The following is a 286,789-nucleotide window of genomic DNA, read 5'->3' on the forward strand; positions in this document are numbered from 1 at the left end:
AAAAATGAACTGACTGTATACGAGTCAACATTACACTGAAGATAAGAAGAGTCTTTTCATTCACACCAAATAAATTAATATATAAAGGATAAAGCACTTTTATTAATGAAGAGGTTTAAAACAAGAACAAGTCAAGTCAATTTTATTTGTATAGCACCAAATCACAATCACAGATAACAAAAGTTATCTCATGACACATAACAAGTAGAGTAGGCCTAGTACTACACTCCTACAATGAATTTAAACCCAACAATTCTCCAAGAATAAGCACATCCTGCCTGATGAAAACCTTCCTTTTAACAGGCAGGAATGTTGTGCAGATCCAGGCTCAATGGGGACGGCCCTCTGCTTTGACTGGTTGGGGGGAAAGAGAGCAGGATAGCGGGGCAGAAACAACGACAGATAATGGAGAAAGACAGACATACAGAAGGAGAGAGAGGGGCAGAGATAAAGAGGGAGAGAAACAGAAAGAGACTGATGGAAGGACTGGAACATGAGCAGGTAGTGCTAAAAGTGGCCGCTTGAGCCTCTTCAGGTCTGTAGCCTCCTCCAGCAGTACCCGGGATCTGGGATGTGGGGAGCCTGAAGGCTCTGGAGAAGAAGATGTGTTCGTAACACATATGAGTATGATTTATGTATAATACATACAGGAGGATAGAGAAGAAAGAGAGGAGGAGAGAGAAGCCCAGTGCAACATGGGAGATCCCCCTGTCTAAGGGCTAGCCTAAGCAGCCCAAACTATAAGCTTTATCAAAAAGGAAGGTCTTAAGTTTGTTCTTAAACATAGAGAGGGTGTCTGCATCCTGGACTGAAACTGGGGGGCAGTTCCACAGGAGGGGAACCTGATAGCTGAAGTCTGACTCCCATTCTACTTTTAGAAATGCCAGGAACCACAAGAAACCCTGCATCCTGGGAGTGAAGAGTTCTACTTGGATAATAGAGGACTATGAGCTCTGTCAAATATGAGGGTGCCTGACTGTTGAGGACTTTGTGTGTCAGAAGAAGAATTTTAAATTCTATTCTGAATTTGTCAGAGAGTCAATGCAGAGAAGCCAGTAGAGGAGAGGCATGGTCTCTTCTACCAGTTCTAGTCAACATGTCAGCAGCAGCGTTTTGGACCAGCTGGAGACCAGCATGGACTAGTTTTTCTGCATCTTTTTGAGACAGGATGTGCCTAATTGGCAGCACAGTGGTGCAGTGGTTAGCAATGTCACCTCACAGCAAAAAGGTTCCGGTTTCCAGCTTGGGTGCGGGATCTTTCTGTGTGGAGTTTGCATGTTCTCTCTGTGCCTGCATGGGTTCTCTCCAGGTACTCCGGCTTCCTCCCACAGTCCAAAAACATGCAAATGGCGAGTCGCTAATTGGATATTCTAAATTAACCATAGGTGTGGCTGGGAAGCGATGATTTGGTGACCCATCCAGGGTGTACCCTGCCTCATGCCTGAAGGCAGCTGGGATAGGCTCCACCCCCCCCCCCATCCAGAAAATGGATGGATGGGCCTGATCTTTGCAACATTACGTAGATGAAAGAAAGCAGTCCTAGATTTGCTTAACATGGGAGTTAAAGGATGGATCCTGATCAAAGAGAACTCCTTACAGTAGTGCTGGGGGCTAGGATACTGCCATCCAGGGTACCATGTCATTAGATAAGGTGTTTCTAAGGTGTTTTGGGCCCAGCACAATAACTTCAATTTAGCAAATAGTAGTGGTTTCAGAGGGATTATTATTAGCAAGTATGAACTGAGATCAAGGGCTGCACGGTGATGCAGTGGTTAGCACTGTGGCCTCACAGCAAGAAGGTTCCGGGTTCGAGTCCCGGCTCGGGCGTGGGATCTTTCTGTTTGGAGTTTGCATGTTCTCCCCGTGCCTGCGTGGGTTCTCTCCGGGTACTCCGGCTTCCTCCCACCGTCCAAAGAAATGCAATTTGGGGACTAGGCTGATTGGATTCTCTAAATTGACCGTAGGTATGAATGTGAGTGTGACTGGTTGTTCGTCTCTGTATGTTGGCCCTGCGATGGACTGGCGACCTGTCCAGGGTGAGCCCTGCCTCTCGCCCGTAGATGCTGGGATAGGCTCCAGCCCCCCCGCGACCCTTCTAGTAAGGAATAAGCGGAAGACGACGATGGATGGATGGAACTGAGATTGACCTAGTTAATATGACCTAAACCTATTAAATTTTACTTTAATGCCAATGACATGTTCCATTTTCAGTAGTATATGATCGTCAATGGTATCAAAAGCTGCACTAAGATCTATTAAGTCCAGCACAGAGACCAGTACCTCATCTGATGCCAGTAGGAGGTCATTGGTAACATTGACTAGTGCTGTTTCTGTGCTATGACGAATCCTGAAACCTGACTGGAAATTCTCTAATAAGCTGTTGCTTTGGAGAAAGTCACAGAGATGTTTAGCAACTACTTTCTCCAGAATCTTGGAGAGAAAAGGAAGATTTTGTATTGGTCTGTAGTTGGCCAAAACATCTGGATCCAGGGTTGTTATGGTTTTTTTTTTTGAGAAGGTGTTTAATTCCTGCTTCTTTAAAGGACTGTGGGATGTAACCAGATAACAGTTACACATTGATCATATTTAAAAGAGAGGCGTTAACTTGGGGTAAAATCTCTTTAAGCAGCTTAGTTGGGATGGGGTCTAGATGACAGGTGGACATTTTAGAGGAGGAAATTATTGTACTATGCTCATGAAGGCTAATGGGAGAAAAACTATCGCCTCTGAGGTGTCTGGGGTTATAGGTGCCGTGTTGTCAGCTGATGGCAGGAGAAGAAGAATTTTCTCTCTAATATGCAGAATTTTGTCATTAAAGAAGTCCATGAAATCTTTCCTACCCAGGGAAACAGGAATACTTGGTTCAATAGATGTGGCTCTCTGACAGTCTGGCTCCAGCACTGAAGACTATCCTGGGGTTGTTCTTGTGCTCCTCAATTAAAGCTGAGTAGTAGGCTGCTCTCGTTTTATGAAGGGCTTTCATGTAGGTTTTAAGGCTATCTTGCCAGACTATATGTGACTCCTCCAAAACTGAATGACAAATAAGGTCATTATAAACAGGCACTTTTCTTTTTTTTTAACGTATTTTTCCCTCATTTTTATCATTTAGCAGGCAACCCAGGCTGTGAGTCAGATCATGCCATGTTCTTTTGCATTCTTGAAATGTGTCTCTGCACCGTGTTAGTGAGGAATTTGAGTTCTGAGTCTTAATTTTTTTTTTTCTGTCTGACTCTGCCTTTGCCATGTCAACCTTGATCTTGGAACAAAGCCACTTATATCTCCCCAAAGCTTTTTTCCATCAGGGATGCAGATAATGCATCCTGGCCTATTTGTGAGCATGTGAGTGCCAGCATATGATTAAAGCAAACTCTTTTCTGGATAGGGTGCTAAAATGGGGAAGAATGTATATGCTAATTCTATGCAAATCGTGAGAGGTGCAATCCAATCTCTGTGAATCTGGCCTAAAAAGACAAAACACAAAGGAAGAAGATAAAAATGGTGTCATTTAATTTTATCATCAAGTCTTTAAATCTTTGTGAGGAATGACAAGGTGGAAATGGGACATGATTCAATCTGAGGCTCCTGTGGGCAATAAAATGTAGTCAAGGCCCTTTTCCTGACGACAGAAATACATACAGATAGAGCCGGACAGAAAAAAGGCATACTTGTGTATTAATATCCTGCAACTCATCTACAATGATCAAAACAGACAACAAAAGACAAAATAAAAAACAACAATCAAATGAGATGATAAAGGAAATGTAGCAATACTACAGAATACATATTATAACAGCAGAAATATAGATATTTTCGTACATACCAACTAGCTTTTTTGATTAAGTGAATTTTCTTGATTGATGCAAAAAAAAAAATAATTCACAGTTGTTTATTAACCAAACAAAGGAGGGCTTTTAGTATTTTTCCATGTACTAAAATTAATTCAATTATCAACAGAATTATCATAAAGTCTCATAAAAATATATATCATAAAGGACACAAGAAGTGTCATCTTTCTTGAGCGATAACCTTTTTTTTGTTAATCTAGAACCCATTTGATAAGGGTTGTGAGATGAACATGTGTTTTGAGGTTCAATTCCATTACAGAAACAGCAAGGGTAAACCTCTTTCAAAAATATTTTTCAGGGAAAAATCCAGCTGGATAGATTCCACTGATAATTTTCGAAGTAATTTATTCTATTTTGGGTGGAATAGCCCATTGTTGATTATCCATAATAATAGGAGTAGCTCCATTTGGAATGTGTAGGTACAGATCCCAATTATAGTTGTGGATAACTTTGAATTTCATAGATTGATGAATAAATTTGTTGTTATATTTCTTTTCTTTTAAATTACACTTATCTCCAAAATACAGGACACACAAATGACATTTAACCTCATCTGTGTATTTTGGATTAACTGGAGCAATTCTTAGGGGATCCCTTTGCATATTTTACTGTTGTCTCTGTGGGTATGATGTAGGTTATATTTATTTAAAGGTCACCTAGAATGAAAATCATCGTTTTCGTGTTTTTGGTGTTTATTTAACGTCCCCCAGTTGTGGGCTTTTGGCTAAAGTGTTACGTCACAGTTCAGTCAGTGCCCGACAGCCACCACTGCATATACGGCTGGATCCGCGAATGGGCCATGTCTACTTGGTATCTTATCTTACGAATTTTGTTGTATGATATGGAATGTTGTCAATTGACAGTAGCAATCACACTTAGCACCGGCGACAGTTAGCCGAGAAAGTGGGAGTACCTTCTTTTCAGTGACAGTGAGGGCAGCCAATTTGATTAGTAGTAGTTAAATGAGGTTGCCAGATAAACAACGGCAACTGATCGTCGTCAACTCATGCGCTTGCATAAATAATGAGGTTGCCAGATAAGGTCAGAAACGACCCCAATAGGGACAAACGCCGCATTCTAAACCCAACATGGTAACATAGCGGTTTCAGAGATCCTTTTAGGAGGGTTCTGAGCCATTACAGACTGAACCATTTTTTGTGGGGTTACATATCACACCACAGAACAAGAATTAATACCCCGTTCAACCTCTCTATGGCACCTTTAAGAAGGCCATATAATCAAAAGGTTTATCACTACAATTCAGATCTAAAACAACAAAAAAGCCCTTTTCAGACCACTCACTCTTAAACACTGATTTGTCTGACAATGTGTAATTACTCTATTACAACACACTGTTGACCCACGAGGGGAAAAAAAGCTATGGGTTAAAAAAAATTCCACTATATTAACAATTAAAGCACACCAATGATAATCAGTGAAACAGTCTTTATAACTGTTCTCAAACATAAAGTTCTGTCTCTAAGGGTGTTTTTTGTGGCCATTGGTGTTACCAGGAGTTGCTTTGCTTGAGGTCCTCCGGACGGTTATTGAACTGAAGATTGAAGAGTCCGTTGTCCACAGTTTGGATGCTATCCATTGCTATGCTGTGTCCGAAGGAAAACTTAAGGATGCTGGTCACTCCTTTGCTCTCTTAGCTAGCAGGCGGCGTATAACAGCTGCTTGTGCTGAGTCACTTTTTCATGCAGCTGGGTTCAGGCAGACTCTCTGCTGTTAAAAGTGTTTGGTGTGGGATTTTGCATACACACATTGAAAAGAGCTTTAGACCTGTGGAAATCCGTGCCTTGGTCTGATGAGTTCAAATTTGAGATCTTTGGTTCCACCTGCCGTGTCTTTGTGTGACATAGGACAGGTGTTACGCTCAGAATAAGGCGACCCAAAACGGGTCTGGACCCAGGTGGCACAACCACAGACAGACAGAACACAGGCAGCCAGATTAAACCACCCGAAGGCTGTTTATTGGATGGAGGAACAGGCAAGGCAAGGCAATGCATTTTATTTGTATAGCCTGTTTTCACAAACAGTTTGTCTCAAAGGGCTTCACATGGCATCTTAACAATATCCTCTGCCCTTAGACCCTCACATCGACTAAGGAAAAACTCCATAGAAAACCCTTTTAACAGGGAAAAATCTGAGAAACAGGGGAAGGAAAAAAATGTACACTAACTTAGGGACCTAAAAAATGGGGGGAATGTGGTACGTAGCTGTGTAAGAATGACATGTGTAATTTAACTATGTGTACGCGTGGGTGTGCGTTGTGAAATGTTGCGTGTGCGTGTACTAACCAGTCTGTGGGGAAGGGAACCCTACCACTAGGGACAGAGGGCATGAGGGTCCAGAGGAGGGAAGGCAAAGGCAGGGAGTTGGGATTCGTCCAGGAGACAGAGATGGGGTGAAGGCTGGGGTTGTGGATAGGGAGTGGTCCAGGAGTATGGTGTGGAGTTGTGGAGGGTCGAGGAGCCGAGGAGGCAGACGGGGGACATGGAGGAATTCACGGAGGGGTTCTAGGAGGCAGCTGGGAGCCAGGGGGAAACTTGGGGAAAAAAACAAAGTCAAACGGGATGAGTGACAAACGAACAGCTAGAAGCAAGCGAACAATGAAATAGTAAACTGTGAGAAAAAAACAGGAGCTTGTCAGCAAAGTTACCACGTGGGGTCAGTATGATCAAGCCCAGGTTGAAGGTCCTGGATTCCTTTTATAGCTGACCCGGCAATTGCCTGCAGGTGTGGCTGATTGCTGATAGGCAGCACCTGTGCTGGAATCAGCCTGAGGAGGGCCATGGAGAGCATGAGAGGGAGGATCCCTAACAAAAGGTTAATGGATGGTCTCTACGTGGGGTGTTATTTGGCATTTAGCAGTCTGATGGCAAAGGGGAAGTAACTGTTTCTTAGTCTGGCTGTTCTGAAGCGGATGCTGCGGAACCTTCTGCCAGACGCCAGGTGGGAGAACAGTCCATGCTGGGGGTTGGGTGGGGTCAGAGAGGATCTGGTGGGCTCTGGATCGGCAGTGGTTGTCTGCTATGTCCCGGATGAGGGGGAGCAGGGTCCTGATGATCTTTTCCACCGTCCTCACTACTCTCTGCAGAGACTTCCAGTCTGAGGCCCTGCAGCTCCCAGACCAGACGGAGATGCAGTTTCAGTCAAGGATGTAGACACCTTCTCTATGTTTAAGAACAGACTTAAGACCTTCCTTTTTGATAAAACTTATAGTTAAAGCTGCGTAGACAGCCTCCTTTCTTTCCTCCTGTATGTGTTATACATAAATTACACTCTTATGTGTTACTAACTCATCTTCTCCAAAGCCTTCGGGTTCCCCACATCCCAGGGTGCTGCTGGAAGAGGCTACAGACCTGAAGAGGCTCAAGCAGCCACCCGTAGCATCAACTGCTCACATCCCCGTCTGTCCATCAGTCTCTTTCCATTTCTCTCCCTCTTTATCTCTGCCCCTCTCTCTCCTTCTGTATATCTGTCTTCCTCCATTATCTGTCTTTGTCTCTGCCCCGCTCTCCTGCTCTCTGTCCCCCCAAACGGTCAAAGCAGATGGCCTTTCCCATTGAGCCTGGAACCCGGAACAACTCCAGTGAAGGAGAGAGTCCAACCCCCCTCAAGGACTTGGGTTCCGGATCTGGAGCTATGTGTCAAGTGAGGCCGACTATGGCAGATAATGCTCAAACTCTTCAACCAACTCCGGCTCCTTTCCCACCAGAGAGGTAACGTTCCACGTCCCAAAAAAACAGCTTCCATGCCTGAGGATCAGACAACCAAGGCCCCCACCTTGGACTGCTGCCCAAACCACAGAGCACCAGAGCCTTCCGGTTCCTCCTACAGGCGGTGGGTCCACGGGAGGATGAGTCCATGTATCCCTTTCAGGTTAGACCCGGCTGGACCCCATGAACCAAGGCCTGGCCACCAGGCGCTTGCCATTGAGCCCCTACCCCTGGCCTGGCTCCAGTGCGAGTCCCCAGTGTCCCTCCGGGCTGGGTACCCAGACCCCTAGATTCAACTTCCATGGCGGTCCAGGGGTCTGTTGAACCGTTCTTTGTCTGGCCCTTTGCCTAGGACCAGTCTGCCTTGGGTGACCCTACCAGGGGCAAAATGCCCCTGACAACATAGCTCCCAGGGTCACTAGGGCACTCAAACTCCTCCACCATGATAAGGTGACGATTCCAGGAGGAGGTGATCTAATCAAGCCAATCCAAATGGTGCTACACAATCCACACAAAGTCCAGGAGAGCCAAACAGCCCAAAAGAAAGAGCCAAGACAGCAGTTTGGTCCAGGAAAGTGGCAGCAGCTTTAAATTTTACTTCAGCATCACCAGGGTAGCATCACAGAAGGCCACAGGAGGAATACTGCAGCACAAAAATGTGACAATCGGCTGAGAGACAGATGTAGTGCATTAGCCCCCCTTTTCCTTCCTCACACTCCTCAGGATTTCTGGAGTAACCCCCTCAGAACACTTAATCCGGAAAGAAGAGCAGAATAGCTTCCTCTTGACCTTTCCAATGATAATTAACCCTTACATGAACCAAGAACATCTACTTCCCTCTTTATCAAGATGTCCAGTCATCGTCTCATGTTCACCCTGACCAAGGAAGTCGTAACTCCAGCCAGGAGTGCTAGCCAAAGGGGGGGGGGGTCTCTCACCTCTCTGCGACCTCTACCCCAGCAGGGTGTAACAAACATTTTCCTTTTGGAAGAGACCCGAGATTATGAACTGAGGATGCATTGTCTGATCATGTGAAGATGCACCCTCTTTCTTGGGATGTATGTGTGCATGAACATTCCAGTATTCAACTGCTTACGTCAGTTAGAATGTTCATGTGATTGAAGGGTTCTGTGACACTGTTAAATGAAGTACAAGAGTAGGAATCTATCAACATCCATGGATGAAACTTGGACTCTGTATTAATTGATGGCACCTTGTAACTGTAGTCTCTGTCAAAGAATTCCTCACTTAATGCAAAATTTCGCCATTCACGCAAGTTGAAAATATTCAACTTTGCCGAAAAATTCGCATTATGACAGCCAATCAGCATTGAGGTTGTCCCGACGTCACTGCTGACTGTGTCACAAGATGGAGGACAAGTTGATTGTGGCTGTGTGTGGGAACCCCGTGCTATATGACACTACGTGTCAAAATTACAAGAACCAGTTGAATAAGTTGGGTTCCCTTTGTGAAATTCTGTCACCGATCCTAGCTTGCAGGTCGTGAAACTGGCCAGTCGTCATCCGAAAATACTGCTGGAAGCAGGAGATATCCAGACGCAGCCCCTGGAGGAGCTCGGTGAATTTCATCGAGCTGTGCTCGCCTCTAGATGGTGTTATGAACCCAGACATGATAGCGTTTAGTTTTCCGACGTATTTCGGCCTTCCACAGCAGGTATAACGCAACAGTTCTTTGAATATCCATGGTGAAATGGTGGAAAGAAACGTTGCCGGATATAGTCACTACTCGGGCAAGTGAGCAAATTCGCGCGAATGACACAAATGGACACTTAAATGATCTGGCGGTCAAATACGCACGAATAATGCGACACAAAATTTGCATTCGCGTTTGGTGTGAACACACAGTTATCCTGAAAGCGGGATTTGTGGAAACTCTTAACTATGTTAAGCCTGAAATGTAGGAAACTCTTTGAGTTTTTGATTCTCGACAGAGAAATAATTTAAACTCTGCGTCTGTTGCTGCGGTAACTTACTCTGTGAACCTAACCTGGTCGCCGGTGGATTTTATCAAAGAAACTCTGAGTTTAACTATGTCTCCTCGCTCCTGCTGAGCTGTTAAATGTGGGGTGTCTGTTCCTCCAAAATCCTGTAGATCTTGGAGCGGAAATAATCTGCATAGCCTTGCGTCGGGAGAGTTTTTAGACCATTGGTCGATATATTGTCATTGCCAGATGAATATTTCCTTGGACAGTTACCTTTTCATCTCGCTCCATCAACTATCTCAACAACGGTCTCCGGCCATACTTTTGCAATGTCACACAGATGCACTTTGAGTTCAAGAAAATTCTCTGCACTGCTTTCCACTTTTTTCTTTATAATACTGGCGACGCAGAGCATTTGGGGAAAGTAGAGAAGTGAGGACAGTATAATTCGCACTCAAACGTTTGCTCCATGTGTTTGTAGTTTTCATACAAACACATAACGTCAATTAAAAAGGAATTCAAATTTCAACCTAAAAACATAGAATGTTGCATAAACTTGAAGTTAAAGATGGATTTCACTCAGTTTTCCTCACAAAAAAGGAGTTCTGCTTGAAATGTTCACTTTGGCCTTCTCTCACTGAGAAAACGCTATTTGTGACCAGTGATCACAAAGCGATAACTTTTGTTCAAAATCAACTGCAAAAGAAATTTCAGGTGACTGATGTAGAAATCATTTTGTTAAATTTAACAGCTACATGTCTGTGTAGGTTCTCATTCATCCAGGTCATCGTAGATCGAAGCGAAGTAAAATCTGGTCAACTGGACGTAAGTTTATCTATGTTCAAGATAAACTTACGTCCAGTTGACCAGATTTTACTTCGCTTCGATTTAACAGCTACATTTTGAATTATAATCTATTCATGACATTATGCTGTAACCTCTGACTTGGATCAGTAATTCGGTTGTATTTTGTAAGGTTTCCTACTGGGATCTGGTGCATCAATGGCACACACGTTCCCATCACTGCTCCTTCACTAAATGAAGGAAATTGTAAATAGGAAGTCACTCCACAGCATTAATGTGCAGGTACATTGACTACTGTCTTACAACAGACACTACACTGCAACTAACATATGTCAGTATCTGCTCTGTCAAGATCATGTGATGCAGCATCCCTCATGGCCCAGGTCTGTACATGACTCACACGTCTTTCCTGAGTGTACCTGACCAACAGGTTTGCACATGGTGTTTGAGTTTGCATTTGTGGGTTCTTCAATAAGACAAGTGGTTTTAAAGAGTAGACGTTCTTTCGTGTGGTACACTATCAGGTTCTGGTAGAAGTCAGTTCCACTGTCAGCTGGCGTGTGCAGCAGTTTTTTCACTGTTTTGACAGAATTTTCCACTAAGCCACTGGACAGTGGAACGTGAGGGCTTGAGGTCATGTGCTTAAAGTCCCACTCTTTGGCAAAGGTTCTGAATTTGTCATTTGTAAACTGTGGTCCATTGTTCGAAAACAACTGATTTGCCACACCGTGCCTAGAGAATATGGCTTTCATGCATGTTATCACTGTTTCTGCAGTGGTGGTATTCAGTCTACAGATCTCTATACAGGGAGTAATAGTCTGTAACAAGAGGATAATCTTTACCTTGACACGTAAACAGGTCAGCACCCACTTTCTGGTATGGTCTGTCTGATGCTTGGTGTGGGTGTAGTGGTTCTGCAGGGTGACAAGCTGGATATTTGAGGCATGTTGTGCAGTTTGACACTTCATTTGTGATATCTTGATTTATTCTAGGCCAGAATATCACTTGTCGTGCTCTTTTCTTGCACTTCTCGATGCGTAGATGTCCCTCATGAATCCTATTGAGCATCTCCTTTCTCAGGCTCTTTGAATCACAATTTTACTGCCTTTGTAAATGATGTCATTAACCTCTTATAGCTCTGCCCTGTAGTTTCAATACTCTGCTGTTTCTGATGATCTGTCTCAATTGTTTCAGTGTCTCATCCTTGTTAGTCTCAGCCCGTATGACCTCCATTTTTGCATCTGCTACCGGCAGTGCACTTGTGGTCATGTGTACGTAGGTATCCACATCTTCATCCAGTTTAGTGTTTGCACACTCTTTTGGGTCAACAGCTCTGGATAGCATGTCAGCTGTATACATCAGCTTACCGGGAGTGTATGCAACTTTCAATGGGTAGCGTTGCAGCCTGATCATCATTCGTAGTATGCGGAGTGGACAGTCATTTAGTGTCTTTTGGAACAATGCAAGCAGGGGCTTGTGATCAGTCTCTACTCTGATTTCTTGTCCTGACACAAACTGATGGAATCTCTCAAAGGGATATGTGATGCTGAGCAGCTCTTTTTTGATCTGTGCATGTTGTGTTTCCGGGTCAGTCATCGACCATGATGCATAGGCCACAGGTTGCCAGTCTTAATGTTTCAGTAACAGTACTGTCCCCCATCAAGCTGGCTTGCCCTCCCTGCCTCCCCTTCCAGAAGCTTCCTTCTTCAACTGTTAACATTTCCATGTTTCCCACATTTTGTATTATAAACTGTTTTCTTGTCCGTAACAACATCTACTGCATGTCTGTCCATCCTGGGTGAGGGATCCCTCCTCTGTTGCTGACCCTGAGGTTTCTCAGATTTTTCCCTGTTCAAAGGGTTTTCTATGGAGTTTTTCCTCAGTTGATGTGAGGGTCTAAGGGCAGATGATGTTGTTATGACGCTATGTGAAGCCCTTTGAGACAAACTGTTTGTGAAAACGGGCTCTACAAATAAAATTGCCTTGCCAAATTGCCTTACTGCACCGAGTCCACCCTGTGATGCATCGGACGATATTTTTATGGATTTCTCTGGGTCATAGAACTTCAGGATCAGTTCCTCTGTGTCCAGTGTCTTTAGTTCAGTCCATGATTTTTCTTGCTCATAATTCCACTGCCATTCTATGTTCCTTTCAGTTAGCTGTCTCAGTGGGACCATTTCTCTGACAGGTTGGTTATAAATTTGTTTATAAGCTTTGTTTAAATCTCTTGGATCCAGGCACGTTCTGAGTTTTCCATTCTTTTGGTCCACTACAACAAGGGAACTCACCCACTCATCTATCTTCTGAATTACATTCAGGCTCTCCATCTTGTCCAATTCTGCTTTCAGTTGCTTTCGCAGAGCAAATGGGACTTTTCTGCATGGATGTATGACTGGTGGCACACAACTTTGTCAACTCTGATAGTGTGTTCTCCTGGCAGGCAGCCTAGACCCTGAAACAGGTCTTTGTACTCTTTGTACTCTTTTTGTACTTTGTACTCCTACATTCGTCCATCATATACTGTCTCTTTTTTCCTGTCCACGACACAGATTGTCTTCACCAGATGTAGTCTCTCACAGGCTGACAATCCTATTATGGCCTGCACATCCTTGGGTACTATGATGAATGATAGCTTGTGCACTTTGTCTTTGTGTGTCACATTCACAATGCAAGCTTTTTTGGTATGTCTGCACCTGCATAGGCTGTCACTTTCACATTTGCTCTATGTATTTTTGGTCTGGGTCTTATTATCATGAAATCAGTCTCTAACATCACATTCACAATTGCTCCAGTATCCAACTTGTTACATGGAAGATGTATGTCATTCACTTTCAGTTTAGTGATCCAATCTTTTTCTCCTTTGTCATCATCATTCACAGCATCCACGTAGAACTCCTCTACTTCATCATCATCTACTGCATCAACTTTTCCTTTCTGTGCTTGGTTCCTGCAGCAACGGGCATAATGGTTGTCTTTTTTGCAGTTGTTGCATTTTATTTTTGTTCTGTTGTCCTGCCCTTTTTTCACATCTGGATTCTTATTTTTATGGAATCTGTGTGCATCCTTTTTCACTGCATCCACATTGCCACTAACATCATTTAATAACTCTTTAGCCTGTGATTTCATAGTCTCTGCAGCTCTACACAGTGCTAAAGCTTTCTCCAGGTCCACATCCAGCTCTCTCAGCAGTCTCTCTCTCAGACCATTATCTGCGATGCCACACACAATCCTGTCTTTTATTGGTGATTTTATCAATCCACCAGACTCACATGTCTTGCAACTGTTCCTCAGCTCATTTACATACTGGTCAATGTTTTATCCAGTTTTCTGCACATGTGAAGAATCTGTGCCTTTCACAGTCGCTCTCTCAGACCATTATCTGCGATGCCACACACAATCCTGTCTTTTATCGGTGATTTTGTCAATCCACCAAACTCACATGTCTTGCAACTGTTCCTCAGCTCATTTACATACTGGTCAATGTTTTATCCAGTTTTCTGCACACGTGAAGAATCTGTGCCTTTCAAATGTCACATTTCGTTTTGGAATGCAATAAGCCTCAAAGTGTTCCATTATTTTGGAAAGCTGAAAAGTTGAAGTTATTGTACACTTCTGTGTGTCATCTCCAATGACGTGTAAAAATACCGAAGCTTGCATTTTAGCACTTTTGCTATCTGCTCCAATTGCAGATAACTACAGTTCAAAACGCTGTTTGAATCTCCTCCAGTTTTCAGCCACGTTGCCTGTTAACTGAAGGGCTGCTGGTGGACGTAACGCTTCCATTCTGGCTTTTTTTTTTTTTTTTTTAACAGTTCAAAAGGTTAGGATGATATTATCTTTTCCAGACTTGTAGTGTCTGTGCTCCATTGATGATGGCTTTTTATTAGCGTCACGCACACGCTTAGCTCAAGCTGAACATACTCAGAGTCGATTGAACTAAGGCAGAAAAAGTACACTAATTAAACGTCCACTGATGTAGCCTTTGATTGTATCAGTAAAAATAATCCCTTTTTGATTTAATTGGAAAAATGAAAACATTGTACTCGTGTGGCAAGGGCAAGGGGCAGAAAAAGAAAATAATTAAACAAAATAATTTTACCAAAAAAGACAAGGAAAGAAAAGAACCAACAAAGCCACCCTGAATCTCACCCAGGGATTTAACATTGGTGAGAGGCACACAGGTAAGTTTACTAGTTGAGAGGCATGAGATGTGGTTCTCAAATTGTAAAAAAAATAAAATTTTATTTTAAAATATTTTTTTATAAAAATTTCACACATTCACACCAAAGGGAAGAAAAAGAATAAATTAACGAAAGGTTGGAGCCTAAATGGATGGACAAGGGGTAGTGCGGGGGGTCTAACAACACAAAAAAACAACCAAAATCACCTGGCATACATGACACACACACACTCTAAGGGAAATAAACCAGCTCACAGCAGAAAAGACAAAAATCACCACCAGGACACCAGCGCCAGCACCAACTGTCTCCAACAACTTAAAAGGGAGATAAACAAATGAATGGGCTGTTAACAAGAAAGAAGCAAAATAATAATCACAGAGACTGACAAAATCATAACTGTTGGGCAAATAAACTCAACCAAAAACAGTCACTGCCGACAACTCATATAACAGTGTGAAAAAGAAATTAAAAACAAAAGAAAACAAAATTAACCAAAAGAATTACATAAGCTCACTTTTCAAATGAAAAAAATAGAACTAAATAAGTGAACAATCAAAATAAATAACCAGATTATTTATTTAACCAAACACTCTCTCTCTCTATCTCTCTCAGACACACACACACACACACACACACACACACACACACACACACACACACACACACACACACACACACACACACACAGAGAAGCCAAGCAAATAAAACAAGCAGCTGCCAGCATAAGCAGTGTGGAGGTAAAGTGTCAATGGTGTAACGCAGCAGTAACCCCAATAATCGGAATACAGTTACTCACCTCAACTCAACTCAACTTTATTTATAAAGCACTTTAAAAACAACCACAGCTGAAAACAAAGTGCTGTACATAAATAGTCATAAAACATAATAATCAAGTGAAAAACAATAAAAATAATAAAACAGGAGCAAAGTCTCATGCTGGGTCAAAAGCCAAGGAATAAAAATGGGTTTTAAGTTTAGTTTTAAAAATGGACAGTGAAGAAGCCTGTCTGATGTGCAAAGGCAGATTGTTCCATAATTTGGGAGCAGCAACAGAAAAGGCTCTATCCCTTCTGAGTTTCCGCTTAGACCTCGGTACCTCCAGGAGCAGCTGATCAGCTGACCTGAGGCACCGAGCAGGAGCATGAGGGTGAAGCAGCTCAGAGAGGTAAGGGGGGGGGGGGGGCGAGACCATTTAAGGATTTTTAAAAAAAAAAAGAATTTTAAAATGAACCCTGAAGTGCACAGGCAGCCAGTGGAGGGAGGCCAGAACGGGCGTTATGTGCTCCTTCCTACGTGCTCCAGTTAAAAGTCGAGCAGCAGCATTTTGTACCAACTGGAGACGTGAGAGGGAAGACTGGCTGATTCCAAAATAAAGAGCATTGCAATAATCAAGCCGAGACGTGATGAAGGCATGAATCACAGTCTCAAAATGCTCATGTGCAAGAAAGGGCTTCACTTTTGCTAACTGCCTCAGATGACAGAAGCTGGACTTCACTACTGCACCTATTTGACGATCTAGTTTGAAATCATTGTCCATCTTAAACCCCAAGTTTGAAACAGTTGGCTTCACATACAGAGCCAAGGGGCCCAAGTCAATAGGGGGAGGTTCACAGGAGCCACTGGGACCAAACACCTTCGCTTCAGTTTTCTTTTCGTTAAAATTTAAAAAGTTTAGGGCCATCCAGGCTTTAATGTCATGAAGACATAACAGAAGTGGCTTGATTAAGAGAGCATCGTTCTTTTTTAGTGGCACATATATCTGACTGTCATCAGCATAGCAGTGAAAAGAGATGCCATGCTTTCTGAGAATGGAGCCCAGAGGAAGTAAATACAATGAAAAAAGGAGAGGCCCTAGAATTGAGCACTGTGGAACCCCAAATGACAGAGGAGCAGGGGAAGATTCAGAACTAGCAAGGCTTACACACATAGTTCTGTCTGTCAGATAGGACCTAAACCACCACAGAGCGCTACCACAAATGCCCAATAGGTGCTGCAACTGAGATAATAAAACATTGTGATCCACTGTATCAAAGGCAGCAATTAGGTCCAGCAGGACAAGAATCACATAATCTCCAGAGACGTTAGCCAGGAGGATGTCATTGAAGACCCGAAGCAGTGCTGACTCTGTGCTATGCAGAGTCTTAAAACCTGACTGGAAAACCTCCAGAATATCATGCTCATCCAGAAAAGACTTCAGTTGAGCATACACAACTTTCTCCAAGACCTTAGAAATAAAAGGCAACTTAGAGATGGGCCTAAAGTTAGCCAATACAGTGTTGTCAAGGCCAAGTTTCTTAAGCAGTGGTTGCACTACTGCATGTTTAAAACTAATGGGGACAACGCCAGAAGACAGACTGCTGTTAATAATGCCCAGAACTGACTGCCCCATACTGGGGAAAACCTCTTTTAAAAAATGAGGAGGGACAGAATCATGAGGGGAACCTGATGGCTTCATATGGCCAACCACATCTTTTAAAAATGACAAAGTCACAGGCTCAAACTTATCGAGTTATTCCTAATCATAGGAAAAATACTGTTAACATTACTGTATTTGCAAGTAACTACTGCAGTTGCTTGCTACATTAACAAACGCTTACTTATCTACGGCCTAGCATGGACATACACACGCACTCTTGCCTAGGGAGAGAGGACCCCAGTCCACTGCTGGCATTCACCTGTGACCGCGTAAGAGCTATGGCCTGTTTCAAGTGTTCCCTTGCACCTTCAAATGCAACCAGGAAGTGAAGCAGACACAAACACACCAATCCCTTTTCTGAGATACTGGCAGAGTAAGCAGCAAGTTGTGAAGTGTCCTGTTAAACTGCTACTAGTATTAATACTCATCCTGATACTAAGGGTGGCAGCCTGAGCCTCTTAGGTCTGTAACCTTATCTAGCAGTAACATCAACCAGACAACCGAGAAGTGGGGAAGCAAAAAGGCTCCTGAAGGAGGTTGAGTTAGTAACACATATGAACAGTCACTGTAGTCACACAAGTGACAATGGGAGGACAGAGAGGAGGAGAGAGAACCCAGTGTATCTTGGGAGATAGAGTCTAAGCCTATAGCGGCATATCTAAGGTCTAGCCTTAGCCAGCCCCAACTTTAAACTTTATCAAAAAAGAAGGTCTTAAGTATACTGTTAAATGTAGAGAGGGTGTCCGTGTCCTGTACTGAAACTGGGAGATGGTTCCACTGCAGAGGAGCCCGATAACTGAAGCCTCTGGCTCACATTCTACTTTTAGAGACTCTCGGGACCACAAGTAACCCTGCATCCTGGGAGCGAAGGGTTCCTGCTGGATAGTAGGGGACTATGAGCTCTGTCAGATACAAAGGTGACTTATTGTTGACAGCTTTGTGTTAGAAGAATTAGGAATTGAACAATAACTCCCAGGTTCCTTACATTAGTGCTAAAGGCCAGGGTAATACCATCCAGGGTACCCATCTCTTTAGATAAGGTGTCTCTAAGGTGGGGTCAGCACAATAACTTCAGGTTTGTGAGACTTTATTCAAGGAAAATTGTGGGTCATCCATGTTTTTTATTTCCTTTAGACAAGCCTCAAGTGTAGTCTGCTGATTTGTTTTATGTGGATGCATTGATAAGTAGAGCTGTGTATCAAAATTTTTTTTATCAAGTACCGTTGTGTATCACTAAACTTGAACGGTTCGTTGTCCTAATGGAGGCAAGTGAGAGTGAGGCCTGCAGCCAGACTTCAAGGTTGGCGCTGCCACCCCAAGGGAAGTGGAGAGGGCAGAGGCAGGGGTCAGGAACACACGGGGGAGGGGAAGATCGTACATGCCATTTGCGTCACCAAGGCAGAAGGAGTTCTCCTGGAGGATAAACAATGGGGCGGCCGACCTTCAGCAGCCGATAAGGAAGCTGTGTTTGGGTTTGGGCAGAGGAGCACACATTCTAATCCGTCTTCTCTTTCAGTCCAATCCGAATCGTAAAATTATATTTTCTGGTCTTCAACATCACTCTCTCTTCGCAGAGCGCCCAACTGCTCTGAGATGGTTTCCATGTTGCGTTTCAGTTCAAGAGTCTGTTGTTGCCCCGCTCTGCCAACCTCGTTAATTGCGTTGTAAATGACGGTCAGTTGTGGAGATTCAGATCTGGTGGCAGCCGTCGTCTTGCCGATTTTGCGGTATGTGAGGGCACCTCCAAGTCCGAGGAGGAGAAGCCCCACAACCATGAATCCAAATAAGTCATAAGAATAAGTCAATAAGTCACTTCGATGTCCTCCACGGAGAGAGGCGTCAAGCACGCAACACGCCATCTCCCCCAGGAATCGAAGACATAGCCCACAGGGTGGGTTCCATGTGGACAGGCAGGCTCCTCCGATCCTGATTTCTTTGTCGAAAATATGGTGTCAATAGCGTTGAGAGACCAGCTTATCAATCACATGATTAGTTTTAGGTGGAGAGTTCACAGCTGCGTTGGATAGGAGTTGAGACAAAGAATGACAGTCAGACAGAAAGAAGAGGAGGAGAGAGAGGAGGAGTGCGACTGCTCTCGCTGAGTCCCAAGGAGGTGGAAAAAAAGGAGAGCGGGGCAGAGACAAAGACAGATATACAGAAGGAAAGAGAGGAACAGAGATAAAGAGAGAGAGAAGGGGAAGAGACTGATGGACAGACAGGGATGTGAGCAGATGGTGCTACAGGTGGCAGCTTGAGCCTCTTCAGGTCTGTAGCCTCCTCCTCCTTTTTTGGTCATTGCAAACCTGCACCACTTAGCCAGTCTTCTATCACCAGCTCCAGTTGTGAGTCTCGACAACCAATTCATCATCCCATTCCTAGACCCACTCCGCTCAAGACTCAGGAACCCCTGTTCCTGCCCTTCCTGCCTCCAACCTGGAGACTCCCTCTCACCCTCTGATCCCCTGGACTCCTACCTCAGACGTACCATGTCCTCAACCTACTATTCCTCCCCTCTGCCCTTGCCTAACTCCTTGCCTCACTGAACATAGAATAAAAGTACATTAGTTTACCTTGTAAATGTAATAAACCAGATCACCTTTTTCATTTTGCTGACTGTTTCTGCATGTCTGTCTGCACCTTGGGGTCTTCCACAAAATATTACCCATTACAACATATTTGTAGTGCAGCACAGTGTGTAATCATCCAACATACAGTCACTCACTGAGCAATTACTGAGCAGTTCATATGGATTATACAGAAGGTCAATGCCAAAATGCTTTTCAGTAGACAAATAATTTGTTTCCTGAGGAATTTAATTTCATTAGAACTGAACGAGAAGAAAAACTAAGTTCTTTCTCAATGACTGTCCACCTGAGTACATATCCTGCTTGCAGCCTGCTGTTTCTAACGTTAAGGGCTCTTCCCTTCTGTGCCAGGCTTTTCATATTGGTGACATAGTGAAGTGCACTTGTATTGGCCTTTTGAGTCAGTGGCTAGGCTAAAAGAGGAGGAGTTGGTGTGGTCTGAGAGGTCTTATCTACATTATGACCAATATTTTTTTTCATATTTCATTGGCATATTTTAACTCGTTACACATTTATGTATCAAGTGTTAAGTTTTATACATTGGTAGTCCTGATCCATCTCAACCCCTTCATAATTGTTTGCATAAAAGAACTGCAAGCAATCTAGCTTTGTGACCTCTTTTTATGTCTTTAGCACTTGTATCTATCTGGGTGAGCCCTGCAAAGCTTATAATTAGCTCATTCTTTACACATAATTTACTTCCACAGTCAAAGGCGATCACTCATTTGTTCGCATCCACCCAATTCAGTATATACAACTCTATGTTCCCCTTTCTGTGTTCATTGGGTGACATTTGGTCAGACTCATTGTCATACTGCCCCCCCCCCCCCATCGTACCGAAGGAAGACATACACTCACTGGCCACTTTATTAGGCACACCTGTCCAACTGCTCGTTAACGCAAATTACTAGCCAGCCAATCACATGGCAGCAACTCAATGCATTTAGGCATGTAGACATGGTCAAGATGATCTGCTGCAGTTCAAACCGAGCATCAGAATGGGGAAGAAAGGGGATTTAAGTGACTTTGAATGTGGCATGGTTGTTGGTGTCAGACGGGCTGGTCTGAGTATTTCAGAAACTGCTGATCGACTGGGATTTTCACGTTCAACCATCTCTAGGGTTTACAGAGAATGGATGAAAATATCCAGTGAGCGGCAGTTCTGTGGGTGAAAATGCTTTGTTGATGCCAGAGGTCAGAGGAGAATGGCCAGACTTGTTCGAGCTGAAAGAAAGGCAACAGTAACTCAAATAACCACTCGTTACAACCAAGGTATGCAGAAGAGCATCTCTGAGCGCACAACACGTCGAACCTTGAGGCAGATGGGCTACTGCAACAGAAGACCACGCTGGGTGCCACCCTTGTCAGCTAAGAACAGAAAACTGAGGCTACAATTTGCACAGGCTCACCAAAATTGGACAACAGAAGATTGGAAAAACGTAGCCTGGACTGATGAGTCTCGATTTCTGCTGTGACATTCGGATGGTAGGATCAGAATTTGGCATAAACAACATGAAAGCATGGATCCATCCTGCCTTGTATCAATGGTTCAGGCTGGTGGTGGTGGCGTAATGGTGTGGGGGACATTTTCTTGGCACACCTTGGGCCCCTTAGTACCAATTGAGCATCATTGCAACGCCACAGCCTACCTGAGTATTGTTGCTGACCATGTTCATCCCTTTATGACCATAGTGTACCCATCATCTGATGGCTACTTCCAGCAGGATAACGCACCATGTCATACAGCTTGAATGTGATGGGTGGTCAGCGGGGCCAGTCTGGAAGTTGGCACCCTGCGGGTCTGGCCCATTCCTCAGCCCCTCTCATCACATCACATCTCATGTGACACTAGGCCTTGAGGGGCTGGACCCCCCAATTTTAATCACATCGTAGACATTTCGGGCCTGGGGGAGTGCATGAGGATGTACTGGGAGACTCTGCCGTCTGCAACCGGTGGGGCTCCCATGCCCTGGGTGCCTCCCCCAATTTTAATTACATTCTAGTCATCTACATCATCACATCTACATTCCCACGCACAACACACATCCCGCACCCATGTTGGGATGGGGGGGGGGGGCAGCTGGGGTGGGGAGTGGGTCCAGTGCTGCCTCCTTTGCTAACTGCACCATTGCAGGCCTGGGAGCCTGGCCGGTGCTCTTGCTCCGTTGTGCAGTGGATTGCTTGCTGGCGGTTTTACTAGGTCTAAGGTTCCCTGGACCGTATCAGCACCTATGGAATACTCAGCCCCAGTATGGAGGAAGATGAGGGTATGATTGTTTTGTCCAGGGGTGGCGGTCTCAGACGGGCGTGCCTTCGTCTCACCCCGGCAGGCGGGCTGGGCCTCTCGGGGGACTGGGGCGTCCTGACTGGCTGGCTGGTGGTGCCCTATAGCCTGAAGCCCGCATGCTCTGGAGAGGGAAAACAGGGGATGGGTGGAGGGGATGGGGATGGAGGGTTGGGGGGGGGTAGCTCTGTACAGGGGCGGTGGGCCTGGTCGTTGTGGTGGGCTGTAGTTGCCCCACCTAGGTGTGGGGTGTGGGTGGGCGACGGCCTTGCCGCTGGCGGACCTCTCAGGGGGCTCTGGCCGGATCTCGTGCCGGAGGGGCCCTATGCTCCTGGGCTCTGCTCGTGCTGTGGGGGGGGGGGGGTGCCCGGCCGGACCGGGGTCCTCTCTCTGCCCCGACTCTCTGTGGGTTGCTTCCGGAAGGGGTTGCTGCGCCTATGCTTTCCCGCGGGTCCTGGCATGGATTGGGCCTGTGGCTGTTTCCTGGGGGGAGGGGTGGCCTGGGGCTCCCTGTGTTCTGGGGGTTTCGGGGTGCCCTGGTGGCTTGGTCCTGACCTGCCTGCTATCCTGGCCTGGGGGTGTGATGTCCTGGACAGCTACAGCTACAGTCAGCTACCCACAATATCCAAGACAAACCGTAGCACACACACACATACACACCCGTATACACACATACATGCATGCGGTGCACAACTGATCCATAGTCACACACACAGACATTTATTTTAAAATTATATTAAACAAAATGGTAAGCCTGCACTGGAAATTCTGCATTCAATGTTTTTTTCTTTTTTTTTTTCTCTCTGTTGTTATTGTTGTGACTTTTTTGTTTGTTTGTTTGGTTCTTGTTTTTTTCTACTATTGTTGTTGTTGTTTTTGTCCCCCCCCCCCCTTGTCTTCCCTATCCTGTCCCTGTTCCCTCTTCCTATCCACTCCTGAGCCTCAGTCTGGTAGCTTTATCAACGAACCAATACCATCCATCCATCGTCGTCTTCCGCTTATTCCTTACTAGTAAGGGTCGCGGGGGGGCTGGAGCCTATCCCAGCATCTACGGGCGAGAGGCGGGGTTCACCCTGGACAGGTCGCCAGTCCATCGCAGGGCCAACATACAGAGACGAACAACCATTCACACTCACATTCATACCTACGGTCAATTGAGAGTATCAATCAGCCTAGTCCCCAAATTGCATGTCTTTGGACGGTGGGAGGAAGCCGGAGTACCCGGAGAGAACCCACACAGGCACGGGGAGAACATGCAAACTCCCGAACCAATACCATTCCTAATAAAATTAAGCACAAATGGTGATAGGAGGAGTTTATCAGATTCCTCCTTTGCAGAATAAAACTGCTTCAGTACAGCAAGGCACCAGAAACATCGATGCTGCTTGCCCCAGCTGCTGAACAGGACAGGTTAAAAAAAAGATGAAGAGGAGAGAGGAGGACTGCGACCGCTCTTGCCAAGTCCCAACCACACACTCCTGTGTTTCTACACATTGTTTGATTTATGACCGCCACAGTTTCAGAGCTCACATAGAACTTCTTTATCTAAAATTAAAATCTATTACATATTAATTTGCACTGTCCCTCCTTAAGTAAACCTACAGCAATGTGGTATCCTAAATATCAGGGAGGGTGCTGGCTGAGGCCCAGAGAATGAAGTGAGACTAAATGGCTATTAATGTCATTATTATTGGAACCATCATTATGAAGGTTGCTAACTTAAAGGAATTAGTAACATGAATTCCAACGTAATCTTGATAAGTGAGCAAACACAAAGCATGATTTTCCCCTTTAAATGAGTTCTTTTTGTGCTTAAACCTGACCAGATCTCAACCTTGGAATATATTTTCAGATATTTTCATTTATTGCATGGAAAATATACATATTTTAGACTCTCATAAGGGAAATAAGAAAAATGTACTTAATATTCCTTAAAAAGGAAAACAAAAACTATGTTATAATGAAGCCCCTCTCTTCTTTCTGACATTATTAAATTTTTCTGTCATACATTGATTGTAAGAGAAAATGTAATTTGACATTAGGCAAATTTATCAGTTGGCAAGATGTGACTTTTTGCATTAATACATTGTTTCATTGTGCAATAGTCTGAAGAATAAGCTGCAGTCCTCTTATGTTTGTCTGAAATATAGGGCCAGTGTGTATATTTGTGTAAGAGAGAAAAAAAGTGGGTTCATGATCTGTAAATTCAAAATTAAAATAACACTAGTAATTGTAGTTGGTTTTTCTGGAAAAATTAAACAGACCTTGGTGAAGCTAGATGCTATCGGGGTCCACTGCCAGTTCTCATATACTAAATACTTGAAACTTTGCTGAACAAGTCTTGTATAAGAAAGCTTACAAATTTGTGCTGAACATCCTTTCCTAATTTGACACAACGTGTCAAGTATGTGCCACTAATGACAAATTGTTTTTCCTGTTCGAGAAACAAGAATATCCATCTACCTCTCACACAATAAATACCTGCTGCTCTTTCTCATCATCAGTCTTGTGTTTGGTTGTTTTACTGCTCTGCATTTGTTGTGGGAGCCCTGTCTGGGCTGTGATCATTGTATTGTATGATCCTACAAGGTTTCATCTTTTAAATTTTTATTTTCAATGTATTTATGTTTTTCATTACATTTCTAAACATAATAACAGGATGCAAGGTACAGGATTTGGAAAAAAATAATGCTAATAGAAGACTGGAGTTAAGAATGTTTAATAATACAGAAAACAGCTGTACAGTGCACATTCACACTCAGAATCTTTCCCCCTCTCTCTTGCAAGTGGGCACACACACACACACACAATGCACGCACACACACAAAGCCAAAGAGTACGCAATGACTATAGCACACATTGCTTTAACAGTATTCAGAGTCAGATGAATCAAGCAGTTTTTACTGTTTGCCACTGGCTCCATCTATCAGCTTATGGCCTTTGCTTTAGAAACTGGTGTTCTGGTACCCTGGTCACCAAGATGATGTTTTTATTCACAGTCAAGTGAAGTGACAGCAAAATAGTTGGACAAATATGTACAGAAACAACAGCTGTCTGATCTCTGTGCTCCTGTCAGATTAAGAGAAAATTCTAGTATTTTTGACAAGCTGCTTTCTTTGGCCTGACTGTTAAGCCACAGTTATTTTTTTTCAGAGGACAATAGCAGTGGGGAGTATGATGTTTCACTTTCTTAAATCATTAATAATTTAAAAATAAAGGGAAAGAATGTTAAGGTGCCACATTGTGATTTATGCATCGCCTATTTGACATGTTGACATCTACCATTTCCTTTCATTTACTTCTTTGCTCTCTGTGGGTTTACACTGTCAAACATATTTATTTTTCTGGCCACATCCGAATCCGTGCCATCACAACAGGTACAGATTATTATATTACTGTAGTGCCAAAATCCTTCTCTGGAGAAGAATAGAGTACACAAACAAGGCATAGTGAGAGGATGGTCACAGACAGGAATTAATGGAAACATATCTTGTAAAAACATACGGTTAGCCTCCCTAATGTTACACATCTCAGAGAGACAGACACATCTTACACATCTCAGTGAGACAGACTATACAGACATGGTTTAGTAACAAGAGGGATTTAAATCCAATCCTTCAGATTTGGTTGCTGACATCCACACGCCTGTTTCAGCAGTGTTGTTAGATCTGGAGGATGAGAGAAAAATAAATACATTTAGACCTCCACCAAATATTTTGAACACTGTGACAATACTCTGTCACTTATTTTTATATATATAGAAGGCTTAGCTTGTTGCCCTAAACTGCAGTTGACTGGAAAATACTAATTAAAAATATCATTATAATTTACAGGGAGATTAAAAATAGGTAGATTTTGAAATAAAATATTTGAAATAATGTATTTTAACAACAGAAGTGTTTGACAAAAAATCAAGTAAACTGAACAATCAGTGTCGGTGGGTTTAAAAGTTTGTGCTGTGTTAAAAGTCATTGTCTTGCACTACTACATTAGCTGTTTCAACACCTTGAACAAAAATAAATCATTCACCCTGCAACTATTAACAGTTTCTTTACTGGTTATGTAGTTTGACCAGAAGGCTTGAGCATTTAAAATCAGAAAACAGAGCACAGCAGAAATCACTCCTTACTAGCGATGGGTTCTTTTCAGTTTCAGAACCCAATATAAAAATTATTTTGATATACATTTAATTTTTCAGATGAAGAATGTGTTAAAATAATAAATTTCAACATTGTTTTTATTCACATATTACATCCACAGAAATTTAATAATCCCTCCTACATCTACATCCCCTTCCAAACCCAGCCCAAAAACCTCCAGGCTGTCACCAGCTAGCTGCAAGTGTGCTAATGTTACCTGTGGGGGACTTTTGGTTATCAAACCAGGTACACTTCAGCATCATGAAGATATTTTTACAGTTTGACCATGTGTTCCCAAAAATGTGTACCAAAAATGTCAAACTGACCAGAGAAACTAGCTAATTTGACATTTTGCATTACAAATATTGCAGCAAATATTGTTTACCTTGAGTTCTCGAAAGGTTATCACACTTGGAACCATTTTTGCCTGACTCAGGGTGATTTGAAAAAGCTGCAGGTGTCTCTTGTCATATATTCTATTGGTACCGGAATAGTGGAATTGTTTTTCAAAGTTCCAACATTTGAATGCTTTTTTGTGTACATGTACATGTACATATTGGAGGAGCCAATAACAGTTGTTTTCAGTTCTTAGAACTGCACTTTAGAGAGACTTTTACCACCTACTTTAATGTTGGTACTTTTCAAGCTAAGGAGGAATGCATGATGCAGTGGATCACCAGCAACCATCATATTAAAAGCCATGTAAAATGATAGCCATGTACACAGCTACCATTCGATTATTTTAACAAAACTTTGTTCCCTCTATTATCACGGCACAACAATCCTACAGGTTTGACTGCAGCATCCTTCATCTTGTAGCTGCATACAGAAATGATGTTGGTATACAAATTGCTGTCTTATATGACTTCAACATTATATTGGCAATGCAAATGCAAAAGAACAAAATAAAAACACCTTGAAGAGTCATTGTGTTCCACCTCCACAGTAGGTAATTCCCCTCAAAAACATTCCTTGAACTGTCTAGTTTGAAAAGGTGCCAGGGCCAACCCTGGTCCTTCTCATTTGAAAGCTGAGTATTTAATGTGCAAATTTGGGCTGTCTCAGACATAAGATGATTAAACTTTGCTATATCTATGGTTGTGGCTTCCAGAAGGTGGTCTTACATCGCACTGTGACAGAGGTTCAAAGTGCATCTACAAATAAACCAACAGTAATGTGGCAGGAAATGCTGCTGATGCTGCCTAATTGACTTGCACACTGTAACTGTAGGTTAGGAGGTGGTACTGATGTCTTACAGAGGTTTTTAGATCCATGCTGCACTGTGAAGCTCGCACTAAACTTTAAGATTATTAAAATATCAGTCTGTAGGAAGCCAAACAGGCAAGAAGGAAATAACACACTTGTTGCTGTTTACTTCCTTGCAGCTCCATAACCCATTCCTGCAGGTAATTTTTTTTAGTGTGTGCATGCTCTTTGGCTGCCAACTGAATGCATTTTTTGTTTATTACATATTTGACATTTCCACATTAACACATATCATTCCTCTGATTGAAATCAAAAAACATTGAATCATCACCGTATATGGACTATGAAGTTGCTATGAAATTGTTATCTTATTAACTGTGAGTCTAAAATTGTTCTTGATTAGTTGTAAACATTAGGCACCGTGGACCTTTGAGGATCACTGAGGGACCAGTGGGTCAGCTGTTGTCTTTAAACAGAGGATCATGAACGCTAGCTGTCACTGCACTGTCTTTTATTATCGTGTTTTCCTACTTTCAGATACAGTGGTGAGATCACCGTGGAGGATCATCGGACATTTTAAGGTACTTCTTCATCATCACCAGCATTCTCCTCCCCTGGCCCTGCCCCTGCAAAGATTGCCACACCGACATGTCAGTTCATTGAGAATTCATGAAATAGGTGCATGTGATGTAATTCACTTACCATTCCAAGTCAGATGATCTGTTGGATTTTGGTTGGGTGAGTTTGGGCCATGTGTTTCTTCAGGTGGAAAGCCATCCAAGGCCTGTGAATGATCAATGGTGTGTCCATCAAGCACACTGTGACTGGCTTCATCAAGTGACTGCATGTCTGAGTTGATGGTGGATGCCAGCCCTTCTTTTCCTTGTTGCTCCTTATTTGCCATCTCTAGTTATGATACAACACATGCACATACGCACCCACCCCCCCCACAGACAGACAGACAGACAGACACACACACACAAGAATAAAATCATTTAAGCATTTAAAGAAACTAAATGTCTGATTAAGTGCATTTATATGTGTATTAATATCTTAGTACATGTGTTTCATTATGTAAACATAAACCTAGGGCAAAGAATATTTGACTTGATTTGTCAAACCCTGAAAGGCTCCTATAACACATGGGTAGCCTATAGCACAGTGCCTTGCTCCCACATCAAACATTTTCTAACTGACATACAGAGCGCATGGATGCAAGTGTAACCCTCCTGCTGTGCTCTGTTTAATGGAACATGTGTGTCACACATCATATGACAATGAATAGAATTGATGGTACAAAGCATGTCATTTAAATTTTAAGTTGTTTACTCAGATTTTCTAATCCAGGAATACAAAGTTGGTTTCCTGTATTAGGGATAGCTACTTAAAAACAAAAAAGTTAGTTTCCCATGTAGCCTCAGAGGCTATGCAAATGACAAGATCATGATTAATGGCGACAGGCTGCTAGAACATGCAGCATTCTTATGTTAATAGAAAGTAATCATATGGTATTCTTTTGATACAAGTAAGCATACTTAAATATTATCAGCATTCTATCTCATCAGTTGGATGCAAATGTTGGCTCTCAACTACGCAGACCCATTTAAAACCAGCAAGAGAAAGATGCCATCTTAATGCTTTCACCATTGGAGTAACCATTTTAATTGATACTTTAAACAGGTTTGCAGCAGCTTAAGATTGTTTTATTCAACATTTACCCTTCTTTTTGTATAATATAATATATTAAAACTTTTTTGGGTAAATACAATAATTCTTTGGGTTGAATTTGACTGAGGTTTCTGTCATGTATATTTGTTTAAATACTCGTCTTCAATGCATTATGAAATAATGGGAAAGAAGAAAAGTGTTCATTGTGGCTAAAAATTTGGGTTAAAATCTGATTCATTGCCAACATCATTTTTATCAGTTAATCACCAAACAGTGTATGCATCAAGAGAGTCACAGGGTAGCCTTGTGTGACTTTGTCAGACAATGAGGAAGCTCATTTCAGATTAACAAGACCTGTTATCTCTGACTTACTGAGTGCATTGCATGACTAACCATTCAAAGGAGGAATGATGGGGAACAGAGATAGTGTTGAATTTGAAGACTGCACAGCTTCTGATTGTCATGGGACCCCAGGTGGTTGGGATTTTCAACACATTAGCCTATGCCAGTGCAGAGGTTTGACATAGTTGGGCAGGTGTTTGATGAACACAGCTCATAAAAGAAAAATGAAAGGTTTGTGCACTCAGCAACCTGGTGATTAGAATTTGATGCTTTTTGACAGACTGAAAGCTCAGGGCTAGGATATTTGATTTTGAAGAGCTAGAGGATTCAATGATCAATGAACAAGCTGTATGAGAGGTTGCTAAAAGAGATTGAGCTAAGCTTTACCTAGTGCTGTGAAACACTGTCATGCTGGCCTTGCTGCATGCTAAAACATATGTGCATTATGCAGAAGCCCATAAAAATACTCAAACTAGGGTTGGGCAATTTGCTCTATTTTCAAATCCTGTTTAATTGAGATTGTGAATCTATTATCCAACTGTGAGAGAGATGGGAGGAAGTACATCACTGACAGGCCACAAGTATGGCAGACAGAGAAGTTGAGTGAGTGGTGGAAGAAAAATGCAACGATGCAAATAAAACGTAGGATGCAATTAAAAAAAGACATGATGCAAATAAAAAAAGTATTGTTGAATCACTTTTTCACACAATTCACTCCATATTGGTTATAGTTGGGACCAAAAAGTTATCCACTGATGAAATCAGAATATAAAAACTATCTATGTATAATTAAAAAGATCAGCCACAAACTTTAAGGTGGAAATGTGTTTCTCATAATCTGGTGGTGCCTACATGTTTAGTTTAACGATAAAATGTGACTCATTGACTTACTTCATTCAAATACAGAACATACATTTCAGGTCCCAGCTAGCATTTTGCAACCCACAATAGTACATATATTTCAAGTTCCTGCTAGCAATCTGCAACCTATGATAGCAGGTGTTGAGCGGCAAGGGAAGACTTCATTCTGACTGATACTGTCAGAGCAGGTCTCGTGTATAGTCCTGGTCAGCCACAACGAGCCCTGCGATGGACTGGTGATACATCCAGAGTGTGCCCCGCCTCTCGCCCAAAGGCTGCTGGGACAGGCTCCAGCCCCCCAGCGACTCCTAACAGGAACAGGAAGGCTTGATACTGCAAATACTGCAGCAAGTAACAGCTGAGCTCTTTTTGTGGATTAAGTGCCATCTTATGGCAACCCTGCAATTGAAGTAGTGGGCCTGTTTACAATGGAACATAATCAACGGCTAAAAAGTGGGGGGTGGCTGGTAAATGGCAGGAAACTGACTGGAAAGTGACAGGCAGGCTGCTGACTTTCAGCTGGTAGGGGAGCTTTTAATTGGCTACATCTGTACAATTACATAGCGACATTAATGCTGCAGACTCGCCATCCTTTAGAGGCTGCTAAACTGCAACAAGCTAGGCGTGGCAAGCTAATGGGGCTTTTATGCCACTGTGTTGAGTTTCTTAGTGTACTTCAGACACTGGTGACTGAAACAGAGCCAATCATTTTGGAGTTATATTTGCCAAATTTCATATAACACGTAAGAGGGGACGTAACATAAGAGGTCAGAAAATGGTATATAAAAGACCTTGTGGAAATGCAGGGACATGTATGCCAGGAAGAGAGCTAGTCACAGCTGTTGTGGTCTGAGTTGCTGCAACATGTAGATACATTTTTGGGGAGATGTGCATCAGGCTATGCTTTAGGGGAGGGAGTGGGGTATGCAACTGTATACACGTACCAATGGCCCTAATTTGACAGTAGATGTCAAATTGACCTTACGACACATTCACAAGGCAAGGCACAAAGTTTAGTTGAAGACTTGGATTTAAGGTTGAAGTTCATCTCAGGTTATGTACATGTGTGTGTGTGAGGGAGAGGGAGAGAGAGCGAGAGAGAACAACTATACCATGCAAAGACAGTTCTTTCCATTGGTCCTTGTTGCTGGCAATAACACTGGAGAGGTGCAGTCTCAGTCCCGGCAGGTCAATGGCTATTAGGGAAAAGTCTGTCTGACCATCATCATTGTTCCCATTGCGACCACTACTGTGCCTCTGAACAGACTCCACAGTAACAGAGCCACTTCCTGTTAGACTGGAAAAGAGACCCATTAAGAACATTACTGCTATTTTTTTTCAAATTATCAACAGTTATTAACAACAAATTATCAATAATGATCAAAGAAGTATTTTTTTTCATTTTGAGCACTAAATGAAATCCAGTTCTAGTATATTTGAGATAAAACTGTTGATATCTCAAAAATTCAGCAACTCACAATAAAGTTATTGATTTAAAGATAGATAAAATACAGTAAGCTATATGTAGATAGCTGACTTTAGTCAGCACCTGGCATTTGCATTTACAGTTCAGTCTGTTTCTTGATATAACTAAATCAGGGCTGTCAGCTCTGAAGGAGTGAAAAACTGCATGAGGAATGATAGTAATGAGAAATGATAGTCAACTGATGTCAAAACATTTAGATAAAGAGGAATAAGTGGATCGTGAGTGCATAGTCAATACATTATAATATCTCAAGTGTCAGTAAGACCATACAGACAGTAATGGGAATAAGATACTATGGTTATCGCAGCGCTTGTTTTCTCACTCTGAAATGCTCTGATTAATCTGAATTTGAGGGAATCATGAATGAAATTGCACTTCAGTGATTAAATCATGTAATATTACTCTACATATTACATAAGGCTGTAAACACACTATGTTGTGTTGTCAAAGACTTCCACGTTCTGTCCACTGCTCATAGTTCAGTCTGTAAAGCTCCATGAAATATTTGCATAGAGTTGAATGACGATTAATCTCTTCTGCACTCTGCTCAAACATGATTGGTTAAAGCTACTCAAACAGAAAAACTGAAACCATTGTCCCAACATTTTCTCCCTTGCCTAGAGATTCTGGACTTACATGCGAAATCTGTTAATAAAGATTATGGTGTAGCTGACTTGAGTCTACTACAGTGGTAGTAGTGTTAGTAGAAGAGGGTCTGGCTGCAGATCACACCTGTAGGGTCTCTTCAGGTGGAGACTATGCTCTCAGGGCACCTTTACGTTCAAAATAGGAAACATGGGATTGACATTGGTTGCAGAATCTCAACAGCAAAATAAACTGTTTGGCACTAGCAAATTTGTCATAGGCACAACCCACATACTCAGCTCTGCTACTCAACCCACAAATGCATGTTCCCTACAAATGTGGCACCATTTAACAGGGAAATAAACAAGCCCTCCAATGGTATAAGATTCATTGCCGAGAAGGACTGTTACCACTAAGAAATAATCTACTAAACACAAACTTTTTGTGCTATGTTTATAATATTATATTTAAAACTCAAATGCGCTGGAAATATCAAAACATGTATTTTTGCCTCAAAGCATTCAGTGCTTGATAAGTACTTTAAAACCAAGTCTTAGAAGCTAACCCAGAGCTGAGAGGTAGACTGATGTGTTACGCTTTCTTGGTTTAAGAGAGCACTTAGACAGCTGCCATTGTAAAGATAATGTTCAGTCTAACTAAGTTTACAAAAAAGGTATGAACAATGCAATATTCATCAATGTCTTGCTGAGGCATGAGTCTTTAAAGCTCACTTATATTTAAATGCACCACTATTATAATCACAAAAGTTGTTATTAGGGCCTGAGCCTGAAGGCACTTCAGGCGAAGACCCTATTATGTTTGCACGGCAGACCAACACATTAGCAGCACTAATTAGGGCCTGAGCCCGGAGGTACTGACCACTAGGTCCACTAGGACCACTATAATCATTTACGCCCATAACCCTGATGTACAATGTCACAAAATTAAAAACCTTACATCCACATGCAACCTGGAGCGAGCTAAATTGCCTGAGATAGGCCATGCCCATTTTGGCCTACACACTTTTTCCACAAAATTGCAAAAAAAAACCATAAATAAATAACAAAACCTACTTTTCAAACTCCTACTACATGTAACTTCTGATTAACATGGAAGTTGATGTTGATGTCTCTGACTTGGTGAGGGTGTTACATAATTTCCTGCCTGTGATACTATCGTTGAGTTGTGTGAAGACTCTCTCAACCTTCCCTCAAGTGTACTGCTAACCACTCTATACTACGTTTCGGTGGTCACGGAAAAAATTAGTAGACCACCCTTGTTTTTTTCAATTTCTTGTACATTTTAATGCCTGGTACCACTAAAGGTATATTTTTTTGAACAAATTCAATGATAACAACAAAAATAGCTCATAAGAGTTTAAGAACTGATATCTAGCCATTTTTCCATGGTTTTCTTGATAATAACCAAAATCACTTATTCTTATATCAGTAACCATAGCATTGCACTGCCAAAAATAGTGCTTTTAGGCATTCCATGTTTTCTTTCCAGTCTCTTTTAGTCACATGACACACACAGGAGTTAGTACTTGATTGCATAACCATTGTTCTTGATGACTGCAGCCATGCATCTTGGCATGTGTAGATAAATTTATTCATATATTTGCTTTAACTGTAGATTAAGCCATACATATATATTTGCTTAAACTGCAGTTAAATTTATACATATATTTACTTAAAATAGAGTGCAGGAAACACAAGGCAGTGAAGCACAGACCAGACTGTATAAGAGTGGACACAGGTGAAAAGGTCACAACAGGGAATAGCAGGAGTGTAGCTCATGGCTAGCATCACTCCCTCAAGCTAATTAAGTCAGAACAGAGTCCACACAATTTCTACGGTAGGATGAAGTACTGGGAGTCAGAAGTAGATAAGAGCAAGGTGGTGGATCAGGAGAGAGGTTTTGATCTTCACAGATGCAACAAGAAGTCTACGATGGGAACAGATGGTGCTGGCACGCGGTCAGACAGAAGATTCTTTAAAATAACACGAAGATCAAAAATACACACTTGCACGCTGAAGCGATCACGTAAGCACCTCCTTGTAACACATAAAACTGGAGAGATAGTTAGATCGTTGGACTTCTTGCCCAAACGGCAGGGACGATGCATCTGCGTATGCTGACTCCAGTATGGGGGAAGACGATCTCCAGAGCTCTGTATTCTTTCCTGTTAATCTGAATAAATTCTTTTGAACTAACTGGAAGGTGTCCTCTCCAGATTTTGAACAGCGCAATATATACTCTGTGGGTCCTTCTGATTGATTAATGATGACTTGTTGAAAAATTCCTACACATGCTCTCCACCTGCTTCTGACATTGTTGTGCTGTCACAGCAGCCCATTCCTGTTGCACAAATTCAAACAAATTTGCTTTGTTTTTGGGCTTGTGGTTCTCCATTTTGAGTTTGATGATTTTCCACAGGTTTTCCATTGGATTTAGATCCGGTGATTGAGCAGGCCAAGGCATGGTTCGAATGTTCTGATTCTCCATCCAGGCTTTCACTGACCTTGCCATGTGGCAAGGGGCATTGTCTTGTTGGAAAATCCAGTCATTTGAGGCAGGAAAGAGTTTATCAGCTGATGGAGAAGACTGTTTTCAAGAGTAGCCCTGTACATGACCTGGTTCATTCGCCCTTCACACAATTGCATTTGCCCTGTTCCACCCATACTGAAACAACCCCAGATCGTCACTGATCCACTCCCATGTTTTACTGTAGGGGCAAGACAATCTGGTTTGTAGGCTTCCCCAGGCTTCCTCCTAACCAGTATGTTGGCTGGAGTGGGCATCAACTCAAAATTGGATTCATCACTTAAGAGAACCTTAGCCCAATCATCCACAGTCCAATCCTTGTGAGCCCCAGCAAAGAGTAACCGCTGCCTTTCGTTGATGAAGGGCTTCTTCCGTGCCCTGTGTGATTTCAGACCAGCTTCCAGAAGTCTGTTTCGAACTGTCCTTGCCGAACAAGTAACATTTCTCGACAGTGCCCACTCATTTTTAAGGTCCCTGGAGGTCTGATGATGATTCCTGACACAGGAACGGATGAGTGCACGATCATCTCGTGGGGTAGAAAGACGTTTCCTGCCTCGACCAGCTAGCAATTCGGTAGTACCATGTTAGGCTTGTTTTTTCTTGGTGTAATGAGCGGCTGTCTTGGAGATCTTCAGTTTTTTGGCTACCTGTCTCTCACTCGTGCCACTTTCCAGCAGTGTCAAGTTGACTGCCTTTGTGGCTTCACATAATTCTTTTGTTTTTGGCACCATGTGAGAGCTGACAACTTCTGAGTTGTGCTACGGCTTGAATATAAGCAGGAAACCACTCCAGGCCTTTGCATGTGCAGTGCTGCTCTTGACATGAAATGGCCTCTTATATACCCTGGGAATACAATGCAGTTTAAGCATGTCAAATAGGACATAAAGTATTATGTAATCTGCTGCATTTTTTGTTGTATTCATTGTGTTCTTCATGTAATCTACCTTTAGTGGTACCAGGCATTAGAATGGACAAGAAATTGAAGAAAACAAGAGTGGTCTAATAATTTTTTCGATGACTAGACTTTTCTCTGAAATTCCCTGTTCAATTTGTTGAATTTGCCATAAGTCTGCTAGCTTACCTTAGCACATTAGCTATGGCTGCTCTCTCTCTTTCCGCCTCTCCCCCCACCTCCTGCTCCATGTGTCAGATGTTTAGTTACTCCTCTGCCTCCTTTAGTGTTAATGGTACGTGTAATAAGTGTAGTTTGTTTGTAGTCCTGGAGGTGAGACTAAGTGAGTTAGAGTCCCGACTCCGCACCATGGAGGCCAGCGCTAGTCCCTTAGATTCAGGAGGTCCTCAGTCCACCTCAGCCGGTGCAGAGCCACCTAGTGTAGCCACCGCTAGCAGCTCCCGAGCAGCCGGGAACTAGCCAGTCCCGCTGGGTGACATCACGAGGGACACCTAGACATAGTAAGCCCATGTTTGCCAACCAATCCCTTCATGTTTCCGACCGGTTTTCCCTACTCAGCGATACACCCGCTGTAAAAATCTATATGTCGGCTCTGTTACTCGCAGCCCCGTTGTGAAGCCGACATTAGTAGTCATTGGCAGCTCTGTTCTCCGGAACGAGCATAAAGTGCATCCCAGGGGCCAGAGCGGGCGACGTTGAGGCTAATCTTAAACTGCTGGCAAAACATAAGGTTAAACACAGTCGCTTGTAATACATGTCGGCGCGAATGACACCCGGCTTCGCCAGTCGTAATTAACTAAAGTTAACATGCTTCGGTGTGAAAATACGATACGATACAAATACAATGATGCTGTAGCTCCCCTGAAAAAGAAGGTTTTCAACCACAAAAGAATAGCTCCCTGGTACAGCCCAAACCTGTGCGCTCTGAAACAGAAGACCAGACAGCTGGAAAGGACACTACATTCCAGCCAGCATGAGGAAGACCGTGAAGCCTGGAAGGATAGTTTATTAATATATAAAAAAGAACTCTGTAATGCTGGAAGCACTTACTACTCATCCTTCATAAAAAAGAATAATAACAATCCCAGGTTCCTCTTCAACACGGTTGCCAGGCTAACCAAGAACAATAGTGCTGTTGAGCCATGCATCCTTCCAACTCTCAGCAGTAACGACTTCCTATCTTTCTTGACTGAAAAGATTGTGAATATTAGAACAAAGATTGCCAGTAATGAAGGACAGACTACAGTCCCCATAGAAGCACCTCCCAGACTTGGTGCATACTTGGACAGCTTCTCCCCCATCAACCTGTCAGACTTAACTTCTGCAGTTACTTCCTCCAAGTCAGCCACTTGTCTGCTGGATCCCAACCCTACACAGATCCACCGGAGCTCCATCTCTCTGCACCAACTGCCACCTGCATCGCCCCCCCCCCCTGTTTTCCCTGCTGTTACACTGACCTGCGCTCCCCTCCCATGAACCAGTCTGCCATCCAGTCCCCCAACAAGCTGGCTTGCTCTCCCTGCCTCCCCTTCCAGAAGCTTCCTTCTTCAACTGTTAACATTTCCATGATTTCCACATTTTGTATTGTAAACTGTTTTCTTGTCTGCAACAACATCTACTGCATGTCTGTCCGTCCTGGGTGAGGGATCCCTCCTCTGTTGCTCACCCTGAGGTTACTCAGATTTTTCCCTGTTAAAAGGATTTTCTATGGAGTTTTTCCTCAGTCGATGTGAGGGTCTAAGGGCAGAGGATGTTGTTATGATGCCATGTGAAGCCCTTTGAGACAAACTGTTTGTGAAAACGGGCTATACAAATAAAATTGCCTTGCTTTGCCCTCATCACCAATGGAAGCTTCTGATTAAAAAATGACCAAAGTAATTTTGATACAACAAAAAAATGTCTAAGTTATAGAGGAACAACTTCCTGCATTATACAGTATAAACCGGAAGTGGTGCAATATTTATACATAACAGAGGATTCTATCAGCACCAAATTTTATTAATCCAGGTGCATAACTAAAAACCCTTGTACAAAATTTGGTGGCAATTGACCACTAGGTGGCACCAAACTGAAAATAATTCATCTCAGTAACAAGTCCAATCAATACCAAATTTCATTCAGTTGTTCATGTCCCCACACTGAGTGTAAAAAATAAAAACTACGTCATCTAATCTTTCAAACTCATTCTAGGGTCTACACCCAACAAGCACAAAGCACAAAACCTTGCACATATGATCTGTAGACACTCCTTGCTAAAACTTTAAAGAATGTTGATATCTTTACCCCTTCAAAAGTTATAACCAACTTTCCTTCTGTGTCTTGCAGTCAAAACAGGAAGAGTTCACAACAGTTATAAGATAAACATGACAATTGGTCAAGACATTAAAAATGAATCCTTAAATATTTGTGCTGAATTTGGTGGCAATCAGTTGAGAGGGTGCTGTGGCAAAAAATTGCACAAAATGAAAACTGTAATTTTTCAAATTCCTGTAAGGCTGTTTTGTTCTTTTCAGATAACATTTGTAACAAAAGTTACTGAAAAGGTTTTGATAACTAAAAAAAAAAAAAATGCAAAGGTTGTAATTAAATTCATGCTTGTCCAATTAATATGAAACTTGGCGCAATCATCTCTCCCTGAAACTCAATACCAAATTTCATGTGAATTGGTCAATAAAATGCAACATTAAAAAAATACTTTTTTGTACTCCTCATATACTATTGGTCCATTTTGGACAAAAAAATGCACATATAATGTAGATAAAGTGTAGATTAAAATTTATCAGGAGAGTTTTAATAACCCCCCAAAAATGTATAAGTTAAAGACAAAGCAATGTTTTAGTCAAAAAAGGAAGTGCCGTGTATCTCTCCAAAAGTTGGCAACCCTAACCCTAAAAACTTACTTTTTGAAACTCATCTTATGCTCTTTGTCCATTTCAGACAATTTGGATTGATAATGTAGATACACTGCATATAAAAAGATCCATGCATCCATCCATCCATTTTCAACCGCTTATCCTGTTAAGGGTCACAGGGGGCTGGAGCCTATCCCAGCTGCCTTCGGGCAAGAAGTGGGATGCACCCTGGACAGGTCACCAGTCCATCCCAGGGCCAACACATATAGTATAGACAGACAGCCATTCACTCTCACAGCCACACCTACGGTGAAGAGAGCCCCATCAGAGGCTTCATGGAAGAAGAGCACGGTGTGGTCAGCATTCTCAGCTAAATGGGTATGAAAGTTGCAATAAACTACATGGTTCCTTTTGACTCAACCCTTTGATCATATAAAGAGAGATCACCATAGATTTCCTAACCTCAGTTTTGACTGTGGCATTTGTACAAGAATGTACACGCTACAAGGTGCACCGACAGACACAGAAGATAAATGATGAGCTGGCTACTTGGATGAAACAAGTATTATAGAAATGAGTAGTATTTACCCTACCATATTCATCTATACCTCTCATAGGGAACAAGGAAAAGTATGACTCCTCTGACAAAAGGAAATTATACCCTTCAAGAAACAGTCAAGGGGATGGTAATAGTATTTGTATTTGACTAACAAGAACATGGAGGGATAAAGAACACCCTATGCCAGGAGCAGATGACAAGAAGAAAACACTGTTGAATTTAACAAGGACCTGTGTTACAGAGGATGTGACTTAACTGTGGCCCTTGGAATGCCGGGCCACTTGGAAACTGCACAAATCAAAAATTAATTTTCATAACCCTAACCAGCAGACTCAGGGAACACATGGCCTCTGTCATGGAAGAAATGCTCAAGTATACATTACAATGGATCTGGAACATGAAGTTGACATATCTAAAGAGAAAATTGAAACCAGGATCTTTGGACTGGACAGACTCTTTGATCCATATCAACCTAATGTATATGTCCAGAAACTGCCCATCCAAGAAGAATTACTGACAGTACCAAAAGGTGAGCAGGGTGTTGTGCTTTCTCTGGCAAACAACAACAACAAACAAACAAAAAATACTGTGACACTCTAAAACAAGGAATGGGGAAATCAGTAAATTTCCACTCAAAAGAGTAACATGATAGATTAAAAGGCTTCATGACTGTTCTGTCCCTCATGTTGTTTTGTAATGTTGTTTGGCAGATTATGTCATCAATTCAACATTTGTGTTGGGAGGTTCAGGATGCGACGCTCCCATCTGGTGGCGATATTGTGGAAATAGCAGGTTTGTTCAGTGTTGCCAATTTAACGACTTTGTCACTACATTTAGCGAGTTTTCAGATCCCTCTCCCTCTAATTTTCAAAAAAAGCGACTAGCGACAAATGTAGCGACTTTTAGTGCTGTCATTGGAGACTTTTGGAGACTCTGACGTTAAAGCACGTATCACCTACTCTTCTCAACGAGCAGCGTGTGTTACCATGAGCCTCTCCCCCGTCCCACAGCACTCACAGGCGGCCAAGCCCTCGCGCGTTACAGCAGTCCCTCCCAGCTGCAGTCAGAGGAGACGTGTGCGCCCTTCCGCATCCAGACTGCAAATGAATCGCGCATGCGCGAAGCCGCCGCTGGTTGATTTTCATTTTCATTTAGATTTAGATTGCTCAAACTGTTTAAAATGTTTTAGTTAAAATGGTAATGTTTTACTGTTATTTGTTGTTGTTTAAAACCAAACAACATTAAAAAAAACTTAAGAAAAAACAAAAACAACCAACAAATTAAAAAAAAACCTCAGTAACTCTGCCAAATCGTCTCAATTGATGAAGGAGATGGGTTGGTATTGTGACATTAAAAAAAAAAAAAAGAATCGACAGAAGAAAGTTCATTTGTACTTCCAAACATATTTGGGGTTGTTTTTTTTTACTCATTTTTTGTCTCTTCCACGACATTGTTCCTCTCCCTTACAGCGCCCATTAAAATTTGGCCAATTATGCAAACGAGGCGATGACGTCATTTAGCGACTTCTAGCAACTTTTAGGACAGCCAATAGCTACTTTTCTTACTGAGGAGTTGGCAACACTGGGTTTGTTGGAAAAAGTCTGAGATCTTCGAGCATGTATCTGAAGAAATGCAATGAGAGTCGAATCCCACATAAACTGTAAGGATGTGAATCCCATTGGGTTGAGAATGGACAATAATGCTGTAGTGGTTATTTCTTGTATGTTTTGGAGTGAGTTATGGTTAGCAGGAAGTTTGGCTCATTGTCACTTATTCTGTGTTTGCCTGTGCAGCTAATGCTGGGCTTACGCCATAAGATTTCCAAATTCAGAGACGAAAAACTTAAAGTCAGAAGGAAATTTTAGGGGTTTTACTGGACTTGCGGAACGCTTCCGTCATCTTGATCGTTAAGTATAAAGTGTTAATCTGAGCCGTTTGAGATAAGTCTTTTCCTAGTTTTGGGCTTACAACAATATCAAATGTGTCTGATATTGTCGCAAGTCTTTCAGTCTTTATGGTGACATAACGCAATCAATAACCTATGAATGAGCTACAACAAAACCAGAAACAGGAAATCTGGTTGACAAACAATTGCCAGAGCGATATTGGCAGCAGAGACGGTATTTGTTGGCAGAATGGATGAACGCGAAGGATGTCCCAATCTATATGGACCGTCCAGAATGAGGAGCGAATGGTGGACAGCCCAGGTTGCAAGTGTCAACTCTCCAACATAAAATCTCAGTCTGAGACTAGGCTGCGACTTCAAACTCCAAAAAAAATTTTTTTAGATGTGAGCAGGCGTGAGATGATAATTTTTCCATGAGTCTAAAGAAGCAGAAAGCAGAAAGCAGAAAAATATCCGGTCCCTTAAAAGGTAACTAGAAAAACCACTCTGAATGGTTAAGAAAAGAAGGAAGTCTTCTGCACCACTAGAGCTAATCAAAAATGAGGAAGAACATCTCAGGGGTACAACCAGCACCTGGGGTCCCAACTCATGTGGTAATCCCTGACCTCTATCAATCTTTTACGAAGTGCCTGCTCTTGTGCTGCCATGAGGAGTGCCTCTGTACTGAGCATGCGGTGACCCAAGTATGTCCTCTGGAAAATATTGCAATCCCATTGACATTTATAAATAAATACACTAAATTGCAAATAAATACGTCATTGTTATTTTTCCTTTAATGAGGCACTAATTGATTTCAATATTATATTATAGGATGAAGAACATTAAGTTATATTTTTGAGACTAGCCTGAAATATTATGGCACCATGGGTTCTTAATTAAAACCCTCAGTTGAGTTATTTCTATTTAATTGATTTGCTGTCTGTGTAGTTTGATTGCTTTAAACGCTTCAGTCTTTTTAATGGGGAAATATTGAGAGGGGTTTTTGATGAAGACAGACTTTAGCTCCAATTGTCTTGTCAATGAATGAGCTAAATGTTTTTAAATTGATCATCAATTGATGTCACAGGACAGAGTTCATGCCTTATTTTGCCAAAATAAATACAGCTTGTAATTGAGTAACTGGTAAGATCTGCTACACTGGCCTAGGAACCCATGTTATGTGTTTTGCCGCGCGAGAGTGTGTTTTCCGCGGTGCCGCAGCGATCGAGCGCGAGTTGTTTACATAGCGTTGCCACAGCAACACGGAGTCGGCGAGCGACCGGAAGCAGGAAGTCGCCGCGCAATTATCGGCTACACATACAGGAGCTCCGGCAGCTGTCCGCTCCAGAGCTGGTGGCTTTTCTTTTCCCTTTGTCAAGGCAACGTCCTTACGTGTTCTTTATGCCGCCGTACAAATGTGAAATCCACCGGAGTGTAATGAAGTCGTCAAAACGAATATGACGCCAGTTTTGTGAATGCTATTCCCAGTTAGCTTCATGTCTTCTGCTGCTAGCAGCACTCTAGCCTGAGTTTAATTGCTGTACTGGCTACAAAGCTAACATAGCTAAGCTGTATTGTTCGTTAAAGATAACCAGTCAGAGTCTGTGTGCTCGAGGAGCAGTCGCTCATCTGACACATCGTCCAGCTCAAAGATTAGCATTGCCATTATCATGGCCAAGGCAAAAGCTGAAGCAGCGCAAACTCAAGCAGCACATTCTTAAAAAGAAATTGAACTGAAAGTGGAGCAAGCCCGTATCCAAGCCAATCTACGACGCATTAAATGCTGAAAAAGAAAAAGACGCCGCTATAGCAGAGGCAAATACTCTTTTGGCCGGTCTACAAGACATGGGCTTTGAGGTATGCAGCGAGGCTAACAGCCTGGTCCTCCAATCCACCAAAGTTCAGCGAGTTGCCTCCTACGTGTCAGAGCAGGCCAGCCTGTCCAGCAAAGGTTTATGTGCTTAAAGAGAGAGCCACAACGCTTCAACAACCTGTCATCCACCACATCCCCAACCGTCATTAACCCAATACCTCAGCCGCTTAATGCAAGTCGAACACAAGCTGCCGTGTCTACTAGTATTGTGCAAGGTCATGACCCTCAACCCTTTCAGATCTACGGTGCAGCACCACAGCAAGGATGCAACCAGCCTCTCAACTACCATCCAACTCTTCCACCCTGTGAGGAACGCTCACAAAATGGATTCTCCATCTCCTGCCCTCCAGTCCGCTTGCAGGACATCCTACGGAGCCAGCCAAGATCACTGTGCACCCACTGGAGACCTCATCAGATACCTCGCTCGTAACCGCCTGGTTACTTCGGGCCTCACTGCATATGATGAACAGCCAATGAACTACTGGGCCTGGAAAACATCGTTTCAAAATGCTACTGTCGACCTAGATTTGTCTGCCGCCGAGGAACACGACCTCCTCACGAAGCACCTGGGGAAAGACTCAGCGGAGCAGGTGAGAAGAATAAGAAATAAAAAATAAATAAAGAGTTGATATTAGGGATCCAGCTACTGGACTGTACGTGGCATGGGGATGTCTCGATGAAGTATATGGCTCACCAGAGGCCGGCGAACAAGTTCTGTTCAACAAACTGGAGAATTTTCCCAAAGTCACAACAAAGGACCTGCAAAGACTCAGGGATCTAGCCGACCCGCTGTCCGAGTTACAAGCCGCCAAGGAAGATGGCTATCTCGCAGGCCTATCATACCTTGATACCTCCAGGGGAATCAGACCTATCATCGAGAAGCTTCCGTACTATTTGCAAGAAAAATGGTTGTACTTGGGGACAAGATACAAACAGGAGCACTTGGTCACCTTCCCACCCTTCTGTGCGTTGGTAAACTTCATCTCTACACTGAAAAAAACAGGAAATGAGGGGTTGTTGAATGTTTAAGTAAATATTTAGTGTATAAAATATAACTGGTTCATGTTCCTTCTCTAAACATGTATAAATCATAAAGAACTATTATATTGTTGGGGAGTGAACAATCTTCGAGATAAATTCATGTTAAGAATAAATAAAATGATTAGGTTTCATTTGAAGCTCTGCTCACTCTGAATTCATGTTAACGCGACTGGAACCGCCATCTTTCCTTTTCCTCCCTGCTGGGCCTAAAGGAGAGCTCTTCATCTGGTTGTTGGGAGAATTAAAAAGAAGATTTAAGGACCTGTTTGCGAGGTAAAATGGCTAAATCTTTTTGAAATGGTTCGGAGTTTGAGTGAACCACGCTATGTCTAGCTTCATACTCTATATCGAATAATAAGCTAAGCCCCTGTTAGCAGGAAGGCTGGCTAGTGTTAGCATTGACCCCACTCGCGGGCCGGATCCAGTACGGACGGGTCGGGTCCGGTTGGATATTTCCCGTCCCTGTCTCCTGCGGCCGTTTTTTTTTTTTTTTTTTGCGCTGCGAAAATACATGCAGGAATTGGGAAATAGATAATAAATGCGGGTCGGGTCAGGTCCGGTCCAATATTTCCCGTCCATATCCTTGGAGATCTTGAGGCCGTTTTTTTTCGCGGCTAAAATGCATGCAGGAATTAAAACAATGCCGAGAGAGTGGGGCAGAGAAAGAGAGAAAAACGTTGCCCACTTAAAGCACTGATTGTGACTTAATATGACGTGTAACATTGCTTCAAGGAAGAAAGCAAGCCTTTTTTTTATTAAAACAATGTAAATATAACGTCACAGCCTTGAGGTTGATGAGGCAGTCATAGCTGAAATCGCCACAGCAGTTTGCTCATCTACCTCAGTTCCTAGAGCAATTGAAAAGGGTGGCCCTCTTAGCACTTCACATCAACGTAGACAATATTTCAAGCAAAAGTTCAGTGTTGTGCCAATTACCTACATACTTGATTGTAAAAACAAACATACCTTTCAATATGTCCCACTATTAAAACCTTTGCAGCAAATACTAAATTGCAAAGTCATTCTTGATAAGGTCCTTAAAAACCGGGACGAGGACAACAGGATATTGAACTTGACCGTTCATTTGAATTGAAGTCCCCTCAAGATGCTTTGTATTTCAAAGAAAACATTTTTTTGAATGCTGAGGAATTACGATTATCGTTGCATCTGTATGTGGATGATTTTGAAACCTGTAATCCACTGGGCACCTCACGCAAGAAGCACAAGCTTTGTGGTGTGTATTGGGTCTTAGGTAATCTGCCACTTGGCTTTACCTCATCTTTGCCATCAATTTTCCTGGCAATACTTTGCAAAAGCGTTGATGTGAAAAGATACAGCTTTGAAAAAGTGTTAGAACCACTTCTGCAGGATCTAAAAACTCTGGAGAACTATGGTGTGTATATCCCATTGTTAGGAAAAACTCTTAGAGGTACAGTACAGTGCGTTATAGCAGATAACTTGGGGGCGCATGCAATTGCAGGCCTAACTGAAAGTTTTTCAGGCATTTACTTCTGTCGTTATTGCCTTGGAAAGGGTTGTGACATCAAGTCTAACTGTGTTGCATCTGGTGCTTTTGAGCTTAGAACTAGAGAGACATATGCTGCAAATGCAAAAGCAGCTCTTGAGGATAACTCTCATAGCTTTGGCGTGAAAAGTGAGTGCGTATTAACGAAAACTTTGTCTCATTTTCACATCGTATCCGGCTTTCCTCCTGATGTTGCTCACGACTTGCTTGAGGGTAATGTTCCAGTTGAGATTGCTCGTTGCTTGTCGTTAATGATATCAAAGAAGTTGTTTACGTTGGATGAGCTCAATAAAGCTATACTGGCATTCCCCTACAAATGGTCAGACAAAACAAACAAACCTCATGTTGTGCAAAAGACTCAATTGGCTCGAAAACTATAGGAGGAAATGCACATGAAAATTGGGCCTTGATTATACTTCTCCCATTTCTGATTGGTGCTCAAGTGCCAGAAGATGAACCAGCTTGGCTTCTTTTGATGGATTTGAAAGATCTTGTTGAGTTAGTTGCTGCCCCTGATCATACTGATGAATCTATATCATATCTTGAGGTTAAGATACTTGATCACAGACAGAAATATGAGGTGCTTTACCAGATGTTAGGATTCTACCAAAGCAGCATTTTCTTGAGCACTACCCCCACCTCATAAGATGTTTTGGCCCTCTTGTCCAACTTTGGACTATGCGTTTTGAATAAAAGCATGGCTTCTTCAAGTAGATTGTGAAGCATACAAGTTGCTATAGCAACAAACCTCTGACTTTGGCATCAAAACATCAATTTATGATTGCTTTCCATATCAATTCCCCATCATATGGAAAACAAAGCCTTGATGTCTCTGGTGTGTCTAGTGTTCCAGCTGATGTACTGAGAGAGGAAGTGGTTGAATCTGTACGGTCAAAATACCCAAATATGTTTGACGTGTGTCTTGCCCGTACTGCATCAAAAGATGGACTTACCTATAGTTAAGGTATGGTAGTCGCCTATGGATCATTAAGTGGACAGAACAAAGTTGTAAATTCTGTGTGTAGGTTTTTGTCATGTGGTGATATGGTAAAAGCATGCAAGTGCAATGGACTGTGTATATTAAAGGTAGAGTATGTGATTTTTTTGGTATTAGATTACTTCCAGAATATATGCTGCCCATTCCCAAATGTTGTCTCTTTAATAAGATAACATTCCATCAGATTGTAAGTATTCATTATGAGTGGGAAAATTGCACTTTTCATTGATAAAAAGATGGATCTTCTCCAAGTCTGCAATTTTGAATTTCCAGTAATAGACATTGTTAGCTGCAAAAAATACTGTACTTTGGTGAAACCAGTAAATATTTGTTTACTATTTAGTAAATATTCTTGAAATGACCAAATTTGGGAATGGGCAGCATAGTTACAATGAGCAACATAGTTAAAGTGCCTACTCTGGCCACAATCCTACATACTCTGCCTTTAATGTAGATGTCAATAAAGAAAAGTTAATTTGAATTTATGGACTGACCCAAATCATTTCTTGACATGTCAAGTGTTGTAAGTAGCTTGACATGTCAGTCCATTCCTCTTTTTTATTGCATGCCTGCATTTGGGTTCCCTTCCTGAAAATCTGTAACAGTTTGACTATTACTGAAATGTAATCATGTTATTTTGCTATTCTTCCTCACAGAACAAGACGAATAGAAGGATGAGCTCCCCAGCCTTTCTAAGAATAATTCTGAGTGACAACCGCAGCCAGACATTTACTTTTCAAAATGGACTGCCGGGATCTGTTGATGGACTTGTTTGTGAGGTACAAAGACAATGTGGCCTCACCACCTCTTTCAGACTCCAGTTTATGGATTGTCTCTTTGGAAATGACTTCATGAATCTCACCTCACTGGAGGAAGTGCAGGATAGAGGAACTATCAGAGTAATTCCTGTGGCAGAGGCTTCACTTCCAGAGTGTGCCTATAGTTTTTCCACCTCAGCTATGGCTAGTGCTCATGAAGAATGTTCAGCTTCATCTAGCGGGAGTGTCGACACTGACATACTCTCCTCACCGGAATCAGACTCATCCTGTTCAAGGCCAGTTTGGCCCAGCATCTTTTGTGTTCCTCAGTTTACCTACGATGCAGAGTTGAAACTACAGCATGGCAGTGCAGCTTACAGAGAGGGGGGGGACCCCTTTTATTCCTGATCCGAAACTGAGATCAAGCATTCTGGAAGGACTGATACAAGAGGTAGTTCGATACAAAATGTATGTGTCAGACAAGCAATGGAACGAAATTGGGCAGGCCCTCATTACCAGACATCCCTGCCTCACAGAAAAAGGCTCAGTCTCTGGATATGCAGGATGGAAGATGAGCTTGAAAAATAAACTGGCAATATACAGGACGCATTTGGGAAAGCTTAGATGCCGTGAGGTGTTGGTGAACTTAATCAAGAACAAACCAGGAGGCAGAGCAAATGCTGCCTTTGGAATAAAAAAAACAAAGCAGTCAGAAGTGAACTACTGTCCCCCATATCCTATCGGAGAGTCTAAAGAAAGTCTTGAGCAACTGAGAGTGGAACTTCTTTCCGATGTTAAGAGAAGAAACAACAGAGAGACCGTGAGAAGTAAAATGCACAAGACATTTGCATCCAGGAGTGGTACGTGACACACCAATGATAAAGGACTTCCAGGCAAGATGGCCAGTGCTCTTTGAAGTAGTTGAGGTATGTCCTATATGAAATTTGCATAGACCAGTTGTATATGAATTAAAATCTGTAGTGCAATGGAAACTAAAAAAAAAAAAAAGCATTCTTTTTTTTAGTCCTTGTTGGTGTTCATATTATTGCTACATGTCACATCAGTTAATGTTTATCATGATTTTGTGTCTCTTTTGTGTCTCTTCAGATAAATGCAGAATTCAAACGAATCACCACGATGCCCTTGCAGTCCAGATTTCTGTCTCAACTGGATATGCAGTCAGACAAGCTGTTGAAGCTATTCAACAAAGGAGGAGGACAGATTGGCAAGCGTCTACAAAGCATTTTTACTTGCATGACTGAAGTAAGAGAATTTGAGAATTTTGAGATTGTGCTGATTGGTGTTCACATTGAGTTTGAACAAGGAATTTTTTTTCCAAATATTTTTTTTCTTCCTTGATATAGGATGATGTTGATGGAAGGCGGGAATGCATTCTCAAGGCCTTGTGTGTGTACCTCAACGAGGACCCAGATTGTCTACTTTGGGAGTTTGTGGTGAGTACATGCAGGTTCAATCCCAAACCACCCCCTACTCACTCGCCCTCCACCGCGAGTGTCCCTCCAGATGAAGTCACACTTGCTGCTGTGGAGGGCGCTTGAATTGAAGTGGAAGGGCATAATAAAGACGGGCAGGTATAGGACGCGTGACTCACTCCACCGGAAAACGGAAGCACTCATCACCATGGCAACAGACAGACGCAGGCTTGAGTGCTACGGCACAGGTTACGAGATTTATAAGTGATTCCATGAGTTTTTCAACCCCACGGTTTGACATTTCCAAGCAAAGCATGAAGCCATGTGAATTTTGTTGCTAACTGTGATAAATATCACATAAATATCTGCAAAAGCCGCCGTGAGTGAGCACCGATGCAGACTTGCTACGTGAGGGCTGATGGGTCCACTCGCCTTCTGCCCTATGTGATTTGGGACGGCCCTTAATATGGCGGAGCCTCCACGAGCACGCGCAAACGGGCGAGTGTGTAGTGAGAGTGTGTAGGGGGCTTTCTCCGTCTTTCTTGTCACTCACTGCTTTCCCTTACATTGCACACTACCCTCTCTTTCCAATGAACTGTTCTGTTCTTTGTTGTTTGATCCTGTTCTTCTTCTTTTACTGTTCCCTCAGCAGGCAGAAGACGAAATCCACATCCAAGAAGCCATTGATGAGACGACAGTGGGAATCTATGTTGTGAAACATGAGGCCACCAGCAGACCAGACGACATCGGGATCGTCTTGGAAGGACTGGAGGTACTGCAGGATCTGGACAGCATTGCATTGGCTGTGGCCATGTTGTTCGGCTTGATGTATGTCAGGGGTGTCAAACTGATCCAGTAAAGGGCCGGTGTGGCTGCAGGTTTTCATTACGACCAAGCAAAAGCAATACCTGATCCAACAAATGAGCTGTGTGGACACAGCTTGATTGATTTAAGTTGAATCAGGTGTTGCTTTTGCTCGGTTGGAATGAAAACCTGCAGCCACACCGGCCCTTTACTGGATCAATTTGACACCTGTGATGTATGTGATCAACCTGATGATCTGAAGTACTCTTTTGAAGCGTTCCAGAAAATTGTGATGGAGCTGGAAGGCACTGTGCTTTCTAAGAAAGTTCAGGTTCTGAAAAACAGACTCTGTGAATGAGCAGTTGCAACAGGTTCATCTGGACACGTACAGCAGTTTAGGCATTTTTCATGGACCATTTCTGCAGCTCTCTGTTACCTTTGAAACTACTGTGTCAGTGTACATGTTTTTATTTTTTTTACCTTCCAAAACAAGTTGGCCCTGATTTCCAAGCTAATGTGTGGGGTTGTGGTGTGACTCTTTTCGTCTTGAATAGATAGCACAAGTTCTTACAAAGCTGCCTTTTCATGGACTGGATATCTGCACAAATACCATGTTTTTATTTTTTTATTTTCCAAAACAAGTTGCCAGATGTTTTAATTTCAAATATAAAAAAGCTGAAGCTGAGGATTGTTTGATTTCTGATATCCAAGCTATTATCAGGGGTTTGTGGTGTTTGACTGTTTTTGTCTTGAGAGTAGCAAAGGCTGGAATCTGGACAGCTTTGCATTGGCTGTAGCCATGTTGTTAGACTTGCAATTAACATAAAGTTCCCTGATGGTCTGAAATGATGCAGAAAATTTGATGGAGCTTAAAAGCTGAAGTTCTCACAAAGCTGTATGCTGTACCTTGCCTATAACACTTATGCAAACATTTGCATTTTGAAATAAAAAAAGTGACTACTGTGGCAAACTCGTTGCATTCTTGCTCAAAAAATGCAAGCATAGTTGATGCTTGTAAGAATTAATTGGTAATCTTTGTTTATGTTAAATATAATTAAATAACTATATAAATAATTGTGGTTAATCAAGAAGCAATTATGTATTGCAAATGTAAAAAAATCATGTCAGTTTTGCAAAGCAGAATCATGTATATTATACATAAAATAATATTAGGAGATTTACATGTACAAATCATGTTTGTTCTATAAAGTAGAATCATGTACATTGTACATAAATTGATAATAGGAGATTTACATGTAAAAATCATGTTTGTTCTAGAAAGTAGAATCATGTACATTATACATAAATTAATATTAGGAGATTTACATGTAAAAATCATGTTTGTTCTGTAAAGGAAAATCATGTTTAAATGACATGAATACATTATTTTCACAAAACATGATCATAACATGTGCAACCGATGTAAATGATTTTTTTTTTGTATATCTGAAAGACTTTTTTTTCAGTGTATGGAGGCGAGAGCTCACACAGATCCAAGCTTCAACTTCTTCACTCAAACCCCAACTCCAGCAGAGAGAAAGACTAAGTGGGAGAGGCCAGCAAAGACGTCTGTATACGTCCACAAGACACAAGTTTCAGAGTCTACTAGGTTCGAATCCAGAGAAAGCAGGGAACAAATTGACCCAAATAAACACTGCCCTCTACATAAAAGGCCCCATCTCCTAAAGAAATTTAGAAGTTTCCCAATCCAAGAACCCCAATCCTCCAGGAAGACCCAGGGGGCCCTGCTCACAACAGCAAGGGACTGGCAGCTCCTGGTAGACATAGGGAGGCAGTTGCGATTCCCGGACATCATCACTGTCACATCACTCCGGCCAGACCTGGTCCTGATGTCTGGAGCCAGCAAGCAGGTGATGCTCCTTGAGCTAACTGTACCCTGGGAGGACAGAATGGAGGAAGCTCAGGAGAGAAAGAGGGCAAAGTATGCCAATCTTGTGGCCGAATGCCGTAGGAATGGGTGGAAAGTCCGCTGTGAGCCTATTGAGGTGGTCTGCAGGGGCTTTGCAGGCAAGTCCTTAAACCGGGTCCTGGGGCTCCTTGGTATTTGTGGACTGCACAGACGACGAGCCATCAAGAACATCTTGGAGATGACTGAAAAGGCTTCTCGGTGGCTCTGGTTGAGGAGGGGGGAGGCATGGCGTAGTGCACGACCTGGACACAAGTCGGGGGACTGATCACCTCCGGCTGGGTCGCCTTGGGGAGGGTGTCTGATTAAGACCCAAAACACCCATGATCCTAGGAGAATCACTGATGATGTGTCCAGGTTGCATCGCGAGGTGTTTTAAAGAACTGACGAGCTTGAGACGTGGGCTGCTTTCAAGCACAAAGTGAGGGATACCTGCATACTGGCCTTCTCAGAAACTTGGCTGAGTGACCGGGACCGAGATGAGGACCTGTCACTGAGAGGATTCGGTGCTCCCTTTCGACTGGACCGGTCTCCAGAGATCACCGGTAAGCAACGCGGAGGCAGAGTATGTTTTTACGTGAACCAAAGGTACTGTAATACCGTCAGGTTTGGTAGAGAATTTGTGGTCCGGATATTGAACTGCTGACTATGTCACTCCGGCCCTTCTATCTGCCGCGTGAATTTCAACAGCTTTTTTATACAATTGTTTACATTCATCCCCGCGCAAATGCGACTGTCGCCGCCCAGCTGATAGCTGATGTGAGACACAGACTTGACTCTATATGCCCCGATGCCCCGAAATTCGTTCTCGGTGATTTCAACCACTGCCAACTTAACAAGTCCCTAAGAACCTACACTATATTGCCAAAAGTATTCGCTCACCTGCCTTGACTCACCTATGAGCTTTAGTGACATCCCATTCCTAATCAATATGATGTGGGTCCACCTTTTGCAGCAAGAACAGCTTCAACTCTTCTGGGAAGGCTGTCCACAAGGTTTAGGAGTGTGTTTTTTGACCATTCTTCCAGAAGCGCATTTGTGAGGTCACACACTGATGTTGGCCGAGAAGGCCTGGCTTTCAGTCTTCCTTTCACTGGAACTCAGGGGCCAAGCCCAGCTCCTGAAAAACAACCCCACACCATAATCCCCCCTCCACCAAACTTTGCACTTGGCACAATGCAGTCAGAAAAGTACCGTTCTCCTGGCAATCGCCAAACCCAGACTCTTCCATCAGATTGCCAGATGGAGAAGCGTGATTTGTCACTCCAGAGAACGCGCCTCCACTGCTCTAGAGTCCAGTGGCCGCGTGCTTTACACCACTGCACCCGACGCTTTGCATTGCACCTGGTGATGTGTGACTTGGATGCAGCTGCTCGACCATGGAAACCCATTCCATGAAGCTCTCTGAGCACTGTTGTCGAGCTAATCTGAAGGCCACATGAAGTTTGGAGGTCTGCAGTGATTGACTCTGCAGAAAGTTGGCGACCTCTTCGCATTATGCGCTTCAGCATCCGCTGACCCTGCTCCGTCAGTTTACGTGGCCTACCACTTCATGGCTGAGTTGCTGTCGTTCCCAAACACTTCCATTTCCTTATAATACAGCCGACAGTTGACTGTGGAATATTTAGGAGTGAGGAAATTTCACGACTGGATTTGTTGCACCGGTGGCATCCTATCACAGTTCCATGCTGGGATTCACTGAGCTCCTGAGAGCGACCCATTCTTTCACAAACATTTGTAAGACAGTCTGCAGGCCTTGGTGCTTCATTTTATACACCTGTGGCCACGGAAGTGATTGGAACACCTGATTCTGATCATTTGGATGGGTGAGCAAATACTTTTGGCAATATAGTGTATGAACAATATGTGACTTGTGCCACAACACAGAGGAGCTCTACCATAGATCTGTGTTATGGTTCAGTGAGTGGTGCCTGTAAGTCGCTGTCGTTGCCTTCCCTAGGAGCGTCCCACCACAACAGTGTGTATCTTATGCCACAGTACACACCGTCTTTCAGGCGCCTCCCCCGCCAAGAGAAATCTGTAAAGTGTTGGTCAGAGGACAGCGTCTCCTCTCTCCAGGCCTGCTTTGAATGTACTGACTGGCAATGTTTTTATGATGCGTGTGGTGATAATGTCAATGAAATGTGCGATACTGTCTCTTCATATATCACCTTCTGTGTCGACTCTGTTATCCCCATGAAAACGGTTGTTATTTATCCAAATAATAAACCGTGGATAACTAAAGAGCTCAAAGCAATCATAAACAGAAAGAAACACATCTATTGCACTGGAAATCCTTTGGAGAAAAAGGCTGCATCTAGAGAAGTAAAATGAAATAAGAAAGGCCAAATATAAGTATTAAGAATAAAATTGAATTGAAATATAGTAGTGGAGATCTCAGAGCAGCCTGGCAAGGTATGAAGAACATGGCCTCCATCAACCAATATGCTAATGAGACCAAAAAGTCTATTAGTGTAAATGGAGTGGATAATTCTGACTTGCCTAATTCTTTTAATTCTTTCTTTTCTAGTTTTGAACGGTCTGATTTCTCTGAAAATATATCTGAATGTAAAATGTCCCTTGAGCCTCTGAGCGAAATCGTGATAGCTGAGGAAAATGTCACGACTTTACTTAAGAGGGTCAATGTGAGGAAAGCTTCTGGTCCTGATTCGATTTGTGGCTGCACTTTACATAATTGTGCAGATCAGCTTAGTGGTGTCTTCACCAGACTCTTCCAGATGTGTGCGGATCAGGGTCAGATATCCACACTATGGAAAACATCAACGATTATACCCATCCCTAAATTGAATCAGTCAAAAGAACTAAATGAGTTTAGACCAGTAGCTCTGACGTCATTGGTAATGAAAACTTTCGAAAGTATCTTAAAAAACATCATTGTGTCTTGTATAGAAAATGAACTTGACCCACTGCAATTTGCTTACCAGCCGCATAAAGGTGTAGAGGATGCGAAATTCCTTATACTGGACACTGTGTACAAGCACCTAGAAAAACCAGGATCTTATGCTGGACTACTATTTGCTGACTTTTCCTCTGCTTTTAATTAGATGCAGCCTCACATTTTAATAGAAAATTGGCTTCTCAGTTCAACCTTTCAGATCAGCTTCTCATGCTGATTTTAAACTTCCTCACGGAAAGAGTCCAACAGGTTCTGGTTAATGATAGAATGTCCAGGTTAACTGTATCAAATACAGGTTCACCTCAAGGTTGTGTTTGGTCGCCCCTTTTATTTATTTTGTACACAGACAGTTGTAGGGCTTCCCTGGAGGGTAGGCTACTTGTTAAGTTTTCTGATGACTCTGTCCTCGTTTCTCTACTTACAGGCTCTGAGCCCGATCATGGTCCGGCATTAACAGAGTTTGTGAAGTGCTGCGATGACTATCATCTGGACCGAAATGTATGAAAAACAAAGGAGCTGATTATTGATTTCAGACACAACACTGAACATAAACCAAGCATTATACATGGTGAGGAGGTTCAGATTGTGGAGTCATACAAATACTTGGGAACAGTGTTTGATTGTAAACTCGAGTTTGACATCAACATTGAGTCCATTGTTAAACATGGCTAACAGAGAGTCTACCCGATGAGGAAGCTGAATTCCTTCAATGTCAGCGAAAGGATCCTGACTAACTTTTATGGTTCATTTATTGAAAGCCCTCTTACTTTTTCTTTTATTTGCTGGTTTAATGGGCTTGCCATGAAAGACAAGAAAAGCTTGTTTAGTATTGTCAATGTTTGCTCTAAAATTATAGGAGCCAAGCAGACAGACTTGCGCTCCCTCTGGTAAGTCCAGGTGGTGAGGAAGGCTAAGAACATCGCTGGCCATCCTCTCCACCCTCTATCGAGTGAGTTCAAGATGATGCCCTCTGGCCGCCGCTATCATGCTCCCCTGGGGAGAACTAATCGCTCATATAGCTTTACCCCTTCGGCTATCAGGTGCTTAAACTCTTGTGGTGATATCTGTCTGTAATTATGGACATGTAACTTGCCCATACATAGTACGTCCCTATATTTATTATTCCTCTTCTTTATCTTTTCTTTTTTTCCTATTGGTAATGCATTTGTAACAGGTTTTTTAATGTAAATTATTATGGTATCGAAAGGTATTTAGTAAGTTATTCATGTATTGATAGTTATGCATTCTATTGAAAGCTCTTATGTCCTACTTCAATTTGTCTATTGTCTATTCAGTGCCATAGCCACACGTTTTAATGTGGATATTGTGTGACTATGAGCCGGCTAGTGCAAATGAATTGCCCTTTTGGGATCAATAAAGTTTTCTGAATCTGAATCTGAATCTACTCATATACACTCAAGACCTGTGCAGGATGTACAGAGACGATGGGGAGAAGAGCCAGCGGTTACACCGTGGAGCCAGTGGATGGATTGGTAAGCATCCCTCTCCCCACACTGCTCGAGTGCAACCAGATCCCTAACGTCCTCACAGAGATTCCTACACCAGATGCAGTGTACCACCATGCCCACCTGAAGCACATCGCCGACAAAATCCCACCTCTGGATCCAGACGTCAAAATACTCCTCCTGTTGGGTAGAGACATTTTGAGAGTGCATATGGTCCGAGAGCAGATAAGTGGCCCAGGAGATGCACCATTTGCTCAAAGGCTGGATCTGGGCTGGGTCGTTGTTGGCGACGTGTGTCTTGGAGGTGCTCACAGGCCGATCGAGATAAGGAACTACAAAACAGCCATCCTTGAGAATGGTCGTGTTAGTCATCTCCAGCCGTGCGACAACCACATCAAAGTGAGAGAGGTATTTGACCAAGCACCCAAACATTAGCATTGTTCAATACCAACTTCTATTTTCAGCTTGATGGTGTCTGGTGGGGACTGCTTGGGGCAGACCGTCTTTGCTCACACCCCCGACAACCACAAGCTTGCCCCATCCCTCCAAGATCTGGAGTTCCTGAAAATAATGGACACCGAGTGCCACCAGGACAGCTCTAAAAGTTGGGTCGCACTGTTACCTTTTCGGTCACCAAGGCAGCAGCTGCCTAGCAACAGGAAACAGGCTGTAGACCGTTTCCCCTCACTCCAACGTTCGTTAGAAAAACAACCAAGATGAAAGCTGACTTCTTTGAATTTATGGAGAAGATGATCAAAAGGGCACACGCGGAGGTGGTGCCGCCAATGAAGCCCGGGCAAGAATGTTGGTACCTGCCTCTGTTTGGCGTATATCATCCACGGAAGCCGGAGAAGATCAGCGTGGTTTTTGACAGCAGTGCGTCATGGGAAGGGGTGCCACTCAACAACGTTTTGCTTACCGGCACTAACCTTAACAATAACCTGCTGGGCGTTCTCATAAGATTCAGAAAGGAACAGGTGGCGATCACAGTTGACATTGAGCACATGTTTCACTGCTTCGTCGTGAAAGTGGACCACCGCGACTTCCTATGCTGTCTGTGGTACAGGAGCAATGACCCCACCGCCGACATCGTTGACTACAGGATGCTGGTTCACCTTTTTGGGAACAGTCCCTCACCCGCCGTCGCGGTGTACAAGCTGCTAAGGAAGCAGAAGCCGTCTGCGGCAGCGATGCAAGAAGATTCATCAAGCGTGAGTTCTACGTCGACGATGCTCTGAAGTCCTTCTGCAGTGAGGAAGAGGCCATCAGTGTCCTCGAGCGAGCACAGAAAATGCTCGCAGCATCTAACATCTGGCTGTTCAAAATTGCTTCAAATCAACTTGGGGTCATTGAAGCATTCCCAGTTGAAGATCGTTGTAAAGATGTCAATGGCTTGGACCTCTTTGATGACGACCTGCCCATCCAACGAAGCCTTGGATTATTCTGGAACATGCGCACAGACACATTCACGTTCCAAATCAAAGATGACCACTCGCAGAGGAGTACTCTCAACCATGAACAGCCTCTACGACCCTTTAGGGTTCCTTGCATCGGTTACAGTTCATGGTCGACTGATACTCAGGGAACTTACTGCACAGGCAAAAGACTGGGATTCACCTCTCCCGAAAGACAAGGAGATCGAGTGGGTTAGATGGAAACAGTCGCTTCAAGACCTTGCGGGGCTCCAAATACCTCGCTCCTACACATCTTTCTCCACCGCCGGCACACGGAGAAGGGAACTCTTTGTCTTCGCAGATGCATCCATCAAAGCAATCGCAGCCATGGCCTACATCAGGGTGACAAGTCATCAAGGTAGACGGAGACTGGATTTGTCTTCGGGAAGGCAAAGTTGGCTCCACAGCATGGCTTGACCATCCCAAAGCTCGAACTCTGTGAGCCATACTCGCTGTGGAGATCGCCGAAATGGTGGTCACAGAGATGGACACAGCATTCAATAGGATTATCTATCACACAGACAACAAGGTCGTGTTGGGTTACATCCACAACCAGTCAAGGAGATTTTATGTGTATGTGCACAACGGGATCCAACGTATCCACCAGTCACCTTGCCCTGGCCAGTGGAAGCACATTCCAACCCACCTCAACCCAGCTGACATTGGATCAAGGACTGTGACACCAGCGCTACTAAGCAGCATAACCTGGCTCAGAGGACCAGCCATTCTCCTCGATGGATCCTCCCATTCGTCCGGTCGTCAAGAGACCTATGACCTCGTGGATCCCGACGCCATCTCTGAAGTGCGTCCTCAGGTGGTATCAAGTCTTACTCATGTTACCAGAGATGTGATATGCCCGCAACGCTTTGAGTATGTCTCAAAATTTAGCATTCTCCTCAGAGCCATCGCACACCTCATCCATGTGGCTCGTTCCTTCACTTGCTCCAATCAAGGCACATGTCAGGGGTGGCATATCTGTCGTCCTTCGGAGGAAGAGCTGCAGAAAGCCAAGGTGTGTGTCATAAAGAGTGTACAGCATGAGTGCTATGCAGGGGAGCTCAGGTGTATCACCTCAGGATCCAATATTCCACCTTCCAGCAGTTTGTGGAAACTACACCCCATCATGGACCAAAATCAGCTTCTCAGAGTAGGGGGCTGGATAGGACAGTCAGATCTGAGCATGGACGAGACTCATCCAATCATTATCCCTGGACGCCATCATCTTGCAACACTCCTTGTATCCCATTATCATGAAGAAGTGAAACACCAAGGGAGGCACCTGACTCATGCAGGTGGCAGGTCTCTGACTAGTGGGGGTAAACGCTGTATCAGTAGCCTACTTCACCGGTGTATTACTTGCAGGAAGTTAAGAGGGAGGATCGAACAGCAGCAGATGGGAGTCCTGCCCACAGAGCGACTACAAGTAGCTCCCCCTTCACTTAAGTAGGAGCTGATGTCTTTGGAGCATGGGAAATCGTTTCACGTCGCACGAGAGGAGGAGCCTCCAACTCCAAAAGATGGGCCGTGATTTTCTCCTGCATGTGCTCAAGGGCAGTTCACATTGGGGTGATAGAGGCCACGAGTTCCAGCAGCTTAATCAATGCCTTGAGGAGGTTCTTTGCTATCAGGGGGCCAGCAAAACAAATCCGCTCCAACTGCGGGACCAACTTTGTTGGCGCCTCCCGTGATTTGGAGATGGTCAAGACTAATCCAGGCTTCAGCAATGTGGAAGACTACTTAGATACTCAGGGCGGCACCTGGGTATTTAACCCACCCCACGCGTCCCATATGGGGGGGTGCATGGGAAAGAATGATTGGCATTGCACGGCGTATTCTGGACTGCATGCTGCTCGAATGAAGGAAGTCCCACCTGACACATGAGGTCTTGGTCACATTCATGGCGGAAGAAGCAGCTATTATGAATGCTAGACCACTCATCCCTGTGTCATCCAACTCAGAATCGCCTCTTATCCTCACCCCAGCAATGCTTCTGACCCTCAAAACAAGCTCTGCGCCTCCTCCTCCATCAGATGGATTTAAAGAAGTGGATCTCATTAGGGAGGAATGGAAGTGGGTCCAAAGCCTCGCAGACATGTTTTGGAACAGGTGAAGGCACAAATATCTCAAAACGCTGCAACTTCGACACAAGTGGCCGAGCCTCCAAGACGGAGACGTAGTTCTCCTGAAGGATAATCAAGCGAAGGGGATCCAGTGGCCAATGGGCATCATCTCAAAGACCTTTCCAGAGGAAGATTGTTTGGTTTGGAAAATCAAAGTGGAAGTCATCAAGGATGGAGCCAGGAAGATGTTTCCTCGACCTGTTACAGAAGTTGTCTTGCTTTTCTCTGCAAAGACTGAGACTGTTTGTTGATGCGGGTTCTCTAGAGAGCCCAGATGGGGAGTCTTATGACGCGCGAGAGTGTGTGTTTTCCACGGTGCCGCAGCGATCGAGCGCAAGTTGTTTACATAGCATTGCCACGGCAACAAGTAGTTGGCGAGCAACCAGAGGCAGGAAGTCGCCGCGCAGTTATCGGCTACAGATACACGAGCTCCGCCAGCTGTCTGCTCCAGAGCTGGTCGCTTTTCTTTTCCCTTTGTCAAGGCAACGTCCGTAAGTGTTCTTTATGCCGCCGTACAAATGTGAAATCCACCGGAGTGTAATGAAGTCGTCAAAACGAATATGACGCCAGTTTTGTGAATGCTATTCCCAGTTAGCTTCATGTCTTCTGCTGCTAGCAGCACTCTAGCCTTTGTTTAATTGCTGTACTGGCTACAAAGCTAACATAGCTAAGCAGTGTCTGTGTAGGTTCTCATTCATCCAGGTCATCGTAGATCAAAGCGAAGTAAAATCTGGTCAACTGGACGTAAGTTTATCTTGAAGACGTTTCACCTCTCATCCGAGAGGCTTCTTCAGTTCTAGTGAAGAGTGTGGAAACTCCAGCTTGTAAACCTATGTGGGAGTGGTCAGTGCTATTGTGGTGGAAACGACCCTCCCGAGACTCACCTGGCCTCCCCAAACGACAGTCGTTGTGCGGTGTCAGCGAGTTTCAGGGATGCAGTGAGGCCTGCACGGATCTCTACATAGGGGAAACCAAACAGCCCCTCAACAAGCGCATGGCCCAACATAGAAGAGCCAACTCTGGAGGACAGGACTCAGCGGTTTTCCTCCACCTCAAGGAGGAAAGCCACTCCTTCCAGGACGATCATGTCCAAATCCTCGACAGAGAGGACAGATGGTTTGAAAGAGGAGTTAAAGAAGCCATCCACGTCAGGATAGAGAAACCATCTTTGAACAGAGGAGGTGGACTGCGACATTTCCTTTCACCTATTTACAACCAAGTCCTTTCAAAACTTCCCCAAAGAGCTCAGCTGAAAGACCCATGTGGAACGGCTGATGCCAGCACAGCCCATTAGCATCTGAGTGGTCGGTGAAACTCCCTAACGACCACCCCTGAAACTCCCTGACACCGCACAACGACTGTCGTTTGGGGAGGCCAGGTGAGTCTCGGGAGGGTCGTTTCCACCACAATAGCACTGACCACTCCCACATAGGTTTATAAGCTAGAGTTTCCACACTCTTCACTAGAACTGAAGAAGCCTCTCGGATGAGAGGTGAAACGTCTTCAAGATAAACTTACGTCCAGTTGACCAGATTTTACTTCGCTTCGATATAGCTAAGCAGTATTGTTCATTTTCTGTGTGGGCTGTGACTGATGATTTCTGTATGTCTGTGCTGTTTCAGTTTCACAGTAATTCCTCGGGAAATTTTCTGGAGGTAAATCATCTGCGTCCAAGAGTTTTTGGGGAAGTGTTTGGAAGTAGCCCGTGACAATGTGCTACATAACATATTAAGTTTTCATCTTGCAGAGCATTTTTAATTAACACTTTTCTGAACACTTTATTAAATGTAAATCACTGGAAGTGTTTGCTCAATTTTATTTTGTATTGTCGGTGTGCATTTCCTGTCCTGACAGCAGTTAGAGCTAAATAAAAAAGGGCAGAAAAATAACCAGTCCCTTAAATGGTAACTAGCAAAACCACTCTGAATGGTTCAGAAAAGAAGGAAGTCTTCTGCACCTGAGAGTAGAGCCTCCTTTGGAAGCAACCCTACAGAGCAACAAAACTGTCTTGGGATTGGTAGTGATACCTGGACCTCCTGTTTCCAGTCTCCCGGGCCTTCCTGTCCTCTTCTATCAATGGGGCTATTACCTTTTCTGTGGTGTCAATCAAAACACTGAAAGTTGGCTCCACAATGAAGTCTATGAAGCCTGCAACCACACAAGTACACAGGGCAGATGGGATAGACAGGTCACAACTCTATTAATGCCATGCCAGTGTCACCAACACTTAAGTCAGTGGTAGCAGTAGTATCTACTACTTGTCCTCCATACTCCTCACCTGCCTTTGGTGCATTTAGTTATGGTTTATTGATGATGGTTCTCACCTATTTGTGACTGGGCAATCATAGTAGCTTTGCGGTCACACAGAGGAGAAAAAGGAAGGCCAAGTTCAACTTCTTTATCTCCCTGGAAAAGAATTAACATGGTGAAATGGGCTTGTGTGTGTGTGTGTGTGTGTGTGTGTGTGTGTGTGTGTGTGTGTGTGTGTGTGTGTGTGTGTACTTGTCTGAAGAACTCTTCCATCAGACTGTGAGTCCAGCGGTAGTGCAGCGGCCAGGCTTTTGCAGGATGACTGATGTCCGCAGCATGAAGCATCAGAGACAAAACCTTCACTTTGTCTATACTGCAAAGAGATTGATGATAATTTGATTGAAAAAGGCTTTGATCAGTGAAAAAAATAATTAAGAAGAGAAACATGGAAATGTTTGACTTAAAAAAACACCTCAAATATAGAGCTTAATAATGCAACACTGCAATGAAGAGTATCTATGACACTCCTAGAGAAGCATTTGTTTTACTTTCACTGAGAGCAACATGGGTAAAAGCAGAGTGTCAACTGTCTGATGACAGCATCTGCCATACAAACATTAGCTGAGAAGCACAACGGCTTCCCCCTCCATGCTTTGACCATGGAGGCGCTGCCAGAGTGTCTGGACTCTTGTCAGACAGTATTATTTCTGTGAAATCCGGGGCAGAGAAAGACCCATCTGGTTCAGCAGTCTGGGTGACCTTATGCTGGCCATTTAATCCAACTCCCACTGATGATCTGGTTATCCCAATCAGATGGCTGAGCCACACACAGTCTGTTTCTATTGAGCAGGCTGCCAGGATTAAGCAAGGTCTTTAAATCCTGGCATGATTACAAATTCAAAACTGAATTTTACTTAAATCTACATCAAATAAATACCATAATGTGCATTAACTTTAATGTCAGGTGGACTTCAGTTGTTCTTTTCTAACAAACCAAAGTACAGTCTTGCCAAGTATCCTATATATGCCTACTGGATATTCAAGTCTAGAAAGAAACACATTATTTTATTTTTTTATGTACTTTATAGTAGACAGAATGGTTAAACAATCGACCCATCATCATTATTGAGATAAAGGGACATGACAAGATTTGTTATGTCAAGAAATAATTTTTGCCTCCTCCATTTTCTGATTATTTTACTTAAACTATTTTGCCTAAAAGACAGGCCCCTGATCTTGCTGAGACAATACTTGTTAAAGGATGTGTTTAGTGTAGTGAGATTAAAATAGAAATTAGACAATCACACAATTCATTTTTTGGTGTTAAGGAAGATAAAAGATATTAATTCTTTAAAAGAGATGTAATAATCAGACAAGGTTGAAGTTAATGGCAGCAGATTGAATATTCCAATAAGAACAAAACACAGCTGTACATTGGAGATCAGGTGTCACTGACCCATGTGTCTGTGTCAGGATGTTCCTCATTGTCTTGATCTGTTGGAAGTGACAGGACATATCTGTGGCCATCACCATCTCTATCACAAGAGCCCTCAGTTCCCTGTCAGAAAGCAGTGCACACAATGAATTTAATCAAGTATATAGGTATTGACTAGTCAGTAATCTGTGTGTGGGGACCTCTACCTCCAGTCATCCTTGTTCAGATTGGCAAGGATGTTCATGTCCTCCTCTGCCATCAGCCTGTAGGCAGCACTGACGTGGTGGTTCTCAAGCACTGACCTGTCATTGTACAGGATGGCCACCTCGGATCTACACACACACACACACATATATATATAGATATAGATATAGATATAGATTTATAGATATAGATATAGATATATAGATATATAGATATATATACACACACATACACATATATACATACATGTACTGTATATATGTATGGATATACATATACACACATACATATTATATATAAATATACACACATATATATGCACACACATATATAGATATATAGACACATACACACAAAATTCTGAAAATGTGAGTGACACGTTTGTTCTTACACAAACATTTACGAAATCTCTAGCTCAACCTTGTTATGTGTTTTGCTTATTCAGAACTCTTCAAAGACTAACATTACTGAAGCACTACAGAAAAACAGATGAACATATAATACCAAATATTACACATTATGGACCCAACTACAAACATTTCCGTGCAACAATTGTTGCCACATTTTGGCAAGCCTTATAATAAGTTTCACCTAGTCTTGTTTTGAAAAAGGCACAAGTGTACTTAAGTGAGCACAAGTTGCTAAGTTGTTGGGGGCATTTAGGCCCCTGGTAGCGTCAGCCAAGACAAAGAGGTGATAGGGAAGGGACCAGACAAAGAGTAGCTAAAAAGATCCCAATGATGATCAACACAGTTCCACCAAGTTTTCCTTCCCCCAAACATGGGTCACCAGGGAAACCCTCTGGAGCCAGGCCTGCGGGCAAGGTTCAGAGCAAGTGCCTGGAGACCGGGCCTGCACCCATGAGGCCCGACCAGGTACAGCCTGAAGAGGAAACATTGGTCCCCCCTTCAATGGGCTCACCACCAATGGGAGTAGCCCAAGGGGTGGGGTGCTGTGTGGGATGGGTGGTAGTCGAGAGCAGAGACCTTGGTGCCCCAATCCTCGGCTGCAGAAGCTGGCTCTGGGCGTGTGGAATGTCACCTTTTTAGTGGGGAATGAGCCTGAGCTGGAGCGTGAGGTTGAGAAGTTCCCTCCCTTCGCATTCGAAGGAGAGAGGGTAGTACCCCTTCACCTTCGAAGGCAAAGGGAGACTACCCTCTTGTCCACCAGGTTAAACTCCAACGTACAAGCACTGAGCTGAGGGGAAACAAGTATTACAACCCCTGCCCATTGCCACCAGATTTGAAGAGAGTACAACCCCTCTCCAGAGGACTGGCTGCCCTTTGTCTCTGATTCTGTTCATAGCTTTTATGGATAGAATCTCTAGGCACAGCCAGGTTGTTGAGGGGACCCCGTTTGGTGGCTACAGGATTGGGTCTCTGCTTTTTGTGGACAATGTGGTCCTGCTGGCTTCATCAGGCCATGACCTTCAGGCTCTCGCTGGATCGGTTCACAGCCAAATGTGAAGCGGCTGGGATGAGAATCAGCACCTCCAAGTCAGACTCCATGGTTCTTGCCCGGAAAAGGGTGGAAGGCCAACTTTGGGTCGAGGATGAGACCCTGCTCCAGGTGGAGGAGTTCAAGTACCTTGGTGTCTCTGTTCACAAGTGAGGGAAAGATGGCTCATGAGATCGACAGGCAAATTGGTGCAACATCTACACCCATACAGACTCTGCATCAATCCATTGTGGTGAAGAGGGAGCTGAACTGAAAGGCAAAGCTCTCATTTTCCCCATTCCTACCCTCACCTATGGCCATGAGCTTTGGGTAACGACCAAAAGGACAAGATCGTTGGTACAAGAGACTGAAATGAGTTTCCTCCAGAGGATGGCTGGGTTCTCCATTAGAAATAGGATGAGAAACTCTGCCATCCAGGAGTGGTTTAGAGTAGAGCCACATCTGCCCAACATTGAGAGGAGTCAGATGAGGTGCCTCGAGCATCTGGTTTGGATGCCTTCCAGACACCCAGGTGTTCAGGGCACATCCAAATGGTAGGGGGTCTTGGGGAAGACCCAGGACACGTTGGAGAGACTATGTCTGTGAGCTGGCCCGGGAACGCGTTGGGATCCCCTGTGAAGGGCTGGATGAAGGAACTGGAGAGAGAGAAGTCTGGGTTTTTCTGCTTAGGCTGCTGCCCCCATGACATATAAGCAGAAGAATATGGATGGATGGTTTGATGTGTTCCTATGTGGAGGTATGCAATGTCTGAGTTATTTCTAGTTTGTTTTCTAAAGTAATTAAAACTAATTATGGCAAAAAAGAAAACTAGAAGATATCAACCTTCAACTATATCTTACACTATTAGCTGTATATTCTCTATAATGGGATTCCTCTTGGGTGCACAAAAAGCTAACAGAATGGAAAAAATATTCATGTTGCCACAGAATTCAACAACTCCAAATAATGTCATTATGTTTGTTCAGTTTCTTCTTTGTCATATTAGAGACAAAAAACAAACAAAGGCATGCAGAGGAAAAAATAGCAGTACCTAGTATGGATGTGGAAATTGTTGGTGGTTCCTGTGTGTTCAAAGTCGTGAATTGCTGCAGCAAAAACCATGGCAAGAATCTCAAGCTCACTAAGCCAGTGCTGTACCCACGCATGCATGCATGCATGCACGCACGCACATACATGCATGCGCACGCGTGCACACACACACACACACACACACACACACACACACACACACACACACAAAAGAGGGAGAAAGGACAGATCAAACAATTGTGTCACATAGAGGTATTTTAGTATGATGATGCAAAATTTAGTAGTGGTTGTGCTGTCCTAAGTTAAAAAAAATAATTCAAATAGGTTAGTAAATAAATGTTTTTAAATAAATACATTTATAAATTGAAGAAGACAGTTTCTTTTTTGTTTTGTTTGTTTGTTTGTTTTTGAGAAGTCAAACATATTTCAAATGAAAGCCAGCCCCACCCCATACACCATGTAACATATTATGGGACAATTGAGACTGGAGAGTGGAATTTCTTCATCGGGTCCATGAATGGGATACCATAGCTTTAACCCCTTCAATAGAATGAGACATGGATGACAAGGCATAAATCCCTTCCCTAGATATCGCACACCATCACCCCACCTAGTCCCATTTGCTGACAGGATTCAAACTGTGAAGTGGTATTCATATCCTCCTGCTCTTATGATGAGGCATCCTCAGGTACCTAAATTAGGGGAGCAAATCAACAGGTCTTGTAATAGAATTTACAAGGGATACATGGATTCTGGAATGAGATTTGTTTTTAGCTTGAGCGGCCTGACCATGGGATGTGTCTTTTGACAAAGTTGTTTAAGAAATGAGAAGAAACTCATTGCACCATTTGGGGTTAGATAACTTATTGCCAGCTGAAAGATAATCGCCCATGCAGTAATTATATCAATAGGAGGCTCGTACCTATTTGCTTGGTTAAATCCAGGTGGCAACTTTTTTTTTTTTTTGGCCAGGCAGTGTCCCTCTTTTCAGTAGAGGAATACTTTATTTATTTATTTATTTATTTATTTAGAGATGTTTGAGTGAGAAAAGATCCAGTAACCTAGCACAATTTTGGAGAAACTCAAAGACTCAAGACTCAAAAATTTTCTTTGATTAAGAAAATGAAAATTTCCATTGAAGAAAAGTAGAATTTTATGCTTTTATAGTCTGTCAAGTATATTTGTTTGACAGAATATCGGAATCGACAAAAATCGGAATCCCGCCAACATAAAAAAAATCAGAAACAAGAATTGGCTCAGAAAAAATGCAATCAGTGCATCTTTACATCTTAAGCTCAATTACTGGACCTAGGCTGAGTCAAGAGGCGTGCCTAGGAAAAGTTCACAACCCATCAGAGGCAATGTCCACATAACAAACACATCTATGCTCCCCACGAAGATATTTGGAGAAAAACAGATGAAAGATCAAGTTCTTGCAGAAGATGTTGAACAATGAACAAGCTGAGCCAGCTCCATCTCTCAACAAAGACAAAGAACACTGATACCTGCCTACATTTGGCATTTAGCACCCACAGAAGCACAGTTACATACAGGTTGTACTCAGTTCAAGTGCTGAATGTGATAGAACATCTTCCAGTGATGTACTCCTTGGTTGACAAAACTTAAACAACACCCTGTTGGTGCTTCTTTTGCAGTTCAGAAAAAAATCCTTTGGCTCTATCTGGAGCAAGAGAGTGAGAGAAATGTTTTATTGTTTCCTGGTCCAAGAAGATCACGGACATTTTCTGCAGCACCTCTGTGAGGACAATGACATCACAAAACAGTGGTAGAATACAGGTTGAAGGTCCATGTATTTTAGATCAGCCCTTCATCTCTTTCTGCCTCCTACTATAATGCAAGGAAAAGTGCTTGTCCAACAACTTTCATCTTAGAGATTGGGATATGCCTTTCTTTCCAGAAGAGGAAGGATTGAAAGGCTCAGGAGACATGCAGATACAGTGGGGCTACATTCCAGTCATTAACAAAAAGAAATTAACTTTGATTCTTTTCAGAAGGGGGGGCACGGTGGTCCAGTGGTTAGCACTGTCGTCTCACAGCAAGAAGTTTCCAGGTTCAAGTCCCGGCTTGGGCACGGGATCTCTCTGTGTGGAGTTTGCATGTTCTCCCCGTGCCTGTGTGGTTTCTCTCTGGGTACTCCGGCTTCTTCCCACCATCCAAAGACATGCAAATAGGGACTAGGCTAATTGGATAGTGTAAATTGACCATAGGTATGACTGTGAGTGTGAATGGTTGTCTGTCTATATATGTTGGCCCTGTGATGGACAGACAACCTGTCCACGGTGTACCCTGCCTCTCGCCTGAAAGCCGCTGGGATAGGCTCCCCCCGCGACCCTTAACAGGAATAAGCAGAAGAAAATGGATTGATGAATTGATCTTTTCAGAAGCTTCTACAGTAGCTGTTGGAGTTGTGGCGTACTTCAGAGCTGTTGACACTGAAGGAAATTGTCATGTCAGATTTGTCATGGGGAAGTCAAAATTCGCCCCTCATCCTGCAAACAACATTCCATGTCTGGAGCTCTGTGCAGCTGTTGTATACATTTCTATAAGAGATAAGATGGACCTTGAAGTAGATGCTGTTAAGTTTTTCCATGGACAGCAGGATTGTGCTTGGTTTCATAGATAACTGCACTTGAAAGTTTTGTATGTATGTTTCTAACTGAGTAACATGGATCAGGGGTGTCAATCCAGTGAAGGGCTGTGTGGCTGCAGATTTTCATTAATTTCATCCAAGCAAAAGCAACACCTGATCCAAAAAATGAATGAATGCCGTGTGGACACAGCTTAGTTGATTTAAGTCAAGTCAGGTTTTGCTCAGTCAGAGTCCAGAGCCTCAATTCACCACTGTGGGCCTTGACACCTTTGGGCAATGGAAAGTGGCCATGTGGAGGGTGATCCCAATTTTAGGTCAACCAAAACCTATTTGTTGGAGGTTGTAAGGAGATGAGATTTAACACAGATAACACAACATTCACCAAGTTCCTCAAAGATAATGCATGCTCCAGGATGTTTGATCCTCCTGATGCTTGGGAGTGAGTGGCTCCAGGGAGAAGCTTATTAGAGGTGATTGACACATACATTACTTCTTAAGGCTGGATCAATGTGACTGACAGTTGAATTTCTGAGTACTTTCATGGCAGAGATGATGGCAATCAAGAACTCAAGAATCCTTATGTCCATCTCCACAGACCCAGATATTCCTACCATGCTCACACTAGCCATACAGCTTACTCAGAGAATAAGTGCTATTTCAGCCGCTTCTGGAAACTTTGGCTCAGTTCCGTTATATGCAAAGCAGTGGAAACAAGTTCAGTGTCAGGCTGACACATTCTGGAAATGATGGGCAGGAGAATATCCATCTACTCTACAGAGCCATGGAAAGGGACAAAGGATGAGCAAAATGTCAAAGAAGTTGGCGGTGTTTCACTGAGAAAAATGAAAGGCAGATGGGACTGTTTGTGAAGGCATGGCCAGGCAGACACAAAAAGGTATGTAAGATGGAGATACAGATTGTGAAAGACGGAACAGCCAAAGTGTTTTTAAGACCAGTCTCAGAAATTGTTATCCTTCCGTCAGTGACTTTATGAAAAGACTCTTAGAATGTTGTTGCTACTGAAAATTCCATTTCAAGTTTGGTTATATGTGTTGACATTTATTTGTAGTGATAAAATGTATGATATCAAGTGTGCTGTCTCTTAAGTCAAATAAATAATTTACATAGGTTTGAAAAAGAAATACATGAATTATGTCAATAAATAAGCACGTCAACCAGTTAAAAAGATAAGAAAGTGGACTTCTATTGGGTTTAGAAAACAGCATCAGAGTGAACGGTCTCTCTGCTCTGCTATCCATCTAAATGTTCAGTTTTTTCTGCTAGCTTCTTTCCCTCTCTTTTCAGTTGAACTACAGCCAAGACAATTATATTTGTGTTGCTCTAAATCACAACAAAACTTATCTCATCACACTGTACAAGTACAGTAGGTCTAGCTCCTCACCCCTTTAATTAATTAACACTCAACAATTCTCCCTGAGCAAACACATCTTGCAGCAGTGGTAATGAAAACCTTCCTTGTAACAAGCAGGAATGTTGAGCAGACCCAGGCTCAATGGGAATGGACATCTGCTTGACTGGTTGGGGGAAAGAGAGAAAGACAGATAACAGGAAAAGGAAGATATGGAGAAGGTAAGGGAGGGACAGAGATAAAGAGAAAGAGACAGGAGGGAGAGAAAGACAGAAGGATGGAGAGCACAGCAAACCATGACAAAATTTAGCTACCAATAACCACAACTTCTACTGGTTACTCAAGCAACCAATTTCAGCATAATAGAAGCAATTATGTGCAAGCAAATACAATACTAATGTTAATGCTAGTACAGCATTGAGAATACTAATATGAATACTACTAGTAATGATAGTGATACTGATGCTAAGAGTGGCAGCTTGAGCCTATTCAGGTCTGTAGCATCCTCCAGCAGTATCAGTCAGGGATCTGGAAAGTGGAGAAGCGCAAAGGCTCTGGAGAAGAGGTCAAGTTCGTAACAAGTATGAGAACAGGAGGACAGAGAGGAGGACGAGAAACAGTCTAAGCCTATAGTAGCACATCTAAGGGCTAGCTTAAGCCAGCCCTAAGAACAAGCTTTATCAAAAAAGAAGTAACCCCGCATCCTGGGGGCAAAGGGTTCCTACTGGATAGTGGGGGACTATTAGCTCTGTCAGATAAAAAGGTGCCCGATTATTGATAGCTTTTTGTGTTACGCGGAGAATTTTTAATTCCATTCTGAATTTGACAGGGAGCCAATGCAGAGAAGCCAGTACAGGAGAGATATAGTCTCTTCTACTAGCTCTGCATGTCAGTGTATGGGCAGCAGTGTTTTGAACCAGCTGGAGAGTCTTTAGGGACTTATTGGTGCAGCCTGGTAGGAGGGAATCATTGTGATTCAGCCTGGAAGTGACAAAAGCATGGACTAATTTTTCTGGATCTTTTTAAGATAGGATGTGTCTGATCTTAGCAATGTTATGTAGATGAAAGAAGCCAGTTCTGGAGATTTGTTTGTTTGTGGGACATGTAGGACGGATCCTTATCAAAGATAATTCCCAGGTTCCTTATAGTAGGACTGGAGGCCAGGGTAAATCAATCCAGGGTACCTGTATTATTAGATCGTGTTTCTAAGGTGCTTTGGGCCCAGCACAACTTCAGTTTTGTCAGAATTTAGTAATAGAAAATTGTGTGCCATCCATTTTTTCATGTCCTTTTGACAGGCCTCAAATTTAGTCAGCTGATTGGCTTCATGTGGATGCATTGATAAGTACAGCTGCATATTGTCTTCATAACAGTGAAAATTAATTGAGTGTTTCCTTATTATGTGACCTAATGGAAGCAGATGAGTGACTCAGACAATCAAGAATTACAGAGCTTTATTTGTGGTATAGCTAAATGTTTTCTAGTTACGCTTATGCTTTGGAGATTGTTTGTCTGTAAGTGATATAAACTGAAAAAGAATCACCATCACCCATAATCCGTCCATTTTTAAGTGATGTCATTATAGATGCTGTTTGGTTAGCAGTTAGCTTACTGCAGTAAGTGTTAGCAACTAACTGAGGGTAGTAGCTACTTCTGTTTCATATTTCAGTGTATTGTGACTGTAACTGTCTTATTTAGTATATTATCATTTATATTAATTAGGTAAAAGAAATCGTAATCATTATAGTGTGTGATATTTACTGTCCATGTAAATATGAATGCTTGTATATCTGTTTTATTCATCAGTATTTCAGCTTTACAATTGTCAAAAAACCCAAAAGATCAGTAAAATACAAGACCAGCAAACCTTTTGTGTTTATTGGAGGACAAGACAGGCAAGACTTGAGTGTTTATTGGAGGACTTTTTGGATGTTAATTTCCCTGTCTAGCTTTGCACAAGATTATGCAGTAAACCTGTACAGAACAGGTATGTTTGTGTGTTATTGGCCTGTTGTTCGAACTTCATATCAAAATTCTACATGTTAGTGTTCCTGAGGCACTCAACAGTTGAATCAGCTCCCTACTGCTCTAAAATCACAACAGCCCTATTACTATGTTTCTAACATTGCAAAGTGAAAATTGCCTGCTGGGAATAGAACTCCCAGTTCTTATGAAAAGATCATCCAGGAAAGAATTACAGAATGAATTTCCCAAGAAGGATAGATGTAGAAATGCAAGTGTTTACCATGAGTCCAGTGTGCAACATCAGGAAGTGGGCAGTCTGAGTGACATCAGCAGCATGGATAAGGTTGTGGTAGGGGTTTCTGTGTTTGCTGTAGCCACTCTCCAGAGCCTCAACAAACTGCACAAGAGCCTGAACTGGGATCTGAACATAAGTCACAAGTTAGTACAGGTATGGTGCAGGCAGTACAATACTGTAGTACTACACAATTAATAGCTTAAATTATATTTCTCCATAGCTGACAGAAAACATGAAATGCCAAACCCCACTTCAACCGAATTGCAATTATTTACACAATGTGTTACATTAATCTGATTCATCTGTTCATGAACCGCTTTACTTGTTTATGTATGAACATAGTCAAAGTCCAACCATTATGCCATAAATTGGACAAATTATAATACTCTTCGATGGAAGTGTGCTTGTATCTGAATTATGATCTCTGTCAATTTAAGAAACTCACAAAATATACATACCAGATCAAACCTGTACACATGTAGATTTTTGTGGTTAAGCACTATTCATATGTATAAGTGATTGAGCTTAACAATGCTGATGAAAGGATGATATTGAGCACACTTGTGAGTGCATGCTATATAGATCGGTAGACTGTGTGCGTGTGTGTGCGTGCATGTGTCAGTGTTGTTTTTGGCAGCCATTTTAAATTTAGTGTTTGTCTTTTAGACTTAAATGCTTATTATTTTTCGTCACATTTTAGTCATTTCTATATGTGATAGTTTTAATTCAGTTCTAGTCAACGAAAACTAAAAAAGGTTTTAGTCTAGTTTTAGTTAAAAAAAAGAAGTATAGGCTTTTAACAAATTAATTTTGCTCGATATGTATTGGAGATTGCTGTTGGGCAGAAACCCTTAATCTCAATATTTCAATTGAATTGCTGCCCAAGTTCGTCATACAAGTGTCACACATCAGTTGTGAAAACAGAGTGTGAAAACAAATCTACAAGTTTAACACATGGCAAAACATTGTGAGTTTGTGGATCACCTATTTTCACCAATGATTACAATAATAAAGGAATGGTTTTAGTCATGCAGGGTTTCCACCCAACAGCAGACACTGAGGATTATGCATCACAAAGGTGAAGTAGTAACAGAGGCATCAATATTCATCACTCCAAAAAAGCCAAAAATAAAAACACTCATCGTGGCCACATCTCCCTTTGCTGTGCATTAGTGTTTGTTGCTGCTGGATTATGTTCAAAATAGTCCATATCTCTTCTTGTCCCTTCTGACCACGAGCCCCTTTGTTCAAGCTGCTGCCGTGGTCTAATGTCTGTGACGAGTGACTGCAGGTGTGTTGAGCAGAATGTGCGCTGCATGCCAGGTGGTGGGCGTGACCAAAGGATGCAGCAGCATTGCAGGTACTTTTTAGGTGTTAATTGACAGATTCCACGCACAATAAGCAGAAATGTCATGCATTTTGAACGTCTGACAGACCGCCCACTAACATTTTCATCCATTCTTGTCTCATCAACGAAAACTCACACACATCTCGCCATGTTTTAGTCATCAAAGAGCCGTGTTTATTTTGTCACCATCTCATTATCATCATGCAAAAGAGGGGTGTCAATAAAATAATTTTGTCATAGTCATCATTGACGAAAACAACACTGGTGTAAAAGTGTGCTTCAAAAACTCAATACAGGCTAATAATGTAATTGCAAGATTCAAATTGCATAATCTGTGCATCTTGATTTTGTAATTCAAAAATGTTAAGTCAGGCTGCACGGTGGTGCAGTGGTTAGCACTGTGGCCTCACAGCAAGAAGGTTCCAGGCGCGGGATCTTTCTGTGTGGAGTTTGCAAGTTCTCCCTGTACCTGCGTGGGTTCTCTCTGGGTACTCCGGCTTCCTCCCACCGTCCAAAGACATGCAATTTGGGGACTAGGCTGATTGATACTGTAAATTGACCGTAGGTATGAATGTGAGTGTGAATGGTTGTTTGTCTCCGTATGTTGGCCCTGCGATGGACTGGCGACCTGTCCAGGGTGTACCCCGCCTCTTGCGGTGATGCTGGGATAGGCTCCACCCCCCGCGACCCTTACTAGTAAGGAATAAGCGGAAGATGATGATGGAAAAATGTTAAGTCACAATTATAACAAATTCTATGGTTGCATTGAAAATGCTTGTGCTTGCTTTTTGACCACTGAAAAAACAAATGATTAAAAAGTGTTGGTTTTGAGGGATTATTGTCTACACATTGTTATTAGCCTTGCAGAGTAACCTCGTGATCTGCTCTTTTATAATGTTTTTTGACAACAGTTGGGGCTCATTAGAGAGAATCTTACTATCATTTAGGATATTAAGTCAAATCCAAATATGGTCTATAGTCTTTTATACTGAATATCTGGGGTTACTTGTCTTTGGTCTTCCCTTGACCTGAGTAAATTCACCTTGCTATATATGCTGAGGCTTCCTCAATCAGGCATTCAGTTGAACCAACTTGGTCATTCATAGTAATACAGCACCAGAAAGGTTACTTTGTTTTTTTTAGCTCAAATTACAACGTTTGTCAATTACTGAGCATATGGATGGATAAAGAATTTTAAGATTATACTGACTTGGTTGTCTGTTGTTTGTAGTTGGGGGCTATGGGGTGCCATTCACTGAAAGTTAAATTTTCATGGCTGACTGTTTTTGCATGAGCCACAGAAAAGTGACACATAGTTTAAAAAATATCTTTGAAGGCTAAGACACTACTTTGTGAGTACTTGAAAGGCAGACTTTTTGTTTTGACACATCTGTCCAGATGACAGGGTATTGTCTCTCACACAGAGGTCCACCAGTTTCAGGGTTGTTAGCTTATGTAGGACAGTCATTCTCTCAGGAACAACATCATCACTTTACTCTGACTTAAGCATGTACTCAGCGCTGTTTGTTTACCTTCACAAAGCAGCCTTATATCTTTGCAAGGTGCTACACAAATCTCAATTATAACAATAACAACAACGATAAAAATAATAATAAACAACACTATAATTCTGCCCCCACATGCATGGCTCGACACAAAGTGATAAGATAGCTAAACAGAATTACCAGGCACTGAAAGAGTCCAATCAATGACTCAAAGGTAAAGTAAAGTTGATGGCTCTTTACTTATCTGCTTAAATGTGCTTTTGTACAAGTGCATTTCCAGCAAAATCTGTGAAACTAAAAATAAAAACAACAGAAGCTGTTCCCAATAAAATATGTAGAAGCTAGCTTAACATTACACATTTTGACGGATGCCCCAAACCTCCAAATATGATGCAAAAAACAGCAAATATACATTAACTCTCACTCATAAAGGCAAACTGGCCATATAAACTCATAAATAAAGCTTCTCCAGTGTCCAACACAGGTGGGTGCAATGGATAGAACAGAGGATTATCTGGACTACCAAGATGTGCAAAATCCTAAAACCAAAATGGCTTGTCTCAAATGTTACCCCATTTATGTGATCACAGTTAACTAAAAAGAAAATCACATTTAACTGACAGCAACTGACATCAGTCTTCAAATTAAATACTAGAAGTGCTCCAATTTTCTTTTCCCCCATGTAACATGACACTCCCTGCCTGGTATTGAACACAACGTCACTATCAATTTATCAATAAAGGTTCATAGACTGAAGGAAAGAAAGTAAGGATACTGGCTCAAGTAAGGTCATAAAAGTTCATTCTTCGGTGACCTTTAGTTCAAGCTTCCTGACTTTGCTATCACAGTCTCAGTGGGCTTATCTTAATCTCTTAGTAGTACCAAGTCTCCTTCCTTGATGTCAGGAAATGACAGTCCTGCCATTTGCTTCTAATGTGGAGAGTAGAGATATTCCCGCTTCCATCACTCCCAATCGGCATTTGCCAAATGTTGGAATTGTTTCAACTGCTGAAAGGGGAAGAGGGTCGAAGACATTTTAAGTCATTGTTGGAGTTAGAAGGAAGGGTGAATCTGCATCAGTTGAGATGGGTGCAAGAGGTCTTGCACTGCGATAACTTCAGCCATAAGAGCTGAAAGTACTTCATGTTAGGTTAGGGACTAATCTGAGAAAATATGGAATCAATCCATCTTGAGGTTACTCTCATCCTTCCCCACACTCTACTGGGGTGGGTTAAACAGGCATGTACATGAAATACATTTTTTTACTGCCATGACCCAGATGCCATTCACATGAGTAGCTCCCTCAGTGAAGACTCTGCTTTAATGTTTAACTCTCTCATTGTCAGAGTGGCAATATGGCTACAACTTAGAATGATGAGAGATCTTTCTCCTCTATTTCAAATGAAGCATGCTGGAGCCAACCACTTATTCTCAGGAGCATCAAAGGATTAGTTTGAGTTTCCTCAGGGGCTATTTTTAGTTTTTTCAGGAAAAATTACACAGTTTGCAAAATTATAAATGCAATCATTACAATAAATGGGTGGCCAAATTTGCCATTGTTGACAAACTGAGATGTGTAGATAAATGACAAATAATATCCAGTATTCACAATAACAGCTTCATTAGTAACAACAGCAGGCCACTTCAAAGTAGGAAAACAAATATATGCAGTGATGGAATTGATTTACTATTAACAGGTAACTTATTCAAATCTGATGGTGCTTTAAATCTAAAAGCTTTTAACAATCATTTTTTAGCACAGGGGTCATATAAATGAAGCTGGGTAGAGTGTTGAACATAAATATTTGTTGTACAAGACACAAAATACTGCTGAAAAGAAGAGATAGTTGAAGTGAATGTATTTGAGATAGTTGAAGTGAATGTATTTGAATATAAATCGAAACCAATGAATGTGTCTCTTACCATTTAATGAAAGCCATTTAAGAGTATTGTACATTGTGCAGTGATGTGTGAAAAAGGAAAACAAGTACACATCTAAAGAGTATGATTTAGGCTGTGTCAAGAGGAACAAGATGTGATTAATGAGCAAACAAGATCAGAGTAGTCCATCGTTCGAAGCATAATTAGGGCCTGAGCCTGAAGGTACTTCAGGCGAAGACCCTATAATGTTTGTTTGAGCTACAATTTTCTTATTAAATGTAAAGTAATTCCAAGAGTGCTGTAAAAGACAGATTCCATAGTTGACTGCCTCATCATACACAATCTACATGTAACTTAAATAAGAATTCAGAGTCTGGCCAAACAACAAGGTATCCAAAGTTATCAAATTTTGCAGAAATATACCATCCTTGCAGTACATTTCAAAAGAACCAGGTTTGGATTTAAGGTTCTGTCTGGTACCAAAAACCAAAGTAAATGTTTTTGTTTTGTTAAGTAAGAGTTTATTGTGTGATAATCAGTCCTGTAAGATGATAAATCAGACTAAGGTGAGATCTAAATTTGTGGAAGGTCAGACTTTGATGTATATATAACATGTCACTGGCATGAAAAATGAATGTGACAATGAAACATGATGGCAAATCATTTAAATAAAGAGAAAAGAGAGGCAGACCCAGAGTTGACCCCTGCAGGACACTCCTTTGTTGAATCAGCAGATCAGATTGATTTCTATCTATGACAACACAATGCTTTCCATTGTGAACTTAAGTAAAAAGTGGATTATTTGAAAGGCCAAGACCATGAAGTTTGTTTTAAAGTGAATATTGATCAAGAAAATTGAAGGCTTTTGTCAAGGCAATCAAAATTGCACATGCAAACTCATGATCTGCAGCAGAGAACACATTTGTACATTTAAGAAGTTAATGTGAAAATTGACAATAAATGTTATTTTTAGAAGATTACAAAAAATAGCAGGAATTTTTCAGTGCTTATTGGTATCAAGTAAATTCTGCACTTTGTGGAGTGGAGTGATAAGTGCACATTTCCAGACTACAACTCACAGGTAGACAAAGATAGGTATAACAAATCAGCAATGGGTACATAAGGATGTAAGTAGATGGTTTTATCATTATTAATGGGATTCATCAGAGGTTGTGTTCATTATTTATATGAACATTTAAAAAAAAAAAAATACTAATGGTTTTGATTGGGACGGCACGGTGGTGCAGTGGTTTGCGCTGTCGCCTCATAGCAAGAAGCTTCCGGGTTTGAGTCCCGACTCGGGCACGAGATCTTTCTGTGTGTGTCTGCATGTTCTCCCTGTGCCTGTGTGGGTTCTCTCAGGTACTCCGGCTTCCTCCCACAGTCCAAAGACATGCAATTGGAGACTAGGCTAATTGGATTCTCTAAATTGACCGTCGATGAATGGTTGTTTGTCTCTATATCTTGGCCCTGCGATGGACTAGCGACCTGTCCAGGCCCCCCGCAACCCCTAATAGGAACAAGCTTCTGCTTCCAATGGATGGATGGTTTTGTTTAGAAGACTAAATGAACTTTTTTCAGATTGATCTCACTGCCACTGACGGGAAAATAACCACCATGACAAACAGAGCAAATCCTACCTACTGGTTCAGTGCCTCTGTCAGACAAATTACACTCCATGTGTCTTTGGGTGAATGATTGATTGACAGGCTGCTTTTTTGTTAATAAGATGTTAACATGTCAATGCGGACCCTATTAATTATTGACCTGTAATGTATATAAATTGGATTCTTTTAATCACATTAATGTAGGCCTACTTGAACTGTGCACTGTGCAATTATGTTATCAGCATATTGGACTGGTATCGGTAGACACTCAGTATTAAATGATCAGAATTTTATTGTATCCATTGTATCTTCCCACAATTGAAAGCAGGAGCTACTGTCTTCCTTGAACCTGTTAATTACTGATACTATGCATTGATGATATGAAGCTGTGTGTACCCTGAACCTGTTGATGAGATCATAGCGGGTAAGAAGGTCATAGACCAGAAATTTAAGGGCATGGTCTCCAGTGGCATCGTGGAAGGAAAAAACATCAAACGACCACTGATCCACCTCCTGGAAAACAATTAGAAAGAGTCACATATTACACCACCATGTAATAACCCCTGAGGTCAAGCTGTCAGCCCCATTCAGTCTAATTCAGTGTGAAGTATCTTTTAAGCCAGTAGAGGGCAGTGTGCTAAAAGCAATTGAACATGTTGGCGGTGCAATTTGAAATGCACACCCAGTTTCATTCACTTTAATCACGTTAGTTAATATTATGATTAAAAGTTTTTAAAAAAATGAAAAGAAATTATGATGATGTTATTTTCCAAATACTCTATTTTCTCTGTGCTTGTGCATTACATGAGAAGCAAATGTGCAGACAACAGGAAAAGAACTTATTTAATAGATTTTTTTCTTTTTTCTGTGCAAAAAATCAAGATGAAACGTAACATCAGGTCATATGTAGTTGAAGACTTAATTTCTTATATTCTTCAGGCTCATTTCACATTAAATTTGAAATAACATCAATGAAAATGCATGCAAAGTCTCAGCTTTCATCTCAGCAGATTCATGGTGCTCTTTGAATCTGTAGAGGAAAGTTTTAGAGAGCATGAATCAATCCCTTTGACTTCTTCAATCAACTTCTTACTTTTTTCTTTTCCAAATTCTTTATCTGTTTACCACCCTGATTTCCCCTCAGATTCCTTAAAACCATGTATCTATTGAAAACAATTTTTGGGAGAACTAATTCATTGTTGGAATAAAAAGGAAATTATGCAATTTGTTGTTGATGGGACTGCAGCAATCATATATGTGTTAGATTTACCTTAAGAGCTGTCAGAGCCGTGGGAGGGAAGGTAAGATTGGCCATGTTCGATGTTCGCCTATACATCCTGATGTCACACACACACACACACACACACACACACACACACACACACACACACACACACACACACACACACAAAATGTCACATATCTATGTACAAAATCACATATAAATGTACACAGTTGCATGAATATGAACGCTAATCTTACAGACCAGCAGCATTCCTCCTCCACAGTTTGTAAGCAAGATGAATTGTTTGTCACCATGGTAACTGTGGTCTAAACACAGAGAGAGCAATGCCTTGCTGCAGCAGCTTTTTTCCTTTATTTATTTCACGTGTCATTAGGCTGCAGCTGATGAACTGATACCTTTCTATGACTCTAAGTTATTTGGACTGTAATGATATTGGACTTCATAGTTTCCCTGTTTGATATCAATGTCCTCATACTAACATTATTATACCTTGAGTTTACCCTTGTAATCAAATCTGTGGTGAAGCAGACCAGATGTCCTCGGTTGTTTGATTTGAAGAAGTTGATAACTGTTTTCTCCTCTGCCCTTGGCCACCCTCAGACCTCTGCTCAGTGTCAAAATAATTGACATGACTTAATATTTGACACATTAAATGTTTCTTCTTCTTTTTTGCATGTGACAAGAATTACATTTAATTTTAAGAAATCACATGTTAGATATGGCATAAACTTGGTTAAATTTCTGAACATTCCTGCTAAGACATCTATAGCTATAGCTAAAACTATTTCTGACCAACATGAAATGACATGTTTCTAAATTTGTTTCCAGATATAAGATTTGAAAAGTGGGGGTGGTTTGGAAGAAAGTTTGTTTATTGTCCCCTGGGGGACATTGAAAAGATAAGACACTTGCGCTTACAATGTTTACAAGGTAGTAAAACATACTTTTTTTGAGCCTGTTTTATTTTTTGTCATATTAATTTTTTAAATCTCCCTCTCTATATTATCTTTTATATATTTATATGTAACTGAACTGAATTAACTGAGACACAAAACAAAAGAAAAACAGCTTTTACAACTAAAATATTGTTGTGGATTGTGAATGAAATGGTTCCAAATATTACTTTATCTTTATCTGAACTAAAGATCAACAAAGCACCTTAAAGCAAACCACAAAAACCAACCTCAGCCTAAACTATATATTGACAGCTGTGTCTATTGAGATATATCTCCTTCTGTGCTTGCTGCTAGTGTGGTTGCTTTTTTTTAAGTTAGGTTGGCCGAGATTAAGAGTCTCCACACATGACCTTATCTTTTAGTCTCCTTTTGATCGACTATTTTCAGGAAACTATTTGTATATGCTCAAAGTCTCTTGTGTAAACATACTCATTTGACATTTGCACTGCTCTATCTAAAAATCCAGTCTCCCTTTACTTGCTCTTTTTATTTCATTTTATGAGGTTTGTCTCCATTTTATGAACTATGCAAAGCACTGTCTTGTTTTGTGTGTTCATGCATAAACCAAAACCTTCTCAGTTTTCTAACAGCGTCATACCTAGTGGTAATTGAATAATGTGGCTGTACATATAAACTAATAGTTGGTTGACTTATTTTTAAGAGAAACAGGTTTTGAAAACAAAACCAACATATCATCAGCTTTTAAGTGACATATTGAACTCTTAAATATCCTGTTACTTATTTAAATATCCTGCAGTCACAGAAAACCATTATTATTCATTCACTTGGAGTTGGGTTTTGTGCACCTGTTAAATGTAACTCCAATATTTCTTGTCTTCTTGCACAGTTTTTGCTCTTTACTATCTCCCGACTGTTTGGCTGATAAATAATGATATTATGAGAGTCTATCAATGGTTGAAATGAATGTCACTTGATGATGCATGCTAGATACAGTCTGCAGCCATTCTTCACAACCTTGTGGTTTATATTTCAAAATCTAAATCAATAGACAGCAGAAGTTGACAAGAACATTGCGGTGCACACCCCTGTTGAAAGTCATTTTTAATTACTTATCAGTGCATTACACAAACTGGCTAAATGTGCAATGGTTATGTTGCCATGGTTAATTATAGTTCAATATAACTGGAACACTTATTTTGAACAGTGCACCCCAAAACGCCTCAGGACAACAAATTTCTATTTGTGCTTTAAAGGTTTTGTACAAAATGCTTTGCATTGGCTGCTAGATTTACCTCTCTACAAAAATGCCAGCTTGCACTGCGTGGACAATGCTCCTAAATCTTGGCTTCTCTTCTGGGCGGCGTTTGGTCATACCCATCTTTCTGCTGAAGGTACATGCCAACCAATCACGCACTTCGCTGGGCACTGACTCTACCTGTAAGTCACTGAGCTCATCTTCTGTATCCAACAGACGCCTGCAGAGAAAGACAGTAGTTAAAGTAGTGAGAGCTGAAGATTTATTTTCCACATTTCCAGCCATCTGCTCATCCGTCCTACCTTGTCTCATCCGTGTAAACAGCATCCAACATGGTAGCAGCAAGCTGAAGGTTCCTGCGGAGCTCCTGCAGGTCCACGACACCATGGTCCATCTGCTCCAGGCCCCTTTTCAGCCTGATGACACAAAAGCCCAAAATCTATTTGTGCTTACTTTGACATTACATGCACGCCAAGACATATAACAAGATACAGAGGAAATACAAGGACAGGCTCACATATCTCATATAGCAACAAAATTAAAAACATGGATCAATGGTTTGCAGACCGAGAAAGGCTTTGTTGATCATATCTACTTACACAAGGAATTTGTTTCCTCTCTGCCCTCTCAGTTCACTTGGAAAAATAGAATGGGAGCCAGAACCTTTAGCTATCAGGGTCCCCTCCTGCGGAACCATCTCTCAGTTTCAGTCTGAGCAGACACTATCTCTATGTTTAAGAGCAGACTTAAGACCTTCCTTTTTGATAAAGCTCATAGTTAGGTTTAGCTTAGGCTAGTCCTTTGCTATGCTGCTATAGGCGTACACTGCTGGGGGATGTCACACGTGTGCTCTGGGCTTCTCTCTCCTCCTCTCTGTCCTCCTGTATGTGTTATACATATATCAGGAAATTAGGATCGGGGGAGCCTGCCTGTCTGGATGGAACCCATCCTATGGGCTATGTCTTCGATTCCTGGGGAAGCTGGTGTGTTGCGTACTTGACACCACTCTCCGTTGAGGATATCGAGGACTTCTACTTGTTTGGATTCATGGTTGTGGGCAAGACGACAGCTGCCACCAAATCTGGATCTCCACACCTCCCCGTCATGATTAATGAGGTTGGCAAAGCGGTACAACAACTGACTGTGTGAGTTCATGAACTGACACGCAAAGTGGAAACCAACTTGGAGGAGTTGATTGCTCTGCAAAGAGGTTGATGTTGAGAACCAGAAATATAAAAGAAATAAAGTATAATACAAATTGGATTGGACTGCAAGTGAAGATGGATTGGAATGTGTGCTCCTCTGCCCCAAACCCAAACACAGCAATCTTAAGCAGGGTACACCCTGGACAAGTAGCCAGTCCATCGCAGGGCCAACACATATAGACAGACAACCATTCACACTCAATCATACCTACGGTCAATTTAGAGTATCCAATTAGCCTAGTCCCCAATTGCATGTCTTTGGACAGTGGGAAGAAGGTGGAGTACCCGGTTGTCTTGGTTGACGCGTCTCTGCAGAGTGGCAGACTGGGCTGGTGGTCCCCATCTTTACGAACAGGGACCAGATGGTGTGTTCCAAATATCGGGGGATCACACTCCTTAGCCTTCCCAGAAAGATCTATGCTAGTGTGACAGACAAATACCTGAAACATACTTTAAATCATGGTGCTATATTTACTCAGGGTGCTGTGCTTACATCAGTGCTCACGTCTTTCTTTCATCATGCAAGATGATACATTGCTCTCTTAAAGTTATTTTGCTGCTGTCCCTCAAATATATGAAAATGTTCTCCTCCCCCACCTGTCTATATACCTGCAACCTCTTTCCCCAAGAGTCAGATTTTCACCATCTCTCCCTGTTTTCTGTTTAAATAGAGACAGTTACAAGGCATCATATTGTGCATATTCAACATTCATATATTACATATTTCTAAAATTATTTTAGATGAATAATTGTCAGAATCTTTGCAGTGGGTGTCAGTGCATATGGTTGTCTGAGCTGTAATGTATGTTTTCAGACATATATTTCAGAGGGAAATGAGTGGGAGAAAAGACATCTCTGGAGGGGATTATTAAACTTCCAGTTTAATACAGAAATGTCCACAATCTTAATTTAGCTGGTGAATGAGGAAAATAAAAGCAAATGTACTGCCGTAGCTTGTGTGAATGTTCATAGTTTTACAGGACACATTGCATTTCTGTCCTAATGACTATCACTGTGGTAACTGTGGTAAATCTGTTTTACACGGATAATATTTCTGCCATTTTTTAAAAATTACATTAGCCCCTTAAGGATCACTGCATTTTTCCAGTGTTTTTTGTTAAAACCATGCCATGCCAACATTCAAAGCAGCACAGTTGCCACATAGTTGCCTTTGTTCATCCCAGATCCCGGGTGCTGCTGGAGGAGGCTGCAGACCTGAAGAGGCTCAAGCTGCCACCCGTAGCTCCACCTGCTCACGTCCCCGTCTGTCCATCAGTCTCTTCCTTTTTTCTCTCTCTTTATCTCTGTCCCACTCTTTCCTTCTGCATAAATGTCTTCCTACATTATCTGTCTTTGTCTCTGCCCCGCTCTCCTGCTCTCTTTCCCCCCAACCAGTCAAAGCAGAAGGCCGTCCCCATTGAGCCTGGATCTGCTCGACGTTCCTGCCTGTTAAAAGGAAGGTTTTCATCGCCGCTGTTGCAGGATGTGCTTGCTCATGGAGAATTGTTGGGTGTAAATTCATTGAAGGAGTGTGGTACTTGACCTGCTCTACCTGTAAAGTGTCATGATTTACCAACAAGGAGATACAGTGGTTAGAATAAAAGGAAATTTTAGTTCCGCCCAATTAATTTGTCTGAATGTTGACTATGAAAAACTAAGTCCATGACCTTCTAGGGGGAACAAGCATCACTAGTACACAGACACAGGTCCTGACTTCATACAGTTCAAATCAGAGGTCAAATGTCAAAAAATTACCTGTATACAGTGATTGACACACATAAAGTCCTAGGTGTCTTCCTTGGGTCCTACTTGGAAATTCCAAAAGGACATCTGGATACCCAAAGACAATAACATAAGATCCCGTTTCACAAACCCAATCTTGGTCTTCCTGGAGCATGTAGGCAGCTCATGGTGCAACAATGAAAATATATAACAATGATAGTACAAATAAAGACCAATAGAGAAAATCATTATCAGCAACATCAAAAACTATATGCATCACTATAAAAGTGTTCATCAATTGTTTTGTATTCTGAATTGAAATTGAATATGACTGACAATAATAACTGCGTGGGTTTTGTGAGGCTATTCCAGCCTCTCTATCCCACTCAGATTTACCTCCCAGCTAATTCACACATTCCTCATGCAAATCAGACTGCTGACTGGCCGGCGTAAGTAAAGAGAAGTGAACAATAGCATGCCTATTATTCATTATTATTGTTTGTACATGAATGTGCATCTAGAACAACTGGATCAGTCACTCATAGCTCCATGTCTGGGTCCACTGTAAGGGAAATTCTCCTTGTAGATCATTGAGAGTTGCTAATTCTCTGAAGAATTACATACTTGGTGTGATGAATCAAGTCTCTTTAATACATGAAGGATGGAGAGAAGACTCTTGCTAAATGTTCTCTCCCGATCTTTACAATGTCCCAACCTTTATACCATTCAACAACAAAGAAAAGGCAAATGGTTTCCACATCTAAGCAATGACTGTATGGGAAGTAGCACCTGTGAAGCATCTGCTTATCAACTCCCCCCCTCATCCTGTCTCCGTCACTGTCTGTCCTTTTGTTTCTCACCTTGGTGGGAGATGGCCACAGAAACTTATGCAATTCACAAAATGCTTCTTGAGACTAGCACTTCTGATCTATCTATCTATTAATTTAATTCCTACACCACTCCTTCGAAAAAATTGCTCTATGTCTTCATGGTCGACCCGAGGCCCCTCGTCCGAGTGACCAAGGGGGATGACTGAAGAACCATTTCAGCCTCTTTCTCTATCGAAAATCGCTCACTGGCCATCTTTTCCCTCACTCTCTCACTTTCATCCGGCATCTACTACTACACACTGTTTTGCACAGCCAAGCTAACTTTACGCACAGCAAATACGCAGGTGCCTTGTTGTTGCCTACCAAACCTGATACCGGCAAGGCACTATTTTTTTGTCTGTTTATTGGCTAAAAGAATATCTACTTCTCATTGGGGAAAAATTCTCATAGGCAGGTGTAAGGGTCAAATGATGCATGGTACATTCTGTAAACTGGGGCCTGGTTGGGGTTTCAGCGCTGTAGCTCAACAACCCAGGTACTGATTGGCTTGTGTGTGATATATTTGCGTTCAGCAGGACTTCACCATGACCAAACAAGTCATGTCACGAGGACTAAATGAATACTGGCAACTCTTTGCAATGCTGTAGGGAAATCTAGCTGTGTGACACTTCAGATGCTGCGCTACGCAACTGTCCAAGTAACATGCGGAATACGCTTGAAATATGGAATGCTGGAGCAAATCCTTTAATATTACACATCTATGGGCACTCACAAACTTATTGACAAGCAGTCTGTTTTAAAATTTGGGCAATGACAACGTTGGGAATACAAAGTATTTTCCTTTGCATGCTGTCTGCCTAGCAACATTCTAACTCAGCTCCTGCTACAGGTAACTTTATTCACCAGGTTTCGAACGAGGTATAACATGACCAGATACGTTGTTGTATGCTGTTTAAATCCAACGAATACCGAAGTTGTTTACTTCCTGTACCGGTGACGGTACACTGCGTCTTAAGTGGTTGGGTCAACAAGTTGAATGTTGCAGATAAAGTCAGATCATGCGTCCTATGCATCTGACATTATTTAGTCTTGACACCTGTAAGATGAGGAAACCATAGTGTTGTGGCTTTCCCTCGTGTTGTCAAAGCCACATGAGAGCCATGAAAGGCAGGGTTTCATACAGGAATGAACGACGAGATGCATCCAATTCAAAAGCAAAAGTTTACTTAAAAAAAAAATCAATATACAGCCACAACTCTGTCACTCCGTAAAAAAAACTATATGCTCCCGTTCATAGCTCTCACTTAACTGAGGCCGTCCGTGAAGTAATCACCCTCAAATTCACACACTCTAGAAAAAGACCATATAGATGTACAATGCAAACTATGAAATGATGAAATTCTATTTTAATCTCAAACTATTATTATTATCTATGAATTATGGTTCCTACATTATCCGGCCCCTAATGATTAAGCAGGAAGATTAAACATTACCAAATTAACTCAAATACAAAGAGCCATAAACTGAAGCAATTATCATTATTAATAAGTGTTAGTAAGAGTCATTAAACATCAATAAAGTATTATTTCAAACTCTTATGTATCAGTCCCTTTTTTTCTTTTCTTTCACATCTTTTTTGTGATCATCTTGTCTTCACACTGCTTCTTGCAGCAAACACAGTTTATTTACTGGTCTTTCCAGAGTGGTGTTCTTGGTTTGTAGTTCCACTCTGCGAACAGTCCCACTGGCATCAGGTATGGTGTGGGGTATTCTTCCCATTATCCATGTGTTACGTGGAGCTGAACTGTCTACAAGTAACACCACATCTCCTGGCTCAAAGTTTCTCCTCAATTGTGACCACTTTTGGTGCTCTTGGAGGAGAGGCAGATATTCACGAGTCCATCTTGTCCAAAAGAGGTGTGCTAGATATTGCACCTGCCTCCAACGTCTTCTAGCATACTGATCATCCTTTTTGAAAGTACCCGGTGGCATACTGGGCTGTACTTTCATCAGCAGCAAATGATTGGGTGTTAATGGCTCAATATCATTTGGATCATCAGATGTGCTTGTGATCGGGTGATTATTTCTGATGCTTTCAACCTCACACATGAGGGTTTGGAGGCTGTCGTCTGTGAGAGTCTGTTCTTTCACCAAAGCACCAAGATTCTTCCGTACAGTGCATATTTGCCGCTCCCAAACTCCTCCTTGATGAGAGGCAGCAGGGCTGTTGAAGATCCATTTTATGCCTTTCTTTTGCATGGTCTTTTCAATGTTTGTCTGGTCCAAGTTCTTGATCGCTAGTTCCCTTTCCACCCCGACGAAATTTGTGCCATTTTCAGAGCGCAATGTGTCGACCTGGCCTCTTCTGCTTATGAACCGGTGCAAAGCGTTGATGCAGGAGCTGGTATCCAGACTGTCTGCCACTTCTATGTGCATTGCCCTGATGGTCAGGCAGGTGAACATGACACCATAGCGTTTGACAGTTCCCCACCCCCGCTTTACGTCAAAGGGTCCGAAGTAATCAACGCCTACATTCGTGAAAGGCGGCTTGTCCGGCAAAAGGCGATCCTTCGGGAGATTTGCCATTTTTTGCTCTCCAACTTGACCTCGTAGTCTCCTACAGACTGTGCACTCTGAAATTATCTTTCTGATGGCTGTGGTTACTTGAGGTATCCAAAATTTTTGTCTTAGCTGGGATAACATGTGGTTACGCCCGCAGTGACCACTTTTTCGATGAACATCTTGCAGGATGAGAGTGGCGACTCTGGAGTGCTTTGAGAGAATAGCTGGATGTTTGGCATCCTGTGCGGAGTAGCTCAGCCGTCCTCCTACTCTCAAAATGTTCTCTTGCAAAACAGGGTCAAGCTTGTACAGATGACTGTTTCTTTTAACAGGCAACTTATTTTGAAGAGCCTTTACTTCTTCAGGAAACCATTGGGCTTGACTGTGTCTGATGATTTCTGCTTCTGCAGCCATCAGCTCTTCCAAGGTCAATGTTTTCTTTTCCATGACAGATTTATACTTGTCCATGGCTTGATGCACAAACACTCTTTGCTTTTCTGCATCCTTTTCTGTCTGATGAATGGAGAGATGTAACTCTTTTCTTTTGTCTTTCAGATGGATCAATGTTTCTTTGACTCTCAGAAGCCATGCAAATGCTCTTTTTAGCCTGTCCCAGCTTGAATGATACTGAAGCAACCTGTTCACAGGATCAGACTTTTCTTCAGCACTGATGACGTTCGCTGTGATGTTTTTCACTTCTGGATCATTGTGCAGACTTTGAGACACATTGTCCAGTACCTCTGGCCATTCACTTTCTGGCTGTAACAGAAACTGAGGTCCATTTAACCATGTCTTTCCATGGATCAAGCCTTTCACTTTCACTCCTCTTGTGGCCTGGTCAGCAGGATTTTCTGATGTTCTGATGTATCGCCACTGTTGTGGTTTGGTGGCCTCTCGTATGAGATTGATCCTGTTTGCCACGAAGGTCTTGAAGTGGGCTATCTCATTGTAGATGTATCTGAGGACCGTTGTACTGTCAGACCAGAAAAGAGATGGCTGAAGTGGAATTTTCATTTCCTCTCGTAGCATCTTGTCCACTTTAACTGCGATGACCGCTGCAGTTAACTCAAGTCTTGGAATCGTGATCTGTTTAAGCGGCCCAACTCTAGACTTCCCGAACACAAAAGCACAATGGATTCTTCCTTGATGGTTCACTAGCACGAGATAAGACACTACGCCATGTGCGCTTTCGCTTGCATCTGAAAAATGATGTAGCCGCGCTTCTGATGTTTCTCCAAAATCCAGGGGCTTAACACATCGGTGTATGGTGAAGCCTGAGAGGTGCGTGAGATCTTCCAACCACTTACACCACTGATCAACTTTCTCTCCACTTATTTCTTCATCCCATCCTTGCTTTTCCTTGCACAGATCTCTCAAAAGAAGCTTAGCAGAAAGCACCACTGGCGCCAGGAAGCCAAGAGGACCGTAGATGGTATTTACGACAGACAGAATTCCTCTTCTGGTTTTTGGCTTGTCCTGTAGCTGGATCCTGTAGGTGAATGAATCATCTTCTGTAACCACTGAACACCGAGTGCTCTTTCAGTGGGCAGAGGGTCATGAGTGAGATCTAGATCTTTAAGCTCACTGGCTCGGTGCTCTTCAGGAATGGATGAAAGAACCTTTCTGCTGTTGCTCACCCATTTTGTGAGGTTAAAACCTCATTCTGCACAAAGGTCTCGCAGGTTCTTCACCAAGGCAACAGCTTTTTCTTCTGAACTCACGGATTTTAAACAGTCGTCCATATAAAAACTATGTCAAACTGTTTCCACAACCTCTGGAGCAGCTGTGTCTTTTCTGTCTTCAGCAGTTCTACGCAAAGCGTAACAAGCAACACTAGGGGAGGAGGTAGCTCCGAAGAGGTGGACCATCATCTGATACTCCTTTAGTGGTTCTTGTAGGTTGCCGTCCGGCCACCACAAAAATCTCAACAGGTTGGCGTCTGCTTCTGGAACTCTCATCTGATAAAACATTGACTCTATGTCCGCCATCATCGCTATTGGTTCTTCACGGAATCTGACTAAGACACCAATAAGCGAGTTGGTGAAATCAGGGCCTTGCAGTAATGCGCCATTCAGGGATACCTCCTGAAATGTGGCTGTGCAGTCAAAGACCACACGAATCTTCTTCTTCTTGGGGTGGTAGACCCCGTGGTGAGGGACGTACCACAGCTTGTTGTCATTCTGATCCAGCTGTTCTTGGGGAACTTCAACAGCATAGCCTTTACTGAGCAGACTGTGCATGAACCCCTTGTAGTCTTCAAGAAACACTTCATCTTTCTGTAGCTTCCTTCTGAGACTAGCAGCTCGCTGCTCCGCCACACAGCGATTGTTGGGCATCTTGACTGTGTCACACTTCAAAGGAAGACCCACACAGTAATGTCCATCTTCATATTTTGTAGTTCTTTGCACTGCCAACAGAAACTGCTTGTCCTCTTGAGACATCTCTTCCTTGTCATCGTAACAAAGTTCAGGAAAGTCTGTGTTATATTGCTGGACCAGCAGCTGTTCTATTTCTGCCACAGAGACTCTGTTCACACTGTAGTGAGGTGCATTCTCCATTGATTCGCTCTCGCTGCTTACAGGTCCACAAACCATCCAACCCAGAACTGTTTTTACGGCGTATGGCCCATCATCTTGATGGGCCATAATCTACTGATTACATGCCATGGTTCCATCGCCTTAGAGTTGTTGGCTCCAATAAGCAGATCAACGTTGGAGTCGATGTGTGGTAAATTCACTTCACTCAGATATGGCCATTTTTGCAGATCTTGTTGCCTGGGGATGTTTTCTCTCTGAACAGGAATATTGTTGTGTGTGAAAACCTTTGGGATATGAATGAACTCTGTGTTTTCCAATCCACATACTTCTAGTTCTGAGAGCATGCAACTGTTCATCAGCTTCTGTCCATCAGGTTTGTCTTGACTCATCATGCTCAGTAGAATCTGAGTTGACTTCCCTTTTATGTTCAGTTTCTTTTGGAGCTCCTCTGTGCAGAAGGTGGCGGTGCTGCCAGGGTCCATGAAAGCATATGTCTCAATCAACTTTCCACCCTTCCGAGACCGCACTTTCACTGGAACAATAGCCAATAAACACTCCACTTCTCCAGCCCTAGTGTAGCCAACTATTTCCTGGGCCACAGACGTCTGAGTCTGAGTGCTATCATCTTTCATAGATGTTGATGTACTCACTTTGTCTTCTTTGTCCATGTGAAGAACGTCTGGATGTCTCTGTGAGCACTGCTTGCACACCATTCTTTTCTTGCAGGTTTTGCTGAGGTGGCCTGGTGTCAAGCATCCGAAGCACAACCCCTTCATCTTCAGGAAATCCACACGATCCTGATGTGATAGCTCTTTCAACTTCATGCATGATTCAAACATGTGATTTTTGTGGCAAAAGATGCATGGTGTTTCAAAGGAATTTGCTGCTTTAAACTGAGTAGCCTGCTTCACTGGTGCCTCTGTCTTTTTCTTCTCCACAGACATGTTGACTGCAAAGCTACTTCTTTTCAGTCCACTTTTGGCAAAAGGTTTCTCCTTTTCTTTGTTTTTTCCTGCTGTGGATGTGCGACTGTCTTGGAGGTTTCCGAACAGTGGATCCATGGCTATTTTTGCCTGACGGTCGATGAACATAACCAAGTCAGCAAATCTTGCTCTGTGCTCTCTTCTTTCCAGAATCTCGTATGCCACCGTGCACCATTTTTCTTTCATCTTGTATGGCAGTTTGGATACCACTATCTTCATATTTGTCGGGTTTTCCATCTCCTCCATAAACTCGACATCTTCCATTGTATTTCGACAACCAGTCAAAAACACAGCATATGGGGGGGGCGCTGTAGGATGCGGACGGAGTAGACGTGTTTCTCTGAGCTCCTCGTGGCACACCAAATCTATCTAATTTAAACGCGCATTTCTGCATGCCAGACTCTGCATTTCTGTTTTAAGGACTTCGCCTTGTGTAAACCCTTGAGTTTATTGACAAAGGAAACAAGATTATGTCGACCAAAACATCACGAGGCAAGAGGGGAGCTACTCGCTCGCTAACAGAAGCTCCTAGCCGCGATCAAGCTAGCACGAAATCTGCGAGCATGTCATCAGCTGAGGAGGAAGACGAGCTTCCACTTATTTGGCGGAAAATGTCAGACAAGCTGTTGCAGTCCTTTAATGAGAGGTTTGATAAGTTTGAGCTGAGTTTCCAGAATCTGCTGTCCGCCCAGAAAGCACTCACGGAGAGGCTGTCCGTCAAGAAAACCAAACTGCGGACCACGAACAGCGCATCCACGCTGTGGAAACGTCACTCGCCGAACTGCAGCAGGAAAATAAAAAGCTTCGGGCCAAGCTTTCGGATCTGGAAGGGAGATCCAGGCGAAACAACATAAAGATCATCGGCATTCCCGAAGGGGTAGAGAAAGGCCGACCGAGTTCGTCTCCAATTTAATTCCCAAGCTGCTGGGAGATGACATCTTCACCAAGCCGGTAGTCATCGATCGGGCGCACCGCACACAATAGCCCAAACCACCGGAAGGCTCCAGACCCTGCACGATAATACACCTCGCACAGGATAAAGAAAGGATTCTACGGTTTGGAAGACAGCGGTCAATGGAGTACGGAGGTCAGCGTATTTTGATCTTTCCCGACTACACTGCAGAGGTGATGGAGCAACGGCGGAGCTTTCGTGAGGTGCTTCAGCTGCTGAGGGAGAAGGAGATTCGGCACTCACTGCGCTTCCCGGCCAGGCTCCATGTTCATTACCAGGATCAAGTGAAGGTATTCAACAACCCAGCAGAAGCTAAGAACTTTGTTGATCAAAAACTTTGAGACCCTATATCCTGATAACGCAGAGAGTCAAAACGTGTACTGAGTGAACTTTTATTTTGGCGCTTTCTTTTTCTTAAGCTAAACCTGTTTTGTAAGGTGTGTGCCATCGAGGGGCTGTGAGCTGGAGGCTTTTTTGCCGTTTTTCTTTCGTTTTTTTTTCTCTTGTTCTCTCTTCTTCGCCCGGTGGTCCCTGATGTGGATGTGGGTAACGTTGCTTCGTTTGGGGAAGCACTGGTTAGGGGTTTTTGTTCATGTATGTGTTCACTGTTCACTTGATGTTTTTTTTATGTGCTTGCTGTTGGCTGCCAATTTTAAGGTCGATTTTATGTTCCATAACAACGCTGTTAGCTTTCGTCGCTGCTACTTAATCCTGCCACTCTCGAATGAACAACATGCTTGACTCAATATCCTTGGTTTCCTGGAACGTCCGTGGTTTAGGCCACCGGATAAAGCGAGCTAAAGTTTTTGCACATCTGAAGTCACTGAAACCTGACACAGTATTTTTACAAGAAACGCATGTTAAAGCCACTCAGCATTGTATACTCAAAGCTAATTGGATTTCACAGGTCTACCAGTCACCTTTCACATCTAAAGCTAGAGGCGTGGCTATTCTTTTCCGCAAATCCGTCCCCTTCCGCTTTCACTCTTCTACAACCGATCCGAATGGCAGGTTTATAATTTTATCAGGCAACATCAACTCACTTCCTATTACATTTGTAAATATCTACGGACCGAACACTGATGACCCAGTTTTTTTCGCAAAGTATTTGACCTGATCCCTGATGATGATTCCAGTCACATACTGATTGGGGGTGACTTCAATTGTTATCTGGATCTATTTCTGGATAGGTTCTCCTCTGCTCCCCCACCCAAAATTCTTGCTGTGCAAACTCTTAACGAATTGATGAAGTCGAAGAAGGTGGTGGATGTTTGGAGATTACAACACCCATTAGATCGCGATTATTCTTTCTACTCTCATGTGCACAGATCGTACACGTGAATTGATTACTTCTTAGTGGATTCTAGATTAATTTCAAATGTTGACCACACTAAATACAACAGCATATTAATATCAGATCACAGTCCGGTCACCCTTAGGCTTCAACTGTCTCTTCCTAGGCAGGCCTACAGTTGGCGATTCAACCCTTTTTTGCTCACAGATCAGGCATTTAGGGAATATATCACATTGCACATTTCGCAGTTCCTTGAGATCGATGACAACGGGGAGGTGAATGATTCAATACTGTGGGAAACACTCAAAGTATATATTAGGGGACAAATTATTTCTTACGAAGCAACTTTAAAAAGGACTAGGCGGGGTAGGTTAGACATGATTGAGAAAGAATTGGTGGCTGCAGAAGAGGCTTATAAAATCTCTTTCCTTCGGTCGGATTATAATGACATTCTTAAATTAAAATATGAATACAATTCTATTTTGGGGGAACAAATTGGCAAGACACTTCTAAAACTTAAACAGAAACACTTTGAGCTTGGTGACAAACCACAGAAGTTATTGGCTAGGCAGTTAAAGGGAGAACAAGCAAAACGAGCCATCTATAAAATTAAATCCAAATCTGGTCTGATGCTAACCGACTTAAAAGATATTAATGAACGATTTAGAGAATTTTACTCTGAAATTTACACTTCTAAATCAAAAGCTACCCAGACAGACTTTGACCAGTTTTTCAATTCACTTCAGTTCCCACAACTCGACAAGGTTTTCAGGGAAAATTTAGACTCTGATTTTACACTGTTTGAGCTACAAGAAGCCATCAATGCATTCCCTTCTGGAAAAGCGGCCGGACCAGACGGGTTTGGGCCAGAGTTTTACAAAGCCTTCCAGGGTCTCCTGGCTCCCATTTTGCTGCGAATGATTTGGGATACATTTAGAAATAAGAGACTCCCATCTACGCTCAATGATGCAAACATTTGTGTTTTATTAAAAAAGGACAAAGATGAAACAGATCCTGGCAGTTACAGGCCCATAGCTCTCCTAAACTGCGACTTGAAAATAATCACAAAAATACTAGCAAACCGCTTGGGCAAGTATATAGCTGGTATTATTCACCCAGATCAAACTGGTTTTATCCCAGGCAGATATTCTTTCTGTAATGTCCGCAAAATTCTCAATATCCTATATGCTACTCATGGTAAAGACGACGGAGCGGCCATATTATCCTTAGATGCTCATAAAGCCTTCGATATGATAGAGTGGCCCTATTTAATCGCAACATTAAGGAAGTTTGGATTTCTTGACACATTCATAGAATGGGTTAAAATTCTATACAGCGATCCAAAATCCTCTTTTCTTACAAATGGGGATAAATCCAGCCCATTTTCTCTAAAATGTGGTGTTCGTCAAGGGGACCCATTGTCTCCCTTGCTGTTTGACATTGCACTGGAGCCGTTAGCACTGGGCATTAGGAGCCATCCAGATATAAAAGGCATTATGTTGGGCGATGTTGAGACACGTGTGACCCTTTACGTGGACGATCTCCTCATTTGCTTGGCTGACCCAGCAGTCTCTATCCCCATCCTACTGGAATACATAAATTCTTTCGGCAAGATTTCTGGTTACACCATCAATTGGCAAAAGAGTGCATTTATGCCTTTAGTAGTTCATTTTACTGAGGATTTCCTGAGTAAGTTGCCTTTTAGAATAGTGAAGGACTCTTTCTCTTATCTGGGACTGAAACTGACCAGGAATCCTGAGCATCTTTTCAAATCAAACTTCTTAACAGCATTAGAGAAACTCAGTGCAAATATCGAGTCTTGGAGGACACTGCCCTTATCCATGATTGGACGGATCAATACGATTAAAATGGTTAGCCTACCTAGATTTTTCTATATTTTTCAGAATCTGCCTGTGTACTTAAATGCATCCTTTTTTAAGAAACTTGATTCTATTATATTGTCGTTTGTGTGGGGGTACAAATCACATAGGATATCCAAGGCTCACTTACACAAACCTCTTAAGAAGGGTGGTCTTGGTCTGCCTATTTTTAAACACTAGTATTGGGCGGCCAATTCTAGGGCTCTCACCTTTTGGAAAAGTGCCGGGGAACTGATTGATAGGAGCCCTCTGTGGGTACAACTAGAGGCCTCTATGGTCAAAAGTTCCTCACTCCCTGCTCTGCTATTTTCTGGCTCGGCCTTAAAAATTAAGTCAATTAAATCAAATTTTATCCTAAGGCACTCTCTGCGAATATTGAGTCAAATACGGATGGCCTGTCAAATTCCCAGTGTTTCCATTCATTCTCCAATTTGTCAAAATCACTCATTCAAACCTGGATTGCTAGATGGGGTGTTTGGAGTCTGGAGGGAGAGGGGTATCAAAAACTTTGCGGATCTGTACATTGATGGCAAATTTGCATCTTTCACTCAATTAAGGACTAAGTTTGAACTTCCAAATTCTCACTTCTTTCGATATCTTCAAGTCAGACATTACATTAAGGAAAATTGCCCACACTATGAATCCACCCCTACTTCTCATCTTTTCCTTGAAAATCTCTCGCTTCCCCCGGACTCGGAGCAGTTGGTATCAAAATTTGTAAACTGCTTTACCACTAACATTTTTTCAGATCACATTAAAGATGCCTGGGCCAGCGATCTGAACTGAAGGAAGAGGCAATGTCCCAGGTTCATTCTTGTTCCATTAACTCACGCTACAGGCTAATCCAATATAAGGTGATTCATAGACTACACTACTCAAAAACAAAACTAAACCACATCTTTCCATCGGTGTCTTCTGTATGTGATAAATGTGGTGCAGCTGAGGGATCACTAGGGCACCTATTCTGGTTCTGCCCAACTCTGCATAGCTTTTGGACTTCTATTTTTGAGTGGCTTTCACTAGCCTACTCCAAGGACATTCAGCCTAACCAGGACCTGGCCATCTTTGGATGCTCTACTAGGACTTTCGAATTACCACGTAAAATGCAAACAGCTTGGCGGTTAGGGATGGTGGTAGCCAAGAAACTCATTCTCCTGACTTGGAAGTCCACCAACCCACCCTGTTTTACACATTGGCTGAAAGAGATGCTGTCCATTATACAGATGGAAAAACTCAGAATGTACAAACCCAATACACAAAATAGGTTTGAGAATACATGGGGACCTTTCTTGGCACAGTGTCACATAAGATGATAACCACAGGAACTCTAGCTGACTATATAATTATGCAATACTATGTCGGTCTGGATTAATCTGTTTATGTAACTCTGCCTGGAGTTGGAGACATTGTTATTGAGAGATGGATACAGACATTTTTAATGGAACAGTGATCTCTTGAACTGTCTGGCAGCCTTGTTTTGTGTTTTGTTATTGTACCGTATTTTTTATTATTGTTTGTTCTTTTTTTTTTCTTTGTGTCTGTTTGTTCTTTTTTTTCTTTCATATGTTCTGTCACTGTTTGAAAAAACTGCAAATTATAAATAAAGTATTTAAAAAAAAAACACAGCATATGCATGAAGAGATTTACTGTCTTCAGCCTTGATTTGTGGCCATGACAAAGCTTTGTCAAGGTAAGCACTGGCGATCCTAAGCTCATGTCCATAATGCTTCTGAAGCAGCCGTCTTGCTTCCTCATATCCTCTGTGTGATGGCATATGTTCGCAACTTCGCACAAGATCATGTGGTTCTCCTGCAGTGTACTGTTGTAAATAATACAACCTGTCCTGATCGTCGTCTGTTCTCTGTTCAATAGCTTGTTCAAAGGCTCTGATAAACGATCTATAGGTGAGTGGGTCACCTCTGAACACTGCAACATCTTTAATTGGCAGCTGAGCTTGCTTGCTTCTGTTGATTAACCAACATCTCTGTGATCTTGTTCTGGTTTTACATTACCTGGAGAATGCCATCATTGTTTCTGTCACAGTCTTGTCTGTCAGCGTTCTCTGTGCGTCTCGGTCTAACATCCTGTAGCTCCATACTTTGTAGCAGTCTGGGCGGTTTAACTTCAGCTACAGGCATGTTAGTGAGTAAAGATGGTCTTTCACTTTTTTGATCTTGAACTGCCTTGGCTACATGTGAGCGGACATAGCTGTTCATGCCATCGTCTGTTTTTTCATAGTCCTTTAATACTTTCACTTTAGCTCGTTTCTCTGCAATAGCTGTTTCTAAAGTCAGTCTTTCCAGCTTGGCTTTAATGCGTGCTTCCTCCATCTCAAGCTCTTGCTTCCGTTCTAAAACTGCAGCACGTTCAACAAGTCCAGCTAACTGTGCTTCTTCAGCAGCACAAGCTGATGATGTTCTGGATGTGACAGATAAGCGTCCCAAGAGTGAGTCAGGTTTTCTTGTTTTTACAGTCACTTGTGATGCACTATCGTCAGGAGTAACATCATCATTTACATCATCCTTAGCTGTCACAGGGTTTTGTTCTTTATTGCTTTTACTCACATCATCCATCCATTTTTTCACATTGTCAGCAAACTGAGTGATTGTCAGCATCTTAGGTTCAACCCAGCTGGTTTTATCTGCATTCTTCTCTTCCTCTGACAGAAGGTCCCACACTTGGAGTGTTATATTTTCAAGCTCCGCGACCAAAGAGCAGAAATCATTGTCCATGCATGCTCCCACATTTTGCAGATTATCTCCATCTTCACCACTCATCAAAGTTTCAATTTCTTTCCTCTTACCAGTGATCTTAGCCAAAATGTCTCTTCTGGCTCCAATGAGTCTGCGCAGCTTCTCTTCCAGCGCCCTCTCCGTCAGCTTAATTGGTCTCTTGCTTTCCACATCTGCAGCATTTAACTCCTTTTCCTCCGCCATTCCTCAGCAAAGCGATGCATAAATTGTGTGCAAATGAGCAAAGAATATCCACTTTACACATCAAACAGGTGCAGCACAACTTCTGAAACATGCACACACTTCAATGGCTTTTTCAAAGGTGAGTTATCCTGCCTGCGTGCAGAGTGGTCCAATGCGGGGTGCGCCTCATTAATTACCACTTCACCGTCAATTTCTTTCGGATCCGGCTTTAACACCTTGTTGTAATCCTTTTGCGGAGGTTTCATAGCATCCAACACATGCCACAACGTTGTATTGAGTCCAGTGTCCAAGCTGTGTGTCCGACTTCACGTGAAAATCCTCCGGCTCCGAGTTAACGAGCTCGTTAAGCACATGCGGCTCCGTTGGGTTGATCCTCACGAGCAGTTTTCTGCTAATTTTGTGGCTTTCCCTCGTGTTGTCAAAGCCACATGAAAGGCAGGGTTTCATACAGGAATGAACGACGAGATGCATCCAGTTCAAAAGCAAAAGTTTACTGTCAAAAAAAATCAATATACATCCACAACTCTGTCACTCCGTAGAAAAACTATATGCTCCCGTTCACAGCTCTCACTTAACTGAGGCCGTCCGTGAAGAAGTAATCACCCTCAAATTCACACACTCTAGAAAAAGACCATATAGATGTACAATGCAAACTATGAAATGATGGAATTCTATTTTAATCTCAAACTATTATTATTATTATCTATGAATTATGGCTCCTACACATAGATTGATGATTTAGCACTGTCAACAAGCAACAAAACACTGGTTTTGTTATTGATTATCTTTTGGAAGTAGTAGACGTGGTAAACTAGTCATTATGTCAATACAAGACTATCAGATATCATTCAAATTGGTGTGATGTTTAAACTGAGACAATTCAGTTCACACATGCAAACCTTAATTGTCCAGCCACATGGAGCAGAAAATGTCCATATCATAGTAATATCATTACATTCCATACAGACAATTTAGGGGCAGCAGGCCAGTAAAGTACAAATAATGTTAATTTGAAAGGCATATCAGTGCTGTTTTTATCCACTATTGCAATGACATGATGTGTGGTTTTCTGTTTCACACACCTCAACAGGAGAAACTTGTTCCCCACAAATCCTCCATGCAGGCATGAACATGCAAACTGACAGAGGGAAACAAGATCTTCATACTTTGCACCCACACAGCTGCTATCCTGTTCACACCACAGAACCAGAGCATTAAAATCTGTTTCATCCAGATGGACACATGACACCCTGCCTCCTGTCAATCAGCTGACACCTACAGTGAAGAAACTCTACACCAGGAAATAAACATGCTTTCTTATAGACTCCATGGTATAGTCAAAGGTTTATTTCAATTTAAGCAAAACTCAACCCACACTGGGGTCTTTCCAATGAATAAAACAGAATTGTGTACCCAACAGTGCTGCATTATCCTTTTACATACATATTAGGTCCAAAAAAAATTCAAAATATTTATATCATAATATTTTACAGAGGCTATGACTGTGTAGGAAAGCTGTAAATATCTTTCCCAGATCTGTAATCCAGGTTTAAAACCTGGATAGATGGATGATCGAACACATGGATGGAGAGTGGTGGTTTGACTCTACCACAAGAGACTGACAACAGGGAGACTTGGTACTCAGCTGCCAGGCATCTTTCTGTTGCCATGGTAACAAACAAATTCCTATAAAATGAACAGCATCTGTTTTAGTTGTTATGGTAACAACTAAAAGTTGTCTGAAGACAGAGAGAGGAAGAGAGACTGAGCAAGAATTAAACTAAAAGACAGTCAAGCTTTAATCATTTAACTTTCCTGAAAGTTAATGTTTAATTTTATGTACCATATGTACACAATAAATGATATATAATATTTAGCGGTTCCAGTTGGCAGTGCTAGTAGTGGTAACAATGGTAATATTAACCGGTGGGGTAAATCCACCTGCCATGTTTTCAACAACAGAGGGAGTTTCACTGAACTGTGACTTCAAATGTCATAAAAAGAGGGTGCCATGAAATTTTACATCAAAATGTATGTATTTATTGGCGTCAAATAAAAATGCTTTCTAACTACACAGTCCTGTGGAATGACTTCTTTCACTGTCACAATGTGATCCATTTGGTCTGATAGCAATTAGAGGGTCTTAGAATAATAATTTTTGTTGCACTAATGCAACAATCCACTTTTTTTTCAGTCCACTTCCAATCCTATTGTGATAATTTTGTTTTATTCATTTTATGTTTTGTATTTATTTTATTTTGTTTGAGTTTCCAATTTAGAAACTTTTGCTGAAGCTGATTCAAATACTAAAGCTCCTTTTTTCTCTAACTGTATCATTTGTATTATTTTTGTTGGCATTATGTAAGAGGTTTTAGTAAACCATAAAGCACTTCTTATCAAAAGAGTAAAATATGCAGTGAAGGTCAATATGTTACAAAGCAATTCATTTGAGCTTATGTATGGGTCAAGGGCCAACATTTAGTTGCAGCTATGTAATAGAATCTAGATCTTGATTCCATCAGTATCGGCATCCAACTTTTTATATTTCAACTTCCAATATCCCATCATTATTTTTGGATGAGAGGACATGAATGTAAATCTTTTTTTGGGGGGGGGTCCATACATGTTCATCATATTTTTCAGTGGTCATATTTTAACCACAACCTGTCCAGAGTGAACCCCGCCTCTCGCCCGTTGACGCTGGAATAGGCTCCAGCCCCCCCGCAACCCTTAATGTAGGAATAAGCAGAAGACAATGGATGGATGGATATTTTAACCACTGTTCAGCACTTCAGTAGAGTGCCTCATTTTTCAATTAGTTCTGCTTGCTCCATAGCACTAACAGAACCAGCTCTGTTGAGTTTTTTCATTATATATGCCTTGCAGGCCATGTTGTAGTGCATAACAGGCCAAAAATAGACCAGCTACAAAATAAATAAATAAATAGAAAATAGATTGAAAATAGGCAATGTGATGCCACTTTAGATTAAAAAAAAATGTCACTTTCAAACAAAGATGATTGTTATTCCATTAAAACACAGACTCATATTAGACTTAGTCAAACATTCACATAAACTGTCCAACACAATTGTGCAATGTTCAAAAATAGAGACAGAATGGTATGGGGACAGGTGTGTGTAGATTCTCATTTAAATTTCCTCAGCTGGAAAACATTGGGTGGATTATATTGGAGATAATGTAGACTTAGACTGTGTGTGTGTGTGTGTGTGTGTGTGTGTGTCTTACCTCTGCGATGTATTTTTATATTTCTGCCTGTAAACAAAAACAAAAACAGAATAGTCATTCAAATGAAAAAAAAAACATGTTGCAATCTCAAAGCTAGGTTTAGGCAAAAAAAAAACTTTGTTAGAGTGAAGTAAACATCTTTGGGTTTGGTTTTAGATTCCGCTTTGTTAAAGTTAAATCATTTTGTTATAAAAACCCAGTGTAAACATTCATATAGCATTGTATTATGATTTATTATAATGGTTTGTATACTCAAGGTATTGTTATTGGTCATATTTACATTATGTGTTAAACTGTTTTTTGTTCCCGACTGCCCAAACACCCCAGCCCTCTTTCATCCCAACAGGTCAAGGTAGATGACCACCAACCACCCAGGTCCACATTGATGCCTCTGTCCATTAAAACACAATTTTTCATTATATCTGTCACAGACGGTCTTGCTCATTAGGCGTGTGCTTGGTCTCTTTAAACTAAATCAGTTTTAAGTGTAAAAGTGAATCTGCCCATGTGCTGCAAAAACACAGTCTTGGCAAAGTCTTTGTCTAAATTCTAGAAAAAAAAACCATCAAGAACATAACACTTAGCATTAAACTTGGCAATGACTTTGGTTTGTACCCATTACTTTTTTTTAATCAATATTTTCACAAAAAACATAATTTTCCCTGAAATGCAGGGCTTTTACTTTAAAGCTAGGTTATCTTCTCTGTTGCTGCTCTATGTTTACTTAAATATTGTGTCAGTGCTTCCACCTCCACTGACCTGGTCTACATACAGTATGCAATTGTTGACAGATTTATGTGTTTCTCCCCCAATACTCACATACACATTTGGATTTAGGTATTCTTTAGGTATTCCTTTTTGAGTGTATCTCAGAAATGAGGACCAAATAATGTCCTCATTATGATGGTTTGAAACCCAAGAGGATGTCTCATTTACTTAATTTCTGCAAAGTTTTGTAATTCAGTACTGTGATATAACCACAACAAGATTTATGTCCCAATATCATGAGTAATACAGGCAGTGAATCAACACATATCACTCACTATTTTAGTTCCTGGAACATCATCCCTTGCCCAAACCTTAGCATAAAGAATGATGCTGCAGGAACAATACCACCACGGTAACATCATTAACCATGAAATTTGTTCTAGATGTAAAAACTGGAGGTAAAAAAATCTGTAAATGTCACAAATACTCTCATGTCACAATCTCAACAAGGTGATGGCAGGCATCAGAATGCTTCATTACATTTGAAATATGCTAAACACAACTCTGACACTTCCCGGACTTGGAATCTGGAATCAGGTTTCTTCTTTTCTGAATAAAAAAGTATCCAGGCAGCAGTACCGGGAGGCAAGGACAACTAGTTTCAGAAAAATGACACACCATCCATTTAGTTTACAGGCTTCAGTCTCATCTTTTCCTGTTCTGTGCAGATTATTCTACTCTTGTGTGTGTGTGTGTGTGTGTGTGTGTGTGTGTGTGTGTGTGTATGTATATATATATATATATATATATATATATATATATATATATATATATATAGGTGATGCCTGTGTGAGTCTGTAAGACATGTTGTTCTTCTCTATAGTGCGATTGACAAGTACGAGTGAAATACTGGAGAAGACAAATAAGGAAACTTATTATTTTGCAGTCTATTATCAGCCTAGCTGTAAAATGTTGCACTCAATGCACATGAATGTGTCTTATACCATTGTAAAGCTCTGTTTCCACCATTTCATATGATATGCATGCAGCACCTGTTCAATGACGGGTTTGTGAGTTATTTAGATGAGAGTAAAAGGAGTGCGCATCAATGCACAGCTTTTTAGACCGTATTTATGATTAAATTCAGCCAAATTCAAAAATAATTTTCTCACACATACTTGAACAGAAAAATAAATGATAGGTACGATTGTAAAGGTGCAGTTGTGTAGTCTACCGTGATCGAGTTCCAGTGAGCCATTCCAGAGATATATGTGTGCAAAGAATGTGTGTCAAAGGTCACACACTGCGTGAATGAGTTCCTAAGGGTTAAAGAGAAATACTCTATAATAAAAGTAAAAAACACAACAATGCAGATAAAATGCTGGTTTGACTAATTCATTAAGGGGGACTAGAAAAAAATTCTGTGCTTCTAATAAAAATAAAGAAATAAAATAGGAATGAAAGTGCTGTCCTGGTCTATCTGTCTCTGCAGCAGTGAGTGCACTGCATCAAAATGCTCTGCTGTTACCATGGAAACTAGGTGATGATAAGATGACAGAAACACAAATATGCACACCTGGTTGCTTTTCCTCCAAACACAACAAATCTCTTTTGTTTCTATATCTAATGTATTCCTACAGGTATAAACAAAAACATTAGAGAGCACTCCAAACACTGAGAGAGGTTTCAAGCTGTTGGTTGTTTTTACTGCAGTTTTGCTAAATTTTCATTCATTTGGACAAAACAGAGCAGTTACAATATAAATAATTTAAAGGGAACTATTACTGAAGCAGCTTCAATATGTTATGATGAAAGTGTTCTGCAATGAAACCCATATCGCCTTGTAGATGTGACAAGTGTGTTTCAGATAAAAGACAGCATATATTCATTCTGAATGCACACAGTCAACAATTATGCAGGATCAGAATGAGAAATTACTATTGATCCCTGAGGAGAAATTATTGTATTATTGGGTTTCACTTACTTCCATACAAGTACAGTGAAACAGACACACACACACACACACACACACACACACACACACACACACACACACACAATAATATATATATATATATATATATATATATATATATATATATATATATATATATTTATATATATGTGTCCCATGTCTGGTGCTTCCTTGCAAAGTAGGCCTGGGTGATTTATCGATTTTATCGATTAATTCGAGTTTTTTGTTGCGGATGATTTAAAAATTTAAAAAAAAATCGAGTTTTTACTCTTCTTGCTATGGCGCACCATTTGTCCCCGAGCAGTTTCCATAGCCCCCCTTGTTTCTGCGCACGCATAGTGAGTAGCATGTTCCTGCAAAGCCGGAGAGTGCAGTGTCAGGACCGCACTTTCACGACCGCGGTTCTAGGACCCTACAGCGCCACCTACCGAATTGAATGACAAAGGACTGCTGACAGATGGACGACAGCCAGAGTGTGAGTAATGAATGTGTAATAAGTGTTATTAGTTGAATTGAATTGGACAGAAAAGTTAACATTAACACTTCTCCTACTGTCCTGAGTCGGACAAATCTGGTAGACTTACTTTCCAGATTTTTCTTCAGACACCGATGACGGGTAGAAAGACAGCTAACGTAGGCTAAGTTAGAAGTGGACTTGAGAAATGAGATGTAATAACGCACTTTGGTCTGTTATGTTACTATGAAGGATGGAAATATGGTGCTGGGTGTTTTGTCGGTTGAAAATTGATGGTTGACTCTACACAATATGTGCATACTAATTTCGATAACACTTTATTTTGAGGGTCTTTGGAGATGATCTGCAAACTCTCAACAAACTGTCAGTAGCATGTCAACATCTGGTGACTACATTGGAGTAAATCATCAGTAACAAGGAATGTAAAGACTCTGGATGGCAGTCTCTTTAGAGAATATTTATGCATGTTAACTGTGCACCAATGCCTTAAGTTTTACCTATGCGATACTTCAGATTAATCTTGTTACTGTTTGAAAGGCATGGTCAGAGGTTTGCCTTCTGGACTGATGAGGCCAGAAGCTTGCTGCAAGGAACCCTTAAGCCAGTATACAGAGTGCCAAGAAAGAGTGCCATTACTGAGGAAGTTCCAGTCCACATGCGGACTGTCACTGACCGCACTGCAGAGGAAAAGAGACTGGTGGACTTCATTGCGCAATCACAGGGAGCTGAGCAGCATTTGATGGTACTTTCAAAATGTTCATGTTTTCTCATCATTACAGACTAACTCACAGAAAAGATTCATTGGGGACTTTGTTAGGAATATCATCAACAGACAGATTTTTAACTATGCAGCTAATTTATTGTATCTTTCTCTTAAATGTATGTATGTATTTAATGTAACTGACATTTACTATTTTTTGTTCAGTGACTAACAGCTACCACACAATAGACTCAAAAATCCAATTCCTACAAAATAATTGTTTCTGTACCTTGGTTTGCCCATAGGATGTACTCAACGGGAAGCCTAAGTGGTTTTGTCCCAAGTCCGCTTCTCAGGTGCCTGTCTACCTTGACAGTGAGGAACAACAGCACATCTTTTTTGCCTTTCTGAATGTAGTACGTCATAGAGCACCAACACAACTGAGCTTAACGGATGAAGTGCAGTTCATCGTTAGTGTTCTATTTCCAGAGGTAGGCCGAACCATGTATATATTTTCGTGTGTTGCAGGTCCTGGACTTTCAAAGCCTACATAAACAGCATGCCTACCATGGTGCTACTTGTGTACGGACCCGTGTTAGAGAATATAGAACATACTTTCTGTCAAGATAAGAATGATTGATGACATCATTATCTTATCCCCGCCCCTTTAGGGCGGGACTCCCGGTCTGAGTTACCCATTCGCGGGGGTGTCTGTGTGTGTGTGTGAGTGACATCATGTCTGAGTACCCCAGTCGTGGGGGTGTGTGTGTGTGTGTGTGTGTGTGTGTGTGTGTGTGTGACTTCCTGAGTAGCCGTTCCTGGTGTGTGTGTGTGTGTGTGTGTGTGTGTGTGTGTGTGTGTGTGTGTGAGACATTGTGGTGGCATCAGATGTTGGGATGTTAGTTTATCAATTGTCACCAAAAGAAGGCAATACGTTGACTTTTTGACCTTCCTATCTTGTTTCAGAGTGTTTTTCGTGACAGCATGTTTGTGCAGCTATCAGTTCTTTCCTATGTTGTTTCAGTGTGTTTTTGAAGGTGAGTGTACTTGAAGAATTGTACTTAGTTTCTTCCCACCACTGCACACATGGTTTATTTGTATGTAAAGGAGTTGTGTCCTTCTATGTGAAATGTCAGATCTATAGAGTTTGATTCAGTGAACATTGTTTTTAAAACAGCAAAACATATTCAAACATATTTACTTTGTTTTCCTTTATTTTCGATTGTTTACTGTAAAGGTTACTTCTCTGGTTTTCAGATGTTGTATGTGTGTGTGTGTGTGTGTGTGTGTGTGTGTGTGTGTGTGTGTGTGTTGTTGGTGAACCACTGCAGAGTATTTAAACACAATCGGATGTAGCGTATCGAGTTCTAGAGGTCTCAGCGCTGGACTCAGTCTTTGTGTTCATAACACATGTTCAGTTTTTGTAGTTGTTAGTTGTCAGTAGTGGAAGAAAATGGATAAATTTGTATGCGTGAAAAAGAGTCTACCTCTTGACGGGGAGCATGTATAGGTTAGTGAGTTTAAGACGGGCTACTCCCTTTTGTTGATATATTCAGTCATGGAACCTGTCAACCTGAGGCTCTGCATCTGAGAATCAATTGAGTAAATTGGAGGAACTGAAGTCCTCCATTGAAGATTACATCCATTACATGCACTTTGTGCACGACCGTGTGTGTGTGTGTGTGTGTGTGTGTGTGTGTGTGTGTGTGTGTGTGGGTGTGGTTCTCTCAGTGAACTCATTGCGCCATATTTTCAGAGGCAGTTGTAATTGATCTCACTTTTTCTGTAGAAACGCTTCTGCACACGTGGGTTCGACCGGGACAGACTACACTACCAGCACAGGCCACCGGGACAACAACGTGGGAGACATCAGCGCCATCAGCGCAGTAGACCTCTGTCTGAAGATTAATATTTGACCAATTGTCCAAAAGGAATCAGAATGAGACATTCCATTGCCGCAACATCTACTTCACTTTGTATCAGAGTTGAACAGCGTCAGAGTGGTTGGGGCTGAGAGTCACCCTTCTCTCTCCCCAACAGGATCTCAGGGTCAACAGGAAACTATAGAAACGGAAATGGAGTTCTCCTTCCATCTGAAGGCTCGTTATTCAATATTCTGGACAGATATAGATATCCTTCAAGCACAGATGAGGATGACGTGACGTCTACCAGCAGGCTTAGTCTCCAGTATGAACTGTGGACCCCGTCAGACAGTCAATGCTGCGAAGCTATGAGTGTAAATGAAGAGGATGAACCATGGAGTCCAGCAGACAGACTCCTCTGTGAAGCCCTTGATCAGGTCGAGAGAGACATACAGGAGGGAGGTGGGATGGGTCGATGAGCATGAACAGACTGATGACTGGCAAGTGGGAGTGGAAAGTCATTCTTCGTAAAACACTTACTCCAAAATATGGAACATACTCTTTCTTGACTACCCGATCGAATAATCTGGTCCTACTCTTCATACCAATCCATGTACAATGAACTGGCTAGAAATGTGAAGATTAAATTCATTGAAGGAATACTGGACACTTTGACGGATGAAAATATCTTTCCGCCAAATCAGCACAATCTTTTGGTTGTTGCTCCAGTCATGACGAATTAATGAAAGCGTTTACAATGTACCACCATCATCGCCTGCTATCAGTAATCTTTCTAGTTCAGAACTTTTTTCATCAAGGAAAGCATAGTAGAACGATCAGTTTAAACACAAATTATATCGTCCTCTTGAAATCGCCGTGCGATAAATTGCAGATACGAATTTTAGCGCAACAAATGTTCCCTGGACGAAGAGAATATTTTCTACAGAGTTTTAATGGTGCGACTAAAGAGCCCTATTCGTGGACTTGAGGCCCGAATGTGCAGAACACCTCCGGCTGCGCAGCGGGTACTCCCTCACGAGTGGCCCACAGTGCATCTTTATAAGAAGTGATTTATCAAATTAAAAATGTCAAAGCGGATTAGAAGAAACTTTCTGGTTTTAAAAGCATTGCTCGTTCGATAACCAAAGGATAGGAGAATCTTTCTATGCAAAGGCTCAGAAGATCTCATACTGGCACTCTGCCAGATTGCTTTGAATGTATTAAAAGGAAAAATCCCTCTCACCTCTGAGCAGTATGCTAAATTGAATAAACAGAAGAAGTTTATTAAACTTTTTGCTAACCGTAAAACCGGTGTAAAACATAAGGGTAAGGTGTTGGCTCAGTCCGGCGGTTTCCTCCTCCCGTTATTAGGGGCTGCAATCCCATTCCTAAGCAGTTTGTTACAAAGATAGACACATAGCCGCCAAGCATTATAATCATGGGGTCATTTAATAAAATGTACATGATTTCCCCGCAACAAGTGGAGACGTTATCACACAAAAAGTCGTCTACTGAAAACATTGGTGAGAGAGCTCAACATGTTTTAGAAGAGAAAATGGAACGTCTGTTAAAACAACCAGGACCGACATACACCAAAAACTTACATTATAACGAACTACTTGAAAAATATCTGGCCTTGCTCAGAAAGGAAGCGAGGCGGGGATGTGAAATAGTTTGGAAGCCGGTCTCCGCATCCTTTGAGAAAGCGGCTGAAGATGCTGAGGAGTATATGAGAGTTGAAGAGGAAGAACCTCATGACAACATTGAACAAGAGATATTGGAAAATATAGGGTCCCGCAATAGGAAAAATGCAGCCTACATTTTACTGAAGCTTCGTAATTCAGATCTTCTAAGATGGAATCGTTCGGGTGAGATAACTGTGGAGGACAAACCTATTAAAGGCTCTCATATTTTCGATTTAATGAAGACTCTGTCAGACCGTCGATTCCACACACGAACCGTACCAGATGGGATGTATTTTTAAAAACAATTTCCCAATGAAATATCCCAATCACAACTGTTACCAACACTCATGCACGCGAGCAATTACGGCTTAAACCCTCCAAAACCTTAAACGAATCGGTTCGCCAGATACGACGGAGAGAGAGAACGTGGGAAAAAAATCTCAGATGATGTTGTTCATATTACACACGGATTACAACAGGAAAAAAATCTCAGATGATGTCGTTACTATTAGACACGGATTACGACGAGACCCCTTCTTAATGGACCGGCGACAAACGCGAGATGTATACATCTTCACCCGTTGAATGGCGTCTATCTACACCGATCCCCTCCAAATGGCTCGATTTCAGTCGATAAAATGAATTTGTGCAAAATGTAGCTTTTTAATCAATAAATGTTTTATTGAAAATATATATGAGACAGAGTATTCAGGGCTGCACGGTGGTGCAGTGGTTAGCACTGTGGCCTCACAGCAAGAAGGTTCCAGGTTCGAGTCCCGGCTTGGGCGCGGGATCTTTCTGTGTGAGTCTCCATGTTCTCCCTGTGCCTGCGTGGGTTCTCTCCGGTACTCTGGCTTCCTCCCACCGTCCAAAGACATGCAATTTGGGGACTAGGCTGATTGGATTCTCTAAATTGACCGTAGGTATGAATGCGAGTGTGAATGGTTGTTCGTCTCTGTATGTTGGCCCTGCGATGGACTGGGGACCTGTCCAGGGTGTACCCCGCCTCTGGCCCGTAGATGCTGGGATAGGCTCCAGCCCCCCCGCGACCCTTACTAGAAAGGAATAAGCGGACGACGACGATGGATGGACAGAGTATTCATTCAGAACAGATATAACAATGGTTAAATAGTTTTAAAGAGCATGCTTTCTGATAATACATTTTACCACTTTTCACATGTGAAATACATTTAGCATATTTCTTGACAAACTTGGTGACAAGATAATCATTCTTTCTTAAATTATCAGAATACAGTCTCATTGCTTCTTGAAAAGAGAGTCCTTTAAAGCACTGGCAGAGGAAGAAAATAACATGGGCCCCACACGCGGCAGAATAATCGTCTTGAACTTGGAGTTTGTTGTAGTGTATTTCATCCAAATTCCTCATTAGGAACGTTATAAAACTTTCAGGATAGTAAATAAAATCCGGTGGATGACCGTAACTGTCGAAGAAGCTTGATTTGTCTTGTTCAGCTTCAATGACCATCCCTACCCAGTGTTCACCCTCCCGGGTTTGATTGTGGGTATTAGCGACTACATAGCATGGCCACTTATCAATCTTAGTCAGCAATAAATCGCTATGCCAAACACCTCCAAATGAGTCGCCCAAGATTGGTCTCAGGATAGATTCCAATTGTAGATTGTTCATTTTGCTAGTCTTAATAGTCGATCACAACCTGTCGCTTGCAGTTTATTTCTATGACACTGTCATAACAGGCATAGACAATCAGCGTCATAGTTCTCGCTAACGCCTCTCTGAATCTTAAATCCAGTCGACATGCCCCGTGGACCGAGGGTGAGAGAGCCTCGCTATCCATTTCATCATCCCTCGATAGATTAAATGGAAATAATGAGTAACCGTTTTCAAAGTTTTCACGGTCAATGCAGAGTGGAGAGTCTTTGATATGTCTGTTTGTACCCAGATAGAGGTTGTAAAATTCCCGAACACTCTGATGCGAGTCGAAACACGGTTGGAAAGGTTTTGAGGGGATAAAGCGTGAATTCACGCTGAGAGAGAGGTATTCAAGATTTGTGTGTTGGAACTTGAAAGGATTCAGTTCGCTTGCTCCAATGAATGCCCTGTGATCCACAATTCCTGCCACTATATACAGTATTTAGGAAGTCTGCCTAGATACAAATTGTCCTGTGAACACACCCGCTACTGGGCGGGGATCCTATAATTCTTAACCACCACTCAGCTTATGGGGTAAATGGCATTTGATTTCATTCGCTGAATGCCCCAGCATGACATCCGGTGAGACTTGCACCTTTTTCACGAAAATGTTCGTGCTCAGAATTTTTAAACTGAACTCGCGATCTGCAGCGGACATCACTGTAAAAGCATTTTTAGCCTTAACAAGTTTCAAATGTACAGCCACATTGTTTAGCAGGAGTCTTTCAGAAAAAAAATGTCATTGTGCAGGGGTCCAATCAACTCAAATGGTCGTGAACCATGAGCAAAGCTCACCAGCTTTACCAGCCCTTTGTTGGGACCATCTTCGCCCATAGCGATTAAGTCCAAATCCGGGCCGACATCTTTGTACCATAGACCGGCTGAAAACTGGCTTTCTAACGATTCTTGTGAAAAGTTCAGGAGGGTTTCAATGATAACTCTGTAAGGGTGTGTTGTGAATGATGAGCTAATGAGAACGTCATTCAGACTGACATCTACCTGGGAGAATATAGTATTTACAGGGTACTGTATTGTAGAGTAGTGTTGAGTTTAGGTCTAAATAAAAACTTCCACTTCCAGGTATCAGGAAGTCTAGCACCTCTTGATCGGCGGCAGAGATTAAAGGATGGATCTCTACATAATTGGTCTGCTCTATAGATAGCTGTGTCATCGGCGGGGCAAAGAGGTCAAGCTCTGATTTAGTGCATTCTGACGAGAGGAAGTGTGTGAGAGACATGTTTAAAATATATTTCTTCCGCGCTCTTGGCTTTTAACTTTCCGCTGTATTTTCGATGCCACTGGACTAAAACCATCTTCTCACCATTTTTAGTTTTCCTGTCTACAATTTTTTCTATACGAAAAACACTGATAGGCATGATTGTCACTTTCTGCAGTACTGGCTCATAGAATGTCCCATTCAGAATTTCGCCTCTTATATCTCTTAATTTATAATAAGGAGGGACTCTGGGGACGCGTTCGTTCACTATGAAATATTCATCCGTGAATGATTGTTCATACATTTTATCAAACACCCCACGGTATTTTGAAATTTGCACAATGTCCCCCTCTTTGAATTTAAATACAGGGGATTTAGCGCTCAGCGGGAGTGTACCGTATAAATTTTCAAACACCACTGAGGTCTTGCTAGGGGTTACCTCGGCCAGTTTCATTTTTATACTGCTATGGTAGCTGTTGTTATAGCTATCAAGCAGATCCTGAAGTACATCTATATACCTCCGAGTGTTTTTTGCGGTGAAAAACTGCCACATTCTTGATTTCAGCATTCTATTAAAGCGCTCCACTACCGAAGCTTTCATTTCACTCCTGTTGCAGTGTTGAATGTTGTGTTTCCTCATCAGTCTTTGAAAGACGCAATTAAAAAATTGTTTTCCTGCATCCGTTTGAATTTTAACAGATATATCGCTCTCCTCTAAAACTGAAGCAAAAGCTGTTGCAACTTCAGACGCCGTCTTGTTTTCCAATGCTCGTGCATAAGCTTTCTTTGAAAATACATCTATGACTGTCAGCAGAAATTTAAACTTATCATTGTCTTTAGACAGAGCAGTCATATCACATAGATCCGCTTGAAATTAATACAAAGGACGGGGTGTAAACACACAATTTTCTTGCTGTTTTCTGAAGGGTATGTGCATCCTGGGCTGAGAGCCATTCTTGCACTCGATCGTTGCTAACTTTTTTACCGGTCTGCTCTTCTACAGCCTGTTGAAGTCTTTCTACACCCCCATCCCATACAGCTCTTGCAGGGTCATAATATATACATTTCAGTACACGCTCCATCTTCCTTGTAGGCATGTCTGCCAATAAACAGATAAGACCAGGGTACAATGTTTTTGAGTTTGAGTTTATTGGGTAATAAAGCATGTTTAGTGATTACGTAGTTATATCAGAACAAAAAGACATCAATTTTCTCAGTAATGGAAGCGCACAGCACATTTACTAACGATCAACATAAATCCTATGTCCGTTCTGAAGTTTAAATGCTGCTACATCACCTACATAGGTGTACAAGACATACAAACCAGAAGGGTTTAAGCCATCGATAGAAATATGTTTGATAATTTCACGTAATGTTACTTCAAATTCATCCCTATAGTTTGAGCCGATATAGACTAGATTTCCCATACTTCCCCTATGAATATTCCAGCTCAGATTTCAACCGGTTGTCGAACTGATTTTTCGAAGCTTAGGGAGACGAGGGGGGAAGGACACCGGAAGTCAGTACCAGAAGTCAAGGAATTGCTGCAGCAAACATGCCCTCTCCATAACTCCAACTATGTACGCCTCTGTGATCTCTTCAACCTTCTCCAAAATGTTTTCTTCAGACTTCAGATTGTAAAGAAAAGCATCCACTGCTCCTTCCAGTCTAGCCTCTTCTATATCTACTCCGGTTTTCTCGAAGGTATACTTGAGAGCTGGGAGAAATTCCCAAGACAAAAGAAAAAGCATTAACTCTTCAAAGTTTTTTTGAAAATATCCAGCCTCTGGAGGATGACGACAGGTGTGCTTGGTATAATACCACTGGTAACCAATTTAAAAGCTGAAACAGTCTTTTTTCATATGCTTCTATACCACTGCACATATGGCGCTGGCAACGGCAGGCCAGGACGGTATCAAGGAAACCCTTGTCTCCCTCCAGCTGAGACGGAGGCTGAAGTGAGTCAGCAGGGGTCAGGAGCTTCTTGAGAGTGGAGTGGAGATGGAGTTTTTCTATTAAACCGCCTTTGACCTCGTCAACGGCTGCCTGTTTGTCCACGATCTCATTAATTTTCCCCAGAATATCTGCGTTCTTCAGCTCATGAAGAAAAACTTCTGACGCTCCTTGCGCTCTGGAGGGTGGAGCATCAATTCCTAGGCTTTCAGGAACTCTTGCGATCGCTGGAAGAAAATGATCGACGGATACATTTTTCACTAATGCCTTAAAACGTAGACTGTTATAATACTCTTCTGGATTTAAGCATTGGTGCCGTCTCTGACTCGGGTGCTGTGTCCGACATCTGTAGCAGTCCTTTTTCATTTGTTGGTATATTGACTTGGAGAGTAGAGTACCAACGCATGTCTTTACAGTGTCTAGGAAATCAACACAGCTCGCTATCCGGGACCGAGGCTGAGGTGAGTCAGGCGGTGTCAGTAAGCTGTCTAGAGTCTCAATGGGGTAGAGTGTCGAAGGAGAGAGAGTCTCACCGGGCTCGACCGTTGAGGGCGAGAGAGTCTCTCCGTTGTAGACTGTTGAGGGCGAGTCTTCGATGTTTGGATTATGTCCCCAGTACGAGCAGTATGTCATTGGACGATGAAGCCACGAGCATCCGCATGGAAGGGTAGCACCGCCGACTGTATACTCACTCGCGCCTTCTGCGATGCTGCTGCTTTCAGAAACCGTTTCAGATAGGTCCCAGGCCTTGGGCAGAGAGTGTTGAGAGTCAGCTCGTCCTCTAGTGTGCAGATAAGAAATGAGTGGCTTGTATCTCTTAGCAGGAGTAGGAGAGCTCGCATTGTTGTCGCTGGAAAAATCAGCCATGGTCGAAGTGAAGTACTTTCTCTCTCTATTCTACCTTGTCATATATATGTATTTTGAAATGGATGGGCGTGTCAACTGGTCAACACCAGAAAGTAGGAGGGGTGGAAGGCCCGGAATACCAATCAGGAGAGAGTCTTTTGAAATGAGCGGATCGGGCCTAGCAGGCATGGCAGCTGGCATTAACAGGATGTGTATGTAAGGTTGGGGTGTTAGGAGGAAGTGAGGTCAGAAGATTTAGAATCAACTGTGAAATAACTGCATTCAGATTCATTCCCAGGATCGACCCGCGCTTCTGTTTCAATGTCAGAAAACAGATTAATACGTCTCCTATATCCTCCCATGGGTCGGCTTCCGGTAACATTTTCAGATCGAGTTGTTCATCGCTTTTCCAGCAGGATCAGTCTCTGCTTCAGGTCTTCTTGACTGAAAAACGTCCTTCTTTCAAGAGATTAGCCAACTTCGGGAAGTCTACCATCTTGAACGCTAGTTGAATCGGAAAATAGCACTCTTTCTCCATGACTGTCTCAGCTCTGTCAGCATTGCGAACGTTAGGACAATATCTCTCCAGCAGCCACGTGTGATCTCGAACAGTCGACGAGAAAAGTACCACCAACCGAGCGCACTTGCGAATTTGTTCTCCACGCTTCACTCGTGGGCAGTCCCACATACCCCCGGTCGTGCACAAACTGCATGTAATGGATGTAATCTTCAATGGAGGACTTCAGTTCTTCAAATTCACTCGAATAGATTCTCAGATGCAGAACCTCAGGTTGACAGGTTCCATGACTGAATAGATCAAAAAAGGGGAGTAGCCCGTCGGTCTTAAACTCACTAACCAATACACGCTCCCCGTCGAGAGGTAGAATCTTTTTCTCTTGTACAAATTTATCCATTTTCTTCCACTACTGACAACTAACAACTAAAAAAACTGAACACGTGTTATGAACACAAAGACTGAGTCCAGCGCTGAGACCTCTAGAACTTGATACACTACATCCGATCGTGTTTAAATACTCTGCAGGGGTTCATCGACAACCACACACACACACACACACACAACATCTGAAAACCAGAGAATTAACCTTTAAAGTAAACATTCTAAAATCAAGGAAAACAAAGTAAATATGTTTGAATATGTTTTGCTGTTTTAAAAACAATGTTCACTGAATCAAACTCTATAGATCTGACATTTCACATAGAAGGACACAACTCCTTTACATACAAATAAACCATGTGTGCAGTGGTGGGAAGAAACTTGAAGATATAGGCTTATGTTCTACCTGCTAAGCATTGCTGCTTGACGCACCTCCACCAGTGCCTTGAGCAAGTGTGCTTAGCACACCACTAGGCTTGAGCGGCTCATCAGCTGGGGACCACCAGTCATGGATGTTTCGCTCCTTTAACCCCAGTACATCTCTTGGTGGTGGAGCGATGGCAGGGATCTCTCCCTGCCACCCCCGCTGATGCCCTAGTTGTTAGGCCCCCACCCCCTATCTCTCCTCCTCAGCCACAGTCAGAAACTACCTTTTTCTGCCTCCTCTGCAAGCTCCCTGATGGCTTTCCGACGCTCAGCTCCAGTGTATCCGAGGTCACGGAGCAAGCAAACTGCAGAGGACCCGACAAATCCCCTACATCCCACCTCGATGGGGCATGTGGTGATTTTCCACCCAGCCTCTCTGCATTCGGCTGCCAGGTCCGAGTACCTGGCGCGCTTACGCTCATTGGCAGCCTCTATTCCCTGCTCCCACGGGGCGGTGAGTTCTGCCAGCAGGATGGTCTTGCGGGGCACTGACCACATAATCAGGTCTGGTTGGAGCGTGGTCTCTGCAATCTCCCTGGGAAACTGAAGTTGTCTCCCCAGGTTGACCCTCATGGTCCACTCACTGCCAGGTGAGAGGAAACTCGATGGTGTTCTATTTTGGGCAGGTTTGGTGTTGTCCCCAACACTTGCGAAGAGGATAGGAAGACTCGCTGGTGCGGGAGGTCTGCTATTGGCAGGGGTGCACATAAGTGGTCCGCATGCGCGCATGCGTAAGGAACCTGGACAAATGCGCTCGGCTTCAAAGGCTTTTATACGCTTTTGCGTACCAACTGCTACCGACCGCGGGGAAAAGCACTTCTCAAAATGTCAAAGAGACAGGCCCCGCTAAGTAAATATTTTCATGTTCCCCCACCCCCTTCACAAATAATTTATTTGTGAAAGAGGGTGCGCAAAAGCAGTCGGTACGCAAAAGCGTATAAAAGCCTTTGAAGCCGAGCGCATTTGTCCAGGTTCCTTACGCATGCGCGCATGCGGACCACTTATGTGCACCCCTGGCTATTGGCCTCCTCTCTGCAAGCCTCTGCCACTTCTGCCAACTTCCACAACACCAAGTCGTGTCTCCACCTGTACCGGCCTTGGGAAAGAGCGGTCTTGCAGCCAGACAGGATGTGCTGAATACTTGCATTGATTGTGTTGCAGAGTGGGCAGGTCTCCTCTGTACAGAACCATTGGTGGAGATTTCATGGACAAGGTAGGGTGTCATAGACAGACAGACTACTTTATTAATCCCTTTTGGACGTTACGCCAGGGAACCTGGTGGCTCGGATCAAGAAGCTGAGCCTGACTTGGGGGATCTTCCACAGAACGGACCATGACATTGGCCTGTCTGAGACGCCTTCCCATGACAGCCAGCCTCCCTGCCGGCTCTGCGCCACAGCCTTGACATGTTGGGCAGGTTTGGTGTTGTCCCCGGCTCTTGGGAAGAGGATGGGAAGACTCGCTGGTGCGGGAAGTCTGCTATTGACTAAGTAGAATTCTTCAAGTACAAACTTTCAAAAACACTCTGAAACAACATAGGTAAGAATTGATAGCTGCACAAACATTCTGTCACGAAAAACACTCTGAAATAAGATAGGAAGGTCAAAAGGTCAACGTATTGCCTTCTTTCAGTGACAATCGATAAACTGACATGCCACCACGATGTCACACACACACACACACACACACACACACACACACACACACACACACCAGGAACGGCTACTCAGGAAGTCCCACACAGACACCCCCGCGAATGGGGAACTCAAGACCGGAAGTCCCGCCCTAAGGGGGCGGAGGGGCGGGGATATGCTTGTGACATCATCAATCATTCTTATCTTGACAGAAAATATGTTCTATATTCTCTTGTGTATCATTGCTTGCTGTTCTGTATTAGTTTAATGGTATATTTAAATTATATATTTTTTGAAGTAACTATTCTCTTTTGAAAAGCCATCATGTACATTATATTTTTAATTGTTTCAATATTTCTTTGTATTTTCGCAGACTCCAATGTCATGGCCATGGAGAATTTTCTTTGTTTTATTTTTTTTGCATAATGTTTGAAAAATGATGTTCACAAAAAACACAAAAGAAAAATGTTTGTGGTAAAATGATTCCAGTATATTTTATTGCCATTTTAAGAGTTTCAGCATATTTTGATATTAGGGTAATATCGTGACTCACAGTTACTTTAGCAGGATGATCGTGACATGAAATTTTCATCATCATCCCATATCTACCCACAAACCCTTCACTCAGAACCAGGATCCCTCAACTGAATGTACTTTTAAAACTGAGTAGTTGGATAGGAGTACAGGAGTATTTTGGTGGAATTAACCTTTAAAATGATAAATTAGAAAGTATTTTGGTGGAATTGTAATAAACCTTTAGTGCTATAGTTAGAAACTAAAGGACAGGAAGTCGTATTTTGGTGGAATGAACCTTTAAAACTATAGCTTGTTAGAAAGTATTTTGGTGGAATTGGAATAAAACTTTAATACTATAGTTAGAAAGTAGTATTTTGCGATCATCCAATTCGATAGGTGGCGCTGTCTCCAAAAACCTTGAGTCCTAGAACTTTGTGTTATGTTCCAATTCGGTAGGTGGCGCTGTAGGGTCCTGTAACTGTGGTCCTGAAAGTGCGGTCCTGAAACCAGCTCCGGCACTGCAGGAACTGACTATTGGGGCGCATAGCAGCAACATGGCTAACGAGAGTGAGGAGTTTGTTTCTAAAGAAGTCGTATCGTCAATAGTTAGGAACAGGTTTGGGTTTGCGGCGAATGACATTGAACAAGTGACTGCACACTGCAAAGTTTGTCTGAAACCTATTGCAACAAAAGGCAGCAGCACAATGAACTTATTTCAGCATCTAAAACAGCGGCATCCAGCCGAGTAGGAGAAATATCGCTCTTTGCAAGGGGAACAAGACCGCTATAACCGACAAACTCCCACTAAAAAATAGCTTACTCTGGTGGAATCATTTACGCACGGGGAAAAAAAAATCAGAAAAAATCACAGATCGAATTTCTTGTGAAAAAATCAGAGACTTTTGCAAAGTCCAAACGGCAAATTTGTGGCATTGAAGGAGGCATGGCCTTTGAGGATATTTTTTGTTTTTGAAGCCCTTACTTCGCAGATGTCATCTGATGGTTATTGGGCTGCAGTCAGCACCAGTAATGGCCTTAATTTGGGACAAGGATCATCCCATGTCTGAAGACATTCGGATCCTCCGGCTCAGCGCTCATGAGATTTTTTTGGGAGGTCTACCACTTGATTTTTTCGTTCCATAACCCCAGGATCTTTTAAGAAATGCAAAATGACTGTCTTACTGCGTCCATCCTCGGCAGCAATGAGACGTTGTGAGAGGCCTTGTTTATGCAGCTCAACAATCCTACCACATTCAAAGACAGTGAGTTTTTTTGCCTTTCCATCAAGAGATCTTTACAGTGTGATCATTTGACAGGAAATGACATGTAATCAAAATTTTTGCTCAGATTTTGACTTTTAAAGGCTGTGGTCTTGAAATTTTGATCAGCTGATTAACAGCCTATTTCAGTTAAATTGTTTTCAATAAATTCCCTGCTCAAGACTTTTGGTGTCTTGTTCCCATTTCTTCTTTTTGCATTTTGAAGCTCAACTTAGAACCTCCCTAAGATCCAACAGTGCAAAATGCAAATTCATGCCATTTTTAAACTGGTCTCAACATTTTCATCAGGAGTGTATATATCAGTGGCAGGCCGTGCATTTCACACCTAGGCCTTCAGTGATGTCCTACTTTGTCCGACTTGAATAAGTATCCCTCATAACACCATAATTTATGAAACTACGGCTCAAGAAATCAAATACAGAAGCACAGTTATGCACTACAGGGCATTCCATCACCTTCATCGTGTACAACACAGGCTATTTTCCCGATCATTAAAAAAAACAAACAAACAATAAAACCGCATCAGCAATTAAAACTTATCCCTGTATGGCTCTCAAAACTAAAAAATAAAAGGCAATTTAAAAATATTTCTTCACAAAGTTTTCATAAGTCCACCAAAAATAGGCAAGCTTAAACAATATTGTACACTAAACACAACACTCTTTCCCTGCGCACCTGTTCGTTGAGCTGAAAATCCACTCGGGTGTCCCCAAAAGTTTTTCCAAGCACTGTAGCTTCCAAGTGCCCTGCGGCACTCTGATGTCTCGTTGCTGCCTTGGTAAAACAATTTAGGTTCGAGAATCTAGTGTAGCTTTAAACACCAGACCAATCGGTTGCAAAAAAAAAGGCAATACTAGCAGAACAATTTGTAACGCCCCTCAGAAGCCGTGAGCCACAGGTACCACTCACAGTTGCAAGACTACACCTTGCCTGGGACAGGTTAGCTAGCTTGGGGTCGGCCGTCATTTCTCACAAGATCTAACTTCTCTTAAAAGGTCTGTCTTGATAATGGTCTTGCAAGTATATCTGCAATCAAATCTTCTCCTCCTTCAGCCATTGTGGGTTGAAAAAGCGAGATATATTTGATTTGTCACCTAGCGGACTCCAGGTGCAGTTTGGTTATTCTGCAGAGCACCATCACAGCTTAGACCCTCACAAATGAGGTGCCGTAGAAGTTGGCGGAAAGCTGATTCTTGCGTTGACTGCACTTTGGTCCGTTGGTGACACCATGTGGCGGTGTTTGGTAACTGACATTATTTGACAACCGAACATAGATCGGGCAAAAAAAAGCCATCAATACAAACACAAAGACAAACACCTGTTGGCATTACTTAAGCGACAATGAAAGAGCCTTCACGATTGTGCTGATTGTGCAACTTTCAACAATGGCAGCACTTGCGCTGTTGGAGGATGTGGCAAACTGCAATAAGACGGGAGCGACATTTCAGGGAGCGGGAGGACTTGCTCCACAATTCTGACGACCGGCTGATGAGTAGGTTCCGGCTACCACGGGCCATCCTCCTGCAAATTTGTGAGGAGCTACGACCGGCGCTCAAGCGCAGAACCGCCAGGAGCTGAGCTGTGCCAGTGCAGACACTGGTGCTGAGCACGCTCGGCTTCTTGGCCACTGCCTCCTTCCAGCGAGAGATGGTGGACCGTTTCGGGGTGAGCCAGTCGACCCTCAGCCAGGCCATGCCCTTGGTGGTGGACCTGATCATCCGCCTCTCATGCAGGTACATTAAATTCCCTTATGGTGCAGTTGAACAGGCCAATTTTAAAGTGCAATTTGCAGCAATAGGTGGATTCTCTAATGTAATCGGAGCCATTGACTGCACTCATGTCGCCATAAAAGTGCCGTCCCATGAAGAATAGGCTTACGTTCATCGTAAGGGTTTCCACTCTGTCAATGTGCAGATCATCTGCTCTGCGCAGAGGCTGGAGGGATGGACGCTGGACGCCGATCCTGGCCGGGCAGCCATCCTCGCACGCCAGAATTTCATTTCCACAATGTGAATGGGTAAGAAGCGATTACACGATTCATGAAAACAGATTAATTTATTTTGTCCACTAAACGTTCCAGAACATTTATCAGGCGGTCGAGTCGCTCATTGATCCCCGTTATTCCCCTAATAATGTCCTGTGACTGCAGGACCACTTGTGTGAGGACCCCCCCACTGGATCCGCGTGGGCCAGAGAATGTGCCGCTGTGTCCGGGTGGGCTGGAGGACCATCCGCCGCTTGTCGGCCTGGTGCTGGTGCTGGGGTCGGGGGACAGGCAGGCCCGAATGCCGCTGGTCCTGCCAGACGACTCTGAGCCAGTGGATGGACTAGTGCAGGAGCCGGCAGGGGTGCTGCATGTCGGCTGCATGGCTCATGGATCAATTTCTGTTAAACATTAAACATATTGGTTTATTTAAATGGCTGATTCTGTGTATTTGTTGCATTTACATCTGTGGCAAAGCATGTGGAAATGTTGCGTAAGAAATGGAGTTGACACTTACCGTCCAGGCTCTTGGAGTCAGCGTGGGTGGTGGCGACAATGCCCCCCACACAGGTGCTGCCCATGACTGCTGCAACCCGCTGCTCTAATTCCGTTAGGTGCCCCTCTCCCTGACCCCCCACCTGTCTGGCCTGCACTCCTCGGGAGGGCAGCTGTATGCCACTTGACCTCCAGCTTGAGGTCCTGTTCGTACCATTTTCCATATTGTTATTTAAATTAGATTTAAGCCAATTGATTATTGTAGTTGTTCATATAGTGATTGTGCAGTGTTGAATTTAGTCATACGTTTAGCTTGCATTGTTTAGGAAGTTAGAATTGCAGACAGGCATTAGAAATAAATAGGAAATCTTTCAGAGCGCTAGCAGGCTTATGATGTAGTTATGCTCGCACAGGTTTAGTGAGGAAAACTGTGCTTTGTATCACTTTGATCATTCAGTGAAGGATGGGGCGAACACTGTTTTCTAAAGTTGTCGTAAAACTTTCAACACACGTAGCAACACGTTCTTTCCATCATTCGAAGTGGTTAAGATGTGTGAACATGATAAACAAAAACTGTTGATTAGAAGGGAACCTTAGCCTTCAATAGGTCTAATCACGTTTTTTTAATCGTTGCTCCAAACCCTCTGCGTTCACCCTCTGGCACACCTTATCCCACTCATAATGTTTTTTTTTTTGTACTGACACCACTGGACAGACAGGCTGCCAAACAAAATCTGTTGTCTTTCCTCCACCTCCCCGACTAGCACCTCCAGCTTGCACGCCGTGAACCTCTTTTTCTTTGACATTGTTTTGCGAGCGCGGACAGCGGAAACCCTATTGAAATAAATTTGCATATTTATAGGTGGGCGTAACAGGGGAGGGCTGGGTCACTGCGAAATCTGCGCTAAATTCCACACTGATTGGGATGTATCAGGGAAATGTGCGTGGATTCCGGTGCTCGCACAGATTGATACATCTGGATTTTTTTCTGTGTGTGCAACTTTCGGGATTTTTGCGATTGGTGTTTTTTAGTATTAGATCCACGCAAGTACTGATACATGAGGCCCCTGGTGTTTCAATAAAAGGTTTAATTAAGCTTTCCAGGCAACTGGATGAAAAGAATAGGCTACGATCCTATCTCATAGGATCACCCCATTCCGTATGGGCGTGGCGATGAAAAATATCACAAATAGAATTTACTCCACTAAAAGAAGGAACAAACACAATGGGCTATTGAAGGTTTATCCATAAATGAAAATCACTCCAGCTACAGAGGAAACAAGGACTTAAAATAAAAATAACAGGAGGCAGGCACTAAGTTATGTAAAGGTAAGGAAACAAAAGATCACTCCTTGCAGAGGAAACAAAAAGTTAAGAAAACATTAACTAAAGACTGGTCAAACAGAAAACTAGACCAAAAAAATCCCTCACTTGGAAGGAAACCACTAAACACCAGTAAAGGCTGGGGTAAAACAGCTGGGGTGAACACACTGGGGTTAAACACACTGGCACAAAGCAAAGAGAAGACACACACAATATACAGTATAGACACATGGTAATGTAGAACAGGTGGAAACACTTTGCAATCAGACCAAGACACATGAGGAAAGGCAAGTGACCTGAAACGAGAGGGGAGTTAAATTTCAAAATTAAACAGGAAATGACAAGACAAGACATGGACAGGACAAAAACCCAACTTGACTTCACTGCATTGTGACAGTAACCCCCTTCTAGGGCCAACACCTGATGGCCCAGGCATTTCAGGGTAGTCCTTGTAAAAGTCTTGAATGAGGGTTTTGTCATCTATGAAACTCTGAGGGACCCACTGCCTTTCCTCTGGCCCGTATCCCTCTCAATCTACTAAAAATTGTTTTCTCCGACCTTTGTTGCATACAGCTAACAGCTTCTTAATTTCATGAGGTAAGACCCCATCCCATCGGCCGCTTCCAGTGGTGGCGGGGGTTTGGTGGCTGGGTCTATGGGGCTATCTTTAGCCAGCTTGACTAGGCTGATGTGGAATGTGGGGTGTACTCGGGGGGACCTGGGCAGACGGAGGCAGACGGCAGCTGGACCTATGACTTTGGAGCTGGGGAAGGGGCCCAAAAACCATGGTGCCAACTTCTTGGAGGGGACCTTGAGGTGAAGATCTTTGGCTGCTAGCCACACTCTCTGTCCAGGCCGATACTCAGGTGCAGGGCGGTGCTTCTGCTCTGCCGCCAATTTGACTGTCCCCCTGATGGATGAGCACTTGACAGGTGGTGGCAATGGCGTATGAGGGCATGGGCTGAAGGTACTGATGCCTCTGGTACCATATCAACAAACACAGGAGGCTGATAGCTGTAGACACACTTGAAGGGAAAGAAACCTGTGGCTGAGTGGGGCAGAGAATTATGGGCGTTTTCTACCCAGACCAGGTGGGTGCTCCATGTTGACGGGTTCTGGGACATGAGTCATCGGAGGCTGGTTTCCAGTTTTTGGTTAAGGCATTCTGTGTGGCTGTTGGCCTCCGGGTGATACCCGGACGTCAGGCTTGCTGTGAGCCGATGAGTTGATAGAACTCCCTCCAGAACCTGGAGATGAACTGGAGCCCCTGGTCGGACACAATGTCCTTAGGAAAACCATGCTGAAGACATGTTGCATCATGATTTGAGCAGTGTCTTCGGCTGAGGGAAGTTTGCGTAGTGCAATAAAATGTGCCATCTTGGAGAAACAGTCCACCACAAAACTGTGGTGTTACCTCTTGAAACCGGGAGCCCGGGTAGAAGTTGCAGGAGTCCCATGCATCACCCAGAGGATATCTTATTAGGAGCACAGACCGGACAAACCTCAATGTACTCCTGGACCCTCGACTCCATAGACAGTCACCAGATCCATTGGGAGATGGCAAACATAGTTCTCCAGACTCCCGGATGGCCTGTGTGCAGCGAGGGGTGAGCCCAATGAATCACCTGTGGGCGCAGATTAACAGGGACAAACGGATGATTATCTGAGCACCCACTAGGTGGGGGCGTCTCACCGTTTGCTTGCTTCACCTCCTGTTCTATCTGCCAAGTGACCACTCCAACCACATGGTTCAGTGGGAGGACGGGTTCGGGTTCTTTGGCACCAGGCTCAGGGTCGTAGATGCATGACAGGGCGTCTGGTTTGATGTTGTGGGACCCCGGCCTGTAAGACAGCGTGAAGCAAAAACGGTTAAAACACAATGTCCACCTGGCCTGGTGTGAATTTAGTGTCTTGGCTTGTCTGATATACTCCAGATTCTTGTGATCTGTCCACACAATGAAAGAATTCTGCGCCCCCTCCAGCCAGGTTCACACTCTTCTAAGGCAACCTTGACCGGCAGCAGCTCCCAGTTGCCAAAGTTGTAGTTCCTCTCCATGGAGCTCAGTCAATGGGACAGTAAGGCACAGGGGTGCATGCTGCCATCGGTGACAAGACCGCCCCGATCCCCTCATTGGAGGGGTCAACCTCCACCACAAATTGATGCTGTGGATCTGGCAGGGTGAGAATGGGCACAGAGGTGAAACGGCCCTTGATGGTCTGGAACACCTCCTCTGCTTCCCGGGACCAATTGAATAGAACTTGTGGGGAGGTCAGAATGTGGAGAGGAGCAGCTATTGAGCTGCAGCCTCTAATAAACCACCTGTAAAAGTCAGCAAACCCCAGGAACTGCTGAACTTTCTTACAGTTATCAGGCGTCAGCCACATGGCCACAGCGTTCACTTTAGCAAGATCCAGCTGCACTCTTCCAGGGGCTATGATGGACCCCAGGAACGACATAGTGTCTGCATGAAATTCACTCTTTTCTTCCTTAATATACAGGTGATTGTGAAGAAGCCGCTTGAGGACTTGGCTAACATGGTGTTGATCAGTAAATTAAGATATTGTCTAGGTAGATATACACAAACCAGTCAAGAACGTTTTTGAGCACATCGTTGATCATGGCCTGGAAAATGGTGGGGGCATTCGTGAGACCAAAGGGCATGACCTAATACTCATAGTGACCACTGGGAGTATTAAAGGCAGTTTTCCACTCATCTCCCTCTGATTCGAATGAGGTGGTAAGCGTTGCACAAATCAAGCTTGGTGAGTACTGTGGCCTGCTGTAGCTGATCAAACACAGATGACATTAAGGAAAGTGGGTAACAGTTCTGTATTGTAATGTCATTGAAGGGATTGTGGTCAATACAGGGCCCTAAGGACCCATCCTTTTTGCCCAGCAAGAAAAAAAAAACCCAGCTCCAGCAGGTGATGAGGATGGGCAGATGATCCCAGCCTTCAGTGAAGGCTATGTATTCCTTAATGGCTTGCTATTTGGGGCCAGACACGGAGTACAGCCGCCCCTTGGGGACAGTGGATCCAGGTATGAGGTCAATGGCGCAGTCATATGGTTGATGTGGTGGAAGTGACATGGCCTTGACTTTATTGAACACCTCCTTGAGGTGGTGGTAGCAGGCGGGCATAGTGATTAAGTCTGGGTTCTGTGTTTCTGTGACCAAATGAGCAGAAACCGTGTTTATGCCCATGGAAGCCTTCAGGGTCTTGTCCAACAAACACCCTCTCACACAGTCCCTCCATCTCAGAGTTTTGCCCATGGGCCAGTCTATGTGGGGGTTGTGGCCGGTGAGCCATGGATGTCCCAATATCAGAGTGCGTGCAGGAGAGTGAAACAGGTAGAAGCTTGGTAGTTCACTGGTCATCTATGGTAAGGGCTACGGGTTCTGTGATGTGTGTAATGGTGAACAGTGCTTAACCATTTAAGGCCCTTGCCTTAATGGGTTGTGAGATCACTTCAGTTTTTAGTCCCAGCATCATGGCAAACCCCCAGTCCATTAAGTTGCCATCAGCCCTGGAGTGAATTAAAGCGTTCATTTTGGTGACTGTGGTGTTGTGTGTTACCTTGATGGGGGTCGGGCTGTGAGAGGTAAAAACTGAAGTTTTGGACTGTTTCACCCCCTGAGCTGCCTTGGCGGAACAGGCAACCACCAGGTGTCCGGCTCCTCCTTGAGGTGGCGTTGTTGCTCCGCCTGAGTGAGCTTGGCCCTATCCAGCTGCATGGGTTCCTCTTCTCTCGCAGAACGAGGGTGGTGGCGCTGTTCAAACGATGACAGACAGGGTTCATGCCCGACAACAGCTGGGGTTGCCGTGGGCAGTTGGGCTTCTGCCGGTGGTCCTTCTGGAGTGCCTCTGGAGTGTACTTGTACTCCCACAAGTACTATGAGTGAGGTAGCAGCCACTCTTGAACGGCATGTGTCAACCCCTTCAGAAAGACGTTGTAGAGTGCCATAGCATTCCACCCACTCTCTGCAGCCAAAGTCCTCAAGCGTATGGTGTAATCACAAACAGACTCTCTACCTTGCCTCAGCCCACTCAGTTCTCTTGCCTTCTCTTGTTCAGTTTAGACTGGATCAAAAGTCGTACGGAGAGCCTCCTTGAAGTCCTGGTAGATGCTGCAGATCAGGGAGCCTCTTGCCCATTTAGCCGTGGCCCGAGCTCTCTCCTTTTCTGCCAGGTGGGAGATTATGAAGGCAACTTTGGCTTGGTCAGTGGGAAATGCATGAGGTGAGAGTTCAAAATGCATTTCACAGTCTGTTATGAATGGTTTGCATTATCCTGGATCTCCCGAGAAGCACTCAGGAGATGCCAGCCGGACTCCAGTGTAGGGAATGGTGGGACCCTAACCCATCAGAATGGGCTGGGGTTCAGGCGCAGTCAATGCAGTATCAGTCTAAACAAGGTGAAGAAGAAGCTGTTGGACCTGAACTGTTAGCTGCCCCACCTGGGTAGTAACGGCAGCCTCAAAATCTTCCTGGCTTTGGGCAAGACCCAAAAGTCCCTGGCCAAGTGAAGCCATCTCCTTCTTCTGACGGGAGAGGCGGGCTCCCTGTGAGCGAAGAGCTGAGTAGCTGCTTGGACCCTGCTGTGTCCATATTTCTTTCTTTTCTTTCTTGAATTTATTTGATCTCCCATAGGAGAAACTTGTCTTGGAGGACAGGCCCCCCATGCTGCTACATATCTTGGACAATATGTAAACATATAAAGTGCAGACAAATACAACACCCGCCAAAAATTTAAAAAAAAACCAACAACTTATGTCTCATGTCCTCCTACATGTCTGTCTGCATCCCTCTAATTGCTTGTTAATTAAGCTGATAGCATAGGGGATAAATGAGTTTTTGTAGCGGTTTAGTGCGCAGAAAGGGGTCCTATACCTCCTTCCTGAGTTTAGGAGCTCAAATTGGGAGTGCAGCACATGGGAAGGATCATCTATGATGTTGTTGGCCTGTCGAATAACAGACTGGACATACATGTCCTTGGGGGCAGGGGGTGGGGGCTGCCCCATTACCTTCCCTGCTGTCTTAACCAGGTTGTATATCTGAGCTTTATATTTAACTTGTTATGTGAAGGGGGGGGGGGAGTAGACCCAAGGCGCAGACAATTAGGGTGGTGCACAAAAGGTTTTATTGGAGACGGGGAGACTTGACTTGTGACGGGGAGGCTTGACTTGTGACGGGGGACTGACGGCTTGGCTTGTGACAGGGGACTGACGGCTTGGCTTGTGACGGGGGACTGATGGCTTGACTTGTGACGGGAGACTGACAACTTGACTTGTGACGGGAGACTGACGACTTGATTTGTGACGGGAGACTGACGACTTGACTTGTGACGGGAGACTGACGACTTGACTTTTGACGGGAGACTGACAACTTGATGACATGACTGGAGACTGAAGACGGGAAGACAGGTGGTGCAATCACCCAGGTGAGACACATGTAGTAATCACAGGAGGGAGGACAGTAAGACAGGACATGACTACAAAATAAAACAGGAAGCACGAGACAGGGATCGTGACATAACTGTTCGATTCCCAAACAAGCTGGTTATCCAAAGGCGCAGGACCGACTCAATGGTCGCTCTGTAGAAGATCATCATAATGCTTCTGCTAACTCTAAATATTCTCAAACGCCGCAAGAAGTACAGGCACTGATGAATCCACGAGCAGACGTTTGATACGTGTGTCTGCCAATTAAGCATCAATGTAAACCCCCAAGTAATTGTAAGAGGAGACCTGCTTGATGTTCTCGCCATTTATGGAGATGGGGCTATGGTCTTCAATTGATCTAGGGTCAAACACCATTTCCTCAGTTTTTTTCCACATTTATGCTCAGGTGGTGCTCATTGCACCAGTCATCAAATGTGTCAATCCCGGCACAGTGGCTACTGATGCTAGAGTCACTAGTGAGCAGACTAAGAATAGCTGTATCATCTGAGAATTTTACAACATACTGATTTGGTTGGGAGCTAACAAAGTCATTTGTAAGTAGGGTAAACAGAAAAGAAGAGCTCATGCAACCCTGGGGGGCCCCTGTGCTACTCATAACATCATCAGAGAGCACAGAGTTAAATCTCACACCCTGTGATCTTTTGGATAGAAAGGAGTGGTACCACTTAACAAAGAAAGGATTGACATTCAACTGAACCAGCTTCTTCAACAAAATATATGGACGAATAGCAGTCTGGCATATGCCGCTCTACTCTCGAGATGCCTCAAAAGAAAGTGCAGAATGGTGGACATGGCATCACTCGTACTACGATTTTTAGTGTAGGCAAATTGATCGATTGCTGGTTCCACCTCCATGCGTAGTTTCTCTACAATGATCTTCTCTAACCCTTTTATCACATTGGAGGTTAAGGCCACTGGTCTATAATCATTAACGTTCTGGGGACAAGGCTTTTTAGGGACCGGAATTATGACCGATTTCTTCCAGAGCTCCGGCACCTCTGTGTCTACAGACAGCTGGAAGACAGGATGCCAGGCCGGTGTTAATTCCTCAGCGAAAGTTTTTCATAAATAAGCAGACATATTGTGTGGTCCAGTGGCTTTGTTTACACACAGTGATTTAAATACCCGGGTAACACTAGCTGAGTTGATTAACACCCTGTTATTAAAATCATACTGCAGATTGCACAACAGTTCATTACACTCTTTGGAGGTGTCAACTTCAAAACGCATATAGAAATCATTCAGCTCATTTGCCCTCGCTTTTTCATCATGAGCCGACAGGGGCTTCTTCTTAGTGTCAATGTTTGTCATGGTGCGAATTGAGTCCCACAACTTCTTTGTGTTAGAATTGAACAGGGCTTGCTCTGCCCGCTCCTTGTGTTTTGACCGTGCCGCTCTTAGCTGCCGGTTGAGATCCTTCTGGGTCAGCGGTGTCTCCTAGCCTATGGGCTCTTTTCTTCTTCCTAATGCACTAAATAACTCCCTTAGTAATATAAGACTTATTGTTTGCATATATTTTTACAGATTTTTGTGGGATAATGTGCGTGCAGAAGGAGACATAATCTGTTATTACTTCCGCAGCCTCATGAACATGTGAAGAAGACACTCCAGTCCGTGCAGAGAAAGCTTCCCCTGAGCTCCTCTACTTTGTCATTTGACCAGACATTCACAGTTTTGATTTCTGGCTTGCTAGACTTAAAGGCTGACCTGTAGATGGGAAGTAGGTGTATAGCCTTATGGTCTGAGCTACCAAGAGGAGGCAAGGCTCTATCAGTATAGACATCCTTAATATTTCCATAGCATTTATCAAGGATATTGTTTTTTCTCATGCCACATTTTACATACTGCTGGAAGCCAGGCAGTGATTTATCCAGACTGCAGTGATTTCCGTCCCCTAAAATTAACATGGGGGTGTCTGGTTTATCTAGTAAGTGCCGGTGGACACAGTCTGTGATCTGTCTCTCTGCCTTCGCGGCATTCCCGTTTGGTGGCACATACACGACACACACAAGTATGTCGGTAAACTCTCTCGGGAGGTAGTGTGGTCGCAAGGATATGCACAGCAGCTCCAGATCAGGGTTGGAGAAGCTGTCCTTAGTTGCGAAGTTCCTACACCAGCTGTCATGAAGGTAGACGCAGAGACCGCCCCCTCTCATTTTCCCGGAGCGATCGTCTCTGTCCACGCGTATGTGAGTGAACCCGTCGACTTGTATGAGATTGTCCAGAACATCAGCGTGAAACCAGGTTTCGGTAAACACCAGCAAGCCAGACTCACGATATTCGAAGCTCGCTCCTGCCTGGGTGCGCAGCTCGTCCAGCTTGTTCTTTAGTGATTGCGGATTGCAGAGCAGGATTGGCGGGAGTGGAAGTTTGACAGCGCTCTGCACCCGCTGCCTGATGCCTCCTCTCCTGCCCCGCTTCCTGATCCTCCTGAGACGGCTCGGCATTGGTGTGGGTTGCCGCTGTAATTCCACAGGAATGTCTCCCAGCACGTTCGCCGATGGAAGAAGTCCATAATCCTGCAGGTCTAAGAGCTCAGCCCCGCTGTATTTAAGTAGTCCAGTGCTGGAAAGCACACCGGCAAAACACTGTGCTAGCAGCCCAGATAGCATCAGCCACGTAACAAACAGTGGCTTCATTCTTCCCCAGTTTGTTACTCCAACGCTCAGATTGCAGTTCAAGTATAAGCACAGACAAAGTAGATGCTGTGTCCAGTGTGCAAGATGACATAAAACAACATAGCACGCGACAAACAACCAAACAGAGTGCAGCAGCAGGAGACTTCCCCCATGTCGCCTACAGAGCAGCGCCATCCTTTTTTTCTGGCCAGTGTGTACTGTCATGACCAGGCTTGGACACAGGATACAGGTGCAGGGTTCAGATGTTTCAGTTGAAGCTTTAAGTAAGGTTTCCAGGCAACTGCAAGTTCAAGGAACAGAATATAGACTATGAGCGGCATGGCTCAGGGGTAGAGTGGTCGTCTAGCAACCTTGACCCCGGTGACCATGTCGAAGTGTCCTTGAGCAAGATACTGAACCCATAATTGCTCCTGATGAGTAGGTTGGCGCCTTGCATGACAGCCTCCACCATCAGTGTGTAAGTGTGTGTGTGAATGGGTGAATGAGATGACACTGTAAAGCGCTTTGAGTGCCGCTAAGGTAAAAAAGCGTTATATAAAATTGAGTCCATTTACCATTTAAAGGATCACCCCTGTTCCATACGGGAAGTGGGTATGAGAAATATCGCAGATAAAAATCACTTCACTAAAAGGAGGAATAAACACAAAAGGGTATTGAAGGGTAATCCATAAATGAAAATCACTCCAGCTACAGAAGAAACAAGAACTTAAAATAAAAAGCATAAATAACAAAAATATTCCAAAATTACAGGATGCACTAAGGTGTGTAAAAGTAAGGAAGGAAAAGATCAATGCAATGCAACAGTGTTTCTTTGCAATAAATCTTATACCATCCAAAAGCCTGTTTATTTCCCTTTTAAATGGTGCCACATTTGCAAGGACCCTGCATTTGTGGGGTGAGCAGCAGAGCTGAGTATGTGGGCTTTTCCCATGAAAAAATTGCCAAATCTTCTCTGCCAATGCCAAACAATTAATTTTGCTGTTGAGATTCTGCAACCAGTGGCAATCCCATATCTCCACAGTCTGGGACTGAACTCTATCCCCCAAGATGACATCGGCTTGGGCAGGCTGTTTGTGCCAGGGTGACCAACACAACCAAGTTGGCTAACTTGCGATAAATGCTGGGTGCAGAATGGGATGACATCCCAGAGCAGTGTGTGGCCAGGCTGGTGATCAGCATGAGGAGGAGGTGCCAGGCTGTTGTGGCTGTGTATGGTTCTTCCACATGCTACTGAGGCTCCTGTTTGTTAAATGGATAAATTGTTAATTTGCCAATGTCTTGTTTCTTCAAACTACAATCACCCAATCCACCAAACAAGAGTCAATGAAAAATAAGCCACAACAAACAATATATTAAGTAGGAAAAAAAGGATGCATTTCACGATCATACATGGAAACCTAGTTCATCATTGAGTCCAAAGGTAGACTCAAATGTTGGGAGCTATGCAATCCAAAAGGCATCTTATTTAAGCCTGTTGCCATTTAAATCACCCATTTGGCATTTAACAACGCCATGGTTGCTAAATGCTGTGATTGGGTGACTGGCCTGTTCAAAATGGGCCACAATTGAATCATTTGAATGATCATTTGAACTGAATTAAATGGCTGATATGGTTTCAGCTATACTGATGTCCACCACTCTTGTTGTCATTCCAGTACAGGCCTTAGAACAGCTAAATTTAATGAGATAAATGGTTCTTGTTATTTAACGCAAAATGATGCATAATGACAAATTTTATATTTCTTTCCAGCAAGAGAATGCAAAAAGTATTACATCTGTGCATATCATCCAAACTTATGATTGCCATCAGCTAAAGGGGTATACTACTCTTCAGTTTTTTAGAAAGATTGTCTGTAAGTACTAGTCTATCTTTTCAATCCTGACAATTGAAAGTGATTCACAGTGGTGTCCAAAATAAATGGCCAACATAAGGATCATTCAACAGATTATGCCAGTGGTTTAGATGGACTGTTATGTAATCTATCAGTGTAGTGTACACAGTACACAGACTGATGATCTTTTTTTTGTCTTTCTCTCACCTTGTGGTTTTATTGTCAAATTTTGTAAGGCTGTTATCAAGACATTTGTCTCCATTTCCTGTTTGTTTTAAAATTGTTCTTCATGCCCACTTGGCTGTCAAAATTCTTTCACGTCTCAAATTCTTTGGATTCTAGAGGATTGTCTGTGGAATTGCATACTTTGTGTATTGTGGGTATGGACTGTCTAAATATAAAAGGTTGTACCTGTCTGTAGATTTCTTAAAAAGATCTGTGAACAATTAGATTAGTTTTTACACAAAGGCAAGGCTTTTATTTTAAAAATGCATTTTTATAATAATCCACTAGAAAAGCTTTATCTCCAACCCCTCACTAACCTTCTTTCTTCTCCCACAAGGCACACTTTCTTCTTGGTGGTGGACATGAGCTAATTCTTTTGTTTTTTTCAATACCCTAAATTTGTTTTTGGGTCAGTGTTGAAATGTTGAGGAGCTTTTTCTCCAGATGTCTCTGCTGCATATTGCAGTGCTTTAACTCAACAGTGAACCTGTTTGCAGGGGCCATGTCTGCTCTGCAGCAGGTAACAGCATGTTGTCTTTTTTTTAAGGAAACGATCCCTCCATAAATGTGACATATAGGTGGTATCAGATTTCAGAGTAAACCAAAGTGAAACTACTTTTTTATTGGAAGAATAAAAAGAGGTATTAGAGGAAAAAAGGAGGCTTATAATAGAGGGGAAGCTTTTATTTGCTAAAATGAATTATGCATCCTGTTTTTAATAAGGACCTGTTTGCTATTAGAATAAAGCTTATTATTAATGGAAATATGGTAGTCTATTTAATATGTATTTAATATTCCTCTTGAAGTCTTTTGAAAATAATGTTTACATTTATGTTGCCAGTCAGCCTGGGGAAGCCACTTTATCCTTGTTACTGCTCCTAATGTGATGTCCAAATAGAAGTCAGCGTCAGTGTGGACGCTTTTGATTTGACTTACCACTTAGTCCTTTTAGATAAGACTAAAACAGACATGTCAAATTAATTTTAAACCAGGACACTTGTCTTCTTATTAGTACAAAGTCAGTCATATGGCAATTTTTGATTTATTAAGTTATATCTTCAAAAATTATTGGTGGTTCTGGACCTTGTTGCAGGGAAGGGATGCAACACAAAGTCTGACTCTTTTTTTTAGACTTTCTATCTGCGCAATTGTACAGTTTCTGGCCTTTAACAGTTACCTAAAAGAATTATAAAAATCAGTGAACCTATAACAGGATAGTCAAACATTTTGATAATCAATTTGAATCACCCTCTTTGTTTTCATCCCTTGCTTTCTTCTCTGTCTGTCTCACTCCTTATCTTCTGTCTATGTTTGCAGAGAGTTTGCTGCATCACAACGCTGAGCCGTTGCCATGGCAACAATGAAGAACAGGAAGACATTCTGTTTTATATTTGCTTCTGTACCCTAAGGTTCTGACAGATGTGATCATTTTCCTTGTGTCATGTTAGCTTGTTAGCATCCACTATGGAGAGGACACCTGACAGACAGATGGACAGGAAACTGTGGGTTCATTAAAACACTGCAAGTGCACAAATATACACACACACGCATGCGCACAATGCACACGCATGCACACGCAAACATGTAAACACACACACATACATAAAGTCTCACTCCCCCTTATCTCCAATGATGTCACACACTGCCTGTTTTCCATTGTCATTTGTCCTCCCTCCGTCCTTGCCTCGTGCCAGCATCACCAAGGCAACCAGAAAACCACACTGAGGCTGTCCGTAGCAATGAAGAGTCCCTCACAACATGATCGCCACTTATCAATCAGGTTATTACATCATCAGCAAAAGCATTACATCATCAACCAGGTGATAGTGGTGATGAATGATCTGTGCTTACTCACATTCCTCTCAATCGAATCAACACCTGGTTGTTGTGGTTTTGCTCCAGAGTGTCCACAAAGTCCTGCACCTCCTCAATCTGCTCTTGTTCAGTCTTCTCCACCTTGTCTGTGTGATGCACCTCCACAATTTGCTGCTCCTGTTCAGTCTGCTGCAGCTCTTTAATCCGTGACATCACCTTAGTCTGCACCTCCTTCAGCTGCACCTCCTCAATTTGTTGCTCCTCTGTCTGTGACGTCACCTCAACCTGCATATCTTCACTCTGTGACATCACTTCAGGCTGTACCTCCTCCTGCTGCACCTCCTTCGACTGGTCTCCCTCTTGCTTCACCTTCTCAGTGTGTGGCATCTCCTCAATCTGCACTTCCCACTGCTGTACCTCTTCAGCCAGCTGTTTCTGTTCAGTACAATTCATCTGCAACTGCTGCTCCTCCATTTGTGACATCTCCTCCAATGGAAAATCTTGAGTCTGCCGTACCTCCTCCAGCTCCTCATACAACTCTTGTTTCCGCTCCTCTCTCAGTTGAGACTCCCCCTCAGTCTCCACCTCCTCTTCCTGCTCTCCCTCCTGTTGCTGCTTCTCATCGTCCTGCTGGGCAATTGGTGATCCCCCCCCATACACATTCATGTTGGCGTGAAGGAGGCAAAGGAGGTATTTTTATACGATTTTTTTACAGAGGTGTGTGTGGTCTCTGAAAGTGTCCAGATGTCTCTCTGAGAGTTGTGAAAACATCGATGCCAATCATAGCCAAGATAGTTTGGATTAGATGGAACTTCAAAACACCAAACTTCCTGAGATGTCACCTCACAGCCAGTATAAAAATTTGATCTCTTAACGGATCCAATGATGAAGCCAGGGGTGAAAGGTCACCTGACCGAGCGGGTTGTTGTTTTTTGGTTTGAAGATGAAGAGCGGAAACAAGCAGCTCTTGAAGTCATTCAGTCAAGGTGATCAGCGATTTACTTCCTTCACAGTGCAGCTCTGTGCTCCAGCACTGTTGCTGTGAAATGAACCAGAATGTCTCAGAGCATCAATAGAGCAATGCAGGCAGGAAGGCGATCAGCAGTAACGACAGAACGGAGAGAGAGAGAGAGAGAGAGAGAGAGAGAGAGAGGCGATGGAGGAGGAGAAAGGAGAAGAAGAGAACATCACAGAGCGTTTCCGTGGTAACTCAAAAACGGTTGCTAAGAGTGATGGAATCCTGCAGCCAACAGACCTTCCTCCTCCCCCCCTTCCTCCTCGCCTTCCTTCCCATATCAGGACATAACTTTATGCTCACTTCAGATGCAAATAGGCATCTCAACCCCTTCACTTAGCTTCTGTGTCTAAGAGAGAAAGAAAGTCAATGGTTGTAATGTAAGAGTGAGAGTGTATGTGTGTGTGTGTAACCCGACACATATAGACAGAAAACCATTCACAGTCACAGCCATGGTCAATTTAGAGTATTCAATTAGCCTAGTCCCCACTTGCATGTATTTGGACAGTGGGAGGAACCCGGAGTGCCCAGAGAGAACCCACATAGGCACAGGGAATACATGCAAACTCCACACAGAAAGATCTCGTGCCCGAGTCGGGACTCAAACGCGGTACCTTCTTGCTGTGAGGCAATAGTGCTAACCACTGCACAACTGTGCCACCCTGGCTGTCATGTAGGAATATAAAACATTGCTGTCCTCTGGTGGTTGGAAGTATCAATAACTTCAATGATTTAAGACTTAAAAGACATAGCAGGTTTTGACATTGAATGTTGTCTGCACCTATGTTTATTGTGTATGTTCTGGAGATGACCTCAGCTGGTGTTTCGCTGAAGCACACTGGATTTACTTAACTTTCCATGTCATTTTCTGTCCATTGTCTCTTATATTTTCTGTAGGCCTCTTAATTTTCCACTCAGAATTTAAATAAAAATGGATTGGGATTGCAAATTGGAATGAGACCTCCCCGCATGTACATTTAAACCTCTTCAGATGATGCAGAATGCAGCAGCATGTCTGGTCTTTAACTTTCCCAAAACTGCAAGTCACCCTGCTGTTGATGACTCTTCTCTAATTTCCAGTGGCAGCTCAGATCAAATTCAAAGCTCTTCTCTGGCTTACGAATCAGTGACAAGAATGGCTCCAGCCAACCTGGAATTCCTCATCTAGGTCTACACACCCTCTCACCCGCTGCTCCCAGCCCAGCATGGTTCTAAATCTCTACCTTGACTTCTCTCCTCTGTTGTTCCCAAATGGTGGAATGAACGATCCAGCTCCATACAATCAGCAGAGTCCCCTTCTGCTTTTAAGAGACATTTGAAGACTTCAACTGTTCTGGGAAAACCTAGGCACTTGAAGCTGACCTTTCTCCTCTTTGTTCTCAAGGGTAGAATGAGTCAGAAGGTTTAAGATCCAGCATTTCGTGAATACTTAGCACTGTCAATGTTGAATGTTGAATATGTTGAATGCTGAAAGACATTGTTGATGCTGAATTATTCGTTGTGGTCTGTTGTGGTTAAATTATATATTTTTTTAAAAACTGGCACTTCTCCTGCCACTAAATGGCAGCACCTGCAGTCAATCAAACTTCTGAAAGCTTTCCCTTTGGTCTAAATTCCTGCTTGTGGTGAACGTCGCTTTGGAAAAAAGCTTCCGCCAAATGAAATTGTAAATTGTAGAATACAAGATTTGTTAAGGAGTGTACAAGAAAGTTGTTTGGTTTTGCAGTGCTACAGCAGGGTGAAAAGGATGTGGTGGGGTGGCTATTGTCTTTAGTTTAAAGCATTAGGATCCACATGAGTTTTACAGCAGCTATTCTTACTGGCCTCCACATAACTACTGTATTTACATTGTAGCATTAATGTCAAGTATACCTTCACAGGCAACTTACTTCACTAATGCTCAATAGGTGGGTACCAGTAATGTTTTGGGCCATTTAGTCCAGCATGGGCTGTGCACATCACCAGCCAATTTGTGATGTTTCTGGACAGAATGTTTGACACACCTATGTAAAGGTTTTCAAGTTGAAGAAATGAAGCTGTTTGAGTGCATAGGAGGGTGGAGATGTGTAGTGACATGACAAGTTCTTAATGATGCTCTAACCCAAGTTTGGAATTAAGGATTAATGTCAAAAGCCCATTATTCTAATTTTTGCACACATCATCTTTACACTCTGTGCCCTTGCACTTTTGTCCTCTTGTTACATGTGTATAAAGATATCTAAACAATCTGTTGTTAGAGCCATTTACACACACGGCAATAGAAGTTATAATTTATTATTTACATTATTATTTGTGCTTGATTTTGTTTGATTTGCCCAAACCATTGCAACTTCCTTAATTGCATATTTTCAAGTTGGGAGTGCAGTAAGCCCTGTCGGATTAGAAAAAAAAAAAAGACGGAGCCACCATAGAAACTTATTATTTTTCAAATGTTAAAGGTAAACATTTAACTTTGTTCAGTCTGTTGTGTAGTACGTCTATTCAGTGTCAGTGCTTTAAGAGATATGGGGGGAAAGTCTTTCCCCGTATATGCACACATATTTGATTTAAAAAGCTGATTTGGGTTCAAAGATGAGACCTTAAAACCTGAAAAAATAAATACATCATCATGATTAATCATACATGTAAAAGACAAAGAAAACATATTCATAGAAATGTTTAAAGATTGAGTTTTGCTAACCATGACAAGTTACAGATCAATGTGGTGAAGCGTCTCTCTAAGGACAGAACTGGGGTCAATACTAGGAACAAGAGGAACATGGCAACCAATAGTATCAACACCTCGAAAGCACATAAACACAAAAACAACATCGGGCAGTGAAATGGCAGTGTCATTAACTCTGCTTCCCCCAGACACTCTGTTGAGGTGTCCTTGAGCAAGATACTCAATCCACAATTGTTAAATGCTCCTGAACTCTTTACCCCCAACCAGTCAACCTGATCCCATTTAGCCCGGGTCTGCTAGATGTTCCTGCCTGTTAAAAGGCTGGTTTCATTGCAGCGGTTGCAAGATGTGCTTGCTCAAGGAGAATAGTTTTGTGTAAATTTAATTTAATATCTGTATGGTGGTAGTGGCACTGAGGTGCAGTGGCTAGCACTGTTGCCTCACAGCAAGAAGTCTCCAGGATCGAGTCCCAGCTCAGGCATGGGTTCTGTCTGGAGTTTGCATGTTCTCCCTACGCCTGCATGGGTTCTCTCTGATACTCTGGCTTCCTCTCAGTCCAAAGACATGCAAATGGGAACTAGGCTAATTGAATACTCTAAATTGCCCGTAGGCATGGCTGTGACTGTGAATGGTTGTCTGTCTATGTGTGTTGGCCCTGCAATAGGCTGGCGACCCATCCAGGTTGTACCCCGCCTCAAGCTGCTGAAATAGGCTCCCCCCCATGAACCTTAACAGGATAAGCAGTAGAAAAATCAATGAATGATCTGTACAGTGAACTTGGGTGACTTGAAAGGTGCCTTACAATGTACTATTATCATATTATTAATAAATTAATTGAACACATGGTGCTAGATCTGCTCAATTTATAGTGTCATGAGATAACCTTGTTGTGATTTAGCACTATACTAATAAAATTGACCATAATGAGAAGATTGGCACCTTGCTTGACAGCCTCTACCTTCAATGCATTATTGGGCGTGAATGGGTGGATAAGTGTGACGAAGGACTTTGTTACTGAGGTCAGAGGTCAAGAAGACTTTGCCACATCAAATGGACTGATTTTAATCATTTAGGTTAAAATGGTTAAACATGGGCAGTGTTACTCAAATAGGGGCACCACACACTTTGCTAATAAAGTGCTGAATCTCTTATCAGAGATTTGCACACAATAATCTGCACAGAGCGTATTTGCACATTGAATGGTTTAGCATTTTTGTACTTGGGGATACCAGTGACAGAATTGAATGCTTTTGTGGTTCCTGAAGAGGGGAGAGTCCAGTGGTTGTTGGTTTCCTCCGCCTGTAAGAGAGTGTGCCCAACATAATTGATTAGAAGTGAGTGGGTACTGTGAGGAATCAGTTAACTTTCACTGGTTCTCCTGTTGTAAAGTAATGTTGGTAGAAGGTGCTAATCAGTGAATATATCTGTGGGTGTGTGTAAAGACTTACCTGTCTGTCTGTTCCAGGGTGCACTGCTCAAAAGACTCCTCCAGGCATAAGAACCGGCTTAAGAGGGTTCCGGGAGGGACCATGTGTTATTTAGGAAGAGGGGTGTGTTGAGCCAGGAAAGGGTTTTGGTGATGTAAATTCTCAATAATGTTTTACTGTTGGTAAAAGTAAATATAATACATGTGTTTGGGGTAGTTTATCATGTATAGATTTTTGTAAGGGGTGCTTTAGGAAAGTTTGTTTGATCAACACTGGTTATGGTGGGTTCCTGTCTGTTAGTTTGTCCTGGGTGATCAATTAGTGGCACAGGATAAAAAGGCGCCAGTTACCATCAACCTGTGGCAACTGGTCAGAAATCAAGGGCCTGACCAGACTTAAGGGTGACTTTGGAAATAAAATAAATTAAGTTAAAGCACCGTCTCATCTCCCTGCTGTTCTCAGACCCTCCGCCGCTATGGTCATCCTAACAATAAAGAAACATTGTTAAGTGCTTTGAGGACTGCAAAAGTAGAAATATGCAGTATAAATACAGCCCATCTACCTGATTATTTACTATCTATTACTTAACAGGCAGAACAGGCTGACCCTTTAGGTTTTAAGGGAGCATTACATACTCAATAATAGCTGGATGCACCATCATAACAGAGGTATCACCAGAAACTATATAGCTCTTAAAGCCTAGCTCTGTTTTAGCTCTGCTCAATACACAATGCAATACATAGAACCATAGTACATACTATTTGTACCATTCATTGGTTTCATAACTGTCTAAAAATTCTCTTGTGAAGAGGTTTACAGAGGTTGAACAAAAGTGAATGAACTTAGCAAATAAGGTTTCCTTATGAATAAATTAATAATAAATATAAATTTCCTTTATTTTAAATCTGACTCATACCCTCAAACACCAGCAATGTCAAGATGATGTACCGGTGAGATGCCTCTGGAGACCCACAGACCTGCCACGCCCTGTAGGCCGCCTTCTTCAGCTTGAAGGCTACCCTCACCTCTGGTGTCCACCAGCGGGTTCTGGGGTTACCACTGGGACTGGCCCCAGCAGCCTTGTGACCGCAGCTCAAAACAGCGGACTCGACAATGGCAGAGTGGAACAGGGCTAAAAGTGCCCCACTGCCCCTGGGATGCAGTCAAAGCTGAGGACACCTAAACTACACATCTAAACAATATTTGGAATGCAGTGTTGGGATTCAAAGCCCCTGCGATCATGATCGCCATTTTATTCCTCCCTTTGTTCCACGTGGAGATGGGACAGAACAAAGAGCAATAAAACTCTCCCGCCGTCCACCAGGTTGAGGTGTGGCAAGTCCCCGTCAAAGGGGGGCCAACCCATTACCCAGTGGCTGAGAGCCCAGGGGGTCCCCGCTACGTCAGCATCAGCAACAAACCCCATAAAAGGGCAAGCACGGATGAGAGCTTCGCTTTTTCCCTAGTACACAAACTACGCTAAGTTGTGTCACTAAAAGGGAGCAATTACCACGCCGGCTTATTCTCTTTGTCTCTTGTAAGTTTTTGTCTCTCTCTTTTTGTTCATCGAGCCACGGTCCACAACTTGCAGGACGAGTCAAGACCAGCTAGCTTTCATTTTCATTCAGTCACGTGACCGCAGTTCTCCTCATCCCCTAACACAGAGAATCCGCGCATCCTTTTTTTTTCTTTTTGACTTTATTTTTGGATCCAAGGGAGACAGCCCGCACCTGCTGATCTCCTCCACCCTGCAGAAGGACGAAAGTTTCGTCGGGAGGTCTCGCACAGCACGATTCCTTAACCAGGTCGACCCGTGGAGCCGAGAAACGGACTTCTCCACAAGCACCACCTCTGCGTCGGAGCGGAGCAACAATAGGAAGGGCATTAATGTGTCTGGGCAGAGACAGTATTTAAGTGTGTACAGTAAACGCTGCGAGTGAACGAGCCGCCGAGCTCTTGTCATTGTGTTACTGTCACTTTGTCGTGTGTGGTGTAACTTGTGTTGAATTAGACGGGCCACCGTGTCCACAGCGTCTGATCAACAGCCAAGTTATCACTGTTTGGTTCCCTATAACCGAGCTGAGTTCATGATCGGTGTGATCGGAAGTCACAGAGCAGTAACCTCGTCTGTGGGAGCGCACGTGTACCAGGCTTGGTCGAAGTCTACACACACGCACACGGCGAGCGGGAGTGAGTTCTTTGTCTTTGTCGGTGCCATTTGGTCTGAATCTACAGTGAGGTCAGATATTTCCTTTCCTCCCCCAACACTGTTCTCACCTTTCACACCTCCACACGTGGCTAGGACTCTGCATCCTCCCTGCCCCCCCTCTTCCTACTCACCGGAAGTCAGGGCGGCCATCTTGGCTCTATCCGTCCTAGCCTGCCATTTTGAGTCAGTTACTCTGACCCGCTCGGGTGCGCATGCGCGCCCTCTCTCTCTCTCTCTCTCTTTCTCTCTCTCTCTCTCTCTATCCCTCTCAGTCTCTCACACATACACACACACACACACACACACACACACACACATATACACAACTGTGTTAGAAGTAGATGTTAGATACTAGTTTGTAGTCCTGAAATATACCTATTTATTATTGCTGTGTTAATTGTAAAATTGGTATCGTAGTAATAAATTTGTTATATTTTGCAACAATACGACTCCTGGTTTTATTGTGTGTGGATTGAACTTTGATTGCTGGTTTGATCATTGCTGGGTCAGTGCTCGGGATCACACCTTCAATTTGATCGAGACTGAAAAGACCTCTGACATTAATTGATTTTAATTAAATAATTTATTGTTTAATTTTGATTGATTTATTAGCTGTTGAATTTGGCCAAGTAAATTTGAATTTGCTTACCCTTTTCGCCTTTGAGGTTGTTAATAGAGGATTGGCTGTTCCCTGATTCCAGGATGGTGCCCCGTTAATAAATTATAGTGCAATAATCACATTTAATATTTGATTATTTTCTTTATAGTTTAATTTAAGAAATCGCAAATCCTCTCCCCCCTTTACGAGCCCCAACACCAGGTAATGGTAGAAGAGATCAAATCATATTCAGTGTATGTAATGTTTTCCTTATTCCTGCACGTAAAGTCACAAAGATGCTTACACGATACAAATGTGGCACAATATTCAGACGACTGTACTTATGTGTTGGGATCAGGCCAGGGTGGCCACTAGGGTGGCCAGGATTCGGCTCTGCCACGCCATGCCACTGGGCCTGCACTCAGCCTGTGCCTCTCCTCTCCTTGGTCTGGGAATTTGGGCCCGTTCTCTGGTCAAGTGCACGAAATGGTCAGTTCGATGAGGCCTGTGGGTTGTCATCTGCCTGTGGAGGTCAGGCAGGCTGCCACTGCCCATACCTACCCAATGGTGCCTGGGTGGTAGTTGGAGCTGACATACAGCACACATACTGGAGAGCTTCCCTGGATGCTGCGTAACATTCTGAATGGTCCAGCACCTCCTGGGATCCCGTATCAAAAACATTCCCGGGTGCTACAGGGAGACTCAGAAGCTCCAGAAGCTCCTGCTTGAGCATCTTAGTGTAGTCCTCCCCCACAGGTATGGAAGACTGTTGGCTCATGTAAGAGACATCCCTCCCAGACACCACCATAAGGAGCTGGGTCGGGTGCGGGAGACTGAAAGCCCAGGGCCCTGGTGGTGCTTGGCACTCGTGATGTCAGGGAGCTGACAGGGACCTGTCAGAAAGTCAGAAAGGAGATCACCCCCGAGGCTGTCCCTGTCTGTTGTGTCCTACACCACGGTGTGGGAAGCATTGAGGGATAAAACATCCACCTCACCCTGGTCGTTCTCCTCACCCTCGCTCTCAGGCCTGAGTAAGGAGGGATCCCCCTGGTGAGGAGCCAACAATTAAGTAAACTGTGATTTGATCCGTCTGCAGCAGATCAAACCTGTGTTGCTCTGCACTTGCAGCCGAGATCAGAATTTGTTGTGAGTTAAACGTCCAGACTCACGCCACTTATCAGCTGCGCTGAGCGAGTTACTGTGTAACACAGAGAAATACTGCACCTCCACTCACTCCGCTACTCCACTAACCCACACTTACACACTCAATCTCATATACACACATGCACACATCTGAGTGCCAGAGAGTTTAAATATCTTGCTCAGTTGTTCCCCTTTATTCCAGTCATGTGTTAAAGGTGAGTTGCGATTACACTCTGCAGCCATCCTTCCGGCTGACCTTAGGTGAAATTTTACTCCGACTCCCCTTAGGTGCGCACACACAGACACACAGACACAGACACACACACACACACACACACACACACATTCTGTTTTCTGTTAGTAGTTGTGGCACATGATAGGATTTATCAGACAAAAGTGATATTAATTGAAGATTAATTTTACTGATGTTAATAAATCCTTCCAGTGGTGCCCTGTTTGATCATTAATTTCAATAAATATGATTTATTGTTGGGCGGCACGGTAGTGCAGTGGGTTAGCACTGTTGCCTCACAGCAAGAAGTCTCCAGGATCGAGTCCCAGCTCGGCCATGGGTTCTTTCTGTCTGGAGTTTGCATGTTCTCCCTATACCTGCATGGCTTCTCTCTGGGCACTCTGGCTTCCTCTCAGTCCAAAGACATGCAAATTGGGAATAGGGTAATTGAATACTCTAAATTGACTGTAGACTGTGAGTCTGATTGACTGTGAGTGTGAATGGTTGTCCGTCTATATGTGTTGGCCCTGTGATGGACTGGCGACCTGTCCATGGTGTACCCCGCCTCTCACCTGTTGGGATATGCTCCAGCCCCCTCGCAACCCTTAAAAGGATAAGCAGTAAAAAAAATCAATGGATGGACAGATTAATTCAGTTAATATTAATTAACAGATTATTTCCTTTTCGCACACTTCTCTTATTGCTTCCTGCCAAGCAGATACCCAGTGTCATTTGTGAGTTGCACTCACAGTGTGTCTTGGTAGTGACTTTTAGAGATTGTTCCCGCTTGCAGTGTTCTACACCCTAACAGGGTAGGCTATAAAGTTTATTACTGAAGCGACAGGTTGAACCAATTCACCTGCACACTTGCATTAACACTACAGCTACACTGTAAAAAAATGTTTTTACGGTAAAATACCGGCAGCTGTGGTTGCCTAACTCTACCATTAAATTGAGGTAAAACATTTTTGTTTTGTAGGGTAAACAAATGTATTCATACTGTTGATTTTACAGTTACAAAATGTGCTTAATTCATCATTTTACCATAAAAAAATAAAACATTACATTAAAAAAAACTTTCCCTGAATATTTACATGAAAAGTTGTTGATTTTACTGTAAAAAATGTGCTTACTTCAACAATTACCATACAAAGTCCACATTTAAAAAAAACATTGTTTTACCTGAATATTTACATGCAAACTTGTAATTTTTTACAGTAAAATACCAGCAGCTGTGGTTGCCAGAACTCCACTGTTAAATTTGAGTATAACATTTTCCTCTTTTATGGTTAAAAAAAATTGATATTGTTGATTTTGCAGTTAAAATATGTGCTTATTTTTGTAATGATTAAAAAAAATCTAAAATTCCGGAAAAAAATCATAAAGTAATAAAAATAAAGAAAATATCAGATGTACATATTTTTAAATATACTTTAAGTAATCAGCCAATCCAAAAATCAGTATATTCTGTGACACAGAGCATTCATTCATACTGTCAAATGTACCAAAACCGCAATAAAAAAATGTCCACCTGACTATTTAAATATAGAAACTCCATTTGATATCTTTTATGCTGTAACCATCAAATATTTGAAGTTCAAATATCACAAAATATCTATGAATGAGAACAGCATTATGTAAGAAAGGTTCACAAGTTCACTTTGAAACTGTTCCAGTTTTAAAACCAGTGTAGTTATCTGAACACACTTTACTTGCAAACTGAAACAGGAAACCTTTACACTTAAGTTGAAAACACTTAAGTGCACTTTTTGGTACAACTCTTAACCAGTGATATCAATGTACACACAATGTATCATTTTCACATTATCAAAATAAAATCATCGCTGAAGTGGAGAAAAAGTTTCAAATGTTGCATCACATGTTGATATACTTTTTTCATGACTGCAAAGGAATTAAAAAGTCACACTTCACTTGAGAGATACAAGTTATATCTGTAAGAAATGCTTATTAAAGCATTATTCATGAGGAATTACTAAATGCGCTAATTAAATCTTTTTCTGTTTTTTTTGTTTTTTGGGGGGGACTTCCATTGTTTTGGAAAAAATCCTTAAAGCTGTTTTGCTCTGTAATTCAATTAGAAATTTTATGAATTTGGACATGTGTGGATTAAAAACAACACCAGATTTCTCATCAGCATGAGGACGAATCAATAATGACTGACTAATGACTTAAGTGAACCATTCCTTTAAGTATATGAATTGTATACTTCCAGTTAAGTGTTGACAATTTTAATACAAAACATTCCTGGAACCAGCAAGTTTACTTCAACTTGTTTAAAGTACAAAACCAGTGCAGTAACGCTGAACATGTGCAACCTGTACCAGACAAGTTCACTTGTAAAACTTTCAGAACACAATATCTGCAGTGAACAGAACATTGAGTGTACCTTTTATCATCATTGTCCCTCAACTTCACTGGAAGGTCCACTCATGGTCAGCCAGGTCTGAGATCAGAGTGAAGACTCTGGGATTGACTGAGAACACTTTTTTCTTCTTCTTTCACTCGACTTTGACTTCATGGAAGAGAGAGAGAGAGAACAGTCTCAGGTGGGATATACACTACACAGTGGAGACCGTAGCTCCACTGGGTAGTGTACGTTGAGGCAGTAGTAACTGCCAAACATCAGGCAGATGGCAGATGTGAAGGAAGTGATGGGGTCGTTGACAACCTCTTTGTCGACGCTCAACACAAATATCTCAGCGGCAAAGCAGGAAGACCATAAGAATAAACATGAATAAAAAACAAACTTATATAGGCATCAAAAACAAGCATAAATTCAATGGTTCTTATTCCAATATAGGATGAGAGTCATACAATCTACTGTTGGCAGAACTTATCAGGTAAAATGTTAGCCAGTGTCTCAAAGTGGGCTACAAGCTAACATGAAAATAAACAAGCCAAGTACAAGTACAAGTGAGTGCTAGTACACTGATAAAGAAAGCTTGCAGGTTTGGTTCAGTTTACTTACCACACACAATAAGGCAGGGTGTTTGGTGGCACATTCTCCAGCTGAACCTCCTCTGCAAGGCTTGTCCTCTCAATGAAATGGAGCAGGCAATCTTCCTTCTCATCAAAATGAGCCAGTAATAGAAGCACCATCTGTGCAACCTCTTCTGAGCAACCAGTGGACTGACCTCTTTCAGTTTGAAGCTTGAGAACAGCATCCAAAACTAGTTTGTGTTTATGTGCATCAACACGTTTGAAGAAGTTTAAGAGACGCGCACCCTTTTTGTCCACATTGGCAAGGAAGGACTCAGTCAAACTCACACCTGTCAGTCCCTGGAAATGGCTACCATACCAACCTCCTTATACAGAAATGGCCATTCCTGGCTTAATTTCTTGATTCTTGCACCATTATTGATCTCTTGACGCTGTGTGAAATAGGTGGACTTGATTAAGTCTTTCACAGCATCTGAATTGTAGTTCATATTTTCAAACATCTTCATCTTTTTTTTTCTAGCTGACTCTCCACAGTCTCAGGGAATGGCAGATGTTTCGGCATCCAGCTGATACAGCTATACGTGTCTTGAACACATGCTCTTTGTTCAGCAGATATTTCAGCAGTGTCATCATCTGATGCTGCTTTGCGTTTCGTTATCTTTGATGTGTCAAGTTGTTTGACATTTTCAACTCTTGACTGGAGTTGCTTTGCCAGGGAATCATATCCAAGTCCAATAACATCACCATCAATCACATCTTGAAAGGACTTTAGATACCTGGCCACCATCCTTTTTGCTATCTCTGTGGTGTTGTGTTTGGTTGGATTCTTACAAATCTTCATCATCTCAGAGACCACAATCCTTGTCATTTCTTGTCGTAGCTTTGCACTTGGCCTTTTCTGTCTTTACAAACTCTGTACTAACTGCCATGGTATCTGAAAATTGTCTATCCAGTTTGGCCCAAGTCAATAACAGCTTCCTGAGGGTGATGATGTTGCTGTGGATGATGCTGGTGAGGAAGTGACCAAGGACAAAGAGGAAAGGTGAGACACCAGAGAGGAACATGGTGGGGCTGGAGTTGGAGTGAATGAGTCTGTAAAAGTACAAGACACTTGAAATCTTAAAGCCTTTAAGGTTTTACTACTCTTAAAGAAATTATTAAACTATTAAATTACTTGTGCAGCCTTATAAGAGAAGTGTGCTATGTAGTGGTGTCAATGTTTTGCACTCACCTTTTTGGGCCCAGGCAGCAACCAGTCTTCTGGCTGGTATGGGTTTTAATACTGGCAGCAAGTCTCCCTCTGTAATGTACTGCAAATCATCTGTCATTACTGCACCGTGTCTTCAAAGCGTCTTCTACTGACTTGACAACTTGATCAGGAAGATCTGGAAGCACTGCTGCTGGTATGGCATCGCTTATCTGCAGTGATTCAGCCATATCTGTTAAGACACACAAAAGAGACAGTTTGGCCTGCTGATTTAGTGTGACAAGAGACTGTGCATCAGTGGGACAGTCTGGTATCCATTGTTTATGTAATATGATAAAGGCCACATGTCAGTTACCTCACTAACAAGTCTGCATTCTAAGCTTCCGGTGTTTTTTACAGAGTACATGTGGTAGTGTGAAAGATATTTCCCATCATACTCTCATTAGAAAATGAAGTACAAAATCATCTTTCACAAGAATGAGGATGATTTCACCAAACTCCACTGAATCACCACTCTTAATGACAACAAACTGGCCCTTCCTGTAATTTATCCCATTATACTGCACATCACCAGGATTTTTTGTATTTCTTTCAGTGAAGCAAAAATGGAGAATTGTGCTTTTGACATGCTCACTTTAGTAAAGCTCTGAGTAAAATGGTGATCCTTCTTTTATTTGCAAGGCTTGAGGACTCACTGACACAGAGGAAAGAAAGAAAGGCCTGAAACGTCTGATGCCTCTCTGGGAGAGTCAAACACAGATTTTTGAAATTCTTCAGATGCCTTGTACATCTTTTAAAGTAACTATGTTTGCTCTCAAAACACATAGTCCAAAGCCTGATGATTGGGCCAAATTTCAGGATCAGTCCTGGATAATGCTGCAAAAAAATGGTGTTTAGGTCTCAAGTTGATTTCTGGAAATAGTGCCTTCCTGGTTTCCAAATATTCTTTGACGAGAACATCCAGATAGGCGACCTGAGCCTTGGAAATTTTTGTGAGCACAAATCAGGTCAACAATGTCCTTAAGCTGCAAAATTAAGTGCCACACATTATCCTGGGGGTCCTGCACTTTCTCTCCAATTATCAGAAGCAACAGTCTCAAGAAGTTCCAATTTTGGACAGCATGTCCACTCAGTTTCAGAGGACTGACCTCACAAGGTTTGGAGGAAGCATCGGTTGCTTTGTATTTCAACTGCTTGATTCACCTGTTCAAAATTGTGTGGTTGAACCACTTCTCTTTGTTGATGAAGTACTTGAGGTAAAGAGCAACATCGTATGAGAGGACACCCTCAAAGATGTCATGACCGAGACGGGGGCATGCCAGGTGAATAAACATCAAAGTTTTGTAGAGTATTAAATACTGACCTGAACTTTATCTCTTGCACTTGTGGAGCATCCTCTGTCTCCAGCTGTCCAATGGCAGAGCTGTAGGTTTCTGGAGTCCGCTCCAGTCCACAGATGTTAGGATCAGCACCCTGTAGTTCAGTTTGAGGAATCAGACAATATCTGCAGAAATACTCGGAAGAACTGAAATTTTCTGTGAAACCACCAATGGTATGAGAGCCCCGGTTGTCTGCAGTAGAGAACTCCCTTTACTACAAGTTCATCTCCCATTGTTATCCCATTTTCCTCCAGTTCTCTGAGATCAGTTCAGTTCAGCAGTTCAGACAAAACCTTGGCATGGCCAAAATCCTTAAAATCCTTCTCTCTACAAAATAAAACCAGCTGCATGTGATCAACATTTGATCGTAGATGGGGAGGCATGTTGAGAGGAGACAAGTACACAGCCAAAACCTTGTGCTTCTTTTTTGCAGAACCCAATGGGTTCACAACTTCAAATGCATCCTGGTACAAAACCAGTTTGAGACAACTTGGGTTTTCCTGAAAAAATGTGTTTGGCATAAACACCTTACCATCACAACAGTCAGAGAGAAGATCTGTTTTGGAAACATTATTAGAATCCACTGACAGGAGGCCCTGCCAAATACCGGACTCCTGCATATCCTTTTAAGTTTTTAGCACAGGAATATAATAGGCACACCACTCTGTCCTGTTCTCATCTCTCCCCTACAAGATTTTTTGGGGCTCCGCATATTTGAACATGTCTTTAAAGCTGGGTTCTTGAGTATGCAATTCTCATGGGCCCTGTGTGGCAAGCTATAAACAGGTCAGATTGTTTGATTGTGTCACTAATTTTTACAATGTCTTCATCTGAAACTGACATATCTTTTAGAAGCAAGTTTAGACGATTAAAAGTTTATGTCTGTCCCAACTCATGTATATTCTGCATTTCTTCAACAATGTTTTGAATGGCAGACATTGGAAGAAGATGCTGTCCCTGAAGTTTCATGTAAAACATGCATATATTTCTAAGATACAGGTCGCAGAAATTAGTATGTATGGAAGCACTTGTAGTGGGAGCTTCACAGTGCGTATCTTGGATTGCTGCACATATCACATTTTGTGACCAATGTCTGTGCTTTCTGTGCATGTGAGAGGTAAAAGATGTTTTTCCAGTGAATACACATTTGCATCCTCTCACTGGACAAGCGACATGGCGCCCTTCAGCTATGTGCTCTTTTAAGTGAGCAACCTGCGCTTTAGTTCCCTCACACTGGTCTTAACAAAGTGAGACGGTGCATTTTAATGGAGTCATGGTCACATCCTGAATAATGGTTGACATACTGCTGTGATGGCGATAGAAGTGCGACTTTAACGCTGTATAGCCTGAAAACACCTGCTTACAACTTGCTCCAACACATTTAAAAATACGTCGTGCAAAACGTATGCTTTTAAAGACTGAACGTTTTCTCTACATATGTTGCAAGAATACATTTATGACAGAAAAATACGCCGCCATATATATATATATATCCACAATAAGCTTCAGCACATAGCTTGATCCTGCTTTAGCCCGCCAGGCAGATAAACCCACAGTGCATGCTTCAAAAGCAGTCAAACTAATGTAAAATGATTACTAATAACACAGTATGTCTCCTACAAACGTCTGCACATATATTATAGGCGTTTCCATGTTGCTAATGTAGCTAAACGTAAAGCTATGGGGACATTGCAATGTTAGCTGTCTGAAATGCAGCCCTCTAAATAAATAAACGTATAAACACAATTCAACTAAAGCCTTTAAGTTGTGTTGATTCACTTACCAAGGTAACTGAAGACAGCTCCAATTTTTGGCTGAGGCAAAGTCCCAAAAACTGATGATGAACTCCTCCGATGCATATGGTGGATCTGATCGGTGAAATCCAACACAAAGGTGCCAGCTCCGGAAAATGCACGGAGGATGGATAACAGACCGAGTTTGCCTGATGCTGTATGACAGTTTTTTACCGTAATTTCTACGGACTTGTTTGTACTTGTTTCACAACAGTTCTTTTAGACTCACTAGGCAGGGCATCTTCATTGATGAAAAAAAAAAAGATTCCCCAAATGCACAAGATGGGTGGAGGTGAATTCCCACATTGGCAACTTGAACTAATACTGAGGGATGTGGTCACTGGCCTTCTTTGCCTTTTACAAGACAGGCTTGACAGTTACAGTCTGAGAGACTGTCATGGTGCACTACAGGGGCTTACTGATTACACTTACGACTTGGTTGGGAAGCCAGAGAGCACCACACAAAATGTGGTAGGTGAACTGTTCCTGGTATATCAGCGCAAAACCCTTCTGCAGGCAGCAAAGCATCGAACGCAGATCGCTCGGCTGCAGAAGGAAAATTCCAGCCGGTGGCAGGAAGTACGCTTCACCCAGACTGAGCTGGACCAGGCAGGAGGACCTTGACCTCCTAAACACAGAGGTCTGCACTGCTCTACAGGCAGCAGAATCCAGGCCAGAGATGTCTCCATCAGGCCACCCTTGGAACATAAGTCTCCCACACTATGGGGCCATGCCCCCTTCAACCCCCATTTACACCTGCTTCAACGCAAAGGGGGGTGACTATCTGGTGCGTGGACAAACTCAAACGGCCTCTAGCCCGCGAGCTATGTGAGGTGTGAAGCACCAGCCTGTGTGTCAATCACACTCCCTTCCCACTACTGTTGGAAAGAAGTCTTAGGCCCCATTTACACAATGCAAAAACGGTGATGTTTCCATGCGTTTTGGCCTTTCATTTACATGAAAATGAAGCTTCGAGTCACCGAAAACAATAATTTTTGAAAACTCTGGCCAAAGTGGAGATTTTGAAAAACTCCGTTTTCATGTTTGCATGTAAAAAGGGGGAAACGGATATTTAGGCTTCCAAACGTCTAACTAACTAACCCATGTCATTCGTTGTTGTTTTTTCTAGGATTCTGATTGGCTAGCATTGACTTTACGCTTCTCGTTACACTGCCGCCGATAGGTTTGTCATGCTCATAGCAGAAAACGGTCTGGTGTCAACAATGACATTTTTGAAAACATAGAGGGGGAAAACATCCATTTTTGTAAATACCCAGCTATGTGTAAACATGGCCTTATTCACAACAACGTTTATGACTCAGGAAGCTCAGACTCAGACAGTCAGCAGTCATACCATAGCTGAGGTTTGTGCACTTGGCAGATTGAGTCCCTTGCCAAGGATATAGAGAGCACTGACCCAGGTAGCCCAGACGCCAATGTCGATGACTACCTCCGAGAGGTTGAATGTTGCTTGATAGACATGCCTAATGCTACATAGCGTGAGAAGCTAAAACTGATATGGAAGACCAATGCAAGGAGGGTCCATGTGTTCATGGAAACGCTGCCATCTGACACCTGAGACTGCTACTTGACACTGCGACAGGCCCTGCATGAGGAATATTCACTGTATACGAACAAAGCCACTGCCACCCTCAGTGCCTTTGTAATCATGCAAAAGAATTATGAATCCCCTTAGGACTTATACAGGCGCCCGAGGACTGCATACTTCCAAGGGTGCAACGCCCCAGAGGGAGGGCTTAGTGCACGAAACAAGAAATGGAGATGCATAAGGGAGACAGTGAAGCAGTTTGATCTGCTCCATCGCCCACCAGGCCCACCTGACTCTCCAAAGGAACCCAGTGCTGGCTTTCCATCAGCATGACTAGGCCAGGCACCTGTACCTTCTACTGCCAAAGTTTACACTGTAGGTTGGGGTACATAGCCAGGGGGACCTTGGGCACTCCCCTCAGGTCAACACTCCCAAGCCACTTGGCCTAGAGACGGGTCTGCCAGTCTCAAGTGAGCAAGTAGCTGTCATCTGAGAATCCATGAACCCCAGATGGTGTATCGTCCTGACCCTGGCTCTGACCTATGTACCCCGCCTGTGAAGCCCTCAGCTGCCACCTTCTGGTCTGGTAAGACAACAAAGAGAGTAATTCCAGACCTGCATGCAGACCTTGCACCTAGGTCACAAACCTGGTGACGCAGACCTTGTGACCATGCAGGAACAAGACAAAGACACCCAAGCTGTGTGACAGCTCATGGTGAATCCTCCATTTCAGCGTACGCCACAGACCCTCTTTGTTGGATCCAATGAGCTACGCGTCCTACACAAGGGCCGCCACATCTCAGTTTTGGGAAAGGTCTGTTGGTCCACCCATATACCATCCAGGGATCAGCCGACTGGGTCATCCCAACCAACAATTGGAAGGTCATGTTGGTCAAACCAAGCCCTTGAAACCATTTTCTCTCCCTGAAGGGGCAGAGCCAGCTCAACCCCAGAGGGAAGCAGATCTCAACTCACCTATGTCAGCATGCACTAACTCCGAACCCTTTTAATAGTAATAGTCACCAAATTCTGGTTCTGTTACAAATGACAGAAATCCAACTGGGACTGGGTAAAACCCTCCAGGGTACCATCCTCAATAATGCATTGCATGCTGTATACCCTTTTCACACTGAAAAATGTGTGTCAACGCGGGTTTTTGGACCTGCATTTGCTCGGGATTAGGCCGCATTCAGACCTGGGTCTGAACTCTCGCTGTGAGGGCTGCATGCCTGTGTTTTTCTCTCTCATACATCATCGCACTGACAACATCATCATTACACATAATCGTGAACACTGAGAGGTAAACAAACGACAATGTGGACGTCGCTGAGTCGAACGTGAGTATTGTCGTTGCGTGCATTGCAATGTTGTCTCTTTTGCAAAGCATACAAACTCTGCGCAGATTGGAAAATGTCCGAGCGCTAATGCAGCGAAGGAGGACGGAGTTTTTGGCTCGTCTGAAAGGGAGCCGAAGAAGCTACAGGCGAAGCTTGACAGGCAGCACAGTGACAAAATCAGGATGTGACGGGAAAGTAACGTGAAATCTGACACGACGCAAGTTGCCTTTTTCACACTGCAGGCAAGCCAAGCCGAGCCGAGCAGCTAAACACCCGGGTCGTTTGGCAAGTCGGTTGATTTGAGTCGAAATGTCGAGTCGACCCTTTCAGAGTGCCCAAAAACCCGGGTTGACCCGTGTTTTGGTGCAGTGTGAAAGAGGCTTTAGAGACTCTGTCAGGTATAGTGAGCGAACACATAACACATGTGGGAATAGTCAGGGATCTGATGCAAGACCTGGTCAGGGAGGTCAACACCGCAGTCAACAGTCTGGGCATTGGAAGGATCCCAGGATATCAGGTCAATCCCACAGGTTCATTCTTATCCTCCCCAGGAGTAAGCCACGAAACCAACTGTCACCTTTCTTTTCTCCTTTTTTTCTCTTTATTTCTCCTTTCAGTACTGTGACAAACCAAAGGCAGCAAATTTTAAATTGTAATCAAATTAATGTTTGATGGAAGGGATGTAGTTTAAATAAAAAGAACTATACCCAGAGTTATCCTCAGAAATGCCCAGATGCTAAAGCCCTCTGCACTCTTTGCTGCCTTCTTAACCAATGCAAACAGCACGTGTTAAATTCATGTGCATTCAAGGAATCCAGAAAAAATATGTATTTCTGAGTTAAACTGTCTCATAATTTGGTTCTCAGGCTTTTTAAAAATTTCCTGTCCTACGCGAATGAAGACCAACTGTATCTTGTTTCTGATTTGCTCTCTGTATTTTATAGATGTGTTTGTTCCCCTTTCAGTCGCTGAATTATCATCCTCCCATGTATGGCTTGGATGAAACTGGCCTTCATTTTTTGTCTGAAACAGTGGGCCAGCACTCTTAAAGGAAATGTCTGTGAGTTATCATACTTAATAACTTATCACATTTGTGCAGCTGGTTAGCTGTCAAGTGTTTCTTTTTGGTTTGAAATGAATTGCCACAAATTTTGGGTTCTGCAGAATGTTCCTGTTTAAATTGCTGAAACAACACAAAGTTTACAATCCTCACCAGGACTTGAAGTTTCTTACAGAACTGTTATTAGGGGATCCATGGACATGTCTCTCGATGCTGCATCTGCTCCTGATTGGACGCTGCATCCAACTCACTGGTTTGATTGGCTCAAGTGAGTTACCTGAAGAAAAAGGGGAAAAAAAATTGAACAGATTCCTTCAAATCACAGGCTCTGTCTGCCTGAATTCTGACAGAGAATACCAACAGAAGAAACAAAAAACAAAGATGGATCAAATCAAGCAGTGGAGAACCTCAGCAGATTCAACACTGTTCAACAAAGTGCGATGTGACTGGATAACTGAGGGGGATCATAATTAGGACTATAGAAAATACATTTACGGTTCATAAATAAATTAATGTATTTTATGTATTTCAAGTGATAAATCGTTCTTACATATGCTTGACTGACTTGTAATAATGAGAGCAGTGCACATTACGCACACTCATCTCAGGTTTTGCACAACTTTCTGGGCAACTTTTTAAGACTATAGGTCAATATATGTATATATATATGTATATATATATATATATGTATATATATATGTATGTATATATATATATGTGTATGTATGTGTGTATATATATATATATATATATATATATATATACACACACATTATACATATTATACACACATACACACACACACACACACAGAGCACAGGAGTTCCAACACCCAGCAAGTTCAGAGCATAAATTGGAGACACTTAAAAGTCACGGCTCAGCTGGAGGCTTCCTCAGCGACTGTTAATCAATTTTATTTTTTAAGCTCTAGCCCTGAACATGTTCTCAGTCTCTGAGATCTGAGTCATGCTGCATCTTACTCCACATGACCAACTCAGTAAACAACATGCCCACTAACTCTCCTCTGCTCCTCTGCCTGTCACTCAACGGAGAACAGAGAGGAGGCTGTGGCCGTGGGAGAGAAAAATCTCACACTCGTGGACCAATACGAGCGACACTTTTCAACTTAGAGTCGCTAGTTTTGTCTTTGGACTAATTCATGCACACACATACACACCCTTGAACACACAGCATACTACACAGATGCATACAACCCAGGTAAACCCCCATCCCTACCCCCACCCCTCACTCATCCACCCTTGAGGAATAATGAAATATTGAGTATGGCTGAGCACTGATAGATCAGTTAAGGAGACACCATCATGGGAGTCATCCGCACCGAGAACCACCCAAGCCCACGACCACAGGGCACAGAGGTCCATCTGACCCAGACAGACAGGGGCCCAAACCAAGGTTATAAAGTAAATAAATAATTTGGACCCAATTATTCTCCAGTTCTGGTGGATGCAGGGTCAGGTTCTGCTAAGACAGATGCCTCCCAGACGCCTCCATTGTGACGCTGGGATAGGCTCCAGCCCCCCGCGACCCTTAATGTAGGAATAAGCGGAAGACGATGGATGGATGGGATGGAAGATGAATTGGATAAGAAGTTCTGAATTTAATCAAAATGCATTTTTTTCAATGCCAATGAGAATATATTTAATTATGTATAAATTTATATAGACGAAAAAAATGACATTCCTCATCTGCCTCCATGACCCTGTGGACAATTCTTAAGAGGTAAGGAAATAACATTGATGTGACTGGTATGACGTGTGCTCAAACCCGACATCCCCTCATCCCCTTCTTAGTGCGCATGCGCCAGGACGCTCGCAGCCTGTTACAGTCGCTCTTGCTCTTTCTTACTTTTAACTTATTTTTCTACCTTTAATTGTAAAGTCTGTCATTTTTTTTTAGACAAAGTCTTAAGCTCTCCTGTTTCACATATACATCCGAGTGAGTTTGAGGATTTTCATAATGGGAGAGCTGACTTTTTCTGCAACAACCGTTGCACAGCAACGCCGCTTTGTTTACACCTGTGATCAGCTGTTTGAGCTGAAGCCGGCTGGCATGTTGGCCAAGCCAATTGATATTCCTGCTGAACTCTGGAGATTCAGAACACACAGAGGGTGCAGAGGAGGTAAAAAACGGCGTGGCAAGTCAGCTGGGACAAGACGACGGAGGCTTATGGAGAGAAAGTATAAGCCGTGTCTCCCCTCTCTCATTATGGGTAATGCAAATAAGATGGAGGCGCTAACGGGGCTTGTTAGGAGCCAGGCGGAGTATCGGGAGTGCAGCTTAACGTGCTACATGGAAAAGTGGCTCCATCAGGACATTCCCGACCGCATTGTCACCGTTAACGGCTTCCAAACCGTCCGGGCGGACCGGGACAGCACCGAGAGCGGTAAGCGCAAAGGAGGTGGGCTTACTGTGTTTGTCAACAACAGATGGTGCCGTCCTGGTCATATTACGGTGAAGGAACGCATCTGTAACCCGGACATTGAACCGCTAGCCGTGGGACTCCGGCCATACTATTTACCTCGGGAGATTTCACACGTCATCATGGTGGCTGTTTACATCCCCCCCCTGCGAACCCGACGACGGCATGCAATGTCGTACACACGGTTGCAGCGCATCTACAGACTGACCATCCCAGTGCTCTCTATCATCTCAGGGGACTTTAATCATGTGACAATGGAAAAAACTCTCACTACTTTCACACTGTATGTGAGCTGCCCAACAAGAGGGGAGAGGACCCTGGACTTGCTGTATGCTAATGTAAAGGATGCCTATAGCTCCTCTCCCCTCCCCCACCTTGGCAGGTCAGACCACAACCTGGTTCTACTCACCCCCTGCTATGTGCACTTGGTGAAAAGGCTGCCTGCAACCACAAAGTCAGTGAGGAGGTGGTCAGAGGATGCCTATGTCATGTTGCAGGGCTGTTTTGAGGCTACAGACTGGCAGGCACTCTATGAGCCCCATGGAGAGGACATCAGTGGGCTCACAGAGTGTATAACGGACTACATAAACTTCTGTGTTGACTGCACTGTCCCAACCAGAACGGTCCTTCGTTATCCAAACAACAAGCCATGGGTAACAAAGAACATCAAGACCACCCTGAAGGCCAAGAAAAGAGCCTTCAGAGATGGTAATCTGGATGAGGTGAGAACAATCCAAAGGGACCTTCAGAGGAAGATCAGGGAGGGCAAGAACATGTACAGGAGGAAGCTGGAGCAGAAGCTCCAGCAAAACAACATCCGGGAGGTCTGGAGTGGCATGGAGGCCATCACAGGCTTCAAAACATCGGGCAGCGGAGGAGTTGAGGGAGGCCAGGAGAGGGCCAACGAACTCAATCTCTACTTTAATAGATTTGAAACGCCCCCCCCCCCCGCTATTCCCGCCCCATCTCTACTGCCTGCATACGGCCACTCATAAGACCCCCCTCTGCCCTCCACACAACCCCCTCCTCACAGTCCCCCTTCCTCTTCAGGTGAGGGTCTCACCCATCCCCCCTCCTCCTCTGGCTCCCAGGCTGACAGCTCTCTTACAAATGAGGACTCTTCCCCCCCTCCAGTCACTCCCACAGTGTCTTTCACAGCTGACCAGGTGAGAAGACAACTGAGCAGACTCCACACAGGCAAGACTGCAGGTCCTGATGGTGTCAGCCCCAGAGTCCTCAAAGCCTGCGCCCCCCAGCTCAGAGGAGTCCTTCATCATGTCTTCACCATGAGCCTCAGACTTCAAAAGGTCCCTGTGCTGTGGAAGACATCCTGCCTAGTCCCAGTGCCGAAGACACAGCGTCCCAACTTTCCCCGGGACTATAGACCAATGGCACTGACGTCTCACATCATGAAGACCCTGGAGAGACTCATCCTGGAACAGGTGAGGCCATCAGTCCAACATCTGCTGGATCCCCTCCAGTTCGCCTACCAGTAGAGTAGTTGGAGTAGAGGACGCCATCATCTTCATGCTCAACCATGTCTACGCTCACCTGGACAAACCGGAGAGCACTGTGAGGGTCATGTTCTTTGACTTCTCCAGTGCTTTTGAGGGTGCTGGGTGAAAGGCTGACAGCCATGCAGGTGTAGGCTCCTCTGGTGTCCTGGATCGTTGACTACCTGACTGGAAGACCACAGTTTGTACGCTTACAACACTGTGTGTCAGACAGAGTGGTGAGCAACACTGGGGCTCCACAGGGGACAGTCCTGTCTCCCTTCCTCTTCACCCTCTACACCACTGACTTCAACTACAACACAGAGTCCTGCCACCTTCAAAAATTCTCTGACGACTCTGCAGTAGTTGGATGCATCAGGATGGGTGACGAGACTGAATACAGGACCGTGCTGGAGAACTTTGTCACATGGTGTGAGAAGAACCATCTCCTGCTCAATGTGACAAAGACAAAGGAACTGATTGTGGACCCCAGAAGGACAAAGACACCAGTGACCCCTGTTTCCATCCAGGGGGTCAGTGTGGACCTTGTTGAGGACTACAAGTACCTGGAGGTGTACATGGACAACAAACTGGACTTTTCTAAGAACTCTGAAGCGGTGTACAAGAAGGGCCTCAGCCGTCTCTACTTCCTCAGGAGGCTGAGGTCCTTTAACATCTGCAGGACCATGCTGAGGATGTTCTATGAGTCTGTGGTGGCCAGTGCCATCCTGTTTGCTGTTGTGTGCTGGGGCAGCAGACTGAAGGTAGCAGATGCCAACAGACTAAACAAACTCATCCGGAAGGTCGGTGACATTGTAGGAGTAAAGCTGGACTCTCTGACGGTGGTGACAGAGAGGAGGATGTTGTCTAAACTCCACACAATCTTGGACAGCATCCACCATCCTTCCATCAAGTCCTGGTTCAACACTGGAGCACATTCAGTGCTAGACTGATCCCACCTAAATGCACCGCAGAGCGCCACAGGAAGTCATTCTTACCTGCAGCCATCAAACTCTTTAACTCCTCCCTCTGAGTGATTTCATAATTTAACTGTTGCAATACTTAACTGTGCAATACTCTTTTAACTGTGCAATACTCTTGTCATAACTACTGTATTTGTAAATAGTTTAAACTTATTCTTATTCTTATTTTATTCTTACTCTTACACTTTATCTTATTCTTATCTTAAAGTCTGCACTTTCTAATTATTGTAATTGTAACTTTATACTTTACTTTATAGTACTTCAAGAGCTTAATAACTGTAACAACAGAATTTCCCCCCGGGATTAATAAAGTATTCTGATTCTGATAAACTACCTAGCTCCCATACAGTGGTAACAAGGCAGTCAAATACAAAGATGGAGTCTCCAAACAAACAAACTGCAGCAGAATTCCTAATATGGACTCCACGTAGACCCAACAAAATGAGACTAATAGCCTATCTGGCCGAACAGAAATGATCGACATTGGGCTAGAAAGGAGGGAAAATATCAGTTGAGAAGTGAGGAGAGCTTAGCTCTATTTTGGAGGTCCAAAGCAATATGGATATGGCTTTTCTTCTTGTTGGAAAGGTAAGACAACAAGTGAAATAATTTTATGTATAAATTAACTGAAATTGTGGTTTTCTTTGTCTTAGCTCTGGTAAGCCAAATCAACTTTTTGCTAATGCGGGCCAACAATTAAGTGTCATGATACGGAGCCCCTGAGGGGACATGGGGGAGGGAAAAAAATCGGACGAAATTTTGCGGGATCTCGCTAAAGGATTGCGAGATCCCGCAAAAAAACTTTGCTAGATCTCGCAAGGTTTTCTACTTGATAACAGCGTACATCCGGGTCAGTGAACTGGAACTAAAACAGAGACATAACAATGGAGTATACGCATCATCCGTGGGAGAAGTTTAGTGAGTTTTATTTTGGTATTGGCCTCACATATAAAGACATTAAATCAGTTCTTGGCAGTAGGCACGGCTTTGACATAAGCGAGAGACCTCTGAAAAGATTACTCAGCGCGAGGGGACTTTCTCGTCGTACAGGGTACTCTGATCTTGCGGTCCTGGTTGAATTCATCAGCAACCAGCTACAGTACTCTGGCCAGCTTCACGGGTACCGGTGGATGTATGCAAAATGTAGAGAACATGGACTTCGAGCGAGGAAAGAGGATGTGCGGTTGGTGTTGAAGGAGCTGGATCCGAGGGGAGTTTCACTAAGGCAAATAAGACGCTTAAGACGACGGACCTACTTTTCGAGAGGGCCGAACTTCCTTTGGCACATTGACTCCTATGATAAACTGAAGCCCTATGGCTTTTGTATAAACGGAAGCATCGACGGGTTTTCCAGGAAAATCATCTGGCTTAATGCCTACACCATGAATAGTGACCCAAAGTTAATTGGAGGCTATTACGTAGAAGCGGTGCAGCGTTTGGGAGGGTGTCCGAGGATTGTGAGAGGCGATCTTGGGACAGAAAATGGCTACGTTTCAGGGCTTTCAGTGGCTCCTCATCCCCATTCATCCAGGTGGCTCTGTGGCCCTTTCGTCCACGGGGGTAAACCCCAACGTACAGGCAGAGAGTCGAGGGGCAACCAAAAAGCCCACCCCCGCCCTCCGCCTCTCACCCGGAGCAACTCCAGCAAAAGAGAAAGTCCAACCCCTCTCAAGGACTCGGGTTCCGGACCCAGAGCTATGTGTCGAGGTGAGGCCGACTATATCTGGCCGGTAACGCTCAACCTCTTCCACCAGCTCCAGCTCCTTCCCCACCAGAGAGGTAACGTTCCATGTCCCAAAAGCCAGCTTCCATGTCTGTGGTTCAGACAGCCGAGGCACCCGCCTGAAACTGCCACCCAAACCACATTGCACCGGACCCCTCCGGTTCCCCCGATGAGTGGTGAGTCCAAGGGAGAACGTGCCTGTGTCTCCTCTTCGGGCTGGGCCCGGCCGGGCCCCACGGACCAAGGCCCGGCCACCAGGCGCTCGCCTTCGAGCCCCCACCCTGGGCCTGGCTCCAGGGCGGGGCCCCGGTGCCCCTCCGGGCAGGGTACACATCGCATTTGCTGGTTTTTCCATGAAGGGTCTGTTGAACCATTCTTTGTCTGGCCCTTCGCCTAGGACCAGTCTGCCTTGGGTGACCCTACCAGGGGCAAAATGCCCCCGACAGCATAGCTCCTAGGGTCACTAGGGCACTCAAACTCCTCCACCACGGTAAGGTGACGGTTCCAGGAGGAGTCGTGTCATTATAAGTCTTCGTAAGTGTCATTATTTAATAAATACCCCTTTTGTGAACACTCCTTGTCCCCGTCTACACCTGGGTCAATCAATCGCTCACCTCCACATCATGACATAAAGTAACATACTCGTTAATATATTGATATTGTCAGCTAGTTTATCCGCTGGCAGATATGAAATTGTCTGGCTTGTTGTTTTCAAAATGCTTTGTCAGCTATCATTTGATGACGTGAATTTGTAACATGAGCTGACACCTGCGCTATGCAGCATGAGCTTTCAAAGCTGCAAGCTTTGTGGGTCAGGTGTGCGCTCGCCCTGCAGACTTAGCACTGTGATAGATGAAAGGAAAAAGCATGTGTTAGTTGAGAGGGGGAAGGGAAGAAAATTCATTCAGTTCATGGTTCAAGAGAAGGACTGCGTGCTCAAAGAGGAGAAAGGTAGACAGCGAGAACCGAACATTTTCATGTTTTGACCAACAACATACATACATTTTATTGGAATTTTATTTGAAAGACCAATACAAAGAGGCACACGATTGTGAATACAAAGGAAATTCTAGTTTTAATTTCTTTTACGGCTGCACGGTGGTGCAGTGGTTAGCACTGTGGCCTCACAGCAAGAAGGTTCCGGGTTCGAGTCCCGGCTCGGGCGCGGGATCTTTCTGTGTGGAGTCTCCATGTTCTCCCTGTGCCTGCGTGGGTTCTCTCTGGGTACTCCAGCTTCCTCCCACCATCCAAAGACATGCAATTTGGGGACTAGGCTGATTGATACTCTAAATTGACCGTAGGTATGAATGTGAGTGTGAATGGTTGTTCGTCTCTGTATGTTGGCCCTGGGATGGACTGGCGACATGTCCAGGGTGAACCCCGCCTCTCGCCTGTAGATGCTGGGATAGGCTCCAGCCCCCCCCCCCCCCCCGCGACCCTTACTAGTAAGGAATAAGCAGAAGACGACGATGGATTTCTTATACAATTAAAAAAAAAGAAAAGTGCCGTGTGCAAATGTATTCAGCTCCCTTTGTCTGAGTGCGACCTATTGCCTTCAGAAGGTGCCTGATGATTGCTGAATGATCGAATGTTGACCTAATGACTAAATAGATTCCACCTGTGTTTAATCTAATCTCAGTAAAAATACAACTGTTCTGTGATGGCCTCAGAAGTTTGTTCAGGGAACATTGGGGAGCAAAAAGCATCATGAAGTTCAAGAAACACACCAAACAGGTCAGGGATATATTTGTAGATAAGTTTAAAGCAAGGTTTGGCTATAAAAAGATTTCCCAAGCTTTCAACATCTCAGCACTGTTCAATCTATCAACCAGAAATGGAAGGAGTATGGCACAACTGCAAACCTAACAACACATGCCCATCAACCTAAGCCGACAGGCCAAACAAGGACAACACTGATCAGAGATGCAGCCAAGAAGCCCATGGTAACTCTAGATCAACTGCAGAGATCCACAGCTCAGGCAGGGGAATCTGTCCACAAGATAACTATTGGTCGTGCACTACACAAATCTGTTCTTTATGGAAGAGTGGCAAGAGGAAAGCCATTGCAAATTGCTACATGTAGCTGAAAACTAACATTCCACTGCTTCTCTTCAGCAGGGATAGGGAAGATGGTCAGAGTTGATGTGAATATGATGGAACCAAACACAGGAACCAATCTTGGAAGAAAACATGTTGGAGTCTGTAAAAGACTTGAGTCTGGGGCAGATGTTCACCTTCCAGCAGGACAATGACCCTAAACATAAAGCCAGGGCTACAATGGAATGGTTAAAAACAAAATATTATGTGTTAGAATGGCCCAGTCAAAGCCCAAAACTAAATTTCTACAACAATTTCTACAATTTCATTTAGCAGACGCTTTTGTCCAAAGCGACGTACAACACAAGCAAGAATTCAGACTTAAGGAAAAACCCATAGGAAGCGCAAAAGTGCTTCAGTTGTGATTTGGTCACAGGTATTGCCATCTAGTGGCAGAAGAAGTGTCGCCCCCCCCCTCCCTTTTTTTTTTTTTTTTTTTTTACAAACATACAACATCACACAACCCAATTAGTGCTAAATAATCACTAAGTGCTGGGTCTTGGACCCTCTGACTTATTCTACCCCACAGGACAAAGAGGAGAAGAGTCAGGTTAAGTGCCTAGGTGTTCTAGGTGTTCTTCTAAATCCAATCAAGAATCTGTGGCAGGATCTGAAAACTTCCATTCACAAACACGCTTCATCTAATCTGACTGAGCTTGAGCTGTTTTGTAAAGAAGAATGAGGAAAAAACTTTAGTCTCTAGATGTGTAAAGCTGGTAGAGACATACCCCAAAAGGCTTGGAGCTGTAACTGCAGCAAAAGGCAGTTCCACAAAGCATTGATTAAAGGAGGCTGAACTGCACTTTTCAGTTTTTCATTAGTGAAAGCATTTAAATCATGTATAATTTTCTTTGTACTTCACAATTGTGCACCACTTTGTGTTGGTCTTTCACATAAAATTCCAATAAAATATATTTATGATTGTGGTCGTAGCATGACAAAATGTGGAAAAGTTCAAGACATATGAATACTTCTGCAAGCCACTGTATGTGATTCAGAATCATGTTTGTATAATACTAACTCAAATTGTATGAAAGGTATTTCCAAAAGGACCTACAGGGGGAGGCGACTCCAATCGAAAACCAAATAAATAAGCAATAAATAGAAAATCCAAATCCAAATAGGATATGTTGAACCAGATGTGTAAATCTGCTCAATAGGGACACCACTCATGCATTAGGCTGCTGCAAATTTGACCATTTAAATCAAGGATAGTTATGTCACTTTCCAAACATCACCTAGGACTGACACAGAGGGAATTTCAAGAAGTCGGTGGGACATAATATGTGTTACAGTTTATATTGTCTAACAGAGAAGCTCTTTTCATTGTAAACAAACCCTTATGGTAACAACAGGCACATGATTGGTCAGCTGGCTAATGGACTGTTAATTGCATCTTCATAATCAGTAACATCGCTGAAAAGACAATTACAGATGACTGTGTGGGTGGCTGAAGCTGTGTGCGTGTGTGCGCGCATGTGTGTGAGAGAGAGAGATTAATATATTCAGGTCTTTGCGAAAGTGCTTTCGAGACAAGTAGTCCAACATAAACAGACATGAGCAACATTTTGCTTATTTTTAGACCTCCTGTCCAACTGATGTCTATTAATTTCTATTAATTAAGTAGAGCACAATAATATTTTATTTATTGTTGAAACATTTAAACAAAAGATTTCCTCTTTTGTATCATATTTCTGCAGAGCAAATGCAAAGAAAAGTTCTATTTCTATCTGACTAGGACATACAGGCTTAAAAAAATATGTCCAAACTGGTACAAAATATAGCATTTTACACTGCTCACATAATATATGTTGAAATCAAAATGAGAAGTATATGTATAATGATGGAGATTGCTATATAAATAACTTCACATGAGAGATGTAACAAAAAGCTCATCAGTCTTACTTGTCAGAGGATGAACCGAAGACTCCTCATGGTGTGACACTGTCACCACTGCCATCCTCTTGTCTAGAGCTGAGCAGAAGGAGCCCATGATGAGCCCATCAAAACTACAGCAGGAAGAGCTGGAGTATGGCTCTGTAAAGACAAAAGGTGTAATTCCGTGTATATTATGCGACGGAGAGACATCTTCGTCATGCTTTCACCCACATGCTGCAAGATCGCTAGTCTTAGTGTTCAATTTTTCATCAATGTCCTCTCTCTCTTTCGCTCTCTCTACCTCTCTCTCTACCTCTCTTTCTCACTAACTCACCCTCAAACAGGATTGCGTGTGCCTGCATGTGGAATTAATGTATCTATTATACAGCAAATTAATTTGTCTTGGTTGCCATGTTTAATGAAATTGGGATCAAGTTGCTTTTCATCATCACCTTCTTAGCACACTTAACTCACTTTTTCATTGGTTACATCAGTATTGTTCTACCACTGGTATTATTATGAATCTGTCACTGAATGAAACTCCTTTGCAAAGCGCTTCAGTCAGCAATCAGTCCATCAATCTGTCCTCTTTGTTGTTACGAGATGCAAAGGTCATATTAGGAGACCAGAAACCCATGACAAGAGGAGTGAGGTTAAGAGTGACCAGTGGTTCCCATACCACAGCAAGACAAGAAAATAGAGTTCAGGTTTGAAAAATAAAATTTGGACCACAATTATTGACCATGTTAAAGTTAATTATAGCTTTAGATTTTGAGTCTAAATCTGATATTAAAGCACTGTGCTATCTATTGTCAGACTTTCAAACAGAAGCAATGAAAGTTACACTTACTGTATGAACTTACTTTGCCCGAGTTCCTGGTTGACTACGAGGATCACAATTATTTAGTTGGATGTCAAAGGCACTTAACAAATGACCGATCTCAAGAACCACCCTCATGTCTTGATCACAAATGTTGCTGTCAAACTTTTTTGCCTTTGACAAAGAAATATGTATTCCAACTTGAATCAGTATCTGAGTGACTGCAGAGGAAAAGATGAGTCTAAAAAGCAATACATACATATAAAAAGTAGCTAATTGCTAAATAATTACATTATCCACTTTGCATATTCATATTTGAAAACACTTTACAAAGTTACAGTTCATTCATGCTGAGCTAACTAATATGATGTAACAGCTAACGAATGAGCCTCATCATCATTTACCTGTGATGTTCATGTTAACTTTGTAGGTTTTAGTAAAATGGATGAGAGTTTGGAGATGGGTTACATCTGATCACAAAAAAAGGAGATCTTCCTCCTTGATCTTAGGTGTTCATCTTAACATGATCTTCCATTGTCTTTAATTGAAGTATACATGGAAGATGTAAAAAAAATACAACTTATGGTCTGGAAACGCTTTAATGAATTCATATGGGATAAACACATCAGTTTAGTGAAGCTTAATTTGGCCCAACCACTTTTGTTTGATTGTGCACTCAACACTGCAACCATATTAATGAGCTGGCCACGAGGGAACGACGCGTACATTACGACGGTTAAACGTTTCAAACAATGTCAAAATAATTTCATTACTCAACTCGTCACGTTTTACAGATGACCAAATAATGTAAATTATGATTCTTACCCGAATGTTCGCCACACGGGGCCAACGGAGGAAAAGTTCACAGCACCAGCAGATTTCTTCCCTCAGTTAGTTTCGAAGGGGACATCAAGGGTGGACGCGTCCAATGACTTTCGTCTTCCAACTAAACGTGATGACGTTATTGCGTCGTCTCATGATTCCTCCAATGACCTTCGGTGTGCTTGGAATACGTAACGACGTCAATATTCCGGAAAAAAAACAAATGTCAACATTCCGCAGCCCGCCGCAGCCTTTCCATTGATGTGCCGCAGGTGCGACTGCGACCACGTGCGACGGAACTCTGGGATGATGAAGCAGCTCTGCAAATACACCGACTACAAGTAAGCATTTTAATAGACCCATTTACCGTTAGTAAACAGATGTGACGTCATCGGCATGCGCACGCATTGTTGGCCCAGAATCGACTGTGGCAGACCTTAGCGGATTTTCAGATTATTGCAAATTATTAAATCAGAAAGATAGGGAGAGCTACATCTAAAAGCTCACTTTGAGTAACGGGGTCCAGCTACCAGATCCCTACGCGATCACAGAGTGGGATTATGATCGCAGAAAGTGGCCGGATTTACAGTGGCCAGATATCCAGAGCTATTTAATCGAGGAACTAAGCGTCGACACAAGGGAGAAAATGCGGGCATACAAATCACTGGATGCGTACCAGTTTGTCGTATGTGGCCATGTACAGCAGGTTAAATATCACGACATCGACGGGGAGTTTTGTGAGCTTGCATGACAGCGACACCACCACGCATCTGAGGAGGACAGTGATTACCACCAATCAGGCCTGCCGGAGCCCTTGACAGCTTCATTCAGTCCTGCAAACCGTGAACTGTCACCAGAGGAAACCCAAGTGAAAAGTAGGGACACATTTTTCAAACTGAAAACGAACCTCCAGTCACCAGTGAGAAAAGCTGGAGTCAGTGACAAGGCAACAGTCCAAATGGTCAAACTGGCATGAACATAGAGCTGGTCACATTACGAGTACCAAATTTCACTCTCTGACCACTACTGACCAATTAAGTACCAATAAATTGATGAATATTATGGAGTACAACAAAACAACATTAAATGTTCCATCTGTTGTCTGGGGTCAAGAATTGGAAGAAAGAGCCAAGCAAGATTACATTGCACTCATGGCTCAAACTCACACAGAGTTCAACGTCAGCCCCAGTGGATTAGTTGTGCGGCCCTCAGAGCCACATCTTGGATCATCCCCAGATGGGATAACAACATGTACCTGCTGTGGCAGAGGGGTAGTGGAGATCGAATGCCCCTTTAAATACCAGGAAGGTCTACAGGGATGTGTGGAAGACACTCCGTTTTGTCTGGATCAGTCAAACAGATTGAAACCTTCACACCCATACTACCACCAAATCCAGCTTCACATGCATGTGTGCTATGTTGGTTACTGTGACCTTGTGGTTTGGACAAAGAAGGAGTTCGTTGTGCAGCGCATCCTAAAAGACCAAGACGTTCTTCAGAGGTCTTTACCAAGAGCACAACATGTCTTTGTCACATGTGTGCTGCCAGAGCTACTGACAAGATGACATGATCCTGCCATGGAGACAGAGAAAGCCTGCAAGTCCTGTGGGAGACCTGATTTTGGCAAAACCATCGACTATGCTGAATGCAACAGTCATTTTCATTACAGCTGTGTACAGATCAGGAGGCCAGCAAAATGTTATGCCAGGAATGCGCAGGAAAGGGCTGCCCCGGTGGCTTACTGAACTTAGGCTCACTGTAGTTAATGGATTGCAGCTAATGGAATAGACTAGTTTGGTTCTTTTTTCTTATCCTGATCACAACAAATCTACAAGATAATCAATATACTTACCAACCTTCCTTTGCACTTTATTTAGTTTCCTAGTTGCTGATTGCATTAAATGAATGACTACAGATTGATTCTTTTTTCCTGATCACAATACAATCTACAGTATACTTACGAATAAAAACTTTCTTATGCACTTAATTTAGATTCCCTATTGCTGATGGCAGTTAGACAGTTTGGTTCATTTTTTTCCTGCTCATAATGCAATCTGTAATATACACAATATACTTACCAAAATTAAACCTCTTTTGCACTTAGTTTCTCAGTTGAAATGTGTTGTTTACTGACTAAATGTTCCTCTATTATCATAATTTTATAATCTCTTGTGCACAAACACATGTTTTGTTGACTACAAAAAAAGAAGGTGGCACAATGTTAGCAAAACTTGATTAAACATTTATTGATCTCAGGGAAATTCAATAGACAAGGAAATACTTAATGCTTAACACTCAATTCATTCTAAGTCACTTGATGGGAAAATTAAAGTGTGAGGACTGAGATAAGAAATCAAAGGTAAGATGTAGTTAACAGTGTCAGAAATGATTTGCTTTTACATTACTACACACTCTGATCTCCTCCCAAACCTGAAGGCTACTGAAGTCATATTCAGAATTTATTTCTTTGATTTTTTTGGAACAACACTCCTGCAAAGGTTTGTAAGGGCACCACATACAATAACAATATCATCAAGAAGGTCCACCTGTGACAGTGGAATTCTTGTTTGCAAAATTTTGAAGGTCTTCAATCTCCCTATAACACGTTCGACATGTATCCTTACATGAGACAGTTGTCTTGATGTGTCAACCTGCTGTGCAGAAAGTTGCATGTAGGCGCCAGATGCCTATTGTATGCCTAGCTTTGGATTTGCCCCATATTAGGTGTATTTGATATTATTTAATAATTATAATTTCATATAGATAAGATATTTGACGTTTATGTAAGTTCATGATTGATATAATTCATAATTAAGGTTAAAAAAACATTTGTACAATGTTAAAATGTGGATTTAGAATAATTTCAGTAAGTTACTTAGTGGGCCGAAGCGAAGTAAAATCTGGTCAACTGGACGTAAGTTTATCTTGAAGACGTTTCACCTCTCATCCGAGAGGCTTCTTCAGTTCTAGTGAAGAGTGTGGAAACTCCAGCTTATAAACCTATGTGGGAGTGGTCAGTGCTATTGTGGTGGAAACGACCCTCCCGAGACTCACCTGGCCTCCCCAAACGACAGTCGTTTTGAGGTGTCAGGGAGTTTCAGGGGTGGTCGTTAGGGAGTTTCACCGACCACTCAGATGCTAATGGCTGTGCTGGCATCAGCCGTTCCACATGGGTCTTTCAGCTGAGCTCTTTGGGGAAGTTTTGAAAGGACTTGGTTGTAAATAGGAGAAAGGAAATGTCGCAGTCCACCTCCTCTGTTCAAAGATGGTTTCTCTATCCTGACGTGGATGGCTTCTTTAACTCCTCTTTCAAACCATCTGTCCTCTCTGTCGAGTATTTGGACATGGTCGTCCTGGAAGGAGTGGCTTTCCTCCTTGAGGTGGAGGAAAACCGCTGAGTCCTGTCCTCCAGAGTTGGCTCTTCTATGTTGGGCCATGCGCTTGTTGAGGGGCTGTTTGGTTTCCCCTATGTAGAGATCCGTGCAGGCCTCACTGCATCTGACAGCGTATACCAGATTGCTTTTCTGGCTGTGAGGGGTGGGATCTTTGGGGTGAACCAGTCTTTGTCTCAGAGTGTTGTCTGGTTTAAAAGACACAGGGATACGGTGCTTATTGTAGATTCTCCATTTCTCAGAAACCCCTGCCACATAGGGGATCGCTATGTTTTTTCTCCTGCCTTCTTCATCTTCCCTCCTCCTGGAGCTCTCCTCCTTTCTGGACCTGGAAGAGGATTTTACAAAGGTCCAGTCTGGGAAGCCACAAGTTTTAAGTGCTCTTTTCAGATGCTGCTGTTCTTTTTTCCGGCCTTGGACGCTGGTGGGGATGGTCTCCGCTCGGTGTTGCAGCGTCCTGATGACACCTAACTTGTGCTCCAGAGGATGGTGAGAGTCAAAAAGCAAGTATTGGTCAGTGTGGGTGGGTTTCCTGTACACACCACCAGATTACTTAGTGGGCCTTTAATCACTTCGAAATGCTGCGTGAGATGCCCAGACTCGCCATTCTTAGATTGACATGGCAAGAGGGAGGTTGGAGCCTCACAGTTTTCTGACCGTGCCATCGTGCAGCCTTGCTGTGGAGCCTCATTTGATTATACTTGACATTTGTGGAAGTTTAGGAGGCATATTTCGTTTGTATTCGTTTTTCTTATCCTTTTTGTTTTATAATAAAAATACAAAACGTGAAGATTGGTGGAAGATTTCATTTCTTTTGGATCCTGGAACACGCGTCAGCCACAGAGCTCCAACTTTCTCAGATTTTAGTTTGGTTTTTCGAAAATACCCTACAGTTGCCTTTTACCTTTAGTGAAAGCTGGCACATGAAGGGTGGCTACACGAGCTGCAAGTTCCTCTGAGATAAGAAAGCCCCTATCTGCTAGAATCTCATCGTTAAATTCCAAAAGATCATAAAACCCAGATTCCTTTGTAATCCTCTTGTCAGAAATCCGCCCACCCCAACCCTCAGAGAGAAATGAAATAGCTCCAGCTGGAGTAATGCCAATCAAATATTTCATGGTGTTGTTTTGTTTATAGTTTGACCACGACTGGGACCTAGAAGTCATATGGCTGGATCTATTAATGAAAATCTCAGTACAATCTATTACACAGCGGCACTTCCTGAATTTTCGCTTGAAGATTTTAGGCATATGCTTTAATGTGGCTTCCTTACTTGGCCATTTAATAAGTGGCCTGAGTACTTTGGCCATTGCAGGTATCCAGCTCCAACAAATATTAGATAATGTAGTTGTTGATACTTTAAACATGTAGGCTAAATCAGTGTTGGTTAGGCCCAGCCTTAATTTCATCAAAACAATCAAAAGATGATCCTGTAGAGAGAGCTTCTTGCTACACAAGTTTACACTATCTGTCATTTTAGTGCACAACCAGTCAAAGACCATAGATGTAACTCCAGTGGAAAAAAAAAACAGTTGTGCCATGCTTAACTTCACATTTGACTATGAAAACCTTGAGTTCTTAAGTTCCTCTTTCAGTCTCTTATTTTCATCCCGTAGCTGCTGAGACTCTTCCAGCAGGTTGAGATGGTCCTTCTTCAGCTGAGTGTACTTCAGGTTCAGGCTGTTGTACTCGGTCTTTGTGACTGTGAAGCCCTCTTCAGCTTTAGCAGAAAATACAAAAGTTGTTGCATTTTATTTTAGCAGGAAAGAACATTTAGGAGGCATTCCCATTTACAAAGATGTTGAGACAAAAAACAAAGTGAATTTACAAGCAGTTACAAACAATAGTCATGTGAAAAGGGGCAGGGGGATTAGGGATAGTTAGGAATAGGAGAGGAGGAGAGAAGGATGACATTTTGCCACATACATAGACCAAAGATAAAATAAGCGCTTCTCAGTCTGTATTGTACATTAATATTGCATGTCAGAGAGGACTTGCATGGTCTAACCATTACACGATGCAGAGACATGATATGGACAAGACTCAATATACACTTACCATGACTGTCACCCATGCTGGTGATGTCTTCTGGTTGTCCGCTATCTTCAGTTCCAGGAGCAGAAGGTTGACCGGGTAAAGCAACCACAAATCTTTCACTCCATTTCTTTTGTCTTTGGTACCTTCATGTAAACAACACAACAAATTAACAGAAATACTGATATCAAGCCATATTACTACAACACATTCCTTAATTAAAAGATCCCATCTTAATAGGTTCTGATTTCTGCAATTCCAAATCAAGTAAAATATTGTTAAACAAGAACAGAGATGAAGATATATATGATGCAGACATTTACAAACAGCTGGATCAGGGTGGTCCTCTTAGTAACCCTAATAACAAATCCCTTACTTGGAACACAGATGGGGTACCTGTTTTCAAATCATCCAAGTTTTCAGTGTGGCCTTTTTATTTTGTGATTAACGAATTGAGCTTCACTGAACGCACAAAAAGACAAAATATGATATTTGCTTGGCTTTGATATGGAGATTTAAAACCATCCATGCATACTTTTCTTAGAGCGCTAAGCAACACACTGAGAAAACTTGAAGATGATGGAATCCTTGTGCAACCTGCAGAAGCATCTGAACCCTTTGTGTGTAAAGTGCTAACTATTGCAGGAACATGTGACTTGCCTGCCAAATTGTTAGTACTTAATTCAGTGCAATACAATGGGAAATATGGACGTCATAAATGTGAACAGCCTGGGGAAACTGTGAAGACTGGGCAAAGGGGACATGTTCACGCATTTCCATTCATAACTGAAGATCCAAAAGGGCCACCACGCACAGATGAAGGGTTTGACCTTGATGCTAAAATTGCAGATGACACCAAAACAACTGTAAAAGGGGTGAAGGTTCCCTGTGTGCTTTGGCAACTAAAAAGTTATGTTAATCTAAGGCACTGGCATTGATTACATGCACTCAGCTCTTCTGGGAGTGATGCACCTTTTGATGGCTCTATGATTTTCTCCAGAGTTTTCTTGTAAGCCTTCCAGCATCTCGAAACATGGTAAGGAAATTGACCAGAGATTTAAAGATCTCTCCCCTCCATCTTTAATGAGGTATCCGCTTTCAGTGTTATCACACAGAATTTTTTTTAAGCATCAGAATATCGTGATCTTTTGCTCTTCTATGGACCTGTTGTTTTCCGTGGTATCCTTGCAACAGCATACTACAATCACTTCCTCCTCCTAAGTGAAGCCATTTTCATTCTGTTGATGGAATTCATATTCGTGGAAATGGTTGATCATGCTGAGAAACTGTTGTGGAACTTCTGTTCTCAAATGTGTGATCTTTATGGTGAGCAGTACCTAACTGCAAATGTGCACCTCCTAGTTCACTTGGCCGACAGTGTCAGGGCGCTTGGTCCATTATGGACTCACTTGTGTTTCCATTTCAAAGACAAAAACGGCTATTTGTTGAGGCTCATACATGGTACTCAGAATATACCAATTCAGATGGTCTCTGCAGTCAAACTAGTTCAGTCTATACCTGTTATTTCACAAATCATAAAGCCAGCTAATGACATAGCTACATTTTACACTCTGATGACTAAGGACCATAGTTTTGGTCAGGAAAATAATGATTAAAAAAATAAAACTTATTGGAACATCAAGTGAAGTTCAGTTACAGGAAATTCACATGACTACCTTGGAAAGACATGCTGGTCCCTGTATTGATCCTAAAATAGTGAGAAGATATGATAGGGCACAAGTTAAGAGACATTATCTCACATCAAGACATTATCGGAAAGGCCACAATAGAAAAAAACAATTGTACAGGTGTGTTTTTCTGGTGGAGCAGAGATAAAATATGGACAGGTTGAGTTCTTCCTTACGTCTGAACAGTCTGGTGTTAAATGGGCTCTTATTAATGAATTAGAATGTGCAGATTTTACTTTGCTTAGAGATAGTGTCACAAATGGTACCTGCTTTCATGTTGTGCCTCTGTTTGAAACCTCTGTAAATACAGTAGCAGTTTCCCTTGAGCATATATTGGGAAAGGGTATTTTCATTGACTTGTCCTCTATGCCTGGCATTGTTTGCAGTTCATTTTCCAAACACAATTGAGAAGTTTTAGATTTGCTTCCGTTTATACTGTGTCACGTAATGAACAAATGGTATGAAACAAAAATAAATAAAAGAAACGTACAGAACAAGATAACATATTTCTAATTGTCACTTCATTTCAATTGGTTTTTAAATCTCATGATGTACACCTTATCGTACTATTAATTGCCTGCATCTAGCATTCTTAATCAGGGGTAGACAATAAGGGAAATATGCCACTGGCCGTCCGGGCCAGTGGCTTTTGAAGATCACTGGCCCCACTTTGTAACCACTGGCCCAGTTCAACGTCAGGTATAGATTCCAATAATCACAAAAAAGAACAATTTGCTTTAATAAACATTTATTTCTACAATTGTTCCTTATGTTTTGTACATTTACCCAGATTGCTTCTATGTTTATTCTTCTCCTGCCCCGAGAGGTCTTTTTTTTTAAAGGATCCTCAGTCAATGGCTATAACATCTATGAAATCATCTCTTACATTCTTACAAATTATTATAAAATAGAAGAGCACAATGACCCTCACAGATTACAGGGTCACATGACCAACTGAGGTCATTTTCCAGGACAACTCAAGCTTTTCCAGGACATTTGACTTTTTTTCTCATCATTTTCCATTTGTTTTCAATGACTGGAAATTGGTCAATCATTTTCCAGGTTTTCCAGGACGTGTGGGATCCCTGGACTGGGACACGTGTGCTTGCACATCTGCATTTTCAAGGGAGACCGTCGATATGATGTTATTTTCTCCGTAGTTACACAGCAATGCGTAGGGCCACGTTATGTCCATACCATAGGTTTCATACACGTTAACTTTTCTCTATTTAACTTACTTGTCTGCATATGTTGGCATTAATCTCCACAGCTCACAGTAAACTTCGTTTTTTTGTTCATCATACCCCAGCCAATTCCAGCGGTCACACCACTGAGGCTGAAACTTTCTCTCCCTTTTCTTTTTTTCAAATTCTCTTTCGCATTCTTTTAACTCCTCCGGTGCCTTCCTCTTTTTGATTTTCTCTTTTTTCCCCAGTGTTTGGCTGGGTAGTGGGGGTTTTAGAAACATAGCTTAGCTTAATAGGTACGCTTGTAGCAGTGATCAATTAGCATTAGCGGCAGCAATGAGCGGGTGGCGCGCGTTCCACGGGAGCATGCGAGGTGTGTTATGTCTCACGGAGAGCAGAGGCTGGCTGCACAGACTGTCTTTGATCAGGCTCAAGCAATGTGTTAAGCGGAAGTTACCGAAACGATTTGACAGAAAGAAATCATTGCACAGCACGGAACCACAGGGAATCAATATAAAATTAGACTTTTTACTTGAGGGCATTATTTTTACTGGCCCCACCGGGTCAGTGGTTGGAGCATTCTGGTGGCCCTGACGGTTTTAAAAGTACATCCAGGCCACCGGGCCATTTATATTGTCAACCCCTGTTAATGTTGTATTTTTCATCCAATTATATCACATTAAGACTTAATTTGAGAGCTTATTCTCACAGTGAGACTAATCAGGTATATCTCTCATTGAGACTTAACTGAAGTAGTTGTTTCTCATATTGAGACACTTTTGAGAGCTTGTAATGATCTCCTTTTTCTGTCGGCGGCGACAATATGAGATGCCAATGAGATGACCTTAAGAACTCAAACAGTGATCACTGAAAGACAGAGCTGAGACTCTATAATAGAGATGCCACGAAGATCATTTTGAGAACTCAAACATTGATCACTGTGAGACTAACCAGTATCCATATCTCAGGACTTCAAATCGTGAAGGATGAGAAAATGCACTTTGGTCTTGACCGGTGCTCATTTTTATCTAGAGATATAAATGATACATAATGGAGGTCTCATTTAGGATTTTCGCTTGCTATGGGCAGTAAACTGATGTGCAGTATTTGTGAGGACTCAAACACATTGTCGGTTTTCCCCTCCATTGCAGACTGTGTGCCGTGGTCCAATGTGTAAATGCCGCTGCATTTTCTTTCATTTGTTTCTGTGCAGAAATAAATTACGCCACCTGTTTCGGCTAAAGCAAAATTTAGAATCTTCTCCCACTCAACCACAACACAACACAGAGCAGTAGCGAGGGTCTGCTGAGAAGTAGGCCCAGACCGGCTACAATGGTGCCATGACCTGGATGACATCATGGATCAACACCAGGTCAGAACAACAGTAACAAAATAAGGTTCCCTTTGAAAGGTTATATTGAAATAATTTTGTCACAGTTACTAGGACATTGGGGATTTGGTCATTGTTTTGAGTATTTATTTTCATTTAAAAAAATTCTACTGCCTATTTTGAATGACTTTCCATGGCTTGTTTTGAATCTGTATTTTAAGTTTTTTTCTCACACTTCAACCAATTTGTTTGAGAGGAATAGAGATGTAGCCTAATGTTGTAGATGGGAAAGCTGTATCTGTTCATACTGTTGATTCTGGATTTGAGAGGGGGGGGCACAGCTGTTTAATTCTCCAGTTACAAGTCCAGGCAATGTGAGGTTACCAACGCCCAGCTCCACCCATCCAGTTAATGTTCCAGGCAATATGGGTTCCCCAGTCTTCATGTCCACCCAACCCCAGACCCACCAGAGAGTCAGGCAGATGAAGGCAAACAAGTTCAAAACTTGGGTGCAGGCCAGGCACTCGTTGACTCAACACTTAGCCTGACTGATGTAAAGTTGGTCATGCAGTCTGATGTGAGGGAGCCTCCTGTGTACAGGGGAGATGGGTCTGACAAGCTCTCAGTACATGAGTGGGAGGAACTTATGGAAACCTACTTGAGGAAGAGGAACATTCAGCTGGGTGAGCAGCACCAGGAGATGTTGTCTAGATTAATGGGCAAAGCCATCGACATTGTGAAGAAAACTCTCCGTAGCAACCCATTACTGAAGCCTCATGAGAACCCAAAAGTTGTAATTGACATATTGAAACAGCATTTCAGTGGTGTGTCATGTTCAAGTATGCCTCTTGCGGACTTCTATAGCACTGTGCCCGTAGCGGGAGAGAACCCAGTTTAATACTGGATCCGCCTTAACAAAGCTGTTGATGCAGCTGAGGACGGCCTGAGCAGACAGGGTCGACATTGATGATCCCCGTTGAGAGGTGTCGATGATGTTTGTCAAGTATTGTCCTGATCCCTCCCTTGCTGCAGTGTTGCGTTTCAAAGCGCTGGAGAAGTGGACAGCTGGTGAAATACAGGAACATGTTGACCATTATCAGATTAACATGAGAGAACAGTTGAACACCAGACTGAACCATCATGCCCCCGCAAGACCTGTGACAGCTCATGCTCAAACACCTGTGTTTGAGGAGGTGTGTATGCCCAACCATCAAGTATCAACCACCATTCAGGTCGACACGAGTGTCACATCTGCCCCTCAGTTTGATGACAATTACCTGAAGACTCTGATTGGCTTGCTTGATTGCACGCTTGCTCAGAACATCCAGGCGATGGCCAAGAATGACCAGATGTATAGAGGGCCCCCGTCTGGCCAGTCACAGAGTAAACACTGTAAGGTATACAAGTCTGCAGAACATTCCACTCTAGCACATTGCAGACGGGAGCATCTGTGTTTGTCTTGCTTCAAGCCTGGCCATATTAAGAAAGACATCCACGTACAATTCGGGACGGGAGGACCAGGCCACACATCCACCTCCAGAGTAGCAGCCTTCAAACTGAGAGGCCCGCATTGGGAGAGGGGACGTGTGGGTGAGGACAAACACATCCTCAGAAGTGACAGTGAATTTGAATCATGTTATGTGAAAGTGTGCAGCGCAGCACCAGCCGGTGTGAAGATAATTGCACAGAACACACAGTATCAAGGAGTACAATGAGCTATTCTATGCTCCAGTCAATGTGAATAATAAGTTCCAGATGCAAGGAATGCTTGATTCAGGTTCCATGGCCTGTAATTTCAGTGAAGTAGTGGAAAGGATGCTGAGTGACAATGTATTGTCAGAACCAAGACCAATGACTCAGGAAGTGGTTTTGGTGGGTTGTGGAGGGAAACTCACTAAACCTAAGTGCATGTGCGAGGTTGCGCTGAAAGTGAATGGCGAGACCTGCATCATCCCAGTCCTTGTTGTGCCAGGCCAGCAGGAGGATCTCGTCATCGGCACGAATGTGATCAAGTTTCTCATGCACGAGTTGAAGAGTAGTTATGATTACTGGCAACTCATCTCTGTTTGCAGTCTTTCCTCATCCCCAAAGTGTGAACAGTTCTTGGACCTCATGGCGAACACATTCTGTTGGGGGGGTGAGGAGTTACCAGAAAAAATTGGCACGGCCAAGCTCAAGCAGTCAGTCACTCTTCTGCCGATGCAAGAACACCCCATATGGGGTAAGCTACCTAACGATACTCCCATGTCGCCAGCAAGCACCGTGGTGGTTGAACCGACCTCATCCAAGTCCATGCCACGTAACATCATGGTTGGCCGTGTCTTGACACCTCTGTGGGGTGATAGGTGGTGTTGTGTTAAAACCCACTTCTTTTGAGCTAAAATAGCCTCCGAACCTGCAGGGGGCAGCGGAGAATCTTGGTTGCAGGAAGTGGTCATAAGCAAGAAGGAAGTGATGTGATCAGAAGAACAATGAACTTGCCTCATGAGAAATGTTTGAGAACATGTTTGATCTTTGATTTAACTAAAATTGTTCTATTGTTTGTTTATCCTTCAAGGTTATCAACCTACCACTACCACGACTATTACTCCTACTAAGTAACTGACTAACTGACGTTACGACTGCTTGCCTAACAACTGAAGTCTTGGAAAATAAATGAAGAAAAGGATTTTTGAGTTGTCCCTTGCATTCTTCAGAGTTGATCTAGCCTTTTTCAAATTTGGGCTGAGCTGGGACAACTTGACAGGTTGGTTCCTCCCATGAAAGTCAACAATCTGTCTGATAGACCAGTTACACTGAAGAGGAACTGTAAGGCCGTTTTCCAGCGCCTGCGACTGCAACCTAAAGTTGAGTCCTAAGAAGTGTCACCTTATGCGGTCTTCTGTTAAGTTTCTGGGCCTTATCATAGATTACAGTGGAGTGGCTGTGGATCCTGCGAAGGTGGAAGTCATATCTTCAATGACAAAGTCTGACCTCACGGAAGATGACGGATGTACTCCATCAGTGTGGAGGATCAAATCCTATTTGGGTATGGTGTTCTTCTACCAGCACTTCATTCCTAATTGCTCTTCCATCGCCAATCCACTCTTTGCTTTCACTGCTGGACAGAAGAGAAGAGCTAAGAAGAAAGTCAGTGTGAAGGGTGGGACATTCAGGAAACTCAAACCTAGTGACTGGACTCCTGAGTGTGACGCTGCGTTTGTCAGTCTTAAAGAGCGTCTGTTGAACTGCGTGGTCCTCAAACATCCTGATTTCTCACGTACCCTGATTCTGTCAATCGATGCTTCTTGCAGTGTTGTCGCAAGTGCCAGCAGGTGAAAGTGAAGCACAGCCCATAGCATTTGCAAGTAAGACCCTGAGCAGCACTCAGAAGAACTATCTGGCTCACCGGCTCGAGTTTTTGGCACTAAAGTGGAGTGTTTGTGACAAATTCAGCCACTGGCTGAAGGGCAATTTCTTCACAGTATGGACAGACAATAATCTGCTCACGTACATAATGACTAAGCCCAAACTCGAAGCCTGCGAACAGCGATGGGTTGCAAACCTCGCTCCTTACTCTCTGAAGCACATTGCAGGAAGCAAGAACATGTGGCTGATGCTCTCAGTCGGGACCTGTTTGCCAAGACAGTTGGGCATAGACTGGTCTCAGAGACCTACAATAATCTCCTTGCTGAATCTGATGGAGTTGGAGAAAATGGAGTCTAGGATGTCTTTCATTTGAAAGTCTTTTGGCATCAGACGAAGAGGCCAAAGAAACGTTCTGCAGCTCAGTCTCATTGTTCCCCACCCCTGTCTAACAACATTGTGAGAGCTGTCCTTGATTCTCATGGCCACTGGGATGCAGCTGCAGAGTCCAGGGCAACTGAACTGATCCAGTCCGTTCAACACCGTTCTCCACCAGGGCAGGATCTGCTGCCTGCCTTCTCCCTGGAAGAGCTCCGTCAAAGCCAAGAGCTTAACCCTAGCATCTCTAAGGTCATACCGTTTCTGAATCGGCAGAGGAGGCCCTCAAGGCGAGAGAGAGACTGTCTGGACACAGTGGTGCCACAGTACTTATCAAGCAGTGGTTGAGACTTAAGGTTGTTGATGGAGTGCTCTATAGAGTCACCAAGGATCCCATTAGCAAGCAGAAGAGACACCAGTTTGTCTTGCCCCAGAGTCTGGTTGAATAAGCTTTACGCGGTGTACATGACTTTTCCGGACATCAAGGGCAGGCAAGAACGATTCACCTGGCAAGACGTTTCTTTTGGCCAAGGATGGAGCATCAGATTTGGTCACATGCGTGGACAGCACTTTTTAGCTTGTACGTCCACAAGTGTTTACACTACTGAGTTGGGGTCTTATGAGCTCATACGTGGACACTTATACTGCCATCTGGTGGTGTCAGTAGAGTATAACATACAATGGTAAAAATTCAAAATGGCATCAACCTCAAGGGAAAATGTGGCCACTCCAGAGACAAACATCGACCAGGTAAGAAGTCCTGCCTTATTTTAATGGCTTATTCTTATTTAGATGTTTATATAAGCGTTGTATATTTGTCATGATAGCAAATTTGGAAAAAAAACTGTAAAAATGAGAACTTAGCATGTCGCTAAACATGAAGTACACGTTTGTGTACTTATGGACTGAAGCTCGTCGAAACAGCTAATATACTAGTAAACATGTACACATGTAAAATGAGAAAACAAATATATCTGGTGCAGCTAAAAGGCTGTACATTGTCTAAATGTAATACATAACAATTCAATCACTAAATACATATATACATACATAAATTAGTTGGGTTAAAAATGTTGTACAGTACCATTGAAATCCATTGTTTTTATTTCCAGAGCGTTTTTCTGTGCACCAAGCCCTGCAGCTACATGGCTTGATTGATGAAGACAACTCAGATTGATGAAGACAACTCAGATTTAGACGTATCTGACAATGATAATCCCATCCTGGATATATCTTACCAACCACCACCACAGGAGGAAAGCAGCAGTGAGGATGAGGGTAGTAGTAGTGACAATGAGGACCCCATTCCTGAGCCCACAGAGCACAGCAGAGGACGTACACGTCGCCGTGGTGCAGATAATGGTTAGTCAAGACCCAGTAGATTTGTGTTTATGTTGTGTATTCTTTTTTGGAGGATTGGAGGCAGAATGCTTATTTACTTCTAAGGGACAGAGAGTACAGCGAGAGGTTCATCCCACATTCCCAGAAGTCAGTGTCGAACTGTACCGATTGAGACTGAAGATGCAGAAGATGACTCTGAGGACTCTGAGGAGCCAACACCAGGAACAAGCCAAACCCAAAAAAATAAAAATGTAGAGACCAAACAAGGTAATTGTTATTATTTTAGCATGCCTTGAGGGTAAATCTTCAAATTTCATGTAAACGTCTACACAGATTCAAGTTTTTTTGCTTACATAGATAAAATGTAACTTACTGCAATAAATACTATACATACTAATAAATATAAAAAATACAAAACTGTATAAATATAGAACTGTTTCAATAAATATAAAAATAAATACTATACATACTAAATACTATTTTATTCTGATTCTGGTTGTGCAGGACGTGGAATACGCTGGAAGGCTATTCCATTGACGCCAAACCTTGCAGAGTATCAGCATCAGGACGAAAGCGATCTGGACAGACATGGCTGGACCCCACTAGAGTATTTTGACCAGTACATCGATAGAGATCTGATGACACTGATTTCAACATGGTCTAATGCCATGTCACTGTCTAGGAGTGGGGACCCGCTCAACATGTCAGTCGATGAGGTCTACAACTTTTTTGGTGCCTGTATTCTAATGTCCTGCATCCGATAACCAACCATTAGGATGTATTGGTCCAAAGCCTTTAAAATCACTGCCATCATTGACAGATTCACGCGTGCCAGATTCTTCCAACTGAGGGGAGCAATAAAAGTGGTAATTGATGATGATGTGTCTGAAGATGTCTGACGAATTCTGGAAGGTGAGGCCTTTTCTGGAGCGGATTCTGCGAGGCTGCAAGTCTCTGAATCGACCTGATTGCGCATTTATTGATGAGCAAATGATACCCTTCACGGGAGCCTGTCCGTACAGACAATATCTGCCAATGAAGCCCAACCCAGTTGGCATAAAGAACTTTGTGTGTGCTACAGCAGATGGCATTGTGCTTGACTTTGAGCTCTATCAAGGTACACAATCACTGACCGAGAAGGTCGAAGAACCCGAGGACCAGGGCTTGAGAAGCTTAGTCATCGAGCGTCTTTGTCAAACCCTGAAACCCGGCACAAAAGTGTATTGTGACCGGTTCTTCACCACCATCAAAGGTGCGCAACAAATGATGGAGAAGGAGCTGTACATAACTTGTACAATAATGAAGAACCGACTCGCTAAAGCCAACAAAAAGTTACCCAGTGACAAAGTCATGAAAAGCGCAGGAAGAGGTACCTCAGCAGAAGTGTCCGCTGAAGATGGAAAACTGTGTGTAGTGAAGTGGTACAACAACAAGCCTGTATTGCTGATGTCTGTTGTTCACGTACACAGCCTGAGGACACCTGCCAGTGCTGGGACAAGAAGTTGAAAAAATATGTCCCTGTTCCGCGACCAAGCATTGTCCGTGAGTACAACACCAAGATGGGTGGAGTTGACTTGATCGATAGAATGATCAGTTACTATCGCATGAGCACCCGTACTAAGAAGTGGACAATGCGGATGGTCATGCACTTCACAGATCTGGCTTGAGCCAACAGCTGGCTACTCTATCGCAAAGACCATGTAATAAGTGCTCGACCAAAGACAAAACCCATCCAGTTCCTTGAGTTCCGTATGGAAGTGGGAAGGATCCTCTTGGCCCAGCATCACGGTGCAGATGCTGACCTATCGGAACAATCAGAGGAAGAAGGTGCACAACAAGGGGTAAAACGTCATGTGACAGAGGTGCCCCATGTCTCGGTCCGCAGGAGGGCTAATGCCCACCTCCCAGAGATGATGGGCCTGAAGAATGCCATGCGCTGCAGACAACCAGGCTGCACTGGAAGAACCCGAGTGCGCTGTGTGACCTGCAAAGTGTTCTTTCACACATAGGTGATGGCAGTGTGATGTCAGAGATTCTGTGAAGGTCATCAGGTGACCCCTGGGCCTCCGTAAGCAGGCTGGGTCCTTCTGTCCTCAATGTTCGCACCCATACACACATATCCTTTTTTTTACATTATGAATACAACATTTCACAGACTGACTGTCAAAAAGGGCAGCATTTTTATTTATTTTGTTCATGTTGTTTTTACTCTGATATTCAAAACATGTTCAAAAATATGCGTGTATGTGTTCAAGGTGGAAATAAAAGTTTTTCATTCTATAACACAATGGTGATTTAATTGGGTTTTATGGAAACTCAGACCAAGAATCCACACATGTGGACATCATTTTTCTCTAAAACTACATCACATCAAAAGATGATCCTTCGTTTTTATTCTAATTAGGGTCCAATAAGCCCAAATAGCAAAGAGAAATAAAAAAATGCATCTAAAAAAACAGCTTGGGCCTTAAGAGGTGAAAGACTATGTGAAACTCTGCAAGAGGTGCGTCCTGGCCAAGACACCTGATCCTTCTGCCAGAGCTCCACTTGTGGGTATTAGGACCTCTGCTCCAATGGAACTGGTTTGTCTAGATTTCTGCAGTGCAGAGGATAGCAAGCAGCATTCAGTGGAAGTTCTTGTCCTGACAGATCACTTCATGAAGTTGGCCCATGCCTTTCCGTGCCCAAACCAACAGGCAAAGCAGGTGGCTAAGAAATTATGGGATAACATTTTCTGTGTGTATGGTTTTGAGAGTGAATTCGTCGCGGAACTGTTAAGACTGTCAGGAGTCTCCAAGACGCACACCACAGCCTACCACCCCATGGGTAACGGAGGAACTAAGAGATTTAACAGGACTCTTGGGAATATGCTCCATTCACTGCTGCTTAGGGAGAAGGTCAAGTGGCCCCAGCAAATCCAGGCTTTAACATTTGCATACAATGCAACGGTGCATGAGACAACTGGATATGCACCTTTCCAACTCATGTTCGGTCGGGTTCCAAGGCTTCCCATTGACGTGATGTTCAGACAGGTCCTGCACAACCCAGTGGTTGTTGACAACGACAGCTATGTCTCAACGCTTATATCCCACCTTCATGAGGCAACAGACATTGCTCAAAGGCATGCCATCAAGGAGCAAGATAAGCAAGCCAGAGGTTATAATCAAAGGGTCAAGGGGACTTACCTGAATGTCGAAGACAGAGTGCTCCTCGCTAACAAAAGCAGGAGGGGAAAGAAGAAACTTGAGGACAAATGGGAACCTACAGTCTATACTGTTGTGGGCAAAAACCTGCAGACTCATGTCTACAAGTTTAAAGATAACGAGGGGAAGACTAAGGTGGTACATCGCAACCTTTATCCTGGATATCAGCTTCTTACCTATGGAGACTGCTGATGGAGACCTGTCCAAAACTGAGGACAGTCTTGATGATTCAGAAGAGGAGTCTCAGGTTGAAGATCTCACTGACTCTTTGGAAGGAGAGGAGGGATCGGAGGATAGGACAAGTGCATGGGTACTGAATGGGGCAGAGGACGCTGACAGTCGCCAGTCCTGTGATGACGCTGATATTAATGAAGTTCAGTCAATTCCACCAGATATGCCGTCTGTGATTGACGCAAGCAGTGGCCAGTCATCTACACCAGTCACAGTGCCAGCAGTCGATACATTGGACACAGGCCATCTTCTGACAGTTGTCCCTGACGCAGTAACATCAGTTGTTGAGGACCGGGACCAAGACTGCCAGTCTCCCGCTCAGACAGATGTACAGGGTGGGGTCCGGACCCGTGCTGGCAGGGTTGTGAAGAAAGTCCACCGTCTGGTGGAGGCAATGGATCAGCAGCCGTTCAGCATGAGGGGGTGTGCTAACTCCCAGTCCCTTCCTACCCTGTCCAAGAGGGGTTGTTTTATATCTCCTCAATTTTTCTTTTGTTTAAGTGTTGATCCTTTTGTTTTTGTCTTTTTGTTGTTTTTTTTTTTTTACAATGTGTTCCTGAAAGTGGTGTACTTACCGTATGTGCACGAATATGCTTTGGGACTCTGGTGGGCCAGGTTGTTTGGTGTACACGGCACCTAGCGATTCTGAGAGGATTTGATTGCCCTTTTTGTTTTCTCTGAACCTGTTTACCAGGTAGCTTATAGCTGAATGTGAACATTAGATTTTCATGTACACTCGTGCCAGTTTTTGACACAGTGTTGTTTGCAACTAAGTGTTATGTCCAGTTGGCTGCTCAGGATTTTAGTGTAATTCAGGAGGGGTGAATGTAGCAGGTATGACTTATTTGTATGCATTCCATCAACAATCCCTCATGTTTTGTTTTGTTGTCCCCATATTGTTTATTGTCACTGTTGGGTTTTTTGTGGTGTTTTCTACTGTGAATTGTTTGGGAGCTTTTATTTTGAAGCCTTCTGTTCCTGCACTGACGTGTCATACCTGTGTCATACCCTCCCTCCTCACTCGTGGCACGGAGAGTGTTTTGTTTGTGCTCTCAGCAGATTTTGGCCCTGGAGTTGTTATATTTGGTTACAATTGGTGTAAATTGCTGGAATTTAGTTCCTAAGGTTCTTATGTGTTGCTGAGTGATTGTTTTGTAGGGGTTTGGGTATTTTGTCAACTTTTAGCCAGTAAACTGTTGTACAGTATTTGCAAGGACTCAAACACAGTGTCACTTTCCCCCTCCATTGCAGACTGTGTGCCGTGGTCGGATGTGTAAATGCTGCTGCATTTTCTTTCGTTTGTTTCTGTGCAGGTATGTTGCTGTTGCTATTGGTATTTTGGTCTATTGTATTTTTGTATTATGTGTCAATTATTGCTTAGCCAGTGGCGTATTAATTTCTGTATATTGTAAAGTGTGATGTGACTATGTTGTGTGCTGTTTCTAGCTCACTCGGGGTGCGGAGAGTGTGGGGTGACTGTGTGCTGTGGTCCAATGTGTAAATGCTGCTGCATTTTCTTTCGATTGTTTCTGTGCAGAAATCAATTACGCCACCTGTTTCGGCTAAAGCCAAATTTAGAATCTCCTTCTCCCACTCAAGCACAACACCGCGCAGAGCAGTCGCAAGGGTCTGCTGAGAAGTAGTTCCAGACCAACTACGTAAGCACCACCTAGACATCCAGCAATGGAATGAACACATGCAGCTAAACATGTCGTCACTCGTTAATTGGACAGCGGGACAGAGAAAACTACGGAGTCTGACGTTGTTTTAGCGTATTTGCACACTGAAGCCTTGTTAACTTTATGTGGCAGGATGGCGCTACACTCCCCACCATGAGGGGCAGTGTGGCAGATGGTAGTTAGCGTTCGCCTATAAATAGACCTGGTCAGACCCTTCTCCATCCTTTTTCCGCTTCCTCTCCCTCCTTTACGGAGCCTACAGCCGTGCGTGGTGGCGTCTCGCTGGTCAGCAGATCGCTTACAAACAAAGCGGTGTGGTGTTACCGGGAGCTGGGCTGTCTCTCTTGGGCTGTGTGTGCGTGGTACAGTTTCTGTGGTCTGGGCTGCGGGATTCCTCCTCCTGCCTCGTCTGACACCACGATTCTGCTCTCCGTGCGCGGCCGTCAATTGCCGCTGTGAGCCTCGCTGCTGTTTTGGTTCTTCTTCCTCTTCTTCTTTTCTTCTCCTCGTCTTCAGTTTGGATTTTGGTGATTCGGCTCATATCGGCTCCGATTCCATTCACGGTGGTTAAAGCCGTGCACTACGGCCTTTGTCAGAGCCTCAACGTGGGCCGAGAGGGCATCCCGACCCTAATCGGCGCTGAGCCATCCCTCTTGGAGACGAGTTTTAATTAGAGGGGCAGACATTTTCTTGATTATTTGAGTTTATTCCTTTTCTATTTGTTATTTCTTTCTTTGAATTATTACTGTTAGTTTTTGTGGGTTACATTTGATTTAATGTTTAGAACCTTTATTATTATTTTTATTATTATTACCTTTTGCTCCCCATTTTGATCATTTGGACGTAAAATAGTTTCTGTTGAGTTATTGGGGTAGCGATATTTAGTTCGTGTGTGAGGGTTGCCGTGGTTTCATGTTTTTAATGGTGTTTTTTTCTTTTCTTTGACAGGTGTTGAGGGCCCAAAGCGGCAGCGGTCCCCCTGGTGGTGGTTCCTTATCCACGTTTTTTTGGTTTGCTGTGTCACGGGTGCAGTGTAGTATTTTTTTGGATTCCTCCTTTATTTAGTCTGTTGCTCATTTTTAACTATTTTGTAATAAAAGTATTTTTATAATTGGGAATCACGGTCCTGTCCTGTGGTATTTCGAACTGTGTGCCTTTGTTCCATTGGAAGTCTGGTCATTTTTCTTTTTTTTAAATATTGTTTATATCCTGGGGTGAAAGCCCCCAGGTGGCGTTGTCGGCAATTGTTCCCCACCACTCGCCTTGCCACATTTAGTTAATTCCGACTGCCGAAGCCAGGTGTCATTAGCGCCGACATGTATTACAATCGTACTGTATTTAACCTTACATTTTGCCAGCAGCTTCAGATTAGCCTCAACGTCGCCAGCTCTGGCCCCTGGGATGCACTTTATGCTCGCTGGAGTCTCTACCTTCACGTTCCAGAGAACAGAGCTGCCAATTACTAATGTTGGCTTCACAGCAGGGCTGTGAGCAACAGAGCCGACCTGTTAAGTTTTACTCTCAGCGGTTGTATTGCTGAGTGGGGAAAACCTGTTGGAAACATGAAGGGGTTGGTGGGCAAACACGGTCTTACTGTGTCTAGGTTTCCCTCGTGATGTCACTGTCAGAGTCTGAGAAGCTCCTGAAGCTTAGGGACTAGTGCTAGCCTCCATGGTGTGGAGCCGGGACTCTAACTCACTGCATCTCACCCCAGGACTACAAACAAACTGCAATTATTACACGTACCATTAACACTAAAGGAGGCAGAGGAGTAACTAAGCATCTGGCACATGGAGCAGGAGAGGGAGGGAGAGGTGGGAGGAGAGGCGGAAAGAGAGAGAGCAGCCATAGCTAGTATGCTACGGTAAGCTAGCGGACCTGTGGCAAATTTAACAAATTGAACGGGGAATTTCAGAGAAAAGTCCTGTTAAAGACTTAAGTGACAGAAACCTATGTATTACACCAAACGTAGTATATACACTGGTGCTTAAAGCAATTAAATTAGCACTACACGAGGGAAGGTTGAAAGAGTCTTAACACAACGACAGTATCACAGGCAGGAAATGACATAACACGCTCACCGTAAGTCTCCAGGAGTACCAGTCAGATAAGAGATATTATTTTAAAATAACATGATAGAATTGAAAGTTAGTTTGATGTAGCAACTGCTTAATTTTTTCTCCCCTGCTCTTCTCTTTGAGATCGGTAATGCGCAGTATACCTTGTACTAACCGCTACACATCAAAGGGACCTTGCCTTGTCGTTATTTACATGTTACCAACCCTGGGGGTGCTAGTGGCAAGTGGCTCTGCATTAAGTACCACTTGTATTCGATGTTACTTTGTTCTACAACAATACATAATTACATCATTTACTGTGCAAAGACAATACTGTTAGACCTGCCTTCACCAGGCTACCAGAATCAGCACAAGAGGAGACAAAGTGTCCACACACGGAGCTCAAGGTTTAACAAACAAGGTTTATTAGAGTACAGTGGTCGTGGTTTCTCTGAGACACAACAAACAAGTGGAACGCTAATAAAACGCACGGGGCGCAAAAAAATAGAATTTGGAAAAACACTAACTAAACGCGGGCAGCACTGTAAGCTGAAGGAACGATAACAAAAGGCGACCACCAGACTAACTCTGGGGTGAAATAAGAATTTGGGGAAAAAATAAATACAGGCTGAGGAATCAGCGAGCCAAATAGAATGGGAACGGAAATCTAAGGAAATCAAAAGGTCAGCACTCTGCTGCTATAATCCGACAAATAGCTTCAACAAAAATACCACAGAAATACTGGGTCTTCTGGCACACCTTAGTGGCTCAGGAAAAAGTGGAGCGAAATCACACTTAGAAAAAGTAACAATCAACAAGGAGGTCTCTCTACTCGGACTAGAAAAGTAACAATGAGAAAAAACTAGAAAACAGCGACGAGACAGCAAACTCGGAAAAAACTTACAAAATGCACGGAAGGTGAGCAGGTCAAGACAACGGATGCTATTCACTATTCCAGTACATGGAAACAACCAGCGCGGACTTAAATACCAAGGGGGGGTAATCAGGGAATGGATTCAGCAGCAGCCAATCACCAACCAACAGGGGCGGAGCTCGGAACTGGGTAGAGAGAGGGAAATGGCACATGAATGCTGGATCATAACAAATACAGACATATTACCTATGCACACATATACCACCAATAGAAATACATATTTGCATATATGAGATATGTTTATGATATAAAAAAGATATACAATATACCTATACCAGAAAGGAAAAATGTCAGGCATTAAAATTAAGTTTACCTGACCTTTTTTCTTAAATCGTAATGCTTAAGCAATATGAGAGAACTCCAAACCAGCTTTTTTCTGAGTATTCTATAGGGTCCTGAAGGTTCCTGATAACCTTAGAAAATAGTATGGGATAATAGTAGCCGGCTGCCAAAATGATGAAATAACTGGACAAGACCAAAACACCCTTTTCCTCATTAGCACAAAATCTATATATGTCCTCATTTATTCTTGTTGGTAATACATACTATTTTTAGCTGAAAAGTCCAAACACAGGTCAAACAAGAAGTTTTAGCTAAAGGTATGGAGTATTAGGGCCAGGGAAGAGGAATACCTCAAGAAAAAAAGTCTAAATGTTGACAAAGTCTAAATCCCCTGGAAGAAAAAGTTGAAATGAGATACATTCACTGACAGTAGGAGAATCAAAACACTATTTTATTGTCTCTTTTCACAGCAAATTTGGATGGCTGGGTGGTTACATTATGATGCTTTGGTTCGACAGTTCTGGGTCTCATCCCATTGTACCCTTTTAGATGAATATATGTACTGATTGTTCTCCCTGTTAACGTGTAAAAGGAGGCAAAATGAAAGATCAAATATTATCCATTTTTTGTTGTTTTTTACTCATTAAATTCAGATGACAGCATCAACTTGTACGTTTAGCAAAAGATTGGTAGGTGTCATGGTGTGGGGGTGAGGAATAGACCCAAATGCAGACAGAGACAGGAGTGTTCACAAAAAGGGGTATTTAATAATCCAAAGACAAGTACAACCAAGGACTCAAAGTACCAACTAAAGTGCATATACAAAGTACAACAAAGGAAAAATGCAAAGTAGCAACATAAGGAGGTCAACAGGCCTAAGTCCTGGACGCGAAACAAAGTATTATCAAAACCCAAAACCTACACAAGGAAGTGAGGAACATGAGGTGGAAACTTAAAACTAAATAAAGGTTAAATTAAAAAAAAAGACAAACATCCAATAATGACTGACAAACATCTGACAAGCAATGGACCAACGCAGGCAAAGGAAAACACAGAGGTGAAATACATTTGGGCAAACGAGACACAGGTGGTGCACAGGAAGATAGGACATGACTACAAAGTAAAACAGGAAACACAAGACAGGGATCGTGACAGAACCCCCCCCCCCCCCCAAAGGGCTGACTTCCAGGCAGCCCAACCAAACAAAGACCAGGATGGGTGGAGGGAGGCCTAGGGGTGGGACAGGGTAAGACAACACAAGAAGAACAAACACAAAAATGCCTTTTCAAAGAGACACAGAAAGTCTGTAAGCGGCCCGGGAACCAAGCAGCGAGGCACTGAGAGTCTGGGTGGCGGCCCGGGGGCCAGGAGTGATGTCTGCCAGGACTCTCGGCGGCGAAGCAGGAGAAGTGCCCGCCAGGACCCTTGCCATTAGAACAGGAGTGGTGCCCAACCCCCGCCACAGGGCTAGGTACTGTGCCCTTCGAACAGGATTGGTGACCGTCGGGATCCCGATGCTGGAACAGGAATAGTGTCTGCCAGGACCCGCGACGCCAGAACAGGAAATGTGTCCACAGGTGGCAGCAGCTTAGCTGGAGAGAGGACTGGAGATGACTGCGGTTGAGCAGGAGGGTGGCCAACCAGCCCAACGCCAGCAGGCCAGGAGCTCCTGTCCTGGACGGGCCCCGAGCTGCCCTGAGGGCTTGCTGCACCGAGCGAGGTCCCTCCCTGGGCCAGCCGGGTGCCCGTATAGTCCTCTACCGCAGAGCTAAATGCCGCCTTACTCGACACCAGACGTGGTGGCAAAAACAAGTGGTCGTAAGGCCAGAACGATAGGCTTGTTACATGGTCATGTGAGTCGTTGGCCTCAGTTTCGGGTCGTTAACCCTCCCAGCCCTCTTGGGAGGGTCGTTCGGGTCACCTGAGTGAAGGCGTGAATGCTGGCTGCACCTCCTGTGGAGGGATCTAAGGACAGCATTGTAGGTGGTCTGAGGCCTCCATCTCCTATAAAGATGGATGTTCTGGCCTTACTACCACTTGTTTTTGCCACCACCCACCTATACCTGATACTTACTACCAGAATTTTAGAACTGGAGAAGCTTCTTGGATGAGAGGCGAAACGTCTTCACTTACAAGAGGTGAGTCCAGTTGCCTAGTTTGATCATTTTTGAGAATGACTCAATAAGAGCATAATTTGAACAAGAAAATTTTGAACATTTGCAATCTAAATGAATTAATCCAGTTCACATTGAGAGTATTCATCATGTATCACATCAATAAATTGGAATGACAATTTCAGATTCAAGATTTTTAATAATGAAATATGTGCAGTTCCAAAGCATTCATAAAAATTTTCTGTTCACACACATGGCTGGTCAAAAATGGTACCTTTACAGTGCAGTTTTGAGAATGGAGCACTGCTTCCATGGTGGCTCCATGGATGTATTCCATTGCCAGGAGAAAATAGGACTCAGATTGGGATACAGCCAAAAGCCTTACAATATTTGAATGACACAGCCTCCTAAAATGCAGAAAAAACAAAGTATTATTATATTCATGTAAAAATCCTTTACCACCTTAGAAATATACAATATAATACATCACAGTTTCTGTTTCCTTACAGGGATACATTCAGTTCGTGCTGGTTGTCCTGAACATTCAATCCTCCCGAGCCAGTCAGAATTTTTTTTTACTGCAGCGGGCGTTCCATGGACAGAACCTCTGTCAACCTTTACGAATGACCCTTCACCAATAAAGTGTTCTTCACTGTACTTTATGTTGTCTTTGTCCACATATGGAAAATGTGGAAGATATACTTGGGGAAAAAACATATCATCAAAACAGATGTCACTGGTATTTCTGTCCTGTTTCTTAAAACAGTCATAATTTATCTATGCAGGTCTATGTACAGGAGAAGCACTCCTAAAACCTGAAGGAAAAACTGGAAATGCCTTTTGCCTTTTTGTGCCCATTGTTGAACAATTCTTGAAAAATATTTTAAAATATCTGTCGTAGAAATAAAAATACTTACATGATAACAGACCAGAAATAAATGATGACGGAGGCAAAGGGAAGTCCATTACACTAGCTGCAGCACCCACATATAATCAGACAATTTAAATGGAGCTTGCTTACAGTTTTACAGGGTTTAGAGCCCTCAACAAACATACAGTTCCAACAACATAAATGCAAATGTAAACACACCAAAAACTTTTTTTTTGTATTTTTAGTTAAATTATCTCTGTCCACATCTAGCAATTTTAGCTTAGTGCACAAATATCTTGGGTTTCACCTCAAACTATGCCTGCCGATGTCCATCTTTTCACTTTCCTGTTGATTTTCCTTGCCTGTATCACTCTCCCTTTATGAAATGGCTCAGCTGAGGCAGATGTGTCAGGGAAGAACTCCTACAGAAACATTTGGCCAAAATTTTTATATTGCATTCTGCAACAACCCACGTCCATTACAGAAATGACAAAATGATAAAAAAAAGAAAAGAAAATTATTTACACCGTGCATGCCAGTCTTATCTAACATCAAGGTGAAAAAAGAACAATCATACAAAACCAAGAGCTTACAAAGATATGTACATCATAGTCATTCATACATTTAGTATCTGTGGCCCACAGTTCACAGACCTTTAATGCCTGTTTACGACATGTTCACATTTTATCAATGTAGTGGAAACTGCTTTTTTAACTTGAGGGTTCAGCAGTTTTTTAGCTGTATTAAAAGCCTCCGCTGCACTTGTAATACAGGCGTACCAGCTGAACATTGTGAAGCGATACAAAACAGCACATATTCGGAATCAAAGAATTTTGGTTCAAAAGAACAGAGTGGGATGGGTAGTATGGGTACAGCCTCCATTCATTCATTACAATTGGATGTGTTGACAGAGGGCTGCTTTAGGGGAAATTGGCCCCTAGGAACAGGATTAAGAAACACTGATCTAAACATGCTCTCACACAAACATTGTTAAATGCTACTATGGGATATAATTTCAGCTTTCCTTACTTAAAAATTCAGTGGATTTCCTGGGTTGGATTCAGTGGGTCTTCCTGAGTGGGTGTCATCAGTAACATAAAAAGGATGGAAAGATTATGCAAATGCTTTGATGAATTCTTATGACAAACCTCTAGAAAATAAATCTTTGCTACTTCAATATGTTGTGCCTGGATACTACAGTGTTGTTCATATTTTACAGTTCTACTTTCATCTTCTGTCAGGAGCTTTTTAATACTGCTGTCAAAACCCCTTTGGGTTAGGAACGTTAGGAAATTTCAAAATGTACACATGGCATTAGTGACCAGATCATATATATATAAATATTTATTAAGCATTTATTTATTCATTCATTCATTCATTTTTTTTAAGTTAAGTCAACTGAGATTGCCAAAAACAGACATGGAAACTCTAAAATTTTCACTGTAGCCCAAAATGCACCAACGCATTTACATATGTGTGACTTGTAAATGTGCAGTAAATTATTTAGAACTGTGGAATGACAGTGTTTTTCAAGTGTTAGCTTAGCGATTAGGGTGAGCATGGTAAAAATAGTCATGACCATTTTCAAGGTCTTTTTTCAGCTCCTTGTATTTCTCGAGTCTTGACATTTCTTGAAAGAAATTTGTGTTAAGAACGAATATATTGCAAGAGCGGCTGGATTGAGACAAAACAAAAAGAATGAATGGAAACTTATGTTTGCTTCCTGCTCACAGACCAGCAAACTCCCACTTCTGTGTGTTTATGGCCCATTACTCGGCAATCAGCTGTTCCGGTCACAACGTTATAACGTAGTTGTAGTCCATTCCACATTCGTAGTCAGGTATCCCTGTCAACTTTTGTCCTGAGGCCGTTTTGCCTGATAACTTTTTTTCTTGTGGCCGTTTGGTCTGACTGCTTCTTTTACTGAAGTATGACAGTGTTTTTTCTGAGATTGATGGCTTTTTTTCCTGAGACCTGATGCCTTTTTTTGATGCCTATCAGGCTCTCCTCTTGTGGAACCGTCTCACAGTTTCGGTCTGGGATGCAGACACCCTCTCTACCTTTAAGAGCAGACATAATACCTTCCTTTTTGATCAGGCTTATAGTTAGGGCTGTTTAGGCTGGCCCTTAGATCTGCTGCTATAGGCTTAGACTGCTGGGGGATCTCCCACGGTGCACTGGGCTTCTCTCTCCTCCTCTCTTTCCTCTCTGTCATATTATATGTGTCATATATAAATCATACTCATATGTGTTACTAACTCATCTTCTCCGGAGCCTTCGGGCTCCCCGCATCCCAGATCCTGGGTGCTGCTGGAGGAGGCTACAGACCTGAAGAGGCTCAAGCTGCCACCTGTAGCTCCACCTGCTCACGTCCCCGTCTATCCATCACTCTCTTCCCTTTCTCCTCTTTATCTCTGTCCCTCTATTTCCTGCTGTATATCTGTCTCTCTCCATGATCTGTCTTTATCTGCTCTCCTGCTCTCTTTCCCCCCAATTGGTCAAAGCAGAAGGCCGTCCTCATTGAGCCTGGATCTGCTCGACATTCCTGCCTGTTAAAAGGAATCATCTCATTTTCATCTCTGCTGTTGCAGGATGTGCTTGCTCATGGAGAATTATTGGGTGTAAATTCATTGAAGGAGTGTGGTACTAGACCTGTTCTACTTGTAAAGTGTCATGGGATAACCTTTGTTGTGATTTGGTGCTATGTAAATAAAATTGACTTGACTTTTCATCTGAGGTCTGACTCTGAACCCTATTATCTGAGGATGTCCTTAAATGTACACCATAATACAGGCTGTCCATCATTTTGGTTCTCAATCTGCTTTTGTTCAGAGTTAACAGAGAAAATGTTTCGTCACATGTGTATGTTTAGCCAAACAGACATCATTCTTTTTGCGTGGCGACACATCAGAGGAAACTTGGACTTTTCCAACCTCCGGTAGAGGTACGGAGAGAAGCTGATTTTAATTCTTCAGCGAATCATCACGCTGCATTTTCATAAGTTCTAATTCCACAATCTCTCCCACTTTTTCTGCGTCCATAAGGAAGGGAGTTGAGAACAGCTTGATTTCTTTCTCAATGACAGAAAAGTCTTGGAAGCACTGACAGAAATCTGTCATAAGAGATGTAATCAAAGACACATATTTCCCCTTTTTAGGAGAAAGGTTGGCCTTTGTAAAAGCTCATTTGCTTTTGGACAACGTGGGAAAGTGCACAACATAAGAGTTGTGTAGTTGTGTCTCAAAGAGACGAAGCGTCTCACAGAATGCTTTTATGTGTTGTTATGTCTCTGGCTCACGAGAGGCAACATAGGGGAGTGAAACGATAGTTGCAAACAAGGTTTAAACTAGGTTTATTGGTGACAATTGAACAAGGAAGAGAATGGTGTTGAAGTTGGCAGCATGGCTGCCGACCCTGGCTGTGGTCTGAGAGAGAGAGGGGGAGGTGCCTGGCTGGGCCTTTTAAAGGTGAGCGGCATGTGCTGGCCATCAGAGATCAAGAGAGGAGGGGCTCCATGATAGAGCATGAAAAAGGTGTAACACCTCTGGACATAACACCCCCTCCCATTAGCAGGTTGGTGAGCAGGGCTAGAACAACCTACATGCATGAATTCAGTTAACGCAACCACTTAAGACCTGGACAAAGCAACAGCCAACACATTGTCTGTCCCATGAACGTGCTGGATGTCAAGCTTAAACTCTAGCAGGAACAAACTCCACCGCATTAGGCGTTGGTTGGAGTTCTTCATCCTGCTAAGAAAAACAAGAGTGTTATGGTCTGTGTAGACCACTAGGGTCTGGCCAGAGGACACGTATACATTAACATTTTCTAATGCAAGGATGAGGGCTAAGGCCTCCTTCTCTATGGTGGAATAATGCTTCTAATGTAAATCAAACTTTTTAGATAAGTAGCAGACAGGATGTTCCACTCCTGAGGGGTCATCTTGGAGGAGGACAGCCCCACCACAAGCATCACTTGCATCAACAGCCAGGTTGAAGGTCCTGGAAAAGTCAGGGGCAGAGAGCACAGAAGCAGTAGCGAACAGAGATTTCATTTTATCAAAAGTGAGCTGACACATTTCTGTCCAAATGAAAGGGACTTTTTGACTGAGCAGGTGTAGGAATTAAATTAACAGATACTGTAGATTAGGAGTATTAGTCTCAGGAAGCATTTTGTCAATCACATGAGTTTCTATGGCCATCTTCTGACCTCAAGAAACAAATGGACAACAGTAGCAGACAGGATGAAGGGGGGGAGGTGAGAAGCAGCTGATGAACAGGTGATGCAGTCATTGCTGTGATGGGGAAACCATCTGCCCTTTGTTGTTAATGGTATAAAGGTTGGGACATTGTAAAGAACGGCAGAGAACACTCAGCAGTCTTCACTCCATGCTGCATGCATTAAAGAGACTTGATTCATCACACCAATTTCGTGATTCTTCAGAGAATTAGCAACTCTCAACAATCTACAGAGAGAATTTCCCTTACAGCAGGTTAGTCTGGGGGGCAGCAGCGGCTGCAAAATTCTTGCAAAACCTTCTGTAGTAGCCTGCCATTCCAAGAAATTGCTGCCGTAATAGCTTCTACTTTGGCTTTGATGGGACAAACTTTTCCACATCCAACAACCTTACCCAGGTAAATCACCATGGCCTGGCTGAATACGCACTTGGCCAGATTGAGTGTAAGGTTGGCATCAACAAGCCTCTGAAAAACCACTTCCAGCTGAGCCACATGCTACATGACAACGTCATCAAGGTAGATTTTACAACATGAAAATCCTCTTAGCACTTTATTTACCAGCCTCTGGAACATAGCTGGTACATTTCGCATCACAAAAGCTACTACAGTATACTGACAAAAATCATCCGGCGTTACAAAAGCAGAGATTTTGTGAGTTCGCTGCGTAAACGGAACCTGCCAGTAACCTTTGAGGAGATCTAATTTGGTTACAAATTTTGCAGGCCCCACACTTTCAATGCAATCATCCAAGCGAGGAAGAGGATGACTGTCTGGCTTTGTGACAGAGTTGACTTTGCGAAAGTCAGTGCAAAAGCGTGGCGTTTTATCTGACTTCACAGTCAGACACAGGGAACTCCACGAGCTAGAACTTGGCTCAGCAATCCCATGCTGAAGCATGTAGTCTACTTCTTTACGCAAAACATCACGCTTTTCAGGATTGATCCTGTCAGGATGTTGTTTGATAGGCGACATCACCGACATCTATATCGTGCTGAAGGACGTTCGTATGTGTGGGCACATCAGAGAAGAGGGCATGGTGTTTATCAATCAGCTTGATGACAGAGCGTTTTGAAGGTTCCAAATATGATAGATGGACTTCCAGCTGGACAGGAGTTCAGGGTTTGGCAATCTACCTTGAGAGATAACCTCTGTGCTGGTCTCAGGTACACAGGTTGGAGTATCCAGCACTGCGACAGCCTTCACGTCTGATGACACAGCCATGTTCCTGTCACAGTAGGGTTTCAAAAGATTAATGTGACATAAATGTGTTTTTTACGCTTCCGATCCAGAGTTCTCACCAGATAGTCACACTCGGCAACCTTCTGCTGAATTACATATGGCCCACTGTACCGAGCCTGCAAAGCAGAACCGGGAAGTGGAAGCAACACCAATTCCTTGTCACCAAGTCCAAACAACCAAAGTTTTGCCTTTCTGTCAAACCAACCTTTCATCTTCTCTTGGGCTTCTCCCAAGTTCTTCTTTGCCAGCTCACAGGCCTTCTTGAGCCTCAACCAAAACCGGCACATAAAGTCTAAAAGGTTAGTCGGAGGATGCTGGTCTTCCAGGCACCTTTCCTTCAACAGTTTCAAGGGACCCCGCACCATATGGCCAAACACAAGTTCAGTCTGACTAAACCCAAGGGACTCTTGAGTTACCCCTCTGACTGCAAAGAGGAGTAGAGGAGTCCCATCATTCCTTCCTTCTCATAGTCTTTGCAGCAGGTCCTCAACATTGTCTTGACAGTCTGATGAAAACGTTCCAGAGCTCGCTGAGACTCTGGGTGGTACGCAGATGAAGTACAGTGCTGAACTGATAACTGCTGGAGCACCTAAGACACGGGACATGAAATTTGATCCTTGGTTGGTATGAACAACCCTGGGAAGATCAAACAGTGTGAAAAACTTAATCAGGGCCTTAGAAACTGCAGGAGCTGTAATTCTCCATAGGGGAACAGCCTCAGGGAACCAAGTCGCTGCACACATCATAGTCAGCAAAAATTGGTTCCCTGCCTTGGTACGAGGGAGTGGACCAACACAGTCAAGCGGGATCCTTTCAAAGGGCTCTCCTATAGCAGGGATTGGATGTAATGGTGCAGGGGGAATTTTCTGGTTTGGCTTTCCAACGGTTTGACATACATGACATGTTTTACAGTATTGTGCAACGTCAGATTTCACAGAAAAAGTGCCTCAACACTCGATCCAGGGTTTTCCTGGCACCCATATGCCCTGCAAGACAACGATCATGAGCCAACTGTAAAATCTCAAACCGATATGCACTAGGGGCCACAACTTGAAACACACTACTCCAATCATCTTCACTTGACATCCTGGGAGAAGTCCACTTTCTCAACAACACTCCGTCATTAACAAACTATCCAAAGGAAACAGCTGCGATTTATCCTTCAGAAACTGCTTCCTCAAAGAGAGGGGACAATGTGTCGTCTTTCCCCTGTTCAGCTTTAAGTTCTTCACGGGAGAGGAAGACATTACCGAACCCCAAAGTTTCATCCTTTGCCAGGAAGGTGTCAGAGAGTGTAATATCTGAACCCAGGGCTTTATCCTTCTCTCTCTTTAACATGCTACTCATAGTAACACAAACTGAGAATGTGGCTGGATATTTCCTCTGGAGCTCGTCTGGACTTGTGGGCTCCACAGGAAGGGGAACCACCCGACCACCAGCCAAATCGTTCCCTAGAATGAATGAGACACCCTTGATGGGAATGTGGGGACAAACAGTCACAGCAACATCACCGGAGACCAGAGCTGTTTCCAGGTGAAGGCGATGCAGAGGCAAAGACAGGTGACCCCCACCGAACCCTTCAACGATGGAGTTAGAGCCCAAGGCAGATTTGTCACTGAACAGAAGGACATCCTGGAGGATCAGGGACTGAAAGGCCCCACTGTCCCTCCAGATCTTAATAGGTTTTCTAGATGATGGATCACAAACAAGAGAAACAAAACCATCCATAAGGAAGGACACGGAGCCAGCCAGCTCACACTTTGGAGTTGAAGGCTCCGTAGCCTCAGTTAGGCAATGTTGTACAGACTTTAAGATAGGTATGAACAACATTAGGTGGACAATTCTTGAACTCTTCAAGCAAGATTAATTGTCTGAGGCCTTCTTTTGTGTCCACCTTCTGTGGCTTACACCATCAGGTAAACAGTGTTTTTCTTCAGCAAACTCAACATAGGTTTGTTTGTCAGTCTTACGGAGACATCGGAAGCACTGGCGGTACACCTCAGGGACAAGCTCATAGGCTGTCAATATAGCACTTTCCACAATCTCGTAGTCAACACTTTTCTCAAGGCTTAAAGCAGAATATGCTTCTTGTGCCTTCCCTATGAGAACACTCTGCAACAGCAGGGTCCACACATTCTGAGGCCACCTAGAGACCATAGTCACTCGCTCAAAATGAGGGAAATACTTCTCAACGTCTTTCTCCACAAAAGGAGGCACTAGTCTAATGTGTCTAACTACATCAAATTCAGATGACCAAACGGCCTCATGTATCAACGCAGTTTATGCAAGAAAAACTTGCGTATGCCAGGATCGGCGCTCACGTTCAGATGTATCAACACGAAAAGTTTGTTGATTCTTGTGCTGTTTCTCAGCCAGCCCATCCCCTGGCCCCAGCACCAGCACCAGGCCGACAAGCGGCGGAGGGTTCTCCAGCCCACCTGGACCCAGCGAGGCATTCTCCGGCCCACACAGATCCAGTAGGAGGGTCCTCACACAGGCGGTCCTGCAGTCACAGGACAACATTATTAACCGCCGAGGCAGGAGTGGTGCCCGCCAGGACCCTTGGCAGCGGAGCAGGCGTAGCAGCTGCTGGGACAGGGGTGATGCCTGCCAGGATGCTCGGCGCAAGGACAGGAGTGGCACCCGCCAGGACCCTCGGCGGCGGAGCAGGAGCGGCAGCTGCTGGGGTAGGACAGGGGTGATGCCTGCCAGGACCCTCTGCGAAGCAGGAGTAGGGCCAGCCAGGACCCTTGGCGCCTGCCAGGACCCTTGGCAGGTGTAGCAGCTGCTGGGACAGGGGTGATGCCTTCCAGGACCCTCGGCGCCGGGACAGGAATGGCGCCCACCAGGACCCTCGGCGAAGCAGGAGTGGCGCCCACCAGGACCCCCAACGCCGAGACAGCAGTGGCGTCCGTGGGTGGCAGTTGCGTAGCTGGGGCGAGGGCTGGATCTGACCGCCATGGAGCACGAGGGTGGCCAGCCTTTCCATTGCCCTCAGGCTGGGAGCTCCTTGGTCTCCCGGATGGGGGCCGAGCTGACCCAAGGGCTCGCTGCACCGAGCGAGGACCCCCCAAGACCAGCCGGGTGCCCGAAAAGTCCTCCACGCTTTGTGACTCCCCCTCTTCCGTCAACCTAGCCATGTGGGCAAAAAACTGGAAGAGGGTCATCTTCTGTGGGAGGGGAGCAGTCTGCTGGGTCTTGGATGGTTGGACCATTCTGTTATGTGAGGTGGAGGAGGGAAGTAGACCCAAGAGCAGACTGAGAGTGGGATGGTGCACAAAAGAGGTTTATTGATAACGGAGGCTTTTAGAGGGGGACACTGGAGGCTTGAGACTGGAGACTGATGACTTGAGACTGACGATGTGAAACTCGTGACAAATATTAACACCCCACGATAATACACGAGGGGAAACGAGACACAGGTGGTGCTATCACCCAGGTGAGACACATAAGGTAATCACAGGAGGGAGGTCAGGAAGACAAGACATGACTACAAAATAAAACAGGAAATGACTATGACATAAAACAGGAGACATGAGACAGGGATCGTGACAAAATTGTGTCTTTCCGGGCAAAGGACAGACCAGTTCCTTCATCCAATCAGCAATGTCGGCCTATGGTAACATTTCTGGTTTGGTTAATGTCATTGTGATTTCTTTCTTCTTTTGTGGTTGTGTTTTTTGATTTGTAGTTGTCATTTCCTTTTGTGGTGGTGTTTTCTCTTTTGCTTTTTTGTTTTCTCATTTGCTGTAGTGATTTGTACTTCCAGACCACCATACTCGTGCTCTAATTATGTTGACTGTTTTCATAACTGTGTTCATCACATTGTCAAGCTGGACTGTCTTGGCACAGAGGGCATCTTGGTGAATGAGGCAGTGCATTTTTACAGCCTAACCTCCACTCTCATGCACCTTGGTGCACAGGAGGCTATTACTTTGCGCTCACCTGTCATAGCTGGAGCACCATCCGTAGTAACTCCACACAGTTTGTCCCATTTAAGTTCCATCTTGTTGATAGCATCTGACACAGCTTCAAAAATGTCCTTACCTGTTGTGGTGCCCTTAAGACTCCTAAGATCAAGCAGCTCCTCTCTAATTCAAACGTTATTGTCAACTCCCACAAAAAAATTAACAGCTGTGTTCTCATCACATGCAATCGAGTAAAAATCAATAGCACAAGCTTTATGTGACACTTGATGGTTTAAATTAGCTGACAATTCTTCCATTCAGTGCACAGTTGTGTTTCTGGACATGCTCATTAATTCTATGTCTTTAGTAAGGCACTGTTTTATGAAGTCACCATCTGAGAAAGGTTTCCCATTTCACGCTACCTCATAGCTTGTTATTGTAGCATTTTCTTACATTTGTTAGCAAAAAATACTGTTGTTGAGTTCGCAGGCTAGCTGCCATTTGCATAACTTTCTCTTCTTGCTCAGCACTAGTGTAGGACATGTAGGTCTGATTTTTGGTTTCATAGTGTTGTCATTATTCTCTTTTATCACTGCAACAGTTTCATTACAGATCAAACAGACACAATTTCTCTTGACTTCTCTAAAAAATATTCATTTTCCCACCGGGTCTGAAATTTTCTGCATTTGCTTGCTACCTTGTGTTTCTTTGGTTCCTTCATTTTTGGTCATCTACTGCTAAATCTTTCACTGATTCTTTTGTTTTGTGGAGAAGCTGTCCTGTTGAAGAGTGTTAAAAATAAGAACTGCAATACAGTCAATTGCAAGTTTCATACATGGGCCATATTCCATTATATTTTTAGAATTTGCTGCATGTCAATTAAAACTGTACCACAGGCCACACTTAATAGTTTGGACACCCCTGATCCAGAGAAAAAAAAAAAAATTTACTCTGCTGATTAAATTCATGTCTGATAGTTAAACTGTTGTGAGGAGTCCAGAGTTTAAATGACAAGTGTTACTTACTTGATAAGAATGGAATAGTATTGTCCACAGACTCACCACAGGGTGCGTCCTGTCTCCTTCACTGACTATTCGTTATACAAATGATTGCAAGAGCAAGTACAATGACATGCACCATCTGAAATTTGCAGATGATACAGTCCTCATCAGCCTGCTCTAGGGAGGAGACGTTGATCATGGTCCAGTCTTAGAAGAGTAGAGTGGTGCCACAACCACTATTTGAAGCTAAATGTCCTAAAAACTAAAGACATGGCCATCGACTTCAGGAAAACTCTTCCCCTACCCTCCCAACCATCATTAAGAGCTTACATATTGAGATAGTAGAGCACTATAAATACCTGGGTACAGTCATTGACAAAAACCTGAATCATGACCTCAACACGTCTGCAACCAGCAAAAAGGGCCTGCAGAGACTTTATTTTTGCACAGACTGAACACTTTAAATGTGGACAAAACACTGATGGTCTTATTTTACAAATCTTTTATCAAGTCTATTTTAACATTCTGGCGGCATGGTGGTGCAGTGGTTAGTATTGTCGCCTTACAGCAAGAAGGTTCCGGGTTCGAGTCCCGGCTCGGGCGCGGGATCTTTCTGTGTGGAGTTTGCATGTTCTCCCTGTGGCTGTGTGGGTTCTCCTGGGGTACTCCAGCCTCCTCCCACAGTCCAAAGACATGCAAATGGGGACTCGGCTAATTGGATACTCTTAATTGACTGTAGGTGTGTGAATGGTTTTCTGTCTAAAATACGTTGACCCTGCGATGGACTGGTGACCTGTCCAGGGTGTACCGTGCCTGTCGCCCAAAAGCCACTGGGATAGGCCTCCAGCCCCCCCCCCCCCCCGTGACACTCAACAGGATAAACAGAAGGAAATAGATGGATGGATTTTAACATTCTGTATTAATAGCTGGTATGGAAACCTCACTGTGCAGAACAAAAAAACGTCTTTGTGACATTGTCAAGGTAGTCAGTATGATAATTGGCACACAGCAGCTTTCGCTGTCAGACATCAACAACCGACAAGTCTTGCAGAAGGCACAGTTGATGTTGGCTGCACTGACCACCCACTTTTAGGAGAACTTGTTCTTCTTCTTTCTGGGCAGCGTTACAGGTTCCCCAGGGCTAAAAGAAATAGAATTAAATTCTCTTTTATTCCAAGTGCAATGAATGTTCTTAATTTGCACTGAGTCTTGATGGATTCAATTTGCCTACACTATCTACAAGCACATGGTCCTGAAACTCAACTAATTTTAATTCCCTTATAGATTTATTTTTTTATGGACAGCTTGATCTTATCTATTTTATTTACTTATTTATTTATTCATGGTTGTTGTGGTTGTGATTGTTGATGTCACTGTCTTGATTGTCCGTTGTATGTTAAATTGCACTGCAAACCAAATTTCCCCTTGAGGGACAATAAAGAACTGAACTGACTTGACTGTGTTGATATCAGCAGTTACTGTATGATAATGAGGGTACTGTTTGTCGAAGGCAAATGTTTAGACAGCATAAACTGCAGTCTGCACATTATGGTTGCAATGCACAATAGGATGCACAGGTGTAAACAATGCAATTTATAAACTTTTCAGTTTCAGGTCATGTAGGCTCACTCACATAATTAAGTTAATTTGTAAGAGGATACTTATAGCTGGAACAAGCATTTTCAGTTTTAAATGCCTGAGTGGCCAGAAATTTAGAAAAAACAACAAACACAAATCAAAATGTGACAAAAACATTTTTAGCTCTAAGGTATTTGTTATGATACATTTGTGAAAACATAATAATTCATATTTTCAAATGTTTGTGCCAACAAATCCCACTAAATACAAAAATGTCCTGTTTGAAGATTTGGGACAATATAACAGAAAAAGATGAAGCAAATACTCTGTGCAACAAGCACAATAACCAAATATATTAGGCAGAAAACAGCAGTAGTTGCCAGGATTTATCAAAATAACACTCTCATGTCAGGTAGCCATTCAGTTGCTCCAAACCCTCAATTGTACAAGTGTCTCTGTCTGCAAGCTATCTTTTGTAATTCTTCCTGGAACTTTTCTTCACTCTTTTGAAGTCATTTTCTGACACCCTCTGTCCACTTCACTAATGCTTTAAAAACATATAGATTACCTAAGGAGACATGAGAAAGAAAAATTAAACTAGCGTGTAACAGTGAAGCTACACGAGTGTAGACTCTGTTTTTGTTTTTAATTGGTTATATATTCAGAAACAGAATTCCAAAATGTTACTTCAAAATTGATCATAAAAGTTGTTACATTTAAAATGTGTCATAAAGTTTACTACTTTTAACACTTTTTTTGTTTTGTACATTTACCATTTCAAATTTTGCCTTCATTAAACCAGACAAATTGAGTTTATTCCACAAAGCAGCAACAGGAACCTCTTTAAAACATTATCAACATGACTAAACTTTAGCAAACAGCAAACATGATTCCAGTGGCACACTCTAACACTGTACAAGTATCGGACTAGAGGAACTTTTCATTTGGGGGGGAAAAAAAAGTTTTGAATATTAAATCCTATCATCAAAAGGGACAGTTTGAAAATGTCACAATATCAAACCACGATGATTTGCCATCATACCTTCACTCATGGTATCAGCTGCTCCCCAGAGAGAAAGTGCCCTTGTCATTTGCACAGCTTCAGGAGTCTCTCTCACATTAGCTCACATTAGCTGAGCTACTAAGGCAGATAACACCAGCTGAATTTCTTGTGCACTGAAGAATGTTGGATAATAACAACATAAAATTATGCTTTGACAGTGTTGTGGTCAGCAAAGCAAAGCAAATATGGTAGCTCATCAAATGCTGTCCTAACCAGGAACTAGGCTATGCTAATGCCAGTGATAATAGTGAGGTGCCTTGTGAGGTTGCGGTGCTTGGTGTCACTGTTTGGCAACACACAAGTCAAGTCAATTTCATTTGCATAGTGCCAAATCACAACAAAAGTTATCTCATGACACTTTACAAGGAGAGCAAGTCTAGCACCACAATCCTTCAATGAATTTACACCCAACAATTCTCCATGAGCAAGCACATCCTGCAACAGCAGCGATGAAAACCTTCCTTTTAACTGGCAGGAACATAAAGGAGATCCAGGGTCAATGGGAACAGCCATTTGCTTTGACTGGTTGGGGGAAAAAGAGTAGGAGAGCAGGACAGAGACAGATAATGGAGAAAGACATACAGAAGGAAAGAAAGGGGCAGAGATACAGAGAGAGAGAAAGGGGGGGAATGCTAGACAGACATTTTTCTCTCAACCAAATCAGACAATTTGCAGCATAATTCTGTTCTATGCCTTCATATTCTCTACATGTAGTGCTGTCTTCCCCCTCCTTTCACAATACAGGCTTGTAAAACAAAACATAAGCATCATGGACGAGTTAGAGTTGATTTCAGTTGTTCTAACATGATTAGCTTGGGGGGGGGGACTCTGCATTTTCTATAATTTACTAGTCAACTTAAAACATTTTGGTGCACTGTATCAGTTGTGGGGGGCTTTGACAGGCTTGAAAACTTACTGACGTTAAATCCAGATTAATAAAATCCTCCAGTGGTCTCTAAAGTTGCACACAGCCACAGTTTAGACATGAAAAGGATTTCCACAATTAAATTGTGATAATATTCTGCAGCCTGTCTTCACAATCTGGACAATAGCCTACCTGTAAATATCATCTGTCGTACAGAATTTATGCATATTGGCAGCAAAACATTAACAGATTTTCTTTGTGGGGCGGCACAGTGGTGAGCACTGTTGCCTCACAGCAAGAAAGTTCCAGGTACGAGTCCCGTGTGAGTTCAAGGTATTTCTGTGTGGAGTATACATGTTCTCCTTGTTCCTGTGTGGGTTCTCTCTGGGTACTCCAGCTTCCTACCACAGTCCAAAGACATGCAAGAGGGGACTAGGCTAATTGGAGACTCTAAATTCACCATAGATGTGGCTGTGAGAGCAAATGGTTGTCTGTCTATATGTGTTGGTTCTGTGATGGACTGGCGACCCTTCCAGGGTGAACCTCACCTCTCACCCAAAGCCAGCTGGGATAGGCTGCAGCCCGCCCCGCGCAACCCTTCACAGATAAGCAGTAGAAAACGGATGGATGGATGGATGGATGGATTTTCTTGGCTAGCTGGTTAATGTTTATTACCCAGCATTTCTGAAACAATTGCATGGTTACATCATTGCATTTTTTCATGAGAAAAAGTACTCCTCACAATTTTTAAAACTAGTAGCATTAACAGCTGACTGCAGTCCACAAAATGGACTGCAATGTATTTGTCACAGGCAAATATTTTTGCCAATAATAGGCTCATATTGTTATCATAAGTGTCAGACATCAAAGAATGATGCTTGAATAAAAGGGTAGTTTGTTTTAATGAATTAGATTACTTTTTGTTTTACCTGAAATGACCACAATTGCTCCTACCAAACCCCCATTAGCAGAAACATTTTTCTATTTGAAAACATACTTGTCAAATGAGACATTAACTTAACAAAACCAACAAAACCTTTTTTTGTTACCTGCCCTAACAATAACTAACAAATATAAAATTAACCATAAATTTAGTACATTTTGTGTCAAATATAATATAGAGGAGTGTAATTTAGATAAGCAAAAGAATAAAGTGTTAGCCTCTCTCCTTGCCTGCCCACCAAGGGGTTTCCGCCATCTGTCGTTCGGTATCTGGATGGTCCTCCATATTAGTATCAGGTTCAACAAAACTGCCCTTTTCACTGCCCATTCTTAATCTTGTCAGAGTAGAGTGTGAAAAAGGTTTGAGTGTATTTCTCTGTAATTCAAGTTCCTTGTGCTTTTCTCTGTTCACCTTCCTTTTTGCTGATCTACTTCTCCAGTCTTTTAATCCATTTCCACTATGACTCCCCATCTCTGATCAACTTCAAGCTATCCAGGACTCATGATCACCTGGCTCATCATCATCATCAGCATGTGCACAGCAACAAAGCAATCAAAATCTTTTCTTATTATCAAAGAGATAACAAGTGCTTATTAGATCATAGATAACAGGCACTTATTTGTTCATATTTCAACTCTTATAAATGTATTTATTTTATTGTACAAAAGGAATGTAAAGGCTGGAATCTACAGCTGGTGAAGTTTGGACGCCCCCTACAGGTCAGAAGTCCCCAGGGACTGGCCAAACCTGCCCATTGCTTCATCCCTGTTTGCAACACGTAGAAGAACTCATACACATTGAGTGTGACACACACTATATATTCCATATATTATAGGCTACTGTAAATGTTTTATGTGTATGTTTTAAATATGTCTAATGTGTCAATATTCAACAATTCTTTTGTTGTTATTGTTATTACCCAAGACCAGAGCAGAAAGGGGATCCCCCTCATGTCTATAGATTTATTATAGCCAAAACGAAGTCAAATAATCGATTGCCTTCCATACTATCAAGATAGCAACTTGACCAACATCAATGATTATTTTATCTTGTGACAAGGAACATGGAGAGGAGTTATGGAGCCAACATGGATGACATGGAAAAAGAGCCAGAAAAGCGTCATGTACATACATGCTGCATTGCTGTGCATAAGTTTGTACTACAGTTCAGAATCTCCATCCCCTGCACCATATATTGAGTATCTCTTGTGTGCGGGTGCACACACACACACACACACACACACACACACACACACACACACACACACACTAAACGCACACTAAATTATATTTGTGCAAAGATGATAAATGACTAATCAGAGTCCAAAACAGTCTAAAATATGAAGACAAACTACATTCAGCTACAACAGCTTCTGATAGTGCAATATCTACACAAACACACAATCACAATCAACCTCTCCAGCACACACACACACACACACACGCACACACAATCAAATCTCAGTGGCGACTCCGGCGATGAGCTGCTCTTGCTTTCCCCTGCAGGACCTGGTCCCACCGCTGCACAGAAACACAGAAAAGATTTTAGATAAAATTTCTGATATTTTTAGAAATTAATTCGATTAGTGGCTTCAGTGGTGTTGTTGGTCAAAAAGCGAAGCAAACTAGCCAGAGTAAATGGGAGGAGGAGAACAAGCAGCATAGGTTTCCCTTACCAGTTGTGCTAGTTCATGCTACCACCATATAATGTTTGTTTTCAGCTTTCAACAGTGCAGATGCACTGAAATCAATTCTCTACACAACAGCTGTTGCAGGAGGGATGGGACTTCTAGCCCTGTCTTTCTACAAAGAGTCCACCTTTAATAAAGTCGTCAATAATAGAATGTTTCTTTACATGTGATAAGAAACTTCAGATACGAAAAGTGCAAAGTTGTTAGAAAACAGCCATCTAATTTTAACTGTCTGTTGTTGCTGTGAACTGCAAGCAGTTTTAACACTAAACTTATTCGCTGATCAGCATAATGATTTATGCATTGATATGTATTCTGTAGGGGCGGCATGGTTCAAGGGTTGCTGGTTCGATCCTTAAATCCCCTAGAGACCATGTCGAAGTATCCTTGAGCAAGATACTGAACCCCTAATTGCTCCTGATGGTCCTGCTACAGACAATCCAGGATGTACTCTGCCTCTCACCCAATATCAGCCGGGATTGGCCCCAGTCCCCCCTTGACCCTGAACGGACAAGCGGTATAGAAAATGGATGGATGGATGGATATGTATTGTGTTGATGTCAGAGACAATCTGTGTATTAATAATTAACAGTTATCATATCCTATAGTGTTGCCAAATTGTGTTTGTGCATTGTATTTTACAGATGAATGATGGTGGTGGCTAATGACATCACTCATTCATAAACTATTTTATACTAGAGGAGCTGTATCCAAAATGCCAAACTATTAATAAAGCATTTCAAAAGCATCTAAAACAGTTTTAATTAGTCCAGATCCCAATTATAAAAACTACAATTTTGCATAAAATTATTACACAACTTATTCTAAAAGTATTTGCCAGTGATCCACATAGAATATCTTTTCGTCAAATAAACATTTAAAAAAGTCAGTTCTATTTTATTGACTAAATAGCAGTAAATCACAACAAAGGTTATCTTAAGACACAAGCTAAGAAATTTTTTTTTTTAAACACCATCCATTTTCCATCCATCCATCCATTTTCTTTGGCTTCTTCGTGCCAATGCAGACACAGGGAGAACAGAACAGCAACAGTGCTAACCACTGCACCACCGTGCCGCCCTTTTTTAAATACATAATTTAAAACTTTTTTTAGGCAGTTAAATAATTCATCATTTTGTCATCAGGTCTATTTTTTTCTGCAAGCCAGGGGAAAAGAATGTCTTTTCAAGAGGAAGTAAACAGTTTGCATGGAGCTTCCCTCAAAATACTCTGACTGAGCCTATGTAAGAGGTATAAGGTAGTGTTTCAGGGAAGCAGTACGTCTCGGGTGCCAAACTTTGGTTTCAGTGGGATCACTGTTGTTGGGAAGCATTAATTCTCACCCCTTTTCTCATCCTTCATGCATATTTCTATATGTCTGTATACAGAAATCCCCAAGCCAGTGTGATTATAAAACTGAAAGCATAGGAGCAAGCAGTAAAGACAGCCACAACCAAGCTCTGTTTGAGACACACACTGATTTGAAATAAGATGAGGTAGCCAAAATAACATAAATAAATTTCAAGGCAAGTGGGTTGTCCCGTTCCGAAGGTGGACCATACCCCCTAAGCCAATGGTAGAGGAAAAATTGCTACAAGAAACTGAACAAAGTGTTTGTTATCCCCAACCAGTCAAATGGTGTGATAGGAGCTACAAATGAAGTACCGGTACAGATCTCTGCAATTCATTATCATCTTTATAAAGCTCAGGCTATGGTCTGTATGTCCTAGTACTATGGCAGCAAAAACACAACAAATGATTCCTGTCACTTTATATTATAAATTGTTAAAGTTTAGCGGCTTGAATTTTCAATAATCTGAAATAAGCAATTGTTAATGTTGTGTTCCTTAAGTAGGCTTCACCTCCACCTGCATTACTGCAGGTGTGTTTACATAGAAATTAGGCTGGTCACAACCAGTCAAAACAGTTAAAAAGGGTTGATGTCTGTGTGTACATTGGAATCATACCTTGACCTTCCTGCCCAATTTGTCCTTCCACTTTTGTGCAATGGAGCCATCAATCAGGAGCAACCTGCAAGCGCATTAGCACTCACTGTGAGATTTATACTTACAGCAAAACTTTACAATTTATTTACAACTCTGCTTCACTTACTTAGATGTTTCCTCATTCTCATAGCCCATAATGAGGTACTCCTCCCCAGGAGATACAGGGGGACAAAGGCAGGAGGATGAGTAGAAGAGCGTCTGAGTCTCTCTTGGTATGTTGACAAGAGAGGACTTGAGCACCTCCTTCACCTCCACCACTGCTGTTGGCTCCAAACCTCGGTTCCTTACCTCTCTCACTCTCGCTCTGATCACTAAAAAAAGAGTGTTATACATGTATATACTGAATACTGAATTTCCCTTAGGTATTCCAACTTCCCCACTGAGGGACGAATAAAGTTTTATCTTATCTTATCTTATCTTAACTTTTTTTCTGCCTTTATGCAATAGGAAGGCAGAGCTCAGAAGATAGTTGATATAGCCAGGCTTGTTGAACTAGTTGAGAATCTGAAAAATAAAAAACTTACATATAAATACATCCATTTACTTAAATATCACCTGATTCATCTGTTGTGCTTTCTGATGAAAATTACATAAATTCTCGATCAGATTTTCAAGAACATATGTCTGAATATAGCAGTGATATAAACTCTACACACTGATTAATACTTGCACAACCAACAGAAATGAGGCAACTAGCAAGGCAGGGAAATCACATGTTTTTGTGTTACTAAAAATAACTAGTTAATGGTTATAAGTGTTTATTGGAGTTTTTATAGAAAGGAAACCTTGCACACCTGACATACCTGATTTAGGTCAGACAGACTGAAACATTATAATAAACTCAAGAACAATCAAGGAAACGGTGTGCTGGAGCTTTCTTCTAATTTTATAACTATTTGTTGAAAATTAACATCCTTTCTCTCCTTTGACTTGCTCACAAAGGATTTATCAGATGTACTGCTATTTCTAAACTGCACAAAGTTCTTTATCATTATCAGTTTTAGGTGTCCTTTTGAAACAAGATTTAACAGTTCTTTCTTCCAACAAAAAGATCATCAACAACAACTGTTAAACATTTGGACTTTTATTTTTGTAGCTGTAACAATCTCTGCCACCACCTGCCTTTCAGATCTACATATTTACTCATTAACAATTTAACCAAGACTTATGGAACATTATATGTAAGCTAGATGGATCCCTATAGGTTTTAGTTGTGTGTTGCAGTACAATATACAGTATATATATATATATATATATATATATATATATATATATATATATATATATATATATATATATGGTCATTTTGGGACAGTTTTGCTGTTTTTTGCAGTGACTCACCAATTAACTTAAAGCACCAAGAACTGATGCAGGAGGGAATACGTCTTTCTGAATTCAAGGTACCTATTTGTGAGCAATTTTGAATTCAAACATCACAAGTGTATGGGGGCATTGCATCGAAAGCTTGGTGTAAATTCCTGTATTCAAGGAGAAAAAATGAAAATTAATAAAAAAGGAAAATTAATAAAGATTGAGTGTAGCAAGCTGAAGCGAATGGTAAAATCAGCACCAGTGTGAATTAGCAAAGTGAAGATGCCTTCAATCAATTACTTAAGATAACTTGTGCATGTTGTGTCCTCTGATATGCCATCATGGTTTACTAAATCTCAAAATCTACCAGAATTTCATTGAAATGATAGTAGAAAAAAAGATAGTGTGACCATAGACATTAGCACACTCCAGAAATCCACGTGGAAAACACTGGATTCGCCAAATCATACCTGTGCTCTGCAATCATCTGGTAAAGCCTTTTCAGTCACGTGGCTTTTGTGTGTCTAATTTAATGCCATCGCAGAAGTAAAAAAGAAAGAAGTAGGTTTGGCTTATGTGACAGGCTATCATCCTCCTTACCACAGCGTGGCACTGTGCCAACCTCTGCCGTGCTGCCATCTTGGCGTCTTCCGTGGCACCCCTATAAATAGGAGTGGCCACATTCACCTTGAATGCTGTGGTGCTTCTGGCGTGGCATGCACCCTCTTCCTCATATAATTTAGCATGGCGCAGAGCGGCTGGCTGCTGGAGCTGCGCCGATTAGCTGTGTAACCGCTTAGACGGCTTGGTGCAGCCACCCGCCTAGCGTGGCGTGGTGAGCTTCACAAACTCCCTAACCTGATCCAGGTAAGGTGCTGCCACCAGGCTTGTTGTACATCTCACGGCGCGGCTTGTACGTTATGCCTCTTCTGCAGCGAGTCAGTCTGCTGGCCTTGCGGGGATTGTTGGGCGCAATCCCGGGCTCCGGTTGTGCATTCCATTTCCCTGACGGTAAACTCTGTTGTCTTTCGCTCCGTCCCAACTTCCAGCCTTATCCTGTCTCCGCCTCACCAGGTGTATTTCTTTGAAATAACCGGGTGGCCCGTGATGTGGGACCTGCCGTCATCAATGCTGTGATTCTGCTGTTCCGTGTCAAGTGGTGCGTATTTGGGGTGGTTACTTTGACCCTATGTTTTATTTGATTATTTTTTTGTTGTTCATTTATTAATCTAGTTTCTCCTGGCAGTGTGGCGATTTGCTGCTGTCCTGGACCGGCCGCCACTTGCCAGAAGCACTGCTGTTTTGGCTCCCGTATTTTTGGGCTCATTGTCCGTCCAGTTGTGGTTTTGTTGTTTGGTTGTTTTCTTTTGTGTCTAGGTTGTGTGGGCTGCGCAGAGTGAGCATCGGCGGTGCTACCGCATCTCCTTGTGCAGGTTTATTTCCTTTTGGTTTAATTATTGTACATTGATTGGTAATTTCCTATAGATTTTCATCATTAATATTACTGTTATTATTAATTTCTTTTTCTCTGGCCTTCATTTGATCTTTTGTTTTCGGGAGGTGCGGTGTGCTGACGGCAGCAGTCCTTTCCTAGTGGTGGTTGTCCCTTCAATCTCTTTTGTTGCAGTGTGAGTGTGACGTCACAGGTGTATTATGATTTGAAGAGATTCTTTTGTTTGGTTTGTCCTCCTGCCGCCTGGTAAGCCACAAACTTCCGCAATTTTATCCACAGCTCTTTCCTGTGCTAACTGTTTTTAATCGAATGATATGATCTGTTTTAAATCAGCAATAAAATATTTTTTATATTGTCTCTTGCTCGTGGGATCTTTGAACCTGTGTGCCTGTAGAAGTACAGAATGGGAGCTAAGTGCTCCCAGGTGGCATTGTTGTAGCATTACCCCCTCTGGTTAGCCACACTGAGAAATGTACCACCACAGTCTCAGAGCCCAATTGATGGAAGTTGCATCATAACAATATATATATATATATATATATATATATATATATTCATATATTCATATATATATATATATATATATATATATATATATATATATATATATATATTCATATATATATATATATATATATATGAATATATATATGAATATATATATATGAATATATATATATATTCATATATATATATATTCGTGGCACTTCTTGTGAAACCTGACTGCAATATAAAACATTAAAACAACCTGAGCGCTGTTTGAAGCTTAATAGTTGGTCTTTTGATATAATTGGAAGAAAATGGAAAGCATTTCTGGTTATTTAGTCTCGTGTTTGTAAGTTAACTCACCATAGTTGTAGTTGTTCTTCGTGTAGGTTCTCAAATTCATTTTGACAGCCTTACATTTACATCGATCTGCAGTCACATACACAGGAGGTTATGCCAGGATCATCATTTCTAAATAACCAGACAATATTCAGACTGTCATATGCGAAAGACTGTAGATCCCTGTTCATCTTAACTCAATCATTTGAGGATTGTTGGTAAGAGTTGACATTGTTTTACATTTAATAATTTCATTTTGAAATGACTTAAGATGTCTGCTTTTGTATTTCACATGGGCAATGTCAAATGTCTCAAAAATAATTAATGACAAAAATGCAAAACATTCTAGTTTAGTAAGATTTACAAATGCTGAACACATGTTGGGATATTGCGAGAAAACTAAAAATACACATATGCACTAGGGTTGTGCCATGTTGTGCCATTCATGGTTATCCTGGGATAATTCTAGTGTCAGGTCAAAAATTAATATGGTGATATTTTAAGTCTGTGGCATATGATGTCACACAATAACATATTATGTAATATTACAATCAAACAGACATGGGCAGAGAGAGACAGTAGCCTGGCTATGCCACTAGAGTTAATACCTAAAAAGGAGCCACTTCAATTACTTTGTTTAAAAAAAAAAAAAAAGCAGATGTTCAAAACATAAGTAAGACTTGCTCCCAGTCAAATTCATCCAGCAACCTTTAGAATAAACACATTCTTCATTACAAAAAGAACCCAAAAGTCAGAGAGGGCATCTCAGAAGTGCTGGTATTCAACTTTTAACACAATAGAGTAAATTGGTTCAGCATGGCAGAATATGAATATGAATCTCATGCTGAGCTACTATTGTTTTGAAGCTAGTTTTTAATGTATATTTATATTTTAATTGTAATATTTTGGGGGGGTTTGTGTTGTATTCACCAGTAATTACATTCATGCTCTGAACTTTAAGGAAAATTGTATGTAGAAACTGTGCAGTGTGTTTAGATGGTGATTTATATCATTTTGCTGTAACGTTAATACAGAATCTGAATCTCAACCTGAGCTACTGTTTGTTTTGTTTGTGGTGTCTGTTTTTACTGCATATGTTGAGGGTAAAAAATTACAATCATGCTAGTCTGTTAAACTAGAACATTCTTCAAATTAATTTTAAAGAACAAGATACATAATATGCATTTTGTAACATAGTAAATAACATTATCCCAAATGTTCCAAGAAATATACTTTTAGACCTTTCAATATATATATTGAATATATATAATATTGTTCACCCCTATAATCCAGTTTTCTGTTTTGGGTAAAGACAAATGTAATTTCACTATTATTGTAAAAGACATTATTCTACTAATGTGCCATTACCTTGTTTTTATGATATAATTGTTTGCATTATCGATACTAAACATTTGTTCTTAGGTTGGCCTTTTTCAGTGATGATAATGGTAAAGGTTGACTGTATTGATTTTAAACTTTTAATGAGGATGAACTTGAACTGGGACAGGGATATAAACAATTTCTTTACCTCCATTGGGCCCCCTGCAGTGAAGGTTTGTAGAATCCATGGGAAAGTCCGGATTAGATTCTGTTGGGGGAATAAAACCCAGAACACAGCAGCTTTTTTGGTGAACTGGTTGAAATGGTCCTTATACAATATGTGTTCAGATTCAAAGGCAGTGACAACCAGAGGCCTACTTGTTTTCCGAAAGAAAAATTTAATAAAACTGCATTAATCACGGTGTAGGCTAGAGTTGGGTATTAATGGTACAATTTGATCCAATCCATCTTGCGATACTCTTATATTGTTCTGAAAATTCCAAAATTGAGTAGAATATACAACATGCTGTGTAACACCTAAGTAGTCTAATAATACACTCATCACAATATATTAATAACTACAGCCAAATTGAGTGAAGGCTATTTCATTCAAAATTTGCTTATCGTTTAAATGGTCACGGGGGGCTGGAGCCTGTCCCAGCTGCAAGAGGCGGGGTACACCCTGGATGGGTCTCCAGTCCATCGTAGGGCCAAAACATATAGACAGACAACCTTTCGCTCTCACAGCCACACCGACAGTCAATTGAGTGTATCCAATCAACTTAGCCCCCTCTGGCATGTCTTTGGACTGTGGGAGAAAACTCCACACAGAAAGACCCTGTGTTCAAGCCGGGGCTCAAACTGGAACCTTCCTGCTGTGAGGCGATAGTGCTAACCACTGCACCACTGTGTTGCCCCAAAGCTGCACAGTTGTACACTTTACTAAACTCCCTAAATGTAGCTGCCATTCCATTCCAACAAGCACCAATACATTATTGCGGAAAAAAGTGATGTATTACTGTATTTGCATAGCCCCAGTGGTGGCAGAAGGTTCTCTACAAGGAGCCAAACTGCAAGTCTTACGTGTCTGTGGTGTCTGTATCGATCCAATCCAGCACAGGCTAGAGAGACCTGGAATGGCACCAGTCAACCTCCAATAAAAAGATGGCTAATTCACCACCTTCATATTGTAGCCTCCCAAGCTATGTTTCTGCACAAGAGACTCTTTGGTTTGATTTGGACCAATATGGACATCTCATCTAGCAAGTTAAGTGCTTGAACACCACCACCACCAACCAAACTACCTACCTACCCCTGAACAATTGGAGCCCCGCCATCATTGCCACTCCACTGGCATCTGCCAGAAGTGACGTCACTTACATGGGAGTTGGCCTGACAATGCAGAGACTCATCTTATTGAAGTAAAACTGGCTACCCAGCTTAGTTGGACATTTGAGGAAGCTGCTATTGAGCCCAGATCCTCACAGATAGCGCTACACTCCCCACCGTGAGGGGCAGTGTGGCAGACGATTAGTGAGTGGTCACCTACAAATAGACCTGGTCGGACCCTTCTCCGTCCTTTCCGCTTCCTCTCCCTCCTTTACGGAGCCGACAGCCGCGCGTGGTGGCGTCCCGCTGGTCAGCAGATCGGGTCACAAAACAAAGGTATGCATGCTTGTTCTGCTTGATTTATCCAGTGTCATGGGCCCCGTGTTTACTCCGGTTTTGCTCCGTCCAGCGGTGTGGTGTTACCGGGAGCTGGGCTGTCTCCCTTGGGCTGGTGTGTGCGTGGTGCGCTTTCTGTGGGTAAGACGCTTAGTTGTCTGCCTTTCATATCAAGCTGCCAATGATCTGTGGTGTTCTGATTATCCTCTCCCGGCCATCGTTTGTGTAGTCTGGGCTGCAGGCTTCCTCCTCCTGCCTCGTCTGACGCTACGATTCTGCTCTTCGGTAGGAAATGTTTATTCTTAGCTTTTGTTGTTCTGTAATGCCCTTCATCCACATTTTAATTAGGTTAACTTGTTTATTTTGCAGTGCGTGGCCGTCAATTGCCGCTGTGAGCCTCGCTGCTGTTTTGGTTCTTCTTCTTTTCTTCTCCTCGTCTTCATTCTGGATTCTTGCTGATTCGGCTCATAACAGCTCTGATCCCAGTAACGGCGGTTAAAGCCGTGCACTACGGCCTTTATAAGAGCCTCAACATGGGCCAAGAGAGGGCATCCCGACCCTCATCGGCGCTGAGCCATCCCCCTTGGAGACTGGTTTTAATTAGAGGGGCTGACATTTCCTTAATTATTTGAGTTTATTCCTTTTCTATTTGTTATTTCTTTCTTTGAAATTTCTTCTTCTTTATTACTGTTAGTTTTTGTGTGTTACATTTGATTTATTGTTTAGAATCTTTATTCTTATTATTATTATTATTATTATTATTATTATTATTATTATTATTATTATTGCCTTTTGCTCCCCATTTTGATCATTTGGATTTAAAATAGTTTCTGTTGGGTTATTGGGGTAGTGATATTTGGTTAGTGTGTGAGGGTTGCCGTGGTTTCATGTTTTTAATGGTGTTCTTTTCTATTGACAGGTGCTGAGGGGTGCAGTGTATTTTTTTTTTATTCCTCCCCTTTTCGTTACCGCTGTCGTGGTAAGCCCCAGCCCTGTCCCCTTTTCCTTTCGGTAATTCCTCCTGCACTCCTTTTCATTGGTATTCATTTAGTCTGTTGCTCATTTTAAACTATTTTTCTAATAAAAGTATTTTTATAATTGGGAATCACGGTCCTGTCCTGTGGTATTCCAACTGTGTGCCTTTGTTCAATTGGAAGCCTGGTCATTTTTGAAATTTTGTTTATATCCTGGGGTGAAAGCCCCCAGGTGGCGTTGTCGGCAACTATTCCACACCGCTCGCCTTGCCACAAGATCTTCAGCAAAAGGAGTGATGCAGCTGCCCAGCCATCGAGAGAGCAATACAACACCATTTTAGGATGGCAAGTCTACTCTGATGATGTCAGAGAGCAACTCGCCAGTTGTAAGAGAGCAGAGGAGGAAAGTCTGGGGGCTTATGTAGCTGAAATTCTGCTCTACGCACAACATGGATACTCCATCTTTGAACCCAGGAAGAACTTGCTCTCCACGCTTTTATTTGTGGACTTCAACTAGAATGTCTACACCAGCACATAGACCTCCACTCACCAAAAACAATGAAAGCATCTCTTATGGAGACAGACAGGATGGAGCATGTGCTGGGTGGGGTTGATTGCCCACAAAGGTGGAGGCATTAGGTCAATCAAGTTAAGCTGACTGTTGGGAGAAGATAAAAGTGGCTTAACAGGATGCCACCTATGGAGGGCTTCTTCAGGTGTGGTGTACCCCAACATGGTACTGGAGTCATAAACCACAATACTGAGGTCATGCTACTTGCTGCTAACTAATCATGCCTCCCTCACCTGGCTGCTGCATTTCAAGGGGCCAGAGGGCCAGCTTGCATGATGTCTTGAGATGCTCCAGAACTACAATTTTGAGATCCACAACCACACCAGTCACAGTGAGACAGAAATCTGTACTAATCAATGCCATTATATCAGATTATCACATTTGTTCTGTCTAACAGAAACATGGCTGTGTCAGGAAAATCATGTAAGTTTAAATGAAGCCACTCCTCCCTCCTCACTCTTCTTTTTGTCATAATCCTCTTCTTCCAGACCATGATTTAATAACTTTAATTTCTGTTACTGGACTATATGCCACTAGTCAGACATGTTTTTACTAGGTGTCTGGCTGATGATGTTGTCTCTATATCTAAGGAAGAAATTCCACCTATATTAAACTTAATATGATGTCTCACACAAAAGAGATCCACTATTCTGAATTTTGTCATTTTCAGATTGATCACATAGTAGATAATACTTCACTATGAACAACTCTAGACTCTATTGCTCTTTTGAAAAGGATAATTAAACAATAGAGAACAGCTCTGTGGTATAATTCCAACACTACGCAACAAAAGCAAGAGGTACGAAAACTAGAAAGAATATGGTGCTCCACTAAGCACAATGAATAGCGTTTAGCTTGGCAGAATAGTCTTAAATTGTATCAGAAGGCCCTCAGTAAAGACGGAGCCACCTATTATTCATTGCTAATAGAGGAAATAAAAACAGTTTTCTTTTCAGCACCCTAGCTAAACTGACAAAAAAGTCATAACTCTGTAGACTCCTGTACTCCTTTAGCTCTCAGTAATGACAACTTTATGAGTTTCTTTAATGATAAAATCTTAACTATTAGGGGTAAAAATTCATCAGTTCCTAACCTCAATAGATTCTAATTTACCTATAAACTCAGTAAACACAGAAACTGCTGTTAAACCAAATATCTATTTAGACTAAAACTTTCAACCTGTCTCTTAGATTCAATTCCAACTAGGCTGCTTAATGAAGCCTTTCCTCAGTTAGCACCTCTTAATTAAATATGATTAATCTGTCTTTATTAACAGGATATGTACCACAGTCCTTTAAGGTAGGTGTAACTAAACCACTGCTTAAGAAGCCTACTCTAGACCCTGAGGTTTTAGCCAACTATAGACTGATATCTAAGCTCCCCTTTCTCTAAAGTCCTGGAGAAATCAGTTACTAATCAGCTGTGTGACTTCCTACATAACAATGGTTTATTATGAGCATTTTCAGTCCAGTTTTACAGCCCATCACAGCACAGAGACAGCATTGGTAAAAAATTACCAACAACCGTTTAATTTCATCAGATAATGGCTTCGTGTCTGTACTCATCCTGTTAGACCTTAGTGCTGCACAGTCGACCATCAAATCCTGCTACAGAGAGTTGAACATTCAATTGGCATTAAGTGAATGGCATTAAACTGGTTTAAATCGTACTTATCAGGTCGATTGCAGTTTGTACAGATCTTCTATGCAAACAAAGTTAAACACCGTGTTCCCCAAGGTTCAGTGCTTGGGTCGGTACTATTCACTTTATATATGCTTCCTTTAGGTCGTATTATTTGGAAACACTCCATAAATTTCCACTGTCACGCAGATAATACTCAATTATATTTATCAATAAAGCCGGATGAAGGTTGACAGTTATCTAAACTACAAGCATGCATTACAGACATAAAGGACTGGATGACTTATAACTTTTACAGTTCAACTCTGATAAGACAGAAGTTATTGTACTTAGCCCAAAACACCTTAGAGACACATTATCTAGGATATTACTGCGCTGAATGACATCACTATGGGCTCCAGCAGCACTGTTAAGAACCTAGGAATTATATTTGATCAGGATTTGTCCTTTTATTCCCACATTTAAGAAATTTCAAGGACTGCCTTTTTTTCATCTACGAAATATCTCAAAAATAAGAACGATTCTGTCTCAAGGTGACGCCAAAAATCTAGTCGATGCATTTGTTACTTCTCGGCTGGACTATTGTAATTCTTTATTATCAGGGTGCACCAACAAGTCATTAAAGACTCTGCAGCTGATCCAGAATGCAGCTGCACACTTAATGACAGGAACTAAGACAAGAGACCACATCACCCCTGTCTTAGCTTCGCTGCACTGGCCTCCAGTAAAATCCAGAATAGTTTACATCTCTTCTCCTCAGTTTTAAAGCTCTTACTGGTCAGGCCCCCATCATATCTTAAAGAGCTCATAGGTCCTTATAAACCAACCAGAGTACTACGCTCCCAGCATGCAGGTCTACTTGTGGTTCCTCGTGTTGTTGTTTTTTTAATTAGAATGGGAGGCAGAGCCTTCAGTTATAAGGCTCCACTCCTGCGGAACTATCTTCCAGTTTCAATGGGGGGAGGAGAGGGGCAGATACCCAATCTAGCTTTAAATATAGGCTTATCAGGCTTATCCTGGACCAGCTCCTAGTTTGTGCTGCTATAGACTATCGGGGGACTCCCATGATGCACTGAGCTTTCTCCTCCTCTCTGTTTCTATCCATCTTTATCCATAACATTCACATGTATCAATCCATTAACCTAAACTTCTTCCCCGGAGTTGTCTGTGCTTTCGCACCCTGCAGGTCACCTGGGGCTGTAGACATTGGGTTGATCCTTCCTGTCCTGGACCAACTACTTGCTTGCCCTGGCCCTGTGTTTTTCTCTCCTTTCCACCCCTCCCTCTCTCCCTCTCTACACAAATTAAGATACGCACACACAAATAATAAAACACACACAGATCTGATTACACACACACGGACTGAGATATGCATTTGCAAATAAGAAGGGTACAACAATACCTCCATACCTCTCCCTCCTCTTATCCCCCTAACCCCCTCCCCCCACCTCTCCCTCTCCTGTTCACCCACATCCCCATCTCTCCTTCTTCCTCACAAACCCAACTGGGGCCCGTTTCACAAAGCAGGTTTCGTGAAAACTCGGGTTCTATTAACCCTGAAATAAGGAAAACTCTGAGTTTTCCATTTCACAAAGGGAGGTCACTCAAACCAGAGAAAGAGGGTTCACTCTAGCCTGTTTCACAGACAGCGGTAACTTAAGCTCTCGGTCAGTTACCGTGGTAACAGACGCTATGAAACTAACCTGGTCGGGACCAGGTTTTTGTCAATGAACCTCAAGTTTCTCACTGTCTCCGCCCACTTTCAGAGCCACATACTCCATTTGATTTCTGCATTCATTCATCAGCAGGCGAGTTTTGGCAAGTTTTTCAACAAACATGGCATGTCCTTTTCTTGATGATCCCGTGGATGAAGGTGCAGCATTGCTGCGCAGAGAATTATATATTCATCAGGAGATTGAGATCAGACCGCGCATAGACTTTCTTGCATTTCCAGACAGTATCGGTAGCGTTTCACATCACAGTCCATTGTCTATATACACAACCTCCTCCGTCCTTACATTTGCAACATCACCAGTCGTAGTCATGCTCTCACATCATATATATTAAAATATATATATATATATATATATATATATATATATTCATATATATTTATATATATATTAATTGGGTTCTAAGGATGAGCTCCCTCAGCCACTGGCCTTCCTACACTCTGGCTTAGGGCCAGCTCCTGTACCTCTGTTAGAGGTGGTGGTGCTGGGCCACCACCCGTTTTACGGGCATCTCCCTTCTTTCTGTTGACTGAGTAGAAGTCTGTGTTAGTTTAAATAGGCTTAATTATTTTACAGAATATGATATCGATGAAGACATTTGTGTATGAAACCAGCATTATGTTGGGGATAAAACAACTATTGTACACAGTCAAACAGCCACTTAATATTTAATTTACAATGCAGAACATGGGGTACCCCTGAGATGGTCTGACCTGTTTGAATATTGTTTTCATGCTTCATTTTAAGTTGCTGCCAAGTGCGTTTCTCTTGCATCTAAACGATATAAATTAATGCGCGACCATGTAAGCAGCTTCCTCCGTATTAATCATGATTGCAAAGGACTACATTTAAACTTACGCATTGACCCGAGCGGCAATGTTCTTCCACGCCATCTCTCTCTTTTTTGCAGCTACAGTGGTGTTGCACTTCTTTTTTAACGCGTGTTGGAACTCTTCATATGATCGCATCAGGATTTGCAACTCCACTGACGTAAAAATCGAAGCCGAAGCCGCTGTTCTGAAACCAAAAACTCTGGATTTTCCATCTTCGGTTAGATCAACTCGGAGATCAGGATTAAACTCAGGGTTTGATGAACTTGCTTTGTGAAACGGACCCCTGGTCGAGGCAGATGGCTGTCCACTCTATGAGCCTGGTTCTGCCTGAGGTCTCTTCATGTTAAAAGTGTTTTTTCTTGCCAATGTCTCCATGTGCTTGCTCATGTGGGAATGTTGGATACCTTTATTTAAAGGGTAATGTTCTAGACCTGATCATTGTGTAAAGTGCCTTGAGATGACTTTTGTTGTGATTTGGCACTATATAAATAAAGACTGATTTACTGATTGATTGACAAGACAAGCCTATTTGTTAGATGTCTGAAGGAGTGGGAAGGGTAATTTTTTTCAATGTGCACGGTTTATAATTATGCTTCCCAATGACTGCACCAGTAAAGATATTGAGGAAAAGTTTGAGAAACTGATGAATATTATAGGTCACCCTTACCTGGGTTACACCTGGCTGGATCCTGGTAGTATGGATCTGAAGAGACACAAAAACCCTGGTCAGTGTGGAAACAGAAAGAAAGACTGTAATGCTTTTCATTTTCAAATACTTGACACAGTAGCATCAGTAGAAGATCGGGAATAGGTCTCACTGTCCTGCGAAGCCTTCAGAGACACACACCCAGCGCTGAGCTACTCTCCAGATGGCTCTGTCTAACGTGCGGTCCGTGGCGAATAAAACCTTTGTTCTCAATGACTTCTTAGTCTCTCGGAGGCTGGATTTCCTGTTCCTGTGTGAAACCTGGCTCTCTGCTGGAGACAACACGCCGTTCTCTGAGCTTTGCCCACCTGACTGCAGCTTTTTAAATTCCCCCTGAATGTCAGGGAGAGGCGGAGGTCTTGCCTCTGTATACAAATCATCATTTCACTGTCGACAGATTCCATACAATGGCTTTGCTAGCTTTGAACTCCAGCTCTTTGAACTAACCTTGTCCTCACCTGTTCTGTGTGCAGTAGTCTACCACCCCCCCCCCCCCAATTCAATAAGGACATCATCTCTGACTTTACTGATTTTTTAAACTACGACAGCGCGAAGTTTATGCCCCGCTGCAACAGTTCCTATCTGAAAACATCATTGAGAAGTTCCAGTCTGGCTTCAGAACTGCACACAGCACTGAGACCGCTCTCCTGAAAATGCTAAATGACCTGCTCCTTGCCGCCGACTCAGGTAGCCCTGTGATTCTGGTGCTCTTAGACCTCACCGCTGCCTTTGACACAGTGGATCACAGGATCCTTCTGTCTTGCCTTGAACACCTTACAGGCATCAAAGATCTGAAGCTTTTCCAGTCCTTCCTGACCAACGGGAGCTTCTCCGTGCAGCTGGGAGACTTCACCTCCTCTGTCGCCCCCCTCTCCTGTGGTGTGCCTCAAGGCTCTATTCTAGGTCCCATCCTCTTCCTGTTGTACCTGCTGCCCATAGGGGAAATCACGAGAAAACACAACATCTCGTTCCACTGTTTTGCTGACAAGGTTCAGCTGTACCTCCCCCTAAGGGCTGATGGCCAGGATTCACTCAAACCCCTGCTGAACTGCCTGAATGACATCAAGGACTGGATGACTATGAACTTCCTCAACCTTAACAAGAAGAAGACATAAGTTATTGTTCTTGGTAGAACCCCTCCAGCCTTTTCCACCGCTGCCCAGGGCACACTCGCCTCGTACACCAAGCACTCTGTCAGAAATCTCGGCGTGATCTTCGATAGTGCCCTGAAGTTCGAGCAGCAGGTCAGTGCTGTTTTCTTCCATCTAAGAACTCTGGCTAAAATTAAAGCCTACCTGCCCCAATCTGGCTTAGAGACGCTTTCATCACCTGTTATCTGGACTACTGCAATGCTCTATACACCGGCATAGACAAATCACAACTCTACCGCCTGCAGCTGGTTCAGAACGCAGCAGCTCGACTCCTCACCTGCACAAAAAAACGCGCCCATATCATGACTAATTGACAGTCAGAAACAAGGAACAGGATTTTTTATTGTTAATATTATTATTTTTGGGCAAATAACAATATCTAACTTGATTTCTTATTTTCCATTCCTACTGGTGAAGGAATTCACCACTAAATGCTTCATTTTCATTGGTGAGTGGTGCCTCAAAGCCTGCTTCCGATTGGTTTATGTTTGCACAGCAATCTTTAAAATTAAGGGCTACCTCAACACTATATATCTCTGTAAATACTGCAAATATATTTAGTTATATAATACCATTATACACACAGTCTTATGTGTTTACACGGCACTTGACAACTTTTTGGCCCTTCCTGTTAAGATGCTATACTGCATTTGGTCAGCTACTCACTGCCAAAAGTAGTAACAAAAAAATGACCAGCGGGTGTTGCCAATCTAAGTCATATTTGTCATGTTAGACAGCCAAGTGATATTAAACTGACTGCTTTTGTCAGCTTTCAACATTGTGACAGAAAGTGGACTTGATTTGATTTGACTTGAAAGTTTTGATTTAATTTGCATCTTAACTTTAACTTTATAGCAGTTAGCTGTGACACTGGTGCAAGTGGGTCCCTTGTGTTGAGTTTCCAATGAGCTGTGCCATTGGCACAGGTGATCATAGAGTAACTGGGTCCAGGATGGATCTGGGTCCTTCATTTTGTGGTTCTGCTTAGGTCTCGGTCTTACTTTTATAACACTGGACATGTCTATTCTGGTTCAGGATAGTACACTTCTGGGTCTCATTGGGTACAGGTAGAAAATTTTTGACACTTTGACGATCTCTAGAGAGTAGCCACCAGACATTGCACAAGCATGAGCATCAACAATGTAACAATTACATAGAAAACAAACATGCAAATATGTTCTCTAATTTTTGTATATATTTTGACATGTCAAAGTAAGAAAAACAAATGTGTAAATCTACCAGAATGAAGAATTAATATAAGTCCAGGTTCAGTATCCATACTTGCTCACTGTCAGACTGTCAAAAGGTTTGTTTCGCTCATCCTGTATTTATTCATGTGTTAAAATCAATCTGAGCAATATGAAAATCCATCCAGCTGACAGGCGTGGTATCAGCATACCAATTGAACAGCATGATCATTGCACAGGTGTGCCTTGGGCACTATAAAATGTGCAGTTTTACCACACAACAGGATGGCTGCAGAAATGTACACCAGAAATATTGTCACTCATCTCACGACCATGAGCCATCTCCAATTTTGTTCCCAGGAATTTAATAGTACATCCAACTGGCCTCACAACCACAGTCACTATGCCAGCTCAGGACCACCACATCTGGCATCTTCACTTGAGAAATAGTTTGAGACAAGCCCCCCCAAACAGCTGATGCAACAACCAGTTTGCACCATTAACCGATAATAACGAAAACCATCCAAGAGAAGCTGATCTTAGTGTTCTTTTCAAGCAGTTTTTGATATCATTGCTATAAAAATAATGTCCCTCGGTGATGGTGGGGATAAGGCAAGGCCCAGGTGCATTTTCGTGATGGCATTTTGAATTCACTTAGATGCCATGATGAGATCTTGAGGCCCATTGTCATGCTATTCATCCGCTGCATCACCTTATGTAGTTGTTGCATAGCTTGTATCCTCACCAGATATGTCCCCAACAGAGCATTTTCGGGATGCCCTGGATTAGCATGTCTGACAGCATGTCCCAATTCCTGCCAATATCCAGCAACTTGGTGCCACCATTGAAGAGCAGTGGAAAAACATTCCACGGGTCACAATCAACAACCTGATCAACTCTATCTGAAGATGTGTCACATTAGGCGCTTTCACACTGGCCACCAAGTTGCTAATTCACCCGTTTTTTTTGTGGCTCGGTGCGAGGTTTCAGACATAGTGCAGCAAATTGGGGGGCGGTTTTAGCCCTGCAATATTCCTCCTCCAAGGGTACACTTATTGCTGCCTCCATTGCTATGTAAATCCAAGCTGGCATGAGGTGGGCAGAGGTGTCGATGATGATGCAAACTTGCATCGCAAAAATAACACTTGCTATCGCCGGATGACGGAACGTCACCACCAAGTTGAAAAACTTATGGAAAAAGTACCACGAGGTCTGTGACCACAACAATAGCAGCGGCACAGGGAAGTTGGACTGGGAACACTACAAGTTTTGCCGTACTGTCTCAGGGCTAAATATTCTTCTGACATAAATGTTGTACGTCACTGTGCATGTGCAATTTCATACTGTATGTCACGTAACATGTTTACGCCCACACAAGTGAGGGCTTTTTTGGAAAGAGGAATATTACGCCTACATTTCACACACAAGACGGCAAATTCCCACCTCTACCTTGCCCAACTTTGGTATTCTGTGTATAAAATGTGCTACTGTATAAGGCAAATGTCTTATACTTTACTCAAAATAATGGTAGGTTATAAAATAGAGATAGTTATTTATGAGTTTTGACATCAGCCTATGACAGTATGAGGATGAATAAGTTCAGACACCTACACCTTGGATATTTGTTTTTAAACAAAGACAACTGAATTAATTTCTTGTGACAATAATCAATGAAAACACTCAACTATCATGGAAAACAAAGTTGAATGACTCTACTCTTCTGTCAAGCAATAACTGTGGATGAGCATGGAAATGGGACCTGAATACACAGCTGTATTGTTCACATAGCTTTCATATGGGAATTATTTATCCAGGGTTTTTGAATGCAGAATGAGGTCAGAATTCTTTGAAGGATGAGGGTAATGAACCTCCCCACATGTCGTGCATCAACATATCTGTCAAAAAACTCAACATACCGCTGTTTAAGAAATGCAATGAAAAAAATCTGCTGATGAAGGGCACCAACACACAACTATAATAACATCATTCTCAAGAAAGCTGGAGTTGTTGAATCAGCAAATGCAAGTGGAATACAGACTCTAATTTGCCTGAAATTATTTTTCAAGGTCAACATACTGTAGAACTCAGTGATCCTATGAATGAAAACTCATACCTGCCCTTCAAAAAAATTCCAGAGTATGTTTCATCTTCAGGTCCGGTAAATTGTGATAGATTCCATTCCAGTGAAATACCACATGCCGTCTTCATCATACCAGAACAACAAAACCTAACGGATCTCTTATTCAACAATGAAGCTGCAATAAGGTAAAATATATTGGCTGCAATTTGGATTTCAAATGAAAAAGACAGCCCAATACTAGGCAAGCAAGCCATGGCCACATTCCACACTTCTTGCCATGTCCTACCAGCTGCCTCACAGATTATCCCTAAAAATGTACAGTATAAAGCAAGACAACACCAGTCTCTGAATAGATTGTGGGCCAAGAAGTATAATTCTTGTAGAGAAAATGTTCATTGCCAGGGAATTGGGAGTTACCATGCAATATTTGTGCAGAGGCACATTTTAGAAAAACTTGCTGAAAGAAATTAATACAATACAAATGAGTATCATGTACTTTTAGTTCTGATAGTCAAGGTAACTTGGTATCATAAAATTTTCTACTTTTAATCAAATAGAATCATAAATGGAGACTTTTCTGAAAGTACTATTGTATCTAGGTATTTCTTTTTTCCTGAGTAAAGGAACAGCATACTTCCACCACTTGACAACGTTCTATATTAAGATAGTCACCATGATAAACATTACATGCTGCTTGTTATCATAATAATAATTATCGTTAACTCATCACTTGTTCTCATATGCACCTGTTGCTCAAAAGTGCGCAAAGACTGCTTCTCATTTGGGTCAGAATTTGTGACAACATAGTTATATTTTTAAATTTGATTTCTCCCAAATCAGAGGTAATGCAGCACCAAGTTAGCAATGAATTGGGCCAAGTTGTGGCTTCTAAGGAGCAACATTCAGACTGAAGAAAAAAAGATGAAACAACTTAAGCGATGCGCAGTGACTGAACCTTTGTAAATCAACAAGTCACATGAAAAATCACAAAACCCAGCTGAGCTATGCTGGGCCAGGGCAGCCTGGAGATATGTGGGTGTATCTTGCTGGAAGTTAAGGGAATCAGATGAGTTTTTTTTCCCAGGACTTGGTCTTGGCCCTGTATAAAGAAACGGAGCACAGTACAGGATTTATTGAGAGTAAAATGTGTGAACTGCCTGAATCAAGAAGCTCTTTGAGAAAGTCAAGTGGGCATGAAATCGGGGGGCAATGACTCTTGTGTCTGTTCCAGAATGTGCAGAGATAAACTGCTTGGAGAAGAAACATGATAGAAATAGTTGCATATAAAAAAGCCTCAATTTTTTTTCAAGCACAAATTCATGAAAAAAAGCTTTATATGCAGCCAAAACACCTTAAGATATCATCTGGTTTGACAACAAGTCACAAAGAAGATATTGACTTATTTGTATGCACGTGTCAACATAAAACATACTTTTTAATCTCCTCCTTGGCTGTGAGTCTGATCCTACCCCTTCTAAAGGGTATGTAAAGGTACATAAAAACCAACTTTCTCAAGGTTGCATGAAAATGGGTTGCATATGTCCTAAAACATCTGGAACAAAAGTTGGCTTAGCTTTTTATCGCACCCCATTGACCCCTTTAGCACCAGATACATTTACACTAAATGTAGGAATATAAAGAAAACTTTTAAAAGTCCTCCTACATAAATCCTATCTAAATTAATTTTGCACGTACAGTATAATATATGGACCATCATGATAAAAAAAAAATATTAAAAAGAATTAAAAATCATATGCCCCATGATCCATCCATCCAATTTCTACTGCTTATCCTATTAAGGGTGGGGCTGGAGCCTATCCCAGCTGCCTTCGAGTGAAATGCGGGGTACACCCTGGACAGGTCGCCAGTCCATTGCAGGGCCAACACATATAGACAGACAACTATTCACTCTCACAGCCACACCCATGGTCAATTTAGAGTATTCAATTATCCTAGTCCCTTCTTGCATGTCTTTGGACTGTGGGAGGAAGCCGGAGTACCCGGAGAGAACCCACACAGGCACAGAGAGAACATGCAAACTCCACACAGAAAGACCACGTGCTCAAGCCAGGGCTTGAACCTGGAACCTTCTTGCTGTTAGGTGACAGTGCACCACTGCCTCATCCCATGATGCTATGATCAAAATTTTATACCATGTCCTCTGAAGCTGGACAAACGCTGTAGGAGTTAAGATATGTTATTCAATTCCAACTCCAACTGTATGAATAGATCATTTGGACTGCAAAGCCATCACTCACAATGCATGCGCTCACACAGTGTAGGAATGCACACACTATTCAATGAAAATTTGTTTGAGAGCTACAAGGACATTGTTTAGTTTATTTGTACAGTACCAAATCACAACAAAAGTTATCATCTGACACTTTACAATTAGAGTAGGTCTAGTACCACACTCCTTCAATGAATTTACATACAGCAATTCTCCATGAGCAAGGATATCCTGCAACAGTGGCAACGAAAACCTTCGATTTAACAGGCAGGAATTTTAAGGCGGTCCAGGCTCAATGGGGACGGCCTTCTGCTTTGACTGGTTAGGGGGGAAAGAGAGCAGGAGAGCGGGGCAGAGACAAAGACAGATCTTGGAGGAAGACAGATATACAGAAGGAAAGAGAGGGGCAGAGATAAAGAGGGAGAGAAAGGGAGAGAGACGGACAAACGGGGATGTGAGCAGGTGATGCTAAGGGTGGCAGCTTGAGCTTCTTCAGGTCTGCAGCCTCCTCCAGTAGCACCCGGGATCTGGGATGTGGGGAGCCCAAAGGCTCCGGAGAAGAAGATGAGTTAATAACACATATGAGTATGATTTATGTATAACACATACAGGAGGACAGAGAGAAAAGAGAGGAGGAGAGAGAAGCCCAATGCACCATGGGAGATCCCCGGCAGTCGAAGCCTATGGCAGGATAGCTAAGGTCTTGCCTAAGTGGCCCTAACTATAAGCTTTATCAAAAAGGAAGGTTTTAGTCTGCTCTTAAACATAGAGAGGGTGTCTGCATCCCGTAGCTGAAACTGGGAGGTGGTTCCACAGGAGGGGAGCCTGATAACTGAAGGCTCTGCTCCCATTCTACTTTTAGAAACTCTCTGGACCATAAGTAAACCTGCATTCTGTGGTGCTGCTAGCTTGAATGTCTGCTGTGGTTAACATAAAATGAGAGGTCCAGCCCAAGTGGGATTTAGTTAATTTACCATTTATATCACAGCTGTTTTACTACTCAGTTACACTAGCTACCTATCACAAGACTGATATTAAATGCTGTTATTGTCAACTGCTGAGGATGCCACTCATCCATCAATCCATCTTATTGTCTTCTGCTAATCCTGTTAAGGGGCTGGAGCCTATCCCAGCAGGCTTCGGGCGAGAGGCGGGTACACCCTGGATGGGTCACCAGTACATAGCAGCACCCTATCCCAAACCCAGCATATATAGACCAAAAACCATTCATACTCATAGCCATGCCTTTGGACAATTTAGAGTACCCAATTAACCTCGTCCCCTCTTGCATGTCTTTGGACACTGGGATAGGCTCCAGCTCCCACTTCTTCTCATTTAGCTGAGTTCTCAGGAATGCTACTGAACCTAGCATTCCTGTTTCCCTGGGCAACAAAGATTTCATGGACTTCTTTAATGACAAAATTCTCCTGATTAGAGAGAAAATTCACCTCCTCCTGCCATCAGCTGACAACACGGCACCTATAGGCTCAGAAGCCTTAGAGGCTGCTGGAGGACCAGATGCACACTTTGACAGTTTTTCTACTTGATGAGCTCAGTACAATAATTTCCTCCTCTAAACCATCCACTTGTCTTCTAGACCCATCCCAACCAAGCAACTTAAGGACTCTACCCCTCATGAGCACCTCCCTCTTAGATATGATCAATGTGTCGCTGTTATCTGGTTACATCCCACAGTCCTTTAAAGTGGCAGTAATTAGACCCCTTCTCAAAAAAGCAACCCTGGATCCAGAAGTTTTGGCCAACTACAGACCAATATCAACTCTTCCGTTTCTCTCCAAAATTCTGGAGAAAGCAGTAGCTTAACGGCTGTGTGACTTTCTCCATAACAGCCTCTTAGAGGATTTCCAGTCAGGTTTCAGGATTCATCATAGCACAGAAACAGCACTAGTCAAAGTTACCTATGACCTCCGACGAGCATCAGATGAGGGACTGGTCTCTGTGCTGGTCTTATTAGATCTCAGTGAAGCTTTTGATACCATTGATCACCATATCCTTCGACAGAGACTGGAACATGTCATTGGCATTGAAGGAACTGCACTAAACTGGTTCAGGTCATATGTACTAGGTCAATCTCAGTTCGTACGAACTAATGATAAACCCTCGGAAACCATTGCAGTCACTTATGGTGTTCCACAAGGCTCTGTGCTTGGACCAATCCTCTTCACCCTTTATCTGCTTCCTCTCGGTCACATTATTAGGAAACACTCAATTTTCATTGCTATACAGACGATATGCAGCTGTACTTATCAATGCATCCACATGAAATAAATCAGCTGACTAAACTGGAGGCCTGTCCAAAGGAGATAAAAACTTGGATGACCCATAATTTCTTTTTATTAAACTGAAAAAACCGAAGTCATTGTCCTGGGCCCAAAACATCTTAGAGACACCCTTTCTAATGAGATAGGTACCCTGGAAGGCATCACCTTGGCCCCCAGCACAACCGTAAGGAACCTAGGAGTTCTCTTCGATCAGGATCTGTCCTTTAATGCCCACATGAAGCAAATTTCTAGGACTGCTTTCTTTCATTTACGACACATTGCTAAGATCAGACACAGCCTGTCTCAAAAGGATGCAGAAAAACTAGTCCATGCCTTTGTCACTTCAAGGCTGGATTACTGCAATTCTTTCCTATCAGGCTGTACCAGTAACTCCCAAAAGACTCTCCAGGTGGGCCAAAATGCTACTGCCCGCGTGTTGCCGGGAACTAGTAGAAGAGACCATGTCTCTCCTGTACTGGCTTCTCTGCATTGGCTTCCTGTCAAATTTAGAATAGAATTCAAAATTCTCCTTCTAACATACGAAGTCCTCAACCATCAGGCACCTTCATATTTGACAGAGCTCCTAGTTCCCAATTATCCAGCTAGAACCCTTCGCTCCCAGGGTGTGGGGTTACTGGTGGTTTCTAGAGTTTCTAAAAGTAGACTGGGAATCTGAGCCTTCAGCTATCAGGCTCCCCTCCTGTGGAACCGTCTCCCAGTTTCGGTCTGGGATGCAGACACCCTCTCAACCTTTAATAGCAGACTTAAGACCTTCCTTTTTGATCAGGCTTATAGTTCGGGCTGCTTAGGCTGGCCCTTAAATATGCTGCTATAGGCTTAGGCTGCTGGGGGATCTCCCATGGTGCACTGGGCTTCTCTCTACTCCTCTCTGTCCTCCTATATTTCTTCGTCTTCGTCTTCGTCGTCCTCCGCTTCATCCCGTGGGTCCGGGTCGCGGGGGCAGCAGTCTCAGCAAGGAAGCCCAGACTGCCCTCTCCCCAGCCACTTCAACCAGCTCTTCCAGGAGGATCCCGAGGCATTCCCAGGCCAGCCGAGAGATATAATCCCTCCACCGTGTCCTGGGTCCGCCTCGAGGCCTCCTCCCAGTTGGACATGCCTGGAAAACCTCCAGAGGGAGGCGACCAGGAGGCATCCTCACCAGATGCCCGAACCACCTCAACTGGCTCCTCTCGACATGGAGGAGCAGCGGTTCTACTCTGAGTCCCTCCCGAATGACTGAGCTTCTCACCCTATCTCTAAGGGAGAGCCCAGCCACCCTGCGGAGGAAACTCATTTGGCCACTTGTATTCGCGATCTTGTTCTTTCGGTCATTACCCAAAGCTCATGACCATAGGTGAGGATTGGAACGTAGACTGACCGGTAAATCGAGAGCCTCGCCTTTTGGCTAAGCTCCCTCTTCACCACAACAGACTGGTTTAGCAACCGCAAGACTGCGGATGCCGCCCCAATCCGCCTGTCAATCTCCCGCTCCATCTTACCCTCACTCGTGAACAAGACCCCGAGATACTTAAACTCCTCCACCTGAGGTAAGACCTCCCCCCCGACCCGGAGTGGGCAAACCACCCTTGTCCGGCTGAGGACCATGGCCTCAGACTTGGAGGTGCTGATTCTCATCCCAGCCGCTTCACATTCGGCTGCAAGCTGTCCCAGCAAGAGCTGGAGGTCGTGGCCCGATGGCGCTAAGAGGACTACGTCATCCGCAAACAGCAAAGATGACATCCTCCCGCCACCAAACTCAACCCGCTCCACCACCCGGCTGCGCCTAGAAATTCTGTCCATAAAAGTTATGAACAGAACCGGTGACAAAGGGCAGCCTTGGCGGAGTCCAACCCTCACTGGGAACAAGTCCGACTTACTACCGGCCACACGGACCAGACTCTCACTCCTCCGGTAGAATGACCGAATGGCCCTTTGTAAAAGAGCCATCCACCCCGTACTCCCGGAGTACCCCCCACAGTATGCTCCTGGGAACACGGTCGTAAGCCTTCTCCAAGTCCACAAAGCACATGTGGACTGGTTGGGCAAACTCCCATGCCCCCTCCAGCACCCTAGCGAGGGTGAAGAGCTGATCCATGGTTCCACGGCCAGGACGAAAACCACACTGCTCCTCCTCAATCTGAGGTTCGACTATCGCCCTGACCTTCCTCTCCAGTACCCTGGCGTAGACCTTAACAGGGAGGCTGAGAAGTATGATCCCCCAATAGTTGGAACACACCCTCTGGTCCCCTTTCTTAAAGACGGGGACCACCACCCCGGTCTGCCACTACAAAGGCACTTCCCCCGATGTCCACGCAATGTTGCAGAGACGTGTCAGCCAAGACAGCCCCACTACATCCAGAGCCTTGAGATACCTAGGGCGGATCTCATCCACCCCCGGGGCTCTGCCACCGCGGAGTTGTTTAACTGCCTCGGCGACTTCTGCCCCGGAGATTGGACGACCCCCCCCCCAAGCACTCCCCAGACTCTGTCTCCTCCACGGAGTACGTGCTGGTGGGATTGAGGAGTTCCTCAAAGTATTCCTTCCACCGCCCAATTATCTCCCCAGTTGACGTCAGCAGCCTCCCACCCCCACTGTAAACAGTGTGGGCAAGTTGCCGCCTTCCCCCCCTGAGGCGACGGACGGTTTGCCAGAACCTTTTTGGAGCCAACCGATAGTCGTTCTCCATGGCCTTACCGAACTCTTCCCACGCCCGAGTTTTTGCTTTGGCGACCGCCAGAGCTGCACACCGTTTGGCCTGCCGGTACCGGTCAGCTGTCTCTGGAGACCCACAGGCCAGCCATGCCCTGTAAACCTCCTTCTTCAGCCTGACGGCTCCCCTCACCTCTGGTGTCCACCAGCGGGTTCGAGGATTACCCCCACAGCCGGCCCCAGCAGCCTTGCGGCCGCAGCTCACAGCAGCCGCCTCGACAATGGCAGAGCGGAACATGGCCCATTCGGACTCAATGTCCCCCACTACCCCCGTGATGTGATCAAAGCTCTGCCGGAGGTGGGAGTTAAAGATCGTTCTGACTGGTTCTTCTGCCAGGCGTTCCCAACAAACCCTCACTACTCGTTTGGGCCTGCCAGGTCTGCGCGGCATCTTCCCCTGCCATCTGATCCAACTCACCACCAGGTGGTGATCAGTTGACAGCTCAGCTCCTCTCTTCACCCGAGTGTCCAGAACATGCGGTCGCAGGTCAAATGATACGACTATAAAATCGATCATAGACCTGCGACCTAGGGTGTCCTGGTGCCATGTGCACCGGTGGGCATCCTTATGCTCGAACATGATGTTCGTTCTGGCCAAACTGCGACTTGCACAGAAGTCCAATAACTGAACACCACTCGGGTTCAGGTCGGGCCTGCCGTTCCTCCCAATCACACCTCTCCAGGTCATGCTGTCGTTGCCCACGTGAGCGTTGAAGTCTCCCAGTAGGACAATGGAGTCCCCAGCCGGGGCACCATCCAGTACCCTTCCCAAGGACTCCAAAAAGGGTGGGTACTCGGAACTAGTGTTCGGCGCATATGCGCAAACCACAGTCAGGACCCGTTCCCCGACCCGAAGGCGCAGGGAAGCAACCCTTTCGTCCACGGGGGTAAACCCCAACGTACAGGCAGAGAGTCAAGGGGCAACCAAAAAGCCCACCCCCGCCCTCCGCCTCTCACCCGGAGCAACTCCAGCAAAAGAGAAAGTCCAACCCCTCTCAAGGACTCGGGTTCCGGACCCAGAGCTTTGTGTCGAGGTGAGGCCGACTATATCTGGCCGGTAACGCTCAACCTCTTCCACCAGCTCCAGCTCCTTCCCCACCAGAGAGGTAACGTTCCATGTCCCAAAAGCCAGCTTCCATGTCTGTGGTTCAGACAGCCGAGGCACCCGCCTGAAACTGCCACCCAAACCACATTGCACCGGACCCCTCCGGTTCCCCCGATGAGTGGTGAGTCCAAGGGAGGACGTGCCTGTGTCTCCTCTTTGGGCTGGGCCCGGCCGGGCCCCACGGACCAAGGCCCCACGGACCAAGGCCCGGCCACCAGGCGCTCGCCTTCGAGCCCCCACCCTGGGCCTGGCTCCAGGGCGGGGCCCCGGTGCCCCTCCGGGCAGGGTACATGTAGCACTTGCTGGTTTTTCCATGAAGAGTCTGTTGAACCATTCTTTGTCTGGCCCTTCGCCTAGGACCAGTCTGCCTTGGGTGACCCTACCAGGGTCAAAATGCCCCCGACAGCATAGCTCCTAGGGTCACTAGGGCACTCAAACTCCTCCACCACGGTAAGGTGACGGTTCCAGGAGGAGTCCTCCTATATTTGTCATACATAAATCATACTCATACGTATTACTAACTCGTCTTCTTCTCCGGAGCCTTCGGGCTCCCCTCATCCCAGATCCCGGGTGCTGCTGGAGGAGGCTGCAGACCTGAAGAGGCTCAAGCTGCCACCCGTAGCTCCACCTGCTCACATCCCCATCTGTCCATCAGTCTCTTCCCTTCTCTCTCTCTTTATCTCTGTCCCATTCTTTCCCTCTGTATATCTGTCTTCCTCCATTATCTGTCTTTGTCTCTGCCCCACTCTCCTGCTCTCTTTCCCCCCAACCGGCCAAAGCAGAAGGCCGTCCCCACTGAGCCTGGATCTGCTCGACGTTCCTGCCTGTTAAAAGGAAGGTTTTCAGTTGCTGGTCATATAATTAGAATATCGTGAAAAGTTGATTTATTTCAGTTATTCCATTCAAAAAGTGAAACTTGTAAAATGTATACATTCATTCCACACAGACTAATATATTTCAAGAGTTTATTTCTTTTAATTTTGATGATTATTACTGACAACTCATGAAAATCCCAAATTCAGTATCTCAGAAAATTAGAATATTGTGAAAAGGTTCAATATTGAAGACACCTGGGGCCTAATGTATCAAAACTTGCGTGGATTTCATACAAAAAAACAAGCAAAAGTTGCGTAAGCACAAAAAAAATCCGAATGTATCAATCTGTGCGAGTGCGAGAATCCACGCACGTTTCCTTGATACATCCCAATCAGGGTGGAAGGGTACAGATGTCGGAGCAACCGGACCCTCCCCCGTTACGCCCACCTATAAATACGGAAATTTATTTAAATGGGGTCTCCGCTGTCCACACTCGCAAAACAATGTCACAGAAAAAGCGGTTCACAGCGTGTGAACTGGAGCGGCTGGTCGGGGAGGTGGAGGAGAGACAGCAGATTTTGTTTGGCAGCCTGTCCAGTGGTGTCAGTCCAAAAAAAAAAAAAAACGTGAGTGGGATAAGGTGTGCAAGAGGGTGAACGCGGTGGGTTCAGAGCAACGCACCCCCGCAGAGATGAAAAATAAGTGGTTGATTTTTGGCTTAAGTTCCCTTCTAATCACCAGTGTTGTTTATCATCATGTTCATACAGCTTAACCACTTCTAAGGATGAAAAGAACGAGTCGCTACGTGTGTTTGAAGTTTTATAATGACTGTAGAAAACAGTGTTCGCCCCATCTTTTTCTGAACGATCAAAGTGATACAAAGCACAGTTTTCCCTCACTAAACCTGCGCGAGCATAACCACGTCATAACCTTGCACTAGTGCTTGCGCTCTGAAAGATTTCCTATGCACGTCTGAAATTGTAACTTCCTAAACAATGCAAGATAAAGGTAGAGGTCAAACTGCGTTTTGAGCTGGAGCGCGGGTCACAAATTTGCAGGAGGATGGCCCGCGGTAGCCTGAACTGGCTCATCAGCCACTCCTCTGAATTGTGCAGCAGATCCTCCCGCTCCCTGAAATGTCGCTCCTGTTGCACCGTTTGAAAGTTGCACATTCAGCACAATCATGAAGGCTTTTTTATAGCTGCTTAAGTGATGCCAACAGGTGTTTGGGGTTGTGTTGATGGCTTTTTTGTGCCCGATGTATGTGCGGTTGTCAAATAATGTCAGTTACCAAACACTGCCACAGGGTGTCACCAACGGACCAAAATGCAGTTAACGCAAGAATCGGCTTTCCGCCATCTTCTACGGCACCTCTGGAGCTGGCGTGAAACAGCGCAAGAATCGACAAACTTTTCACGTTGATACATCTGAACATGAGTGCTGATCCTGCCGTTCGCAGGTTTTTCTTGCGTTGATACATGAGGCCCCTGGTGCCACACTCTAATCAGCTAATTAACTCCAAACACCTGCAAAGGCCTTTAAATGGTCTCTCAGTCTACTTCTGTAGACTACACAATCATGGGGAAGACTGCTGACTTGACAGTTGTCCAAAAGACGACCACTGCTCCTTGCACAAGGAGGGCAAGACAAAAAAGGTCATTGCTAAAGAGGCTGGCTGTTCAGAGCTCTGTGTCCAAGCACATTAATAGAGAGGCGAAGGGAAGGAAAAGATGTGGTCGAAAGAAGTGTACAAGTAATAAAGATAACTGCACCCTGGAGAGGATTGTGAAACAAAACCCATTCAAAAATGTGGGGGAGATTCACAAAGAGTGGACTGCAGCTGGAGTCAGTGCTTCAAGAACCACCACGCACAGACGTATGAAAGACATGGGTTTCAGCTGTTGCATTCCTTGTGTCAAGCCTCTCTTGAACAAGAGACAGCATCAGGAGCGTCTTGCCTGGGCTAAAGTCAAAAAGGACTGGACTGCTGCTGAGTGGTCCAAAGTTATGTTCTCTGATGAAAGTAAATTTTGCATTTCCTTTTGAAATCAGAGTCTGGAGGAAGAGAGGAGAGGCACAGAATCCACATTGCTTGAGGTCCAGTGTAAAGTTTCCACGGTCTATGATGGTTTGGAGTCCCAGGTCATCTGCTGTTGTTGGTCTACTGTGTTTTCTGAGGTCCAAGGTCAACGCAGCAATCTACCAGGAAGTTTTAGAGCACTTCATGATTCCTGCTGCTGACCAACTTCATGGAGATGCAGATTACATTTTCCAACAGGACTTGGCACCTGCACACAGTGCCAAAGCTACCAGTACCTGGTTTCAAGACCATGGTATCCCTGTTCTTATTTGGCCAGCATACTTGCCTGACCTTAAACCTGTTGTGCGCTGAAGAGCGAATTGGTCAAAAATAATGATAATCAATAATTATGGATATAATTATTGATTATGAAATAAGTTACTAATTAATATTAAATATTAATTATTCGGGGCACCACCCTGATGAGTTCAGGGAAACTAAAATACAACCAAACTTGTAAAAGTTATCAGTCTCGAACACAGTTTATCTACTAAACAGTCAATATTCTGTAACATTAACTACATAGGGATAGCTCTGATGTTGGAAGGATGAGATCCGAGCACTGGGTATTGCTTAGACACGTGACCACAAGTTCGTACACAAAAGACACTACGACTTCTCTCGTATAATAAAAATGCATTTATTAACACAGTGCATCAATCAATCAGCAACACGTTGGTAACGGTTTATCTAACCAAAAGATACAAGGTCATAATATGTGTGTGTGTGTGTGTGTGTAAGCGTGTGTGAGTGAGGGAGGGTGTGTGTGTATATGGAAGAGAGAGTGAGGAGGGGAGAGTGAGCCTGGTTGCCTAGCAACCAGTTAGTGTCGCAGTGGGGCTAGTCGCTAGGCTAGTTAGCTGAGGCTAGCAAGCCGCTAGTTAACACCGTGGAGGTATAAAATGTGGAGTGTCAATTACTAAGCTGAGCACTTAGTGGAAGAGAGAGAGAGATAGAGAGAGGAAAGGACAGAGGTGAACCCAAAAATGTGTGTGTTAACACACTTGTGCAGTATTAATAACAGGTAACACCTTCTTGAAATGTTACGGTTATTAATAACTAACATCAATAAATACCATATAATGCTATGTAATAGTATCTGCTAATTACAGGACTTCCGACACATAAACAGTACATTCACAGACATTATACAAACACAACTAAGCTATTTCTCTGCCCAGAAAATCCCTAGTTAAAGGAATCCTTACTTGACCCGGTGGAGCGGTAAGGGATTCGATCTCCGTTGATCCAGAGCGCGGGTCGGCTCGGTTCGGAGGGCAGCAGAGCAGCGGCAGGGCAACCTGCAGGGTCTGCTGGAGTTGACTGGTAGAAAGGGTGAAGAAGCTGGAATGAGCTTTCTTTCACCAGGGACCAGTTCACGCGGAGTGGGTGGCTTGACGGTGGCTTCTCTGGACAAGTAGACAGGGGGAGAGATGTCTTTTGCGGAGTTCTCTGCCGTCGCTGCACTGCCAGCTCGAGGTCCGAAGAGGAGAGCCGAAGAGAACCGAAGAGGTTGAAGTGAACCAAAGAGGTTGAGCCTTTCTTGCACCGAAGTTTTATATGGTGAGGCAGATGATGTCACTTCCCGTGGGATGGTACTGGCTCTCAACCAATAGCAGTGCGTCACGCGAACTTCCGGTCAAGCATGCACGAGTTTTTGGGGGGGTCAATGGCCAGAGTGAGCCCCCTTTTTACGACCCTTTGTTTCAAGAAACATGTGGTCACTCAAATGCAGGCTTCAGAAAGGGGTGTAAGGCCTCACAGGCTGAAAGTCCTTTCTTCAGATGGATTAATTGTCGTATCTCTGAATTAATCTCTTGACCTGGTTGAGTTGGCACAACAACCCCATAGAAAATCTATGGGGTATTGTGAAGAGGAAGATGCAATATGCCAGACCCAACAATGGAGAAGAGCTGAAGGCCACTATCAGAGCAACCTGGGCTCTAATACCACCTGAGCAGTGCCGCAGACTGATTGACTCAATGCCATGACACATTGCTGCAGTAATTCAGGCAAAAGGAGCCCCAACTAAGTATTGAGTGTTGTACTTTGAGTGCTCATACTTTTCATGTTCATACTTTTCAGTTGGCCAACATTTTCAAAAGTCTTTTTTTTTGTATTGATCTTAAGTAATCTGTTTTATGAGATACTGTATTGGGGATTTTCATTAGTTCTCAGTTATAATCATCAAAAGTAAAATAAATAAACACTTGAAATATATCAGTCTGTGTGGAATGAATGAATACATCATACAAGTTTCACTTTTTGAATGGAGTTACTGAAAAAAATCAACTTTCTTTTACTGTTTTGTCACACTCTAAACGATTGTGTTCGGGGGCCCTGCATGCAGCCATGGGTCCCATTGTTTCCACTCGGGTTCAGCTGCTAGCGTTCCGACTCACGGTGGTGTGGCCGGCACAACTGCAAGATGTCCCTCAGGAAATCAAGAGAAGGAGACGGTACTGTCATGCTGGAGTGAAGCGCCGGGCCAGGCTACCATGCGACAGGCCCGTTCTCCCGTCCGTCATCATGGGGAATATAAGATTTCTTCCCAACAAGACGCACAAGCTAACGGCGCTGACACGGCTCCAGTGGGAATACCAGGAGTGCAGCATAATGATTTTCACGGAGACATGGCTGACTGTGGTGACTCCGAACACAGTCACAGCATTGGACGGTTTCCAGCTCTTGCGGGCGTACAGGACACGGGAAAGCAGTAAGAGGAAAGGAGGAGGGTTGGCAATGTTCATTAACGAGACATGGTGTAACTCTGGGCACACCACTGTTAAGAAAAAGTCTGCTGTGAGGATGTTGAACTGTTAGCGGTTAGCATGAGGCCTTACTGTCTGCCGAGGGAATTCTCATATGCTATCGCCATAACAGTGTATATTCCCCCTCTGCTAATGCTGATGCGGCCTGTGATGTGCTTCTCTCTGTCACACACAGGCTGCAGACACAGCACTCACAGGCCCTTCTCCTTGTCTCTGGGGACTTCAACCACACCTCTCCTTCCTCCACTTTGCCCACTTTCATACACTATGTCAGACAATAAAACATTAGACTTGTTTTATGCCAACACCAAGGAGCCATATAACTCCTCTCCCCTCCCACCATGGGGAAGGTCAGACCACAACCTGGTACATGTCATGCCTGTGCATAAGCCCCTTGTACACAGGCAACCAATGACCACCTGCACTGTGAAGAGATGGTCCCACGAAGCTGAGGAGGCTCTGAAGGACTGCTTGACACTACAGTGTGGGAGGAATTCTGTGACTCTCATGGGGAAGACACTGACAGCCTCACAGGCTGCATCATGGACTACATTAACTTCTGTGTTGAAAACATTGTACCCACCAGGACTGTATAGTGCTTTCCCAACAACAAACCATCAGTTAACCCTGACATCAAGGCTCTTCTCAGGGGGAAGAAGAGAGCCTTCAACTCAGGGAATACGAACGAGCTGAACTCTGTGCAGAGATCCTCCCCGATCTTCTTTCTCAGGTCAGCTGCTACAGGAGGAAGATGGAGGATCAGGTGCAGCAGAACAACACTAGGGGAGTCTGGAAAGGCCTCAGGACCATTTCTGGCCACAGCAAACCCAGCTCCCAGACTGGGGGGGGGGGGTCAACGATGGGTGAATGATCTGAACCTTTACTAAGGTTTGATCAGACACCTACTCCTCCCCCTGACCAGTCTTCACTGAGTTATTGTATTCTTAAAAACTTATTTCCCCATGGTTTGGTATTTAAATGACTGAAGACTGTGAAACAAAGTAAAGTAATTCCACTCCTTTAATCAATTAACACTCAACAAATCTGCCTGAGCAAGCACATCTTGCAACAGCTGTGATGAAACCATTCCTTTAAAAGGCAGGAACATTGTGCAGACCTAGGCTTCATGGGAATGGCAATCTGCTTTTACTGGTTGGGGGAGGGGGGGCTGAAAAACAGGTCCAGAGACAAAAATGGATAAGGGAGTGGGACAGAAACAGAAGGGGAAAAGAGGGAGAGACAAAGAGAGGGTGAAAGGAGGGGAAGAGAATGACAGCCAGACAGGAAGAGCAGTATTCATTCCAATCAAAATGGCCACTGCTAACAAAACAATCTGCAGAATGTAGCTCAGATCGCAATGAATGTTTGGCCAAAATGTGGCCCACATCTGTTTTCAATTGAGATCATACCTGTTTTGGCACAGACATGGTTGAATGTGGCTGCATTAAATGAGCCACAGGCCCACCTTTTATGGCCCATATCTAGCCCAAGTCAGGCCCAGCTATTTACTTAAGCACTGCACAACACTTGTGTCAGTGCCTTAACAGCCAGGAGTGACAAAATCATCCTGGTTAAGGCCCAAATATGCTTTATTTTCATCCAGCCATTTCAACTCCATATAGCATAACTAGCAACAACTATAGCATGCTATGTTGTTACAACTGTTCAGAAACACAGACACCTATTTTTCAGTTTTTTAGATTAGTTTTTGTGCTCCACTCTTCCCAGACAGTTTTCTTGCAAGTTATCTCTTTCATATTAACTGTTGTCTTTCAAAAACAACTCACCTCCCACACAATTTCAGAGACTGATTCCCCCTTGAGAAGGACTTCTGTTACATGTTAGACACACATCCATCTCTCTAGGGATCCAGAGATTGTTCAGAAATGAGAAAGGGCATTTAGGAGTAATTTCCTGTATTTGTGTCACATGGGCTTCTCCTCTACTCTGTCCTTCTAGGAGACAAGCAACAGATCCTGAATGTATGCACTGTAACACAAGTGAATTTGACCAAAGATTCTTTCACCCTGTAGTCATAGAAATAAATATTTTTCACAAGCAACATATATCATGAGAACATTCTGATAATAACATTTCAGACACAGAAATCAGGACATCTGTCAGTCAATACAACTCTTCTGTCAGTTGGTATTTCACTGAAAGCCTAGGTTAATTGTAGTGCTGCCAACATCATTTTCAAACCAGAAAAACTGAAATTTAAAGAGAGGCATATGTGAAAAAGAATTGATTTATAAAACTGTAAGAAATGCTGTCATTGATCCACACAACCTTCACAGCTCCCCCAACTGAGCTGGTGGTGCCCACTTCAAATGTATTGTGGCTCATGTGTCCTCTATTATTCCTGAGAATTTCTGGCCCTGTTAAGACCTGACTTTATGCATCTTGAGTGATCTGGTCACAACTGGGCAGTTTTGAGTGAGAGTTCCCACTTGGCTGTAAAATGTGTCTCCAGTGCTCGCATGTAGCTCACCTTCCACTTGATATGCAAATGAACATTACATTATTTTCTGTTTTCCCACAACTTTTTGTATTAATTACAAGACAACCCCTGGTGTTATGCTCAAACTGTGAGGAACAGCAAAATAGTATCCATGTATCATGTTTATTATTTCAATTCAACCAAATATGAATCAGTGTTTCCTCTGGAAAAAGAGGTGGGGGCATCATGAGCTGTAGTGGGTCCTCCTGGAACGTCATGTTATCGTGGTGGAGGATTTTGAGTGCCCTAGTGACCCTAGGAGCTATGCTGTTGGGGGCATTTTGGTAGGGTCACCCAAGGCAGATTGGTCCTAGACGAAGGGCCAGACAAAGAACAGTTAAATAGATCCCTCATGGAAGCAACACCTAGGAGTTTGTGTACCCAGCCCGGGCACCAGGGCCCCGGGTCCCTGCACCAGAGCCAGGCCCGGGGTAGGGGCTCAATGGCAAGTGCCTGGTGGCTGGGCCTTGGTTCATGGGGCCTAACCCAAAAAGGATACATGAGCTCGTCCTCCCTTGGACCCACCACCTGTAGGAGGAACCGGAAGGGTCCGGTGCATTGTGGTTTGGGTGGTAGTCCAAGGCAGGGATCTTGGCTGTCTGATCCCCAGGCATGGAAGCTGGCTTTTGGGAAATGGAATGTTACCTCTCTGGTGGGGAAGGAGCCAGAGCTGGTGGAAGAGGTTGAGCGCTACTGGCTGGATATAATCGGCCTCACCTCGACACATAGCTCCGGGTCTGGAACCCAAGTCCTTGAGAGGGGTTGGACTCTCTTTTGCTGGAGGTGTTCCGAGTGAGAGGCAGAGGGCCAGGGTGAGCTTTGTGATCTCCCCCAGACTCTCTGCCTGTACGTTGGGGTATACCCCGGTGGACGAAAGGGTTGCTTCCCTGCGCCTTTGGGTTGGGGAACGGGTCCGGACAGTGGTCTGCGCTTATGCGCCGAACACCACTTCAGAGCACCCACCCTTTTTGGAGTCCTTGGGAAGAGTACTGGATGGTGCCCCGACTGGGGACTCCATTGTCCTACTGGGAGACTTCAACGCTCACATTGGCAATGACAGCGTGACCTGGAAGGGCGTGATTGGGAGGAACCACAGGCCCGACCTGAACCCAAGTGGTGTGCATTTTTGGACTTCTGTGCAAGTTGCAGTTTGTCCATAACCAACACCATGTTCGAACATAAAGATGCCCACCGGTGCACGTGGCACCAGGACATCCTAGGTCACAGGTCTATGATCGATTTTATAGTCTTATCATTTGACCAGCGACCCCATTTTCTGGACACTCTGGTGAAGAGAGAAGCTGAGCTGTCAACTGATCACCATCTGGTGGTGACTTGGATCAGGTAGCAGGGGAAGACGCCGCGCAGACCTAGCAGGTCCAAATGAGTAGTGAGGGTTTGTTGGGAATGCCTGGAGGAAGAACCTGTCAGAATGATCTTCAACTCCCACCTCCGGCAGAGCTTTGACCACATCCCGGGGGCAGTGGTGGACATTGAGTCCAAATGGGCCATGTTCTGCTCTGCCATTGTCGAGGCGGCTGTTGTGAGCTGTGGCCGTAAGGCTACTGGGCTGCCGGTTGTGGCGGTAATCCACAAACCCGCTGGTGGACACCACAGGTGAGGGGAGCCGTCAGGCTGAAGAAGGAGGCCTACAGGGCATGGCTGGCATATGGGACTCCAGAGGCAGCTGACCGGTACTGGCAGGCCAAGCAATATGCTGCCATGGCAGTCACCAAGGCAAAAACTCGGGCATGGCAGGAGTTCGGTGAGGCCATGGAGAATGACTATCGGTCGGCTCCAAAAGGGTTCTGGCAAATCATCCGTCGCCGCAGGGGGGGAAGGTGGGAACTAGCCCACACTGTTTACAGTGGGGATGGGAGGCTGCTGATGTCAACTGGGGAGAGAATTGGGCGGTGAAAGGAATACTTTGAGGAACTCCTCAATCCCACCAACGCGTACTCCATGGAGGAGACAGACCTTGTGGAGTGGGGTCGTCCAATCTCCGGGGCAGAAGTCACCGAGGCAGTTAAGTAACTCCACGGTGGCACAGCTCGGGGGTGAATGAGATCCGCCCTCGGTATCTCAAGGTTCTGGATGTTGTGGGGCTGTCTTGGTTGACACATCTCTGCAACATTGCGTGGACATCGAGGGCCGTGCCTTTTGAGTGGCAGACGGGGGTGGTGGTCCCCATCTTTAAGAAAGGGGACCAGAGGGTGTGTTTCAACTATTGGGGATCACACTCCTCAGCCTCCCTGGAAAGGTCTATGCCAGGGTACTGGAGAGGAGGGTCAGGGCGATCGTCGAACCTAAGATTGAGGAGGAGCAGTGTGGTTTTCGTCCCGGCCGTGAAACCGTGGATAAGCTCTTCACCCTCGCTAGGGTGCTGGAGGGGACATGGGAGTTTGACCAACCAGTCCACATATGTTTTGTGGATCTGGAGAAGGCTTATGACCGTGGTACCAGGAGCACCCTGTGGAGGGTACTCCGGGAGTATAAGGCGGATGGCCCCTTTCTAAGGGCTGTTCAGTCTTTCTACTGGGGGAGTGAGAGTCTGGTCCGCGTTGTCTGCAGTAAGCTGGACTTGTTCCCAGTGAGGGTTGGACTCCGCCAAGGCTGCCCTTTGTCACTGGTTCTGTTCATAACCTTTATGGACAGAATTTCTAGGCGCAGCCGGGTGGTGGAGGGAGTCGAGTTTGGTGGGGGAAGGATGTCGTCTCTGTTTTTTGCAAATGACATGGTCCTCTTAGGCCACAACCTCCAGCTCTTGCTGGGACAGTTCGCAGCTGAATGTGAAGCAGCTGGGATGAGAATCAGCACCTCCAAGTCTGAGGCTATGGTCCTCAGCTGGAAAAGGTTGGTTTGCCCACTTCAGGTCAGGGGGAGGTCCTACCTCAGGTGGAGGAGTTTAAGTATCTCGGGGTCTTGTTCACGAGTGAGGGTAGGATGGAGCAGGGATTGACAGGTGGATTGGGGTGGTATCTGCAGTGGTATCCGCAGTGATGCGGGTGCTAAACCAGTCTGTTGTGGTGAAGAGGGAGCTTAGCCAAAAGGCGAGGCTTTCAATTTACCAGTCAATCTAAATTCCAACACTCACCTATGGTCATGAGCTTTGGGTAATGACCGAAAGAATGAGATCACGAATACAAGCAGCCAAAATGAGTTTCCTCCGCAGGGTGGCTGGGCTCTCCCTTAAAGAGAAGCTCAGTCACTTGGGAGGTGCTCAGAGTAGAGCCACTGCTCCTCCATGTTGTGAGGAGTCAGTTGATGTGGTTCGGGCATCTGGTGAGGATGCCTCCCTCAGGAGGTGTTCCAGGCATGCCCAACCGGGAGGAGGCCTTGAGGCCAACCCAGGACACGCTGGAGGGATTATATCTCTCGGCTGGCCTGGGAATGCCTTAGGATTCCCCTGGAAGAGCTGGTGGAAGTGGCTTGGAAGAGGACAGTCTAGGCTTCCTTGCTGAGGCTCCTGCCCCCGCAACCTGGACCAACCGGATAAAACGGAGGAGGAGGACGACAATGACGGCATCATGAGCTGTGGTGGGTAGAGGGGATAAATTGATCTTTAAGGAGAATGAGCACTTTTCTGTGCCTACAAAAACAGCCTAGGGAAAGATGGAAAAAGCACAGATCCTTCCAAGCCAACCACCACAAGATGTCTGACACACTAACAAAACATTTGTTCAAATCAACATCTGAATGTGGATCAGATGCTAGGGGATCTTGAAGACATCCTGAGTATGTTCATACCTGCTCTTAAAGCTGTCCTGGTGAAATCACTCAGGTTGCATCTTCTTAACAGGTTTGAGTGGGGCCTTTGAAGGTTAAATTTTTTTTGTCAGATAATTATAACTCCCTAGTAGCCCAGTTATTGACTTCCAGGTAAATAATGAACTATTCTCATAATTGTTTTAGACCCGCAGCATGGTGGTGCAGTGATTAGCACTGTTGCCTCACAGCAAGAAGGTTTCGGGTTCAAGTCCTGGCTCGGGCACAAGATGTTTCTGTGTGGAGTTTACATGTTCTCCCTGTGCCTGCGTGGGTTCCCTCCAGGTACTCCGGCTTCCTCCCACAATCCAAAAACATGCAATTGGGGACTAGGCTAATTGAATACTCTAATTTGACCGTAGGTATGAATGTGAGTGTGAATGGTTGTTTGTCTATATATGCTGGCCCTGCGATGGACTGGCGACCTGTCCACCAGGGTGTACCCCGCCTCTCGCCTGAATGCTGCTGGGATAGGCTCCAGCCCCCCCCCCCCCCCCCTGACCCTTACCCTCTGAGTACATGTTTAAAAAATACCATAATTATGCATGTCGGAATAATACTTTATATTGCATTGATTTGAGGTAAATGTGGTGAAGAAGGTCATCATATTGAGCGGTCCACCATTTTAAATCTGAAAGGATGAAATCAAAAAGTAAAAAAAGCATACTCACTGCTAAATAATCATGTATAGACATTATCATTTTTTTTTTTAGTCCATTAGGTGGAAACTCATCCTTTTAAGTACCTGACAATCATCAGCTGTCTTGACTGAAATGTAGCAGTTGTGCAGATACTGATAGTAGTTACAATAACAATACCTGGTCCCTCTGCCTTAACAATGGCCTCAGGTGAGATGCAGACTCCACGGTCGTACAGAGGAAGCTCGTTGCAGGCCAGGCTTTCGGGCCAACTGTGGTTGTAACGTTTCATCACTGGCTCACAGCCATACTTTGCCCGCTCACACACTGCCTTACAGGGTTTGATGGGTTCATGCTGGAAGTCAATGGTGCAGATTGGAGCATACATTGCACACAAGAAGAAGAGCAAGTCTGGACTGCAGCCAGTGCCTGAAAAAAAAAAAAGACAAAAACAGACATATTAAAAAAAACCTTTTCTATACTCCCTACCTTCCTAACCTCTGTTGTTTTGTTTCAACCCATGTTCTTCCAAACCATATTTACCTTGCCATGTTATTTTTTTGCATACCATAATACCTTTGCAGATCTACAAAAGTGGTATATAGGTACCATTTATTATCATTATTATCAAAAGTGTCTTTATCGTTTCATAAAATAATTTGATTCCCCGAGGAGCTATCAAATTATGAAAAAAAAAATTATTATACTCGTGAAAATATTTAAATGTTAAAAATAAAAGATACTGGGTGCAGTTTATCACTTTCAAAGTAATACTATTTGTGTAAAATATATGTAACCCAGGTCCAAAAGTAAAAATACAATAGTTGCGTATCAGTCTGCTATTATTGGTGAACTATCACAATTGTAATTGCAATTAAACAGAGCAGCCATAGAATTTAAAAAATTAACAAACAATAGTAGCAGCCATATTGGGCATGTTACTGCTGTTATCGCCATGGTTTGTACAAATATAGTTAACTGACACAGTTTATTCATTGTGTTGCTCTGATTGTGGGTTACCATGCTGTTTCGTAGGTGTTCATGTCAGTATTTGTGTGAATAAGTTGTTTTGTTTGACTCAAACAAAAGCCTTGTATATCGATGATAGTATAGTATTGTGTATTGGTGTATTGTCCCCCTTTGAGGAACACCTGTGATTTAAAAAAAGGAGCATCTCCTGCAGCTTGAAAAACCTGCTCTTATCAAGCCCCTGTCAGTATGGTAGAACCCAAGTTCTTGCACTCTAGCAAACTCATTCATTCAATTCCCACTCCACCAAATTGTCAGGCCCAATCTCTTCTACTTTATAATTGTTTCTTTGCGAGACTTTTACATATGCGGACTTAAATGCATTTAACGCTCACAATGGTGCTGGAACCTAAACCTGCTGAGTCTACTTGAAATGTGTTATGTTGTATTATGATGAATGTACAGTGTTAAGCAACTGAGGTATAGGTAATTTGATTGGTTAATTAATATTACCTCAAACACTTTTTCTATAAGATACTTAAAGTTCAAGGTGCACTGTGAACTTAAAGCAATAAATTTATTTGCAAGGCCATAATTTTTAATCTAAATCTATTTATTGAGTATGGGGGGGGTAGTTCTAGACTACTTTTCTGTTTTCCTTCATCCTTAAACATATGGCAAAAATACACATCTGGAATTGCAAATTCCTGTCTCCTGTGCTTCATTTAATTTTGTGTATCAGTGTAATCATTCCCTCCTCCTTGGGTTTTGTAGAATCATCTGACCTAAATTCGTCATACACGCATTACATATAACCATTGCAAATGAATGTTTTTTGACTTATCCTGACATATTTTTGGCATGCCACCATCTAACTGACATTGCAGAAGATCTCCTGATAGCCAATGTCCTTAAGAGTTGATGTGGGCTGAATAAGAAAATGTGGTTTTGATTTGGCCCTCTGACATTTTGCAATACAAAATTCAAAATCAAGTTCTTTCACTTTCAAATTTGGACAACATCTTTGCTTTTAATGTAGCTCACATCCAGTCCAAAGGACATTTGGTAACCTGTCTTGCATGGTGCACTGACTGGAGCTTGTCACTGCCATGTAGTCTATACACTCATTTCTAACTGATTATTTCACCTTTCACATCATTGACAGTTGGTTGCTTGTGGATATTCATTACTCTGGTTGCCAAGGTCGCCCTCTCCTAGAAGTCTCATATTTCTGATCCGTCAGCCCACATCTTTGCTTCTATTAGTTGTTTCAGTCTCAATTTAGTTGAGTTTAACCTGGTACCCACCAACTTGGTGTTGCTTGTGGTTCTTTTGTCTGTCATTGCTAAATGTTTCCACATTTCATTGACATTCCACGGGCTCCAGTTGCTACATAGCCCCTAGTTTCCTTCTGTGCATAGACAGCTATAGTCTCTAATCATCTGGTTGGGGGCGGGGGGGGGGGGGCGATACTGAGGTTGTTTCTATTACAATGACTCTTGCTTTAATAGTTGTTCTTTCTTCTCAATTTGGACTATCACAAAAGATAAATTGTAAAATAAGAGATGTATTTACTTACACTGTGGATTATTTTACCATTTCATTTGTAATAATTTTTGTAATAATTTTTTATACCATCAGTTTTGTTTTCCTTGTTATTTTGAGGCTGGAATAATGCAGCACTGCTATGTCTCATGGATAAATGTATAAACAAATTACACAAGCAGCTGCACCTCAGTAAAAAAACAAACAGAATTCAGACTTTTCAAACATGCTCATATTTAATCATTGAGTGAATGATCAGTTTCCGGTTTTGGGATACACATCTACTTTTTTTGGCTGGATCTAGGCAAACAAAATGTGAAAAGATTTACTATCAGTTGACACAGCTCAATGAAACACAACAAACTTTTGGATTTGTTAATAATAAATAATACAAACAACCATATTGTCGAATGATGGAAACTTAAAAAAAATGAATGTGGAGATACATCAACTCATTCCCAAGTCAATCCAAGAGGATCAGATGCATTCAAGAAACTCTTGCTCACCATGCAGGACATCTATTTACATACAACTATTTAGTTGTATGTCGCAAACAGGATGGGACAAAAAAGGAGGACCCATTTCTATTGCAGCTCGAGACTGCGGTTTAGTTGCACAGATTCAAATTGAATATTCTGAATTTGTAACTGGTATCTGTTTCCTGGTTTCTGACCCGCTAGTCTTTCATTAGCATTTTTCTAGTTACAACTTTTTCTCTTGCTGTTCTACTTTATTTACCCAATCATCCAGCCTCAGTTAAGTTCAGCTAATAGCTTTTTTGGATTGTTTTTAACTGAAGAAAGTGCATTATGCAACCTCATGCTAGTTATCAAGGTCACAGATTTTCAAAGATCCTGACAGAAAGGCTCAAACTCTGCATCTCACCGACACAAACCTGACCATTCATAGCATAACAAATGTTATAGTTTTTGTAGTCTGTCTTGAAATTTCTGTCTGAAAGGTTTCAGCTGCTCTTAGGTGATCAGATGACCTCTACATTCCTATTAAAACAAAGACCATTCAAAACTGTCTGCAGCAAGAAACATGTTCACTGACCAGTGACTGTGACAGTACAATTCAGTGTTTAAATACAGGAAGTGTGCAATATTTAGTTTAGATATGTCAGACTTAAAAAAGTGACATTGCAGCAAAAAACTACTCAGTGTCAAATACACTGTGGCGATGGTAAATGTACAGAGCGTGCAGACTTGCAGAACACTTTTATTAGCTCAGCTTATCAAAAACACACAGACATTTTTATATTCAGTATCAGCAGATATGAAGAAAAATTAAGTTTCCTTCTGAAGAGAAAACAGACCCACAATAAACAGCAGCCTGCTCCAAGTTCATATCCCAACAAAAAAAAGAAAACTGGGTTACCAGCAGGATAGCTGTTGTGAATGAAACTGAGATCAGAATTTCCTTGAGAATTCTTGAGAAGTGAGACTCTTAGAACCTCTCACAATTTTCTTCAAAAGAAATGCAGATTTTACTCATTTATCTGATAAAGACAAAAATGCATAGAAAATGATGATGCCTGATAAAACACCAGCACATTAACAATAGAGGGAGAACATTCCAGTTTTTAGCTTCACTGACATAAAATCTTAGTGTATACTTCAGCGTAGTGTTGCACAGTATAGCTAAATTCCAGTATGTCTGAGTCCTTCTAAAAAAAATGTATGGTGTTACATTTCTCCAACGTTCAATATTCTTGGAACCACGCATCGTCACTTATGGTGTTCCACAAGGCTCTGTGCTTGGACCAAGCCTCTACACCCTTTATCTGCTTCCTCTGGGTCACATTATTAGGAAACACTCAATTAATTTTCACTGTTATGCTGACGACACACAGCTGTACTTATCAATGCATCCACATGAAATAAATCAGCTGACTAAACTGGAGGCCTGTCTAAAGGAGATAAAAACTTGGATGACCCTTAATTTCCTTTTATTAAACTCCAATAAAACTGAAGTCATTGTCCTGGGCCCAAAACATCTTAGAGACACCCTATCTAATGAGATAGGTACCCTGGAAGGTATAACCTTGGCCCCCAGCACGACCGTAAGGAACCTAGGAGTTCTTTTCAATCAGGATCTGTCCTTTAATGCCCACATTAAGCCAATTTCTAGGACTTCTTTCTTTCATTTACGAAACATTGCTAGGATCAGACACATCCTGTCTCAAAAGGATGCAGAAAAACTAGTCCATGCCTTTGTCACTTCCAGGCTGGATTACTGCAATTCCCTCCTATCAGGCAGCACCAGTAAGTCCCTAAAGACTCTCCAGCTGGTCCAAAATGCTGCTGCCCACGTGTTGACGAGAACTAGTAGAAGAGACCATGTCTCTCCTGTACTGGCTTCTCTGCATTGGCTCCCTATCAAATTCAGAATAGAATTCAAAATTCCCCTTCTAACATACCAAGTCCTCAACAGTCAGGCACCTTCATACCTGACAGAGCTCCTAGTTCCCAATTATCCAGCTAGAACCCTTTGCTCCCAGGATGCGGGGTTACTGGTGGTTCCTAGAGTTTCTAAAAGTAGAATGGGAGCCAGAGCCTTCAGCTATCAGGCTCCGCTCCTGTGGAACTGTGTCCCAGTTTCGGTCTGGGATGCAGACACCCTCTCAACCTTTGAGAGCAGACTTAAGACCTTCCTTTTTGATCAGGCTTATAGTTGGGCTGCTTAGGCTGGCCCTTAGATATGCTGCTATAGGCTTAGGCTGCTGGGGGATCTCCCATGGTGCACTGGGCTTCTCTCGACTCCTCTCTATCCTCCTATATGTGTCATACATAAATCATACTCATACATATTACTAACTCATCTTCTTCTCCGGAGCCTTTGGGCTCCCCTCATCCCAGATCCCGGGTGCTGCTGGAGGAGGCTGCAGACCTGAAGAGGCTCAAGCTGCCACCCGTAGCTCCACCTGCTCACGTCCCTGGCTGTCCATCAGTCTCTTCCTTTTCTCTCTCTCTTTATCTCTGTTCCACTCTTTCCTTCTGCATGTCTGTCTTCCTCCATTATCTGTCTTTGTCTCTGCCCGCTCTCCTGCTCTCTTTCCCCCCAACCGGTCAAAGCAGAAGGCCGTCCCCATTGAGCCTGGGTCTGCTCAACGTTCCTGCCTGTTAAAAGTAAGGTTTTCATCACCGCTGTTGCAGGATGTTCTTGCTGATGGAGAATTGTTGGGTATAAATTCATTGAAGGAGTGTGGTACTAGACCTGTTCTACCTGTAAAGAGTCATGAGATAACTTTTGTTGTGATTTGGAGCTATACAAATAAAATTGACTTGACTTGACTTGGACCTTACCTATTCAATGAATTATGTGCAGGCCTATAAAAAAAAAACACTAAGCAGGATAATAGATAATAATAATTTACATTTAGAGGCAGAGAAATGGCAAAATCTAAACTAAACAAAAAGCAGTTACATTGGTAATTTTATTACCAGGGACCGGAAGCTTAGTAATTATATGCTCCAAAACTTTTTATATGTAATAATGTTTTGAAAATAAATTAAATGACAATAACTCAAAGACCTCATTGGCCATCTAGACATTTAGAGTATACTCAATAAAGCATGACAGCACGCCTTGCTCATCACAAAAATATTACTGCTGCTGAAGTTGGAAAACGGCTGAACAGGAAACAGATCTGTTTGTTTTGTTAGTTTAGATTAGTCTTAATTTTGATGAATGACTAGCAGAGAATAAGAGGAACCAAAAGATTTTTGCTTAGCAACCTCGTTATAGCCAGCAGGTTCTTTCCTCCTTATCCGACAAAGTAGGACAGTAAGTAGACAGACAGCTGTGAAAATGTTTTTTTGAAGGGAAACACAAACAAGTATGGACTAAAGCATAATAATGTGTCAAATAAAATCAAGTTTAGATTTTTTGAAGTAGTTATATCCATCTTTATTCACTTTATTGTGCCTTTTGTTGACCAGACAAGAAACCCAGTCTGTTGCTAAGTAGTTATAGGACTACCACTTGCTGAAGGGGTAAGCTAGTCCTAAGAAACATTTTAATTTTGAGATTATTACCTCAAAAATGAATACATTTTCATTATACATTTTCCTTTTGTTGGAAATTTTGTATAACAAAATATTAAGGTGAGCTTTAACATCATTTCAGCACTGAATGTATCACTGTCCAGTTTAAATGGTTAAACATCCTCTCAGGTAATTTTTCCTAATTCATCAATGTTAACTCGAAACCCAAAGTAATCTTCTCTAGTCTCAGTGCCATTATTTGAATTACACAAAGAAAAAATGCAAAGGCAAAGAAGCCCTCATACTTTCAGTGGTTGAGGCATGACAGAGCTTCAACGAGGCATGAAGCAATTGTCTCAGTTCTACATTATAAAATTCTCCCTTTGTACGTTTAATACTGTGTGGGCATGGAGAAGCATTTTCCTGGCCTTTACAGCTTCTTCATACAGAGATTTGTGGTGAGGATGAAGGCAATTCTATTGATTAGTAGTGCAGTGCTGCTACTGCAGAAAAAAAAGTGTGCCATTCATGTAATTTTAACTCGACGAGGCTTGGAGGCATTATGCTTTGAGTTTTCCATCCATCTCCCCCTGCCGCTGTGGCAAAATTGTTAGCAAACAAACATCTACAAACATGACTACAAACAGAAGCTACCAGGAAAAGAAGTGTGGAACAGGAAGGGAATATTTCGAACACTGTTCAACCAAAGTTGACAACAATGAGCCAAGCACAAATGCTATTTACGGTTCAACCAGTGCAGCTGGACCATCTACAGCACCTGCTTCTTTTAGCATCAACACTGCAAGTGATATGTAGATGTAATTCAAGTTTTCTCAAATTAACATTTACCGTAAATTCCGGACGATAGAGCGCACCGTTATATAAGTTGCAGATGCTTATTTTAGGGAAAAAATAAACTTTGTACACGTATAAGCCGCACCGGTAAATAAGCCGCGGTGCACGGCGGAAACACCTCGGCCGCCCGTTCTCTGCGTGTTGACCCAGTCTTCCAGAGCGTTTTCAAGTCCGGGCCATCTGCTATTATGACCTCTGAAAGCTTTTGTCGTCTTTTTGCATTGGGTCAGTTCGTCATGTTGCCGCCTCCAGCATCTCACCATCGATTCGTTTATGCCAAACTTACGTGCTGCAGCTCTATTTCCGTCTGTAACCGCCAGATTGATTGCCTTTAACTTGAAAGCTGCATCATAAGCATTCCTTCTTCTGCTCTCCATCTTGAGGGTGAGTACAAATGACTGAAAATATAGTGTGATGCTCTTTTTACACTGCACCGCGGCATGGACTGGACAAGTACAGTACTTAGAGAAATTACCATAACATTTGGCTAGGAATTTCCCTAAGTACGGTACTTGGAGCTACCATCAGGAACAATAGGGAATTACTGCCCGCTGCCGCTGCCCGCCACACCCCAGGGTGAAGGTAAAATCCTCATATAAGACGCACCGGAGCATAAGCCGCGGGGCATGAAGCATCGAAAAAAAGTTGCGGCTTATAGTCCAGAATTTACGGTAGTTGGATTGGAACAGAGGAAGAGCTGAGGCCCCAGTGTGTGATATGTGGTGTCCACTGATGAACTGAATTTAGATGCAGAATCAGGGACAGCACTGTGGCACACCTTGTCTTACTCAGACAACAGCTCCTTGAATATTTCCTTGTGGTGGCTGAAACAAATGACTGGATGAGAAACCCCTTCAGCATTGAAATCTCTGATGAGACCAATTGCCCTATTAGTTAACAGGTAAGTCTGATAGAACTGTCTTGAGATAAAACATTGAGATCTGCTTTCACAAAACAGTCGTTGGACTCTTGGATGCATAAAATCCTGCACTCTTGGATAAGGCAATGGGCTTTCTCCTTCCTTTCATAACATATCCATGCCAAAATGTGTGTGCATGTGAGTGTGTGTGTGTGTGAGTAGGAGTGAAATGATTGTTGTTTTCTCTCACTTTGAATGAGAGGGAGGGCTGCCCATTGTTGTATGACAGCAGGTGGCAGAGACACCAGGGGCCTCATGTATCAACGAGGTTTACGCAAGAAAAACTTGCGTACGCAAGGATCGACGCTCACGTTCAGCTGTATCAACCCGAAAAGTTCGTTGATTCTCGTGTTGTTTCACGCCAACTCTGGAGGTGCTGTAGAAGTTGGCGGGAAGCCAATTCTTCCGTTAACTGCACTTTGGTCCATTGGCGACACCCTGTGGCGGTGATTGATAACTGACATTTGACAACCGCACATACATCGGGTCCAAAAAGCCTTCAAGCGGGAGATGGCGGGAGATGGTTCTGGGGTGAGTCAGTCAACCCTTGGCCGGGCCATGCCCTGGGTGGTGTAACTGATCATTGAAAAGGCCAATATTAATTTGCAACAATAGCCGGATTCTCTATGTAATCGGAGCCACTGACTGCACTCATGTTGCCATAAAATCGCCGTCCCACGAGGAACAAGCTTACGTTCATTGTAAGGGTTTCCACTCCATCAATGTGCAGATCATCGATGCGCAGAGGCTGGAGGGATGGACGCCGATCCCCGCCGGGTAGCCGTCCTCCCACCCCAGAATTTCATTTCCACAATGCGAAAGGGTAAGAAGCTACGACACGATTCACGAAGCCAGATTAATTTATTTTGTCCACGAAACGTTCCAGAACATTTATCAGGCGGTCGAGCCGCTCATTGATCCCCGTTATGTCCTCCTGCCACTGCAGGACCGACTGTGTGAGGACGGGCTGGCCCGAATGCCGCTGGTCCTGGCGGATGACTCTGAGCCGGTGGACGGTCTGGCGCAGGAGCCTGCGGGGGTGCTGTACGTCAACGGCATGGCTGACAGATCAATTTCTATTAAACATATTGGTTTATTTAAATGGCTGATTCTGTGTATTTGTTGCCTTTACATCTGTGACAAAGCATGTGGAAATGTTGCTTAAGAAATGGAGTTGCCACTTACCCTCCAGGCTCTCGGAGTCAGCGTGGGTAGCGGCGACAATCCCCCCCACAGAGGTGCTGCCCATGACTGCCGCCATCCACTGCTCAAAATCCGTCAGGTGCCCCTCTCCCAGACCCCCACCTGTCTGGCCGGCACTCCTCCAGGGGGCAGCTGTATGCCGCTTGACCTCCACCTTTAGGTCCTGTTCGTGCCATTTTCCATATTGTTATTTAAATTTAGATTGAAGCCAATTGATCTTTGAAGTTATTGCATTTAGTGATTGTGCAGTGTTGAATTTAGTCCTACGTTTAGCTGGCATTGTTTAGGAAGTTAGAATTCCAGACATGCATTAGAAATAGAGAGGAAATCTTTCAGAGCGCTAGCAGTGGTGCAAGCTGATGACACAGTGATGCTGGCGCAGGTTTAGTGAGGAAAACTGTGCTTTGTATCATTTTGATCGTTCAGTAAAGGAGGAGCCAACACTTTTCTACCGTCGTCATAAAACCTCAAACACGTAGCGACTCGTTCTTTCCGTCATTCAAAGTGGTTAAGATGTATGAACATGATGATCAACAACACTGGTGATTAGAAGGGAACTTTAGCCTATAACGGGTCCAACCACTTTGTTTTCATCTCCGCGGGGGTGAGTTGCTCTGAACCCACCTCTTTCACCCTCTCACTTCTTATCCACTCACAACATTTATAGTTCATCCTGACACCACTGGACAGGCTGCCAAACAGAATCTGCTGTCTCTCCTCCACCTCTCCTACCAGCACCTCCAGCTCTCACGCCGTGAACCTCTTTCTCTTCGACATTGTTTTGAGAGCGCTGACAGCGGAGACCCTATTTAAATGAATTTGCGTATTTATAGGTGGGTGTAACGGGGGCGGGCCCGGTCACTCCAACATCTGCGCTCAATTCCATGCTGATTGGGATGTATCAAGGAAACGTGCGTGGATTCTGGCGTTCGCACATATTGATACATCCGGACTCTCTCTATTCTTGCCACCGCAAGTTTTTAGTATGAGATCCACTCAAGTATTGATACATGAGGCCCCTGGGGATCTCATACTAAAAACTTGCGGTGGCAAGAATAGAGAGAGTTGCGTAAGCAAAAAAAAATCCGGATGTATCAATATGTGCGAACGCCAGAATCCACGCACGTTTCCTTGATACATCCCAATCAGCGTGGAATTGAGCACACAAAAAAACTGTTGGCTCTTCCTTTACTGAACGATCAAAATGATACAAAGCACAGTTTTCCTCACTAAACCTGCGCCAGCATCACTACGTCATCAGCTTGCACCACTGCTAGCGCTCTGAAAGATTTCCTCTCTATTTCCAATGCATGTCTGCAATTCTAACTTCCTAAACAATGCAAGCTAAACGTAGGACTAAATTCGACACTGCACAATCACTAAATGCAATAACTACAATAATCAATTGGCTTAAATCTAAATTTAAACAACAATATGGAAAATGGCACAAACAGGACCTCAAGGTGTAGGTCAAGTGGCGTACAGCCGCCCTCTGGAGGAGTGCGGGAAAGACAGGTGGGGGTCAGCGGGTGGCAGCAGTCATGGGCAGCACCTCTGTGAGGGGGATTGTCGCCGCCACCCACGCTGACTCCGAGAGACTGGAGGGTAAGTGGCAACTCCATTTCTTAAGCAACATTTCCATATGCTTTGCCACAGATGTAAAGTCGAAACAATTATTATGTTGTTGATGGACATAATCAGAGCAACCTTTGATAAGTAGAGGGCTGTCAAAGATGCAAAATAGAAACATAATGCTGTGTCAGGTGACCTTTTAGCTACCAGCCCCCTGATGTTCAGCTCATTTGATTTCTTGCATCACCATCTGGGACCCATCAGTTATTAATCCAAAAGTTCATTTCTATGACCTCATCATTGAACCAGCACTCATATTATGTTGTTAATGTACTATGTACTCAAGCTATTATAACTAAGTAAAGTAATGTAGTTGCTCAGCAAGGAGATGACTTCCCTCCTCTGACTATTTCCCTGTGATATCAAGTTCTATTTTAATTATTACCTGTTCTTAAAAGAATATGCAGCTGCATATTCTTAGGTGACCATCAGCAACATCTCCCAACAATCCTCCAACTCCGCCAGGTCAACTGTGCTGCACCACCTTGCCAAGGTTGAAAATGCCAAGGTTGCCAAGGTTGCACCTTGCCAAGTTGAAAATGTGCATACAAAATTTCAGACCTAATCTGAAATTTGATAGTAGCCTTCATTCACATCTATAATGATAATTATACATTGATATGTACTTCAAAAGAATCCCTTTCCCTCACTGAACCTGTCTAACCCAAAAAGGAGCGCTGAAAATGTATGATGAAAAATTTAGGTTATTAGTATAATCTATTAAATGATAAGGCAATATCCTTTTTGAAGAGGAATATGTTCTCTTTAAGGTGGAAAACGATGAAGAGCCAGAAAACCAGTTTCATGTCCTGTGTGCAGTCACTTTATTATACTTGAAGGTGGTTCTGCACGTGTTATTCATTGACTTTTTAAGTGGCTCAGAATGATGGTCTGCACAAGATGCTCAGACTGTTGAATGCCAACATTGTTCACTTAAAATAATTGAACATAGACTTGTTTTTTTGCCTCTTTAACACAAACCCTCAAAGAAGTGGTAGAGATAGTCGATGATATCATGTGAATATACTTGAAAACATACTATCTGAGGGAAGCAAGAATCAAGCCGGTAATCCTTTATTTACTAGAGTAGCACCCACTTCCAAACCATGCTGACTTCGTCAAAATTTTTCCAAAATCTAGGTACTGGTTCTCGGTATTCATGAACTTGACATGATCAGTTATCCAGCGGATTCCACTGGATCCATCTGCTGTCAAGCACCGATTCTGAACATTCTGACCAATGCTCGTGATTGCTCTGAGGATACAACTGTGCATTTCATACATTTCCCAGTTCTGGTTGTGCTGAAAATACTTGAGTGGTCTCGTTTTGATGGATCCCAACGGTAGATCAAACCGGACACAGAAATAACATTAAAATATTTAGTCAATTACAAATTAAATACCCAGTGCAAACCTGACCATATTTCTTAATTTTTACATTAGCATTATGCAACTGCAACATAGTTCCTCATTACAGAATATGCATGATCCAGCAAATCCAGTCACCCGCAGCACTGAACCTCTGAAATACTACTGTTAGGTTTGATACCATTTGAAGGATGGAACAAGAACGCAGAACCCTGTGCTCGTGCATATCAAACTATCAATATATATCAACAGTATGAGCACAAAGCAGACAGTGCTGCTTTGCTAATAGGTAAAATAAATCTCTTAATATCTTTAAGATTCAACTCAGTCATCCTGGTCTGAGGAACTCTTAACAGACAGACTGTCTTTGAGTTGGCACTCATTAACAAAATTCTTATTCTATGAACACCCACGTGATTTTCATGTAGTTCTTCTAATGGAACAATCTGTCCTGTGGCACGTTTGGTGGTCATGGATCAGAGCTGCAGTCAAACTCAAAGCAACTCCTCAAAATGTGCCTGCTTCCCCACTGACTGCTGTTACAAGGGCCAAACTTTTTCCTCTGTGTTAGATTAAGTTAATGGTGGTTTCAGCAAAAATGTTCCAGTGATCTTGGAGTGAGCTGATGGTTTAAGGATTCCTGATGGACTGTCAGAGGATTTTGAACCAGATCCAACTCTGTTCCAGCAGCAAACTGATTTCTTTGCAGAAGAACAGAAGAAGCAGAGCAGGCACTGCAGTGGACCTCTTGGAATCAAGCCATGTCATGGCCAGGGTTGGTTCATCCGAAAAACAAAAACAAGCTAAAACACCACACAACACACGAAACACACAAGAAAAAGTTTTGTTATACATCTGTTTTTAGGCTTCCAATAAAAAATGAACGTAGATGAATTTTAAAGAGTAACTATTACGCTTTACCTAGCTTTTCAGACTTAAAAATATGTTTTACAATGTTGGATACTTGTTCTAGAGGATGTGGAAGTGTCATATCACGAAGTAGGCATTCATTAAAGTAATCCTGGGGGCCGTTTCAGGCCGCTGCGCACTGCTAAAAATGCTCAAATTTGGTGAGTTTTTTCAAAAGTCTCCTTTTGTTCTGTCACAACTCCAGGGGAAGCTCCGTATATGGCAACTCACCTGGCTTTGGTCTCAGTGCCCAGTGGTGTTGCCGCCCACCCCACTCTGCCACAGAAGTATATGGTGCAGACTACAGAGCTATGGTGTTGGCGTCAAAATGGCTAACAAAGTGTTTTTTCGGGTGCAAACACTTCCTATCTTTGCTAGGTTCCCAAAGAAGACGAATTAAGACAGCAATAACAAGATTTTTTATTTTTGGGGGAGCAAATAACTTTTTTGCCTTTGCCGCTCGTGTGCATTTCACGGAAAGCAGTTTCCTAAACAAACCATAGTTCAGCACTGGATTTGTGAAAAACCTAATCCTGATGGCAACCACTGTCCCATCTTTACATGGTCCTGAGTATGACACTGAACCACAGGCTGTAAGTAACATTCTGTCAGTGTCTTGTCTGTTTTCAGCTCTGAACTGCAATGAAAGATTTGCTCTCATCAAAATACAGGACGTATGGTTGTATCAATGAAGTCAACATTTTTAAAATGCTAAAATTGTTAGCAAGCCAGTTTCCAGGAGAAACAACTTCCTTGGATACAAGAGGAGGAATGTTACTATGCAGCAGGGGGAACAGGCCCCTCGATGCGTTGACCTGATCACAGGATAGTGGGTGTGGTCGGGGCGGAGAAAGTGCGTGTGTGTGGGGGGGGGGGGTTGCTAAATCCAAGTGTTTCAGAGTGAAGCTGCAAAGAGGCAGAATGGAGGAGTACGCAGACTACGTTATGCAAAAAATCATGGCGTTTTTTTTTTTTTATTGATCAACTCTTTCAATCGTGCCTTACTGGGGGGTCCAACACAATTAAAAGCCCCTGAAATGAGCATAATAGGGCCTCTTTAAATGTTTACATTTCAATATAAATATATAAAGAATAACTGCACCCCTTGATTTTCCTGCTTGCGCTGCCCAGCTAAGTTTAGAAGGCTCCTGCTACACTGTAAAAATAACAATTCAGGGTGTGAAAGAAAGCACAAATAATGCAGCAGAACCACACATCTTTTTTGTCCCTGCATTCCTTGTCAAAAACTAGTGCCTTGTTGACCACAACACAACTGGAATGTTAACCATCTATCCATCCATTCATCCATCTTCAACCACTTATCTGAAATTGGGTCACAGGGGCAGCAACTCCACCAGGGAACCCCAAATTTCTCTTTCCATGCCATATTGACCAGCTCCAACTGGGAGATACTGAAATGTTCTCAGGTGAATTTTGAGACGTAGTCCCTCCACCTCGCCTTCGGTCTACCCTGCGGGAGGTAAGATCTCAGACATTCAGGATTTTTAAGTTAAAATTGTCCTCTGGAGCCACCTACACTCAATGTCAAGTCATTATGTGAATGGTGACCTGCAGAAAATATTTGCTTGCTCATAGAACACCTACATGTTACTGCTTTAAAATTTGGAAAACTATATTGTAAACAACTAAATTCACTTGCACTCAGACTTGGATCAAAAATTTCACAGGGTGCCTCTAAGTAAACACCACATTAGCAGTGTTTAGAAGTCAAAATTCCACAAAAGAATATAGAGTTATCACAAACAAAAAACATATGAGGAACATACATGACATTTTATGCAGTTAAGTGTTCACATGGTTTTGGTGGATTATAAAATGCCCTATTGTGCCCCATCATTAATGAGGGCCCAATTTAAGTGCTCAATGGCACCAAGCAGTTGACAGATGGAGCTGTGTGCACCATGTGGGCGTATTCAGCCTCATTTAGAAGGCATGTAATCAGCGTGCAAACCATGGTGCATGGTTTAAAGAGGCAGTCATTCAACACTTAAATATTCATAGGGATATTTCAGGGTTGACGTCAATCAAACCAATCAGTGCCGTGTCATTCCCTTAAAAGCCAAGTCAACTAGCAAGAGGGGAGCGCTTCTCATCTGAAGAACCGCAATTCCACCTGCACCAGGTGAGTGAGCAGAAACACATCTTGTGTTTATATAACAGAAAAACAGGCATCCACTGAAGCCATTAGAGGTGAAACAGGCCTGTGAAAGCAAGTGGTAACCTGTGTTTCCACCTTTTTCAGGCATCAATAGAGCCTCACTGCAATGCCGCACATCTGCTCATCAGGTCGACACATGCTTTAAAAAGCACATCTCATTTGACACCAAATTCATGTTCAAATATGTTGAACTTCAGTTCCATCTTCAATCGATTCCCTGTAGTGAGTACACCGCTCATCCTGCCCCACATGAAAGGGACTTGATATTGCAACTATAATATGATACATAATATTAAATAGAATTAAGAGTGGAACAATACATTCATAATGAAATATATCACCATATTTCCTCTTGTGATACCATATAGATGAGAATTGTGATTCTTGAGCGGTTATTCATATTTCATATGAAATGATAAGGTTTCAGGCAAATGAAATTTTTTTTGCAGAGATCTGCGTGACACAGGAAAGTTTTGCTCTGCCTGAGGAACCCAGTTTGCAGGCTGAGATACCTCACTTAATTTAGAATTTGTATTTTGGACACTCATTTTGCCTTTATGAAAAAATGCATTTTCTTGGATTTGGATGTTGCACCAAGCAATTTAATCCCATATATGTTCCCATATATCACCATGTCCCGTACGGTTCCAGAAATCTGCTGCCAGATCCCCTCTTCCTCTTCAAGCAGCTCGCGCTTGCACAGTTCACATTAGGTTCCCGGTAGGTGGGAGTTCCCAAGCGTAAATTAATTCACGTAACATCATAAAGTGTTTTGAAAAAAAAAAAAGGAGTGAAATAGAGTCTCTGGGACATCAACAGGAAGACTGATCTTGGCCAAAACTTTGTGAGATGAGTGAGCAGCTCTCGCAGCACAGCCCAGCCCAATTTCTTTTGATTTATCTATATTTTTCCGGAGCCTCCACAATGGATGGACAAAATCAGGATGTGACAGGAAGGTTGCATGAAACCTGAGACAACGCGGGTTGCCTTTTTCACACTGCAGGCGAGCTGAGCAGAGCCAAGCCGAGCCGCTAAACACCTGGGTCGCTTGGCGAGTCAGTCAACGCGGGTCGAAATGCTGAGTCGACCCTTTCAGAGTGCCCAAAAACCCGCATTCACCCACGTTTTTGGTGCAGTGTGAAAGGGGCTTAACGTAACTGATGAAGAGCTAACCCGCCAGTTAGGTAATGATACCCCTACCTGAACCTGTGCCTGCATGGGCTCTTGATGGTCACCTACTTGGGACAGTCACTCAGCACACTGTACCAGTCAATTTACCGATATTCAGAAATCATCACAAAACCATTCAATTCCATGTCCTGCCCTCACCTTGCATTCCTCTAATCCTTGGCTTCACCGCCATAACCCACATATTGACTGTGCACCAGGGGCAATCCGTGGTTGGAGTTCTTTCTGTCATCAAGTCTGCTGCATATAGGCAGCCCCACCATGTCATACTCAACCTTTCTGTGGCCAGCCTGATCTCTCTTAAGTCCAACCAGAGAACTATGATCTTGGCTAAGTTTTTAGTAAGACCAAGGCACCCCCCCCCCCCCCCCGCGCGCGACAAATTTATTTATTTATTTATTCACTCTCTGGCCCTGAGAGGGAGGCCGTGCAAACTTGTATTTACGACTCTTGGGCAGCAGGAATCACTTGACCATCCTCATCCCCTGCTGGTGCTTGCTTCTTTTTTTTGTAAAAAAGGACAAAACTCTCAGACCTTGTATTGACTCCAGAGACCTCAACGACATTACAATAAAGAATCCTCACGACCACTGATTTGAGCTTGTGGCCAGTGTTTTCACCAAACTGGACCTATGTAATGCATATCATTTAGTTTGCATCAGAGAGAGGGATGAGTGGAAAACAGCATTTAACACCCCCACAGGCCTTGTAATGCCATTTGGTTTAACTAATGCCCCAGCCATTTTCCAGACATTGCTAAATGATGTCTTTTGTGATATTTTGAACCATTACTGTTTTTGTCGAACTGGATGATATTCTTCTCCAAACCTATGGAAGAACACATTCACCATGTCAAGGCTGTCTTGCAACAGCTCCTGAAAAACTCACTTTTTGTCAAAGTGGAGAAATGCAAGTTGCATCAATCCACATTGTCATTCTTGGGTTATATTGTTGCTCAGGGGAAACTACAAATGTATCCTGCCAAAGTTTCAACTGTTTCAGCTTGGCCCGTCCCTGAGAACAGGAAACAACTGCAACATTTCCTGGGTTTTGCTAACTTTATCGGCAGTTTATTTGTGGCTACAGCACCCTCACAGTTCCCATCATAGCCCTGACTTCTTCCAAAGTTGCTCCTGGACTCCTCCAGCCAGTCAAGCTTTTGTAACCCTGAAGACTTGCTTCACCACAGCCCCTATTCTGCTGTTGCCTGACCCTGAGCAACAGTTTGTCATGGAGGTAGATGCCTCTGACATTGGCGTAGGAGCTTTGTTGTCTCAATATTCTGCATCTGACCAGAAAATGCACCCGTGCGCATTTTTCACTTGCCATCTGACCCCTGCAGAACAGAACTATGACATCAGAAACTAAGAATTGTTGGCAGTCAGATTTGCCTTGGAGGAATGGCGGCACTGGCTAGAGGGCACAAAAGTTCCATTTCTTGTTTGGATGGATCATAAAAACTTGGAATACATTTGCACTGCCAAACAGTTGAATTCACGCCAAGCACCTTGGTCTCTCTTCTTCACAAGGTTCAGTTTTTCTTTATCCTGCTGTCCAAACTCCTGCAATGTTAAGCCTGATGCTCTGTCACGCCAGTTTAAGGACAGTTTACCTGTGGAGTCTGCACCCCTTTTGCCTCCCTCCTGCCTGGTTGCCCCTCTCTTCTGGGACATTGAGGGAAGGGTAAAAGCTGCCTCTGTTGATCAGCCCGTACTCAGTATGTGCCTAGATTGTTTGCACCTGCTTTACTACGGTAAAAAGTGTTAAAACGTTCACATCCTTCCAAATTCACCTGTCATCCCTGTGTACACAGAACCAAAGAGTGTTTGAAACAAATGTTTTGGTGGCCCGCCATTAACAAAGATGTGTGCAAGTTGGTCAAAGCCTGTCCCACTTGCAACCAACACAAAACCCCCTCATCTGGCTCCTGCTGGTCTTCTTCATCCACTTCCCATACCCAGTCATCTATGGTCTCACATATTCCTGGATTTCGTCACTGGCCTTCCCCCCTCGGAAGGTAGCACCTCCATTCTCGCCAGAGTTGACAAGCTTTAACAAGATGGCACATTTCATTTCACTCCAGAAACTCCCATCTGCTAAAGAACTTATTTTCTTGTATGTTGTCCGTCTTCATGGCATCCTAGCTGACATTGTCTCCGATCGAGGTCCCCAGTTCAGGTCCATATACTGGTGGGAGTTCTGCAAATTGCTGGGGGCCTCTGTTGGCCTGTCCTCTGGTTTTCACCCCCAGTCTAACAGCCAGAGTGAGAGGAGGAACCAAGAAATGGAAACCACCCTTTGCTGCCTCGAGTCATCCAACCCCTCTTCCTGGTCCCAACAACTGGTTTGGGTAGAATATTCCCACAACACTGTCATCAGTTTAGCCACAGGTCTCTCTCCCTTCCGATGCGCCTGTGGGTATCAGCCCCCTCTGTTCCCTGCCCTCAAAAAGGAGGTTTCCTGCCCCTCTGTGCAAGCCCTCATTCAGTGCTGCCAAAACACCTGGACACAAGTCCTGGAACTCCCTTCAACACTCCACTGACCATTAGGAAAAGTCTGCCAAGTGGCATCGCTCAAAATCCCCAGAGCACCAGGTGGGAATGAAGGTTTGGTTATCCACTAAAGACCTGCCTCTCCATGTTGAGTCCAATAAGTTGGCACCCAGGTTTGTAGGTCCATTTCCCATCCAGAGGATAATCAGTCCTGTTGCAGTGAGACTCATACTCCATCATTCAATGCGCATTCATCCCACATTCCATGTCTCTGGGATCAAACCTGCTCCTTAAAGTCCATGATATGGAAGGGTCTGCCTCGCCTGAATACTAGCCCACATGTTTTCCTCCTTATCTGTTTTAAAACATCAGGAGCCGTCCCTTGGGCACTCCGAGCCCATCTTCACCACAATCAGCCTCTAATGTTACACCTGTTCGCCACACAGCTTATAAAGCTTCCCCTGCCCCTCTCCTCATTCCCAGATTATTTCTCTGTTTCGCATGACTCTCCAGCACTTCTCTCCTGTTTGCTTTGCCTGTTGCCCTTCCTGCTCCTGTTTCTGCCTCCTGGCTTCCCCTTTGGTAAAGTTGATACCGATTATTCCTTTATGTTTTTGTAAATAATTTATTTGAGTAATTTATACTCATGGCTGCAACTGGCAACTTAGGATAATATATCCTTGCATAAGTAACATTTTTTATAGTTAAACACATCTTGTAATCCTTATTTAAAACTTTTGTAACATTAAATAATTTTCATGATGCAACATTGTCAACACAAACATAATACTAAGTTAATATTATTTCACATAAGAGTTGTAAAAAAAACAATACACACAGTACAGATGAAACATTTAGATAGGAATTTCAAATATGTTATGCAAAAAAATTTGAGTTTAACATGGAAGAGTCAGTCTGGTAGTTAGTCAGTTAATTGGAGAATTAATTAGAATTTATTAGGCCAAACTAGGCATTGTGTCAGCTACTCACCCAGCAGTCCTTCAAATTGCTCGATGGCCAGTACCGCGTTGTCCTGCGTGCTGTGGTGGAGGTGGTTTGGCATCTTGGTCATGTTCCACGGCATGGACCTGCACAGCGGGATCCGCACCGACTCGCAGGACGCCGCCCGGGTTGCAGCCGGCCAAAGCGCGCAGGACACGGCCAACAGAGATACACAGAGTCCCGAGGAAAGCATGTCGGTCCGGAGGCAGGGCACGGTTCAGAGATGCAGTGCTCGGTTGAACTCTCGATTAGTGAAATCCAAATAAGGGCGAGATTTTCTTGCTGATTGGTGCCTTTCTGTTGCTGCTGTCCGGTCAACAAGCAGCTCCAGGAAGCGGGAGGGGCTGCTCTTATTCAGACTTTCACCTCCTCCTCTTCCTCTATCCCTCCTTCTCCACAATTCCCTCATTTCTCCTCTTTTCCCTCCCTCTTCCTCCCTTCTTATCCTCCCTACTAAAAGATAGATTCCTTTTAGATGAAAAAATAACAACAGTAAATCTTAGAAGTGCATTACATTTTATGAAATAGGTTCAAACCTGACTGGTGGCTCCTGAAGCTTTTTTCTGGTGTGAGAGGTTGAGGTGGCTGCTTTGAACAATGACGCTCATGTACTCCAAACTGAGTGTCCAGTGAAGTACAATATGTGCAATATTGGGGGGTAATTTACACATGATAGACCTAATATGCTTAGCTGTAACATAATAGTCATATAATGCATTGACATTTTTCAAGTTCAGTACATTTTTGATATATTTACATATTTACATTTGTTTAATGTCAAGACTCACTTAAAAACTCTGATATTTTTCCAAAAATATTACAGTACTTGACATTTTCAAAATACAACTGAAGATACAATTTGCTTTTTTTTACATGTTCACACCAAACACACCAAAAAACTGTTTGAGTAACAAGATGATATATAATGTCAATGCAAAGATCCAAACAGACGCAGGTTTGTACCTTTCACATATCTCAAATGACAGGAACAGCATGACAAATTGTTGAACTTTGATGGAAAAAATTTTGAAACCCTGTCACAATAGCCAATCATATTTGAAATGCTTCCATCCTTCTGAGTTATACAATATGATAGAAGCTGAATGTTTCTATGTACACATCCAAGTAGACTTGGATGATCTGACACGGGCCAATATTGATTGAATACTGTTGTCATTTGTCATTGCTAATCACCTGTCATCTGAAGCTATAGCATTCTAGCAATCTCTGCTGACCCCAGACAGCATCATGTTGAGTGCAAGAATCATGTTGTGGTTAAACATGACATGCCCAAGTAGGGACAGCTAAGCTCCCTTGCATGCTTTGGCACTAGAAGCAGCCAAGACAGAGCATACTCTATATGGTCATCAGCCCAACATTTGATTTGTAAAATGTAAGCATTGTTTAGATGAATGACAACAGATTAAATGTCTGCATCTACATTATTGCCTAAAAGCTAGTTACAATCTACATAAACAGTACTCGAACTACAACAGCAGCCATATTCATCTCTTTTTGTTTTCAAGGAGAGAATACTCAAACCAACAAGTTAGGGGCAAAGAGACACAAATGACAAACTTGCATGATTGAGATAAAAAATTTATTAATCCTGTGACTGAAAGAGAAGCGATGTGAACATTTTCTTTGTGTTCAGTATGGAGGCAGCTAATCAAAAGTCTGATGATAATGTACCACAATGCACAAATCAAGCCAAATCTATTTCATTGAAAATTGTCATGTATTAGAATGACATTTATGAAGTGGCACAGATGTACAATGTTAGTGAACACATCAAATGTAGGTACCATAATATCATCCATCCAACCATCCATTATCTATACTGCTCAGCTCATCCATCAAGGGTTGCGGGCGGGGGGGGGGGGGCTGGTGCCTATTCCAGCTGACATTGGGCGAGAAGCAGGGTACCCCCTGGAGGGGTCACCAATCCATTGCAAGGCCATCATAAGCAATTAGGAGCTTAGTATCTTGCTCAAGGGTACTCTATACTCTGACATGGTCACTGGAGGAAGTGAGGATCGAACAAGCAACCCTTTGGTTACTAGACAGCTACTCTCATTTTCACCATGAATGTGTTTATGTGTGAATGGGTGAATGAGATGACGTTGTTAAACGCATTTTTTGCTGCTAAGGTAGAAAGGGGTTTCATTAATTGAGTCGATTTATCATCTACCACTCTTTCTCTGAGCTATGCTGCCCCACCATAATATCATGTTGAAAAATAAAGTGACACAATACAAAGTCCCTCTGTCTTTAACCAAACTAGACAGAATTGTATTTCATTTTATAAATTTTTCAGTCTGATCAGTTTCCAGTTTGACCTTTTCTTCCACGATGGGCATTGCTGAAGAAGGAGTCCTCATGGCAATCACAGAATTTAACATCAGTATTAGACAGCTAGTTGGAACCAAGTGGGGGAAAATACACCTGCTGATATCCTGATCCATCTGATTACTGATCAGATGACAAGTGGTATGTGTCCTGAATACATCTTGAGATCAGATCACAGGAGCTACATTCTGAGTTGGCTAGTGGCACATGTGGCCACATTCTTTCCATAGAATGGACAAAAATATGCCCTAGGTCACTTTCACAGGTAAACATGCACATTCAAAAAGCTGTACACTGAAGTATGATATGAGTCAGATCAGGACGGCTCTTAATACTGTGTGTGTGCTGGGCAAAAGTTGAATGACTGCAATTGTTTACTATAAAAAGAATAAATCTACATCCGTCCATCTTCCATTACAACCCACTTTGTGGTGAAAGGTGGAACTCATTTACATCGTCATCTTCTACTTGTTGACTCAAGGGACTGGAAACACAGGTGCCACACACCATTAAAACCCACATTCTGGTTGAAAGGTGGTATTGTTTTCATAAAAATGTCTCCATTTTTTTCACTGCAGTTACAAATTTATTTTGTGGTCACGTAGCAATCAACAATAAAGAAGCACTTTTGATCATAACAATGCAACACTGAATCAGAAACTTTGGTTGACATCATCAAAAAATGAACTGGAATAAGGGTCACATTGATACAGACTAACATTTTCTTCATGAATTATTTATTGTAGTGTAAGTGTATAATCTCATCATCAAGGTCATTGTATCTCTTAAGTACTGCCGTACTATTTCAGTTTCCTTGAAAACATTTCCCCTTTCTTCCAAGAGTGAACTTTAGAAGTCCTCCTCAGTGAACAACTTCAATAGCAACACCAGGTCTATCCCCACTGCGATGTTGCCATGTCGCCCTGAGTGAATATCATCACCAAATCTAAGGAACTGATTGGCTTGCTGGAATTTCAACCTTGGCAAGTGCTCTGAACGAGAGCCATTCCAGACCCCGAATCACTTTTTGAAGATTTTAACATTCTGATTCTGGACCTGGATCCAGGCTATCCCTGAACAGTAAGACCCTGAGATATACAGTAGCTCCCATAACATACATGGGTCATGACATAATTTTATCATGATATATTGCAATGCAATACAGTATTGATACTAGTGGCTGGAATGTCATTACAGAATTGTGAGGAAAAAAATACAGCGATATATTGCTATATTTGTTTTATTGCATGTCCCTTAGGCATTGTGTACATTTTGCAAACCACTGACAGTCAGGCTTATTGTCTCAGTGCTTCTGTGCCAGAAACTTTGTATGGAAGTAATTTAATTATGTCCATGTATAGCAAGAAACTTGGAGGCAGGTAGGTGGACTCAAACAGCAGGGACTATTGAGTTTCATATAGTCATATCACACAAGTAACAATATTTTCCTGACCATATCCAAGTGTTTTTACCCTCTTAGCATTTTTTGTGGCAATTGTTGCAATGGATCTGTGCCATCCAGGGGAGGAGAGTTGGAGTATCTGAAGTCAGGCCCTAGAATTATCAGGAACTGAGTTATGAAGTTGACTACATTTTCAAGCATGCACAGCAAAAACATCTTATTTCCCTTTTACTACTGCAACTGTTATCAATTTTAAACAGTTAATACAAGATGGAGAACTGATCGACTACTCAAACAAGTGATAACTGATGAAGTGACTGATGGTGATGCAACCTTGTTATTACAAAAACTGATTTGTTGACATTTGACCCCAGCAAGGGGTTTTGAACAGTTTTGCATGAATAGCTCAGTTACTGCTTGAGTAATGCTCAATCTGATGCTGTGTGTGTGTGTTTGTGTGTGTGTGTGTGTGTGTGTGTGTGTGTGTGTGTGTGTGTGATAGCAATAATGGTTGTCAGATGTTGGAGGAGCTTCTTGTGGCAGGGTTGAGTTACAGCCAACACACACATACACAGGCACAGGACAGACACACACACATACACACACACACACACACATGCATGCACGCATGGACGCACACGTGCTGGTTTTTCTGACTCATTGGTCAACATGCAGACAACAGAAAACTCAGTCAGCATTTTCTCTGCCATCCCTCCACCACTCTTTAATTCCTTCCTTCTTTCAACCTCTCTCTTACCTTCTTTCGTTTTTGGTCTTCTTGGGATTTCATCTCTCGGAGCGTGTTTGTGTTTCTAACATAAAAGCTTTTCATATTCAGCAGTCCAACCTTGTCAGTGGAACACTTACACTTTCTCTGTCTCCTCTTTTCTCTTTGTTTCACTCTTCTCTTTCTGAGAAGCAAAGCAAACTTTGATCTAAACCTTACGTGTGTATGGATGTATAACTGTTTCAACAGTCACATTATGGGGTGAAGCAAGTCATTCAGTTTTTGCATGAAGATCTGGTTTAAGGTCAGGATAAGGTTAGGCTAAGTCTCAAAACAGTAAAGAAGGAATCACAACAGCTATTTAATCATTATAGTGAAGACCTTTAAAGAAAGGGAAGAGGACTTGGTTTTGTAAGGTTCAGGTTGGGACAAGTTAAGTTTGGGAGGTTGGGGAGTGCATTATGTCCATGTATGTCCTCACAAAGATAGGTGTACAGACAAGTTTGTGTGTGTGTCGGGGAAATGAGTTTAAGTAAGCACTGGAAATATTCTTGGAAACTTAAAGAATCGTTTCCAACAAAAATAAGACTGCATCTGTCTACACAAGATGCATTCGCACTCACACATGCACAGTATTGCAAGGCACTAAAAGAAATCAGTTAAGTTGTTAGTTAAAAGTGTTATATTTGTTCGCCTTTTTAGGGCAGTGATTTGATGAGATTTATGAACACCTATTCCTCTCCTTCCTCCATGCTTGGTTTGTTCACGCTATGAGCCATCACAGTCATGCACACACACACATGGGACAACATCTGCCTTAGACTTGAACAATAAAAAGGCTTCTCTTTTTACAATCTTTATGACAAAAAACACTGCATTCAGTTGGCAACAATGTTACAGGATGGTATGGTATTCTTACTTGGATTAGTCAAGTTAAGTCAGTGTTATTTGTGTAGCGCCAAATTATAACAAAAGTTCTCATTACACTTTATAAACAGAGCAGGTCTAGCACCCAACTCCTTCAATGACCCAGCGATTCTCCATGAGCAAGCACATCCTGCAACAGTGGCGACGAAAACCTTCCTTTTAAAGGCAGGAACATCGAGCAGATCCAGGCTCAATGGGAACTGCCATCTGCTTTGACCGGTTGGGGGGAAAGAGAGCAGGAGATTAGTGACTGTGATTTAAATAACTGTTCAGGAATGATAATGTATTACAACTGTCCAGGGAAAGAAAACAAAATTAAAAACCAGTGGTTGAATTCATAAACAATAAATTGGTTGCACAAAAAAGGCCTGACATACACATACACACCAAATGCTGTTAGCAGCATCAGATTTGGGGAGGGGTTCGAAGCCCCTCCTGCTTTGATACGCTCACATGAACCTAAGGATGTTATATATAATATTGTAATTCATTAAATAAAGAGGAACTGATATTTTGGTAGCCAGTGGTGTGTTTGTGGTCTTTCAGCCTCCTACAGTGCCCAGGGTAAACAAGTTTATTTAAAAGTTCACAAATTACTGAGAAACATTCTTATAACCTAACTTTAACCCATATGTCAAACATCTGGAACTATGAATTGCAAGTTTAATTCTAAAAACTAAATTTAAAACATCTAAGCTAAATCATGTTGTGTGTTTTCCTGCTTAAGCAACATTGCCAAATTTAAAAGGTGAAGATTGCATTACTTCTACATAAGATCATGCTGATGCTAGAATGGTTGCCTGACTGAGGCCAACCATTTCAAATGTGTGTAGGTTGCATGTAAATGTGTTTATACATTTTAAAAAGCATTTATGATAAAGATTTTTTTTGATTAATCAATAAGACAATAATGAGTTAAAAGATTAACGCAATTAATTGCACCGTGGCTCCTTGACCCACTCTGTGGATTTTGCTCTGTTGATAGAGTTGCAAGCAGCCAGTGGAGGGCGTCAACTTCACATGATGCATTCGAAATGGCGAGAGGGAGAAGACACCCCCCCCCCCCCTCCCCGAACACTGTCAGTTGTTGATAGAACAATGACAGAAACACACACAAAATTACTCGGCCCTGTTGTTACCATTGACTGTATAAATGTAGCCTAAACTGCTCTATAGGAAAATTTGGCTCATATTTTTGATTGTTATGTCTATGAACTGTGAAGAGTTCTGAATGATGGAAGCAAGGAAAAAAGATTGATATCATGCAAGATTTATTCATTAACACATCTATTAAAATCTTTTGAAATTGAAATGATTTTAATGCTTGTCACTGCCAAATTTGTTTCGTGCAATAAACCTAGATGAAGTAATAATTATATAGGATGTGTTTGTTTTTATCAAAAAACTACTTGGCGGCATGGCTCAGGGGTAGAGTGGCTGTCTAGCAACCGAAGGGTTGCTGGTTCAATCCTTGACCCCGGTGACCATGTCAAAGTGTCCTTGAGCAAGATACTGAACCCATAATTGCTCCTGATGAGTAGGTTGGTGCCTTGCCACCAGTGTGTGTGTGAATGAGATGAAACTGTAAAGTGCTGCTAAGGTAGAAAAGTGCTATATAAAATTGAGTCACCATGAGTTTACCATTTACTTGAAAAACAATAAGGATGTTATTGTGAATTGCCTGTGCAACCGCTTGTTGAAAAATAATGTGTGTGTTCTTGTACTTGCTACCAGAGTAGGTTTTTGGTTAAGTGAGGATATTTAATTAAGTCTTACATCTTCAAGGGGCTGTTTGAAGGTCAAATCTTGTTTCAGGGTTGGAGTCATAATTAGGTTTTAGTTTAGGGGTCAGGGTTTGAGTCAGGCATTTAGTGAGTTAGGTAAAGGGCTAGGGAAATATATTATGTCAATGAAGGTCCTCACAAAGACATAAGTACAAGGGTGTGTGTGTGTGTGAGGGCACGCTTCCAGTAGTTCCTGCCTACTAATTTCCAGCAGTGTTTTTTCAGCTGCTGTCTCCATGAGATGGAAGACAAAATGTTTCCATGGCTTTATTGCCATTACACCTTCTTATCCTCCTCTGCTCTTCTCATCTCTCCTCTTTAACCTCGTTTATTTCAGCTGACTGGTTGACTGAAAATACACCTGGTGTTGATATAAGGTGTAGTCTATTTCTTCAGGCTGAGTGGCTCTATTCATGTTTCTTAATGCTGACACAGCGAACATTCGCAAAGTAGTTTCATACTGACTGCCCTTGTTAACAGAAGTTGAGCCCGCAGTAAAGGTACAGAACATGAAAGAGCAGAAATTTGACCAAGAAAACCACTGTACTGTGCTTAAGCTCATCCCAGGGACGTATGCTACAGATTTATCCCAGTTTCCTCACTTGTGCCCTGTGCCCCTGAACTATGAGCATGGAGCAATTCTCTAGAACTGGTCTCCAAGGTGGATCACTGGCGCCCTCATGCGCCTTTAATCAGAACATACGACACCAAAGGACATCCAGATTTCCTGTGCTTTCATGACATTTCAAACACCTAACCAATAGACTCAAACAGTATTGACAAACAGGCACATAGTCTTAACAGCCTCACTTGACTGTGGTCAATCATAAAAATAAACGCTGATTTTCATTTATAAATCAAATTGATATTATGTGATATGATAGCACGTTGTCTCTGAATGAAACTGCTCTACCAAGTTGGCTCATTAAATAAAGATTTTATCTATCAAAGACATTGTGTGACAAATTTTAATGTCACACAACAAATCATAACATACCTGATACAGTAATCTTTGAATTAAACTGGCCCACTAAGTTTGTTGATCAAATAAAGTTAGATTCATGTAATAGCAGAATAGGTTCACTTATAAGTTATTTGGCACCTATAAGTTAGTTGGCATGGTGGTACAGTGGTTAGCACTGTCGCCTCCCAGCAAGAAGGTTCAGGGTTCAAGTCCCAGCTCAGGCACAGGATCTTTCTGTGTGGAGTGTGCGTGTTCTCCCTGGTACTCCAGCTTCCTCACACAGTCCAAAGACATGCAAATGGGGACTAGGCTGATTGGGTAATTTAAATTGACCATAGGTATGACAGTGAGTGTGAATGGTTGTCTGTCTATATATGCTGGCCCTGTGATGGCGACTGGCGATCTGTCCAGGGTGTACCCTGCCTCTCGCCCAAAAGCCGCTGGGATAGTCTTCAGCTCCCTTGCAAGTCTTAACAGGACAAGCGGAAGAAATGGATGACTTAGCTGGTTTTGCATTGTGTTGGTTGGTTGTTGTGAGGTTTGCCTTGTCACGTCTGTGGTGAGTAGTGGACACTTCAGTATCGTCCACCTCTCTGCAATAGGCCTCAGCCTCCTTTCTTTAGTTTATATTGTCAGGCAACTGCATTATTTTAAAGGATTTCATCATTTTAGGGTCGTTTTGGCATGTGTTTAGATTTTGTTAAAAATAACTTTTTAAATGTTATAGCCTTTTTAAATTGTCCATCATTTTACTTTCCCTTACAGCAGCTGCAGTCTTCTTGATACATACTTTGGATAATTAGTAATGAAATGTTTTGATTTCATTAATTAAAAGGTGTGGTATTATTTCCTGGGGTGAAATTCCCCAGGTGTCGTCAGCATTCTTCACTTTTTACTAAGTGTTACTGCCTTGGCTACATATGAAAAAAAACAACAACTATGGAGGCCAACACAGAGCCATATGCACAAGTTACCATGAAGTGTGGCATAAACCAAGGTGATGCACTATCCCTGCTGCTGTTCTGCATAGGATTGAACCCCCTCAGCCAGACCATTACTAAGATTGGCTACGGATACCAGCTCCGGATCGGAGCAACCATCAGTCAATTCAGCATGGATGACACAACACCAAGCTGTACACATTGACTTACTAATCCATATCACCTGGATCCACAGTAACTAGTGGGGCAAAAGTGTATTTAGTCAGCCACCAATTGTGCAAGTTCTCCCACTTAAAAAGATGAGAGGCCTGTAATTTTCATCATAGGTACACTTCAACTATGAGAAACAGAATGAGGGGAAAGAATCCAAGAAATCACATTGTAGGATTTTGAATGAATTAATTGGTAAATTCCTCAGTAAAATAATAATTTGGTCACCTACACACAATCAGAATAAGAATCAGAATACTTTATTCATCCTTAAGGGAAATTCTGTTTGTTACAGTGCTCCACTCAACAATGAACAGGTAATGAAAAAGAACAAGGCTATGCATATAGTGCACATAATGACAGAGAAGACTATATACAAGTGCAAATGAGCAGTGTGCAAAAATAAGTACGTACAATAAGTGGGTCATTTACATGAATGAAGAAGTGTGAGGATGGTTGACAATCACAGAGATGTATTGTATAGTTTTATTGCCACTGGTAGTAAGGACCTTCTGTGGCGCTCAGTTTTTGAAGTGGGGGGGTCTGTGTACTCCTGTGTTGGACCAGGAGCTGATGGAGGGGGTAGGTGGTGTTGTCCAGGATGCTCTGTAGTTTCGGAAGCATTCTTCTCTCCATCACTGTCTCTAGAGTCCAGTTTCACCACCCACCACATCACCAGCTTTGTGGATGGGTTTATTGAGTCTGTTTGCATCTACAGTCCTCAGTCTGTTGCCCCAGCACACCAGAGCAAACAGAACCGCACTAGAAACCACAGACTCAGAACATCCTCAGCATCATCCTGTAGATGTTGAAGGACCTGAGCCTCCTCAGGAAGTAGAGGTGACGCTGTCCTTTCTTATAAAGGGCTTCAGTGTTCCAAACCCAGTCCAGTTTATTGTCTATGTGGACTCCCAGATATTTATAGTCCTCCACAGTGTCCACATCGACCCCCTGGATGGAAACAGGGGTCACAGGAGACTTGGTCCTCCTCAGGTCCACCACCAGTTCCTTAGACTTTGCCACATTGAGCTGCAGATGGTTCAGCTCACACCATGAGACAAAGTCCTCCACCACAGCCCTGTACTCTGTCTCCTCACCCCTGCTGATGTATCCAACTATGGCCAAGTCATAAGAGAACTTCTGACCAATAGCTGAAGTCCATGGTGTAAAGGGTGAAGAGGAAGGAAGAGAGAACTGTTCCCTGAGGTGCCCCAGTGTTACTGACCACTCTGTCTGATACACAGCTCTGCAGGCGCACATACTGTGGTCTGCCAGTCAGGTAGTCAATGATCCAAGACACAAGTGGTGCTTCATCCTGCATCTCTGTCAGCTTCTCATCAAGCAGAGCCGGCCTGATGGTGCCAAAGGCGCTGTAGAAATAAAAAAACATGATCCTCACAGAGCTGGCTGGGTCCAGGTGAGTGTAGACTCAGTTCAGCAGGTGGGGCTGGTAGGCAAACTGGAGGGGGTCCAGGGTCCACTGGTCTATAGTCCTTATTGCTCCTGGGATGGAGCGTCTTCTGGACCAGAACCAGGCATGATGTCTTCCACATCACAGGGACCCTCTGCTTGCTGAGACTGGATGCTCAGGTGAAGAGTCAATGTAAAACTCCACACAGCTGGGGGGCGCAGGCTTTGAGCACCCCAGGTCTAACACCATTGGGGCCAGCTGCCTTGCCTGAGTGGAGGGCTCTCAGCTGACTCCTGACCTTGTCAACTGTCAGGGACAATGGTGGTCCTGGTGGGGAGGGGGGAGAGGTGGGGTCTAGGTGGATGAGTAGGTGTGAGGTGGAAGTGTGAGACCTTCACTGGGCGATGAGTGGAGATAAGGGGGGGGGGGGTGTCAGGAGATCCAAAAGCAGGTCAGGGACAGGCACCAGCAGGGACCGATGGGGGTTGAACCGGTGCCGCGGTGTCCAATCTATTGAAAAACAAATTCAGCTCATTGGCCCCGTCCATGCTGCCCTCAACGTCCCTGCTGCCCTTAGGTCTGTAGCCGGTGATGGTGTTAATGCCACTCCAGACTTCCCGCATATTATTTGTCTGGAGTTTCGACTCCAGCTTCCTCCTGTAGTTCTCCTTGGCCTCCCTGATTCTTAGCTTCAGGTCCCCCTGAATGATCCTCAGCTCCTCCCTGTTGCCATCTCTGACTGCACTCTTCTTATCATTCAGGATGGCTTTGATGTCCTGTGTTACCCAGGGTTTGTTGTTTGGCTAACATCTCACAGTCCTTCTTGGGACAATGGAGTCCACACAGAGACCAATGTAGTCAGTGACACACCCTGTGAGTCCGTCGATGTCGTCACCATGTGAGTACATCCCAGTCAGTGACTTCAGAACAGCCCTGCAGTGTCTGGTAGGCTTCCTCAGACCACTTCTGAACAGTCCTAATGGTCACAGGTTGCCTCCTCACCAGAGGCACATAGCAGGGGTACAGATGGACCAAGTTGTGGTCAGACCTTCCCAAGGGGGTAGGGGTGAGGAACTGTATGCCTCCTTCATGTTAGCATACAGCATATCCAAAGTCTTCCCCTCCCTGGTTAGACAGTCCACATACTGAGCGAATGCTGTCAGGGTTTTGTCCAAACAAAGAAGAAGTTACAGGTCTATGAAAGCCAAAAATCTTGCTTAAGAGGCTCCTTTGTCTTCCACTGGTTACCTGTATTAATGGCACCTGTTTGAACTTGTTGTCAGTATAAAAGACACCTGTCCACAACCTCAAACAGTCACACTCCTAACTCCACTATGGCCAAGATCAAAGAGTGTCAAAGGACACAAGAAACAAAATTGTAGACCTGCACCGGGCTGGAAAGACTGAATTTGCAATAGGTAAGCAGCTTGGTGTGAAGAAATCAACTGTGGGAGCAATTATTAGAAAATGCAAGACATACAAGACCACTGATAATCTCCCTCTATCTGGTGCAAAATCTCACCCCGTAGGGTCAAAATGATCACAAGAACAGTGAGCAAAAATCACAGAACCACATGGGGGGGATCTAGTGAATGACCTGCAGAGAGCTGGGGCCAACGTTACAAAGGCTACCATCAGTAACACATGATGCGGCCAGGGACTCAAATCCGGCAGTGCCAGACGTGTCCCCCTGCTTAAGCCAGAACATGTCCATGCCCTTCTGAAGTTTGCTAGAGAGCATTTGGATGATCCAGAAGAGGATTGGGAGAATGTCATATGGTCAGGTGAAACCAAAATAGAACATTTGGTAAAAACTCAACTTGGAGTGTTTGGAGGGGAAAGAATGCTGAGTTGCATCCAAAGAACCCCAAACCCACTGTGAAGTATGGGAGTGGAAACATCATGCTTTGGGGCTGTTTTTCTGCAAAGGGACCAGGACGACTGATCCGTGTAAAGGAAAGAATGAATGGGGCCATGTATCGTGAGATTTTGGGTGAAAACCTCCTTCCATCAGCAAGGGCATTGAAGATGAAACTAGGAGTCAATCGCTACAGACCTCCACACTTCACGTGGCCTTCAGATTAGCTCAAGAACAGTGCATCGAGCGCTTTATGGAATGGTTTTCCATGGCTGAGCAGCTGCATCCAAGCCATACATCATCAAGTGCAATGCAAAGTGTCAGATACAGTGGTGTAAAGCACGCTGCCAGTGGAATCTAGAGCAGTGGAGATGCGTTCTCTGGAGTGACCAATTATGCTTCACCATCTGACAATCTGATGGATGAGTCTGGGTTTGGTGGTTGCCAGGAGAATGGTACTTGTCTGACTGCATTGTGCCAAGTTAGGTGGAGGGGGGATTATGGTGTGGGGTTGTTTTTCAGGAGCTGGATAGGCCCCTTAGTTCATGTGAAAGGAACTCTGAATGCTTCAGCATACCAAGTGACTGTGGACAATTCAATGCTCCCAACTTTGTAGGAACAGTTTGGGATGGCCCCTTCCTGTTCCAACATGGCTGTGCACCAGTACAAAAACCAAGGTCCATAAAGACATGGATGAGAGAGTTTGCTGAAGATAAGCTTAAATGGCCTGCACAGAGTCTTGATGTCAACCCCATAGAACACATGTGGAATTAATTAGAGCAGGAACTGAGAGCCAGGCCTTCTTGTCCAACATCAGAGTGTGACCTCACTAATGTGCTTATGGAAGAATGATCAAAAATTCCAATTAACACACTCCTAAATCTTGTGGAAAGCCTTCCCAGAAGAGTTGAAGCTGTTATGGCTGCCAGGGGTGGACTGACGCCATATTAAACCCTATGGATGAAGAATGGGATGTCACTTAAGTTCATATGCGAGTCAAGTAAATGTAGTAGGTACACCAAGAAAAGACTACTTAAAATTGTTCGATGGCGACAAGGTATGCACCTTTTATATAAGGGATAAGATTAGACTGGGAAATTCAGTTGCTAATGTGGTACTCATACATTGACCATCTAATATTTCACATTTTGACAGCCCTGCTCAAAGCCCATTAATCCACCGGGTACATTACATACATATTGTTACTGACTAGTCACATTTTAAGGCTGTTGTAAACTAAGTAAATATGTGTGACCTCCTCCATTGTGGTTTAGCTTGTTTCTGCAAATGTCTGTATGCGAGGAAAAAAATGAGCCAACGATGACACCCAATGATCAGAATAATCCATCCAGACATGTTATAAGATGTACTGCAATGAGCTGTGCATCCTTAACAGCAAAGTGAAAGTTGACATGCAAAATGGAAAGGACATCGACTCCTTCACTGAAAAATTAAGTGCTTGTATAAAGACATGCCTCCAATGTTATTGAATAGCACTGAATGTGTGTCCTACAACTGCCCCACTTTAGCAGATCAAACATTCGAATGACACCAAGCACATTTGGAAAGACATGGCCACTTTCAATGCTTTATCCTGCTTTATAAGTTTATCAAAATAGTGTCTGATTACCTAAACAAATAATAGTCTGAAAAATTAGTGTTTGCTGTTATTTCCTAAAAATGCAATACTTGACAAAACTGCTACTAATAACCATTTGCATACTCTTTCAATTATCTTTGGCATCCATTTTGGAAAAAACACATCAAACAAGATTGACTGACTGTGAACAATTGTTGATCTACTTGTAACTGCAGTGAAGGCTGTAAAACAGTTGTGAGCCAAAAATTTTAACAAAGTTTTATTCTAAAGGTTCGACAGTTTCAACATTAACGATGAATTTCAACAAACTGTCCACACATGGCTGTGTTTGTGTCAGCAACATGTCCAGTACATAGTGTCTCACAGTTTTAGCTCATAGAGTAAATACAAACCACAGAGACAAATTAAAAACAAATAAAAACAAGGCAGAAGTGTTCAGCACATTCAACACAGCTGGTAAAGTGTCAGGTTTTGTGTCTGTGTTACAGCTGTGGTCTTGTACAGGAGTGTTTACTGATTATCTTGCTGGACAATCACATCCACTTCTGTCCCACCTCGACCAATGAGACTGCTTTGTTTGCCCCATCAAAGCTCATCCTGCAGAGAAAAGAAGGACCTCAGACTTTAGTTGATCACCTGGTGTCAGTCTGAATTTGAGGCGAACAGCAATTTACCTTCAGTTTGTTTTGTAACTGTTGTGACAACTGTTGTAGTCGCAGTCTGATGGTGTCAGCAATCACATTAGCATCCCGGCTGTTGATGTGTTCTCCGCTGTGTTCATGCTGTCAACACAAAACTTGGTTGAATTAACATTGTTCTGTCTGGAACCCTTTAGTCAGGCCAATTTGACTTTGTTTCACAATTGTATGGGCATTTAATTCCTCTATGAGAGCACCAGTAGAGACAGAACAGGATGTTGTGTTACATAACATCTTAACCTTTAAACCGTAAGATGCATGTTGGAGCCCTTTACATAAAACTTTATGGCCTGTATAACCCCTGCATTATGTTCTGTGACTTGGATTATGTTTTCATTTAAAAACCTAAAAAAATGATTTACTCAAAAGCAAAAAATATGCCATTTTTATTCTATTGTCAAAACCTTTATAGGGTAATTTCACAATTCCACTTTCGTCTCCAACATAGTAGTGAAATATAAGCTTTCTTCTTATTGGGGAGTGTAGAAGTCTCAAAAGTCACAAAATCCTGCGTCATTGTTTCAGCTTGAAGGTAAATGAGACTGAATACACAAAGACTTCATTCACACTTCCTATTTTAGTCTGAACCATACTAACAGGTGTGACACACTCCG

The 286,789-nt window shown here is 43.1% G+C and overlaps 4 protein-coding genes, 1 long non-coding RNA gene and 1 pseudogene across 13 annotated transcripts in view; 3 read left to right on the forward strand and 3 right to left on the reverse strand.

Annotated features, from left to right (window-relative positions):
* Positions 1-24,443: 24,443 nt before the first annotated feature.
* pde1a (phosphodiesterase 1A, calmodulin-dependent) lies at positions 24,444-136,363 on the reverse strand. Of its 6 annotated transcripts, XM_086220807.1 has the most exons (17): positions 135,320-136,363; positions 101,663-101,689; positions 81,818-81,931; positions 81,553-81,735; positions 79,368-79,434; positions 78,494-78,610; positions 71,742-71,882; positions 65,518-65,618; positions 63,032-63,157; positions 62,847-62,948; positions 61,643-61,763; positions 61,465-61,546; positions 61,168-61,288; positions 31,111-31,295; positions 27,830-28,033; positions 27,659-27,753; positions 24,444-25,450 (listed from the first exon to the last, which is right to left on the reverse strand). In XM_086220807.1, exons 1-16 carry the CDS (start codon positions 135,943-135,945, stop codon positions 27,704-27,706), a joined length of 2,367 nt encoding a protein of 788 aa, XP_086076933.1. In that variant the 5' UTR covers positions 135,946-136,363; the 3' UTR covers positions 24,444-25,450; positions 27,659-27,703. The 6 variants fall into 6 exon arrangements, with proteins under 6 accessions (XP_086076933.1, XP_086076934.1, XP_086076935.1 ...); XM_086220808.1 differs by lacking the exon at positions 101,663-101,689; XM_086220809.1 differs by lacking the exon at positions 71,742-71,882.
* A 25,291-nt stretch (positions 136,364-161,654) lies between these two features.
* Positions 161,655-162,334, forward strand: LOC147252485 (uncharacterized). The gene is made up of 2 exons (XM_086219432.1): positions 161,655-162,227; positions 162,302-162,334. The coding sequence occupies exons 1-2, from the start codon at positions 161,655-161,657 to the stop codon at positions 162,332-162,334; spliced, it is 606 nt and encodes a 201-aa protein (XP_086075558.1).
* A 17,258-nt stretch (positions 162,335-179,592) lies between these two features.
* Positions 179,593-184,814, forward strand: LOC147252486 (uncharacterized; annotated as a pseudogene).
* Positions 184,815-204,965: 20,151 nt separating this feature from the next.
* On the reverse strand, positions 204,966-271,673 carry frzb (frizzled related protein). 2 transcript variants are annotated; one of them, XR_015118760.1, is made up of 9 exons: positions 271,293-271,673; positions 251,235-251,483; positions 225,701-225,736; positions 217,825-217,884; positions 216,321-216,386; positions 212,814-213,018; positions 212,669-212,732; positions 207,183-210,531; positions 205,410-205,703 (listed from the first exon to the last, which is right to left on the reverse strand). XR_015118760.1 is itself a non-coding variant. In XM_086220813.1 (8 exons), exons 1-8 carry the CDS (start codon positions 271,495-271,497, stop codon positions 210,472-210,474), a joined length of 945 nt encoding a protein of 314 aa, XP_086076939.1. In that variant the 5' UTR covers positions 271,498-271,673; the 3' UTR covers positions 204,966-210,471. The 2 variants fall into 2 exon arrangements, 1 of the variants encoding a protein (XP_086076939.1); XM_086220813.1 differs by having other exon boundaries at positions 204,966-210,531.
* Positions 219,092-220,436, forward strand: LOC147252488 (uncharacterized). Its single transcript, XR_015118627.1, has 4 exons — positions 219,092-219,281; positions 219,355-219,422; positions 219,511-219,566; positions 219,651-220,436. It is a non-coding gene; the product is annotated as an uncharacterized LOC147252488 (long non-coding RNA).
* A 10,335-nt stretch (positions 271,674-282,008) lies between the features above and the next one.
* The window catches only part of dnajc10 (DnaJ (Hsp40) homolog, subfamily C, member 10), a 48,822-nt gene continuing 44,041 nt past the window's right edge, over positions 282,009-286,789 (reverse strand). For 2 of the 3 annotated variants that reach the window (XM_086220814.1, XM_086220815.1), the window contains exons 24-25: positions 286,152-286,259; positions 282,009-286,074 (exon numbers count right to left, since the gene is read on the reverse strand). In XM_086220814.1, the coding sequence (XP_086076940.1) occupies positions 286,063-286,074; positions 286,152-286,259 (120 nt within the window). In that variant the 3' untranslated portion in view covers positions 282,009-286,062. Of the gene's footprint in view, positions 286,075-286,151; positions 286,260-286,763 lie in introns of those variants that run through there. The other variant, XM_086220816.1, reaches the window with a different exon arrangement.

The sequence above is a fragment of the Aulostomus chinensis genome, chromosome 12 (genome assembly GCF_037954235.1).
Source record: "Aulostomus chinensis isolate RoL2024-O1b breed Wild chromosome 12, RoL_Achi_v1.0, whole genome shotgun sequence".
Classification (NCBI taxonomy): Eukaryota; Metazoa; Chordata; class Actinopteri; order Syngnathiformes; family Aulostomidae; genus Aulostomus; species Aulostomus chinensis.

Bases quoted from the DNA above. Each gene is read 5' to 3' on its own strand.
- LOC147252485 (XM_086219432.1), top strand. From the start codon at position 161,655: ATGGAGTATACGCATCATCCGTGGGAGAAGTTTAGTGAGTTTTATTTT. The intron at 162,228-162,301 runs GTGAGAGGCGAT...CCATTCATCCAG, and splicing joins TGGGAGGGTGTCCGAGGATT to GTGGCTCTGTGGCCCTTTCG.
- frzb (XM_086220813.1), bottom strand. From the start codon at position 271,497: ATGCTTTCCTCGGGACTCTGTGTATCTCTGTTGGCCGTGTCCTGCGCG. The intron at 217,885-225,700 runs GTAAGGGTGACC...TTCCCCCAACAG, and splicing joins TCCAGCCAGGTGTAACCCAG to AATCTAATCCGGACTTTCCC. The intron at 216,387-217,824 runs GTAAAGAAATTG...ATGTGACTGCAG, and splicing joins CTGCAGGGGGCCCAATGGAG to ATCGATGTAAATGTAAGGCT.
- pde1a (XM_086220807.1), bottom strand. From the start codon at position 135,945: ATGAATGTGTATGGGGGGGGATCACCAATTGCCCAGCAGGACGATGAG. The intron at 81,736-81,817 runs GTAGGACGGATG...CTTTCTCTGCAG, and splicing joins GTTTACACGGATGAGACAAG to GCGTCTGTTGGATACAGAAG. The intron at 71,883-78,493 runs GTACACACAGCT...ACTTATGTTCAG, and splicing joins ATCTCATCAACAGGTTCAGG to ATCCCAGTTCAGGCTCTTGT.